Genomic DNA, 288358 nt, shown 5'->3' on the forward strand with positions numbered 1-288358 from the left:
CACGTGATCTATGGATAACAGCGAGGATCTGCTTTCACACGTCCTGTTCTTTTTGCCTCTGTTTTTATTTTTTAACTTTTGAAATTGAAAATGAGAATTGCCTTTGGGACTTTGCTTTCCCAGAGGCAGCGACCTTAGAGGGGGAAACAAACAACAAAACCTTGTCCTTTAGAAATGAAACCCAATCAAGTGTTGAATCCTGGGTCAGCCACTGACTGGAATTTGATTTTTGGGGCCTCAGTTTTATTGGGGAATGTACGTAACTCTCCTGATTGTTGCAGATGAAATAAGTATGTATTTAAAGTTCTAGCCTGTGAAGGAGGTACATTAATAGTAGGCTTAATCATGTTTAAATTGAAAATAAATTTATTTCCATGAAAATAATGGTCTTTGAATGTCCTTGTGTGCAACATAAATACACCATAAAAAGTCACCTTGGGGCATGAAATCCCTTCCTAACTCCAGCTTTTTATTTTCTTATTTCTCTTCATTCTTTTTTTAAGAAAGTGAGTTTGGACAACTGCTGCCAGACTCTAACAGGTTTGGCCCTGTGAGATACGTAGGAAGCAAAGACAATGGGAAGCATTGTTTACCAGGGAGGAATTCATAGAGTGCAGCAGGTGGGCTCCCAGGGATGACCTTTCCCATTTCAGCCAATATCTTGATAGGAACGGCCTTATCTTGCTACACCAAAATCCTGAGTCAGATAAGGGGAGAGATTTAGGATCTGGTAGTAATGAGGAAACAAAAAGCCAGCTGGATCCTATTGCATTTCATATACTATTCTTTCCTTGAAACATAAAAGAAAATTTTTAGTTAAGAAAATCATAGTAAAAGAAAAAACGTGAAGATACAATATATGATGAATTCTATTTCTGTATATAATAAAATAAACAAAACTTATTAAATTAATATACATAATTCACATAGATTTTTGTTAAGCTTTGTGACTTTTAATCTTGAGAAGATTCCATTTTGAGTTTTTAAAATAATGCATTTGGGAACCTCTAAGCCAAGTTCCAGTAAGAAAAAATAATTTATTTCAATCTATCCACAAACTTCTCACTAAGATGCAAAACTTCCCTAGGGAAAAAATCTTTTATAAAGCTATTTCACATTTAATCCTTTCACCACTTATCATCTACTCTTTATTTTGCATATCTCTTTGCAATTTATGCTTATATTTTTGCTAGCTCTTCTGTAAAGATAAGAACTGGTAAGATAATAAGCCTGCCTTATTTTATATATAAAATATGTGCTCTATTTTGCTTAAGATAACAAAGTAAGATATGGTAAGATACAATTCAAGCAGAACTGTAAATGTAGTATGATTCTAAAATAGTTAGAAAGCTTCAAAACAGTTTGTGGTTCAATTTGATGACCTTGTCAATTTTATCCTCAACATTTAGTAACTCTGATTTTGACTCCATGAAAAAGAGATCTGAGATATAAAATTGAAACTCTTATGGTTATCTACTTTCTGAGTACTCTCCTCTTTCCCATTCAATTTAGTGCATATGTTTTAAACATTTTCTATTTGCAAAAAAAATTTAAAAAAAAACCGTGGTGAAGGTATAATGAAAAGAAATGCAATTAACATCCCTATTATTTATGATCTAATAATAGAAATCAAAGAAAATTAATTATATAGGTTGATAAGTCAAATGATAGGAAATGTTCAGGATGCTATGAGATCACAGAGGAAGGGCATATAAATCTGGACTTTTAAAGTATGGGAGGGTCCAGGAGGGAATAAGATAGTAACTAGAAGAAAAATAATATTTGTCAGATGATTGAACTTGTGAGAAAACTCAGAAATAGAGGTCACAGGGTATTTATAAAGATTGGAACATTAATTCATCAGTGAGCTTGAGTCTGAACCATTGTGAGAGGCAGGAGTAGGATCTGAGACCCGCTGGGAAGAGAGAAGGTGAAGGAACTTATTCAAATGTCCATTTTAAAGAAATCACTCTAGTTGCAGATTGGGTAATAGATTGGAAAGGGAGGAAGGAGATCAATTAGGAGTCTGTCACAATTCTCCAGACTGAAGATGATAGAACCTAGATCACTTACACTCAAAGGGGGTCCCCAGACCAGCAGCCTCTGCATCCCCTAGGAGCTTGCTAGAAAGGAATACTCAGGTCTCCAACCCTACTTGACCTTTGATCACAATCTGTTTTTTTTTTTTTTTTTGTACCAGGGATTGAAACAGGGGTGCTTAACCACTGAGCCACATCCCCAATCCTTTTTTGTATTTCGTTTAGAGATAAGGTCTTGCTGAGTTAGTTGCTAAGGGCCTTACTAAGTTTTTCTTTTTTAATATCTTTATTTTTATTTATTTATTTTTATGTAGTGCTGAGGATCAAACCCAGTGCTTCACACTTGCAAGGCAAGTGCTCTACTACTGAGTTACAAACCCAGTCCCCTTGCTAAATTTTGAGTCTGGTCTTGAACTTGCTATCCTCCTGCCTTAGCCTCCCAAGCTGCAGAGATTACAAGTGTGCACCACTGTACCCAGCCAGAATCTGCATTTTAAAAAAATTATTATTTTTTAGTTATAGGTGGATACAATACCTTTATTTTATTTATTTCTATATGGTGCTGAGAATTGAACCCAGTGCTCCACACATGCTAGTTAAGCACTCTACCACTGAGCCCCAGCTCCAACCCTGAGAATCTGCATTTTTAATATGAACACAGATCAGGATAAAGCCATGGTCATATCTGAGAGACAAAGTATAGAGAAATAAGACATGGGCTGGGGATGTGGCTCAAGCGGTAGCATGCGTGCAGTCCGGGTTCGATCCCCAGCACCACATACAAACAAAGATATTGTGTCAGCCGGAAACTAAAAAATAAATATTAAAATTCTCTCTCTCTCTCTCTCTCTCTCTCTCTCTCTCTCTCTCTCTCTCTCTCCCCTCACTCTCTCTTAAAAAAAAACAAACAAAACATGTTTAATCTTAGGGTATAGGCAGGGGGAGAGAAGAAGGTTTAAATTCTAAATGCAACACTGAAACTAATTTGAATCATCTACATTATTTCCTCATCTCTAACTTCCTATTGATTTTTTAAAAACTTTTGTTGCTGGTGTTCATCAAGTAACTATGTCATCTAAGTTCCAGAAAGGATTCTTCTTAAATGCTGAAGCTCACTGTGTCAAGGTATTATCCTCTAATCCTCTCTTTTGTGGCCCAGAAACTTGATTTATATCAATGTGTTTGATTTGGGGATACTGCTCTGTGATCAATATACACACACAAGTATATAAACTGGTATTAATGTCAATTAAGAATTAACAGTGAGAACAGTAAACATTCTCCTTAGCCTGAAAACAACGTTGGAAGCTAGAATCAATCTCAGCGTTTATTAGATGAACATGAAAGAAAAGCAAGGCCAATTATTTGAGTGGTTCTGATATTCGAAGGTAAAAAATAAGAGAATCCTTCTCACTGGATCCTTCCCACTCCTCACCTTTGTTAAAGAAAAAAATATTTTGACATTTGTAAACATGGAATCCAGACTTTATGCAGGGCTATTGTAATAGGTGTTAAGGCTAGGGCCACAGGTAAGAGCTCAAAAACAGTCAGGAATTTCCAACCAATGGGCAGAATGAGAGGATCAGAGATGCAAAATTAATTAGTTGAGGCAACTACATAACTACATAACATAACATCAATATATTACTTTGCCACATAGGTTTTCCAGCCTTTAGTGTATTCTATAAATAGCCCAGTGAGAATATACCTACTCTTGGGAACATGATTTGGAAACAGTTGTCCTAGAGTTGTCATTAAGAACTAACTCAGATTAAATACATGAAAGTTCTTCAAATACTATGTTTTGAAATGGCACAAAACTTATTTACTGAACCTATTGTTTTACAAATGTATTTGAGATTTTGTTTTTGGATGGTGTGGAAAGAAAGTGGGTAAATATATGTACCCCCGCCCCTGCAAGTATACTCAGTGAGGAGAGATGAATCAGGGTGGGATGGCTTTATCCTTTTGACTTCCCATTACCAACTCCAATGGCTTGTTTCTGCTGTCTCTAACTCTGAGTGAGACTGAGATGGAGGAGAGTTTGGAATGTTTAGTAGAGCAGCTAGAGGAGAGCTCCAGGCTTTTCTGTCTTCAGTGTTCCCATTTCTAGTTCTTGAGACTCAGGATTTCACCATGCCCTGGGTCATTGGCCTGGGTGAGGAAGGAGGGAGTAGAACTTGGAAAGGCTTACTTCCCTCTGGCAGGCAGAGCCAGGGTCCTTATAACTCTGAGAAATCTTCCCATAATTATGCATGTTTATTGCAGCACACCTATCATTTGGAACCCCCAAGATAAAGCAGAAGAACCCTTCATTTCACCCACAGGGACAGCAAATGATTAAGACCAGGGGCCAGGTCTCAGGAGGGTCAGCTAAAAGTTTCAGGTACCATTCCCTTTTTGCTCTGGCCCCTCCATCTGAACCTAGAAAGAAGTAGGAAGAGGTGGAGAAGCAGCCTGGGAAGCAAGTGGTCAACAGGGAGAGGACAGAAGCAGGAATGCCATATGTGGGGTGAGGGGCTTTAGGGTGCAAAGCTTAGTCTCTCAAACACTTGAGGCCAAGCTTGACCTTCAAACCTTTAGGCTGTGACCAGTGAGAGATTAAAACCAATGGTTTTGAGCTGGGGAGGTTGAGAGGAGGGGATAGAAGAACAAAGCAGCCTACAGTACATCCTTACCCCAGTACCCAACCGGCATGAGCTCATGTAATATATGGCACAGGGAAGGCCCTAGACAAGGAGTCAGAGAACTAGGATCTAGGCCTGGCTCCACACACTGTTCCCTGGTACAAAGCCCTCTTCCACTTTGTTCTTCAGTTTATTCACTTATTTTTATATTTTTAAAAATATTTATTTTTTAGTTGTATTTGTATATAATACCTTAATTTTTATTTATTTTTATGTGGTGCTGAGGATCGAACCCAGGGTCTGGCATCTGCTAGGCGTGCGCTCTACCGCTGAGCTACAACCCCAGCCCCAGTTTATTCATTTATGCAGAAAAGAGACTGGACTGGAAAATCCACAATACTTCCTGCTTGCCCATTTGAGATGCTATCCTGATGCTCACTTGAACCTCTGGGGAAGAAGAGGCAATCTCTTGGGGTCTCTGGAAAACATTACTGGAATTTTAAAACATTAAACCAAACAGAAAGAACAACAAAAAAAAGCTTCTTGGGAAGAAGTGTTCCAGTGCCCTGGCTTCCCACTCTGATAGTCTGATATTCAGATCTAAGGACTGAAGTTACCCCAGAACAGGTATCTGTTGTGGATTGGGTGGGAAAACTCCCAGGGAAATACCCAGGAATGCTTTGCAGTGTTTGCAGTAGGGAAGTTATAGTGCACAGTACAAACGAGTGATTGCCATGCACAAGACTCTCTGGTGGGAGTTTTTGGTAAGGAGGGAGGTCCTGCACATGAAGGACAGGGAGTATGCAGGAACTGTACATTCTCCTCACTGTTGCTGTGAGCCTAAAACTGCTTTAAAAGTAAATTTTACTGATTAAAAAAAAAAGAGCAATCATGCATTTTTCTAAAGTCTTTTACCTCCTACTTTCACAAATTGTATCCCAAGAAAGGTCCTTGTTTTGTAAATATGTGAAGAATTGAATCTTGCCATGTTTGGGGAAAGACAAACTCTAGCTTTTCAAAGAGGATTTCCTCTACCATCTTCTCTGAAAACCTTAATGTTTCTGTCATAGAACTTGAAATGAACATGACTCTAGGTCAAATTGATATAATCATAGGTCAGAAGAAAATTAAGAAAAATCTTGAAATCAAGAAGTTGAATAATTTGGGCTGGGGATGTGACTCAAGCATTCTCACCTGGCATGCGTGCGGCCTGGGTTCGATCCTCAGCACCACATACAGACAAAGATGTTGTGTCCGCCAAGAACTAAAAAATAAATATTAAAATTTTCTCTCTTTTAAAAAAAAAGAAGTTGAATAATTAAAAAAAAAAATTCTGAAGTGTTTTATCCAGAAAATCCTCTTGGTTAATAGATCTTTTCTTAGAATAGAGAATGTAGGATTAGGAAATCTAGAGTACCTCATCCTTGGTGAGCAGAAGTTCCATCGGAAGCCATGTCGTCTATTTCTACCTTCCCTCTCCTTGTCCCCCTTTTTTCTTACCACTCTGTTTTTCTATCTTCTCAAACTTAACCAATAAAATCTTTAACGCTACAGTTTGACAGACTGTGTTAAAATATGAAATAAATAGTTAATCTTCCACCCTGTTTCTACCTGTCCCTCTTTGCAGTTCTAAAGGATCTTCCATCCTTATTTTATGAACCATGTTACAAAGCTTTTCCCATTTTTTGGGGGGAGGGTACCAGGAATTGAACCAAAGGGCACTTAACCATTGAATCACATCTCCAGCCCCTTTTTATTTTTTATTTTGAGGCAGGGTCTCACTATGTTGCTTAGGGCCTTGCTAAATTGCTGAGGCTGGCTTCAAACCTGTGATCCTCCTGCCTCAGCCCCCTGAGCTGCTAGGATCTCAGGCATGTGCTAGCTACCATGCCTGGAAGCTTTTTCATTTTTATATTCCATAAATCTCTTTGAAATGTTAATGAAACACATCTTAATAGAGATTTACTTTTTAAGAAGAGCTATTGAACAGAAGCAGCATTAATCTAGTCTTATTTCCTAAGCCAAGGTTTTCTGTTCCACTTGATTGTGAACCCAGTTTGCATTTGTTCCTCAGTCTTTCTGTGAGGTGGGACACACTTCACTCTCCTCCCAACTAACAATGGGACTTGGAATTATTTACCATTCATCAGATTTGGGTCCTGATGACTCATCCCATCTCTATACCCACAATCTGAAGTCTCCTTTTCCCTCAGTTACTAACTATATCTGGGATTCAGAGAGCAACTTTAGGATGTCTGAAATCACCAAACCCTCCCTGGAGGCCAAGCTGATCCTGATTTTCATTGGAAAAGTAAGTCCAGTTGATTTCTAATTAGAGACACAACAGAGCACCATTAAAATAACAAAGCACATTATAAAATGTCACAATGTTGAAAATTGTTGAGACCAGGCTAAAGGTCAAGATGAGGCCTTAGGAATAGGATGGGAATCTCCAGAGACAAATAAACAAAACCACCTACTTTGGAAACAGAGTCTACTCACTCATAGAGTATGGTATGTTTCCTGCTATGCTTTAAATGTCAATGCTGAAAGAATAAAAGTACAAGAGTGGAAATGATAGGTTGTGGAACTGAAATTTTGTTGGGATCTCAAGTACTCTTACACAGTGTATTAGGCTGCTTCTGCTAGTGGACAAGATTGATGAGATCATCTTAGAACAGCCTTTTCCTTTCTACCTGCCCGCCTCTTATGACCTTAAGCTTATTTTCCCCTTTGTTCTTTTGTATGTATTATCACAGAGATTTCATAATCCTCTTAATCCACTCCACAGAAAATTTGCTCTAGAAATTTACTATGTGATGTATGATCAAAATACATTATATAGAAGGAAGCTAGAGGCTGGGATTGTGGCTCCGAGGGAGAGCGCTCACCTCCCATGTGTGAGGCACTGGGTTCAATCCTCAGCCCCATATAAAAATAGAAAAAGATAGAAAAAAGCTATTGGATTTCTTTCTGCAAAGATGGAGTAGACATTTTTTTTTCTTTTCTTTCCACTAGGTACACTTAAAAAATTCAGAACATTAGAGTGTTGTATAACAAACATAAGAAGACTTTGGAAGGAAAAGAGAGAGCAGACTGCGTAGAGATATTTGGGACCTGAGGAATGACACAGTAGTGACTTCCCTGGGTTTTCTTCTTGCTTCACATATCACAGAAGTGGAGCTGAAAAAGACTGTAACCAGCAAACACCAATGGGTTCAACCAAACAAGAGCAAAACCAAATAACAAGAAAGAACAAAAGCTTATTCTCTCTAGTCAAAGGCCAGAAAAGGGTCAGCAGAGCAAAGCAAAAAGCTTTTAACTAGTAACTAGTCTAATCCATCCAAGGACCAGAGGCAAAGCTGTGGCCCTGCTCTCATTCATATCATCAAAGAACCCTGCCTAGAGAAAGAGAGCTAAAACAGAAGGATTAAATAAAATCCGGAGTCTCATAGCATAATAGAAAAATGTCCAGGTTTCAGTCAGTCATACCAAGAACCCGAAAACCTGAAACTGAGTAAAAAAAAAAAAAGTCACACAAAGATTATAAGTCAGCCATGATCAAAATACTTCAAGGAACAGATATGAAAACACTTGAAACAACAGTAGCAACAAAATAGAAAGCCTTAGCAATAAAATAAAGCGCATAAAGAAGAATCAATTAGAATTTTTAGAACTAAAAACTGCTATAACAGAAATTAAAAACTCAGTGGATAAGCTGAACAGCAGAATGTGAGGGAATAAGGAAAGAACTGTGAACTGGAATAGAACAATGGAAATTGCCTTATCTGAAAAACAGAGAGAAAAAATAAGCAAATATACAAAACTGAACAAAGATCATTAGCACAGCTTCCGGGACCTGTGGGACTATTACAAAAGGTCTGAAACTAGTGCCTTGGGAGTGCTAGGAGAGGAAAGAAAGATCATGGCTGAAAGGATCCTTGAAGGAATACTGTCTGGAGCTCCCAAATTTAGTAAGAGACAAAAACAACCAAACCAAACCAAACCACAACAGAAAAACACTACAGTTTGAAATGATGAACAAACCCCAGGCAGGATAAACCCGAAGAAATACATGGCAAGAACATTATAATAAAACCTCTTAAAACTGAAGGAAAAAAAAAAAAAAACCCTGAAAAGCAATCAGAGAAAGGCAACACCTGAATACAGGGAGAAAATGATTAAAATGTCGCCAGATTTCTCACCAGAAATCATGGAAGCAAAAGGAAGTTCCAAGAGTGGTACCTCAAGAAAAGTCAACCTGGAATCCTATACCCAGAGAAAATGCCTTTCAAGAATGAGAGACAACACATTCTTAGAAGAAAGAAAGAGGGATTTTTCTCTAGCAGATTTGTGTAAAAGAAGAGCTAAAGATATTCTCTAATCAGAAAGGAAACAACAACAAAAAAAGAAACTTTGTAATATTAGGAAGGAAAAAAGAATAAAGTATCCGAAATTATGGGCAAATAAAATAAACTTCCCTTCTTATTTGGGATGTTTTAAATTATGCTTTGGGGCTGGGGTTGTAGCTCAGTGGTAGAGCACTCGCCTTGAATGTGTGTGAGACCCTGGGTTCAATCCTCAGCGCCACATAAAAATAACTAAATAAAATACAGATATTGTGTCCATGTAAAACTTAAAAAATATTTTTTAAAAATAAATTATGTTTAATGATTGAAGCAAAAATTATAATACTGTATAATGTGGTTAAAATGTTTGTAGAACTAATGTATAAGAAAATTCTATTGTTAATGGGATAACTAAAGGCTAGTAAGATTTCTATACTTTAATTGAAAGAAAAAATAATGGAAGCAATAAACTATAATTAAGATCTCTATGTCCAATTAGGCAGAGGGACATGAAGGGAGGGGAAGGGATATGGGGGTAGGAAGGACAGTAGAATGAATCAGACATTATTACCCTATGTACATATATGCTTAGGTATAAACTATCAAAACATGTCCATGGCTTTATGTGACCGGTGTGATTCTACAACATGCACAGTCAGAAGAATGAGAAGTTATATACCATTTACTTATGATGTATCAAAATGCATTCTACTGTCATGTATAAGTAATTAGAACAAATAAAAAAGATCTATATGTCCATATCTATCTCTTCATTACATACCTACCTAAAGGATCTAATAAAAAAGGCTTGTAGCTGGACGTGATGGTGCACACCTATAATATCAGCTACTTGGGAGGCTAGGACAGAGGATCACAAATTCAAAGCCAGCCTGGGAAACTTAGCAAGACCTTGTCTCAAAGTATGAAGTTAAAAGGAATGGGAATGTAACTCAGTGACAGAGGGTCCTTGGGTTCAATCCCCAGTGTCACAAAACAAACAAAATTTTAAAAAATGTAAAACACTATATAAAGAGATATTCAAAAACACTTAGATGAAAGCAAATAGAACTCTAAAATATGTTCAAGAAATGCATAGAAAGTCAAGAAAAAGAAAACAAAACTATGCAAACCGGAGAAAACAGAAAAACCATAATGGCAGACTTAAATGTATTTCACAAGCTCAGCTTGTTCTGTCAATAAGAAAATTCCTTCAAATATAAAAATTGAGGCAGGTTGAAAGTAAAAGAATGTAAAAAATATACCATGCAAATACCAAAGAGTAATGGGAGTGGCTATATTGTCTGATAAAATGACTTCAAGGCAAAAAAGATTATCAGACAGAGAAGGACATGATAAAGAAATCAGGCCAATCCATCAGAAAGACATAGCAGTCCTAAATGTATAAATACCAACAACAGAGTTATAAAATTTATGAGAAAAAAACTGATAGGAAAAGTAGAAAATACATAATTATGATTAGAGACTTATGTCTCATTAATTGATGGAACATTTAAGCAGGAAATCAGAAATTACACATAACTCAACAAGACCATGTAGACAGCACTTCACCCTAAAAAAGCAGAATATACATTCTTTTCGATCATCTGTAGTACATATACTATATGCCAGGCCATAAAATAAACTTAAACCAACTTAAAATTATTGAATTCATACAGTATGTTCTTTTATTAGAGTGGAATCCGACTAGACATTAATAACAAAAAACTTCAAGGATTTAGGAAAAGAAGAGCAACCTAAAACTTGGTATGATTGTTTGGCACTATATACTAGTGGTAAACATGTAGATATCAAAAGCAAAAGTACCATATCAGTTAAAATCACTCAGAAATAAAATGCTTAGGTATAAAGCTATCAAAACATGTCCAGGGCTTAAATGCTTATAACTAGAACTCTGTAGATAGAAACCAAAGAAGATCTAAATAACTGTTGAGTTATACTTTATCGAGAAATCTCAACCTGGTAAAGGTGTCAAGTATTTTGAAACTGATATATAAGTTTAAAGCAATTCCTATAAAAATCTCAACAATATTTTTATAAATATAGATAGGATTATCTAAAAATTTACATAGAAAGCAAAGGAGCTAGAATAGTTAACACACTTTTTTTTAAAAAAAGTTGAATTAAGCGGGGAAAATAGTTTTTTCTCACATCAAGACTTAATGAACAGTTATAGTCATCAAGATTGGCACTAGAGGAGAAACAGGTACATAGACCAATGGGACATAACATAAAATCTAGAAATACACGTATACTAATACACCAAGTTACTGTTAAAAAAAAAAAGCAAAAGCATTTCAACAAAGGAAAGATAGACTTTTTGGCAAATGATGCTGAAGCAGCTGGGCATCCACCGTCAGAGAAAGAAGTGGGACAAGGAGAAGAAGAAGACAAAAAAGAGAAGAACCCATGTTTCATTAAAAAAATGGTTCAAGTATATTATGGTGTTAAATGTAAAATTTCAATTTATGGAATTTCAGGACCAAAAAGAGCAAACTTCAGAATGTGGGGCTGGGTAGAAAGTTCCTAGTTTGTGGATCTCAAAAAGCACAATACAAAGAGGTCACATTGGTAAATTAGAGTAACTCTATGTAAAAACCTTTTACTCTGCCAAGAATCCTGCTAAGAGGATGAAAAGATGTTATAGAAAGGAAAAATATTTGTGAACACATATCTGACAAAGGACTAGTTTCTAGAATGTATAAATAAATTTTTTTATTCAACAGTTAAAAGACAGTCATATTACAGAATAGGCAAAACCCCAAGAAGTAGTTATACAGAAGATGCTATATGGATAATAAATAAGCACATGAGATGTTCAGCTCCATTAACCATTAAGGAAATTCAAGTTAAAACAATAAAGAGTTAGCAGCCCTAGTTATCACAACAGCTAAAATAAAAATGGCAACAACACCAAATACTGGTAAAGACATGGAGAAACTGGATCACTTATACAATGCTGGTGGGATGATATGATGTGTAGCCAATCTGGAAAAGAGTTTGGTGATTTATTGAAATACCAGACTTTCAACTACTACATAAACTACATAATAGCAATGACATTCATGGGTAATTACTCTGGAAACAGGAATACTTATGTTCATATAAAAAAAAAGTACACAAATGTTTATATCAGCTTTATTCACAATGACCAAAATCTAGAAACAACTCAGATGTCTTTTTATGAGTGAATGGTTAAACAAAGGGAGCACTATATCCCTATCATGAGATACTCTTCAGCAAAAAATAAAAAATTTTTAAAAAGGCACAAACTGCTTATATACACAACATTTTGAATGAAAATCCAGTTTCATTTAAGATTACCCCGAGTGAAAAAAGCCAATGCTGAAAGGCAATGCCTGTATGATTCCATTTCTATGACACTCTCAGAAGGATACAATTATAGAAACAGAGAACACATTAGTGTTGCCAAGAGTTAAGGAGAGGAGTTGTAGTAGTAAGACGTGAGTGAGGCTATAAAAGAGCAATAAAAGGGATCCTCATGATCATGTAGATTCTTTATATCTTGTCGGTTTTAATGTCCATAACCTGGTTGTGATTTTGCTGCATAGTTTTGATGATGGTACCTGTGGGGGAATTTAGGCCAACAGTACACCAGCTCACTACCCATTATTTCAATGTATGTGAATCCAAAATGATCTTAAATTAAAAAAGTTAAAAAAAAAAAGCTGCTGAGAATATATACTGCACTGGAAGGACCATAGCAAAGCAAGGCTCTAATGGAAGACCTTGTAACTTCCTTCCGTATTAATCTGCAGATGCTAAATTAGCCTGGGCTTTTGCCCTTTGATTTGGGTTTGGCTTGATTTAAACTTGACTTGATTTGTGAGTTTTTCCGCTCAGGTATGGACAACTCTCTTCTCTCTTCTCATTTTTCTCTCTCTTCTCATTTTTCATTCTACTATCTAGGGCAATTTTATGCATATTCACTGAAGGAGTTAGATGAAGATATTCTTATTCAACTTCCATTCAGTAGTTACCAAGTCTATTTATCCACAAAACCCTGAGACTAAAACAAAACAAACTTTCCTACTGAAAGCAAAAGGTATTATTTTTATATAGATAAAATATGTCATATATATCTTTTATTAAGTTTATAAATAAACTCATCATACAGTTTGATTGTATGGGAAACATAAACCTGCCAGGCATGGTGGCTATAATCCCAGTGTCTCAGGAGGCTGAGGCAGGAGGATTGCTAGTTCAAAGCCAGCCTCAGCAACTTAGCGAGGCCGGCAGCAACTTAGTGAGACCCTATTTCAAAATAAAAAAGGCTGAGGTTGAGGCTCAGTAGATCAGCATCCCTGGGTTCAATCCCTGGTACCACTCCAGAACAAAAAACAAACAAACAAACAAACCAAAAAACCCCATGAGTAGCCTATCCTAAAATATCACCAGAAAAAAAAATGCAGACTCAATTAGGTGTCAGAAATAACAAAAGTAAAACAACAAGGCAACCTAATTTAAAAATATTTTTTGCAAAAAATCAAGGATTTATATTTTGCAAAGAACACAATGGACAAAAGGTTTAGATAGATGAAAGATTAGGAAAAGATATTTATAACTACTAAATATACAAAGGACAAATATTGGGAATATGTGCATATCCACAAATCCCCCCAATACAGAAAATTTTGCAAAAAAAAAAGTGGGCAAAGGATATTACAATCAATCCCAGAACCCCAAATGTCTAGCAAGCATATAAAGAGCTGTCCAAACTTGTAGTAATCAGATAAATGTGAACAAAATGCAATGAAATACCAGCTTCTATCCATGAGAATGGTCAAAATAGAAAGACATACTAAATTGAGCGGGGTTTTGGGGTAACAGGAACTCTCCTGCTCTGCTGGAGGGAATGTAGACTTGTACAGTCATCCTGGATGATGATCTGGCTATCCTTAATCAAACTAGGTAGATATATCGCTATGACCTTGCCATGACTTTAATGGGACACACACAAGAGGTGGAGATATTGGGATATCTGTCATTTACAAAGAGCACAAGAAATGTAAAGGTACATTTTGAGGCAGTATATATTGTTAGAAGCAATGAACTTGTATGTATAACAGCACAGATAGACCTTACCAACACGGTCTAGAGTAAAAAAAAAAGTAAGACCCTGAATGAATCCTGTGTAGGTAAATTTACATTAAGTGTTAAATTATACACTCAAACATCAATGATTTTTTTTCCAAGCTGCACGATGCATAAAAATTCAAGAAAACTTATGAATCACATTATAGCTGTTGCCTATAATGGGAAAGGGAACAGGGATGATACATAAATAGTGTGTTAATAATGTAAATAAATAATAGAAGACTTTAAATGGATTCTTGATGATATTATGACATGAAATTGATATGGTTAGCTCAGCCCTGGTGCCTAAGGTAGTTAAAAGAAGAAGCTATAAAGTCAGGGAAGGCTGGTTATATGGAATTGAAAGCCAAACAGACTTAATGTAAAAATCAACTAAGAGGTTTTGGTAAATTTGGAAAGATACACAAAGCATGAACAGCTGAGTACCTTCTATTTCTTTGGGGAAAAAGCCTCCACTGTGTGGGACGGCTTAGGTTCAGGGCTCCTAGAATTGGAAGGGCAAATTTTCCCCTCTGTAGTTTAACGGGTAGGCACAACTGGGTCCCATATTTCCAATGAGTTATTAGTGGCTTCCATTCTTTATTACTCAATTGCTTACCACTGGATGAATAAAGAAGGTGCTGTGTATTGGGAGTAATTCTTGGTATGCAGCTTCCATAGTCTTGCTGATAACTTAAACTGTGTTGTTATTATAATTTGGCAACTAGTTTCCCTACTGTCTTACCCATCTGGATCAAGTACAGCCTGGACTTGAACAAAATCAGCCTACTGAGGTGAGGAGTGAATGTCTTGTTCTGGCTGCCAGAGAGGAGTGAAGAAGTTGGAGCTTCTTATCAGAGCCTGTTGACTAGGGTTTGTGTGTAAAATTACGTTTACAGATCAAACTTGCTTATCAGGCTTTTGCTGGATGCTTTTAATTATTACTATGTAACCAGGGTGTGGGATACTAGAAAAATGAAAAGGGGGTTGTGGGCAGGCTGGGAACACAGGCAGCAAAAGAGATAGCAAGGGAACCAAATAACATTTAAGAAACTTAATAATCATAGAAGTACCTCCTACAATGCAATGGCTGATGTCCCTAACCTCAGGACAAAGGTAATTTTTTATTCAATATATTTTGCTCATTAAGGGAGAAAATATCAAGTACATTTTCAATACAGTATCACTTTAAAAAAACATTTGAAATGGTTAACTTCAGCTTTTTGAGAAATGAGTAATGTACAACACCTTATTACCTAGTCTTATTAATAAATGAAGTATGGCTTGGTATTACTATTTTAAAATAATTATGCTTATATAAAGTCTACTTTTATGTTCATTTAAAAATGTACACCTTATCCTTCTCTGTGGTTATCTAGGTAATAAAGCCATTATTATAGATTCTTTACACTTTCAAGATCTTTTCTAAAACCAGTTAAATGTGTTTTAAACAAGGAAGTGTCTTCAATTGAATAATTATATTGAATGCTCCCTTGCTTTATAGAATGCTGTGAATTTGCATTATGTGTGTTTTATTTTAAGCAATTGTAGACTTTGATCAGAAGAAACATAGTTAAATATTAATCTGTAATAAATTTATATTACATATATATGTTGCAGAATTTCTTTCCAGTCTCAGAATAATAATAATACCTTTTAACTTTTAATTTCTTCAATTCTAGTTGGAGGAAAACCTTGGCTTGCATTAATGTTTCTGATATCATTAAAAGCACATATCTTTCAGTGTGTTAGAAACACAAACCTGATCTCTGCAAATGTCATAATCACTCATGCTGACTCAGAAGAAATCAATATGAATATGAGTAGACATCATTATAGTACAGAGTAGAAATCTGCTGGGAATTATTTACCTATCCCATAAACTCCAGAAATAGAACATAAAATTTTAAAAAAAATATTATTATTTTTGCTTAAAATGCAATATGTGATTACTGTGAAACAATGAGACAGTTCAGAAGTAAAGAACAGAGTCTTGTTTAATTGACTTTCTTTCACTCTACGCAGATAATGTTTGTTACATTTCATGTGAACTCCCCCAGAGCTTCCAAAACTGAGCTTTAATTTTTGTTACAGGAACACTACTAGTTGAATATAATTATTACATAACCATGACTATCTTGCCCATCACATAGATACAATTTTTAAATGCTGGTAAAATTTGGTTTAATGTATATAAAGTTATAATAAGGACTTTGAGGAATCATTTTGTTAGGACTCACTGCATAGTCCATTCTTTGGCACAAGAAAAGCTGGTTAGGCCTGTTTTTCTTGGTTCCTACAATCTCCCTGACTCAGTCCAGTTTTACCCAAAATGTTTACATACTCACTTGCTTCTGGACTTTCTGTATATATTTTACTTTTAATAAATCTAGGACAAAATTAATTTTCTACCTTTTTTTCTTTGTAGGAAAAACGTCAGCTTGTACTGGAATGTAGTTTAAACTTTTATGAAAACAATAGCTGCCTCTGACCAATCAAGAAATACCTTTTGGATGGTTATGATGAGGTCTTTGGATCTTCAATAGATACAAAAACTGAAAAACTTGTCATTTCATGATTTTAATTACTGTAACCCACTCTTGGCTTACCAGTAGGGTTGAATAAGTAGAAGAGTAATTAAATAAGTGGATAAAAGTACTTATTAAGCAAATGGATAAACAAATGGCTCTAATAAGAATGTTGCAAAATTTTCTTATCAATAACAAAAAACACAAATTAACTCACTCATTTGTTGCTTAGTTGTTGTTGTTGTTATTATTTTGTGTGTGTTTGGGTGGGTACTGGGGATTGAACCCAGTGATGCTTAACCACTGAGCCACATCCCAGCCCTTTTGAATATCTTATTTAGAGACAGGGTCTCACTGAGTTGTTTAGGGTCTGGCTAAGTTGCTGAGGTTGGCTTTGAATTTAAGATCCTCCTACCTCAGCCTCCTGAGCCTCTGGGATTACCACTGTACTCGGCTTTGTACTTTCAATCCTCTAATCATCTGTTCATTCATCCATCTATTCATCCATTCATCTTTCTACCCACCTATCTCTTCAAAAAGTACTTTTTTGAATACCCTTTCTTGGTATGGCCCTATGGAGGATATTAAACAAACAAACAAACATAGAAAAAACATCAGTGACATTACCAAGAAGCTAAACATGCATGCATTAGAATTACAATGAAAAATTGCAATGAAAATTACAGACACAGATGACTAAGCTTCATAACAATGCCAATAAGTCAGAGGATGGTGGGAGGAATATTTGAACTACACTGTGATCCCTCAGATTCAGCTTCAAACTTCTCAGAAAGTCCATAATTCAGTTTCATTATTTTTATCAGTGCTCAGTAATGTGCATTACTCTTAAAACTATCAAATGCATCTGTGATGCTGATTTTTAGATCTTTCTGCAATGCTTTAAAAATTTTATCTTCTTTGCCTTAAAAATCATTATTATTTTTCTTTTTCCCCATATTTTTATTGATGCATTATAATTGTACATAATGATGTAACTCATTGGTACACATTCATACATGTACACAATATAACAATATAATTTGGCCAAGGTCATTTCCCTAAATCTGCCTGAAAAATTATAAATTTGTAGAAATTTCAAACAGAAATGAATAAAGCAGTAAGAGCCTTGAAATAGGACAGGTAATGGAAGAATGAGAGTCAAGGATATCTGTAATAAAAATCAATTTTGATAGAGGCCAAGTGTACTTCTAGGGCTGGGGCTTCAGCTCTGTAGCTTTCTAACTTTTGAGGTAGGACCAGTGTCACTACCATGCTGTGTCTTGGGGTGGTCTTCCAGGTATTTCCCATGCAGGATGCTGTCCTTTCTACTGTGTTGAGCCCCAGGACTGATGGATGCAGCACTGAGTAGGTCTTGGAGCTTTCCAATCTCACCTTCCTCATCTGCATGTGTGCATGAAACCACTTTGCACGTTGCAAGGATTAGGCATCCAGTCCAACAGTAAGGAGTTTGATAAGTGGTCACTATTATGATTGCTTACCATCAGGCAGTTCTAGTTTGAACTTCAGGGCCTCTCTGACAGCAACCTAGATTCTCAGAGATGAGCACAGCAGGTCCAATAGTAGCTCCTGGTGACAAATCATCATATGCTTGGAAAGCCTATATTGCATTCCAATGCAACAGCAGCAGGAAGTTATCTGAATTCTGTCACAAGGTGAGCAACCATCCCTAAAAGAAACATCAAAGACAGAGTTCTTAGAAGCAATGTGCATATCAGATGAGTGCTCCTATTGCTTATCCTATTAAATAGGAAATCATAGGAGCTATTGAAAAGCTCTAAGTGGGAATTGACTGGTCTCCTGAGGAAGAGAAAGTAATTGTCAAATAATTATGGCAGATCACTTTACACCTGTCAGGCAATAGTATTTAGAGAGTGTATTAGTCTATTTAATCCATAGTAATAGAGCAACTTTCTCACACCTAAGATATACATTTTGTGCCTCAAAGTTTCTCCGCAATCCTAGAGGGCACTCATGAATATTAGAAACAAAAAACGTCTCAGTTCAATCCAATTAGAATTATTCAGCACTGTTGAGAGAAATGTAGAAGCAGGCATTTTGAATACTAAAATGAAAGTTCATAGAACAGGGTAAAGAATTTAAACAAGTGCAACTTTATTTTCTCCTCTTTTAGATTTTTACTGCCTACATGTTTGAATTTCAGCAATGCTATGATAAATGCCTAGTCAACATGGGCAAATGAAACACAAGCAACTAAGATTAAGTCTGAAGATTACTAGAAGAAAACAGATCACAGTATAAAGAGTCCTTAAAGATCAGATTGCTTTTTAATTCATGACATTGTGATCTGACATTACAAAGGAAGAAAATGTGAATATATGCCAGTAGGCTTATAGTCAGTCTGTGTTGGTTTTTCTTTTGCTAATTATCTTTACTCAGCCTTTGAGTCTATAGTGCCTCATTATTAACAAAAGGTGAAAGTTGGTCTGGTGCACAAGCCAGAAACCTTAACAGAAGCTATTTCTTAAAGGATTCAATGTTGTTTTTCAGTTGTGAAAAGGGACAAATACATATATAAAATAAAAATTAGTCTTGCAAATGCTGATATCTGTTAAGAATGTTGTAGAAACAGGTCCAGCATTCAACGAGTGATTGAACTAGGATATTTTTTAGTTTAAGAACTCTAACATACTCATGTATTGAGACAGGGAGTAAAGCATACTGAAGTAATTTACTCGTAAAAATCAAGTATTGAAGCTAGTGAATGGTTAACTTAAAAACAAAGACTCAAGATTATCCTTATAATGTCCCTGATACTCACCTGAATTTCAATATCCTTTCTTAAATAAAAGGCAAGAGGTGAAGTTACAGTACACGAAATGGCAAACACATGTGTAATACCAGAAAAGGCAACCTGTGTTTTTGTGGATATTTTTTTTTTTGGTGGAAATAAGGCTGAAAATATTAAATTTTGTGATTTCGAAGGCTTCTAGAATTCTATAATTCTGTCAAAGGCAATGGAAAAAAAAAGACCATCTTTGAAAGGTCTGAATCGATAGCCATTTAACTCTTTGGTCCATTTTATACTTCTTGTGTTGAGCATGTGGTTTGGAGATATCAATAGAGAGTTCTGTGTGTCTGTTTACCATCATTGATGTTTACCAACCATTGATCTTGCAAATAGTTGATTGGCTTTATCTGTTTTCCCATAAAATCACACACAGTTCAAACAAAAGGTGGGATTTATTAATTTTGCACTTCCTTTAATTCTATTTGGGTTTGTGGTATGTTGCACTGCCACCCTGTGGATATGAGGTCTTTTAGCTTTTATCTAGCCCTATCTTTTTTCCCCTTGGAACATTTTTTTTTAAATCAGTGCCTTATAATTGTACATAATATTGGGATACATAATGCCATATTTGTACATACCCATAAGCTATCAATCACATTCCCCAATACTTCTTCTTTCCCTTCCCTTTTCCCTCTCCTGATCCATTTGCTCTACTCTACTGATCTCCCTATTATTATTATTATTACATTATAATCATATATAAAAATGGGATTCACTGTGATGTAATCATACGTGCACACAGCATAATTTGTTGGATTCCATTTCCTAGTATTTATTTCCCTATGCCCTCTCCTCTCTGATCCTCCTCCCCTCCTCCCCTTTGTTTACTCATTTTATTTCACAACTAGTACCCTGCCTAAAAAGTATGCAAGACAAATAGCTTTAGCTATTATAACTTCAAAATGAGTACATGTGAAAATTCTAGGTATCGTTCATTATGTAAGAATTAAAAGAAGAGTTGTTTTCTCTTAAATGAAAGTGTATCACATGACAGTTACTACATAAGGCAGTTTCTTTAAATAGAACTTCATCAGAGAACACAAAACTCATCCCAAGAAGTGGATTTTCTAGAATTACCTTCTGAATTCAGTCCCAGTTCAAGATGACTAACTGTCTTTTTTTTTTGCCTGGGACCAAAAGTGTTCCTAGGACTCAGGATTTGCACAGAGATTTTATCATTATTTGTTTCTAGTAATTTGTGACAGACTTATGGGAGATCACAGGAATTTTTTTTAGGCTAAAAGGAGAATCTGATGAATCATAAATGGATGTATTGTTATTGGCAACACTATGTATTATAGCCCCCAAAGTAGAATCAACCCAATTATTTCCCAACTGTTGTGTAGATAAATAAATATGGCATATTCATACAGTAGAATATTATTAAGCAACAAATTAGAATGAAGTTCAGTCATGTACAACCATATTGATAAACCTTGACAACGTTATGCTACAAGAAAAAAAACAGACACAAAAGACCACGTGTTATATGATTTATTGATTTGAAATGTCTAGAATAAGTAAATCCATAGAGACAAACAGTAGGTTAATGGTTGCCAGTTTCTGGAACGAGGGGAATGTGGAGTGACCTTTAATGGATAGGGGTTTCTTTTCAGGTCATGAGAATATTCTGGAATTAGGTAGTGGTGTTGGTTGTACAATTCTGTAAATATACTAAAATCCACTGAATATCGCACTTTAAATAGGTGAATTGTGTGTGTGAATTATATCTTAATAAAGGTATTTAAAAATAATATGTAACAACAAATCTTATCATCATTTACAATTATAATGTACCAATAAAAAATGTGGAAAGGAGAAAATGAGCAGATCCTTGATGTTATGCTCTCACTGTAGCAGAGAAGATGATGAGTAGGAAGGTAATATATGAAAAGCTAATTTACATGTCAAAGTTTCTATGATTAACTCCTTTCAGTTCTACAAACTATAGAATCAATTAACTTGGAAATGGTTCAAGAGTGTAAGGAAGCCATCCATTTAGGGTGCAACCTTAACTTGTATAGAAATCTAGATTTAATGTCAGATGCATCTGGGTTTTGACTCCTGGCTCCATCACATAATTGCTAAAGCCTCAGTTTCCTCATCTGTAAAATGATTTTGATAGTAGTGTTCACTGATTTGAATTGCAAGAAGAAAGGAGGGGTCTTGCAGAATTTCATGGCTGTTTGTCATTCATATCCTGCTTTTCTTTTATTATTGGGGTTGTTTTGTCTCGTTGCCAGGCACTGACCAAGGGCTGACTCTGGGTGAAGGAGGAAAGGCTTCTCTGCTCAGGCCCTGCTTCAACTTTGTCCTTTGGAAGGTGGCTCTGGTCTGGCTATGCTGAAAGCTTCTCAGAGCTGCCACCAGAGGAGTCCTGTGGGGTTATAAATGCCTGGGGGAGTTTGGGCATTTCTGGAGAGAAGTTCCTGGGTGAGATGACCAGGTGCAATCCTTACTGGCAGATTGCACCTGGAAGAGCTTTCTGCCTCAGGATCTCTGAGGGTGGGGCTTTATTGCCCAAACCTCAGGCAATTCTCCAGGTAGACAGTAGATAGGGCGAGATGTTCTCAAGAATCTTCTTCCCTAAGGACCCAATTTTTTCTTGTTACATCTTTTATTCTCCCTTCATCTTTGTTTTCTTCTTACCAGTCAATTTTATTTTATTTTATCCTATATTTTCAATGCAGTTTTTTTTTTTTTTAGTGTTACTTTTAGTACAAAGCATGGGCATTTAGCAAAGGTTTTTACAGATTTCTTGACAAACTGTTTTGGTTGCCTTCTCATTCCTGGTTTTCTTTATATCACCAAATCACCTTTTTAACTTTCCTTGGGCTTTATGAGCCAGGAAACCAGCTCCTCTAAGGCACTGATTATGTGGCCGTGCCTGATGAATGCTGGCTTGTGGTGAGTAAATCATTTGATTTATAACAATGACATTTGAGATATGGAACAGAATTCCATGTACTGTTTGTCACGTCCCCTACCACTGTCTTTTACCATTTACCTAAATATTCCCTTCATTCAAAATCTCTGAGGTGGGGAATCTGCAAAAATACAACTGAATGTCTCAAAAATGCCTTAGCATGGTCTCAACTCAGATACCTGACTCTGCATCACCATACATCACCACACATTTTGTATGCTGCGCTTGAACCAGAGGAGTCCTATGGGGTTATAAATGCTAGGGGAGTTTGGGCATTTCTGGAGAGGAGTTCTTGGGTGAAATGACCAGAAAGTTTTACATGCTGATGGGGAATGGTGGGGATGGCAGTGCAAAATCTAGATATGGTCCTGATTCCCCCCTCCACAGGTCAGAAGGAAATCATGCAGAACCCACCTGCAAGGGGATCAGAGAACTCAAGGGATGAGTGAGCTTATTCTTACAGAAGAAAGAAGAAAATTCAGCAGAATAGAAATTGACCTAAGATCAAAGCAGCCCAGGAAACCTGCTGAACTTGTATTTCCAATAGAACCTGTTGGGAAAATTTGCTATTGTATTTAACTGAAAAATCTCCTCAAAAACAAATTACTATTGTATTTGACTTTAAAAAAAATCTCTCTGAAACCCAATAAAATAAGAAAATTAGTAGAACACAAGGAAATTCTTTTAATTGTAGTTGACAATAGTAGCTGATCTCCTCTCTTACACACAGTCTAAAACTACAGGGAATGACTTTTAAAATTTAATAAGTATTTATTGAATACATATTAGAATGATTCATGAAATTGACTATTTTTAGGTTAAGATATTTGAATGTCGTACGGTTGCACATTTTGGCCAAAGTAGTCGAAGGAGTAAGCAGTGAAACCTCCCATATTCTCAGGAAATTGGCAGACTATTGTGAAATACACCTTTAAACAGATAATTAAAGAGAGAGCAATCTGTAAATAATCGTAAGGGTGCCAGATATAAGTAAAAGAAACATAGGAGGAGCCATGGGACCATATATTGAAGAAGCCAGGCCTAGTCTTGAGGGTCAGAGAGGGGGCCCCTGGAGAAGGTGTGGGAGAGATAGGTAGAAGGAGCCATATGGAGAGAGAGAGGGTGGGGCCTTCTGGTGGTGGAGATTGATGGGAGCTGGCCTTTCTGAGAGGTCCTAGCTGGTTGGGGTAACACAGGAGGAGAGCAGAGGGGGAGAAGCTGAGCATGTAGCTGGAAAGGATTTTGTGAACTACATCAACTTTAAGGATTTCAGAGAGTTCTAAGGGAAATAGGAAGGCACCAAGTGTTTTAAGTTAGTGAGCAATTGGTGTATTGGAGAAAAAGATGAAAGTAGAGCTTCACTATGGAGAGGGGGTGGTGATAAAGATACCCCGGTTGTCTTGTAACTTGAAGACCAGCTATTAAGAAATGTTAGAGTCTATAAACAAGTCAAGATGGTGCTTGGCATTTTGAAGAGGGAGTGGTTTGTGAAGTAATGCCAGAGAGCCATTAAGTGTGGAGATTCCTTATTGGTTGACTGCTGTATCTAGTTTATGTTAATTAAGATAAGCTGTGTGGAATGTATATATACCCCTCCTGTCCTACAATAAACGGCTCCCACTCCTGCTGTATCAATGTACACAAGCTGCTCGTCACCCCCCGGTTATTTTGCTGCAGCCGGACATCGGCAAAGAAAGCCCCTCAAAAAAAATTGAGCACTGTTTTGTAGTAAATATTTCAGTGATAATTCAGGGCAAATATAAATGCAACTAAGAAAAGCATACCAATAACTAGGGTGGTTGCTTTGTGTCATAACCCACACTACATAATACTCCAACGTAAAGCCATTGTGGTGGTGGAGAGCGCAGGGAGGCTGAGTAAGACCGTTTAATATCTGGACAAATCTTACGAGTATATAAAGACACCGTGCTCCTGAGATTTAATTAGGTCCATCCTGCACGTGTTAGTGAAATACATAACCAGGAAAAAATATAGACTTTTTATTTTGATTTTTTGATATTGAAACATTTCCCATTTGATATCTATCTAGTCAACATTAGAAAATGTTTTTGGAGCACCTTTGGCCTGCAGGGTGCTGGGCTTCATCTGTTGTCATCAACATTTGATATTCTTGCTTTTGTTATAGTGTATCAAGTTAGATGTTTCTGACTAAGAATCAGAATAAGAAACTGAAAATGTCTTCAACCATACAAATATTATCTCACTTAAATATGGACGAAAGTAGATAGGCCTGATTTTATTTTTTAATTGATTTTTACATTAAAACATGCATGGAATAAAATGCTAAATTTGCATGAATTTTAAAGCCACATTGGAGACAAGAAGAAACTCAAAGCCCAAGTCCAGAGAGCATCAGCCCCACTTAACTCTTAATTCTCCCCTGCTGTCAGGGTTTTCACAGGGAGAAGACTTAGACACTTAGGGCCCAGTGATCCTGGGAACATAGTGGTCTTCAAGATTAGATCTCATGACTAAGGTCTAGTTTTTTTTCATACATGCTAAAGTGATTTAGTAGGATAAACTTTTCAGAATTCTAGAGATCAGGCAATAATAGTGTGATGATTTAAACTACATATCTGTTTGAGAAATATCTAGTGTGATATAAATATTTATTTAAGGAATGTTACTATTATAACTGATAATAATAGGCTTAAAATATTCCCATTACCTCCAAGAATTTGATTAAAATTCTAAAACTGAGATATGATTAGTCATAGCAGCAATTGTAGTACAATTTACTATGGTCCAGGGATTATTTCTCTCCTATATCTGATTATATGTTTGTTTGCTTGTTGGTTTGGGTGGGGAGGTATTTCTAAACTTTAAATTGATAAATATAAACAAAACACACTATTCCAGTGATCTATTCCAGACAAGAGAGATGAACGATGTGCTCAAGACCCACTTATAATATTACCTGGATTAAGGCAATTTAATGTTGGTGTTAAGGATAAAGTTACAGATTTTGGAATCCGTGTGTTTCAGCCCCATTTTCCTACCTTCTATCTGTATGAGTGAGAAACTTTAAAACCTCCTCAGCTTCAATTTTCTCTATTGCAAACTGAATCTGCTAACAATTATTTGAGTCTTAAGAGTAAAACATTTTCTAATAAATACCGCATAAACAGCGCTTGTTAATGTGAGGTAAGAGAATACACTGCAGGTCTGCTTCAAAACAGCTGTGAACTCTTGGCAGAGACCATCAGAATCATTCTTAGTTGAGTGTAAATTTCAAACAGGGGTTAAACTTTGATGTATTATATAAAAGTTAAAATAGCATATCTTCGAAAATTTTATTGCAGACTCTTTTCTCCATAATGACAATCTTTTAAAATAGGAACCCTGATAGATGCCCCAAAAGCAGTTTACTTCCTATTCACAAAGCAGGTAATGGGCATGTAAGCTCCTGTCCCTGGTGATAGGGTGGCTCTGTGCCCTGCACCACTGACTGTGCCTTCACCCACTAATGCTCTGTTGCCTGTGGTTGAACCAATCGGCTTCTCCAAGGACAGTCTTTGAAATGGCAAAGTCAATATTGCATTGTTCTATCCTAGAGGGTTTCACAATCATTTTGCATGGTGAAATTTTTTCAGACTAAAGGATACAATTGGAAACTTTGAAATATATGTTGCAATATTTGCAAATGCAGATATTTTCTAAACTTGAAGCCCTGGTGGCCTAGTTTTTTATCTTCTATGAGTTTAAACAGTACTTTCTATCATTATAACAACAATACAAACTTCTAAAATAAAAACACTTTGCTCTCATGCGGACCTTTACTTCCAAGTGGTGGAAGTGCTCTCAGTAAAGTTATGTAAGAGAGACTGAGAAATCTTTTTTTTTTTTTTTTTTTTACTAATTTTAATTTTTAAACTTGTTCCTTTTAGATGTACATGACAGTAGAGTATATTTTGATATATCATACATATGCAGAGTATAACATCTTAATTAGGATCGCATTCATGTGGATGTTTATGATGCGAAGTTCCACTGTGGTGTGTGTTCATGTATGAACATAGGAAAGTTATGTCAGATTCATTTCACTGTCATTCCCATTCCTCTCCCCGCTCCATTCCCTTTATTCTATCCTTTGTCTAACATAATGAACTTCTATTCTTCCCCTCTTCCCTTGTTGTGTGTTAGCATCCACATATCAGAGAGAACATTTGACCATTGATTTTTGGGATTGGATTTTTTCATTTAACATGATAATCGCCAGATTTATCCATTTACCAGCAAAAGTTATAAAGTCATTCTTTTTGGCTGAATAATATTCCATTGTATATATGTACCACATTTTCTTTATCCATTCATCTGTTGAAGGGCACCTAGGTAGGTTTCATAGCTATACTATTGTGAATTGAGCTGCTATAAGCATTGATGTGTCACTGTAGTATGCTGATTTTAAGTCTATTGGATATATACTGAGGAGTGGGATAACTGGTCACATGGTGGTTCTATTCCAAGTTTTCTAGGGAATATCCATACTGCTTTCCAGAATGGTTGTATCAACTTGCAGTCCTACAAGCAATGTATGAGTGAACATTTTTCCTCACAGCCTCACCAACATTTATTGTTACTTATATTCCTTTTTAAAAATATTTTTAGTTGCAGATGGACACAATACTTTTATTTTATTTATTTATACGTGTGTGGTGCTGAGGATTGAACCCAATGCCTCACACATGCTAAGCAAGAGCTCTACCACTGAGGTACAACTGAGCCCCTTGTTATTTGTATTCTTGATAATTGCCATTCTTACTGGAGTGGGATGGAATACCAGTGTATTTTTAATTTGCATTTCTGTAATTGCTAGAGATGTTGAACGTTTTTTCACATATTTATTGACCAATTGTATTTTTTCTTCTGTGGAGTGTCTGTTCAGTTCCTTTGCCCATTTATTGATTAGGTTAATTTTTTTGTATTAAGGTATTTTTTAAAAATTTAAATTTAAATATCCTGGAGATTAATGCTCTATCTGAGGTGCAGGTGGCAAAGATTCTTTCCCATTCTCTCTTCACGCTCTTGATTGTTTCCTTTGCTGTGTTTAGTTTGATACTGTCCCATTTACTGATTATTTATTTTACTTCTTGTGCTTTAGGAGTATTTATTTTACTTCCTGTGCTTTAAGAGTCTTATTGAGGAAGTCAGTTCATAAGCCAACGTGATGGAGTTGGTTCCATTGGTCTTCATGTCTGTTTTTGTGCTAATACCATGCTGTTTTTGTTACTATAGCTCTGTGGTATAATTTAAGTCTGGTATTGTGATGTCTCCTGATTTACTTTTCTTGTTAAGGATTGCATTGGCTACTGTAAGGTTTAGATATGGTGTCCCCAAAAGCTCATGTGTGAGACAATGCAAGAAGGTTCAGAGAAATGGTTAGGTTGTAAGAGTCTTTACCCAATTGGTGAATTAATCCTCTGAGTGGGATTAACTGAATGGTAATTGGAGTGGTAGAGTATGGCTGGAGGAGGTGGGAATTGGGGTATGGCTTTGTTGTATATATTTGTACCTGGCAAGTAGAGATCTCTCACTCTCTCTCTGCTTGCTGGTCATCATATAAGCTACTTCCCTATGCCATATTTTGCCACCATGTTGGTCAGCCTCACCTTGAGTCCTGAGGAATGGAGCCTGCTCTCTGTGGACTGAGAGCTCTAAATCATGAGCCCCCAAATAAACATTTCCTCCTTTACACTTGTTCTGGGCAGGTCCTTTTGTCACAGTGGTGAGAAGTCTGGCTAAAATAGCTAATCTGGGCCTCTTATGCCTCCAAATGTATTTCATGACTGCCTTTCCTATTTCTATGATGAACATCATTGAAATTTTTATGGGAATTGCACTGAATCTGTATAGTGCTTTTGGTAGTATGGCCACATTGACAATATTAATTCTGCTTATCCAAGAATATGGAAGATCTTTCCATCTTCTAAGATATTCAACTTCTTTCTTTAGTGTTCTGCAGTTTTCATTATAGAGATCTTTCACCTCTTTTGTTAGATTGATTCCCAGGTTTTTTTTCCTCTCTCTTTTTTTGAGGGTATCATGAATGGGATAGTTTCCCTAATTTCTCTTTGGCAGATTTATCATTGGTGTACAGGGATGAAATTTATTTATGAGTGTTAATCTTATATCCTGCTACTTTGCTGAATTCATTTATGAGTTCTGGAAGTTTGGAGTTTGGAGTTTTTTTGGGTATTCTAAATATAGGATTATGTCACTAGAAAGTAAGGATGTTTGAGCTCTCTTTTTCCTAATTATATCCCTTTAATTTCTTTTACCTAATGGCTTTGGCTAGAGTTTCAAGGACTATGTTGAATAGAAGTGGTAAAAGAGGTCATCCCTCTATTATTCCAGATTTTAAAGAGAATGATTTAAATTTTTCTCCATTTAGAATGATATTGGCCTTCAGTTTAGCTATATAGCTTTTATAATGTTGAGGTTTGTTCCTACCATCCCTAGTTTTTCTCATGTGTTGAACTTGATACTATATTTTGTAAAATGCTTTTTCTGCATCTATTGAGATAATCATGTGATTCATGTCTTTAAATATATTGATGTAGTGAATTATATTTATTGATTTTTCGTATGTTGAACAAACCTTGTATTACTAGGATGAAACCCACTTGATCATGGTGCACTATCTTTATAATATGTTTTTATGTTATTTGCCTGTATTTTATTAAGAACTTTTGCATTTATGTTCATTAGGGATATTTGTCTGAAGTTTTCTTTCCTTGAGTATTTTTGGTTTTGGTATCAGGGTGATACTAGAATAAGTTTGGAAGTGTTCCCTCCTTTTCTATTTCATGGAATAATTTGAGGTGTATTGGTGTTTATTCTTTGAAGGTGTGGTAGAACTTGGCTGAGAATCCATCTGGACCTGTGCTTTTCTTTCTTGGTAGGCTTTTGATGGCATCTTCAATTTCATTGCTTGAAACTGATCTGTTTAAATTTTTTATGTCCTCCTGTTTCAATTTGTGTAGGTCATGTGTCTCTAGAAATTTGTCAATGCCTTTGTGATTTTTTAATTTTATCAGAGTATAGATTTTTCAAAGTAGTTTCTGCTTATTTTCAGTATTTCAATAGTGTCTGTAGTAATATTTCCTTTTTCATTGTGAATTGTAGTAATTTGAGTTTTATTTCTTTTTCATTCTTAGATTGGCTCTTAGTTTTATTGATTTTATTTTATTATTTTCAAAAAAACAATTTTTTTCATTTAAAAAATTTTTTTTGTTTCAATTTCATTGATTTTTGGATCTGATTTTAATTATTATCTGTCTTCTACTTCTTTTAGTGTTGATGTCTTTTTCTTTTTCTAGGGCTTTGAGATATATTAATAGCTTATTTATTTGGTTACTTTCTATTCTTTTAAATAATGTGTTCAGTGTAATGAACTCTCCTCTTAGAACTGCCTTTGTAGTGTCCCAGATATTTTGATAAGGTGTGTCATGATTCTCATTTACCTCTAAATAATTTTGAATTACATTCCTGACTTCTGCTACTATCCATTAGTCATTCAATAGTGTATTATTTCATTTCCAGGTGTAATAGAGTAGCTTCTATTTTTTATTTTATCATTGATTTCTAATTTCATTCCATTATGATCTCATAGAATGCAAAGTATTATCTCTATTTTTTTTGTTGTTTCCAAGAGTAGCTTTGTGGCATAAGATATGGTCTGTTTTACAAAATGATTCATGTCCTGCTGAGAAATATATTTAGTCACTGATAGATGAAATATTCTATATATGTCTGTTAAGTCTAAATTATAAATTGTATTTCTTACAATTCTATAGCTTCTTTATTTCTATAGCTTATTTACTTAGTTTTTATTTGGAGGGATAAAAACTAAATAAATTTTAGTTATGATGAAAGAGGTGTTAAAGTCACCCAGTATTATTGTGTTGTGGTCTATTTGATTCTTGAAATTGAGAAGGGTTTGTTTGATGTACATTGATGCTCCATTGTTTGGGACATAAATATTTATGATTGTTATATCTTGTTGATTCCCTTAAGCAATATAAAATTACCTTCTTTGTCATCTTTTGATTAACATTGGCTTGAAGTCCACTTTATCTGTTATGAGGATAGAAACCCATGATTGTTTATGAGATTCATGAGAATGATGTTTTTTCCCATCCTGTTATAACCCTTCAGTCTGTTGATGTCTTTGTACATAAGATGAGTCCCTTGGAGACAGCACATTGTTTGGTCTTTTTTTTTAATCCAACCTGCCGGTCTATGTCTTTTGATTAATGAGTTTAGGCCATTTACATTCAATGTTCTTATTGAGAAATGATTTTTACTCCCTGTCATCTTGACTTATTTCTGGTTTTTAATTTGAATTAGTTTCTCCTTTGATGAGTCGTCTTCTAGTGTAGTTCCTCCCTTTTCTGGTTTTCCCTTTTATATTTCATTTGTTCTGTAGGAAATATTTTATTGACTATGTTTTGTAGAATAGGCTTTCTATTTGTGAATTCTTTTGACTTTTGTTTATCATGGAAGGTTTTTATTTCATTGTCAATTCTGAAGCTTAATGTTGCTGGGGATAGTATTCTTGACTGACATTCATTTTCTTTCAGAGCTTGGTATATATTATTCCAAGACCTCGTAGTTTTTAGGGTCTGGTTTGCAAAATCAGCTGAAATCAAGATTAATTTCCCTCTAAATGTTACTTCTTGTTTTGCACTGGCAGCCTTTAAAATCCTATCCTTATTTTGTATGTTAGGCATTTTCATAATAAGGTGACTTGGTGTGGGTTTGTTGTAATTTTGTATATTTGGGGTCCTCTAAGCCTTCTGAACTTGATTTTCCATTTCATTCTTAAGGTTTGGAAAATTTTCTGATATTATTTCAATGAAAAGGTTGTGCATTTGTTTAGTTTGTATGCCTGAGCCTTCATCTACTTCAATAAATCTTATATTTTGTCTTTTCATGCTATCTCATATTTCTTGAAAGTTCTGTTCATGGTCTCTTGACATCTTTTCTCCATGGTCAACTTCATATTCATGATTATATATTTTGTCTTCATTGCCTGAAACTCTGTCTTCTAAGTGTTCTAGTCTAATAGTGATGTTTTCCATTGACTTAAAATATATATATATATATATATATATATATATATATATATATATATATATATATATTTAGTTGCTGATAGACCTTTATTTTTATTTATTTATATGGGGTGCTGAGAATGGAACCCAGTGTCTCACACATGCCAGGCAAGTGTGCTACAGCCCCAGCCCCTCCATTGACTTTCAGTTTAGTTTATTGATTCCTTCATTTCAAGGATATTTGTTTGATTTTTTTTTTTTTAGAATCTCTCTTTACTGAAGTGATTTTTCATTTCCTGTATTTTCTCTCCAATTTCACTCCTTATGTCCACCTTTCCCTCACAGATCTGTTTAACTGTACATTCTGAACTCTTTTTCTGACATTTCTTCCACTGTAGTGGTGATGGATTCTGTTATTGAAGTTTGTTTTGTTTGGGTCTATTTTTTTCTCTTGCTTTTTCATGTTGTTTGTGGGTCTACCCATCTAACAGTATGGATCTGAGGTAGTAGAGTTTTTGCCCTATGGATGTAGAGTGTCCCTGAAGGTTTCCAATACCTCACAGCTGAGGGGGAGACAAATAATAACAACCAATGCAAACAATATACAACATTAAACCAAATGGTTTCTGCTATGATATCTATGATGTTAGTGGCCAATGGTCACAATACACAGAAATGAAGTGATCAGTTATTACCCATATTAAAAATGATACATTTGCAAAAGGGTTTACAATTTCAAATTATGAATAGGGAAAGAATAAAAGACGTGTATTTTATGATGATTTTGAGGGAGGAGGAAAGAAAATAGAAGTAAAAAAAATTAAAGGTAGAGTGAAAGACAGCATAATAGAGATTGGTTGTTAGCAGAAGAAAAGAGAGAAAGAGAATCAAGGGAAGTAGATAAGTGAGAGAAAAAAAAATACATAACATAAAAATTTTTAAAAAATTAAAATAAAGGGCTGGGGATGTGGCTCAAGCGGTAGTGCGCTTGCCTGGCATGCGTGCGGCCAGGGTTTGATCCTCAGCACCACATACAAAGATGTTGTGTCCGCCGAAAACTAAAAAATAAATATTAAAAATTCTCTTTCTCTCTTTTAAAAAAATTAAAAGTAAAGATATAAATAAAATAAAAGTAAAAGGATACAAAACAATACCAAAATACACTGATTTAACATTCTAGCCCTGAAATACTGAGCCATGAAAAAGAAGTGACTGCAACAAATGCTAGAAATGAGGAAAAAAAAAAGAGACAAATATGTATATGTATAAATGTCCATGAACCATCAGGTCATATTTGAACAGAAAAAGGGGGGGGTCTCCATGTAAAATTAAAGAATTGTTTCCACTGGAGTTCAAAAAATTCTTGGCCTCCATTCAGCAGTGTTAGGTGGGATGGGCTGGAATGTGAAGTGGCTCCACCCTCAGGGTGGGGTTGCTAGAGTGTGAGAGGAGATCCAGTAGGTGGAGTTCCTGGAGGCAGGGTTTAGGCCTAAGGCTCCAGGTTCTTTGTTGAATGGCAATTGGTCTGAAGATTTTAGTTCAGTACACCTCCAGGGCCCAGGAGTTGCTAGTCCATGCTGGGGTTCCACTCATATGGTGGAGGAGCCAATCAATCCTTAGTGCCCTCCATTACCCAGAGACCCTGTATTTCCTGGTTCTCAGGTTCAGTCTCCAAATTCAATCATTCCTGCCCTTTTAAATTCCTACTGGATGGGTCTCTCCCATCTAGTCCTGTGAGCCACCAAACTCAAGGGGGAACAGGGGCCTGAGTGAGTTTCCACAACTTGTGTAAATCCCTCTTCACATTTCTCCTGTTCACTTAGGTACTCTCTGTGTCTTGTAGTGAGGGTTTGCAAGGAATTGACTCCCCTAGTTGCAGGCCTCTGCACCATGGCTGCAAAATTACTCTTCCTCTGTCTTCTGTAGGTTACCATGAGATATGTAGCTTCTTTTCTGCACAAGGATATTGTGTAGCACGCCATTCAGGTTAATTCAGCAGTATCTTTGATCTTTGATCTCTTCATACCCAGACAAACCATAGGACCCTTAAAAATTCAGGTTCCTTTAATTCCCTTATCTCTCCACTCTGCTCATGGAGGGACTGCTTTGGTGGATGCCGGTGGCAGTGGCAATGGCGATGGGGATTTCTTCCTTATTTTATTGTATCCAATGTCCTAAGTCCCCAATCTGTTTGAATGTCTAGTATTAATTCCCAGTAAAGACACCCTCCCCCCTTTTTTTCACCCACCTTGCTGAGAAGCTATCTATCTACTTTCTTGGTTTTATGTCATGGAGAAGCCAGGAAAGTGACCTCCTCTATTCTGCCATCTTGAAACCCTATATATCAAGAAATCTTTTTATTAAATATAAATAACTAAAGAAAACACTGTTAAGTTTTTCTTTCTTTTAGCAATTAAAAGAGCAGGGCTGTGAGGGATTTATAGGAATAAATGCATTGAATCCTTAATGCCACATTCTACCTCCTCACAAAACTCTCCACATATTAAAGTTCTAGAACTTCACTTTGCACTCAAATTAGTTTTTAAGCAAAGAAATCTGAAAGATTCCTATTCTTTTCATTCCTAGATGAACTTTGATTTATACTTGGAAGGAAATTTTTTTTAGCCTGAAGTCTATTAAAAATTAATTGGTTTTGTGCTCAGACTAATTAGTCTTAAATAGTAAACGGGCATAAGGGATATAATTAGTAGGGTTTCCTTTTGTATGGTTTCATGCTGTCTGTAATAAGGTCAATGTTGAAGTTTCCTCCAGCTTAATAATGATAATGATGATTATGAATTTCTTAAAGTGCATGACTTAATTAAAAGATGAGTCCTAGGGTTTGCTTCTCATGGGTCAATTTCCCCCACCCTGACTGCTCCCATCTCTTATTGAGTTCCCTGCCTTTGCAAGTGCCATCATTGTTCTCTTTGTCTCCTTTGCTGATCAGGTAGTTTAGGAAGCTGCCCTCTATTTTCTGTCCATCTGGTTGTGCCTAGAATGAAGATTTGAAACAGTAGCAATTCTGGCCCAAGGAGTTGGGGTTGGGTGGGTGGGTCTGTAAGATGAAATGCTGTGTGCTGTGGTGGGATACTGTGGGATTCCCTGGCCTCAGTGCCTCAGATTGTTCTAACAGCGTTAGAAACAAAGACTGGGCATTCTTGAAGGAAAAGGATAGAAAAAAATCGGATTTTAGATTCTCATTTCTCTATTCTGGAGGCTAGAAGAGGTAACATCTCAGGAGCCTGCTTTTACTTTTAGAAAACTTTGATTTTTAGTCCTAAAGTAGTTTTTACTTCAGGGCTAACTTTAGGTAAAATGCTTAAGTGGTCATCCAATTTCTGGAAATATCTTCCATTAAGACACAATGTCATATATGACCAGTGAAACTCGATATCATGCACAACTGCAAAAATGGGATTCTAATTAGAATAAGTTATGCTCCATGTATGTATTATAACATGTTACAATACACTCTACTGTCATGTGCATCTAAAAAAACAAATTAAAAAAACAAAACACAATGTCTTTTAAACATTATTATTTTAGAAGTAAGTATACTTCTTAAAAGAGCAACCACATAAATACCAACCCTTTAGGACTTTAGGTTTCTGTAAAACCTCTAGACTTGGAAGTGTCATGGAAAAATGCCCTGAATGACAGCAACAACATGATGATAATAGTAACAAAAGTCCTTTAAGAATTCAGAAGTAAATATTTAGAAGAGAGAGAAAAAAACCTCCAAATTATATCTTGACGTCATTATTTTTATTCTCTTATTATAATAAGTAAAAGGCATTTGGTGATATATCCCCTTCCATTTTTAAATCACAGCAGAGTAATGCAAAGAATAAGAATATCAAGCACCCCACCTTTGCATTTCAACCACCAAGGTCCTAGCCTAAAATAAAAATTTAATTTGAGACTAATATAGCAGGAACAAATTGCAGAGCAGAAACTAAATTTAATTTCTGGTTTTCACTTCTGTTCCTCTTGGCTGGGACCTTTTGAGTTTCAAAAGTCAGTTATCTAATACTTCTGTCTTTTGCATTCTGTAGCATCATCCCTTTCCCAAGGCACGAGGATGAGATGCATTGGGTCAAAGGAACTTAACTGGGGACAGTGCTTCATAGATTGATGTTACAACATACTCCATCAGAGAAACAATGATAGCCCTGGTGATGCTCAGTGCATCTTGGCTAATTTCAAGGTTTCAGCTTATGTACTGTGATACACTCTGACCACACTTGCAGTAAAATTTGATGGCAGAAATATATGCTTGAGTAAGAATTTTCTTGCATGGCACATTCATAGGTCCTGAATGTTGACGTGAGCCTCCTCTAGCCTAATAGTAAAATGGTAGTGGATCCATGTTTGGGGCCCTTTTTGATGACTCTACAGTTTCACTTCCCTTGAATTATATGATGTCGAAAGAGCAACTGAGTTTGACTACACAGGTACTATATATTTTCAATAAATATAACTTCAGAACTGATAAATGTATCTGATGATATCAAATCATTTCCATTTGTAACTTAATGTGAAGATCATTCCAATGAAGAAGGATCAGAACAACATTTGAACAACTTCTGTCATAAATGCTACCTGAGTCAATCTATGAACCCAGGTCATTGTTTCAGAATGTGATCTCTTAATTACAGAGATTATCTTATGGGAAATTTGATTTATTGTAAGGGATTAAACAGCAGTTTCAGTCCTGTTTTGGGGATAAAATTTTATTGTTTGTAGCTAAGATTTTGTTCAAAGATACTTTGGAGGAATTTTCTTGACCTGAGCTTTTTGGGTATTTAGGGTATCCTATTTTAACATGAGATGAATTGGCAGGATTGTGAATTCTCTTTTTTTTTAAATGCTAGAATAGGCTGTTTTTAAAATTATTGTTTAAAAAATTTTTTTTTGAGTCTGTAATATGTGTTCAGAGTACAAAATTCAGACATTACAAATGGGTAGTCAGGAAGGAATTTTTTTTTCTTTCTCCCTTGAGAAGACAACTGTGGTTGCCTCTGACTATGACCCTCCCACCCATGTGGTTTACTATACAGGCAATCCTCATTTTGCTTGGTAGTGCAGGACCATAAAAATAACTATGTAATCTGAAAACGTGCAAAGTGATCTTAATAATGACTGGGAAAAATTACACTTGTTTCTTACCCTCCTGTTCTCATCCTGCAACTTAATCCAAAGAGATCTTCTTTTTTTATGCTTTTACAAATTGTCAAATTTCTTTCTAAGTTAAGATCAATATTAGATATTTTATCTTCTGTGTTTTCAGATATTCCGAAACATCTTCAAGAGATTTATTAATGTTTTTTTTTTTGCCAGCATGACTTCCTCTGGGATATATTTTTCATCACAATGTCTTTCTTCATTTATGTCTGTAATTTACCCTCACTTATTTCCTTCGGCTGCAGGTCTAAAGTCTTGAATGCAGCAATATCGTTATTTTTATGGTGCTATCATTTGTATCTTGAATTTTCCCCAAAGCCCATGGGTTCAAAGTTTGTTCTCCAGAGAAGTGCTGTAGGAGGTGGTGGAGTCTAAATGGTTGGGCCTAGTGGAAAGTCATTGGGAGGGTACCCTCAAGAGGAAAAGTGGGACTCCAGCCCCTTCCTCTTTTTCATTTACTCCTTGTCTATGAGGTGAGCAGCGTTGCTCCACCACATGCTCCTGCCATGATGTCTGCCACCCCACCAAGAGACTAAAAGCAGTGGTCCACTTGATCATGGACTGGAACCTCCAAGACTGTAGGCCAAAATAAACTTTCCTCTTCATTAGTTGATTATCTCAGGTATTTGTTATAATAACAGAAAGTTAACACACATGGTCAATGATTGCTAATTCTCTAATTTTGTTTACATTTGATTCAAATTCCATTTTTTCACTCTATTGTATTTAATCTTTTTTTTGGAAATTCATTTTTTTCAATTACCCATTTTTCAAAATTTCATTTTGCAAAATGTCATATGGATTTACCACTGAGGGGCAAAGAGACAACATGACTACATGCCTTGCTGCGTGTGCATAAAGGAAATATCAGGTGTGCAATGACCTTTCACTGATAGACGGATATAAGTAATTCTGCAGCTAATGTTCTTGAACACATTTCACCTCACACAAATGCAAATTTATGTGCTGGTTAAATCCCCAAAACCAGCACAAATGCAAACCAGCATAACTGCGAAATCTTGAAATTGGAAGGATATTTCTTTTTCCCATCTCACCAATAAAGTTAGAACAAAGAAATGAGATGAAAGAATGCATGTAAGTTTTCAGTGGATCATATTTGGTGCTCCATTTTGTCAATGAAGTAAAAGTTACAAATGTTGCTTGTGCTAAAAGGGCAATAGGCACTAATAATCCAACACAGTGGCACATGCCTATAATCCCAGTGGTTTAGGAGGTTGAGGCAAGAGGATTTCAAGTTCAAAGCCAGCCTCAGCAACTTAGTGAGGCCCTAAGCAACTTAGCAAGGCCTTATCTCAAAATAAAAAATGAATGCTGGGGATATAGTTCAGTGGTTAATGCCCCTGAGTTCAATCTCTTGTACCAAAACAAACAAACAAACAAAAAACACACCAAAAGAACATAGTGAAGAAGAAAATAAATTAAAAAAAATTTTTTTTAGTTGTTGATGGACATTTATTTTACTCATTTATTTATAAGTGGTGTTGAGAATCGAACCCAGTGTCTCACACATGCTAGGCAAGTGCTCTATCACTGAGCCACAAGCCCAACCCCAAGAAGATAAATTTTATTGGAATGATAAAATCTGTTATGCAAGATACATTTTCTCTGATTTAAAAGCGTATTTTGTAGAAAGATGGTCAGATTCCTCCAACCAAGATATTGAGTAGTAAGATGATCTCCTTATATTCCTGAAAATGCAAAAAATGAACAAAGAGTAGGTGAACAATAGAGAATTTTATCAAGAAAATAAGTTTTAGGGGGTCAGTTGGGGTTGGTTTCTATTTAGGTTTATGTTGTATACAATCTGTCAGCATTTAGTGAAGATGTTTGGCTCAAAAAAAACCTCATGCATGGGTTACAATGAGAACCTCATACCCCTAAAACAAGGTTAATTATATTTGCTAGAATTTATTTAATAAAACAAAGACATTTATTTGACACTTCAGATTATCATTAAAAAAGAACATTATCACAAAAATATCTGACCTTGAAGAATTCGCACTCCACAATCTAAAAAAATAGCCATCCAGGATCCTTTCTGCACCTTGTAGATTTCAAATTCTTTGTTTTAGAATTTGACTTAACTTTATCTTGATGCCAGGCTAACTGAAATTCTGCATATTACTTCCTCTTCAGGGCAGCTACACTTGTACATATCTGAGGTCTCTCTGGTGGCTGGTTTCTGTCTCAATAGGTCTGATAAGAGTGTTTTAGTTAATATGTAGTAAAGTTCTGCAAGTGTTCTAACAAACTTCCTTGTCTATAACTCACCCTCAGAGAATTCGTCTATTAATTTCAACTTTGTTTGCTCTTTAATTTTAAAACAAGTATTTGGTTTTGAAGTGTTCTGTTTTCCCTTTCTCTTGCAATACTTGGCTTAGATGCTTCTATTTTTAAAAAAATAATTATTAAAATAGTGTTACTGTTTGCTAAAGCTGAGGTGGCCAAAACCCAATTTCCTGCATAACTGAACCAACCTCAAAGAAGTAAAGTGGTAGATGATCCATGGGAACCTTCTACTTTCAGACTGTGCAAGTGTCACAAGCTTGCCAACACGCAATTTACGTTTTCTGCTTTGTTTACTTTCCATGAGAAGCGCTAAGGTCTAACCTTTTAGTTGGTGAGTGACTTTCTTTATGGGAGTAAAAGGAAGCTAAGTCATGAAATAGCTGCTATGTGATTGTTACAAGATATCTAGGATTCAAAGGTCTAAACTATAAGGTTGAAATATTATTTCAAAAAGGCAAAGATACTCGAACGTTGTAAAACAACAACAACAAAAAATCCACTAGCCACTCTTTCAATTGAAGTGATGAAGCCTAAAGAATTCATATAGCAAAATGGAGAAAATCAGAAGACCAGCCATCTAAAAATCCTCCACTGGTGAAGTGATGAAGAACATTCACTGGCTTATCCTGAAATTTGTCAATTTTGTGACTCTTGGCTGCATATGGATTTCTGTGGTGCAGTGTACAGTTTTAAACAGCTGCCTGAAGTCGTGTGTATCCAGCCTGGTAAGTTTCAACAATCACAGATTTGTCTTTACAGGGATGGGAATATGAATTCCACTTGTTACAATTGATAGAACAGTTTTCTTTTTATGAGAACTTTTATCATGAGAAGTGGTAACAAGGAAAGGTAGTTTTTTTTTTTCTTTTTCCCCCGCCCCTGAACTAAGTCAGGAGTATTCATGATTATAGAAGATAAGTCAGGTAATTTTGTTTCTTTGTCTTCTGGGGGGAATGGTAGTGTGGGGATTGGGAAAAGGAAGCTTAAGTAGATGCTTAATTTTGCACACTTTAAAAATATTTCACTTAATTGATCACAATATAATTCATATTTGTCTTAAATATGAAGGAGTTTGGCCACAGTGTAAATCTTCTAGTTCTGCAGTAACAGTAATATTTGTATCATGGGTGGATCACAGTACAGGGAGCCGGATGACAGAAGCAGATGCAGATGCCACGTAAAACACTTCATTTAAAAAAAATTATTTGTAAATTCTCTTATTTCTGGCTGTGCATAAGTAATTTTTAATTAATGAATTTTTTCATATGGAAATTTGTTTTCTTATTTCTTGTTTTTTACACCTTCTATACCTTCTGCATATGTTGTATCATATTTTTCACTTGCAATTTAGTTGTGCCTTAAACAATCATGGAATCATCTTTAAAAATCAAGTATTTGCTGGCTAAAGAAAAATGTACTTTCCTATCTAAAGACCAAGGAAATAATATGAGAGCTTACATATGACACATTGTCACATATTTAAAAATAATGAAGTACCAAATATGTTCATCACTATTATGCTAACATTAGAGATAGAATTCAGTGGCAGATTAAAAAATAAACTCTTGTTACACACTTTTAGTTTGATTTAAATTATAGTTTAAAATACTACTTAAGCTTACTATAGATAATAGCATTTTAAAAATAGATCCATGTTTTATAGAAATCTTTGCTGAAGATCTCATTGCCTTTAATGTTGAATATTGACTTCAGTTTTTTATAATTGTAATCCAAACTTAAAAATGGAAGCCTGGCTGGGCTGGGGATGTAGCTCAGTGATACAGCGTTTCACTAGCAGGTACAAGGTCCTAGCTTTGATCCTAGTACTGCAAAACAACAATAAACAACAACAAAAACAAAGAAAACAACAGAAGCATGGAACTATTAATTGTTTTATCTCTAAAATGATTTTCTGGTTATAATAAGATTATGTATATGTTGTAAAATATTTTTAAGGTAAAGAAATGGAGAAGGGGGAAGAACCATATAATCACACTACTATGAACCTCTAATTGTATTTTCTTTTAGTGTTTTCTCCCAAATATATCCTCAAATATATATTTACATACAATTCTACACCCGGTTGTGCACCAGGCCTTTTCATTTCACATTGTATTATGAGTTTCCCCCTAAACCCTGAGTATCACTCTAATCTGTTAATTTCCCTGCTATTGGATCGAATTGTGATTCTTCAGCACTGCGGGCTCCATGTTTGGTTTGGATTAGTTGTATTTATTCTTGTCTTTCTGTGTGGGCTGCTTGGGTCAGGTTTTGACTATGAGAGTGGACAGCTTGTTCCTTTATTGAGCTGCCTTCCGCTCCCCACCTACAGGAATGGCACAGCTGACGAGGTGGGGGACAGCAGGAGAGACACAGCCTGCCAATTTGACCAGAGACTGTGATAAGAATAATCTGATCAGGGCCGCCCACCCAGGACTTGGAGGGGTGAATGTGAGCATAGCCCTGGATCAGGGCAGAGGCTGTGTGGCTTATTATGTCCTGGGCCATCCTCTTAACATGGATGTTTGCTGTAAGATCATCCTTGATTTCACTGAGTGATTCTTGATATTGAAGCATTTTTTGATTGAATGAAGAAACAGTCTTGAACAAGAGGATGTTAGAATTGCTGGGCAAGGGGCTGGGGGTTGTGGCTCAGCAGTAGAACGCTCACCTAGCATAGGCCAGGCGCTAAATTCAATCCTCAGCACCACATAAAATGCACAAGTCTGAGTTCTGGTGCTCGACGATGGGTGTTCACATTATTTAAGGGATCTATACGTGTTAGTTGAGTATATTAACTGGCAAGTATGCTTGAATTCCATATGCCATCTGCAGCAGAATAAATAAGTAATGTTCTTCAGAAAACCAGTATGGGAGATTCTTGATAAAAAAGAAAATAATAAACAAAATTGATGGTCACATAATTTGAGGAAGTGCATTTTGTTCCACCCTTTTAGTAGAACTGTAGGGCACAGTATAAAGGATTTGTTTAATCACAATTTTCTAATCTTTGGCAATACAATCCTTTTTCTGAGTGATAAATCCCAGCAACTGAGGAACTAATGTTGAGAAGTGTTCAGTTGGAAGTATCAGTTCAATCCAATAAAATTTCCTGGGTATCTATGTGTAGTCAGCTCTGTGGTAAGCCCACTTGGGATTATAAAAAGATTGTGCAATTTCTGCCCTATTGGAAGTTACGGCATGTTAAGATATTAAGGCTTCCAACACTAGACAGCTAAAAGCTACTACAAATAGGTTATATTGTAGGTTTTAAAATATTGGAGGATGATGATAATAACTTTTTTTATTTTCTTCTAAAATTCCAAAGGAATCTTCCAAAATCAACTGAGAGATCATTAGGAACCATAGGACACAGAGAGTTGTCTGGTTTTAAAAAATCATGTACAAATATCATTATCTTTCTTGTACATCAAAATGTAAAATTAAAACAGTGTAATGGAACAAAACCACAATCCAAAACTTCTATCAAGCGTCCAGAAATTAGTACAGTTTATATTGATATAAAATAGACTGGATCATAAAATGGAATATATTCCAGAAATAAGTCCTTTTCTTATAAGGGAATGTGGAATATGATAAAGATGAGAATTCAAGCCAAGAAGGCACCATCTATTTTTAATAAAAAATAAATACCTACATTACTATCAGATTCAAATAAATTCTAGGAAGTAATTACGCAAAGGATGTGATTGAAATACACACAGACAAATAACAAATAAAAACCTCATTTGTCCCATTAAAATATTAGAAGAAAATAGGGCTGAATGTTTCTATAATTTTGGAATGGGAATGCTTTGAAAAGCCTGATTTAAAAAATCCAGTCTCCCTAAAAGATCAATAAAGTTGACTATTTAAATTCAAACTAATAGACAATAAACAGAATACAATACAAACAAAGGCAAAAAGTGAAAAAAAGAGCCTGACATGGTGGCATTTATCTGTAATCCCAGTGGCTCAGGAGGCTGAGTAAGGCAGAAGGATCACAAGTTCAAGGCCAGCCTCAGCAACTTAGCAAGGCCTAAGCAACTTAACAAGACCCTGTCTCAAAATAAAAAATAAAAAGGGCTGAGGATGTGGCTAAGTGGTTAAGTGTCCCTGGGTTCAATCGCTGGCACTGGTATTAAAAAAAAAAGGATGAAAAAATATATTACATAAATTATTACAAATACAGTTTATTTATTATTATTATACATAAAATTTTACCAATCTCAAAACACATAAACACTGTGTAAAATAAGTTCAGAACTTGAATAACTTCTTCAAAAAGGAAGAGGTATGGATAGTTAAAAATTGAGCGATAGATAATCAAACTTCTCAGAATTTCAATGTAAAAATGAATTTTTAATTCCTCTATCAGGTTGTCAAAGATAAAATCATTTACATTTGGCAAAGGTATGAGAAGGCTGGCATTTACATTTACTATTGGTTGGGATGTACATTGATAAATATCTAGAAAATAGTGGTATGGGTTAACTAATACAAAATCGAAAGGGAAAATACACCTTCAATCCTGTATCTCAAGAGATTTATCTAAGGGGATTATTGCATAACTAACCAAAGATATGTATGCAAAGGGCTCTTTATAGCAGGTTTGCACATAATATTAATAGCAGGATTCTAAGGCCTGCTCTGTACAATAATAATTAACACATTGTTTAATCAAATTTTCACAGAACCTTATGAATAATATATAATCCTATTCGTGTGTCAGATGAGAACACTCAGTTTAAAATTTCATATTGAGAGCAAGTATAATATGTGGGATGAAAATGCAGATCATTCTGCTCTGTTCTGTTTATTAGGGTAGGAATCAAAGAATGAGATTATTTTCAACTGAGGTGGGCAGAACAGAAATGCTTGTGCCAATAAGTGGATGTTAAGTTAAAAGGGTCTGAGATGTGGGCCTGAGTTTATTTCTTTGAGCCAGATAATTGGAGCCATTGGAACTAAGGTAAATTGCTGGGAGATCCTAAGGTCCAAAGAGAGAAATATGAATTTGGTGCTAGGAGGGCTTGTACATTCATGAGAAGCACAGGCTTTGAAGGCAATCTACCAGCCCTTTTCAAATCCTTACTCTGGCAGTTTACTAAACCCCTCTGTGCCACAGCTATAAAATGGGACTAATTCTAGCATCCACCTTATAGGGTTGTTGAGATGGCTGAGTAAGATTTAGTGTAAAACTCCTATAAGACTTTCTGGAACACTAGAATAATTCAATAAATGTTTGCTATGATGATTATGAGGAGAAGGATGGAAAATGAGTGGAAAATAGGGAAGATGTTGACAAAACATGTTCCTTTGAAAATTCGTACACCTGACTCATGAAGATACCTTTTCCAATACTGCCTGACAGGCACTCCATTCAGCCCATTAAATTTAATCTCCATAAGTACCAGAAAAACTCATTACTGTTACGATGTGACTTTATGTTCGCCAAGAAATATCTCTGTTGTTTTATTGTTTAAAACACAACTCAAAGACTACCCATCATCTACTTTTTTGCTTTCGTGAACTAATGTATATTTTGAAAGGGACTGGAAAAAAATTTAATTAGGAACTCATTGTCTTTCAATTGAGTTTATATAATTGAGATTGATTCATATAAAGGGGAATCAAAACTTTGTTTTGGACAAATTTGTGGAAGCAAGGTATTATTAAACACTTGGTTAAAAGATTAATCGTTTAGTCCTTTCTAAAAACAAAATTTTGTTATTATTTAGATTTTATGAAAATAAAAAAATATATAAGCAAACTTCTTCTTTTCCCCAAAATATAAGTGGTTAGGGAATAGAGTTTAGAGAAATCTTATTCACGTATCAAATGAGAGGGGAAAAAAGACAACCTTTATTTTTTCTGGTTTCTGTGTCTGATTACTTTTGAATTTAACCCACACAATGCTATGCCATGGAACAATGCTTCCAAGGGCTTTCTGGAGCATTATGAAGTGGGAGACCACCTGAATTCATGGATTTATTCCTTCCTCAGATATTTATTGACGATCTGTCGTCCCTCGTGCACTGTTCTTGGCATTGGGGATAAAGTGAGAGCAAAATGGATGGAAAGGAGGAGAGTATTCAGTGAATTTAGTGATGGAATGTCTTCTGTTGTTCCTTTGAACAACACAGGCTGTTCTGAGGCCTCATCAGATACTTAAGCCACCTCCAGAGCCTCCTTGGGATTTTCTGTCATCTCCTGTGACATATCTTGTTTGTAGTACTGGGTCAGCCAAGGACAGATGCCATGTACCTTGCTGGATTAATCACTTCTCCAATTCAGTGGTTCATATCATCAAAGCTTTAAGAGGAGGCTCTAATAGGTACCAACTAGAATTACTAGAAATATTTACTTAGGTTGCCTCTGTCTCTGATTCTAAGTGAATCAGTGGAGCGTATGATTGATTTTATGATTGAAAATTAGTCCATTTCCATGTGACGCTATTCAGGTATTATCTCATTATCATAGGCCGAGTACAGCCATCCTTTGCCAATTTTCTTTTTAATTTTTTAAAATTTTTTATTATTGGTTGTTCAAAACATTACAAAGCTCTTGACATATCATATTTCATACATTTGATTCAAGTGGGTTGTGAACTCTCAATTTTCCCCCATATATAGATTGCAGAATCACATCGGTTACACATCCACGTTTTTACATACTGCCATACTAGTGTCTGTTGTATTCTGCTGTCTTTCCTATCCTCTACTATTCCCCCTCCCCTCTACTCCCCTCCCATCTTCTCTCTCTACCCCATCTACTGTACTTCATTTCTCTCCCTTGTTTATTTTTCCACTTTCCCCTCACTTCCTCTTATATGTAATTTTGTATAACCATGAGGGTCTTCTTCCATTTCCATGCAATTTCCCTTCTCTCTCCCTTTCCCTCCCACCTCTGGTCCCTGTTTAATGTTAATCTTCTTCTCATGCTCTTCCTCCCTGCTTTGTTCTTTGTTGCTCTCCTTATATCAAAGATGACATTTGGCATTTGTTTTTTAGGGATTGGCTAGCTTCACTTAGCATAATCTGCTCTAGTGCCATCCATTTCCCTGCTTTGCCAATTTTCTATTGATGAAGGACTCCATTCAAATAGTGACCAGGAAAGGATGAGAAATTTGGAGACCCTCCCCTTTATTGCCTATTCCTTTTATTTTGTCCTATTGAAACTTCTCTTATTAAAAATTAAAAATTGTGAGAAATAAACATAACTTGTATGACATTATGAATTTGGGTTTTTTTGCTTTTTAATGAGTAATTGCAAAAAAGAAAAATCTGAGAATAATTCATCTGACTTGATTAAATGACTAACCCTCCGAATTACTTGAGTCTCTATGAGACTCTCTTCATCATCTTTCACCACTCCTTAGAGTCATACTCACTCCCACCCTGGTAGTTCCTGCAGAACACTTAGGCATTCTATCTATAAATTGTAGAAGCATTTTGTCTAGTTTCATGATGGATTTTACGACTTGGAAACATTTGGTTTCTCTACTTATAGTTAGAAAACAATGAGGAGGCAATACGATTCCAGGATGGTTTTTTTTTTTTTTTTTTAATAAAAAAAGGTGCAGTTAGTTATGCTGAGTCCAATTGATACTGGTATTTACCACCTCCTTCTCTATTTCAGGCAAGGCAGCTTGACATTGGCACACCATACAACCTGAGCGAACCGGTGAGTAACTGCTTCCCTTGTCAAGAGCTTCACCCTGTTTGTGTTAATATAACAGGAACAACAATCAGGTTTTGTGACAATAAGGATAATTACTAAATAAAATCTCATTTTTTTACCTGTCAGTTTTAGTCTGCTTTCTCACTACTGTGACTAAAAGGATCTGAGCAGCACAGTTATACAGGAGAAAAAGTTTATTTGAGGGCTTGGAAGGTCTTAGTCCATAGAAGGCTGCCTCCATTTCTTGGGGCTTAAAGTGAGGCTGAACATCATGGTAGGAGAGTGTGACAGAGGCAAGCAGCTCACATCAGAAAGAAGAGACTCTACTTGCCAGATACAAATATATACTCCAAAGCCACTCCCCAATTCCCACCTCCTCCAGCCACACCCTACTACTTCAGTTACCACTCAGTTAATACCTACCAGGGGATTAACTCACTGATTGGGTTAAGGCTCTCACAACCCAGTCATTTCTTCTTTGAACTTTCTTGCATTGTCTCACACGTGAGCTTTTGGAGGACACCTTGTATCCAAACCATTAACAATATCCCTGCTAAAAAGTGATCAATGGAAATAGTGAGGAGTCTGGATTATGGAGTATTTTTTAAAAAATGAAGTGTGTTAAGATGGAAAAAGCACTGGAGTAACCCAAAATTGTGATTTTTGATTCTGCGTAGCTGCATGGTTTTGGATAATTTGTTTACTATTTCTAAGACTTAGTTTTTCCATGTATTGTTTGTGAGGGTTGGGCTAGACAGTCTTCAATGTTTCTTCTAAAATTACATTTTATAGGAAAAGGGTGTATCGGGGGACAGGAATGTGGTGGAGGGAAACAGCTTACATCATGGTGATGAGAAAACAGAGAAAGACTCCACTCACCAGATACAAATGTATACCCCAAAGCCATGCCCCTTTCCCACCTCCTTCAGCCACACCCTAATACTTTAGTTACCACTCAGTTAATACCTACCAGGGGATTAACTCTCCGATTGTGTTAAGGTACTCACAACCCAATCATTTATCCTCTGAACCTTCTTGCACTGTCTCACACGTGAGCTTTTGGGGGACACCTCATCCAAACCATAACATAAACAAATGTTTAGTGATTCAAAGCACTGGTCTGAAGCAGGCACTGAGTTATGTAGCAGAGATTTACGGAATAAACAGTCTCTTTTTAAGAGGATTCTCAACCTTTTGAGACATATATAAAACCATGGCCAGACAGCATCTGAGAACCAAAATAGTGATGTACTGTATGGGTGTGAGTAGATGGGTGTTAAAGGATTACATACAAGGAAAAAGAAAAAAGAAAAAAGAAGAAGGCTCTGTAGTTCCCTGTAAGACCTTTAAACTGAAATTAGAAAGAGGAAGAGATTTTTATAAGATGAAGGAAAGGCATATCAGTTAAAGGGCTTTTTTTTTTTTTTTTCAAGGAACAAAAGTGCAAAACAGCCTAACTTGTTCAGAACAGTAAAAGTTTTTCAGTTTGTTTGAAAAATGCAATGTGTATGGAATGGGAGGGATGTGGAAGAGGAAAACTGGCAAGTTAGGTGAGGCCAGTCATGAAGGGTGCTGTATATTGTTCTTGGTAACTTGGCCTTAATCCAGAAAATAATGGAGAGACAGAATTCAAGGTAAGCAAAGGTTGTGACCAGATTTGGTTTTAAAAAGATCACTCTAAATAGGGAAACAAGTTCATGAGGCTGTTGGCAAGTGGTGAAGGGCAAAGCAGAAAATCAGGGCAGTGAGTGAGGAACTTGGATGGATTTCAATTAATGACTAGATGAGTCAGTAGGACTTGGTGATGGCTTGTCTATGAGGATGGGGGATAGTGCATGAGAGGAGAAGGAGCACTGATTCCTGGCTCAAACAACTCATTAAATTGGGGCCATGTTACAAGAGACACAGGAGAAAGAGAAGAGATGAGGGTGGAAAACAAGGAAGTTAATGTTTCATATGCTCATTTGAGGTGTTTGCAGGGACTCAAGTAGAAATGTCCAAAGAGCAAGTGGATATGTGGATCTGGAGTTAGAGAGGAGCAGTTATTAATTTGGGGGTTATCCACATGTGACTTGTGGAAGGAATGACCAATACAGTCACAGGCACAGAAAGAGCAAGTAAGAAGAATTGTACCAACTCAGCCCAATAGGAGGTCAGGGCAGCTGTGGGAGGATGTTTGCAGGGCAGCTGTGGAAGACAAGCCAGCAAGTAGGCAGCTGACTTTCCAAATGGTCTACCTACTAAGTTTTAGCATGTCACCTTTTGCTTGTGTCCCTAGTGTTGGGTTTCGCTTGTTAAGTGAGAATGGCCTGTGGACCCAGGATATACTTGATGCCATGCTTCCCTGGACTCCACCTGTTGCCAGTGGACAGTATGTTCTGGACAGTTGGGTGCTTCCTGGGTCAGGGCCTGGCCAGGGTTTAACTCCCCTCGGCAACCTGCTGCCCTACATGGGAACCACATCAAGCCCTAGTCTGTCTGTAGATATGACAGCTCTAATTAGAATCCAAAAGGTGCTGATCCTTTGGAGGCCTCAACCTCTTAGTAACTTTGTTTCCAAAACATGGGAGATACTTTTTGTTACTATGCATTTCCAGATGACAAGAAAAAGTCACATTTCTTCAGTCATTATCATCTGTTATTGTCTCTTGCAGTGCATCCAAGGATGTAATTTTTGGAACTCTGTAGAACAGGAAAACTGTGCTTTAAAGTGTGTAAGTATTAGCTATCTTTTAATTTTGATATTGATGTCTCCCTTTAGAGAAAAGTTGTCTAAGAGGATTCCCATTTGCATTCCCATTTCCAGCTAGTTTTCTTAACCCTAAAGAAAAAGCATGACAGCCTGAGTAATAAGTAGTAATGGGAAAAAAGCTGAGATCAGCATTATAAATGTATCATCCAAGGAAGGTTGATGCAAACCAGGGATGCCCAGTTGCTCCACTGTAAAGACATTTTAGTAGAATGTTAGGTATTTATTAAATTTTCTATCCCTGTGCTTCTCAAAGTTTAATGTTCAAGATTCCAGTATACTGGAATACTAAAAGGTATTTAGTATACAGTATACTAAAAGGTAGATTCTGATTCAGTAGATCGGGGTGGGGCCTGAGATTCTGCACTTGTAACAAGTTTCTAGGTGATGAGACACTAGTGATCCCCAAACCACATTTTGGATAGGAAGGCACTAGATCATGTTCAAAATTTCTTTGTAGAAAACATGGTAGCCTAGCAATCTAATCCAGAGGTAACAAACACTCCACTTCATTTAAGAAATTGATCTCAGAGACTTTATTTTTCATTTGACTTGGATTTGTCATTTAGTGTGTAACTTAATTAAGGCACTTAACCCCTTCATTCTTTATTTTTTCTCACAGGTAGATTAGGATAATAATACAATCTTTCTTCTAAGGATGGTTACTGACACATTATAAGTATTCTGATATCATGGATAGGAATTTTGTCATTTGTTTAGGTGTTCATGTCAGAGGTTAAATCAGTATGAATCATAATAATGTTGGGTAATACTAATTTTATATTAATGAGTAGATTATGGCAGCAAAGTTTAAATAAGGACACTAAACTCTTTATATATATATTTAGTGTGTCCTTGAAGACTTCTGTTACAGGAATTATTTTGCCCATCCCCATATTTGTAGCTGTGGGCCTCATATAGTGGAAGTGATTAAAAAGAGGAGCATTTGTCCTCTGGACTTGGTAACTGCCATACACTTCTCACAAATTGCAACTTATGTAATTATTTGTCTAGGTGTATGTTTAATATTTTTTATCCAGTATATAAGCTTGATCAGGGGAGGACAGTTTTCAGACTGTATTCTTTGAACTCACTACTACGAAGTAGCTGTTCCATCATCAATACTTGCCAAATGAATGAATGGGAAGTACCATTTGTTGCCAGGCAACAATTCAAAAAGCAGAGTTATTGATGAAGCAGTCAGTCTGAGTATAAGAACTTGCTGGCCTTTGCTATCCAGAGCTATGGGTGATGATTTTCATTTCAGTTTGTTCCCCTTAGACCTCTGTAGACACTAATTTGTTCACAGATTCTCTCTTAGTTGACTGAGATTTTCTTGCAGACATCATACTCTTCCATTTTTACTAATTATGCAAATAACATGATTTTTAGAGCCATGCATACAATGACCTGCCTGGACAGAAGGTCCAGCTCTGGGATCCTTTTTGGTTTTTGTTGGTTATTAATGGTGGGACAAGAAATTAATTTGGAAGAAATGTACAGCTAAGCATCATTAAAATTATTTACAACTTTAAGAATTTTAAGTACTTTTTCTTTCATTTGTTTTCTATGCAGAATGATACCTATGCCACCGTTTGTGAGGTGAGTTGACAATAACATATGAAAAAAGATGTCATCAAACCTCATGTTTTTATCTCCAGTCTTTAAACAGCTATTAATCTTATTGGAAGTGTTATTACTGTGGGTATAAAAATGAAGGTATAATTCTATTTTGGGGAACAAATATTTGTTGTGTTTTGTGTATACATGTACATATATAATACTGTATATATGTGTGAATATATATGTGTATATGTACATTCATATATATGAATATGTATATACACTATTCTATATATTCTATATGTATGCTATGTCAGAGTATATATATAAAATATATAGTACATATATATTATATATACCACAACAAACATTTGTTGTGTTTCATGTATGTACATAATATATGTACATAATATACATAAAACATAATATATATTACATTATATATTATAATATATAATATATTATGTACATAATATATGTACATAATATACATAAAACACACAAAATATATATATATATCAGTATCTGAAGGTGATTGAGGCGGTTCTGGGAAACTTTGTAGATTCCAAAATTCTTAGATGCGTAAGTCCAGATGGTATAGTATTTTCACATAACCAGTTTATATACAGTTTAAATCATCTTTAGATTACTTCCAATACCTAATACAATGTGAATGCTGTGTAAATAACTGTTACACTAGATTGCTTAGGGAATAAAGACAAGGAAAAATAGTTATACAAGTTTAGTCAGGATTAAGTTTTTAAGAAAAATATTTTGCAGATGTGGAACTTACCAATATAGAGTGCTAACTGTATATTATTGTACTGTGGTTTGAAAATGTATAATTCCTGGAGTCTGGGTAAAGGGCAAGGGTATTGGGACTGGCAGGGGAGGGGAGAATGGAAGGGCATGCCCAGAGGTATCTCTGCCAATGGTGTTTTCTTCCCCTAAACATAGGGTGTGCTACCATGAAATTCACCATATTAAAAGAGAACCTTGCAATTGCAGATTTATTATTTAACATAGTCCTTTGCCTACACTTTGAAACACAATTTTTCTCTCTGCTGTGATAATGAGTGACTTCACATTGGTTTGGGCTTCCATGCAGGTCTCTGTTGTCCTCTGGGCTCCTCTCTCCTGCACTTGATTTTCCCCTCTTCTAAGAGACCTTAGGATTTTGATCTCTTTCTACTGAGTCTTCTTCAGCTAAACTTATCTGCCCTGGATTCCATCACCTCAGAGTTAGGTTACTTGACAATAGGTGATAAGAAGTAGCAGTATTATTTCTCACTTCAAAACCTTGTTATGTTCTATTTAAATGTCCTGGTAAGCAGAGAAGAGGACCGTCATATCCGGCCTGGGGCGGGGGTAGAAATTATCATCTCTAGTAAAGCAGAAAATTCCCTTTGAACAGAGGACAAAACAAGAATAAGAAATATTTAATTGGAACATTTTCTCAAATTGTCCTTGAGAGTGGGTAGAGGTGGCAGCTGGTTAAGAAGAAATAAAATGGGTGGGGAATTTGCCCCATAAATAGACAATTAAAGATCTTTCCTGATTGAGTTTTTAAAAAGCAAGCTTCCTGAGGACCTTTTATGTGATTAAAGAAAAATCATTTGCAAAGAACAGTCCCTAAGGAGATTGTGCCGGGGTGAGGAAAACCAGGGAGAAAGAACATCTCTCAGGCAACAAAGCTGCCCAGGATTGTGTGGCCTGAGTTACCAGTTCCTCGTTAATCATTATACTGCTCAATTGTCTGTACTTACAGATAGTAATCTTTCTATTGGTTTTATGACTAATATAATCTGTTTATACTTTATATTTTACACTTAAAAATATTACAATTTAAATAAAGTAGGACTGAAGAGAAAAGCATACATGTAATACAGATAGATATATTTGAACTCAGTGTTTCATGCTTTGGACAATCATCCTCTTTCATCACTAATGTTTCCACCTAGGAAGCTTGAAATTTTTGCAATTCATGTTTCTTGGAGGAACATCCTTGAAGTAAAAGTTTAGGGAAATACAACTTGGAAAATGATAATGGCAAGTAAGATGGCTTGGCCCTGATAATCTGAAACACAGACTGGATTTTATCACAGCATCTCAGCCTTTGGGCTAAGGTCAAGAGTTGATTTTATTGTTTCTGAAAACTTTTTTATGATTCCTTATTGTCTTATTCTCTGTGCCAGCCAGTGGGCTTTTCCCTCTTCCTTTTCCACAGAAGTCACATTCCTGCCTCGAGGCTTTTGTCCTTACAATGCAGATCTCTGAAAGACCCACTCCTTCCCATGCTCAAGTCTTGGCTTGAAGGTCACTTCACAGTCCTTCCTGATCACCCTCATGGAAGAAGCCTCCTACCTGTCTAACCATGCCCCATATTTTGACTTGCTTTATTTTTCTTCATAGCATTTTTCATTTTCTTAACTTTAAAAAAAAAACTTGTCACTTTTTTTAAAAAATATGTCTTGGTTATTATCTGTCTTTTCCTGAGAATGTAAGTTCCACAAAGGCAGAGGGAACTTACCTATCTTGTGCACTGACATATTTTTAGGCCTAAAACAGAGCACATAAAAGATACTTCACTATTTATATATATATATTATATATATATATAATATATATTATATACACACACACATATATATATATATATGAATATTTATTTTTCTAATTTGTTATACATGATGGCAGAATGCAATTCATTTCATATTACACATGTAGAGCACAATTGTTCAAGTCATTGATTGTACACAAAGTATTTCCACATCATTTGTGTCTTCATACATGTACTTAGGGTAATGATGACTATCTAAAATTCCTCCATTCCTTCCATGCCCTGCCATCACCATTATGAGTCAACATCTTCTATCAAAGAAAACATTTGGCTTTTAGTTTTTTTGGGATTGGCTTGATTCACTTAGCATTATATTCTCCAGTTTCATCCATTTACCTGCAAATACCATGATTTTATTCTCTTTTAATGCTGAGTAATGTTCTATTGTGTATATATACCAAAATTTCCCTATCCATTCATCTACTGAAAGGCATCTAGATTGGCTCCATATTTTAGCTATTGTGAATAGTGCTGCTATAAACATTGCTATGACTGTGTCCCTGTAGTGTGCTGTTTTTAACTCCTTTGGATATGAACCGAGGAGTGGGATAGCTGGGTCAAATGGTGGTTCCATTCCAAGTTTTCCAAGGAATCTCCATACTGCTTTCCAGATTGCACCAATTTACAGTCCCACCAGCAATGTATGAGTCTGCCTTTTTCCCCACATCCTCACCAATACTTTTAGTTGTTTGTATTCTTAATAGCTGCCATTCTGACTGGAGTGAGATGAAATCTTAGAGTAGTTTTGATTTGCATTTCTCTAATTGCTAGAGATGTTGAACATTTTTTCATATGTTTGTTGATTGATTGTATATCATTTTCTGAGAAGTGTCTGTTCAGGTCCTTGGCCCATTTGTTGATTGGGTTATTTGTTTTTTTGGTGTTAAGGTTTTTGAGTGCTTTATATATCCTAGAGATTAGTGCTCTATCTGATGTGCTTGTGGTAAAGATTTGTTCCTATTATGTAGTCTATCTATTCACCTCACTGATTGTTTCTTTTGCTGAGAAGAAGCTTTTTAGTTTGAATCCACCCTATTTATTGATTCTTGGTTTTAATTCTCACACTATAAGAGTCTTATTAAGGAAGTTGGGGCCTAATCTGACATGATGGAGATTTGGGCCTACTTTTTCATTCCATTTGGTGCAATGTCTCTGATTTTATTCCTAGGTCCTTGATCCACTTTGAGTTGAGTTTTGTGCATGGTGAGAGATAGGAATGCTTTTTTCACCACTTCTATTTAACATAGTTCTTGAAACTCTAGGCAGAGCAATCAAACAGATGAAAAAAATTAAAGGTATATGGGTAGGAAAAGAAGAAATCAAATTATGAATTCAGCAAAGTAAATGAATGAATTCAGCAAAGTAGCTGGATGCAAAATCAACATCAATACTTAACTATTCTTAAAGGAATGAATGCTTTAGGAAACAATGCTACAATTCTTATGATGAGTTGGGGGTGTGTCTTCCTGTGTGACAGAAGTTAGAAAAGGTACCTGGCAGCCTGGGAAACCAAGGGTGGAGCAAAAGGGAAACCCAAATACTATGGAAAAAATGGAAGTGGGAATGGGAATTGAGACAGCAGACTGATGTGGCCCCAGGCAGAGTAAACAGTGGGAACGGCAGCTCACAAACCAGGAGTGTGCTGTATTAATGTTCTATCTGGGGGCTTACAGATCAGATGCTATAAATTGCTTAGATCCAATTCTCCAGATTTTCTCTAGACAACTTGAGCTTAAGAACACTGGATAGTCTCATTTGAAGTCTAATGCTGGATTGCCTCCATGAATTGAGAGGTGGGGGAAGGGAAGGCTAGTTGATAGCTTTGCCTCTTCTTGAGATAACATTTAAACTCTCAGATGGATGGAAAATTTACTATATGTTTCCCCTGTAAAAAATAGGGCCACCATTTTCCCTGATTGTCAGGATTAGCCATATTTCTAAATAATTTATATTTCAATTTCTCTCTTTTTTTCTTCCTTGGTTTTCTTTATTAGAAAAGAAAACCTCATGTTATGTAATACTTTTTGTTGTTGCTTGGTTTGTTTCTTTTCTGTAGTTAATGGATTGTTTTGAATGTGTTTTACTGAAATTTGCAAACAGCATGTGAAAGTACACTAAACTTTTAAGTTAAATTATCCTGAGCCCAAACCAAGGTATTTAAATTAATCCTTAACTAGGCAAACCTGGGCTTATCAGACTCCACTTCCTTTCAGTGCACAAATCAAACATTGAAAAGTTAGTATTTACAAGTTACAGCCCTTCTTTTCAGGGTAAATATTGTGTGCCACAGTTTCCACTATCAGCATGAGAAACAATAGCATGTTGTCCTAGGAATAATTATAAATTCAAGGCAAGCAGGAAGATTGATCATGATTGCATTGTGCTTTTATGATGTGTGCTCTTTCTCCAAGTTCTTTTTCTTTTTTCTGTAGTTAATGTTAATGCATCTGTTAAAAGTTGCAGATTTGGGTTCTTTCATCAGATCCATACTCTGTTTTTGATTAATGAGATAAGGTGTTAATCATCATTATGTAGTAGATCTTAAGATTTAACATTGGTATTAAGCTATCCATTAAAATCTTCAGCAATTGTAAAATTTTTATATAAATTTCAGTTTTTAATTTTTCCAAGGAGAACATGGACAACATGAGAAATAGGCAATCTATAAGCATCATTTTAGGCTAGAATTTTAGGTTTCTAGTTCATACAACTTTGACCACGGTGGCATACATATAATTGCATTGTCAGGCTAAGTGCTTTTTCAAACTGTAGGGTAGGATCCATTAGAGGGTCATAAAATCAATTCAGCAAATCAAGAGTCACATTAAACACTGAAACAGAATAAAATGGAATAGAATTGAATATATAAGAACACTTACAAGTATAGGGTTTCTTTGGGGGTTGATTTAAATGTTTTAAAATTATGTTGTGGTAGTGATTGCACAACTCTGTAAATAACACTAAAAGCCACTGAAACTATGCTCTTAATGGGTGAGTTTTATGGTATGTGAAATATCTCAATAAAACTGCTAAAATGGGGAAAGCAAGTTAGTTTTAAGAATCTTTTCAGTGTGTATATGTATCCTAGGTTGTTTTGTTAAATGATTTTTTAATTTTAATTTATTATTATTATTTTTACTGTGGAATATGTTCAAAAACAGTCTAAAAGGACTGATCTAATTTCACTAGCAAGAGGGAACTTTATTACAGTTGAAATAGTTGCTATAAAGATACACAGGTCTTCAGATTTTAAATTCGAAATTTATTAGCAAAACCAGCACAAAGGCTGTACTGAATTGTGTCCTACCTGTCTTCCATAGAGAGAGTTCTGTGAAGTCGGTTGCAGTAGTGCAGAAGGTGCATATGAAGAGGAAGTACTGGGTAAGAAAATGCACTTGACCATTATTTCGTATGTATACCAATTCGTGACTTGCTCTTATCAAAGTATAGTGAAAAGCTTCTTAAAATATCAAGACTTCTACATCTTAGTAGCATCAAAAATATATTTATAGAGAAAATTAAATTATTTCAAAAGTTGAGAACATTCTGAGACTTAGCAAGATTCTTCTTCCAGACATAGTGGGAAATGTGGCACATGACTTATGTTTAGGACCAGATTTTGCCCTCATGATCAGTATACATAGTCCCTTCTGTCTTAGTGAGGGAGCCATGTATATTCTGAGCAGATTTGATTTAGAAAATGCCATAGTTTTAGTATCTAAAAGTATAGGATTATTTATTTAATGTGCATTACATTATTCTGCTAACAGTTATTCAGTTGAGTACCCAATATGTGCATGGCTCCCCTAAAAGGCACTAGGAATTTGTGAAATGTATAGAAGCCATACTTCTCAGTGTTAGATTTTGAGTAAGTAGAAAATTTGGGTGTACATCATCTCTCTCTGCTTGATTTCAAAGTAGGCTGAGTGTTTGTGAGTGGCTTTGCCATAATGTGTTAAATCTCCATTGGTTTCTGAAGGGCCAATGCTTTGATAAGTCATAGCCTGGATGTTAGCAGTTATCTTTTGCAAAAGTCACTGGGGTCTCCTCCCACTGAGAGACAGTTCCCTCCATTGTGGGGGATGCTTGGCTCTTCCATATGTTGAAGCCCTTGTTTCACTGATTTCTTCCTTACATTTTGGCTGATGGAAATCAAAAGGATGTTGTCACCTTGATGTCCTCATTTAGTGTCCCACCAAACCAAACCAAACAAAAAACAAAAACAAAAACAAACAAAAAAAACACCCCACTTTAATGTTTCTGTGGAGAGACAGTGAATACATTAAAGTATGTTTTTCCTTCTGTGTTGTGAAAGTTAGCTGTAGGTCAAATTTATATTTTTGTGGTTTTAAAACTGTATGTTGAAATGCCCCGGGGCATCACAGGGGCCTCTGTGAGGAGCCTTAGGGTATATTCAGACACAAGGGAAATGTAAGGATGGTCTACATCTGTTTGGACACTGATGGATCTGTTGATTAGGGAAAGTTCATGACATAAACAACACATCACACTGAAGTCCTTTCTATGACGTTATCTCTTTGCAATGCTGGGGTTTTTGGTGATTTCTGGAGTAACAAGCAAGTACCACAGGAAACTCAACATGAAATAGGAAATAAGGATGGAGATACCTAATCAGATTATAAGACTTGAGAAGCTGTGTAGTGCCCAAGGGGCACATAGATGTATTATTATGAAGTAGTTTTTATTGAAGGATGAAATAAATATATGATTTTGTCCTTCAATATATGTATTATTTTTAAAGCATCTATTAAGCTGTTAGACATACACATTTATGGTTAATACTACTTAATAAATGGAACTATCAGGTAGTTATTTGATCCAAAGAGTCTAAAAAAATTACTGTGATGCTAAGAATTCCCGACATGAAAAAGCTGGAACCTTTGATTTACACCTTTTTCTTACGTTCAAAAATTATATTACCAATTTAATTATCTAATTCCATTAGAATACAAGTATAATCAATGCTTTATTTAATTTCTCATGAGCTGTTGATCAATTTCTATGCGTGACTAACAAAGGAAATGTACCAAATGTAAATAAAAGCATTTAAGATTATAGACTGTGTCTTTAGTTTGTTATGATGACCTAAGACTATGCATCTAAGACTCTGTTTGTCTCTAGCATATCACAATTTTAGATACTTTCTCATTTGGGGGAAAATAACTAACAATCCATCAAAATAGCAATAGCTATTTTTTATTAAGTATTTATGAGCCAGGTACTATTGCCATTAATTTATAAATACTAGCTCCTTTAGTCTTCAGATGAATAAATACTATAAATAACCTCATTTAACAGATGAGAAAATCGAAGAGTAATGTTTAAACACGTTCTTGGGGGCCTAAAGCTAGTGAGAGACATAGCAGGAATTACAACCCCGTTCTGACTGCAGTCATGCTTTTATGACTTCCACTTAATGAAAGTAGTGTGTAACAGCCCAGCTTTGCTTTTTCATTTGAATCACTCTTGTTTGGTATTTTAGAATAAACTTTCCTTCCCTCTGATTTTTCGTATGTATCACAAAACTTTGACACGTTAAGTCTCTATTTAGCTGTGAAATTAAATTATACTTACATAACTCTGGTTCCTCTACCCTGTTTGTGATTTCTGATGCTTCCCAGTTTTCCTTCTTTGTCTGCTGATAACCCCATTACTTAAATCCTCTTCAAGATATCTGTAGCACCTGCCAATCCTTGGTATTCAGTGTTTGACCATTACCAGCTTGGGGGTGAGGAGTGTGCTTTGCTTATACAGCTTTCATATCCCCCAAATGAACCACAAGTAGATGAAGCAGGAGAGAAGGGTTATGCTAGACCTTTTTGTGAACTGGCCCCTCAGATGAAAATGTCTTTAATTTTTTTTTGATTGGAGAGTATGGACTTTAATTAGTTTTATATCCATTACCTGTAAGGATAAGAATAATTTTTTCAAAGAAAGATTGTTAGTCTCTGGATTTGTATTTAAGAATTTTAAACTCCTTACCAAACCTACCAGGCTTTCTCAAACAAAGTAGTGATTTTTTTTTCTATAACAAAGTTGAAGTGGGAAATTCATCACAATTTTGGATAAATTAAAAAAAAAAAAAGTAAAGTAAAAGAATTTCATCCCCGGACTGGGTTTGTGGCCCAGTGGTAGAGCACTTGCCTGGCATGTGTGAGACCCTGGGTTCAATCCTCAGCACCACATATAAATAAATAAAGTAAAAAGTCCATTGGCAACTAAAAAAAATATGTGTGTGTGTGTGTATGTGTATATATATATTGCATCCCAGTGGTACATGCCATGCAGGAATCTAACCCCTGGTACACTGCCTGGCAAGTTGCATCCAATAAATATGTCCCACATATTGTAATTTGTCTAAATGTTTAGAAGTCATGAAATGTTTTATAATCCAAAACAGTGGGATGTAGAGTCCTTTTCCATAAATGCAGTAACTCTGTATACATAAAAATTTTGTTGACAAGGTGCATAGTAACAGCAAAATTATAGTATAAAATTTTAAAACTGCCTTGGGGTATATATTCTTGGCAACAGATGGTTCTGCTGTGCCATGACATGCTTTTGGTACCTCCCATTCTTGCTACTAAGAAAGTGGTAAAATAAGAGAAAACTGGACAGTCTCAGAACACTCCAAGTTGCCTTTTAAAAGAAGGGAAGACTGTCTTGAAAATGTGTACCACTTATTGTTCAGGTGAGTGATTGGAGCAGGAGAATGCTGATAACACTGGATTAAACGTTCCTATATTCTTCTGCTTTGATAGACAGGAATATATGGTGAGTGAAACTTTGTTTTCTCCCCAGAAAATACAGACCTTCCTACAGCACCCTTCGCTTCTTCCATTGGAAACCATAGTGTGACATTACGATGGAAATCTGCTAACATTTCTGGAGTAAAATACATCATTCAGTGGAAATACGAGCAACTTCCAGGAAGCTGGACCTACACTGAGGTATGCAAAACTGCCTTTGTATCTAAATAAAAACTCCCAAATTATTCAAGTGCCAACATATTACATCTAATTATAGTAGTTCCCCTTCCATCTGTAAATTTTATTTATGAAGTTTAAGTTATCTGCAGTCAATGATGTTCCAAAAATAATACATGAAAAATTCCAGAAATAAAGAATTGTTAAGTTTTAAATTGCACATCATTTTGAGTAGCATGATGAAATTTCATGGATTCCTGTTCTGTTCCCCTGGGAAGTAAGCCATCCCTTTGTTCAGCATATACCCATCTGTTATACCTTTAGTAGTAGCTACCTAGGTTACCAGGTGAACTCTCACAGTATTTATATTACAGTGTTTGTATATGGGGTTTGGTACTCTCTGAGGTTTCAGGTATATTCTGTGGTCTTGAAATGTAGTCTCCCCATGAATAAGGGGAGATTACATATAGGCGCTAATGCATTCTAGAAAAGATTTAAGCATAAGTGGTTGGAGTAGATGAGCTTCAACTTTGGCTACTCTGTAAACCCTTTATTTTATGAGGAATATATAATGTTGGCCACATATTAAATTCCTTCAGCCCAGAATCACATAAGCAATTATTTCATTGGTCATTATCAGACCATGCCTCCTAAATGACTATATCTAGGATCAGGGCAAGAGAAAGATTTTCACAGGCACTTGTTTCAATTTACAAATGCTGTCTATCATAACCATTCAAAACTGTCTTTTTTTTTATAAAAACATGGGAAAGTTCAGAAAAAAATAGTTCCACGACACCAAGTATAATAATACATAGATATTTATGTAAATTGTTGAAGAAAGTGCCAAATAATTGAATCTATATTCTCAGAAGAGAATTTCTGTGTGAATTTGCAGATTGGTTCTAAGTTCAGTTCTAAGCTCCAGCCCTCTGTTTTATCCCATCTGGCAGGATCTAGGTGCCCCAATATCCAAAAGACCATCTAACTTCTACAAATTAACCTGTTCTTTTGAGTCACATTGTATGGTGGTGATATAATAAATGCTGATTATTGATCTCTCATGGATCTAGGCTGTGTCCAAGCTCTCTTATGAGGTGGAGTCCCTGCATCCTTTCACTGAATATATTTTTCGAGTGGTTTGGATCTTCACAGCCCAGCTGCAGTTGTATTCTCCCCCAAGTCCCAGTTACAGGACACATCCTTATGGAGGTATGACATGCACACATTGTTTGTGAAATAAGGACATTATTCTGAAGCTTTGGTTTAGTTTGTTTTTATTTTGAGTAATAAAAGAAATCTATTCCTTTGTTCATTCTGTTCAACAATTGAGTTCCTATGTGCCAAGTAATGCTCAAAATGACTTTGCGATCAGAACAATGACCCCTGATCTGATAGGACTAACAGTTTGGTAGAAGAGCAATATTTTCTGTAATATACAATAAATAAGATGAAGATATTATAAAATAGCATGGTACTGTGTGCTATCATAAAATAAACATTTGACCAGAGTTTGTGCTTTAGAGGATTAGAAATGTGGGATTGGGAGAGGGGAGGCTGTTCCAGTATTAAATAAGGTGGTAAGAAGAAGGCTCATTGAGTTGGGGGTGGGAGGGTTAAATTGGAACAAAGGAGTCCAGGGAGTCAGTCAAGAAGACATGTTAGATACACAGCAATCCAGGCAGGAAATGGCCATACAGAGGCTTTAGGACAAGGGCATCCCTGGCTATTTCAAAGGACAGCCAAGCACCCAGCATGGCTGGATGAAAGTGAAGAAGGTGCAGGAATAACAGATAAGGTCACAGAGTTGGAGGGGTAGAATATCAGTCAGCTTCAGAGACCTTTGTAAAGACTGTGGAAGGAGATGGCTGTTGGTTTTTGAACAGAGGAGTGATATGATCTGAAGTGACCTCTCTTACATTTTGAAAGGCAGTATGGAGAATGGACAGCTGGGGTAGGTAGAAGCAGGCAGACCTGGTAGGTGGCTGTTACAGTGGCCCATGGGGTGTTAAGAAGTGTTTGGTTTTATATTCATGTCTTGAGATATTTTTTAGTCTTTCTGTTACTTAGGTTATAGTATTTTGGGGGGGCTATGTAGCAATTATATCTGTGCAAAGATTAAGCTCCTTGCTTGTTTTTTCCCCCCCTCAGAAGTTGGTCATTTGGGTACTATAATTCTAATGTCATCAGAGGAAGATCAGGTATTCTTTTCATTCATTCTACTCATTTTCTTCAAATACCTATTACATATCAGCTATTGTTCTAGGAACCAAAGAAGCTGAAGTCCAAATACTTGAAGGATTTACAATCCAGCTACTGGAGAAGGCAGAGAAGTAATCAAGCAAACGTATTTACTGACTTTGTGAGAGAATTCAATAAGTAGCATCCTTCTTCCTGATTTCTGAACTAATGAAAGATAATGCATATATGTCTGTGGGTGGGTGCAGGAATATCATCATTATTTCTGATAAAGTCTAAGTTGGATGATGTAGTTTAGCATAAAAAAAAGTGGGATGAATTGATAACAACCTGCTTAGACCCAGCTTAGACTTTAGAAGGGAAAGTTTGACTGTGCAAAGCTGACTAATTGCTGCCTCGTGTTGATTTTGTTAGACAGGAAAGGATAAAGAAACCAAACTATTTTTTCAAGATCTCTGAACTTGCTGGGTGTAGTGGTGCATGCCTGTAATCCCAGCAGCTCAGGAGGCTGACGCAGGAGGATCACAGGTTCAAAGCCAGCTTCAGCAAAAGTGAGGCACTAAGCAACTCAGTGAGACCCTGTCTCTAAATAAATACAAAATAGGGCTGGAGATGTGGCTCAGTGGTGGAGTGCCCCTGAGTTCAATCCCTGGTACCAAAAAGGAAAAAAAAAATCTCTGAATTATTACCTCTACCTGACAGAAAATTATGGTGCAATGGCTGTTACCAATGAGTAGGAACTCGTGTTTCTCTGTAAGGAGAACTAGTGTGGGTAAGAGACAGGAGTATTTACACAAGATTCAAATAGGTATGGCAGGAGGAATAAGGAAATATCTCAATAACCAATACAGTATAATTTTGCATAGGAATAAGGACTAAAAAGAAAAATAATATAGGATAAGTGATAAAGAATGTCTGAGGAGGAGACCTAGTTTGGATGAAAAGCTAGTCAGGGAAGGCCTCTCTGGGAATGACATTTATTCAGGGCTTTAAATAACAAGAGGCAAGAAGCTATGCAGATACCCAGGAACGAGTTTCCCAGGAAGAAGGAAGAGCAAGGACCAAGGAGCAGTGTTGGCAATGAGCTGAGTTTATTTGAGGAATGACTGACGAGGCTGGAAGGCAGTGGGTAAGATGGAGAGAAGGAGATGAGATACAGCAGGGTAGTCAGAGGCCTGGTCACATGGGGCCGCATAGTCTGTCATAAAGAATGTAGCTTTTATTCTAAGTGTGACAGCAAGTCTTTGGAGAGTGTTAAACTAGGGGATTAGGATTGATTCAAGTTTTAAAATTTTCATTCTGGCAGTTGCATGGAGACTGGTGGGTGGAGATAGGCCAAAGGGAAGGAGGGAACAGTCCAAGCAAATCATGATGGTGGCTCTGACTAGGGTGGTCATGATGGAGGTGGTGGAAAAATTTGCCATATATTTTGAAGATAGAGCTGATGGAGTTGAAGAATGGATTTGGCGAGGAGGATGGAGGATCAATCTCCATAACTTAGAGTTTTTCTGAACACCTGGGTGTTGCCATGTACTGATGAAACTTTGAAACTACTGATGAAGTTTTGAGATGTAACTTAATTCCCTGCTTCTCCCAGCAGGTGAGACTAGAGTTTCTCTCTTCTGCTCCAAGGTGGGGTCTGAGTAAGGTGCAGGCCTCTGCGGCTGAGAAGTGTTGCAGCTCTTAATGGTGGGCTATTCTCTCCAGGGTTGCAGCAGACCCCAGGAGCTCATCATCAAATCCTTCTTTCAGGGTTGTTGTGTTGTGAATTCCAAGAATGAAATCCGCAGACCAGGATGAGTTAGTGTAAGAGTAGGATTTGTTGAAGAATAGAAACAGGAAGAGAACTCAAGAGCAGTTTTTTCCCCCCTTGAGTGTGCTAGTCTAGGGGTTTATATAGCACTTGAGTCACTGCTATTGGTCTCAACTTAAGCTAATTCGGGTTTGGAAAATTATTAATGCTATGGGTCAATTCTTGAATCCCAACTTTCATTCAGGTCTGCCCCACTTCCATTTTTTACACTCAGGAAGGGGGAGGTTGAGGTCCTGATGATCTGTTTGCAGGCCCTGGCTATAGAGGTGCAAGGAGTGGGCTTCTCCAGGAGTGGTACCATGCCCAGGCCTAGTCACCGAAGGGTGACAAGTCAGTGTACCTTGGTTCCCAGTGCCTCAGGATCACCATACCTGCCTGGCAGGTTCCACATGAGCACAAGTGGTACTTGCTGCCTGTGTTCCAACCCACCAAGGTTGCCACTCTGCTGCTTCATGACTCTGGGGCTGCTTCCTCGCTTGGATCAGAAGGCCGGATACATGCTTAGCAGCCTGAGAGCCATGTGGCTTAGATGGAGGGAAGACTGGTGCAGGGGCAGCTTTTCTAGGGAAAATCAAATGCCTGTTTTGACCAAGTAAAATTTGAGACGCCTACCAGACATTCAAATGGAGGTGCCAAAGATGCAATTAAATGTATGAACTTGGAACTCAGGGGGTAGGTTAGAGATATCCAAAATACCAATGTATCCTTCATGCACATATAGATGTGATTTCAAACCATGGGCCTGGAGGTTATAGGCTAAGAATAAATATATGTTGAAAAGAGGAGAGGGCCAATTGTTAATCCTGGAGCATCCCAATATTTGGCAACAAAGTCAAGAAGAGGAAGACCAAAGCCAGTAAGGAGGAAGAAACTCTGGAGCTCATGGTCTCATAGCTAAGTGATGAAGTGTTTCAGAAATGAGGGTTATTAATGACACAGTTTCATTATCTCTGGAAAGTAACCAAACTTATCTTTTCTGCCTGATTACAGCTTCACTATTTTTCCCAACTTTGTTTAGAATATTGCTCTGTCAAAATGTAGTTTAACTAAACTGTTCTCTTTGGAGTGCTCCTATGTTCTTAAAGCAACACTAGTTCCTTTTTTTAAATTTCTTTTTTTAGTTGTACATAACACAATACCTTCATTTATTTATTTATGTGTTGCTGAGGGTGGAACCCAGTGCCTCACACATGCAAGGCAAGCACTCTACCGCTGAGCCACAACCCCAGCCCCAACTAGTTCTAAATAAATGCTGCTGTTGTCACATTTAAAATATATTTATGGGGTATTTATATGTGCATAGATCTTATTCTGTCTTTAATTAATCTTATTCTGATCTTATTCTGTAGCTTACTCTCTTACAGGGGAGATCAAGCACATGCTTAAATGACCCTGAAATAAAATAACTCTTAATAAAAATAATTTTAATCAGAAGCACTGACAAATTCCTGTAGAAGTTCAGAGGAGGGAGATATTTCTAGAACAAAATATCAAAGAAATTTTTCTGGAAGAGGTTTTCATTTGTTGATTTGAACATTAGGTGAGACCCAGCTGACTATATGAGTAGAGTTATAGAGATTGAATTCTAAGGCATTGGGGGGAAAAGTGAGTATTCCATCTGCTTGAACCATAGGATACAGGAAGAGAAACAGAATAACAGTGGGAAAGAGACCAAGTCCAGATTCCAAAAACATTGAATGGAAAGCTTTATTTAGAAAGCAGTTGGGGGTTATGGAAGGCTTTAAAGCAGAGGAGTAATTGCTTTATACGGTCTTTAAAAAAAGAATTTTGGCAACTACATAGAATGAATTGAGGGGATAAGGGGGATTGGAAAGTTAGACCAACTGGGAGGCTATTCTAATATTTTTAACATTTCATCAAAGACAAGTTTAAAGAAACAGAATGTATATGGGTGTATTTTTTTATTTCTTTTTTTGAAGATCTGACTTCTCTACCAGGGAAGGGATTTCAGCCTTGAAGCCCTGCAGTGAGCGACGCTAGGGCACACACTTAGGGAGACTTGTTTGATACATTAGAGTTAGCTGAGGCAGCTCAGGAAGACTTGTTTCAGGATGCATGGGCACCCTGCCTCTCAGTCCCAGAGATATGACTGTGTCCAGAGAGCCTCAAGTGGAGCTTGGTCTTGGATTTCAGCAGAGCTGGGCAGCTGATGAAATTGGTTGGGGCATCCCTGCCTTCCCTGATGAGAGCCCTGTTCTTGCTTATTAAGTCTCAGGGTTTGTGTGGCTGCTGTGCTGATTATTCTCTGACCATCTCTGCTTAGAACATTAGACATTGGTCTAGGGCCATGTTTGTAAAGTTCCAGATCAGAATGTAATACGTGGATTCTTCCCTGCTCCAAGCAATGCCTCATGTACTCCAACATTGCTGAAACATTTTCTAGAGTTGGAGAGTTACCATGGTTCAGGACTCATGGCTGGTCAAGCTAAAGAAATGAAGAAGACCAATTTCGCTTTCCATTTCTCGGCCTTTCTTTTGGAAACGATAACCCATGTTCCCTCCAAGTCTTCCACACCTGGTGTGGATCTTTTCCATGCAGAGCATCTCATGTTTAAGATTCTCCCTCACTTTTCTAGCCACATCAAAACTTAGAAACTTATCTGTTCTGAGTTCATTGTCTTCTAGTCCTTTTCTCTTACAGCTATGATTTTTAGATTGTGTTTGCCTTTAACTGGGGCATTTTAGGAGACAATTCCTTAACTAAGAGGATGGTGGTTAGACAAGGAATGCCACCCTTTTTGGGGGGATTTGTTGTGGAGGCATTTGAACTATTACACATCATGCCATGTTGGTGGCATTTAACTTGCCTGAAGTGGAGCAGATCATATCTGGGCATAATGACCCTAATGGGTTTCTTTTTGACAGTTTGATTCTAATTCAGTGGGAGATGATTCCTTCTTTCCTGTTCACAAATGTGAATGAATACATAGAGTCACAGAGTGTTATGAAGATATTTGTGAATGAATGTTTAATCATCTAATTCGTGCATTTATTCTTGGCAAGGGTGGGGGCACTGTGTGGCCAAGTCACCTGGTTTCTCAGGGATTTTGAGGGGATTAGGAAGGTATTGTCTGGATCACCAGAGCTGATGGCCACAAGAGTGAAGTAGACTGGTCCAATTCTGGCCTATCTGAATCCACATCTTCAGCTGAAACCAGTGTGACTACAGCAACAGGAGTGAAAGATCCCAGGACCTTTTTTTTTTTTTTTTTCAATTCATGTTAATCATTGACTCTAGTTTGTTCAGGTTCTCTTCTCCTTCTTAACTTGGTTCCATCCTGGATTCAATACCTTTAGGTCTCTAGAGAGTTTTGACAACCCTTTTGCTAGAATATTTATTCTATTTGTATACTTTAAAATTTAATTTTATGTCATACATTAGAAGTGAAGAAAATAACATTTGAAGGAGTCTTTTGGTAAACATTAATATTTAATTGGTGTGATTTAGTGATCCAGAGTTGCAGATCATGGTTTCTTACCATATTCTATCACATATTTTGAGTATTTGCCAAAATATTTTATTTCTGGCTGGGCCTTCTGGTGCATGCCTGTAATTCCAGTGACTCAGGAGGCTGAAGTGGGAGGATTGCAAGTTCAAGGCCAGCCGAGGTGATTCAGTGAGACACTATTTTAGAAGAAAGAGTAAAAAGGGCTTGTACCACATTGGTAGAGAGCTCCTGGGTTCTATCTTCAGTACCATAAAAAAATTCTGTTAACTTTTCAAAAACTGAGATTTTTTTTCCTGTACTATTTTAAGATCATAAATCCTGTACATTTCCATTTTTCATTATGTCATTATTTCTTCTAGTTCCTGAAACTGCTCCATTCATTAAGAATATTGAAAGTTCAAGTCCGGATACTGTGGAAGTCAGCTGGGTTCCACCCCAATTCCCAGGTGGACCTATTTTGGGTTATAACTTAAGGTTGATCAGCAAAAACCAAAAACTAGATTCAGGAACACAGAGAACCAGTTTCCAGTTTTACTCTACTTTACCAAATACCACCTACAGGTAAGACTTCAGTGGACTGATGCAAGGGAAAATGTAGGCAACATGGCTGCAAGCATAATTATTTTTTTAAAATAACTAACATAGTTTAAATATATTTTGAGAAGTGTCACTGACTCCATGCTGTTGGGTTCCAGTCTTGGAACTTCTATGCTTATACGATCACATAATCCTCAGCAAAAATATTTTCAAGTGCTTCTATTTTATTTAGAGGATCCATATAAGTTTAAGCTAATAAAAACATCATAAATACCACAAATGACATTTCTTCATTAGATCCAACATGAACAAAGTAAGGAGGAAAAATTCCGGTAATGTATTTTCATTTACCATTGGGGATTATTTTGTCATTGTTAGCTTCTGTGGTATTTACTAAGGGATCTTTAAATTAGAGGAGGAATGGGGGTTATGCAGATAGTAGAGTTCAGCTTTGACCTCAATGACCCTGAACTCTTCTGTGGGAAATGCAAACAAGGATGTGATTGATGGTCATTTTAGTGCTGAGCAGTGACACTAAGTAACTAGATATATGCATTGCCACACAGTCCTTTAAATAGAAATGTTATTGCTTCTTCTATTTTTATCTCATGTTCACACCATGCCATGTGAAACACATCTCTCCAAATTGTTTTTGGAATAGGTTTTCTATTGCAGCAGTAAATGAAGTTGGTGAAGGGCCAGAAGCAGAATCTAGTATTACCACATCATCCCTAGCAGGTATGGCCCAGGGTCGCACTTTTGTTACATAGAAGTGAAAGGTGACAAAGGTAGGTTCAGAATTCAGTGGTATTGAGTCATCTGGTAGACCTCAAGATGCCTCCTCTTCTGCCCAAATGTATGTCAATTTTGGGTACTTTAAACTTTTGATTTTAAGTGGTTAAGTACTTGACAAATAGAATTAAGTGGTTAAATTGGAAGTTTTCATGTTAGAAGTTAAGAACTTAAAAAACAGAATTTAAAATTTTAAGAATAAAAAAAAGTCTCAAATGCTTAGTTTCAATTGAAATCACAAGGATTGTGAGTTATTTTTATACACCTAAGGGATGCATATAGCCTTATTTCCTTACTCCCTACATTATGTGCTGTTATTGGAGTCCTATCAGACATCTTATTTCTGCAGTCTCCATAAGTTTTTAATTATATCTGGAGTTTGATAATTTATATTTTGCCATTTTGAATATTTAATCTACCAAATCATCTTTTCTATTGTTTTGCAGCAACAAAATAAAAGGATAGCTTTTTGGCTTTAATATTTTAACCATGGCCCTGAGTGGTTAAATTCTTACTGTATTATGCCTATATGAGCAAAATAATAAATGAAAATGCTTTCTAAGAAGCATTAGACATTTGGGGCCAGTATTAGTAAAAGGGTTTGGAACAACAGTCTAGGACTTATAATTCTAGGAGTCTGCTGTTTTCACCAGAACTCCATTTGTTGACTTGACTGCCCCTTACCCTCATCTGCACATGCCTATGCCAGAGGGTATTGAATGTCATCTATCACCAGCCTTTAGTTTTTTTTGGCTGTTCCTAGACTCTAGGAAAGGAGAGGTATTTTTGTTATGCAAGAAGCATGTCCAAAGGGCATGTTAAATATAGATCTGTGTTAAGGTTGTTATGTGATTATTGCAATACATCATTAATTGGCCTAAAAGTGTTCATCAGCCATGGACCCTGCGTTGGTCTCTCTTGCCTCAAAGGGAGGGATATTGAAGACAACATAGATACAACCAATGTCTGTCTGTGTGTGTGTGTGTGTGTGTGTGTGTGTGTGTGTGTGTTATGCACCAACCTGTTTTGGCTGTGAATGGACTACTTCTGCCAACCAATGCTCCTGTCTTGGGACAGTGAGTGGAGCTCCTGTTGGGGCAAGGATGTTGGGAATGGTAATACCTCATGTGATATAATTTTGGGGGTACTTCAGGACACACACACACAAGACCTGCTTGGCTGCCACAGTGCTTCTTACCTCTAACCATGGAATAATGTGGATTATACCATAAATGAAATGCCCCAGTGCCTTCAGAGAATATTTGGGCTCTTTTAAGCATGATTTCCCTTTGCTTTGAATGGTAGTGTTGATTTTATATATATATATATATATATATATATATATATATATATATATATATATATGTTAGTGTGCATTTATTTGGTCTGTTTACCTAAAAATTATATTGCTTTTCAGTTCAAGAAGAGGAACAGTGGCTCTTTTTATCCAGAAAAACTTCTCTAAGAAAGAGATCTTTAAAGCACTTAGTAGATGAAGCACATTGCCTTTGGTCAGATGCTATACACCATAATATTACAGGTCAGTATCAGAAAGAAATGTTTCCTTAAGGTGAAAAGAAATACTTGAAATTTCTAGAGGAAATGCTTCTAGAATGGAGGAATATTAAAAATGTATTTTTGGGTCTGGAGGAGCACTCAGTGATAGAACATGTGCTTAGCATGAAGGAGCCCGGGCGTCTTTCTCCAGTACCCAAACCCAAAACAACACCACAAACAAACATAATAAAAAACAAAATACAAAAAATAAAATAAAACAAAAAAAACCCATTTTTAATTTTTTTAGTATATACTCTTCTAAGTTCTTATAATCTATTCTATACACATAAGAATAATTTACAATAACATTTTCTTCTAAAATAGAATCTGATTACTTTATTAAACATTAAAGAAATAAATATCATGTAAACTCTTTTTTTTTTGTCCTGGTTGTTATGTAATAATGTGCATGTATTTGTGTGGCTCTTTTAGGAATATCAGTTAATGTCCACCAGCAAGTTGTTTATTTCTCTGAAGGAGCTCTCATTTGGGTGAAGGAAGCTGCCAACATGTCTGATGTGTCTGACCTGAGAATTTTTTTTAGAGGTTCAGGATTAATTTCTTCCATCTCTATAGACTGGCTCTACCAGAGAATATATTTCATCATGGATGGACTGGTAAGTCTCAGAATTTAAAGTGAATAACGTAGATATATACTGATACACATATCTTGGTATATTTAAAAGTAAACACAATTCCCTCATCCAATGCATACTCATTTGGTACTTACTTAGGACATTAAAGTAGCAATCAATCCTAAATCTGGTCTGCAAGAGTATCTAACCTTTACCTAGTACTAGTCATGCCATACTAATAGAACATTTTAATTTATGATTTTCCAGAGTTGTGAGTTAATACTAATGATAATTTATCCATGATAAGATAGTGGCAGTACTGGTAATTATCATTAGATAAAACTATCCATCAGGATCAAAGTCAGTTGGAGGCATTTTTAATTATATTATAACCCAGGGCAACTGTAGTAGGCCTCTGAAAATAAGTAGTACTAAAGCATTAGAGAAGATATAATCTTGATGTGCTTCAAGTTATATTTCTTTGGAAGGTACAGGCTTGTCACAACAAGCCAAGAATATCACTATGCCTGGAAGCACATAAGCTTGGATATGGTTTACACCTTAAAAATAGTTTGGTGTCTCACAAGCCTGGAAAATAGGTACTTGTATTTCACTGTTACCAATAGAATATGAACTCATTAGGATATAAGATATAGAACTGGATTTTAAGGGCTTCTTTTATTTTCTATGCTTGCACAATTCCAAGCATAGAACAGGGACTCAGAAAATACTTGTTGGCCAGATTGAGCACAGACAGACATTAATCCTACTGATATATTTTTGGTTCTATAGGTATGTGTCTGTGATTTAGAAAACTGCTCAAACTTTGAGGAAATTACTCCACCATCTATTATTGCACCTCAAAAAATTGTGGCTGACTCCTACAATGGGTAAGGTTTAGTCTTATAAATATGATTTTTTTTTATCCATTGGCAAAAATCTTCATGGATCTTACTTGGTAATGGAATACTGCTCTATGGCACTAGGTGAGCCAGTCTACACATCTTATTTTAGATAAGTTTGATTACATTTCCAGGTAAATTTTTCATTTATAGATCCAGGAGAACATTTCTTTCAAACTTTATTGACTCCTCTTCAAGTTCTGAAATATGGGTATATGTAAAGACCTTTGGTCTGGGGCTCAGAGTCCTGGGTTGTAATTCTTGATTTCTGTTTTAGTCAGTTTTTTTTTTTTCTGATGCTGTGACTAAAAGATCTGATCAGAACAATTTTAGAGGAGGAAAGTTTTATTTGGGGCCTCACAGTTTCAGAGGTCTCAATCCATAGACAGTAGGCTCCATTCCTTGGGGCTCAAGGTGAAGCTGAACATCATGGCTGAGAAGTGTAACAGAGGGAACCAGCTCACATGATGATCAGGAAGCAGAGAGGTCTTCACTTGGCAGTTACAGATACCCCCAAACCACACCCCAATTCCCACCTCTCCAGCCAATTACCACTCAGTTAATCCCTATTAGGGGATTAATTCACTGATCGGGTCAAGACTCTTATAACCCCATCCTCTAAACTTTCTTGCATTGTCTCACACGTGAGCTTTTGGGGAATATCTCACATCCAAACCATAACAATTTGTCTATGATGGGACTCAGTATCTCATTGTATTCACTGTGAATGTATTTTGTGAACTCCAAATGAACACAAGTGTGAAAAATGAAAACACAGATTGTTATTTTGGGGTTATTTTTTCTTAAGTATATCCAGATAACCAGATTAGTAACTAATAAGCCAGGTAAATGTGGATATGATTAAACATTATTTTTTTTCTGTGGGAATAAAATTGTTTTCATTTTGAATGAAAAAAAATATAGCCCATAACATATATTTTACACAAACTAAAATTTTTTGAAAAAGATTGTTTGGGCTGGGAATATAGCTCAGTTGGCAGAGTGCTTGCCTTGTATGCACAAGGCCCTGGGTTCAATCCCCAGCACCACAATAAAAAAAGGATTGATTATTATTGCTTTAACATCAAACTTTTCTATTCATATTCTCTTAAGATTTATTAAAGATTCATTTTTGATTTTAGGTTTGAATGAATCACTGAATTTTAAAGAGTATTTTAAAAAACACTGTGATATAGGGCAAGTTCTTTGAACTCTCTAGATCTTATTTTTCTCATTTGTAAAAGTTTAAAAACCTATGAAATCTAACATTGTTGGCAGTTACACAAAATGTTTCATTCTGAGGATAATGAACTTCACCAAGTCAATTCTTTTTTTTTTTTTTTCATTTTTTAATTTTTTTTTTATTGGTCGTTCATAACATTACATAGTTCTTAATACATCATATTACACGGTTGATTCACGTGGATTATGAACTCCCGCTTTTACCCCGTATACAAATTGCTGTATCACATCAGTTTCCCTTCCATTGATTGACATATTGCCTTTCTAGTGTCTGATGTATTCTGCTGTCTGTCCTATTCTCTACTATCCCCCCTCCCCTCCCCTCCCCTCCCCTCCCCTTTTCTCTCTCTACCTCTTCTACTGTAAATCATTTCTTCCATTTGTATTATCTTGTCTTGCCCCTCCTTTCCTCTTATATGACATTTTGTATAACCCTGAGGATCGCCTTCCATTTCCATGCAATTTCCCTTCTCACTCCCTTTCCCTCCCACCTCTCATCCCTATTTAATGTAAATCTTCTTCTCAAGCTCTTCGTCCCTGCCCTGTCCTTGTTTACTCCCCTTATATCAAAGGAGTCATTTGGTACTTGTTTTTTAAAGATTGACTAGCTTCACTTAGCATAATCTGCTCTAATGCCATCCATTTCCCTCCAAATTCTATGATTTTGTCATTTTTTAATGCAGAGTAATACTCCATAGTATATAAATGCCACATTTTTTTTATCCATTCATCTATTGAAGGGCATCTAGGCTGGTTCCACAGTCTTGCTATCGTGAATTGAGCTGCTATGAACATCGTGTAGCAGTGTCCCTGTAGCATGCTCTTGTTAGGGCTTTAGGGAATAGACCGAGAAGGGGAATAGCTGGGTCAAATGGTGGTTCCATTCCCAGCTTTCCAAGAAATCTCCATACTGCTTTCCAAATTGGCTGCACCAATTTGCAGTCCCACCAGCAATGAACAAGAGTGCCCTTTTCCCCACATCCTCTCCAGCACTTGTTGTTGTTTGACTTCATAATGGCTGCCAATCTTACTGGAGTGAGATGGTATCTTAGGGTGGTTTTGATTTGCATTTCTCTGACTGCTAGCGATGGTGAGCATTTTTTCATGTACTTATTGATTGATTGTATGTCCTCCTCTGAGAAATGTCTGTTCAGGTCCTTGGCCCATTTGTTGATTGGGTTATTTGTTATCTTATTGTCTATTTTTTTTGAGTTCTTTGTATACTCTGGATATTAGGGCTCTATCTGAAGTGTGAGGAGTAAAGATTTGTTCCCAGGATGTAGGCTCCCTGTTTACCTCTCTTATTGTTTCTTTTGCTGAGAAAAAACTTTTTAGTTTGAGTAAGTCCCATTTGTTGATTCTATTTGTTAACTCTTGCGCTATGGGTGTCCTATTGAGGAATTTGGAGCCGGATCCCACAGCGTGTAGGTCATAACCAACTTTTTCTTCTATCAGATGCCATGTCTCTGATTTAATATGAAGCTCCTTGATCCATTTTGAGTTAACTTTTGTGCACGGCGAGAGATAGGGATTCAGATTCATTTTGGTGCAAATGGATTTCCAGTTTTCCCAGCACCATTTGTTGAAGATGCTATCCTTCCTCCATTGCATGCTTTTAGCCCCTTTATCAAATATAAGATAGTTGTAGTTTTGTGGATTGGTTACTGTGTCCTGTATTCTGTACCATTGGTCCACCCGCCTGTTTTGGTACCAGTACCATGCTGTTTTTGTTACTATTGCTCTGTAGTATAGTTTGAAGTCTGGTATCGCTATACCACCTGATTCACACTTCCTGCTTAGTATTGTTTTTGCTATTCTGGGTCTTTTATTATTCCATATGAATTTCATGATTCTTTTATCTATTTCTACAAGATATGCCGTTGGGATTTTGATTGGCATTGCATTGAACTTATATAGGACTTTTGGTAATATCGCCATTTTGATGATGTTAGTTCTGCCTATCCATGAGCAGGGTATATTTTTCCATCTTCTAAGGTCTTCTTCTATGTCTTTCTTTAGGGTTCTGTAATTTTCATTGTATAAATCTTTCACCTCTTTTGTTAGGTTGATTCCCAAGTATTTTATTTTTGGGGGGGATATTGTGAATGGAGTAGTTGTCCTCATTTCCGTTTCAGAGGATTTGTCGCTGATATACAGGAATGCCTTTGATTTATGCGTGTTGATCTTATATCCTGCCACTTTGCTGAATTCATTTATTAGCTCTAATAGCTTCTTTGTGGACCCTTTTGGGTCTGCTAGGTATAGAATCATATCATCTGCAAATAGTGATAATTTAAGTTCTTCTTTTCCTATTTTTATGCCTTTAATTTCTTTCATCTGTCTAATTGCTCTGGCCAGTGTTTCGAGGACTATGTTGAACAGAAGTGGTGAGAGAGGGCATCCCTGTCTTGTACCAGATCTTAGAGGGAATGCCTTCAATTTTTCTCCATTCAGAATGATGCTGGCCTGTGGCTTATCATAGATTGCTTTTACAATGTTGAGGTATGATCCAGTTATCCCTAATTTTTCTAGAGTTTTGAACATAAAGGGATGCTGTACTTTGTCGAATGCTTTTTCTGCATCTATCGAGATGATCATATGGTTCTTATTTTTAAGTCTATTGATGTAGTGGATAACATTTATTGATTTCCGTATATTGAACCAACCTTGCATACCAGGGATGAATCCTACTTGATCATGGTGTATAATTTTTTTGATATGTATTTGAATCCGATTCGCCAGAATTTTATTGAGGATTTTTGCATCAAGGTTCATTAGAGATATTGGTCTGTAGTTTTCTTTCTTTGAAGTGTCTTTGTCTGGTTTCGGAATCAGGGTGATGTTGGCCTCGTAGAACGAATTTGGAAGTTCTCCCTCTTTTTCTATTTCCTGAAATAGCTTGAAAAGTATTGGTGTTAGTTCCTCTTTAAAGGTTTTGTAAAACTCTGCTGTATACCCATCCGGTCCTGGGCTTTTCTTAGTTGGTAGTCTTTTGATGGTTTCTTCTATTTCCTCTATTGTTATTGGTCTGTTTAGGTTGTCTATGTCCTCCTGACTCAATCTGGGCAGATCATAAGACTTAAGGAATTTATCTATGCCTTCACTATCTTCTATTTTATTGGAGTATAAGGATTCAAAATAATTTCTGATTATCATCTGTATTTCTGAAGTGTCTGTTGTGATATTGCCTTTTTCATCCCGTATGCTAGTAATTTGTGTTCTCTCTCTTCTTCTCTTCGTTAGCATGACTAAGGGTCTGTCAATTTTATTTATTTTTTCAAAAAACCAACTTTTAGTTTTGTCGATTTTTTCAATTGTTTCTTTTGTTTCAATTTCATTAATTTCAGCTCTGATTTTAATTATTTCTTGCCTTCTACTTCTTTTGCTGTTGTTTTGCTCTTCTTTTTCTAGGATTTTGAGATGAAGTATGAGATCATTTATTTGTTGGTTTTTTCTTTTTTTGAGGAATGAACTCCAAGCAATGAATTTTCCTCTTAGAACTGCTTTCAATGTGTCCCATAGATTCCGATATGTTGTGTCTGTGTTTTCATTTGACTCTAGGAATTTTTTAATTTCCTCCTTAATGTCTTCTAGAACCCATTGATCATTAAGCAACCTATTGTTCATTCTCCAGGTGATGCTTGATTTTTCCTTCCTTCTTTTATCATTGATTTTCAGTTTCATTCCATTATGATCAGATAAGATGCATGGTATTATCTCTACCCCTTTATATTGTCTAAGAGTTGCCCTGTGACATAATATATGGTCTATTTTTGAGAAGGTTCCATGTGCTGCTGAGAAAAAAGTGTAATTACTTGATGTTGGGTGGTATAGTCTATATATGTCAATTAAGTCTAGGTTATTAATTATGTTATTGAGTTCTATAGTTTCCTTATTTAACTTTTGTTTGGAAGATCTGTCCAGTGGTGAGAGAGGTGTATTAAAGTCTCCCATGATTATTGTATGGTGGTCTATTAGACTCTTGAACTTGAGAAGCGTTTGCTTGATGAACATAGCAGCACCGTTGTTTGGGGCATATATATTTATGATTGTTATGTCTTGTTGGTGTATGGTTCCCTTGAGCAGTATGAAGTGTCCTTCTTTATCCCTTTTGATTAACTTTGGCTTGAAATCTATTTTATTAGATATGAGTATGGACACTCCTGCTTGTTTCCGCGGTCCATATGAGTGGTATGATTTTTCCCACCCTTTCACCTTCAGTCTATGAATATCTTTTCCTATCAGATGTGTCTCCTGTAGGCAGCATATTGTTGGGTCTTGTTTTGTGATCCATTCTACTAGCCTGTGTCTCTTAATTGGTGAGTTTAAGCCATTAACATTTAAGGTTATTATTGAGATATGATTTGTTCTTCCAGCCATATTTGTTTATTGATGTTACTAAACCTGATTTGTTATCCTCTTTGACTACTTTCCCCCCTTTACTGTCCTACCTCCCATTGTTGGTTTTCAATGTTATTTTCCATTTCTTCTTCCTGTAATATTTTGCCAATGATTTTTTGAAGAGATGGTTTTCTAGCTGCGAATTCTTTTAACTTTTGTTTATCATGGAAGGTTTTAAATTCATCTTCTATCCTGAAGCTTAATTTCGCCGGATATACGATTCTTGGTTGGAACCCATTTTCTTTCAGTGTTTGAAATATGTTATTCCAGGATCTTCTAGCTTTCAGAGTCTGTGTTGAGAGATCAGCTGTTATCCTGATTGGTTTACCCCTAAATGTAATCTGCTTTCTTTCTCTTGCAGCTTTTAAAATTCTCTCCTTATTCTGTATGTTGGACATCTTCATTATAATGTGTCTAGGTGTGGATCTCTTATGATTTTGCACCATCGGCGTCTTGTAGGCTTCTAGGATTTGGGATTCTGTCACATTCTTCATGTCTGGGAAGTTTTCTTGTATTATTTCACTGAATAGATTGCTTAATCCTTTGGTTTGGAGCTCTGTGCCTTCCTGTATCCCAATGACTCTTAAGTTTGGTCTTTTGATATTATCCCATAGCTCTTGAATGTTCTGCTCATGGTTTCTTAGTAGACTTGCTGAGCTATCTATGTTCTTTTCAAGTTGAAATACTCTGTCTTCATTGTCTGATGTTCTATCTTCTAAGTGATCCACTCTGCTGGTAGTATTCTCAATTGAATTTTTAAGTTGGTTTATTGTTTCCTGCATTTCTAGTATTTCTATTTGTTTGTTTTTTATTACCTCTATCTCCCTGTGAAATTGATCTTTTACTTCCTGGATTTGTTTGTCAATGTGATCTTTCATTGTCTGATTTTGCTGTCTCATGTCTTCCTTGAGACTCCAGATCATCTGAAGCATATATATCCTGAACTCTTTATCTGATATTCCATCTGTTGCAGCTATTACCTCTTCTAAAGTTGAGTTGACCTGCATTGCTTGTGATCCTTTCTTTCCTTGTCTTTTCATACTGCACGCGCTTCTTTCTGCTTGGTGCAACTGTTGTGTTTTTGAAATTTACTAGCCTGAAATCACCTCTTCCGTAACTGAATGAGCTGTGATCAGTAGAACATGGGGATGATTACATCATCTCTTTGAAATGGCGGCTGCTGTCCTCCTCTGTGGTCCGACCAGTGTCTGGAACCAAACTGGACCGCTTCTCTCCTCTGTCTCAAAGCTGAAACTCAGCCCTAAGCGCTGCCAAAGTCCTAGCGCCAAACCGCTAGAGGCCGTTCACAGACTCAGGCCTGCGGGGCCCAGTCCAGCCGCCTCCGTGGCTGGCGGGATTGTGTCCCTGCTCCGCGTTGCTCCAGACCGGCTGGAGGGGGGTGGGGTGGTAGGAGTGTGGATCCTAACGCTGAACCACCAGAGGCAGTTCGCAGACTCAGCCCTGCAGGGCCCAGATCAGCCGCAGCCGTGACTGGCGGGATTGTGTCCCTGATCCGCGTTGCTTCGAACTGGCTGGAGGGGGGTGGGGTGGTAGGAGTGTGGATCCTAGCGCTGAACCGCCAGAGGCCGATCCCAGACTCAGCCCTGCAGGGCCCAGATCAGCCGCCGCCGTGACCGGCGGGATTGTGTCCCTGATCCGAGGTGCTCCGAACCGGCTGGAGGGGGGTGGGGTGGTAGGAGTGTGGATCCTAGCGCTGAACCACCTGAGGCCGATCCCAGACTCAGCCCTGCAGGGCCCAGATCAGCCGCCGCCGTGACCGGCGGGATTGTGTCCCTGATCCGAGGTGCTCCGAACCGGCTGGAGGGGGGTGGGGTGGTAGGAGTGTGGATCCTAGCGCTGAACCACCTGAGGCCGATCCCAGACTCAGCCCTGCAGGGCCCAGATCAGCCGCCGCCGTGACCGGCGGGATTGTGTCCCTGATCCGCGTTGCCGAGATTCAGTCGCCTGGGACAAACTGACCCCTCACACAGACTTACTAGTTATCGGCAGGTCTCCTTCCCGTGGAATATTGTTAGAAGATCTTCAGCAGGTCCCATGCAAGTGTATTAATGTGTCTCTCTGATCCTGTTACTGCGGAGGTATAGAAAATGCTGCTTGCTCGCCGGCCGCCATGTTGGATCCCCCCCCAAGTCAATTCTTAAATGCAATATATATTGGAAGCTCTTTTTTCCAATTAGGATAGAATTGATTTATGCTTAGATTTTGAAATGTGACTATAAATGATCATGATAGCTACAATTTATACAAATTTGTTTATACTTGTGTTTCTAAGTATATTACTTCCAATAATTCTGTTTATCCTTGTTCAACCCTATGAGGTAGGTACTTTTATGAAATAAAGGAAGTGAAGTACAAGTTGATTTAGTAATTGTCCAAGGTCACACAGCTATTTTGTGATGGAACCAATTTGGGGCCTTGTCTTCTCATCTCTTTATACCATATGAGAGAATTTCTGTAAAAATCAGCATGTAACTTTTAGCCATAATTTGTATTGAATCTTCTATAGGACACCTGATGTATGAAGCAGTTTTATCTCCTGGTATTAACAATATTTTTTTATGCTGTTATTTCTGTACCATTGAATTATTCCCTAGTTGAGTATGCACTTGTTATAAACCTTTGCCCATCTCCCCTCCCTGGTTCCCTTTGCCTCCTGCCTCTGCTTTTTCTCCTCCTACCTCTGTCCTATTTCTCCCACTCCCCAGCTCTTCCTTCCTTCTCTTTTCCTTCTGAAGTTGTGATCAGAGTTCAAGATCCACATTCTTTCCTGCTTCAATACAGGAATTGTTCATTTGGGGGGGGGGCAGGTATTCAGGGATTGAACTCAGGACACTCAACCACTGAGCCACATCCCCAGCCCTATTTTGTATTTTATTTATTCAGGGTTTCACTGAGTTGCTTAGTGTCTCACTGTTGCAGAGTCTGGCTTTGAATTTGTGATCCTCTAGCCTCAGCCTCCAGAGCCGCTAGGATTATAGGTGTGCACCACTGTTCCCAGTGGAATTGTTTTGTCTTTATTCCACAAATCTTTCCTCTTACCTACTCTAGAATTCCTCTAAATTTTTTTGGGGGGAAAATACCAGAAAGTTAAGAGCCATGCATTTGGCCTGCTATGAAGCTTCCCTTGAGAAAAAGAATGATCTCAAAAGGCAGTTTATATCTCAGGGTGTTACTCTATCATATCAATAAAGAATAGGAACAGGGGAATAAGAGCGAACTGAGCAATGACAAGGAAAATGGTCTTGACAGTTGTGATGGAGGTTGGAATGCTGCCAGTGCGCGGGGCTGTGATAAGAAGAATTTACCAAGCACAAGTGCACTTTCATTAGCCTCTGTCTTCATGGTCACAAATTCTAAATAAGTTATTTAGTGATTTTACGTTTTAGTGCCAATTTAGTGCCAATCAGTGATTTTACATTTTAGTTAAAATATTTGATGATCAGTGAAATATTTTGGTGGTGTGTTTTCTTTTTCATTATTGAAAGATAACCTGCCTGCTACCATGACGTTTGTCTCCAAATTGTGTGTTTTCTTTAAAGTTTTGCTTTCTTCCATTTATCATTTACAATGTATAAAAAATTAACTGATAATTACACTTAATTCACACAAAAATTTTGTGTATTTTGGAGGAAAATGTTTTATAGTAAATAACATATTTATCCATGTAATTTTTATATAACATGCTCTCCTTTGAAGGATCTTTTCTGTTCTTCAATTTCATGATACCTTAAAAAAACACTTATAATAATTTAAAAGATGAAGTATTACAAGTAATGCTGAAATTTTGCAAACTTAAATGAATAGAGCATATCTTTAGAAATGACCTTTACCCTTTTGTACCTCTGGGGCTCTGTACTTAGTGATTCCAGAGATGCATGATTCTGATTGTACAAAAGGTTAAAGCAATTAGCTGAGGAGGTTGCTTGTCACCTTGCACTGAATCACACCAGCCTCTTTGTTCCCATGTCAGGTATGTCTTTTATCTCCTGAGAGATGGCCTTTACAGAGTTGACCTCCCTGAGCCACCTGGCAGGGATGCTAAAGCTGTGCACATCGTGGCGAGTAGTACCTTGAAAGACTTTGCCGTCAAGCCACAGTCCAAGAGAATCATTTACTTCAATGACACTGCCCAAGTCTTCATGTCAACATTTCTGGATGGCTCGGCTTCCCATCTTGTCCTACCTCAGGTCCCCTTTGATGATGTGAAGAGCTTTGCTTGTGAAAACAATGACTTCCTTGTCACTGATGGCAAGGCCATTTTCCAACAGGACACACTCTCTTTTAATGAGTTCATTGTGGGATGTGACCTAAGTCATATAGAAGAATTTGGGTTTGGTAACTTGGTTATCTTTGGCTCTTCCGCGCAGCCGCACCCTCTACCAGGCCGTCCGCAGGAGATCTCTGTGTTATTTGGCTCTCACCAAGCCCTTGTTCAATGGAAGCCTCCTGCCCTCGCCATAGGAGCCAGTGAGTACACTGTCCACTGGGTGGCTACTGGCCTTATTGGAAGGAGAGGAGGCTTGAATTGCTTGGGATTCAATTTTGAGAGCCCACATATTGTTAGTCACTGCTACTTAGTTAAGAAAAGGTGATTGTACATTTGTTCTGCATTTATTACTTTTCCAATAGGATGATCTCTATAATTCCCAGGTGGATCCTAACAGAACAATTTGGCCATTTATTGACCATCTACTAGGAGCTAGACTCTGACGCCCTGGTCAGAGTGAATTTACTAGCCAAGAGGATAGAAGACTGAGGTTGAGATCTTGCAAAAATTTGAGCAAGTCTCTGAAACTCTTTGAACTTGTAGCATGTGGGTAAACAGGAAAGCTCTTGAGCTAGTCTGATTCAAATCCTGATCTTTCTAGCAGAATGACTCTGGGCAATTACTTAACCACTTTGTGACTTGGTTTCTATAACTAGAAAATGAGACTTTTAATGATATCTTTTAATGGGACTGCCAGACAGATTAAATTAAGAGACAGAAGGAGAACACTTAGAACTGTATCTAGCACAGAGTTCAGCAAACTTTTTACTAAAGGAAGAGCCAGATGGTAAGTAATTTGAGCTTTGTGGGTCAGGTGGTCTCTGTCACAGTTACTCAGCTATTCCTGTGATGTGAAAACAGTCATAGATATTATGTAAAGAAATAACTGAGGCTATGTTTTTGTACAATTTTATTTACAGAAATGGGTAATGGGTTTGATTTGACCTATGGGCTATATAGTTTGCCAACCCTGGTCCACTAAGCAGTAAAACTTAGCAAACATTGGCTATGTTTTTACTTTAAGACAAAGTTAATTATTACTGTGTGCTGCATATCTCCAAAATGGTTGAGAATCAATGAGTAATTTCCCCCCATATTGATTGAGATTCTTGGAGGTATTCTGCAAACATAGAAATTATATTGAAGACTCATCAGTAGACATTTTTATTAACAGCCTGATTACATCTGGTAGTGTTATAGAGAATGCTTCTGCAATCCTACGAGGCCAACAATATAGCTCTGACTGAAGGACAGTTTTACTGGTGGGAATGATGGCCCCGTCTGTAGAGCAAAGTGAGTGGCATGGAAGGAACGAGCACTGTCCCAGTCTTTTTGTCATATTGATGTTGATGGTTAGATGAGTAATGGGCATTACTGCCCAATTATTCCTCATTCGAGATGAAGCAGTTGAGGAACTTATTGACAATTCTTGGTTTGCCCTTATTTTGTCATCCTGGTCAATGACATTGTTGAACTCTTTTTATTAGGCCCTTCTGCATGGCAGAACTGGACGTATGAGGTGAAAGTATCATCACAAGACCTTCATGAGATCACTCACATTTTCTCAAACATAAGTGGGACCATGCTCAATGTGCCCAGGCTGCAGAGTGCTACAAAATACAAGGTTTTTGTGAGAGCAAGTTCTCCCAAGGGATCAGGCCCCTGGTCAGAACCCTCGGTGGGTACTACCCTGGTGCCAGGTGAGAGTCTGTTTTGGATACAGGAAGTGATTCTGACAAAAAGAGTCTTAGCCCAAGAGTCCTTTAAAATTTTGTGCCCCTAATATGTTGAAATAAATTAGAATGAAGATGTGTCAACTCTTGAGGATTCACACACACTCACATACATACCTGAGATCAGGAAAGAAAGCAAAACAGTGTGAAATTTGTGCTTCTAGCTTGCTGTTTTAAACTTTACAAGATATATTTGAGGAAACAGAATAATTTTCTTTTTTCATGAGTTTCCTCTTTCTCATAGCTTACTAAGCCATACCATTTCTGAACTCTGAAGGTCTTTAAGGGAGAAGTTTAGGGGATGTCAATTATGTCAAATTCTATCTTCTTAGCTGAAAGAAATGGAAGGCTAACTGTATCACTTTTATTGCTGTTGTTATCACAATTACTTCTGGGCACTTGGAATGGAACCATTTAGATATAGCCACAGACCAAAACTCTGCCATGACCATGTCACTATCATAGAGGCAACATTGCCACACAAATTTATTCACATTCAATTTCAAATCTTTATGTAAAAATCAGAAGGTATGTTTAATATGATAGATAAATAATTCTATAAAGAATATAGAATTACTGATGTTCCTCCAAAGTATTTTTTAAAATACTGATAATTCTTTTACTTTATAAAAGAAATATTATAAGACATTTACCTTAGAAAACATGGTTTCTGTGATATTTCTTTCTTTTCTTTTTATTTCATCAAATAGCTACTGAACCACCATTCATCATGGCTGTGAAAGAAGATAGGCTTTGGAGTAAACCTTTAAATAATTTTGGCCCAGGAGAGTTCTTATCCTCTGACATAGGAAATGTGTCAGGTAAATACCCTTGTTTATGTAGATGACAAGTTTATCCTCATATGGCTTCCTAAGGGATTCAATGAGTGAAAAGAATTGTGGTTTTGCTACTAGGTCAATAGTGAAAAGAAAAAAAAATATTGACGGGGTGATACTGCCAGGGATATTGTGTTCACAAAATGTGAGGTTATTTATTGATGTATAACCAGTTCAGGAAGTCTTTGATATATTGCTTTTGTATTTTAATCAATAAATGTCACCTCATATGAACAGCCTATTTCCACTCCGACAGCTATTCTTAAATTAATATGCTATGTGCTTCCTGTAGGACTGCAGCAAGGAACTGCTGGGTAGAGTTCTCAATAAGGTTTAAGAAAGAATCTGTGGACAAAGATGATTATTAAGTAAAGAATGGGGAGTTTTGACTAGGAGAAAAATAACTCATCATCCTAAGGTGATATAACATTTATTTTGCCTGAAGATGATGTCTTCTATAATTACCTAATTATTTTATCAAATGGCTTGGCTATTAAAAGCACAACAATGTTTCTTACTAACATGGGATCTGGATTTAGGAGGTAGAGTGGTGCTAATGGAAAGGATGATACTTTGGAGTTGGTTGGAATCTGGGCTTCCTTTCTTTTTAGCTGTGAGGATTCAGACAGAAGAGTTAATCTCGCCGTATCTCCTATTTGCCATCTTAAACATGGGAGTCATTCCTACTTCATAGCTTTGTTTTAGGACATGTAAAGTTCCTGGGACAATATATGGCATAAAGGGGATGCTCAATGAATATTAGCTCCTCTGCCCAGTTCTAGGGGTTGAGATTCTTAGTTTACATTATTGAAATATTCTTGACAGATCTCTGACATTCTAGTGCTTTAAAATTATACTGCAGTGTCTGTGTGATTTGTTGACTCACCTGATTTTTTTTTTTTTGGCATAGATGAGAAATAACTGCTAATGATTTTTTGTCTTTGTTTGGAGACATGGATTGGTATAACAACAGCCTCTACTACAGTGATGTGAAAGGTGATGTTTATGTGCGGCTGCTGAATGGGACGGTTATCTCTGAGAATTATCACATACCCAACATTGCAGGAGCAGGTGCTTTAGCTTTTGAGTGGCTGGGTCACTTTCTCTACTGGGCTGGAAAGACCTATGTGGTACGTTAAAACCTGGCATCCTGGGTGCTCTAATAAATGCCTACCCACTTTAGTGACTAGCATTTTTTTAAACTCTTTTTCCTTCTCAGGTACCACCTCTGCTACCATTTATGTGATATTTGTCTCTATACCTGCTCAATCTTAAAGTGCATTTATGTGCAAAGTGCATTCAGGCAAGCTGAAAGGAGTTGAGAGGGGTTATTCAGAGAATGCTTTCTAAAACAGTTTAGTTTAAAAATAATTTTGAAGAAAGTGGAAGAGTAGAGATAAGAACAGATATTGGTGTACTAGTTATATATTTTTATTAGTATCTTAAAATATATACAATAAAATGCTTACTTGAGGATCAGTATCTTGGCAGTAACATAGCAGACTCCAAAGACTGATTAAAGGAAACTAAGTGAAAAGACTATTCTTAAGTGTAGATGAGGATAGGTAAAGTGAATAAGGATTAGCAAATCATCCCCTGGGCTAATTGTGGGAAGATATAACCCCAGGTGTGAAGAAGGGGAAGAACTTGGAGAGGTCTATAGCTGTAGGAAAGTTGCTGACAAGAACTATGTCTTTAGACATAGAAAACCAGCCACTATCAAGCTGTGTAGTATGGCAAGGAGTGAGCTGGGGGCATTAGTGTCCAACTGTCTTTCCTCCTGCCTGCTGATCTGCTATTTCCATTGGCCAAACCTCACTAGAATCCAGAGAATAAGATATAGCAGATTACATAGTCCATTGATGTCAGCCCCTGGGGACACAGAGGAGGGTGGAGAGGTATGGAGAATAGACCTGCAGTAAAATGAAAACATTCAGCACATGTTTGCAGTTACTGCAGAAAAAGGATGATGCTCACTGAGGAGAACACTGGCCCGACAGATCAAAAATATGGGACTGAAATTGTTTTCTAATTATGAGGGTTCTTATTGTCCATTCATTAATTTGTTCAACAATCATTTATATATTACCATTGTGTTGATAGTCTTGGGAGTAGGCACAGTAGGAAATATAAATTCAATAGTAGAAATGTCCCTTCTCTTAAAAAAGAAAAACAGCTTGAAGAGCTACCATTCACTTACCATAAAATTCATCCTTTTATTGAGTAAAATTCAGGGGTTTTTACTATGTTTGGCATTGTGTGACCATTGCCACTTGTCCTAGCTCTTTTGAAGAGATGATATATTTAAAATAATAAAAGAAACATAAAAAGTGTGTATTTAGAAGGAAATTCACAGGTGCCAGACATAGGCAAGCTGGATAGAGTTGAGAGGGGTTATTCACAGAATGCTTTCCAAAACAATTGAGTTTAAAAATAGTTTTAAAGGAGTGGAAGAGAAGATATAAAAACTGTTTTCTAGTATTTGCTCTATATCTTTTGAAATGGCTTAACTCCAGGGAAGATGATTGCTCAACTTTGTTTAACTCAGTTTACTTGCAAGGAAAAAATATATATATGAAAAAAATTCTCATATACTTAAATGTGAAGATTACAGGAGAAAATTTCTTAAAGATAAAAGTAAATCTACAGTGCCTGTCATATAATAGTTACTCATGAATAGTAGTAATTAATATCAGGAAGAGAGGAGTAAGGAAAGAAGTCATTTATCAGGATGTACACATCTTTTTCAGGAATCCAATCAAATCTGTTCTTATACCTAAGTGTTTTGATTGGATGTGTAATTGGGAATACAGAATATTTTGATTCAAAATAAATTTATTTCCCTTCACTTTAGAGACATGAAAGGAAATAAAATCCATGAAGGCAGGATTTGTGTATGTTTTTTATTATGTTTCCAAAGCTTAACACATATCCCAGCATGCAGTGTTGATAAATATTTGTGGTTGAATAAATAAAGGGATGGATGAATGGGACAATTTGACAATGATTACAATAAGTTATTCAAAAATATTGAAGTCACTTAAAAATTATTAACTGACTATACCATTATGTTTTGTAGATACAAAGACAGTCAATGTTGACTGGTCACACAGACATTGTGACTCATGTGAAACTACTGGTGAATGACATGGTGGTGGATTCGGTTGGTGGCTATCTCTATTGGACCACGCTATACTCTGTTGAAAGCACCAGACTAAATGGGGAAAGTTCCCTTATATTACAGGCACAGCCTTGGTTTTCTGGGAAAAAGGTAACAGGTTAAAAATAAGATCTGATCATTTAATATTAATGGTAGTGTTCTATAGTTATAACACTGTTTCTGCTTATTGTGAGTAGCTGAGGTACAATCCTAAAGAAAATACTACTATAGTAAGATTTTGGTGTAAACAAAAATTTCATTGGTGTTATTTGATGTCACAATTGATTATGCAAATTCAAATATAGTATGGAGAGTTTTGTAGTGTTTTTTTTTTTATCTTGAATGGACCCATGTTCAATATCTTCTTAACTTTTTGGTGTTTTCATCATCTTAATGACTTTGAGTATTTTAGAGCTTCTTAGTGGTGATTAGGTGTTTTGTTGTTTTTAATCAGTTTTGAGTAGTAACAGTGTGACTTCAAGGCAAATTATTTGACTTCTCTATATATGTTTCTTAATGTGAAAAATGGAACTATTATTATTTTATCTCTTAGAATTATTTTAAAGATTAAATAAGATATTTCATGTGTTGTAGTGGGATAGTCTCAGGCACATAGTAAATGCCCAATGTGAAGCTCTTAATATTGTAATGCAACCTGAAAAATACACCAGATAAAGGAATGTTTCAAAAATAGATGTTACTTTTATATCCTAAACTTCTAGAAGTAAAACTTACTTTTTAAAAAATCTATTTTGCTAACCCCTAGGTATCTATTTAAATTTCTGAATCTCATTTTTTTTATCAAGAAAGTAGTATATGTCACTATAGAAAATTTGGAAATTACAAAAAAAATTAAGAACTAAAACATTTGTACCATTTTTATTTAATATGATCCCTTAAATTTTTCTTATTTTTGACTTTTTTGTAGAGACTTATAAGAAGATATATAAGATCATTAAAAATATACATATATATGAGCAGACTATTGAGTCAAATGATCCCCAATTCCATAGGATAGATAAGCTACAATTCCTAGAATATTTAAAGATATCTAATTTGTATATACAGATTATAGCCAGATATTTTAAAGAGACAGAAATGTATACACCATATCTGAAGATTGATCAATCTAGTTAACTAATTGAAAGGTCCCTTAATTCTATTTTTGAGACACTTGAGTCTGAATGCAAAAATACACACACACACACACACACACACACACACATATTCATGTTTTATCTAATTGCTAAGGAAAAGCACTTTTGTTTTTGCAAAATCCTATTTAGGATAATATTTTAAGAGTATCTTGTCTCCTCTCCCAGGTCCGGAGTGACCGTGGGGATATTTCCATAAATGAAATTAAATTTCTTAACATATTGGGAAAATGCATCTTTAAATTCCCACTCCAACCCCTTCCCTCTAGGCTGGTGCACATTGTGACTGCTTTATAAATCTGTGTTCTGCTTCTATGGTTTGATGTCTGACCATCTGCTCCATGAATGCTAGAGGATATTTTGAAGCAACACCTTTTGCACCCAGCAAAGCTTTCCATCTCTCTGCCCTTCCTTTGTGTCACTCAGATTTATCACTTGGACACAAGATACTTTCTTCCAGCAAATATAAGGAAATAGAGTCAGCCAATTATTAATAGAAAAACGATTATCTGTATGATGAAAAAGGAGAATGAAATAAGAGATTCATCTAAAGTGAAAAAGATACTTCTTACTACATCCGATGAGTTCAACTTTTAGTGTAGAATACATTTTACCATGGGGTTAAATTTCAGCATAAAGGTTTTAGTTTAGATCAAAGAGTTTGTTTTCAAGGTATGGATGTCACTAGACATAATGATGGCTACCAAAGATTTATGGAATACCTCTTACTCTGTTTAAATATGGGGCTGCTGATGGATACAGAGGAGTGGCAATGGCCCAACACCTGAATTTATTTATGGTTTGAATACTTTGCAAGTCCCTAACAAACGGACTTGTAGAACTTTTTTTTTTTTTTTTGAGATGGAGAGTTAATTTGTAATTTAGAAAACTCTGCATGTCATAAATAACTAAACAAGATTAGCTTGACTTCACTTTAACTGAGAAAAATAAATCCATAAATCACTTTTAGAACGAAGCAAGGACATGATTCAACTCCCTAAAGGCTGGTAACTGCCAGAATAGACTTTTACCTTTTGGGTAGGCTTAATTCATTTGAAGATAGAATGCTGTGATTTATATGACAACTGAAGGGTTGTTGCAGTCAAGTGCCTTATGACTTTCTTTGTAGCATGGTAACCTGACGAGAGTATTTTTAGTTATTGAATTCCTTATTGTATTTATTTTTCACTGATTCATTATTTTTGTTTAAAGGCTGTTGTTAACTTTCTAAAGATGCAGTCATCCATTTTAATTCCTTCTGCTACCTCTCAGTCTCTGGGTCTTTTATAGGGGCCTTCACTACCCTGAGGTCAGGCTCCTGGTAATCTCAGTTTATTTGAAAAATATCTGTGAAGCCAAAGAACAACAATAGCAATGGAAAAGGAGGCCATTTTGATAGTAACTTTTATTGTCTATACTCTATTTCACAGGGGAAGTAATCTTTCCTCTGGTCTCATCTAGGCAACTGACATAAAATTAAGATACGGATTACAACAAGAAGACTAGAGTAGTAAGAAGTGGTTTTCAGATGTCTTCTAGAAGTGGCACTTCACATGCACATGATCATCTAATTATAACATATAAACACCCTTAGTGTATTATTCTTGCCAAGTACATCAGGATGTTTTTGGTTGTAATTAATAGAAAAATACAATTTAAAATGGTTTAAACCTTTGGTTGTCACCCTTGGTTGCACATTGGAATTACCTGAGGAGTTTTAAAGCATAATGGAAACTGGATTTCATCCCCAGGAATCATAATTTAATAGGATGTAGCCTGAGAATAGGTTTTTAAAATATTCCACGGATGATTCTAATGTGCAGCACTGTTTGAGAACAGCTGGTTTAAGCAATAACAAAAGTCATTGCCTCATGTGGCTAAAAAGTCCAAAGTTATGGCTAGTTTTAGACAAGGCTTGATGCAGGATCAAAGTTTCAAATTCAGGAGGTCTGGAGCGTGGTTGAGAATTTGTTTTCTTACCAGTTTCCAGATGATATAACTACTGCTGGTCTGAGAATCATACTTTGATAACAACTGGAGCTTAAATATATAAAGGTGAATAACAGATACTTCCTGCTTCTTTGAGAATTTTAGAAAACCACCACTTACATTCAAATACAATAGCAAGAAGAATGATCATATAAATTTTATATTCAACAAAAGTGGAAATCATTGAATTTCTTACTACAAAGATGTTAAAGAGAAATCTAAAATTGAAGTGTGATCACAAAATTATACTTCAAATGTGTGTGGTTCAATTTCTTACTTTATTTTCTATGTAGGTAATTGCTCTAACTTTAGACCTCAGTGATGGGCTCCTCTATTGGTTGGTTCAGGACAATCAATGTATTCACCTGTACACGGCTATTCTTCGAGGACAAGGGTAAGAAGTGTCCCTCAAAGACAATAATTGAAAAGAAAATGATGACTGTGAGCCTTAGTGACAAACTATACTGCATGAGAATTCTTGCATTCATTTGACAAGTATTTACAAATTACCCACTGTGTTGCAGGCATCGTGTTTATGAGGAAATATAGGTTTATAAACGACTTTTTACCGTACGATATTGTAAGTGCTGGGATGGGTTATGAGACACTGAGGAGAATATGCATCAAGAGCCCAGGAAATGTATGAATGCATGTTCTGCTTATTAACAAAGAGGACTGCACATTATTCAGTACAGGCAGAAATCAGTACGATATTGAATACAAGTGGTGAAGGAAGACATCCTTTCTTGTTCCAGTTTTTAGAGGGAATGCTTTCAATTTTTCTCCATTTAAAATGATGTTAGCCTTAGATTTAGCAGAGATAGCTTTTACAATGTTGAGGTATGTTCCTATTATTTCTAGTTTTTTTAGTGTTTTGAGCATGAAGGGGTGCTGTATTTTGTTCAATGTTTTTTTTTTCTGCATCATTGAGATAATCATGCAATTCTTGTCTTTAAGTCTATTGATATGATGAATTATGTCTATTGATTTCCATATGTTGAACCAACCTTGCATCCTTGGGATAAACCCCACTTGATCATGATTCCCTATTTTTTAAGTATGTTTTTGTACGTGATTTGCCAGTAACTTATTAAGAATTTTTGCATCTGTGTTCCTTGGGGATATTGTTCTGAAATTGTCTTTCCTTGATTGTCTTTGGTTTTGTATTAGAATGATATGAACTTCATAGGATGCATTTGGAAGGGTTTCCTCTTTTCTATTTCATGGAATAATTTGAGGAGGATTGGTATTAGCTCATCTTTGAAGGTCTAGTAGAACTTGGCTGAGAATTCATTTGGTTCTGAGCTTTTCTTTCTTGGTAGGTTTTTTTTTTTTTTTTTTTAGTTGTGGGTGGACACAAAACCTTTATTTCACGTTTACATGGTGCTGAGGATCGAACCCAGTGCCTCATGCATGCTAGGCAAGTGCTCTACCTCTGAGCCACAACTCGAGCCTCTCTTGGTAGGTTTTTGATGGCATTTTCAATTTCATTGCTTGAAATTGATCTGTTTAAGTTTTCTATGTCTTCCTGTTTCAATTTGGATAGGTCGTATGTCTCTAGAAATTTATCGATGTCTTCAAGATTTTCTATTTTTTTAGAATATAAATTTTCAAAATAGTTTCTGATTATTGTCTGTATTTCTGTAGTGTCTGTTGTAATATTTCCTTTTTCATTGATAATTTTAGTAATTTAAGTTTTCTCTCTCTTTCTCTTCATTAGCTTGACTAAATATTTATCAATTTTGTTTATTTTTCGAAGAATCAAATTTTTTTGTCTGTTTTGTTGATTTTTTGGTTGGTTTCTTTCATTTCAGTTTTATTGATTTCAGCTCTGATTTTAATTATTTTCTGTCTTCTATTGCTTTAGGTATTGATGTGTTCTTTTTCTAGGGCTTTACAACATATTGTTAGGTTATTTATTTGTTGACTTTTTATTCTTTTAATAAATGAGCTCAATGCAATGAGCTTTCCTCTTAGCACTGCCTTCATAATGTCCCAGAGATTTTTATATGTTATATTGCTATTTTAATTTACCTCTCAGGATTTTTTTATTACATTCCTGATTTCTTCTGCTATCCATTGGTTATTCAATAGCTTATCATTTAGGCTCCAGGTATTAAGAGTAGCTTATATTTTTATTTCATTATTGATTTTTAGTTTCATTTCATTATGATCCAATAGAATGCAAGGTATCATCTCTGTTTTTTTTGTTGTTGTTGTTGCTAAGAGTTGCTTTGTAGCCTAAGATTTGGTCTATTTTAAAGAACTATCCAGGTGATGCTGAGAAGAAACTATATTCAGTCATTGATAGATGAAATATGCTATATATGTCTGTTAAGTCTAAATTATTAATTGTATATTTTTTTTTAGTTTCATACATTCTTTATTTAGTTTTTGTTTGGAGGATCTAACCAGTGGTGAGAAAGGTGTGTTAAAGTCACCCAGTATTATTGTGTTGTGGTCTATTTGATTCTTGAAATTGAGAATGGTTTGTTTGTTGTACATAGATGGTCCATTGTTTGGTGCATAAATATTTGTGACTGTCATAACTTGTTGAGGTATAATTCCCTTAAGCAGTATGAAATGTCCTCTTTTGTCCCTTCTAATTAACTTTGGCTTGAAGTTCACTTTATTTGATAATAATACAGAAACCCTTCGTTGTTTACAGGATTCATGAGAATGACATGTTTTTTTTTTCCATCTTTTTACCTTCAGTTTGTGGATGTCTTTGCCTATCAGGTGAGTCTCTTGTAGGAAGCATATTCTTGGATCTTGTTTTTTAATCCAATCCACCAGTCTGTGTCTTTCAATTGATGAGTTCAGGCCATTTACATTCAATGTTATTATTGAGATATGAATTTTATTCCCTGTCATTTTGATTTATTTCTAGTTTTTAATTTGAATTATTTTCTCCTTTGATTGACTTTTCTTCTAGTGTAGTTCCTCCTTTTGATGGTTTTCATTTTTATTTTTCATTTCTTCTTGAGTATGTTTTGTAGAGCAGGCTTTCTCATTGTGAATTCTTTCAACTTTCATTTTTTTTGTGTGGAAAGTTTTTATTTCATTGTCAATTCTGAAGCTTAATGTTGCTGGGTATAGTATTTGTGACTGGCAACCATTTTCTTTCAGAACTTGATATATATTAATCCAAGACTTTCTAGCTTTGAGTGTCTGGGCTGAGAAATCAGCTGAGATCCTGATTGATTTCCCTTTTGTTTGTCTCTGGAATCCTTTAAAATTCTATCCTTATTTTGTGTTTGTGGGCATTTTCATGATAGTGTGCCTTGGTGTGGGTCTGTTGTAATTTTGTACATTTGGTGTCCTGTAAGCCTCCTGTACCTGATTCCATTTTATTCTTCAGATTTGGGAAATTTTCTGATATTATTTCATTGAAAAGATTATGCATTTGTTTGGTTTGTATCTTTGAGGCTTCATCTACTCCAATAAATTTTATATTTAGTCTTTTCATGCTATCCAATATTTCTTAGAAGTTCTGTTTATGGTCTCTTAATATCTTTTATCCATGGTCAACTTTATTTTCAAGATTATATATTTTGTCTTCATTGCCTAAACTGTGTCTTCCAAGTGGTCTAGTCTGTTGGTGATATTTTCCTTGATTTTAAATTTGGTATATTAAGTCTTTCATTTAAAGGATTTCTGCCGCAGTCCGGCTGCAGCAAAATAACCGGGGGGTGACGAACAACTTGTGTACCTTGATACAGCAGGAGTGGGAGCCGTTTATTGTAGGACAGGAGGGGTATTTATACATTCCACACAGCTTATCTTAATTAACATAAACTAGATACAGCAGTCAACCAATAAGGAATCTCTACACTTAATGGCTCACTGGCGTTACTTCACAAACCACTCCCTCTGGCATTTTGCCAGGTGCCATCCTGACTTGTTTACAGACTCTAACAGATTTCAGCTTGATTTTTTTTTCAGAATCTCTATCTCTTTATTGAAGCGATGTTTCACTTTCTGTATTTTCTCTCTAATATCAATCCTTACATTGTCCTTTACCTCACAGATTATTTTAACTATGTACATTCTAAAATCCTTCTCTGACATTTTTTCCACTGTGATGGTGATGGATTCTGTTTTTGAAGTATCTTGTTTTGTTTGGGGCTATTTTTTTTCCTTGCTTTTTCATGTTGTTTTTGTGTCTATCCATCTAACCGTATGGAACTGATGCAGTAGAGTTTGGACTTATATTGTCCCTGAAGGTTTCCAGTACCTCACTGTTTAGGGGAAGACAAATAATAAGAATAACCAATGCAAACATTATATAGCATTAAACCAAATAGTTCCTGCTATGATATCTACAATGGTCACAATAAACAGAAATGGTATGATCAGTTATTGCCTATAGTAAAAACAATAAGTTTGCAAATTTATAATTTCAAGTGGTTGACTGGGAGATAACAGAAGTGATGATAACAGAAGTGATGATTATGAGAATAGAGAGGATAGAAGTAAAAAAATAAAGGAAGAGTGAAAGAGAACAATAGAGATTGTCTGTTAACAGAAGAAAAGTTAGAAAGAGATTAAATAAAAACAGATAAATGAGAGAAAAATATATGAAATAAAAATTTTAAAAATTAAAAATAAAATATACAAAAATACAAAACAAAACTGAAATATTCTAATCAAACTTCCTAGTCCTCAAAAACATGATCCATGAAAAATAACTGGTTTCAAAAATGCTAGAAATGAGAAAAGAAACAAAAAACAAATATAAATATGTATTGATGTCCATGAACCATTAAGGTCACAATGAAGCAGAGAAAAGAAAAATGAAGAAAAAAAAATCTCTTAAGCTAAAATGAAGAATAAATAAATAAATAAAAAGTTAAAGAATTGTTTCCATTGGAGTTCAAAATATTCTGTTTCCCTTCTCATCAGTTAAGTGGGGTTGCTGGAGTATGATGCTTGTTCCATCCTCAAGGTAGGGTTGCTAGTGTGAGAGAGGTAATGCTGTAAACAGAACTCTTGGAGGGGGGTTTAAGGCTTAGGTAGGCTCTAGGTTCTTGCTGGATGCCAATCAATGTGGAGATTTTTATATCAGTGCACCTCCAGGGCCCAGTATTTTCCAGTCTAGTACCTCCAGCCACAGCAGTGGCTATTAGTGCTGGAGATTTCTTCTTTATTTTATTATATCCAACCTTCTTAGTCATAAATCTGCTTTGACTTTCCAGTATGAAATTCCAGTAAAGTACCCCCCCTTTTTTTTATTCACCCACCTTGCTGAGAAGTTGTCTGTCTGCTTTCTTGGTTTCACACCATGGAGCATCCAGGAAAGGAACCTCATCTATTCCACTATCTTGAACCCTCCCCAGTTCAAAGTATTTTCTAATGTTCCTTTTTTTTTACTCATAGGTTTTAGAAAAAAAATGTATGTTGTTTAATTTTGGAGTATTTGTAATTTTAAGAATATTAATTATGTTAATTTTTATTTAACACCATTGTGGCCAAAAAACATGTTCTGTTTAATTTTAATCCTTTTACATTTTATTGAAGTATTTTATGTACTAGCATGTGATATATTATGCTGAATATTCTATGTGAACCAGAGAAGAATGTTTTCTTTGCTTTACTTTCTGCAGTGGTCTATAAATGTCAAGTAAGTGAAGTTCATTAATAGTGTCATTAAAATATTTTTATCTGTCTGTATTATCTATCACTGAGAAAGAGGTGTTAAAGTCTTGCACTGTGGTTCTAGATTTGCCTATGGTTTGCTTAGTTCATGTATCCAGGTGCTTTGTATTTAGTATGTATAGTATCAATTTTCTTTTTATTACTGTAAGCTAAACTTATTCATTTATGGAAATATTCTGCATCATAAAGACTACTTTGTCTGATATTAATATAGCCTGGTCAGCTTTCCTTAAAGACTATGTGATACATCTCTTTTCATTCCTTTACTTTTAATCTATTTGTGTCTTTAAATTTGAAGTGTATGAATTGTAAATAGCATATAGTGTTTTGCTTTTTATGCAGTGTTATAATTTCTGCCTTTTAATTGGGTGTTTGGTTCATTTACATTTAATATAATGATTAATATGTTTGGATTTAAGCCTACTGTGTTGAAGTTTGACTTTCATTTGTATCTTCTGCTCTTTGTTTCTTTGTTCCTATATTTCTGCTTCTTTTGTGGATATATAAATACTCTGAAACTGTCTCCTGTAGTGAAATTTTAATCATGTCTATATTTTCACATTGTGTTAGAATTAAAATGCACATTTTTAGCATTTTTACATTATGAATCTTCAACTTATTAAGTGAATATTCAAAAATTTTATTCATGAATAATTTGGAAACTTTATGACTATATATATTCAATTATTATCCTCCCACATTTTGTGTTTTTAGTATCATATATTTTAATCCTATGCATACTATAAAATACATATACTTTTGTTATTTTAGCTTAAACAGTCAAGTTTTTAACTTGACCTGAATAGCTACACATTTGGAATTAAAATATAACACATAAAACATTTAGAGGGAAAATTTAGGGATGATTTTTTTTTCATAGATAAAGATGCTGATGTCTAGGACATTCATATATTTGCCTGATGTCACATGGTTAATTAGAGGGATGCTCAGGAAGGGAGTAAAGATGATCAGCTGTTATCCATCACATCTGCACTTGTGAATTTTAATGGAGTTTCCCTTCAAATTGCTCTTCCCCCTCCTATGTACAACCATTCCCTTTAGTTTATAAAAGAATAAACCTATAAATAGTGTAACAACATTTCTGACTTAGAAGTTGAAAAGGGTGCACTTGTCATGAGAGTTCAGATATATTTAGCTATGTCAGGGCAGATTATACTGCTTCAGAGGAGCCTACATCTTTGCTATTCCCTCTGACTGAACTGTTCCCCCAGCCTAATTCCCCTAGTTAATTCATGTTTGGTCTGCATGACTTGGCTCAAACATTGTTTCCTAAAGGAGGCTTTCTCTGACTGTCCAGGCCCAGTTAGATCTCCTTGTTAAGGAACTCACTTTAATTTTTCTCTTACAATCCATTCAATGATGTAGTTATTTGAAAATTATTAGCCTATTCATCAGGGCTGAATATTCTATAAATGCAGCGATTGTATTTGTCTTATTTACCACTGTATTCCTAATGGCTAATATAGAACTAAATACACACAACATTTATTGAATGAACCAACTCTCAGTAGAACACTTGCCTCATACATCTTATGCTTTATGGAAGGCTTTATGGTGCAAATGCTATGTTGTGATTTTATTTTTAGCTAAGTTTTGATTCAAGTTAACTTGTTAAGGAATGAAGCGTTTGGGGTACTGACCTCCTGAAAGTAAGGTAATTGTGTTAAAGTTATGCAAAACTTTAGATATTAAGAATTTTTGGGGCTAACCCAGATATGTAGGAGAATTTCACATGAGGGAGGCGTCTTCACCTGGAAGTAAGGAACAATCCAAGTCAGTGAACTAAGGGATTTGGTCTTGTCCTGCAGGAAAATTCTCTATCCTAGGGACTGTTTTAACAATGCTGAAACATATAACAAAACCTGAGAGCCAGGCTGACTAAACACCTTCCCCCTGAAGGCTGCAGCAGCCCTGTGGGTGGTCCAGAAGCTTTCTCAGACCAAGTGCATACTGCTTGGTGAGTGTCCTTCCACCTGGAATTCGGTTTTGTATATCTCTTCTAGAAGGTCAACAAAATAAAATGTAAAATTGGACAAAGGGGTGCAAATCCAAAGCCTTCACACCTCTGTAGGATTGGAAAAATAGTGTCTTGCCAGAAAAAGGACCATAAGAATGATATTGTGAATATACATCTTCATCATAAGATTCACAGTTCCCAGCTATGATGTTCCAAGGTAATTTTGTTTTCTCAAGGATAAATTGTGAAATTCTCAAAAAAAATTAAAAAATTATTTTGATTTCAAACGCCATATTTTATAACTTTGTAGAGGAGAATGTCAACACTTTAAAATGATTTACACAATCATTTTTTAAAAATCAATTCACCACTCCCAAACACTGAGAATCTCTGAGATAGTTTACATGGAATACTAGGCAACAGGCATAAGTTTATAAACAACCATACAGATTTTTAAAGTAGAAGTCATTATTAACTTCTCTCTCATTGAGAAAAAAATCTACAAACAAGTCGAACAATAGTCTCTTTGAATTCTTTATTTGGAAAAGGAGTGTTTTGACTAAACCATAGAAGCCGATAACCATCACTGAAGAAACAGATATTTGTGAACAGGAAAAAATGTTCACAAAACAGAAGGATCACACCGGCTAATGACTGACAAGTAAATAAGATGACTAAGAGTAGGGGAGAGGTCTGAATCAATGAGCAGAAGCCATTCAATGGACAGTGCCTTCTGAATTGGTTTTCACTGTTCATCTTGTTGGGCATGTGTGTTCATGATGGGGTGGTGAGGGTCATAGAATTGTTTTAATCTGTCTTTTTATTTCTTGAGAAAGTCATGATAAAATGAGATCATTTTCTTCCATATATAGAATTTTTGGTATTATTATATCTACATTTTATACATGGTCAAATGAGAGTTTAAATTATTTGCCTGAAGTTGCATATCTAATAATTGGTTGAACTGGGGATTCCACACAGTTCTGTTTGGCTTTGAAGTATTGGCTACACTGCAAATTTGTTAATCCACAGTGGGACATGGTTATATTCAGGAATGGGTGTAATCATGAGGGCATGTAGGCTACTCCTGCTTGGTGTCATGTGAACCAGATTAGATATGAAGTGGTTTCTTGAGTGAAGCTGATGGATAGACAGGAAGAATGACCACACAGGGTCTTGGCAAAGTTTGTGACATGCAGAGCTATTCTGTGTCTGTATGGACTGGAGTTCCCATGGCTACCACAGTCAGGAACTGTTATTCTTGTCAATTCTGGATAAATTCCTGAAAATTCTTGGTCTTTGGTAATCTCCTTTTTTTTTTCTTTACAAATCTCTCAGACATAATAGGCTTTCCTTTGTTTTCTTTTAGGTAAAATTATAGCTGAAATCTAGCTTGTACTATCTATAGCACTGGTCTATTGCATTGTTCTTGTTTGGTCTCAAAATCCTCTGCCTCACATCTGTCAGTGCTTTTTGAGCCTTTTGTACAGATGGCAAGTTTATCCTTGATGCATTCGTTTTTACTGGTTCCACTTTTTTTTTTTTTAAATCCGTATTTTCTAGTCCTATCAGTACCTTGCCTCATGTCTTTCTTTTGTTAATGCAAATGTTGTAGGAGTACATGGAATAAACCAAAGATGTGATCTCTGTGATAATAAAGTTATGGGAATTCAAGTTGCACCTTTGATGTAGAGCATCACCAATATCACAAGCATTTGTCAAAAGCTGCAACTGTGTAAATGATCCTGCTAATGCAATATCACATTAACAAGAAAAAACCTAGAAAAATTGGCTTATGTGTGTTACTTTAAGAAAAATGCAAAAAATCTCTTTAATAGGGAAGTAAAAGCAATGCCAATTATTGTTGCAAACTATGTCCCCTGTATTTTCCTATACACATGTATTTATCACATATTTTCATGAGTACTTGCATGTACCAGCTCTTCCTCTACTGCAGATGCATGCACTAATTTGCATTCTTTCAGCAGGACTGAGGATGTCATCATCACAGAATTTGCCGCCTGGAGTACTTCTGAAATTTCCCAGAATGCACTCATGTACTATAGTGGTCGACTCTTCTGGATCAATGGCTTTAGGATTATCACAGCTCAGGAAATAGGTCAGAGAACTAGTGTGTCTGTTTCAGAGCCAGCTAAATTTAATCAGTTCACAATTATTCAGACATCTCTCAAGCCTCTGCCAGGTACTTTATTTTATTATTTCTGTGTACCCTTTATCCCCATACCTTCTGTTAAATGAACATTTAGGTTGGGAATTTCTCTTAAGAATTATGTTGTAAGAGGAGAAAGATATGAGTTAATTTCTGTTGGTTTATTTGTAGTCCGTTTAATTTGAACCCAAATTTTTCAGTCTGAAAAAGTCACAAAAAAGATAGTTTTCAGATTTATTAAAGAAAAAATTTTGTTTTAGTTCTAATGAATAGTAATTTCTATTGATTTTCCATGATTCTATATAGATTGATAATCTTAAATCCTTTCTCCCTTCCTTTCTTTCTCCATCCCAAAGGGAACTTTTCTTCTACCCCGAAGGTTATCCCAGATTCTGTTCAAGGGTCTTCATTTAGGATTGAAGGAAATGCTTCAAATTTTCAAATCTTATGGAAAGCACCGCCTCCTTTGGATTGGGGCATCGTCTTCTACAGTGTGGAATTCAGTGCTCATTCAAAGGTATGGTGTTGGTTCTAGTAAGTTCAATTTTCCAAAGAGTCTGTACCATCAGCATCAGCCCCTATGCAAACTGATATGTACTTTGTCAATTAAGCCCATTTCCTGTTGCTTCCTTATCATTTGGTTATTGGGGTTATTCCTGAGAGCACTGGTTTATAGCCATTCTCTGCTCACTTTGTGTTAACTGTTATGTTGGATACACTTTAATTGGAATATATAGTAAAATATAGGATTTACTAAAATGAACATTTCCAAAATTGCAAGTGTTGACTTCACATGTCAACTGAAGTTTTGAGATTTTAGTTAATTAGGAATGAAAAATTTTCTAATTTTTCCCCTGAAAAAATGTTTTTTTGTGTGTTTTATTTTAGTTCCTGGCTAGTGAACAACATCCTTTACCTGTATTTACTGTGGAAGGGCTGGAGCCCTATGCCTTATTTAATATTTCTGTCACTCCTTATACCTACTGGGGAAAGGGCCTCAAAACATCTCTATTACTTCGAGCACCTGAAACAGGTATAGGGGTAAAAATCTCTCTTTAAAAAAAAAAAGGCAGAATCTCAGTTCCCATTGTTTGGAATGGGTAGTTAATAATATTTTAAAATAACTTTCAGTTTTGTAGATATGTTTAGATTCACTACCCTTCCAATAAATATTTGGAGATTAGAGTAGCATTATTAAATAAATCTGCATAGTTTATTCCAGAAGAAGTAAATTTCAAAGATTTCTTAAAGATTGTTTCACTTTGTTGTAGTGATGCACAAGATGCAAAACCAACCACAAATTGTTTCAGCCAATTTCTGAAAATTTTCCTTAGGAAAATGAACATTTAAAAGCAGAGATAATTTCTTGGAAGGCAGGTGTTCATAAACATGGTAACTCAGAATGTTTTATGGGTGAATAACTTATGCCTAAATATTATGGTTTTTTTTGTCTTTTGCAAATGTATCCAAAAGAATACTAGCCATATCTTTGCATGTATATGCCACTTTAAAGTGTATAAATCACATTCATATGTATAATTCCTTTATTAAAAGTTTATTATATAACCATTATGTGTCAGAAAGATCATTTCATCTGATCCTCACACAGCTCTAAGGTGCATAGGACAGGTGTTATAGATTATTCTATAATCTATATGAAATGGAAGCCTAGTAATTGCCCATGGGAGGGGCTGGGACCTAATTCAGAATTTATATTCCAGTTTCAGCAAGTCTCCATTCAATCACTTTTGCAAATGTTGGCAAATAATAACTTCATATGAATTTAATTTACATATACTTCCTAACCTAGGACCTGGCAGGTGGCAAGAGCTCAATAAACATAGATATCCATTAACCATTGCATTTTTTTACTGTTACAATTCGTTCAACAATATTTATCCATGAGTCTCAGAACAGAAACATAGTGCACCTTGGACTTGTTCTTGTCTTGGAATATCAAATTTGGTGGCACTGTTCTGTGGAAATGAACTTCATTGCATCCATCAAGGGATCCCATAGGGGGACAGGCTCAGCATCTGCTGGATATTGGGGGCAATAAAAAAGAAGATAGGATTTGATTCTCACCTTCAGGATATTTACAGTGTAGCAATACATTATTCAAATTGACCAACGTTATTAAGGACTTACTTGTGCCAGTCCTACACCAGATTTGGTGTAGGAATAAGGAATAAGAAAAGATGCTTTCTCTGACAGAGCTCATAAGATGGTGTGGTGATAAACACATGCACTGCTAGCATAATAGCAATAGGACAGTGAAAACTGAGTAGAAATGTTGTAAGTGAGTAGACAACATTGTGAAACCTTCATGCATTTCAAGCTGCCTCAGATATTTTTAGAAGAGGTAGAAGGACATGGACTGATATGACCATGGAAGGTCTTTGGGTATCGGAAACTTCAGCTGGGTTCTGAGAGATGGAGAAAGAAGAGGCCCCCCATATGAGAAACACAGTATGGCTGGGGTTGATGGTGTTAGTGGTGAACATTAAGGAGCAATGCCATTGGAATTGGGGCAGATGTGGAAACTCGTGGAGGAGTCTTGAGAAAGAAGGGGATGTCTATGGTAGAAGGACTTAGAAATCAGGCAGAGGAATTTCTCTTGATTAAAGAACTAAGAGATTGAACTTCTTGGTTTGCTTCTAGCAACCAGGTCATATCCTTGGGATGTTATCAGCTTTCTCCAAAACTTTCTGCCTCCTGGGGAGTTTAGGGTGAGAGGATCCCTAATATACTGTATTTTATACCCTGAGCTGGCTGAAGCCTGTTTAAAGTTACTGTCTCCCTTTCTGATGACTGACTTTTCTACCTCCAGCTAAATTGCTCTATGAGGATGAGAGTGAGTGTTGTATTTTGTAAGGAGAACCAGTCATTTTCGATCTACACAGGGCACAGATGAGAAAAAATATGCTTAAGTGGTAGTAGGAGGAATTTAAGTTGGACACAGGAAGCCGTTCCTGTTAGTAAGACTTGCTGAAACATCAGGATATATATATTCCTGAAGAAATCTATAGAATTTTTTCTCCTGAAGATCTTTAAGAATGAGAGACATGTACCTCAACTACCTGAGAAGAGAAATACTTACTGCTAAGATATGCATACCCTGATTATGAGTGGTTAAAGCCTTGTATTCTTTTCTGCCCTATCTATGCCTCTGTTTTTCAGTTCCATCAGCACCAGAGAACCCCAGAATATTTATATTACCAAGTGGAAAACACCTCAATAAGAATGAAGTTGTGATAGAATTTAGGTGGAATAAACCTAAGCATGAAAATGGTGTGTTAACAAGATTTGAAATTTTTTATCATATATCCAACCAAAGTGACTTGAACAATACATTTAAACAATGGATTGCCGTCAATGTCATTCCTTCAGTGATGTCCTTTCGACTGGAGGGCATGAGTCCTGGGTACATTGTTGCTTTCCAGGTACTAAAATATGGGAGTCTTACCTAGTGCCACAGAGGGTTAATATATACAAATGTACCATTATAAATCATACAGATGTTAATATGCAGAGCATAAGTTGAGAATTCCTACTCTGTAATAACTTGAAATGCACTGTGATCAGAGGGGTCAAGTGGGCAGCAAAAATGCACAGGAAGGAGAAAACAGCTTGGGTAAAGAACATCTCAGCAACTTTCTGGCATTAAGGGTACTTTTCAGATTCAGAATAAAGCAATATTTGTCAATGGTACCATGATTGTATTCTTATATTCTTAATCTCATTTGATCTCATACTGTGAAGAAAAACCCCATGAGTATCAATTATCAAAGTTGCATGACTAGGAGGTGATATACCATAATTCAACTCATAGACTCCTTTATAACCATATCAAAACACCCCTGTGAACCATCTAGATGCCCTGACTTGGTAAATGCCAATAAAAATAAAAGCTGAGGTTCTGCATAGTTGGTATCTCACAGTTACCACTTGTCTATTGACAGAGCAGAAGAAGAACATCAGTTAAGAAAAAAAATCTATTGTCATTGCATTTTGATAATTTAAATATTTAATATGAAATAACTTTTCACTTACGATAGGAGTCTTGATGATTTTCATATCTTCATTAATTACTATACTTGTGACAATTATACATATTTAGAGTTAATTTCCATTTCTTTTTTGGAGAAATGATGTTTTCAAGATTTGAGTTTCCTATGGATTTTTTTCTTTTAATAAAATTCTAATTTAATAATTATTTTGATAATTAGGCTTACATATACTAATAAAAATATTAAAGATAATTAATATTATTTAATTTATTCTAGTTAAATAAATATTCTGGCTAAGTATATCTGTCTATATGTAGACAGTTTCAAATTTCAGTCACCATAAAACATGCAAAGTGATATGTATGCATGGATATGAATGAGTTTCATTTAACACTGTTCTGTGTAAAAAGTTAAGACTGCTATATACAAATGTACCATTATAAATCATACAAATGTTAATATGCAGAGCATAATAAAGTGTATTTAATGCTAGACATATAATAAAGGCAATTCAAAGTTCTGTGATTGAGATAGCACATATACAAGTTCTGAAAATGGTGATGATTTGTTACTCAATAAAAATTTGACTGTCAGGATGTGGAGTGAAACAACGGAAAGAAAATTATGCAAACTTTGGACGATTTGGTTGTTATGCCTCTTTTTACATTTTTCATTATTAGATGAATTACTTTAATTATAATCCAGGTCCAGTTTCTACTCCTAGTAGTTGTGAGGATCAAAAAAGATAATAGCTGGGCATGGTGGTGCATGCCTATTATCCCAGCAGCTGCGGAGGCTGAGGCAGGAGGATCACAAGTTCAAAGCCAGTATCAGCAACTTAGTGGGGCCCTAAGCAACTCAGTGAGACCCTGTCTCTAAATAAAAATATAAAAAAGGGGTGAGGATGTTGTCCTGGGTTCAATTCCTGGTATTCAATATCCCCCTCAAAAGAGATAATATATATGAAAATGGTTTGAAATGCATAATTATTTTTTAATATAAGTTTAATTGTTTTCTTTTATAAGTGTCCTTTTAAAAATATAGTAAATTTAGTTATGTGATACTTTTAGCTATTGAATTTAAGATAAGTAGAAATTTATCATAATTTGTATAGTTTTATTTCTGTTGTGTTCTATGTAACCTAATCTTGGAATTAGCTGAGATCTCTTAGTTATTTTATAAAGTCCAAATGACAAGAAAAGATTGTACATATTCAAGGTGTATAATGTGATGATTTGATATGTGTCTATGTTGTGTAATGACGATCAGAATCATATTGATCTACACTTCCATCACCACTCATGCTGTACATTAAATTTGCAGATGTTTTCAGAAATTAGTTTTTCTTTTTCTTTCTTTGCAATAGAAATTATGCTATTTTTTGAACTTTTCTATACCCCCAAACAAAACAAGACAAAAAACTAAGAAATAAAAAACCCAGCAACGTAAGTATGGGACAATATATTTCTTTATTGCCATATACTTAGGCTTAAGCAGCTATTTGAAATTATTGATATCGTGTATCAGGAGTGAAAATAAGACATTCAATAATTTGTCAGTCTCAGAAGTTATTTATTCCCACAGACAACACTATTGAATGTATCCATTTGTTTCCTTTTCTTTCCTTTAGGTTCGAGTTTTCACATCTAAAGGACCTGGACCATTTTCTGACATAGTAAAGTCTTATACATCAGGTATTTGTTATCTAAATCTGTGTAACAATTTAAAGCACCCTTACCCCATGGATGTCTTTAGAGATATGAACAGCAACTCTGAAGTTGAGGTGAAATAAAATAATCAATTTTCTCATCACCAAAATATCTTTGAAGAATCTAGAGTTAGAAGGCTTAAAAGTTTTCGTTGAAACTATTAGATGAACCCAAAAGAGGCCAGTGGATTTAAAAATTACTGGCTCAAGAGACTTTGCTGATCTGATTTTCTCATACATGATATCTATTTGGTTTTCATTTTCAGAAATCAACCCATTTCCATACCTCATAACTCTTCTTGGCAACAAGCTAGTGCTTTTAGATATGGATCAAAATCAAGTTGTGTGGACATTTTCAGCAGAAGGAAACATCAGTGCCGTAGGCTACACAGCCGATAACGAGATGGGTTATTATGTTCAAGGAGACTCACTCTTCCTCCTGAATTTGCAGAATCGTTCCAGCTCTGAAGTACATTGCTCTGTAATTCTTTTGAAATGAAGGAAGTGGACTATTTACATATCATATTACCTTATAATTAAAATAAATGGCCAATGGTTGAGCTACTAGGATTAGAGTGACTGAAAAGGACAGATACTGTATAATTATTTAGCTACAAAGACTATAGATTTGGGCAAATGTCATTCAGGATTAATTTTTGGTTACTGTGTTTAAGGTGTTATGTTAGAATCTGAGGATAGAGAAGTGTATTAGCTTTCCGAAACGGGAACGAATACTTGAGATAATCAACTGATAAAGTCAAAAGACCTATTTTGGCTCACGTTTTGGATATTTCAGTCCATGGTCATTTGCCCTCTCCACAACATTCCCCTCCAAACCCCTGCTTTTGGACCTGTGGTGAGGCAGCACATCATGTTGGAGTGTATGTGGTAGATCAAAGTCAGCTCACCTCCTGGCCAAAAGAAATAATGAGGAAGAGACTAGGGTCCCACAATCCCTTTTGAGAGCATGCTCTCCCAGTGACCTAAAGAACTGCTACTAGTCCCCCTTTCTTTCATAAAGATTCCATTAGTTCCCAATGGCACTGTGAATTGGGACCAAGTCTTTAATGCATGGGTTTTTGGGTGACATTCCAGATCCAAACTATAGGGAGGGATTAAAAAAATTACAGGCTTTGCTCCTAACAAAACTGGTCTAGTATTAGTCTGACATCAGGAAGCCATTGCTACATAGTAATTAAGAGGGCAAGTTTTGGGATCTGATTAGCCAGAATTTATTTCTGGCTCCATTCTGTGACTAACAACAAGTTATTTAACTTCTGTGATTAAATAGTGCTTCATCATAGGGTTCCCATGAAGATTAAATGAGAGAATCTATTAAAACACAGCACAATGCCTGGAATGTGGTAGGCATTCTCTAAATAATTAGCTAATATAGAAATCAGACTAGTGTAACTGGTAGGTTGTGATCAGAATATACAAGAATCACAGAAATGAGCGTCAATCCAGGCTGAGGTGGTGGTGGTGGTGGTGTGGGTAGAATGGAAAAACATGTTGGGCACAAGGAAGATGAGCCAAGGGAAGGTAGAGAAAAGCAGAGAGAGAAGCAAGTGCCAAGGCATTCCAAGGAGCATGCCCAGAAGCTACAAATAGAAGGAACATGCAGGTAGGGGATGACAGTGGAGGGAAAGTAAACAGGCGGCAAAGCTGGAGAGGTAGGCAGGAGCCCAAGCATTATGAACCCCCTTTACCATGCTAAAGAGTCTGGTATCAAGCTGGCAGCCAGCAAGAAGCCATCAAAGAAATTTCATGGGTCATAAACTTGGTCAAGTTATATTTTAGAAAGACCTCTTTGTCAGCAGTGTATGTCATGACTTGGAGAGGTAAAACTGAGACAATTAGGAAGGAATCTCAGAAATCCAGGCAGGAAAAGTTGGGCTTGAGTTAGCCAGGCAGTGAATTGAGAAAGGTGGAGACACATTGGGAGATATTTTAAGTAAGATTAGTTCACTGTGTATAGATTTGTGAGGGGAAAAAAAAAGTGAAGGGGAACCACGTTTGTCCTATTTGGTTCCTCGGGTGAATATTGGAAATCCATAAATATATAAAGGGTAAGAGAAAAGGAGATTTTGGGGTATGGCAATAAATTCTGTTTTATGGGGTCATCCATGTAGAGCTGTTCAGTAGGTAGTTTGATATTTGAATTGGTAAGGGATTTTGGCTGAAAATGTGAATTTTTAGCATTGGTCTGTGGATAGTAGTTGAAGTTAAGATAGTTGAAATTACCTACGAAAAATACACAATATAAGAGGATGGCTCATGTTACAATGCTACACAATCCAGAATTATTGAGGCTTTGGATGACAAAGGAGAAGTGCAGTAAATAAGTGATATGGATAATTACAGAAAAGTCTTCACATTAAAAAAATTAACAATATCTTTTTGGCTGTGTTCTTTACCTAACTTTAAGCTTTTCCGAGATGCACTGGTTTCTGATATCACAGTTATCACAATTGACTGGATTTCAAGACATCTCTACTTTGTGAAAGAATCACAAGATGGAATCCAAATATTTGACGTGGATCTTGAACACAAGGTGAAGTATCCCAGGGAGCTGAAGATTTGCAAAAGGAATTCAACAATAATTTCTTTTTCTGTATCTCCTCTTTTAAGGTATGTTATCCTATCTTTTTCTGTTGTGATGAAACCAATGTCAACATATTTAATGTAATGTTTTTTGGCTTAATATTAGAAAACGAGATGTTTAGCATTTTTGGTTCCCTATATTAACTTAGAGTCCCTAATTTTGCATATGAGCTCATAACCACAAATATGTAATTTTAATCCATACAGAAAATTTGACTAACCTAAAATTAGGCTAATTACCAGGAGGAAACCAATAGTAGAGTTTTGTACTAATGGATCTAATAATATCATAAGTTGGTAAGGACAAAAAGAGGACTGAGACAGTGATAGATGATAAGGAACAGGTGTACAACAGGTGTTGCATAGTGAAAGCTACCCTGGGCTCAGCCATCTTGGCTTAATTAATGTCTTCATCAAATGAATTTTAAGGTCTCTACTCAGCAACTGAATAGCAATTTATCAGGCTGGAAAGACATATTTTTATTTGTTCCCTAATAAGTTTAAGCTATTCTGAAACCAGATTGTTCACCAGGATACTGGTGTTAAGAATAGGAACAAATGAAGAAAATAATGGAGATGGGTATAATGAAAAATTAGAAAATTTACAGCCATTAATGATATGTAAGTCACTCAGACTATAAGTATCTAAGTTAATTATGCACCAAGGCTTTAGTTGTAAATACACTAGTTGAAAAATCATTGGAAAATGGTATGAGTTGGACTTCTTGTGTCTTCCCCAGCTCATAACATTATTAGACTCTTGGACATGCTCTCTCCTAAGGCTGCATTTGTCCTCCAATTATACAAATGGTTGATCTTCATTAGAATCTACTATTTGAAATGATATACTTTGCTTATTAAGTTGGAGGGACTTTTTTTTCCCTTCTGTAGTCGCTTGTATTGGACAGAAGTTTCCGATTTGGGCTCTCAGATGTTCTACTACAGTATTATCAATCACACCTTGCACCGCATTCTGCAACCTGCAGCCACAAACAAACAAAATGGAAGAAGTCAATGTTCCTGTAATGTGACTGAATTTGAGTTAAGTGGAGTGATGACTATTGATACCTCTGAACTAGAGAAGCCACGAATATACTTTGCTAAAGGGCAAGAGATCTGGGCCATGGATCTGGAAGGATGTCAGTGTTGGAGAATTGTCATGGTGCCTGCCATGCTTGGTAATATGCTGACGTGTGCACATAGAGCTTCACCAGTAGCAGCAACTCCTCCTGTCCCATTAAGAAGGGCTTGAATTCCACATATACTTAAAGGAATATGCTTATGATATTTGCTCTGGATTATGCCAACTGTTGTAGAATTCAAATCAAGTTGTATACAGGCAAATTGTATGTAGGCGTTCACATAATTTTCTAAATCAGTGTTTTAAAAAGATCTGTAATTAACAATAGACTTAAAATTTAACAAACTTAACTATATATTCTAAGCATGCTACTAAATGCATGCCCCATTTAATCTTCTAATTCTTAGGTGAGGTAGGAACTGGTATCTTCATTTTACAGATGAGAAAACTTAGGCTGAGAAAGGAAGTTTCAGGGTCACAGTTAATAGAGAAGTCAAAACAGGGCCAACTACAACAGTGATGGTCTTACCAGCACCCTATTCTATTTCCTCTTTGATTCCACTTTCAGTATGAGTCTGTCAATATGTGGCATCTATCTGTTGAAATTCAGACTTACAGAGGAAATGTTTGAAAGTCTAAAATGATTTGGGAAGTCTCCTAATTAGGAGTAACTCCATCAGAAAAAAATAGACTCTAGCCCATATGCTGTTAACAGTCTTCTCTTCATTGTCCAATATAGAAATATTGGACAATGAAGAGATATATAAAATCACAGGTGACATGTGATGATTTAAATTTAAATGAATTAAAATTTAAGAAACTAACTATTTACTCCCTTAGTTCTACTACCCACATTTCAAGTGCTTCAAAAGCCAGAAATGGTTAGTGGCCACTCTACTGGACAATGTGGGCATAATACCTTTCCATTGTCACCGAAAAGTTCTCTCGGGTAATGCTGGAATATAAAGTTAAGTTTTGACATTAAAAACGTGTGTGTGTGGTGGGGGTTGTTATTGTACATTTGGTTTTATAGACATGTCTCCCGGAGTCTTTTAGAAACAATTCTATATACTCTCGGTAGGATTAAAAGTAGAGATGATGTTTTGAATTTCTCCTCTTGTCTCTGCTTTTTGTGACAGACTCTTTCTTTGATCAAAGGAGTTACACTACTTTGAGCACTTTTTTTCCCACACCTCTACCTTGACCTTACATGTCCGTAGTTTAGCAAGTCCACCTTTAGCAAAAATCCTACCAAATTAGTTTAGAGAAAACCCTACTCTTGATATCTGATCAAGTTCTTCATCCCTACTCTTGATATATAGGCCCTGGCTGATCTTTAGCAAGAATCCTGTTAGGCTAGTGTATCAAGAATCTTCTTACCCTTGATGTCTCCTCAGTAATTTTCCACCCACTAACTCCCTCGTTCTAGTTGGCTATAAATCCCTACCTATCTTTGTTGTATTGCAACATCTGTCTTCTCTATTACAATATTGTGCTAGTCTTAAAAATGTGTGTCTTATTTTAATAAGTGTCAGAAAAATCTTTTCTCTAAAATCAGATACACGAGGATTATCCAGTGAGCCCTTATCATATAGATAAAGAAGAGTCTTTCATAAATTCATGATTAGAATCCATAATCTTAAAATTAGAAAATTAGATGCCTTTAGAGATTATTTAGCTGTCATGTTGAAAGAAAGCCCCTCCATTTCTTCACTGATTTTAATCTATAAATTTATAAAAAATAAATTAGTCACTTTTTACTTGATTGCCATTTAACTATGTAGAGATGGTGTCATAGTCCATTCTAAACATTTTCTTTAGAAGAAAAATGTATGTATCTATAACTACTCTTCAGTGACGTAGCTTCTAGGATTTTCTTTGCCTTAGTTATCTTCCTGTTGTTTAACTCCAGTTAATTAAATGTCACCCCCATAATAATATGTTGTCCTTTTAACATGTCCCGATCAGTGCAGGGGGACTCTGACTACCTAGGTCTTCTTACTGAAGATAAAAGTAGCATCAAATCTTTGAGTTTTCTACTGTTTAAAAAACTGATAGTTTTTTTTTCCACATAAACTGTTAGTAAACCAGGTCTCTTTTATTTGTTAATTTATAGGGTTTATTTTAAACTTGAATTTAGGATTTTATGTTTGTTTCTACTACATTTCAATTCATTTCCTGATGCTGTTGTGATACTTTAGAATTTCAAGGTAGTAACTGAACCTACTGGTGACAGTGATAATTGTGTATTATCTGCAAATATCTTTAATATGTTTATCATGCATTCATTCCAAACTATGGATAAAAACATTGAATAAAGCACTGAGCCTTGGGCCTATTACTGTTACAGATTGCTATTGTTCGACTTGGAGTAGCATAAATGGTTTTAAATCCTGGCTCTGATCTTAATTAACTATGGCCCTGAGTATATTATTTAAGTCCTACAAATCTCAGTATACATTTTCACAAAATGAAGCTGATAATAATAGCATTTACCTTATTTATTGACTTTATGTGGAGCTAAAATGAGAGAATACGTCATTTAGCCAAGTAGTATAAAAGTATTTTTTTTAATATTGAGAAATAGAAAGACTCAAAACTTAGCACTTAACAGGAAAAGTTTAGAGTAGAAAACTAAAGATGTATGATTTGTTCTTTATGTTTTTATTCAGCAGAAAAGACACTGGCTAGCCTAACTGTGGGTGGGGAATTTATATATTGGATCATCACAACAAAAGAAAACACCCAGATTTATCAAGCAAAGAAAAGAACTGGGGCCATCCTCTCCCAGGTGGAGGCCCAAAGGAGTAAATGTATCTTGGCTTACAGTTCAGTTATGCAGCCTTTTCCAGGTAAGAAAGTCACAATCAGCTTGTCTCCTCCTCTAGCGCTGTCCTTCTGGTCACTTTGTTATGCTGTCAACTGTGTTCCAAGCCTATCAGTCTTTAGGTTTGCCCTGGTCACAAATTACCTCTGTGTGTTTGCACAGCTTGGGTTGCAGAGTCAACTTTAGATGTGGGAAACCTGTGACTTGAATTGTCTCTGTTTTTTTCTCTTTTCAGTCACAAAATTTCTCTTATTTCTGTCTTTTTTCTACTTTACTGATATTTTCAGCTTCCCAGTGGTGTGTAAAAGCATTTCATAGAGTCCCAGTTATTTTTCAAGGTAAAGTGCTATATTTGTTGTAGTATGATGTAGTATGCATTATATATTGAAGTGTTATGTGCTAATATGTTGGGGTACTATATAGTGCCATTTAATATGTGTAAATTGGTGTTGCCATTTTTACTTAAGTTCCTCTCTCTCTCTCTTTCTCTCTTTCTCCTCCCTTTTTTCTTTCTCTCCTTTTCTATTCTGCTAGGAATTAAATCCAGGGCCTCATGCATGCTAGGCAAGTGCTCTACCATTGAGCTGTAACCCCAACTTTTTATCTTTTTTTTTTAAGTTGTCACTGATGAAATTTTTAGTGTGTTCCTCTAGTCCTACTTTTCCCATGACCTCTTTGAATTTATGGAATTATTTATAGGAATGTATGTATCATATTAAAGCAGAACTGAATATTTTCTACTGGGAGTAAAAGTAAACTTTAAAAAAGCTGAAAACCAACAAACAGAAACAAAAACTGCATTGCATCATCTCCGGTGACTTTCAAATCTTAAGCAATTTGAGTTTTTTTTATCAAATTCTTCTCGCCATTAAGGTTCAGGTGTCTTTCTCAATTAAGCATTAATCTCTCTTAGAGAGTAACAAAAATGAATGAAATAACCTTCCTGTGCTTAAATATATTGTTTTAAAATATGTAAGTTGAAAAAATGTAAGAATTAATAAATAGGCTTACTTCATATTTTGGTGAAATAATTCACTTTTTACTATAAGAATACTAAGAGATTTAAAATGTTTATGGGACTTATGGTTTCTGACCCAGCATTTTAGAAGCTTGAAAGGTACCATTCTTCCCTAATAGTGAGTAAAAAGACTCCCACCGTAGAAGTCCATTGATCTGGTCTGTCTGAATAAAACTCCAATCAATAGTACTTCCTATTCCATTCTACCTTATACTGGTGAAAAGGGAAGCTGAAAGCCATTTCAACCAGTTTCAGTAAGTAAAAAGCAAATGGAAGACTCAACTCTTTTTAGATTTATAAGAAAAATGAGGTCTCAGCCCCTCAAACTGGAAAGAAAGATGGTAAAAGTAGAGAATTGCAATTTACTGGAGGAAAAAATCCAAAAGCAAAAAACCTTGTGGGAACTAGTGCCAAGGGTAAGGAATTCTGAACTAGAACTGATGAATTGCTAGATATTTCATGGATTGCTCTGAGAGTTAAAAACTCCAGGGGCATTTAGTTGGGGGAGCTCCCACACTTATTCTGAGTTTTCTCTCTAGGAACTTGACCTGGTTCTCACAGTGAAGATCTTAGCACATCTCCTTGTGTTGCCAGCAGGGGGAAGGGAAAAGGAATTGTTTCAAAATACACTAGAGCATTCTATTCTTCTTAACAAGCTTGGCTCTTAAGAGGAACTATTTAGCCACAGTCTAACATTCTGGGTTTTTATCAGAATATAATTTACCTTGGAAAATGGAAGTACTCAATTCAGCCCACTCTAGCCATGCAATTTCGTTTAAGAGTATGGACTAAGAAGAACTCGTATAGCCCACAGTCCAGAGGCACCAAATCAAAGTCTGAAACCTAATCTAGGACATTGAAAAGCCATCTCTACTCCCTCAAAAATCACATTACTAAAAGTCTACTTATAGCAATTTATTTTACACAGTACATCAAGTCTTACTATCAAGAAAAAAAATTAAAAGGCATAAAATACAGATTGAAGATACAGTGAGAGTCAGAATGAAACTCAGATGGCAGGGATGTTGGAGTTATCAGACTGTGAATTTAAAAAGCTATAATTAAAATGCTAATAGTTTTAATGAACAAAATAGTCAGTTACAAGAGCAGATGGTCATTGTAAACAAAAAGATGGAAATTCTAAGAAAAAAAAAAAGAAATGCCAGAGATAAAAATAAAAATACTGTTAACAGAAGTGAAGAATGTCTTTGAAGGACTTATTAATTGACTGGACAGGGTGCTGAGGAAAGCAACTCTGAGTTTGAAGAGCTCTCAATAGAAACCCTCAAAACAGAGCCGTTCAAGAGGGCAGATTAGAGGAAGACTGCATTTCCAGTTGCTCTGTGGTTTGGAATTCAAGCAGTGGGGATATTGTTTCTCATCAAGGTGGGTGAAAGAGGGAATTCACTGAAATTCAATATCAGACAGATTTAGAGACTCACAAATTCAGATGCATTACATGAAGAACAAGAAAGCGTACATCAGAGACAAACCAACTGAGGCAGCAGAGGCAATGCTGGTTCACCACAGAGGGGAGGAGCCATATAAACAGAGAGAAACACAATAGACAAACCTATTGTAAAAAAAAAAAAAAAAAGTAGATCAGAAAATCAGCCTGCACTTAGCTGATCCAGAGGCCGCATGGTTAAGTGTTGGTGAAGTTCTCTGTGTTTCTTAACTGGAAAGTGGAGAGCTGAGGCAGGAGCATCTTGAGGAGGCCACACTGCAGCTTGCCGCTGCAGAAACCTGGGAGATCCTAGCAAATCTACTGTCCTGAGAAGCTCCTGTGATGGGGCCTAGGGTCTGCCTAGCAGAACATGATTAAAACAGGGACAGAGATTGTACTTGGGGTGTGGGTGGGAATTCAAGGCAGAAAAACAGAGGGGAGTACAACCTGCTTTTCCTCCAGTCTGGTGGCTGTTATGACCAGCTGAAGAGGATCTAGAAACGGAACAAGCCAGTGTGAATACACTCCTGGTGTAAGCCTGAGAAAGTTGTATTCTTGGGCAGCAGGGTGTGTAAGACCTGTGGAGAGTTGTCTCCCCTGCCCAGTGAGTAGAATTCTTGGAGGTTCCTGAGATCCAGACTCTGAGCAGAGATCTTCATCTCCTTTTCCTTAGGGGTGTGTTGATCTAATCTCTCCAGAACAGCTATCACTCAATAAAGTCCCTAAAGCCTGAGTTGAGGTAAGCCTCAGCCACCAGAATTCCCATCTTAGAACTCCCCAGCAATCCCACCCGGGGAGTCCATTGATCTGGTCTGTCTTGACAAAACTCCAAGCAATAGTACTTCCCATTCCATTCTTACCCTGGTGAGAAGGGGAAGCTGAAAGCTATTTCAACCAATTTCAGTTTTTAGGCTCCAACACAAAGAGAGGAAGAAATCAACATTCTCTAGCCCTTGTGCTTCCCCTTCCTTAGTGCATAATCCAAGAAGAAATGGAAAGAAGGACAATTGGGTACAAGCAGCGACCATCCATCCTTGTTAACACCTCAATGAAGACATTTCTTTCATTTTTCTTTAAGAATATTTTTCTTTTCTTTTTCCTACTGTTGCTCGTGTGTGTGTGTGTGTTGCTGTGCTACTTGGTTTGTAGATATATATACCTATATGTATTTTTAAATTTTTTCCTCATTTTTAGCATTTTTTAAATGTTATTTTTCCTTGACTTTTGAGGATTATGGCTTTTTGTTTTCTTATTTTTGTTTTGCTTTGTTTTTGTTTGCCTCTCTTTCTCTCTGTTCTTCTCTTGCTGACAGTAAAATTCTCTTATTTTTGCTTCCTCTTTCTTTTTACTTTGTTCTAGTTTTCCTCTTTCTTCTAATTTATGTCCACCACTTGCTACATCTCTTCTGTATTCTCTCAGTTTACATTTGAACATTCTAAACTTTCTTTTACCTTCCCATAACATTTTCTTTTCTTTTAATGAACAGTATTTTTACCTTTTAGAATTATTTGATTTATATAACTCCTGTCCCCACCATTCATGTGGATGCATTTATTAGTACTATGCATCACATAGTTGACACTTGTTGTTTACTTTAAGGCCAGATTATTTCATAGCTATTTATTATTTTTGCTATTGGCAATTGCTGACCTTACCATTTCTGTTTTTGTGGTAATTAATGTTATAGATGTAGGCACAGGACATTTGGTTGTTGCTATTGTTTGTTTTCCCCTGTATCTTGAAGTTCTGGGAATCTACAGAGACACTACAAGTTCACAGAGTAGAGACTCTACTGCTGAAATAAACTCAGTCAAGTGACAATGCACCTTACCCCACACACAAATTAACCACACTCAGACTTCACTGATAGTTTAATACAAAGAATAAACAAGACAAAAAACCCAGACTAACAATCAGGCCCCAAGTAGGTTCTACTTGTGGCCATTCAATCCTATAGCAAAAACAGAATTAACTAAAAGATCTGGATGACACATGCATGAGGGGTTTTAATCTAGATAATTTTAGAATACTTTTGCAAAAGAAGATTATGTCCTAAAAAAGCATACACACAAGAGTGAAAGAGAACGCCATCTCAACAGATACCTAAAACCCAATAAAGGAATACAAGAAAGATGAAAAAACAAGATAGCATGACACCTCCCAAAAGTTCATAATTCACCAACAATTGACTCCAAAGATATTGAAGTGGATAAAATATCAGATAATTAATTCAGATGAATTATTATAAAAATGATCAGTGATGTCCAAGAACACACAGAGAACAACTGAATGAATTAAGGAGTCAGTTCAGGATTTAAAAGATAAATTCAATAAGGAGATATAGATATTTAAAAAGAACCAAACAGAGACTTTGGAGATAAAAGGAATAATAAATCAAATTAAGTGTTCAGTTGAAAGTCTCTCTAGTAGACTAGACCATGCTGAAGACACAAGTTCTTGGAGCAGGTCTTGAACATTCAGGCAGTACTAAAGAAAAGAAAATAATTGAAGAGTGTTGTGAGATGCAGGCTAAGGCAGAGATAATCTCTTCAGGGAAATAATAAAATTTCTAAACCTTGGTAATGAAGTGGACATATAGATACAGATGCATTTAGAACTCCAAATAGACAAAATAAAATAAAAAAAAACACTCCATGACACATTATAACTAAAATGCCTCACAAACAGACAAGGATAGAATTTTTAAAAGCCTCAAGAGAAAAATGTCAGTTCACTTTTAGAAACAAGACAATCAAAATCACTTTTGATTTCTCAGCACAAACTCTAAAATCTAGTAGGATAGGAATAATGTGTTCCAAGCCCCCAAAGAACTCAACATTGTTATAACCATCAAAGCTATCCTTCAAAATCAAAGATGGAATAAAAATCTTCCAAGATAAACAGAAACTAAAAGAATGCATGACTCCTAACCAGCACTACAGAAAATAACATAAATACTTCGCACAGAAGGAAAAAACAACAAACAACCAAACCCAGAACTCACAAATCAACATATCTCATTTGAAGAGTAACTAGGAAAATGAAAAATAGGACCAATTTAAACATTAGAAATAAATAAAAATTGCAGAAATTAATACATATTTCTCTATAAAAACCTTGAATGTAAATGCTTTTACCTCTCTAATTAAAAGACAGGATGGCAGAATGGATTTTAAAAAAGAAGATCTTACCATATGTTGTTTGCAACACTAAGAGAGCCACAGGCTGAAAATGAAAAGATGGAAATTAACATATCATGTGAATAGAGTCCCAAAACAAGCAGGAACAGTTACTCACATATCTAGCAACACATACTTCAAGCCAAAATTAATTAGAAGAGAAAAAAAGAAGGTCACTTTATACTGGTGGAGAGAACAATCTAGTAAAAAGATATAAAGATAGTAAATATTTATGCCCCACACTTTGGTACGCCTGATTATACAAAACACACACTATTTTTATTAAAGACTCAAATAGACCCCGGAAAAATAGTATGGGTAATGTTAGCACACTTCTCTCATGAATAGATAGGTCTTTCAGACGTAAACTCAGTAAAGACTCTTCAGGTCTAAATATATATATATAATAAATCAATTTGGCTTAATAGACATTTATAGAACATTTCATCCCCAAACAGCCAAATACACATTCTTTTCAGCTACTCGTGGAAACTTCTCCAAAACAGACCATATTTTAGGCCACAAAGCAACTCTTAACAAACAAAAAAATTGATATTATACCCTGTGTCTTATCTGATCATAATGGAATAAAAATAGAAATCAACACACACACACACACACACACACACACACACGCACAAAGTACAGAAACTGTATAAACACATGGATATTTACCAATGCATTTTTGAATAATGAATGATGAATAGGTCAGTTTCCTAAGAAAACATAACAATCCTTAATGTATATATGTCAAAAATCCATGTGACAAAAACTGATAGAATCACAAAGGAAGATAGATAACCTAATATTAAAGTTGCAGACATCAATCTTTATCTATTAGAAATGAATGGATCCAGGAAGAAAATCAGCAAGTATAGATTTAAATATAGCAACACCATCAATTAATTGGATATAATGGACATTTATTGACTACATTCAACAGCAGCAGAATATACATTCTTCTCAAACTCACATTCAATATTCATCAAGATCAAACACACTCTCGGGTATAAAACATACTTTTGACAAATTTAAAAGAACAGAAATCACACAATATCTATTCTCACACTATAAGGGAATTAAGCTAGAAATCAATAACAGAGTGATGGTTGGAGATTAAAAAATGCATTTCTAAATAATGTACAAGCCAAAGAAGAACTCTCAAGGGAAATGCTGAAATGTTTTCAACTAAATGAAAATAAAAACACAACCTACACAAAATTTGTGAGAATCAGGAAAAAGCTGTGCTTAGTGGAAAATTTGTAGGATCAAATGTCTATTTTAGAGAAGAAAAGAGATTTGGAAAAACAATAGCTTTCCAACTTAAGAAACTAGGAAGAGAAAATTTAATCCAAAATAAGTAGGAGAAAACAAAATAAAAAGAACTAGAGCAGAAAACAAGAAATAAATACAAGAAATCCATTAAATCAAAAGTCAATTTTTCAGGAAAATAAAGTGATTGATAAACCTCTAACCAGGCTAATAAAAAGAGAGGGCCCAAATTACTAATATCAGAAATAAATGAGGGAGGGAACATTATTATAGATCCTTTTAATGCTAAAAGGATAACTAAGGATTATTATGCAGGACTATGCCCACAAGTTTAATAACCGAGATGAAATGGACCAATTCCTTTAAAGACACAATCTGCCGAAACACACAGGAAGAAACAGACAATTTGAATAGGATTATATCTCTTAAAGAGGCTGAATCAATAATAACTGAAAACAGAAGCACCAGACCCAGTTAGTTTCAATAGTGAATTCTACCAAACATTTAAGAAAGAAGTTAAAAAAATAAAATAAAATACAAAAATAAAAGAAAAAGAAGTTATACCATTCCCCACTATTTATTTCAAAAGATAGAAATGGAGAATTCTTTCATGTATATTATAGAATGAGTTTATTATATGAAGTCAGCATTATCCTCACAGTAAAACCAGACAAAAGAAAACTTCAGATAAATCTCTCTCTTGAATATTAATGGAAAATCCTCAACAAAGTGTTAGAAAATTAACTCTAATGATATATAAAACAATCATATGACACAAATAGGATTTATCCCATTTATTCAAATCTGATATTTGAAAATCATTTAATGCAATCTACCACATCAACAGGCTTAAGAAGAAAAATCACACAATCATATTAATAATTGCAGAAAAAGCCTTTTGTAAAAATCCAACACTAATTCATGATTAAAAACTCTTAGTAAGCCTAGAATAAAGAGGGAAATTTCTTTCTTTATTTGAGGAAGAGTATCTATCTATCTATCTATCTACAAAAACTTGCAACTAACATTATACTTAATGTAGGAAACTAGAAGCTTTTTGAATAAGATCTGGAACAAGACAATGATGTCCCCTCTTGCTCCTTCTTTTCAACCCAGCATGCAATAAAACAAGAAAACAAAATAAAAACTAAACTGATTAGAGAGGAAAAGATAATTCTGACAAGATCACCTATGCAGAAAATCTGAAAGATTTGGTTAAAAAAAAGTTTCAAGAATTAGTATGTGATTTTATGAAGTTTGCAGGACATTAGATGAAAATACAAGTTTTGTTTTCCTCTTCAGCAAACAAGTGAAATTTGAAATTAAAAGCATTACTATTTACATTAACATACCCCAAAATGAAATACTTGGGTACAAATATAACAAAATATATATAAGAGATACATGAAGAAAACTATTAAACTTTGATAAAAGTAATCAAAAGAGGATTAAAGAAATGTTAGAGATATTCTTTGTTCATGTCCTGCAAGACTCAATGTTGTCAAGATGACACATCTTCCAATTTGGTCCATAGATTCAATGCAATCCCATTAAAATTCCATCCATTTATTTTGTGGATAGATAAAGCTTATTTGGTATGGTAAAAGACCTGGACTAGCAACAATAATGAAGGGGAAGAACATAGTTGAAAGACTGACACTACTCAACTTCAAGTCTTTCTATAAAGCTAAAGTAATCAAGGCACTGTGGTATTGGTGCAAGAATAGGCAAATAAATCAGGAACAGAGAACCCAGATAATAGACACACATAAATATGATCAAGTGATTTTTGACAAGAGGCAAAAGCAATGCAGTAGAGAACTGATGGTCTTTTAAACAAACTGCTAGAACAACTGGATTTCCACAAGCAAAAAGATGACTGTGGACATAAACTTTATACCCTTCATGAAAATTAACTCAGAATAGATCACAGACCTTAAGGTAAAATATTTAGAGCTAAAAAGAAATGAGCTATGAAGTTATGAAAAGACATGAAGAAAAGCTATATACATAGAAATGAAAGAAGTCAATCTGGAAAGCTACATAGTGTATGATTACAACTGTATGACATTCTGGAAAAGTAAAAACTATAGCAACAGTAATAACATCAGTGCTGGCTAGGGATGAGGGAGGAAGAGATAGACAGTACAGAGGATTTTTAGGACAATAAAACTACTATCTACCCATGGTATCTCTAATGGGGGAGGCTGTGCATGTGTGGGGACATATACTGGGAAATCTTTGTACTTTCCTTGCAATCATACAGTGAATCTAAAACTGCACTCAATAATAAAGTCTCTTTTAAAAAGTACACGTGATATCTGTTTGAAGTTGAATAACATGTGCCACACACACACACACACACACACACACACACACACACCTACACTTAAACAGTCTTAAATGTAACATGAGTTTTTATTACTAGGACTCATTAAAATAAGATTAATATAATGATGTATTATTTTCTTTGAAAAAAAAAAAAGCATCAACTTTGTTTTGCTACTTTCCTGGTACATAATTAAGGGTACTTTATCTCCATCTGCTGGAAATTTTAAGCAATTACCAGTTCCTTTGCTCCTTTTGAGCTTGAGGCATTTCATATCTTCAAAATGTGTGGGAATAAAAAAGCAGAAGAGCAGTTGCGGTGGTGCATGCCTGTAATCCCAGGGTCTCAGTAGACTGAGACAGGAGGATTTGAGTTCAAAGCCAGCCTCAGCTATGGTGTGGTGCTTAGCAACTCAGTGAGACCCTGTCTCTAAATAAAATACAAAATAGGGCTGGGGATGTGGTTCAGTGGTTGAGTGCCCCTGAATTCAATCCCTGTTACAAAGAAAATGAACAGGAATTACTTGTTTTCTGGTCCTGAATGACATTTACAATACTTCAGTATGAACCACCATGTTTTAAAACAATTTTTTTTTCTGTATATGGCTTTTTGTTTTATTTGGAGTTATATTGATTTTTTTTATTGTTGGTTGTTCAAAACATTACATAGTTCTTAATATATCATATTTCACAGTTTGATTCATGTGGGTTATGAACTCCCATTTTTACCCCGTATACAGATTGCTGTATCACATCAGTTACACTTCCATTGATTTACATATTGCCTTTCTAGTGTCTGATGTAGTCTGCTGTCTATCCTATTCTCTACTATCCCCCCTCCCCTTCCCTCCCCTCCCCTCCCCTCCCCTCCCCTCTTCTCTCTCTACCCCCTCTACTGTAAATCATTTCTTCCACTTGTATTATTCTTCTCTTACCCCTCATTTCCTCTTATATGTAATTTTGTATAACCCTGAGGATCACCTTCCATTTCCATGCAATTTCCCTTCTCTTTCCCTTTCCCTCTCACCTCTCATCCCTGTTTAATGTTAATCTTCTTCTCAAGCTCTTCATCCCTACCCTGTCCTTAGTTACTCCCCTTATATCAAAGAAGTCATTTGGCATTTGTTTTTTAAGGATTGGCTAGCTTCACTTAGCATAATCTGCTCTAATGCCATCCATTTCCCTCCAAATTCTATGATTTTGTCATTTTTTAATGCAGAGTAATACTCCATTGTGTATAAATGCCACATTTTTTTATCCATTCATCTATTGAAGGGCATCTAGGTTGGTTCCACAATCTTGCTATCGTGAATTGTGCTGCTATGAACATCGATGTAGCAGTGTCCCTGTAGCATGCTCTTTTTAGGTCTTTTGGGAATAGACCGAGAAGGGGAATAGCTGGGTCAAATGGTGGTTCCATTCCCAGCTTTCCAAGAATTCTCCATACTGCCTTCCAAATTGGCTGCACCAATTTGCAGTCCCACCAACAATGAACAAGTGTACCCTTTTCCCCACATCCTCTCCAGCACTTGTTGTTGTTTGACTTCATAATGGCTGCCAATCTTACTGGAGTGAGATGGTATCTTAGGGTGGTTTTGATTTGCATTTCTCTGACTGCTAGCGATGGTGAGCATTTTTTCATGTACTTATTGATTGATTGTATGTCCTCCTCTGAGAAATGTCTGTTCAGGTCCTTGGCCCATTTGTTGATTGGGTTATTTGTTATCTTATTGTCTATTTTTTTTGAGTTCTTTGTATACTCTGGATATTAGGGCTCTATCTGAAGTGTGAGGAGTAAAGATTTGTTCCCAGGATGTAGGCTCCCTGTTTACCTCTCTTATTGTTTCTTTTGCTGAGAAAAAACTTTTTAGTTTGAGTAAGTCCCATTTGTTGATTCTAGTTGTTAACTCTTGCGCTATGGGTGTCCTATTGAGGAATTTGGAGCCCGACCCCACAGCATGTAGATCATAGCCAACTTTTTCTTCTATCAGATGCCGTGTCTCTGATTTAATATCAAGCTCCTTGATCCATTTTGAGTTAACTTTTGTGCATGGCGAGAGAAAGGGATTCAGTTTCATTTTGATGCAAATGGATTTCCAGTTTTCCCAGCACCATTTGTTGAAGATGCTATCTTTCCTCCATTGCATGCTTTTAGCCCCTTTATCAAATATAAGATAGTTGTAGTTTTGTGGATTGGTTACTGTGTCCTCTATTCTGTACCATTGGTCCACCCGCCTGTTTTGGTACCAGTACCATGCTGTTTTTGTTACTATTGCTCTGTAGTATAGTTTGAAGTCTGGTATCGCTATACTGCCTGATTCACACTTCCTGCTTAGCATTGTTTTTGCTATTCTGGGTCTTTTATTTTTCCATATGAATTTCATGATTAAAACAAAAATTTTTAAATGACAAAAATAGCCATCACCTTTGAAACATTATTACTCTGGTGGCTAACATGAGTATCCCATTCCCCATTTAGACCAGAAATCAGCACAAATTAATAAATACTATTGTATAAATATTAATTGAATTGGATAATGGATCATTTTGTAACTTTTATAAAGTTATCTTTCTTTGAATCCCCATGCCTTCCAATTGTTCTCAAAGTTAAGTTCACAGATTTCTTACATATTCCCTATTCCTGGAAATTTTTGAGATCGTTTTAACTTTACACACTCTTTTCTGCATTTTGGGAGTTGTATTTGAAATCCTCAGATCAGGCTAGCATTAGTTCCTCTGGTTTTTAATAGCTTATAATGAAGGTAATAATAACTACCATTTATTAAAAATCCTCACAATGTTTAGTGATAAAGCAATATATAAGTATCTATGGAATAGATAATTACCCATTTACAGAATAGCTAGAGTATCCTTCCCAAGGTCAAAAAGTTAGGAAGTGAAGGAGCAGGCTTGATCAAGTCATTGGCACTTAAACACTCCCCTCATCCCCCTCATTTTCTTGTTGAATGTAAAGGATGCATTTTATATTTTGATAACACAGATTATAGGTATTGGCAGCATTTATTAAGTACCTAAAATATGCCAAGCACCCAAAGATAAATTACATACAATTTTAGTCCAAGAAACATCACATTCTAGTGGTCAAGAAATAAAACACCAAAAGGAAAAGCAAAACAAACTAAATGTGGTTAGTTCTATGGTGGAAGAATATAAGGGGTGTGGTGGGAACAGAAGAGAGAGACTCTCAACTGAATGAGGGTACAGACAGGGCTTCCTAGGAGAGATGATGTAGGAACTGAGCCCAAAGTAAGGGTTCCTAGGTGGGGAAGTTCCTTCCAAACTGAGGAGACAGCCAATGTGGAAGGGCTCTCTGGGTGGAAGTTCAGCACTGATCCATACTATTTATAATGTGATTGGGTTGAAGAATGACTTTGCATAATCAGATATAGGGTAGGACAGAGGTCAGGAGCCAGATTGCAAAGTGCCATGGATCATTAGTCAAACAGTTAGCTAACTCTTTATATAAAATCTTATTTGGAGTTATTTGCATTTGTGTTGTCTTTGATCACACTGTATTTTTAGGTGGCATTTTATGTCTTAATCAAAATTTACATATTAATAAAAGTGGCTGGATTAGAAGCTGCATTCAGCTGCAAGTTATAAAAACATGATTTTTTTTTTTTTTTTTTTTTGGTGGTGCTGGGGATTGAACCCAGGGCTTTGTGCATGTGAGGCAAGCACTCTACCAACTGAATTATATCCCCAGCTGGAAACACGATATTTTTAGGCTTCTACTGAGTTTGTAATGGAGTTGTGCCACTGCACTGGTCAAGAGCATATCATTCCCATTCCCACTGTAGTCTCCATGAATGGTTCTTCCCAGAGTTATGCAGGGTATAGCTTGTTCGGTTGTATGTGGTGTTCAGGCAGCAATGCTATCAAGCACCTGAACTTCTGTCTTTCCACAGATTTCTTTAGCATGACTTTTAGTCAGTTTTTACAAAATAGCTGTTGCTCCTCTAGGTATCATATCTGCATCCCGGACAGGGAGAAGGTGAAGGGCAGGGGCATGTAACAGCATGCTTACTCTTTATTGTGACGGAGATAACTGCTGCTCTGGATGACCCATAGAGCAGACACCCATCTTCCATCTGAAGGATTAGAGTGTGCCAGGGCTTGCCCAGGCTGCTACTGAGATTCAGAAACTGAGTTTTCCCTCTGGGCATGCCACCTTAAACAACTTTATATGAGTGAGTTTCAAGAAAAGGAGGATGATATTGGGTAGAATCTAGCAGTGTCTGCCATACACAGTATTGAGATGGAGCTTTTTTTATTTCTTCAAAGAGAACATTATTTCCAAAGCACTTTCATGCTTATCCTTCCTAACAAAAATAATGTATATTCTACAAATTTCTTTCTAACCTTTGATATTACCCTTCATGCTAAATAAGTCTGCTGTTTCTCTTCTACATATATTTCATCTTTGTTTTCTTTTTATTTTAGATAAAGCATTTCTGTCTATAGCTTCAGATATTTCAGGACCAACTATACTTAATGCCACTAACACCAGTCTCACAATCAGATTACCTCCAGCCAAGACAAATCTTACTTGGTATGGCATCACCAGTCCTACACCGACATACCTGGTTTACTATACAGAAGTTAATGGCAGGAAAAAGAGCTCTGACCTGGTGTATAAAATACTGGTAAGATTAGAGCTAGTGGTTTTGGGCTTTGTATAAGATGCCTTTTTAAAATTTAAAACTATTAGCTATAGTGAAGCATTTCTCATATACAACTTCTTACAGTCGATGATTCATCAAAACAATGTATTGTCTGGGAATAAGTTAGGTTACTTGGAAGTGTGTTAATTCTGGCCAGCTGATGGATTTTCATAGTAATAGTTTCCTGAGTGTCCTGAAAAATGGGGTTTGCTCCTTCCCTGATTATTCACCCCTAGAGAGTGACAGAGACTTGATTTTGTGGTTTACACAGCAGATTGAAGATTGAGGAGTAACAAATGAATTGGACAGAAAGAATATTGCCATATATGCTTCTTTTCCATAGCATTTATCTAATATAAACTTGTACTTAATATTTATGTCTATATATCCTACATATTGTGAAATGCAGTGATCTGAGGAGTTATGTCTGTTTTTAAATTACCATTGTATCCTTTTAGCAGTTGCATAAGAGTTGGCACTGTTCAGACATTTGGTAAATATTTCTTGAATGAATGAATTGATAGGCAATATTTATTCCATCATTGGCATTAGTGTTTCAATAGTTCTAGTGATGACATTATACATACCCAATATGTGTAATTGCTTTGTGCTTGGCTTGATTTAACCAGTTCGAGAGGTCAAAGTAATCCTAATCCTCTTCTATTGGACATTCAAAACTGTCTGCTCGGCCATTCATACACGATTCTTTGTTACTTTTATTGTTTTGTTCTAATCATTTTTTAAAAAAACATTTCTAAAGTTGTTTCAGAAAGAGATTGAATCATTTGGCTGATCAAAATTGGGCTTTGAACAGATTTCCTTTATTAGAGTTAGTCTTATTGTCTTCACTTTGACTAAGATGGGTTCTCAATCTTGGCTTTACCTCACACAATTCTATCAGGATATCTGTGGGTGAAACACAGATATAGTATTTTCTTAAAATTTCTTAGATGATTCCAAAGCACAATCAAAATTGAGAATCATTAAGGGATGTCTTTTTACCCTCTTAAAATTTATTTTTAAGAATGATTAGATGATACAGTTTTATATTTTACTATATTCACTTGTATTCCTCCTGTGAATTTCTAATGTCATACTTATGAAATAGTTTCCTATGTGAAATGAGTTGTTTCACAAAATGACAATCACTTGGTATTTATTTGTGGAGATATTAACTCAAGTCTTTGTAGATTGGGATGTGGCATTATGAACAATCCAGAATTTAAAATAAATCAGCCTTTTTATCTTTGTGTAAATAATTTCTGCTTGTTTATATAAAATATAAGAATCAGATATTGATTTCTGAATTAATTTCAGGAGTCTCAGGAGAGTATAGCTGTTATTGAAAATTTACAGCCATTTTCAACATATACAATACATACAGCTGTAAGGAATTATTATTTGGATCCTTTGGAACATTTACCTCTGGGGAAAAAAATTTCAGGAAAAACTAAAAGTGGAGGTGAGTGTGGGTTTCTATAGGTGAGTTGTGAACTTGTGTGGGTTTCTAGAGCGAAATTTTATAATGTATATGTTTATGTTTTTCTTGAACTAAATGCCAACCAATAATTATTATGTGAGCCTTTTTAAGTTTAATAAGGAAAATGAATTTGTAGAAAATGTTTTGATAACTTGGCCCTTATTTTAACCACAGAAGAAGATGATAACCCATCAAAATGGAAATCAGTCAGGAGGTGAAACATCAAAATCAATAGTGCTCCACAAAGAAACTCATTCTTTGGTCTCACCACACAGTGTCGCTCTCTTTCCATGTACTCATAGCTCTCTGTACACATGAGACAGGAAAACCAAGACTTCTTTTCAATGTGTATTGCACTGAGCCCACTGAGATTTAAAATCACGTAACATCTCTACCTGAAAGACAAAAAGTCTATAATCCAAAAACGTGTTCTAAGAGGTGATGATCATTTTTTTTTCAGATACTCTGATGATTTTCACACAAAAGTCATTCAAATTGGGTAATTCATGAAGGGTCCTATCCTTGAGCTGGAGTCAGGTAAAGTTGTAGTCATTTGGAGAAAGAGGCAAGAGGCTTAGGCAGCCTGCTAACTTACCATTGTGTAATAGACTGACTTTCCTTCTGGACACTGTTAGTTAGTCATTCTGCTCCCGTGACAGGATCCTCAACCAAGACTTCCTCTCTTCTTTGCACCTTTCCATGCTGTTGCAACATCCCTTATTCTTCATTGCTATTTATTTCAGTGCCAGAGGCAGTTTGGCTCATTAACACAACCGTGCTGTCAGACACCAGCCTCCTTGTATCTTGGAGAGAATCTCACAAGCCAAATGGACCTGAAGAGTCAGTCCGCTATCAACTGGAAATCTCAAATCTGGCCCTAATTCCTAAGACTCCTCTAAGACAAAGTGAATATCCAAATGCCAGGCTTGCTCTCCTTGTCACTACACTGTCTGGTGGACAACAATATGTGTTAAAGGTACAGAGTGTATGGGGCACTTTTTATTGCCATTTTACAGCACAAAATTTTGAAAAGCAGCTGTTTTTCTTTTCTTTTCTTTTTAATAAAGGTTCTGGCCTGCCATTCCAAGGAAATGTGGTGTGCTGAAAGTCATTCTGTCACTGTCAAAATGTTCCACACACCAGAGAAACCTTATGCCTTGGTCCCAGAAAACACCAGTTTGCAGTTAGATTGGAAGGCTCCACCTGATGTTAGCCTCATTAGATTTTGGTTTGAACTCCAGAAGGTAGACTTTTAATTTAAATTTTTATGTAAATCTCATAACAATACACTAAGAATAGATGATTGCATTTTTATAATTTCTACTTGTTATTTTCACTATCCTATATTTATGTGTCTGTTTGCATAAATACAGGACTATGTATGTGTGCAAATTTGTAAAGATTGGTTGAGAATATTTGTTAAGTAGGACCTTGAAAGAAGATTAGCCCCAGCAGCTTGGGAGGCTAAGGCAGGAGGATCGCAAGTTCAAAGCCTCAGCAACTTACTGAGTCCCTAAGCAATTTAGTGAGACCCTGTCTCAAAGTAAAAGGTAAAAATAAAAAAGACACTGCCTCAAAATTTTAAAAAGCCCAGTTGTTAAGTGTCCCTCAATTCAAACCTTGGTATAAAACAAAGCAAAACAAACAAATCCCCCAAACCATAACACATAGTCATGGCTTATTTCTTTAAATATTATTTCTTCACAATTTTATGAAATAGAATAAATTATAAGGATTTTTCATGTGTTCAGAGGATTTTCCTGTACAAATTAATAGCATATTTGATAATATTCATTCGTTCAGGTCTGGCATTTAAAGCATACTAATTTCTGATAGAAAGAGTTCCTAGGAAAGTAATTTATTCTTAAAAAGTTCGATTCAAAAGGTATATATTACAGTTTAGTAATTTCATAATGTTTTTTCTTAGTTTTGATGTTATCAGAATGGTTATCTGTTTTAACAACTTGGTGGTTTCTTTAGAAATAAAAGAAAGGAAAAAACAAAACCCCAAAACTTGTTTAGAAATGTCCTTTAAACCATTGGAGGGCTTTGTCACACAGGGGAGAAGTAAAATATAAAGCCAGTTTATTCCAAACTAGTTTGATGTTGGCTCATAAACTTTAAATGGTTCTTTATACAAACTCTTCATGCTTTAACCAATATAAAAATGCCTGTTGAATTTTAAAGCATCAACTAATCTGATTGATTTATTTCTAAGGAAGGTTCACATTGATATTTATAGTGATATACTAAGAATTGATTATTCAATTTTTTAAATTGTTACTTTTCTTTTTCACTATAATATGTTTATATATACATATATATCTATATATGCATGCATATTTGTAAAGATTGGTTAAGAATATTTTGTTCAATTGTAACTTAAAAGCAAATCAATATAGTCATTGCCTCACTAGTTCTTTAAAAACAAGTTGTTACCCAGGATCTTTTTAAAATTTACTATATAAAATATTTCTATGATTTTGTACTTTTAAGATAAAACTATGAAAATATAGAACAATACTGAACCTTAAGTTGATAAAACCAAAGGCCATAGTTTAATAGGATTTTTTCCCGTTTGAACATGTTTCCATTGAACATGTTGGCCTTGAAATGTAGTAAGGTTGGAGAAATTGTAGGACCACCCTTTTTTTTCTTTTTGGACATCTCTTTAAGTAGCTTAATGCAGTTGAGTCTAAAGTCAAGGGACGGGATGTAAAGTTCATTTTCTAGTTTAAACAAATTAAATCTAAAAGGACTTTGGAAATAACGATGCTCTAGCTTCTCATTTTACTGATAAGAACATGGAGACCCAGACGCATGCTATGCTAAGGCAGATATTACTAACCAGATATAGGAGTGTCTCAGAGCTAACTCATCCCTACAGCAGTCCTGTTTGGGTAATGTCCTTGGAGAGAACTATTAATCATTAAATCACCCATCCCATTCAAATCTGGGAAAAAGAACAGCAGACAAGGACCTCTTGGGTCCAGTCCTCATGACTTTCAGGCAATGATTTTTTTTAAAAAAATTAAATTGGTACATTATAATTACATATAATAGTGAGATTCATTATGTCATATTCATATGTACACATAATTTGCTCAATCTCTTTCCCCAGTATATTCCCTTTCCCTCTCTACCTCTCCCTGATCTACTTGCTCTAGTCTACTGACCTCCCTTTTATTGTTATTATTATTATTATCTTAATTAGTGCATTATGATTATCTATATATGTGGAACTCATCATGGCAATCTATACATGGACATAACCTAATTTGGTAGATTTTGCTTTCCAGTCCTTCCCATGTCCTCCTCTCCTCCCTTCTGCTTGATTTTCTTCCTCAATATTATTGGTTTTCCTTCCATTTTCATGAGATCCTCCCCTCCATTTTTTAAAAATATTTTTTTCTCTGTCTCTAACTTTTGCATTGGAAAGAAATATTTCAATTTTTTTTAAACATCAGAAATTTATTAGTTGCTCAAAACATTACACTGATCTTGACATATCATATATCATATATTTGTTTCAAATGGGGTATTTCAAATTTTTAATTTACGAGTTAGCCTTATTTTACTTAACATGATGTTTTCCAGTTCCATCCATTTACTAGCAAATGACAATTTCCTTCTTTCTTATAGCTGAGTAAAACTCCTTTGTGTATATATATCACATTTTATTTATCCATTTGTCTGTTTACAGCCACCTAGACTGGTTTCATAACTTGGGGATTATGAATTGTGCTGCTATAAACATTGGTGTGCACATCTTACTATAGTATGCTGATTTTAGTTCTTTTGGATAAATACCAATGAATGGGATAGTTGGGTCATATGGTAGTTCCATTTCTCCTCTTTTGAGAAATCGCCATACCACTTTCCAAAGTGGTTGTACAGTTTAAAGTCCTACAATGTATAAGTTTACCTTTTTGCCCCTGTTCTTTTTTTTGCAGGGGGGGGGTGAGTATTGGGGATTGAACTCAGGGGCACTTGGCCATGTTTTTGCCCATGTTCTTGACACCAACTATTGTTTTTTGTTTTCTTGATGGTTGCCATTCTAATTGGGAGAAAAATCTCAATGTTGTTTTGATTCACATTTCTCTGATCACCAAGAATATTGAACATTTTTTCATATATTTGTTGATCATTTGTATTTTTTTGAGAAATGTCTGCTTAGTTCATCTGCCCATTTTTTTGATTGGGTTTTTTTTGTATTAAGTTTTTATAGTTCTTTATATACTCTGGATATTAATCTCCTGTCAGAAGAGTAGCTGGCAAAGATTTTCTCCTAATTCTGTAGGTTAAATTGTATTCTTTGCTGTGTAGAAGCTTTTTAAGTTGAAGCCATTCCACTTATTGATTCTTGGTTTTATTTCCCCATAAAATACCAGTGAAATTCTTCACAGAACTAGAAAAAAAGTCATTAAGTTCATATGGAAGAATAAAAGATTCAGAATAGACAAGACAATACTGAGAAATAATAGTGGTATTGGTGACATCATATAATACTTGATCTCAAATTATACAACAGAGCTACCATAACAATAACAGCATTGTATTGGCATGGAAACAGGCAGGAAGACCAGTAGAATGGAAGACACATAGACTAGTCTACATAGATACAGTCATCTGATCCTTGACAAAGTTGTCAGAAACATGTTGGAGAAAATGTAGCTTTTTAAACAAATATTATAGTATTTTAAACAAATACTATAAAACAAATATAAAAATATATTTATTCTTTATTTTTTAATTTTTATATTTATAAAAAGAAAAAGTATTCAAACAAATTCTATAGTGTTGGGAAAACTGGATATTCATATGTACAAAAAATTAATCTAGATTCCTGTTTCTTACCTTGCACAAAACTCAAAGTACATTAAAGAACTAGAACCCTAAAACTGCTAGAAGAAAACAAAGGGTCAAAGCTCCAATATATTGTTGAGGGTACTGACTTTCTTAAAAAGACTCCTAAAGCTCAAGAAATAAAACCAAGAATCAAGAAATGCTTTTCTTTTTATATTTTCTATTTTCACACTTTCTCAACAGATTTCTTGTAGACCATTTAGAAAATCATGAAGTTGAAAATGCAGGATACTGTCACTTTTACATGTATGACCATCTCTAGTGAAGCATGAATGGATGAGTACAGTGGTTCTGAGAGGGCTGATGAGTGACCTCTAGTCAGAAAGCTCTTGTCTTTTTTGAGCAACTTGAACCTTCCTCATAATGACAGGACAGCTAGGAATGATTTCAGAATTCTGAAACTCTGAGGGGTGAGTGGTGAGAGAGATGGATGTCTTCATAATTAATAAGTTTGCTTTACAAAAGAAAGAGGAAAAACATGATAAACTTTGTCTTTGTCTTTTCTGTCACAATTTGTTGTCTGAAAATGGAGCAATTTAGAACACAAGGTTAAGTTTCTATCTAGATTTTGAATTACATAGATTTTAATTTTTAAAAAATCCAATAACAATATAAGAAAAAAATCACAAGTGTGCCAAAGAGGAAAGGATGTCTTCAATTTAAGATTACGAAGGAACTAGTCCTTTTAATTTGATAATTTTTTTTCATAGAAATCCATTAAAAATGTTTTTCTCATCAGTACAGACAAATGTCTATGAGAATCAAAAAAATTCTGAAGTGCCAGTCTATGAGATATTATATCCTACAACCTCCCAAACACTGCCCAAATAACTTGAAAATCTCTTTGGGGTAGCTTTCATTCTTGCACTTGTTGGTTTCTTGACAAGTGGAAGGTTCTGACTCCCTTGTGACTTTCTGGGAGAGTCGACAGCACTTAGCCCATAGCATTTAGTGCTGTAGGGATGCCAACACACTGCCATTTTCCAGAAAATGCCCTCAAGCAATCACCTCCCGTATGTTGCAGGAGTTCTGAGAATTTCTGGATGGTGTGTAATGTTGGATCATCTAGTGTAGTTATTTCTACACCAGATCATTAAGGAGGCAAGGCCAAAATACTCTAATATTTTTTAGCTAGGAATTTCTCTCTTAATCTCTCTTTTTCTTACATGTATGCACACACATACATACACATTCAGTTCGGAGTAAATGTTGCATATTCAGAGCATCTATTTCATTAGGCATTCATACATTTATGAATTTAATGCAGGCAATGTCCCTAACATCAGCATTTCTCAATTTGCATTCTGTTTCCTTTCCCCCCATTTCTTTGTAACATGATGGTCTACTTCCCAAGGTGCAATAGAGAATGTTCCTATTTAATTGAAAACTAATGTGAAATGTGCATCTGATGAAATGATTTGACCTTCTGAGTACTAAATGAAAAAGGAGATGCAAAGTAAAGTTTATTTATGGAAACTGACCTTCTTAGGAAACTCTACTAGGAAAAATACACCAAGAACCCTTGACAATATGCCACATCCTTGGCCTCCTATTTGTACAACTGAAATAAATCACCCATTTTCAAATAATGACTTTAAGAATCCAAATACACGGCTTTAAAAAAAATATCATAGAGAAATAAGTTTCAGATAGCTTTAATTAGAGAACCAGTATCTAAAGCAGTATTAAAGCAACATTTCCTATATTTAACTTTTAACCTTGCTACTTAGTAGCTGCCTGATGGTGGGAAAAACTTTCCTTTTTGTAAAGATTTACCCTTCCTATGTATAAATATAAAGGATGCTGGTCACATGTTTGAAGAGGGTGGTAGGAGGGAAAACCCTAAATGTTTTAATTTGTTAATCACTATGGACTTCTTCAAAGAATTGAAATAAGTGGAATTTATTATTTTGAAATGAACTAATCCCTAGAATTGAAGTTATCTTTGTTCTTTCATTGCTCCTCAGCTGTGATTTTGTATTCTCAGCCATCTGATTTAATTTAGGTGTCCACTTTTAGGGATAATGGAAAAATCTCAGCCCAGAATGTTCCCCATGATATATATACTTAAGTTTACATGTCTCACCGTGGCTTTATCTAAGAATTGTCATTCAGGTCATTTAGAGCTTGTCATGAGAAAAAAAATGGCTATAGGTGGTAAGAATAATGTTTGGAATCAAACATTCATAAAGAAGCTATGGTTCTTTAGTAGAAAGTAAACTTTGAGTTCTAATCACTTGCCACAGGACTATACATTTCTATGTTTAAGAAGATTTTCTTAAAGAAACAAAAATGTTAGTTGAGACTTCTTTTTCTAGTGGAGATACAATGAGTTTTACCATGTCGAAGCTTCATGCAGCAAAGGTCCTGCTTATGTCTGTAACATCACAGATCTGCAACCTCATACTTCCTATGATGTCCGAGTAGTGGTGGTTTATATGACAGGAGAAAACAGCACCTCACTTCCAGAGAACTTCAAGACAAAAGGTGAGTATTAACTGACTTGGCACTCAGAAAGTCTACAAGTAGCTGGGAATGGTGGTGCACACCGGTAATCTGGATTGCAAGTTCAAACCCAGCCTCAGCAACTTAGTGAGGCCATAAGCAACTCAGTGAGACCCTGTTTCTAATAAAAATATTAAGAAGGGCTGGGGATGTGGCTCAGTGATTTAGCGACCCTAGGTTCAATCCCTGGTACAAAAAAAAAAAAAAAGCCTACAAGTTCTCAAATCTTTTTCATTTCTTATTCACCAATCTTAGAGGTTGAAATCTTTGCTTTACAAAGAGTATATTACTATTGCTAGAACCTAAGTGAAGAAATTGGAAAGTCAGGAGTCTTTAAAGGCAGTAACAAGATAACACTGCCCTGGTCTTGTAAGATCCTGAGTAGAGCACAATTATTTCTCCTTATAGCATTCTGATTTCCTGTCCAACTATGATATCTTTCAGGGAGAACTAAATCAAGAAAAAATGTAACTAAGTGTTCAACAAATACTTATTAAACAAATTCTATATTCCAGATGCTAAAGAAATGGAAAAAATCTAAAGTCTATTAAACTAATTAGTATTTAAAAAGATATACCATAAATCCCAATCAATCACTATGAGAGTAGAGGGAAAATGCTCCAAAACTTATGATTTTTTTTTAAAGTTTGCATTTATCACTTATTTTGTGTCCAGCTAGGTTACACTGTTAATATTACAACTAATACATATAATCCATCACTAATAAAACTTCTGATACTCATTTAAAAAAATCTACTTATATCAGAAAACTTCTGAATATTTCCTAAATGTATTTATTTTTCCTCAGAATATTTTATAGAAAGATATCAATGCAGACTAGTTTATTCTTCTAACATATTAATCAGCATGTTCTTTTTTCCCTGAAGCTGGAGTCCCAAGTAAACCAGGCGTTCCCAAATTATTAGAGGGAAGTAAAGATTCAATACAGTGGGAAAAAGCTGAAGATAATGGAAGTAGACTTATGTACTATATCCTTGAGATCAGGTATGTCTGTTTGCAAAAGTGCTTTATAAACTACAAAGAGCTAAGCAGTTAACTATTAGGTTACCAAAAGTAATAATATTTATGAAATTATATTTACATACAAACACAAAATATCTTCAGTTTAAGGACCTTGGATTCGTTGTTATGTTGTTTGCTCAATTCCTAGAGGTCACCCATAGTATTCTAATTATAAGGCCTATCATATCATTCTCAGAAATCTAAAACTTCTCAATAATCCTTAGAGAAATTATTCAATCATAGGCTCAAGCAACTGATATTTACTTAATGTCTATTCTGCTTAAGAAACTAAGCTGATGTTTGATGTTAAATGATGGTAGGTATATAAATTCTTGATAATTTGTTTTGGCAAGATAGAACACTCTCTAATGAGAACTGTTCATGAGCTAGGTATTTTTCAGAATGTAAAATTAGAGGAGGGGCTGAAATGGTCTGAGGCCTATAATCACCCAGGCTTCTTATTCATTGTGAAAATGACAGTTTATAGTGTGTTCCCAGGGACTGAAAATGTGCTGTCCATGAAAACCAGCAGCTGATGTGCACATGAAACCTCAGACCTAGCCAGTACCAGGAGCTCAGCGAATCATAACTGGCTCAGCAGGACGAATTTCATGCCAACTTGAAGGGAGAATTCCAAATTCCAAAGACACTCCCCTCACGGGACTATGAAACCATCTTTTAAGAAGCTCCAAGGACGAAAGTCACTTCCATAATTATAGTTCTGGTGACTCAAGCTTAGATCTATTTTTGCATCATCTTGCTCTGGCATTCCCATAACTTCAAAAAGTTTTCCTGCTTATGTTAGAGAATTTACTTGGCCATATCTCTAGTTGAAACCTCTGTGAAAGTTCTGTTACTATTTTCCATGCACAGTGAAATACATTCTGACCTGCAGAATTATCACAATGGCCTGTATGTTTATCAACCAGTCCACACTATGGTTCCTGATGGGATTTCTTTCCTATGGTCCCCTCAGCAACACCTTTAGTGCATGATTTCATCTGAATAGTTTGTATGCTCCTTGTCCCAGCTTTCCATTATGAATACATGGACTCCAGGATGAATTGTAACTTCAGTATCTTTAAGTTAGTTTTTCAGTCAGGACACCCTAGTTAGACCGTGTGCTTGCTGATGGTATAGTGGTTGTGCAAAGTGTATAAACTTGGGAGCTGAACAGGCTTTTAGTTTCCTAGGACTACCAGGACTATCATAACAAAATAACACCAACTAATTGGCTTAACATAACCAAAAATGTACTGTTATGATTCTGGAGTATGGAAGTCTGGAATCTAGACATCAGAAGGAACATGCTCCCTTTGAAGGCTCTAAGAAAAACTCCTCCTTTGCCTCCTAGCTTCTTGTAGTTGGCAGAAATCCTTGGTGTTACTTGGTTTGTAGATGTATCACTCCATTCTCTGACTCCTTCATTACAGGATGTTGTGTGTGTATATGTGTGTATGTGTGTATGTGTGTCTGTATCCAAATTTTCCTCTTCTAATAAGGGCACCAGTCATTGAATAAGGACTTGGCCTCATTCAGTATGATCTCATCTTGACTTAATTATATCTGTTAAAACCTTTTTTCCCCCAAACAACATCAAATTCACAGGCTATGGATGAACATGGATTGGGGGGGGGAAACATTATTCAATCCAGTACATAGGCAATGTTTAAATCCTTGCTCATTTTCTGTTTTAGAACTTTGTTTTTGCCACTTATTAAATTTCTAAGGACTTGTTTCTTTGGGATCAAAGTTGTTTAAAGAATAAATTTGCCAGTGCTTAACAAGAGACTTCACTAAGTGTATAAAAGCACTTTGTCATAATACTTTACTCAGGAAGGTCCTGAGGATACCCTGCTCCTGTAAACAGATGTGACCAACTTCACTTCCCTGATGCTCTTGATGTTTTTGTCCATTCCTTGCCCTGTCTGAGGCTCAGCCCTCCATATCCTGTTGTTCTTTCAGAACCGCTCAATTATCAGACGCAGAAATAGCTTCTACTACATACCCCTAAGATCAAGCGGCTTAGTATCACATCCTAAAACTGTTAGGATCTGAAATTTTCTTCATTGTCAGAGAAGATGTAAGATCTTGAGCTTGCCTTCCGTCGATTTCATTTAAAGTCATTCTAGTTTCATCTTTTGAACTTAGAACTTGTGCTCTTTTTCTGTTTCAATGTGGATTGGCTTTGAGGTAGAGTGTAGACTAATAGAAAAGGAAGCAAGAACCCTTGGAATCTCAGATATAACAACTTTGGTGACTGAAATATCGCACCTTCCTTATCAATTTATAGTGTGTATTTTATCCAGATATGGCATAAGTGATTTTCCCAATATCATAAGAAACTAAAAATTAAGAATAATTGAAACTTTACTGTTAAAATTATGAAATAATTGTTGTATATGTTTAAATGCTGAAGAAATTTTACACATTTTAAACAGCAAGAAAAGATTTGCCATCTTTCTCTTGTCTACTGATTATTCAAAACTTTTTGGATGGGCTGAGTTGCTTGGCTCCTCTATGAGTAGGGTGACTTTGTAAACCATGCTGAGTTCTACGGCCATACCATGTGGGAGAAATGAGATCCAGGGTAAAGTGTACAATGAAACTCTCTGGAGTTCTGCATTAAAATGATATCTAAGTAACCAGAAATAACACATATATTGTCATGTTTATATTCTGTGTTTACTATTTTAGTGTTTCTTTTGCAGGGAGAACACTTCAAATGATTCAAAAAACCAGAATTTAAGGTGGAAGACGGCGTTTAATGGATCCTGCAGTAGCCTTTGCACATGGAAGTCCAAAAACCTGAAAGGAACTTTTCAATTTAGAGTAGTAGCTGCAAATAGTCTTGGATTTGGTGAATACAGTGGAATCAGTGAGAATATTATACTAGTTGGAGGTATGTCACCATATTTGCCTACACACTAGCTTACTACGTAAAAGTTCAGTGATAAAGATATGTGCATCCTTAACTTTAGTACCAGATATGGTGATTGCATAACTTATGCACTTATTGTTGAACTATTCAATTCATCTGATGTGGTCTTCCTATATAAAACATCATTATCACTATGTCATTTTATCTTCAATAATAACCAAATACTCCTTAATGACTACCACACGAACTCCTGGGTAGGCTTCCAAGGCATCCACAATGTGGTCTTTAACTACTCAGTCTTTTATCCTGTTCCTGGCACTCCCATCTTACATGCAATAATCCTAGAACCACTTTTTTGGGGGTTTCTTTTCTAATACTTACCTCTTGTACTGTGTGCCTTATTTTAGTTTCCAATACTTTAACTTTCTAATCACTTTGGCTGGAAGTCTCAGTAGCATATTTAATTTTTTCCTCTGTGCAGTCACCAGGTTCTGTTGATTTTACCATGTTGATTTCTCTCTGCTGAGTTTGTATTTTCCAATTTTCATGTTGGGTTTCCTGATTTAAGGTATTCTTTCTAGCTTGGCTTTTGGCTTAAACATGCTGCTGACAGTACTCTAGCTGAAGCACAGTCTAGCTCACTTAACCCTCTTAAATGTACCAAAATGGTTTTTTATTTGCTGCCACTACAAACTTCTATGTGGCATATTAAGTCTTCCATGACTTATCTTCCAATTGTAGTTAATTTTTCCCATTATTTAATCCTGTGCTGTAGTTGTACTAGACTAATTAGAAAATCTTATGTCACTAGGTCTTTGGCCTTGTGTCTTCTTTATCCTAGAAGGTGGGACGCCACCCTCCTACCATGTACTGGAATTGCTTTTCTTTAATTTTCTGCCAATTGAAATTCTCTTCATCCTTGAAAACCTGACTTAAAAGAATCCATCATGATGTGTGACTGACACTCCTTAGGCAAAATCAATGATTTCCTTTTGTGCACACCTTTCATATAAAACTTTATCCTTATTTGTATTATGGTTAGTTATCTATATAAGATCTTAGCAAACATTTCCTGAAAAGAACCAAATATAGCAAATATTTTTGACCTTGCAAACTATATTTGCTTTCTATAGCATACCTTTTTAAAAATAATACTTTAAAATTATAAAAACCATTCTTAACTCATGGGAAAAACAAAATAAGGCTGTGGCCAGATTTGTCCCACAGACTGTTGTGTGCCAAACTCTGGTTTACATGTCATCTCTTCTATGCAACTGAAAATCCCTAAGAGAAGACACCATGTTTTCACGTTTGCTCTCCTCAGCTTAATATCCATGAAATTAGATGTACATGAATAAAAAAATAATAATCCCAACTATATAATATATAAAGACTGAGACTTCTTTGTCTCGAATTCATTAAAAAGATCATACGTGTTTCTTTTGTCACCTTAAAATAGCAAGTTGGGTGAGTGTATTCCAGTTGGGTGTTGGGACTTTTATTTTGATTTTCCATGGAGTGTATACTGTCACCATAGATGATTTCAAACTACCAACTGGCTTACAAAAATCAAGTAGAAACTACCTCTGGCTAATCACTCTGTAGGTAGTTGGGTCAGATTGGGACAATTTGTTTTATTCTGTGAATTAATTTATTTTTCTCATTTATTTCATTAGATGGTTTTTGGATACCAGAAGCAAGTTTTGTACTTATCACTGTGGTTGGAGTATTTCTGGTTGTTACAATCCCATTGACATTTGGTAAGTGTCAGAGATTTTAAAACTAGGTAACAAACTATTGTTTGTTTGATTTTGTACTGATTGATTTATCTTGCAATTTATCTAACCTCCTCATGAGACATTACCTGATTAAATATATTCATATAATTCAATGTTATCCTTGGCCATCCTTTTATAATGAATAATTTCTGTGAATTTTTTTAATCAAGGGATGTATTAGTAAGTTTTCTGTTACTCTAGAGATTTATTTCAGCTCACAGTTTTGGAGGTTTCAGTCCATTAATGACTGGCCCTGTTTCTTTGGGTGTGTGGCACACATCATGGCAATACATGACCAAGCAAGGCCCTTACCTCATGGCTAGGAATTAATGAGGGGAAGAGGAAGGTGATGTGGTCCATTTTACCCTTAAAGAGAATGCCCTCAGTGATCTGATGACCTCTCATTAGGCCCCACCTCTTAATGTTTCCACCACATCCTGAAAGTGTCCAGGTGGGGACTAAGTATTGAACACGTGAACTTTCAGGGACATTCCAGGTCCAAATCATAGCAAGGGTAACTATTTTATGAAAAATATATCTGGGTATACACTTCATGGTGTACTTTAGATAAAACTATTTTCAAGTATTTGCTTCTGATTGGCTATAACAAGTGTTTTGTGGCTTTCATATTGAAATAAATAAATGAAAAATAACCCTGGGTACAAAAAGAGTGTAGGATTAGTTGGGAGGCCAGTGACAATTTTTGGTCAGGATAGTTTTGGTCTCCAGGCAGACAGCCTGGTTTGGAATGAGCAGGGCCTCTTTCTCAGGAGATCCATTTCTGGCTTGTAGGATCCATGCTCACTTACAGATGTCTGACTGGCTTATTTCAAAACCCTGCTTAATTGTAAATGACTAGGAAAGCAGAAGAAGTAGTGTAGGTAGATAGTGAGTTAGCTACTTCCCATTATTCATTTTAAGTGGATGTGCTAGTCTTAAAATACCCCACCCTCTTTTAAGATTTAGTTCAGTGATGAGATAATAGAGTAGCAACCCCAACACAGACAGTCAGATATAGGGCCCTTAGGGTGATCCTAGTGATCATATGTTCTGATTTTTCCTGTTGTTTCATTGTAAGTATCAATAGCACTCTCTTTCAGTTCTCAAAATGTCTTGTTGGTTTGGGTTCTAACATATATGGTCCCATTCTCTGTTGCTGACAAGCTGGAACATTGTGAGGAAAGCATAATGCCAGAAAAGGAACTCAAGCACATAGTCAGGAACCTGTAGCTTATTTTGTTATAAATAAGAGAAAATTGAAGGGAAAGTTAGAAGCATAAAGCCGATTCTCTGATGATGAAGAAAGCCAATGTTTCGTTCAGTGTTCTAAATCTCTATTCTTTCTCTAAACTGATTGGGAGTCACAAGGTATCAGAGAGCACTTTGAACTTGAATCGAGATTTCATTTCAAAGATTCCACTCAGACAATATGAGAAACTCCTTCAGCAAAGTGGGAAAGCTAAAAATTTCAGCTGACACTGCTAGGATTTTAACCTGTGGTTCCAGGGAGTCTAAGTATTGCACAGCTGATGTTTGTGCCACTAAGCCGGCCCCTCCACAGTTACACATATGACTGCAGTATATTTGGCAGTTGGCATATAGGCTTGACTGCTTGTCTGCTTTCGTGCTAGAAAGGATATTACATGAAGAACCCTTCATCTGACCTTTGTTTGCCTGCTTGTACATCACCATTGTTTAAACCCATGACTCTAGTGGATGAACATGAGATAATTTCAGACAACCTATTGTGTGCTTTCAAGAAATTCTATGGATCTCTGACTTTCTCAGGACTTAAAGGTCTTTATTCTGCTTGGAACTCATGGTTTTTTGAATGTAGCTAAGCTAATCCAGTTTTTGCTTTCATTAGCAGTGCATGTGGTTTTGCTAGTAGTGTGTGTGAGTGCATGAGAAAAGGCTGAGTTATTAAAATGGTGAGAAGTAGCAATTCTTTTAAAATTTGTATTGTGCTGAGGGTTCTCATTGGTCATACTTATAAACTTGAAAGAATGGTTTAAAAATAAGCATTGACAGCCTTTGAGTTGGTGAGTGGTTTTATCTAATGTGCAACATTAGCCTTATGCTTGAGCATAGAAAGGAAATAAAAAGCTGTAAAAATACAATTACTGACCTTAGAACTTGCCCTTTAATGAGGGTGATAAAACATACAAGTATGAAAAGAGCACTACCTGTGTTAAATAACATGAAATGTACAAGACAGTGACACAATTGGTCTTTGAAATTCAGAGATGAGAGAGCCATAGAGTTTGCAGAGGTCTCAGATGATGTCACCAAAAATGTAGGGTTTACCCTGGGTCTTTAAAAATACAGAAAGCGCATGAAAAACATCTCAAGGTTGAAAAACTGCGGTAGCAAAGGTACTTGCAACTTTTCCCTTTATAGGGCCTCCAGAGGAATTTCATGTGAATAAAACTCTAACCCTCTTGGATATAGAAACTACTATGAAATGAAGTCCACATTTTAACTATCATCTCCTAAAGCATCTTTGCAGTTTTCAACTTCTGAGTCAAAATTACACTGTAGATTGGAGATCTACAATTGCATTTTAATCTTTGAAAAATAAACTTTATATTATATCTGCTTATGCTATAAAAAGACAATATAAATTACTCATGATTCCAAAATGAAAGGGAAAACCTGCTAATGGTTGGTGGCTTTTATTCCAGTTATTTTTCCATATATTTGAATATTCACATATAAACAACAATAGATTTAATAATTTTGCATTCTGTCATTATATTGAAAGCATTTTTTAGTGTGCCATTCTATTGAAAGCATTCCCTCAGGTCTACTAAATGGAATATGTCTGGAGTCAGAAATGAATGCTTCACTAATAGTTATTATGCAAGTATATTTTGATTTATTTTGGGTCATTTTGAGAAATAAATTCCAATATTAAGATGCTTCAATTTATTTATAATAATATGTTAAGCTTTACTCTGAGAAGTGAAATAAAAGTGATGTATATAACTTGTATATTTTTAGGACATTTTATCTGGATTTAATACTGCGGGCACATTTTTTAATCAAGTTCTATTATTTTGTGGATTGTGCTCTTATACACAAGGATTTAAAGTGTATTAGCATGTCCTGAAGGAAAAAGGAAGCAATATTTTATTTTTTAAATTCTTTTCTTTTTTGCTTTAAAGTGTGGCACAGAAAGTTCAAGAATCCAAAAACTTCCAAGGAAGGCCTGACAGTTCTCCTAAACGAAGACAAGGAGTTGGCAGAGCTGCGAGGCCTGGCAGCTGGGGTGGGACTGGCTAACGCCTGCTATGCAATACAGTACGTAGCCTGGGCATTCTTTATGGAGCTCCAATGCAAAGAGTGGGTGACAATATGCCCCTTATTCTGGCATAATTATTGATAACTTTCTCTTCCAGTCTCTGATGTGACCAGAGATAATTGACAAATTATGTGGTTATCCTATAAAATAAATACAGAAAAGTCCATTGCTTTTCAGTGTTTTATCATGTAGTTAAAAATTAAATGAAAGAAGAAAATACCACATTGAAGAGAGTAGATGGTAACGTGGTTGGTTCCATTGGAGATAGAATTTGAGATGAAAGGAAATTCCCAGCATCTCATATTAAGCCAATTTTAGCCCATTTCAGAAGTGGCATGGTGATTGCCTCAAAATCTCTGTAAAACAGATGAGTTTTGATCTTCTTTTGTTATTATAATTGAGAAAAATACTTAAGTGTTTCTTTGCATGTTTCTTTGTATTATAGTGTATACTAAAAGGAATGGTACTGGTATGTTCTTAGGTCTTGCTCCTAGAAATTTATAATTCATGACATAAAAACAAAGGGTTTAAAGTAGATACAGAGGTAACCAGATATTTGGAACTGACTTTTCTTTGACAAAATACTCAGCATATCTGATATTCAAGATTTTCTATTAAATCCCAAAGTTACCAGGGATTGAATACAAGGGAGCTTAACCACTGAACCACATATCAACTGTTTTTTGTATTTTGTTTAGAGACAGGATCTCACTGAGTTGCTTAGGGTCTCACTAAGATGTTGAGGCTGGCTTTGAACTCAAAATCCTCCTGCCTTAGCCTCCCAAACCACTGGAATTACAGGCGTGTGCCAATTGCACCCTGCAAACCCAAAGCTTTAATCTAGAGACTCCATCTCATGATAGTCCAAGTGAGGAGACTGGCTTTCTAAATTAACCTGTTAGATGGTGATGGGGTTTATTTTTTTTTTGATCATAGTAAATTCCATTTTACAAAACATATCAGGTATATGAAACTGTTGAAATGAAAACTCATAGACTCAGATGCATCTATTGCTAATTTCTAATCATTTTTTTCACACAAATTAGCAACCTGAAGAAGTTCATAGCCGCTAACTTTGATAAAACTAGTTTTAAAAAAAAATCTCAAAGCAACACATACACATGCATGTTTCTGTTGAAGTGAAGATGCCTGGAAGCAAAGCTACTTGCTCTCTGTAAAAGGTGGTGGAATAGAGAAGTATTAATAGGAGCACAGAATTTCATACACTATATATCACATGGAACCGACAATGCTGCCATGCCCTGAGATTGTTCTTTCTCTCTCAAACACAAACTTTAAGCTGTATGTATTTTGTGAGAATAAACATTGCTGTTATTTTACAGTACTCTTCCGACCCAAGAGGAGATTGAAAATCTTCCTGCTTTCCCTCGGGAGAAACTGACCCTGCGCCTCTTGTTGGGAAGTGGAGCCTTTGGAGAAGTGTATGAAGGGACAGCTGTAGACATCTTAGGAGATGGAAGTGGAGAAATCAAAGTGGCAGTGAAGGTAACGTGGATCTCTGGACTTCTTGACTAGTTAGGTCACCATATTTATATGGGTTGGCATGGATATGACTTTAATAAAAGTTGAATCCTTTTATCTAAAAAGAGGACCAAGAGTAGGGTGAATGTAGTTAGCAATAGTGTACATGTATCTCTCAAAATAGAAGAGAGGATTTTTTAATGTACTCACTAATAAATGATGAAAGTCTTTGGTTTGATCATTAACCAATGTATACATAAATCAAAACATCACATTGTACATCTCAATATGTACAAGTATGTCAATTAAAAATAAAAATAACTTAAAAATTGACTGATAGAATGTAGAAGCCTATCCATAGCTACAGAAGTCACTATCCTCCCATCCCTCCCAATTCCCAGATAGATTGTATAATCAACAGAAAATCTCTAGGGTTTACATGACCTCTAAGGTTGTTAGCTGAGACCTGGTGAACAGTTTTTTTTTTTTCCCATCAATCATTCTAAATGAAAACTGGAATTACAAAATACATTCTCAAAGAATCAGAGCAGGGTCAACAAGTGTTTTCTCAAATAAACAGGTAGTAAATATTTAGGCTTGCGGGCCACACAGTCTCCGTCTCAACTCTTCAACTCTGCTATTGCAGCTCAAAAGCAGCCACAGTGTATATGTTCTATTTAGTGTGGCTATGTTCCAGTAAAACTTTATTTATGAACATTGAAATTTGTATTATGTGATTGTTTGTCATGGTATGCTTGATGCATTTTTAAGGAAGCACTGGGTACACTCTCGTATTTTTGTAAAACTTTCTTTTGGTAGAGGGATAATGAAACTGTTAATGCAATTGTGCACCATCATGATCACAGCTTATTAGGAATTTATTGCTTTGAGGGTAACATGTACAACCAGAAACATGGCAAAATTCTCTCCACTTCTAAATAATATGCTTTAAAAATACTTTAACTTAACCAAGTCTCAATTGGTTTAAACAAATGTTTATTGTTCTCACATAATGAGATGACTGCTGGTTTTGGTGTAGTCCTATGTCCTATAAGAGCCAGTATCTCTGAAAAGAACCTGGCATCACATCTTCATTCAGTCCAGGGAAAAGGGAGTAAAATGGTGCTAGATATATATGTTCAGGAATGCAAATGTTTTCCATAAGCCTCTCTCCTGCTCAGCAATTTTTTCTTGGGTCCAGAACTAAACTAAAACTTATTTACAAGGAAGGCTAGAGAATTTCAGAACAGATTTTCATGAGTAACTTACATCAACTACCTAAGACTTGGCACCTTGTCCCTAAAAAATAAATTTGGGTATTGTTAGCAAAGAAATCAGGGAAATACATATTGAGTAGAAAATTTTGAAAAGTAAGATATTGACCTGTTAAATGCTAAAATTGGTCTCTTTTTAAAATTCCCATCCTTTGGAGAAAAGTTTTATAAATATTACTAGATCTTTCATCTAGCGTGTTTTCTTATATTAGCAATAAGAGGAGGTTTACAGGTCACACTCACATGCTGCATCTGTGGTCTATTTACAGCTTTCAGGGTGAAGACTGAAAAACAAAACCCTCTCCACTAACCCTCTGAGCTCACAGGATGGCTGCTATACTGATTACTGACTTGTTTTTCTGTTGCACAGACCTTGAAGAAGGGCTCCACAGACCAGGAGAAAATTGAATTCCTGAAGGAAGCACATCTGATGAGGTATCAGGGTAGCTCCAAAATAATTTTCTCTTATTGATGTGAGTAGGAAGCTTTTGTCTCTGTGCATTGGACTTTTAACATGCAAAATGACTGGATATAACAAATTTTGCTCAAAGCAAACATGACTGAAAAGTTTGAGAGGAAATATGTCTGTACTAATAAATATTCTATGGAGGCCAGTCAGCTGAGCCAGGGTACAGGCAAAAGGTTCTCCTTTCTTTTATCTTTGATAAGAGAGATACTTTGCAAGTGAATTCTGAAGCTGTTCAACTTTAAACACATCTGTGTTCTAAAATATGTGATAATGGGTGAAGTAAACCTGGTAAGGGAGCGTTCTCTTAAGCATTATTTGATATCCCTGTCTAGTAAACCTGTCTGAAAAGTTTCAATCAGTTTATGGCCATGATATATACTCAAGGACATCATTTAAAATGTTTTATACATAATAGTGGAGTTCATTTCATTGTGACATATTCATGTTTGTACATAACATAATTCCCTCCTTGCCTCTGCTTTACTAGTTTCCCTTCTACTTATATATAGACAATGTATAAATAATACATACCTTAATTATTATATTATAGTTATATATAAATGTTAGATATGTTGTGATTTATTCATACATGCATATAGCATAATTTATTTTCATTTCTGTTCCTTCTCATTCCCCGCCTTATCCTCAATCCCCTAACGCTGTTCTACTGATCTCACTTCTGTTTTATCAAGAACATCTTAAAATGAAGACTCAAGGAAGCAGTTCAGGGAATCCTTGACTGTGAGTCCCAGATGGTAGGCTGGGCTTATGTTGATGTCTTAAGAAACCAGTAGAGCAGCCAAAACCTGTAGACTTGAGTTGTTTCTCTAAAAGGGAAAGAATATATTTCACATTTGTGATGACCAGAAACATCACCAAAGATTCCAAACAGCTTTTGAAGAAGGCTATTAGTCAAATTGCTTTCTTTTCTATAACAAATGGGGTTGTGGTTCAGTGGTGGAGCATTTGCCTAGCATGTGTGAGGCACTAGGTTCAATTCTCAGCACTGCCTATGAATAAATGAATAAAATAAAGGTCCATCAACAACTAAAAACAATATTTAAAAAGAAATATTTTAAAATTTTTAATATAAATGCTATTTCTTCTAAAATCCACCCTATTCTATCCACATACATTGGCCACTAGGGGTTGCCACGTTACCTCCATAAGGCACATACACAGACCAGTAGTTGGAAAAGGAAGCTTGCACCTATTAAAGACAGTAAGTCAGGGATTCTGAAGGAAACTATGGATAAAGAATTTGTCTATTTCATAAGGAGTCTCAGCTAGGTCTCCTGTTGCTGTCATGTCCTTAGTCTTTGTCTTTCCACCTTTTAGCAAGTTTAATCATCCCAACATTCTGAAGCAGCTTGGAGTTTGTCTGCTGAATGAACCCCAGTACATTATCCTGGAACTGATGGAAGGAGGTGACCTTTTAACCTATTTGCGTAAAGCCCGGATGACAACGGTAGGCAGAAGGGTACACACCATTGATTTCCTTGTGCCAATGCCTATAGCTTCCCATTAATTTTTATTTCAACAGGTTGTAGTTTTGGCTGGAGGTAGAACCTTACAAGATTTCCATGATAACCTTTAGCATTAGATTGGGACAACTTGAGCCTTTGTTTAGTATTTAATGGGAAAATAAGTCCCTCATGGTCAGAATTGTGTTTTTTTTTTTTTTCTGGAATATAGAGATTGTGTGCAGTTGGAATGGCCCATCTCTTTACCTTATCTATATGCCTGTCTGTCCCATATTACATTTCCAGTCCCGAAGTCTTTATTAAATTCTAAACCCTTAGGTCAGATCTATTGACTTAGATCTACCTAGGTTGACAGATCAATTTGGATTTTATTAGGCATCTTGAACTTGCTTTGGCCAATACAAACCTCTTGATTTCTATTCCTCTCCTGCCCCATCCATCCAGTTCCTTGCCTTCTTTCCCCCTACATCCACGCTCTCAACTCCTGTCAGCTCTACAGTTCTGCCTCGGATCTGTCTTCTCTTTTTCAGTGTGGACTCTAGAGATACTGTGGATTAGTGGACAGAGTCAGGAGGTGATCACCTGTGGGAATCTACTTTATGTTTCAGTTGAGAAAACATGTGAGACAAGATATTAGAGTTTAAATCTGTAGATTTAAAACATTTGGATATTTTCCTATCAAATATATTATATTATATGACTAAAAAATTAAAATGTATGATAGGAGCCCTGTACTGCCTGACTTTCCCACCTCCCAGGCCTGCACGTATCTTCTGGTGTTTTAATTCCACATCCTTGAAGACTCTGCTTACACTGACGCACATTGATCCTGGGAAAAAATCTATCCACGAAAGATGAAACTTTAACTTATACTTCCTCCTATATCTGCCCAACCCTACCAGCATTAGACACAGAAAAACTTTGCTTTTCCCATCCTCCAACTATTGTCACATTTTCCAAATACATCAGTATTCCATCTTTGCATTATTGTAGACTTTAACTATTATATGCAACTCAGTTACTCAAATGCCGGGATTTTGATTCCATCCCTCCCACCCCATCCCTGCTTGGGTTATTTTATTAAATGCCTCTTATTTATTTTTTTTTTCCTTTGCTTTGCTTGCTATTAGTTAAGCTCGCTGCTAGGATTACATCACTTTTCTCAGTATGGCTAGTCCATCAGGTGATCCAGCTGTTCAGTTTTTCCTTGGGTCCCTCCTTCCTGAGGCCATATAGGTGCTTGTCCTTCAATCTGGCTGCACATCGGCTATCCCAGAGATTTCCTTCAGATGTATTCTGGTCATGGATCTCAATTCTTTTTATGCTAGACCTTTTACCCTCTATCTCATGACTTCTTTGTTCTTGTTTTAGGAAAGAGCAAGAATGAGGAAGCGTGCATGTGAGGCAAAATTTTGGGTTTTTGTCCCCCCTTTTTTTGAGAAAATATCGTCGTTTATTCTTCCCTCACACTTGATTGATAATTTGGTTAGATTCTATGTTGAAAAATCCTCTTATTCCCAAATAAAAACCATATTTGTTTTCTAGCTTCTACAGCTGCCACTAGGAAATCTTATGCTGTTCTGATTCCTGATTCCTGGTGATCTGCTTTTTGCCCCTCTTTTTGGAAAATTTTAGTGAAATTTTGTGTGTGGTATACTCTTTTCTGGACAATGACTGAAAAATCAATCCCTTCCTTTTTTAATATTATTTTTTTGATAATAAATACAGTTCTTAGTTCCTTCTATTTCCTAGTTACAGAAATCTTCTTAGTTGGACAGGGGGCTACTTTGTTTCAAATTCTCTTACTTTTGGCTATTTTCTGTTATTTTCTATCTCTCATTCTTTTTCTCTCCATTCTGATAGATTTCCTAGACTTTATCCCTTAAAATTTTTATAGAATAAAGTTTCTGTTATCATATTTCAACTTTTCACAAACTTGTTCTTATACTTTGCATTTTAAAATAAGATTCTATTTTTTTCTCATAGATTCCAAATTTTGTCTTATATTTCTTGGGATACTAATCCTTTTTTAAAAAGTTAATTTGCTTCCAATTCTTGATTTCATTTTTTCTCTTTGTTTTGAAATCTGTTTTCGATGTGAGAAGGTTTTCTCAAAATGTTTGTTGATTTCTTTTTCCTGGTGCTGGGGATCAAACTCAGGTTTTTGCATATAGAGGCAGGAGCTCTACTACGGAGCCACACCTCCAATTCTTGTTTGGTGAATCTTGGCTGGTCTTTATATTTAATATGAGGCCCAAGAAGCTGACTGGGACCTGTGTGTGTAAAGAAGTTTCCTTCTGGTTGTTGAGCAGGCCCCTGCTGCTCCCATCTGAATCTCTTCCCTAGTGTATGTTGGTTTCAACAGAAAGGGATTTGCTGGTCTTTTCTCCCTGGGCAATAAAACCCTGATGTTTTAGCTCAGGGAGTCAAAAGGGGATTGGAGGTCTCAAAGCTCAGTGAGGACTCTCACTTAATTTCATTCTTCATTGTCAGCCAGTGCTTTAATATGGATATTATTATTATTATTATTTAACTTAGAGCTATTCTGATTTAGATTTTTATTTTCTTCTTCTTCTTTTTCTGCAAAGATGCCTGCCATGCTAGGGTATCTGGGATCTAGTTAACCCTGAAATAACTAAACATTCACCTTGCTTTCTGTCCTGACCCTTATCCCTGCATTCAGAAATACCTGCCACCTCCATTCTGGAGCTTTTATGGGGTTGTATCATGAAAAAAAAGTCAATTGTGTATTCTCCTAGAAGTCAGCTGTCCCCAATCTTGGCTCCCTTATGTAATCATTCCTCCATCTGCTTTCCCTCTTCCAAAATGTTTTATCTGTTATATCTATTCACCTGACCTATTTGTCCTTGTGAGTTTCCAAAATACACGCCCCCCCATCATCATTTTAGTAAGTGTTAGGGAGAAAGTAGAACTAAAGTTGCACACATTCAAAGAATGTTTATTTGTATGTTTTACTTTGGTGGCATGGGGGGGAGAGAATGAAGATGGACCAAAAGAATATAGATCTATTTTTTAAAAATATTACCTATTGACCCAAGATCCCAATGGTTATAATGGCTGGTTTTCAACTATATTCCAAATCTTTTGCTGCTTTTCTCACGGGTTGACCTGTGGGCTGACCAGGAAGTTTCCAGGGCTTCATCTCACTCACTGCCACCAGAGAGGACAGGATGCTGTTAGGTTCTGTGTGCCCATGAGGGAATACCCAGACATGATGTCCCCCCTCAGGGTGATGCATTCTAGACTAGCCACCTTTACACAGGGATGCTCAGAAACACATTCTAGAAGAACCGGCACAAGTTACCTCCTTGTCCTGCTTCCACACTGGTTAATAAGGATTGACTGCAACTAGGTCTAGAAACTTCGATTTGGGGAACTCAGTTTCTTCATCCATAAACTGAAATATTGAATCAAAAGCTTTCTAAGGTTCTTTTTGGCTTTGATGTTCTAGGATTGGATTAAGATAAAAAAAAAGAAAAACTACCAAAATAATACAAATATACAGTAATAAATGTGTGTTGTCTTCAAGAGCCATTTCATTTGTTCAATGTCTGTTGGTATTTATTGTATGACAGTGAAAGATGTGGTTCTTTGTCTCAAGGAACTTGCCACTTGGTAGGGATGGCTGTCATAGGTCACATATTACCCTCAAGTAGACCCATTAAGAAGGACCCATTAAAGTGGGGTGGAGAATATATTGCTGAAGAGGAAAGAGAGGTGATTCCTAACTAAGAAAAGCAAGGAAGGTGTCATGGTGGAGGTCATGTGTTTGGGACACAGCTAAGGTAGGAGATATAAATGGTCACATTATATCTTCTCCTGAGTGATTAAGGCTTTGAATAGGGATGGGACCTGGTGAAGGTTTAATATATCTGAAGGGTTTAGCAAGACACAGCAGGCAGGAGATGCGGGCAGCATCTAAAGTGCAGGGGGCCCAGCATAGAATGATGAGGTGTCCCCATCAGGGATAAGAGGAGGTGATAATAGCCATGGATCCAAGCAGGCAGGCAGGCAGCATTATGGAAATCTCGTCCGCAGTACAAGGAACAGGGCAGTATCATTAGACTGAAGTTCAGGAGCAGGATTCTAAATCAAGAGAAAGTCTTCATGATTAGAGTAGATTTTACCAAGATCAAACAGAGTTCCATTCACACACAGGAACCAGTCAAGCAGTCAGGATGCTCAGGAGACGACTAAATTTAGGCCACGAGATAGTCATCTAGTGGACCTGAGCAAGGTTGGAGGCGGGATGATTCTTGGTGTAAGGTCAGACCCTAGCTAATCCGCCCTAGGTGTAGTTGTGTGGGGCTATGGCAACACTAAATCCCAGAATAATAGGATTATCACTAGTTTCAGGGCAAGATTTGAGATTGTTAGAGAAGGCTCAGAGAGCAGCGCTTAAAAGCACCTCTGCATGAGGAATTGAGGGATTTGGAGGTTGGGAGTCATTTGAGATGCTCATTAAAGGATGTTGATGGAAATCAAGAACAAGGAGATCATCCCAAGGGGGAAAAATATCATAGGAGAAAAAAAAGAAGAGAGGAGGTTGAGAAATGCAGAGAAATTATAAGCAACAACATGTATCCCAGAACGACTGAAGCAAAAGATGGTGAGAGGAAGTAAAATGAACATATAGAGAGGCTGGTGAAGTCTGGGACTGCCACAGGCAGGGAGTGGGGTGGGAGGTACTCAGGAATTTATAATGGATTTTACAGGAAGTGGCACAACAAGGTGATATAATGGAAGTATAAGAAGCTGAAGAGGTGGGAAGTTTTTCAATGCATCAGATTAGGGATGAAAAAAAGCCCAAACCAGGTAATTGCAGGAAAATGGAAAGGCACAGACAATGTATGATCATGTCCTTCAGGAAGGAACTTTGATTTTTTTTCCATATGCTGTGAATAAAAATTTTCACTGACTTTTTTCACCTGGAAATCATTGCAACCAGTACTGGCTCCAGTTTATATTTGTGCTGGCTTCCTCCTCCTCCTCCTCCTCCTCCTCCTCCTCCTCCTCCTCCTCCTCCTCCTCTCTCCTCTCTCCTCTCCTTCTCCTTCTCCTTCTCCTTCTTCTTCTTCCAAGAGTATTACTAACAATTTTATGAGACTCATATGAGGAACTAGTTCATAGTCTTAATTGATATGTTAGAGTGCCAGGGCCAATAATTAAAACAAGTAGAATTGGTCAAATATTATTACTACTCATGAGAGCAGCTACTGTTTATCAAGTACCTGCTGTGTCCCAACAATATTACAGATTTTATTTTTATTTTTTTAAGGTCAGAATTACTATGCCCATTTTACATATGAGAAAGTTACTTGGTTAATTAAGCAATTTAAGCAAGTTCACACAACTAGTTAATAACAGAATTGGTTTTCAAATGTTGGTCTGTCTGATCTTATAGTGTGAGATCTTTCCAATAAAGATCCCATATCAGCTCTCCTTATTATAAATATAGTCTTTCATTTGTGTATGTTTCAATAGAAAGCATATAAAACATTTTTCTCTTATTTGAATTGTTGTAAACATAACTAGAAATTCCTTCAGAACATCATATACAAATGTGTATGTGAATGTATATGTATGTGTCCAAATAGTCACACTTATATGTGTATATTTTGTGCAAATTGGGAAAGTACTAATAATTTTTCCTTAATTTCTCACAGCTTCATGGTCCTTTACTCAACTTGGTTGACCTGGTAGATGTGTGTGTAGATATTTCAAAAGGCTGTGTCTACTTGGAGCAGATGCACTTCATTCACAGGTATAGACTCTATTAAAGAGGAATATATTGTTTAAAGGGTTATTATGAACCCTTTAAACAATATTACCATACAACTACAGGTACCATATTACCTGTAGTTTGGACACATCACACAAAGTACTTAACACATTTTCATTCCTTCAAAACAGCAATATTTCTGTAAGAAGTCTCTCTTCTATTCTACCTACAAGTGTTACTCATCTGTTTTCCAGAACTTTATTATTAAATATAATTTCTCTCATAGGGATCTGGCAGCTCGGAATTGCCTTGTGTCTGTGAAAGACTATACCAGTCCTTCGCGGATAGTAAAGATTGGGGACTTTGGACTTGCAAGGGACATCTATAAAAATGATTATTATAGAAAGAGAGGGGAAGGCCTGCTCCCAGTTCGGTGGATGGCTCCAGAAAGTTTAATGGATGGAATCTTCACTACTCAGTCTGATGTATGGTGAGCCTAATGGGACACAGAGAAACACAGGCAGAAACATCAAACATCAAACATCAGAGTCAGAAAGGATCTTTAAAGAACATCTAATCCCATTTTTCTTTTAAATGTGAAAAAAACAGAAGACCAGAGAGGTTAAGCGATTTTCTTCAAGCTAATGTGAAAGCTGGTTGTCAAGATGCAACTATTCCTGGGTCTCTGCCACTTACATTCCTCTCCCAATCAGTTTTGATCCTTTATTTTACAATTGTATATTAAAGACAGAGATTTACTTCAAGTGTTTTATTACTTTCCACAGGCATTTAAATATATGACAAATACAAATTGGTGCTTATGAATTAATACCCAAATATGTGCCCAAAAGTCTGCTATTTTGAGTTTCTTGGTGATTGATTCACAGGTAGACTTTAAATCATAGATGGCAAAAAGATTAGGATATTGGGGAGGTTTGGACATATTTTTATTATTTGAATAAGATTCCTCATTTTTGCTACTTGACTTCCAACTTTTGATTAGAGTTGCTTAAATGTAAAGATTTGTCCAGTGACTGTTAAGTTGAGCTGGCCCTAGGCAAAATTGTGGTTGAGATAAAATGGATTCTTTCTATGTTTACCAGTATTCTATCCCCCTCAAATGTGAGAAATAGTGAAGTGCTGTCTTGTTTACCCACATGAGTGTCCACATACTGATTATCTAAAGCCATGTGCAGTGGAATCCATAATAAAGTTTTAGCTGGGGGAGGAACAGTGTGCAAGCATGTATGCACACACACACATCTGTGTGTGCATGTGTACATGCATGCATGAGTGTGCATGTGCATCTGTGTGCGTTTGTCTCTGTGTGTGCATGTGCCCCCACTAAGTTTTCCTATTGCTTTTGAAGTATTGTTCCATATGTGGTGTACTGTGCTACATTTTCTTAAGTTCTAACTTATTTCAAGTCTCCTATTTGCCTGTTATGAGGCCAATAATGTCAACCACAAAAGTAGGCCCCATAGTCACAGGAAAAATTTATGTTGAAGAAGCTATTGTAAACCCGATATCTCTAATAAGTACAATTAAAGCCAACCCTTTATATCTTTAGGTCTTTTGGAATTCTGATTTGGGAGATTTTAACTCTTGGTCACCAGCCTTATCCAGCTCATTCCAACCTTGATGTTTTAAACTATGTGCAAACAGGAGGGAGACTGGAACCACCAAGAAATTGTCCTGATGATCTGTAAGTTAATTATATTAACACAAGCATCCCCCAAACAAAAATGTGTATTATCTTAGGCCTCATTGATATGGCATTTTAAAATAAAAACTGGAATTTATATATTTGTGTATGTCACATAATCTGTGGATTGATTGTGACACTTAATTTACTAAACACATTATAGTTTCTTCTTATTTATATATGCATGTGACAGCTCACTCAGAAACAAACATTTGGACAGTAGAGTTTATTTATACTCCTGTCAAGTTAATTCTAACAAATAGACATAGCTTTGTGTGTATGAATAAGTATGTTTGTCTGTGTGTACATGAATTTGTTAATTTTATTTTGGGAGATGTGATTTGGATAATATCTTAATTAAAAGGCCCTATTTAATAAGAATATACTGTTTCAAAGTCATATTGCCTTTGTTAATCTAACTGATAATTTTCCATGGGAAATAGTATTACTAAAAATTATACATATTGTGATCTGTTTATGAACTTAACACAAAATGACTAAATATTAGTGACTCTATCAAATTGATCCTCACCACTATAGAATTCTAAGAGTGATTCCCAGAAGAGAGAGTAATTTTTGTCTCAATCTGAGTGAAAACAAATTGCTAGGTTATTATGCTTGGGTACTCATTTGCCTCCTGTGAAGAACCTCAGAAGAAATATCAAGTCTTGACACTTTACCTAAGAGGTTCTGAAAGAACAAATGACCAAATGTCTCAATTATATACACAATACCAAGCCGAGGATTGTGTGGAGTACAAATGTCTTTATACTAGCACCACAGCTCTTCTGCATCTTGGAATGTATTTTGAATGAAAAGGCACACACGGTGCAGTTGGGTGACCAGCCAGCATGTAATAAAGTGCTAAACTGTGTGGTACAGACAAGTGCAAAAGGAATTAGCAGTATGCGGATGCACACCATGGTTGTACTGCCTTGACTATGCAGTGTTATTTAGAGGATTATTCAGCCCTGAGCCAACAGATGATTAAGAGCTGGGCACCTTGATTGGTGTTCTACTGGTGAATGTTTCTGCAATACTACTCATTTCTAATTTAGCTTTTACAACTTCTGGAATATTTTTAAAGAGATGAGATATGTACACACTTGATCAGATTTGGTAACGGTGCCTTAAAAAAAGTTATTCATGAGCCTTTGGGGGAGAGATGGGGAAAATCTGCAAATTAGAGATAAGAAATCATTCAAAAATTTAAAAAATTTCACCTATGGCTTAAGGAAAAAACCGCAGCATACCTGAATATGAAATGAAGTTTAAGTAACCATTAGTCTATTTTACATTCTAACACTTCTCTCAAGCACTGAGAAATGTCCCCCAAAAATTTCAATTGCAGAGTTTTCCTTATGCTCTTAAATTTTTATTGGTATGTCCCCCTGAGGAGCGGGTAATGTGCCTCTTCATAATTATACAATATTTTTGTACAGGCACGTTAGTAATAGATACTGAATTATAAATTTTGACTGATTTATTTAATTATTTTGTTTGGGGAGAATGGAGATGAATAACAAATTGCTGATTTGCACTGCAGAAAAGTATAGGTCTGATGAATTTTGTTCCATCCAAAGGTATGCACAAATGCAACTAGAAGGAGGAGGAAGAAGAAGTGCTACAAAAATGCTAGGAAAGTATTCCTGATAAGAGTGGGAAAAGATAATATTCTATCTGGTGTTCTCTTGAATAATTCATTGGTTGAATACATTATTATCCTAATTTTTATGAAAATCCAGTTTCCTTGAAACCTAGATTTTTCACTAGGGGGTGTTAAAGTTCATTTCTACATTATTAATTAAAAAAAAAAAGGGAGCAATGCTCCCGTGCTGCATGACTTTGCAGAGCTCCAGGAAGGGTTAAGATCCACTGCCAACCTGCAAAACAAGCTGTGCTAGGAAATGGAGCTCTTGGTGATGCCATTCAATCTGGTCAAGGCCTTAAGTTGTCATGATAAAGATTAACTACTCTCTTTAGAGTACAGAGGGAACTGATTTTTATTTGAAGCAGTCCTCTGAGATCACAGGCCCAGCTTAGAGGTTGAAAGTCTGCACTGAGCCACGCTGCACCTTCTTCTATTCACTGCTTAAATTCTCAGCACCTGGATGCACTCTGGGTCAGGTGAGCCCATAGATGGCTATGCTGTTTTAGCTATTAGTGGAATGCAGGATTCAGAGCATTCCTGCCCCTCTCTCCATAGGCTCAGATGTGTGGAGGGGGGAAAGCCCAGCTATCAGTCTTCTCTTCAGCTTTAGTTTGCACAACAACTACACCAGTCTGAGAAGAAACAGGATCAAAGGGCAGTCTACCTCAAGTAAGAGCTCTTGGGGGTTCTATGACAGATGTGTCACAGCAGCAGGAGTCTCACCCTCTTCTTTTCATTCCTGAAAAAATATGTACAACTGTATCTTGGGTCTCTCCAAGACTGAGTATAATGAATAAGGGATTTTTGAAATCTGTATTTTATGAGCTTTGTTTAAATACCTGCCCCCTTAACACTAAAAGATGCTATGAAGTTTTCCTTTGTTCAACGTCAATGGCTTCATGAATTCTAGGACTCTAATAAGCATAGAGATTAATATTGAACACAGCTAATTAGTCCCATCCTATTTTAAAAAATAAAAATCAAGGCAAAGAGGAACAAAGAGTTCATACAGTGAGTAGAGGAATTTGAAGCTGGATACTTAGACAAACAAGATACTTCAAGCATAAATGCATATTTTTGTAGAATAGTGCAGCCAAATCATGTAAATTTTAATGAACTTGAAGGACCAGCAAGTTTATTTAGACTATTATCTGAGTAATATCTTTTATTATTTATAACTGTAATTAGTGCAGTGTATAAAGCATGGTACTGAACAATGACAGGTGCACTTTTCTGAGGGACAATCCCCCTATGCCACAGCTATAGAAACTGTAAGTTTACTGAAAAAGGCAAGAAATTCTGTTCTTGGTATTTTGAAATTCTTAAAAGTCTCTCTATTTTATTCCATTGCCAGTTTATTGCTATTTGAAAGCACAGGTTGTATTCTTGACTTTTAGATGATTTATATTTAATATAGCTCCTCTTTTCTTATTCTTCATTTGTCCCTGGATGGTGGAACTGAAAAGTTTTATATACTAACAGAGCATGTGTTTTGCCATCAAGAAGTTATTTTTAAAAAGGTGTAAAATTTAAAAAAAAGTAATGATTGGATTCAATGTAAATTAAAACCTCCAAAGATGAAAAACAGTAGGAATAACTGCTTAAATGGATTACTAGATGAAACAAAAGGCAGAACTTTTCAAGGGTACAGTGAATGTATAGATGTGAAGTAGGTGACTAAGTGTCAGCCATGAGGATGACTTCTTTGTCTTCACCCTCCTCCTCCCCTTCCTGGCTTCCTTCTCCCTTCCTTCCCTCCTTCCTCCCTCCCTCCCTCCCTCCCTTCCTTCCTTCCTTTCTTCCTTCCTTCCTTCCTTCCTCATGGTCTACTGAACATATGGAAACTTTTGTGGAATGAAGCAGGTTACAAATAAGTACTATAAGTAAAGCCTTCATCACTTAAATATGTCAAGTCTTGAGAGATTTTATCTGTACCTTGGTGATATCTTTGAAACGTAATCACATTTATTCTCAGATATGCTTCTGGTGGATAATTACAATGCTTTTCTTCCTCCTCATAAATCTCAACACAACACTGAGATTAGTCATCAACCTTCTTCTTTTAACTGTTTAAGTTCCATGATTTGATATTAGTTTTTATATCTTACGTCAAAATCTGATAATCCTCCATTGTGATCTGTGTATCATCCTTATTTCTAAGTGGCAAGGGTTACAAAGAAAAATGCAACTTATTAGGATGTGTTTCAGTTATTTTTCAGCTATGACTCTAATTTTGTAAAAATGGAGCCAAGTTTTGTATTCTTCTGATCAGATTATAAATTATGTGTGATACATATGAAAAGTCATCAGATCAATATACAAAACAAACCAACAAAAAACCCCCCAAAACCCAAAACCCAATGTTTATATTTCCCTATCATACCCTGATATGCTAACTCTGACCTGAGATGCTTATCAAGAAGTGAAGTAAGTGGAAGTGGAGTTCATATGCCACATTATAGGAGATTGAAGATTATAATCCTAAAATAGATACTAGTTATTTTAGACTCAATACCTATGATGATTTCTGGGTCATTGTCACCTGGTGATTGAGTATAATCTTGTTTTAGTTCCATTAATTACTTTATATCAAACCATCACTCTCTTTCTTCTAGCCTTCCTTAATAGCTTCCAATTGGTCCCTCTACAACCCACTGTCTCTCTGTCAGCTAGAGAAATCCTTGGAAAATATAAAAAGCATGCCTTCTTTAAGACCTTCAACAGCTTCTCATTGTAGTGACATAAAATCCAGTTCCTTGCCTGGTCTGGGAGACCTGCATGATCTCACCTTTCTCTTCTGATATCATCTCATTCTCTCCCCTCAATGAGTGTACTTCAGTAGCACTGGCTTTCTTTCAGGTTCTGATTGTGCCAAGCTCTTTCCAAATTTAGGACTTTACACATGCTTTTCCCTCTTCTAGTGTGCTTCCCTATCCACACCCTATTCCCATGACTAGCATCTTATTTTCCTACAAAGTTCTTGGGCTTAAATGGCATATCTTTAGAGAGACCTTCTGTGAGCAACTTACCCAAAATGCTCCATCTCTATTAGAACTCATGTTTATTTTCTTAAGTGCTTTTTAAAAGAAGTTAACATAATTTGAACAATTTATTTTTCTTCCAGTATGGAAGAACTAATATTTCTTGTCTCTGCCCCAGTCTGCTTCCTAGCTCCAGAAAAATAAAAAAAAAAAAAATAGAGCAGGTATTTGACAATTTTTGTAAATTTAGTAGACTTGAAAACCAAGTTTTGGAGGAGAGAATTATTTAAAATCCTGTAGTTCTTTGTTAGTGTATTAAGTACCAGGTGTGAATGAAAACTGTATATAAGAACAGTCTAATAAAAAAGAGAAATCAATAGAAACCTCACTACTTACAAGCTCTGCGGAAATGTAGAAAGAAGACAACTTCATAGATAGCCTTGGGAGGGTGAAGGTATTGGGTAAATAGGTTCTCAGTCCTCTTCAGGCTTCAGACAAATCAGGTGAGCAACCCCAAAGGCATAGAGCAACTGCCCACTGTTTTCTAGTTTGGAAGGAGCATAAGAGGTCACTGAGTAGGGGACCCCCTACTTTTTCAGGGGGAGACCTACCATTATTAAGAAGGTAGAATGTTATGTCCAGATGGAAACAGTCTAACTTGCACTTCTAAATTTTCTTTTCCCCCTATGTCCTGTTAAGATTTTGTTGACAGAGATTCTTCCACCTATTTATTTGGATTAATAACTATTAAGATAATGTCAGTTTTTTTTTAAAGAAAGGTGTTATCTATTAAAGATAGTATTGCAAGCGACTCATAAATATGAATCCAAAGTTTTTGTTTGTTCGCTTAAATAAGTTATGAAAACCTGGAAATAACTCAAAGTTTTTCACTTCTAAAATGATCTTACCTGGGTTACCAATAATGATATCCAATCATCATTTATTTTTCTGTATTTATCCACATATTCAGGTGGAATTTAATGACCCAATGCTGGGCTCAAGAACCCGAGGAAAGGCCTACTTTCCAGAAAATTCAAGACCAGCTTCAGTTATTCAGAAATTTTTCCTTAAGTAGTATTTCTCAGTGCAGAGATGAGGCAAACTCCAGCGGAGTCCTAAATGAAGGCTTTGAAGGTAAGTTTGATTTTTCAAGTATTTTCTAGTTTTTTTCCCCAATGAGAACTGATCAAGATTAAATAGAATGTACAAAGAAGAAATTTTAGGGTAGGTAAGAAATAATATACTGTCACCATGGTCATCACAATTAAGTGATAATGATGAAATAATTTTCCTCCTTGAAAATTATTTTGTTTTGTAGACTAATTTTTTTTAAATAGTGCTATGGTCCCTGGATTTATATTGTAAGATAATTTTAGGGAAAGAATTAACATGCTAGGCTATGCTTTCATGAGATCTGTTCACCTCCTCCTCCCTGCCTTAGACTAGTTTGGACCTCAAGTGCAGAGTTGGGTTAATTATAGTCTCTCCATTTATGGCACATTATTATCACTGGCCTATGTGGGGCTTCTCTCTTATTTTGTTTATTTGTTCAGTCCCTTTGTCCCCATATTCCTCTCCTGTTCTATTTCCTTCCCTTCCCCAGCCAGGCAACCATTCTAATTACTTTAATGAATATCTTTTTATTTGTATGTTTTCCTGCAAAATGTGTATTGTTTGGTATGTGTGCCTGTGAGGGACTAAGAAAGATGGCGGGCCTGTAGAGAGAAGGCAGAAAGGGAAGAGGAAAGCCACAGGGGAGCATTGTCATGGAAACCCAAAGGAGAAGGGCTCTTGAAGAAAGATTAAACAAATGCTGCACAGACAGTCAGCTTTCCAGAAGGATGTATGGATTTTTACAGTTGACTTATATTTCATTTTAAAACTCAACTCTTTGGTCATGGAATCCTTTCCTTCCAGTATGTAAACCACATTTTATAAAAATCACAGAGACCGCCGCAATGGGCCTGAGGGTTTATCTGTATCTTAGACTCTATCAGAAATTTCCATAGACTCTTGGAGGTCTGGGGTGAAATCTTTTTACCATGCTCTATCCCTTAGTTGATCTATGAAGCTGAGAAAGGTAACAAATGATTTACTGAAGATACAGAACAAAATCTGTTTTGTGAAAGTATTTTAATTGCAATCTTAGTTAATTTTATTTTAGCACTTTTTATGCTCCATTCACTATGCTATGTAGATTCACTTCTTAAATACTCCAATAGCTGTATGAAGTGTTATAATCAGTCTTACAGATGGTGAAAATGAGGTTTAGCAACTTTCCCATAATTACACTGCTGAGATGGGGCCAGAGTTTGGTTCCATTTTTGCGTCTTTGATCTCAGCCATCACATATAGCTGTGGCTGTGGTAAGGAAATTGCCCACATATTCCCCTATGAGGTTATCAATAGTGCGCTGCACAGTGAGATGTAATAAAATGACTTCTTACTCCAGGGCCTGTTGGAAGAGATACACCATTTTGTCCTGGTCATACCAAGTTTATTTAGGTGCCCATCTGTTGGCAGTAAGAATTAAAATTCTAGGGCTGGGGTTGTGGCTCAGTGGTAGAGCTCCTGCCTGACATGTGTGAGGCACTGGGTTCTATCCTCAGCACCACATAAAAATAAATTAATTAAGTAAATAAAGGTATTGTGTCCATCTACAACTAAAACATTAAAAAAGAATTAAAATTCTAAATGTTATTCATGAAAGTACAGAAGCTGACATAAATATTCAGAATAATGATATAGGAAGAGTTTAACAGGGAATATAATTCAGCTATGATAACTTAAGAAAGAAACAAGCAGTTCTGGGCCATGAGGGAAGTGTAAATTTAGTAAAATAGCAACAATCATAATGTTATTTGCAATGAATGTAAATCCTGAAAACCAATAAAGAAAAGAGGTATGAAAAATACTAAAAATTTGATAATTGAGAGCATGATGGAACTCGGAAAGACAAAGACAATGAAAGAGTTTGCAATCTTTTAAGGATAGGAATAGTGGAACAGTTCCTGCAAGGTGAATCTAAGCTTAATTGCTTTTTTAAAAAATAAGAATATGTTAGTAACGCTGCTTTATTGACAGTTGAGTATATTTAACAAAGCAATAAGGTGTCTGTTTTTATTGTTATTGTGGAAATATGTAAGAAGATAAGAAAGCCATTGGAAGGTTTTTTTTGTTTTGTTTTGTTTTGTTTTAATAAAACACCCTAGGATTACAGGAAGCCATGCCTATCCTATGGTCCTACTGACCTAATGGGGTAGAGAGGGGATAGAGAGAGAAGATTAGTAACATATCTGGGCATCTAGTAAAAATATCCCAGTGACTTCATCCAAACATTTGTGTAAACATCACCTCATCAGTCCCAGAGAGTTCCACAGGAAACAAATCTAAATGCTCCTCTGCTGTTCTAAACATAGCCAGTCAGCCGGCATATGTCTCGTCTGTAAATACCCTGTCTTACTCGGAAGGCTTTATTTTAATATTTCCCTCTTAAAGAGGTTACTGAGCACACGTTGTATTTTTCAGGGTATCTGCCTTTAGGTCTGACCTGTGGGCTATTAAATAATTTCTAGGTAAAAATAAACAAAACAATCTGCTCCCATTACCACTGTCTCTCAGAAGCTTTTTATGCAACAAGAAGATGTATTAATTGCTGAAAGCTTGCCAGGGTCAAGTTACTAAATATTGCTCTAAGTGCTAGGAACCAATGAAGTAGTTAGCTAATGTTTTTTTTTTCTCTGACATGGCAGCAAAATTTGCCAAAAAAAAAATATTTATCTCATATAAAACATTATTTCTCAAAACCTCAACAAGCAAAAAAAAAAATTAAAATCATATTTTGGTACAAGTTTTCCAATGTAATATTTAACGGTTTAAAGGTATGACATTGATGTAGCTGGTGGGAAGACCTATATTATAGATGTAAGTATTTGTTGAAATTCTAAACTTTCCTTTAGCCTAATTTCTTTAAGCCCTTTAAAAAAAAATCCTAGTTTTCCTAATCATGGGTCATGGAACTACTCAAATATCTTATTTATTCCTAACATTTTAAAATATTTTCTATTGCTACCAGCACACCTAGCAAGTTATTCTTGCGAGTTTCTCAATGACTACTAGTACATGTTGGAAATAATCATAACAGCTGGGTCCTTCCACAGGTTTCCAGCATGGATTGGCATCTGATGAAATTTTTCTATGGGGGAGATATTTTACAACACTGTCCGACTTCTTATGAGGTTTGAAATGATTTTTCAGATGATTCATGTGATCCATGATGATTTTGAACAAAATGAGATGATGCCCAAGGGCCCCATTTGTAGCTTGGCCATCTTGTTCTTCAGCAATAGGGGGGATTTACAAAATAAATATACACCTCATGATATAGAGTGGGGATATAATTTGTATCCTCTTATAATACAATCAGTTTTGTAGTTTAGGTGTGGAACACGATAAATAGGTAGGTCCATTAAATTCCCTAAACAGGTACAATACCCCTTAATCCTTTGAAATCATTTTATTTTTTCTCCTATATCAACTTAAGTTCATTCCAAATAACCCAAACCTGGGTGCACATGGGGGCTATGTGCACAAGGTAAGCAGGCCAGCAGGCCTCACCCAATCAGGGCACACGTTGGAATGCCCTTCCTGCTCGAAGGGTGATGAGGAGAAAGGGAAGGGCTGTCATCTGTCTACTGAAACGTTTCTGATTTTTAAAATGATACTTTAAGAAAAGACAGCAATGCTTCTGATTATAAATTTCTCATCCAGGTAGGAATACCCAGAGAGTGGAAAGCACTGTATAAACAAACAAGCAAGCAAGCAAACAAACAAACAAACAAAAAAAAAAAAACAAACAGTTCTCAGAGTTAATGTTTCTATATTGATGTTTATATTGCATAAGTATCATTTTGATTCCTTATAATTTTGTGATATGTCTCAGAATCTCTGTAGTTAGGTTTCTATGGGACCTCTTATTTCCTTATGTGAGGAGGCCACCTTTAACCCATTTTGTCCCATAGTCTCATTTGGGGCATGCCTACGAAAACGTAAATTGGCAATAAGTATACTACTGTGGTAATTCTGAGACAATAATTGAGTATTTATTATGTTCACAGAATTGAAGATTTATGACATAAGTAGACAAAAGCAAAGTAATATGAACATAATTGTGAAGAAGGCCAGTCACCCTCTCGCTGCCCGTTTTCCTGCTGGCAGCCACTCCTCCTCGCCCTTGGGTGTCCAGTCTTTGTGCTTCCCAAGGACTTCTACAGGGCACACTGCCCACATGGCTCCTTCTCACACAGCATGGCAACTCTACCCACCCTGCTGGGAGGACACAGACTCATTCCAGCAGAGTGAACTTTGGCAAATTATTTAACTCCTCTATGCCTCATTTTCCTCATCTGTTCATTGGGGTCAATTCTAAAACCTAATTAATAGGAGAACAATTAGTTGAGCATACATATATAGTTAGAATAGAGTCTGGCATGTAGTAAGTGCTCTAAAAGAGCTCACAGAATCAGTAGTAATCCTAACAGTTACTAATGTTTCATGTCATTGACCTTCTCCCTCGACCCTGTGATCAAAATTTGCTAGGTTTATATATGTTCCCTTTTAGGGTCATAAGCATGCCAGTTTTACAGGCCAATTAGCATTAATAGTTTCATAGGATATTTAGCCCAGGGGGATGACTGAGGAGGACCAGCCACATTAGCTGCCTGGCTGTTCTTCAATCCATACCAGCCTGTTCCTGCCTTTGGACCCTTGTTCTTGCCTTTCTCTCTCCTTGGATGATCCTTTAAGATAGGCAAATGGTGAATTCCCGTACTTAATTTGTGTCTCGGCTAGAATTTCACTTCATGAAAGAGCATTTTGCTGATGCCCCATCTCAAATAGCAGCCTCTTTCCACCACCATAATTCTCTTGCCCCCTACTCTGCCAAATTGTCCTCCATCATGCTTCTCGACACCTGACACAGAATCAGCTGTCTGGCAGTTCATTGTCTGCCTCTCCCCATTAAAATGTAAACTCCGAAGTATCATCAGTACCTAGAATATAGCCTGACCTGTATAGGCATTCAGTGCACATTATCTTAAGAAGTAATTAAATTGCTAAATCTAAAGGAATAAAGCTTTTAAGGTAGTTTTTTGGCTGCTATGGCAGGATGGAAGATAAGTATTTTAGACAAAGAGCTATCTGGGAGCCACCTAATTTCTGGCACAAAGACCATGACCTGTTCCATTTGTTAAGGCGGAGTTAATTGCCTCTGCACCCTCACTGTATTTACTATAGACTCTTATTTAAGTGCTCATCACCTTCTGTAGTAATATAGCTGCTTCCTTACTAGGACTGGTGCAACCTCAAGGGCCAGGAGAATGTCTTGTTTATGCTTGTCTTCCCAGCACTTAATGGTCCTCATCAATGTTTGCTAAACAGATCTATAAAGTTGGTGTTGTCGTAATTCTCATACAACCTGTGTATTATTACAAATAAAGGAAATTGAGTAGGTGCTAGAATAACGTTCTTGCTTCTTCACAGGTGAAGATGGCAATATAATTAGTTTGAATTCAGATGACGTTATGCCAGTTGCTTTAATGGAAACCAAGAACCAAGAAGGGTTAAACTATATGGTCCTTGCCACAGAAAGCAGTCAAGGTGCAGAAAATTCAGAGGGTCCTCTCTGCCCCAAGGAATCTGAATCTTGTAGTCTGAGGAAAGAAGAGAAGGAACCACATGCAGACAAAGATTTCTGCCAAGAAAAACAAGTGGCTTACTGCCCTCCTGGCAAGCTCGAAGGCCTGAACTATGCCTGTCTCGCTCACAGTGGATATGGAGATGGGTCTGATTAATTGTGCTGCCTGGGAAATCAGAGTTGAGAGAAACACACCCACTGAGTGCTTACAGAAAGAAAAGAATGGTAGATGTGGTGGTGGGCTGACTCTAATTTAATACTGAAAGTTCCTTAGTTCTAGTCTGGGTTCTGAGAGCCTTTTGGTTTCATTTGCTGCAATCCCCATACCAACAGCCTAATTCCTAATCCATAATTCCTTCAGTGGAATTATGGGGTGAATAACCACGTGTGTGGAAAGCCCAGGAAGAGACATTAAGTCTGGAAACAAAACACTGCTGTCCTCTCCCATGCAGTCCTTGAAGATATTACCTACCCTTCAGCCTGGGCTGCAATTAAAAAATTTTGAGACAGAAATAGGTCAGTTCAGGGACCTGAAGGAAGAAGCACACTGTGGGGCCCACTCAGTTACAGATGGTCTCAAAGAGAACTGAGGAAATGATTATTGATGTCTACACATACAGGAGGAGCCAGCACCGATGATACAAGAATCATTTGGAAAGCTATCACTCCAATAAACTATCTTTAATCATGACTATAAAATTTTTGTGTTTTTGTATTTTGGAAGCTTAAAAGAGTAGCTTCAGACATACTGAAAACAGGACCATGAAGATCTTTGAGTCTTAAAGTTGAGCATTCTGCAATCTCTGGATTGCATACAAATTGTCCTGTGACTAGTGTGCTATTATGAAAATTAACTAATATAAAGATTGTTTGGGGGGCTGGGAGTATGGCTCAGTAGTAGAGAACTTGCCTAGCATGTGTAGTTCTGGGTTTCATCCCCAGCACTACAAAAACCCAAAACAAGTCAGAACAAAAATATAACAATAACAAAAGAAAAAGACTGTTTTTATTTGCTATGTCTATTTTTATGCATAAATTCCTTAAGGTTGTGTCTAGTATCATCCTTGAAATTAAGAAATGTGATTATATAATGTTAATTCAAACTACATGATTTTTAACAATGGTATAAAATAATAAATTCTTATATGAGAACTATTTTAAAAATTCTTCAGAGAAATATTCTTCCTTAAAACTGATAATTTTTTTTTTGGAATTACCTGTTTAAATCTCAAAATCCCAATTGCATGAACAATATCACTAACTATTTTCTGTGTTATTCAGTGACTGTATACGGGATGTATACAGTAAAAACGTTCTGATTATGACATTTGCTAAAAACTACTATAGAAGAGGACCATGTGTCTGCTTTCACCTTGGATAATTAATCTTTTAATTTGCCTGCCACCTGAGAACATGAAGAGATGGCTGGCTGAATGTGAGCACAGGGAAGTGAATTCAGAATTCTAGGAGAACAACCTCTAAGTTAAGGTCCAGGATTTACTGTTACTTGCAACATCTGATACTCCTCTGATAATGGCAGGGTGTTTTCTTTCAGCTCTGGGGATCCTCTGATGGGCATCTGTGATTCTTTGGGCTAGCCTAGGAAATGAAGTCCCTTCTTTCATCAAGGAATTGCTTCACCTTTACTGTTCTGGTGGGAGCTGTGTTCTATTTGCTCTTGTGGCACCTCTTTCAGGAAGAAGGCAGGCATGTGCACTGGCCCTTATGCCCAGATCCCACCACTCAGGCTTCTCATTGAGAGTTAAGCCTGTAAAGAAACAAGAACCAGAACAAGTATTCCCAGCAATGGTAGCAAGTGCAGTTGGTCTGACTCCTGGCACAGAGGTGGCAGTGCTGTGGGAGGTGGCCTCCAGTGTCCATGGCCAGCAGAGTCAGCAGAGTGACTCTACTCTGGCAGCTTGTAGCCAGGCTGGACTGGACTCATTCTGCTGTCTACTCTTTGCCATTGCTCCTTGCTCCATTGCCTTTAAGCCTGGTTCTGAAGCCTGCCCAAGACTCAGCAAGTTACCCCATGTTTACCCCTTATTTAAGTGCATCTCACCTTCTATAGATAGAGATTATATTCTAGTATGCTGTTTAGGGGAGTAGACTTTACAACAAACAAATATCCTCATGAGCAAACTCAGCATTCAGTAGTGTTGTGGAGTTCTAGACGTTTAAAGTTTCAGTCAAGGGAGATCTGTTGAAAAACCTGGGATCCCGAAAAACAGAATGGGGGTATGTGGGTGGATGTCTGCATTCAACAGGTTTTTGTTGCTGTGACCAAAATACCCTAACAGAGCAACTTAGAGGAGGCAAATTTCATTTGGGATCATGGTTTCAGAAGTCTCAGTCCAGGTTCTGCTGACTCCATTGTTCTGGGTCCAAGATGAGGCAGAACATTGTGGTGGGAGGGTGTGATGAAGGAAAGCTGCTCTGCTCATGGTGGCCAGGAAGCAGAAAGAGTAGAGAAAGAGCTGTAGGTAAGATGAACCCTTCCAGGGTATGCCTACAGAGATTCACTTCCTCCTGCCATTTCTTCCTTTCCTATAGTTTCCATCCAATTAGTCTATTCAAACTAAGATGGACCAATAATCATGGCTCTTATAATCTGATCATTTCACTTTGGATATTCCTGCATTAACATAGGAACTTTGGGAGAATACCTAATATCCAAACTGTAACAATGTTCCAAGAATTTTGACTCAGTAGACCCTTCTGATCCCTCAGAGCATGTACAATAAGAGCTAGCACTTTGTAGAGGAAGTAACCAGAGAGGCCTTTTCTGAAACAGAAAACATACGTTGCACCCCTCTCCCCTCCTGACTGCCAAGTCAATAACTAGAATCAAATTCCAGCATATCTTAAGGATTTTCTGAGTCTGATAAAGAAGGAAAGAGTTAATATCCCAAAGTAGCTCCATGCATTAGATAAAATGCACTGGCAGAAGCAATTGAAATTACATTCTGAAGGTGCCTGAACTATGAGATGAGAAGGTAAGGTTAAATAAGCAAGAATTCATTCAACTGAGTGAGACTTTTCTGGAATGTGAGATTTAACCTACGTGGAAAAGACCCATGGAGTCGAAGTAAATTTGTGGCTAGAGTGGCCTTGGATGTCTGGTGACAATGAACGTTCATTCCATTCCCCCCTAAGAAGTTATAGGAAGGAATAAAATGGTTGAGGAAGTGGGAATGCTGATATGGGCATGTTATGTGAAGCCAGAAGACCCCCTCCCCTATTCACCAAAGTCATAAGGACTATGTTGATGCCAGGGCATCTCTAAGCATCACTAAGAAGTTAGCAATGGTTACTTGCCATAGCTAGTCCCAGAGCTGGGCTTATAAACACTCATGGGCATGATGAAAGATTGAAATAATGAAGACAAGATAGCTTCAGTTGACCACCAGAAGCCAGGGGACCTCCTATACACGATAATGGGAGGCATCCAAAAGCACTTGTCCATAAAGAGTTGTGAAGATGGTTAATGAATCCCTTTGTTCCTAGGGAAGAATAAATGGGAAGCCAGTCTTGAGCATCCATGGTTAGTAGAAGGCTATTAGAGTTCTCTAGAGAAACAGAACCAAAACTTGGGTGGATAGATAGATAGATAGGTAGCTATATTAGATAGATGATAGAAGATATGAAATTCTTTAGGGGAACTGGCTCCCCAAATTATGTATTATGTGAAGACCCATGTGCAAGCTGAAGAACTAAGGAAACTGGTAGCCTGGTTCAGTTCAAGTCCCAAATCCTCAGACCCAGAAGAGCCAATGATGTAACTAATTCCAAGGCCAAAAGCTTAGGAAATTGGTGAGGTGAGGATAGGGGGTTTGTGTTATAAGACCCAGAATCTAAAGACTAGATAGATAGATAGATAGATAGATAGATAGACAAGAGAGAGAGAGAGAGAGAGAGAGAGAGAGAGAGAGAGAGAGAGAGCGCGCGCGCGCAGGAACTCTCCTACCTTTCTTCTTTCTTTTTGTTCTATCTGAGCTCTTAGTTGACTAGATTATGGCTACCACACTGAGTGAGGGCAGATCTTCCTTACTCTGTCCACTAATTCAAAGACAAATCTCTTTCAGAAACACCCTTGCAGACATACCCAATAATGCTTTACCATCTGGTTTCTCTTGAGTCAAGTTGCCACCTAAAATTAGCCATCCAAAGGAAAAAATGGAGGGGCAGGGGGCTCACATACTCATTCAAAGAAAAATCATGATCCTTATTCAATTCCTAGATTTGAGCTTGTTTTCAGAGCAGCAACCCATTTACTATAGAACAGGTTCTAGGTTGAAGGACATTGTAATGCCATTGCAGGTGTACTGTAATGAGGATTCCGAGACACTTCAGACTGTTGGATACAGGATCTGAGCGGACACTGGGAGTTAGAGACCTATAGTATCATCATCACCCCTCTCTCAGAGGGGCTTGTGGGGCTAAAGTCTAACTTACAATGCATCCACTGGGTCCACAGCCCCACCCAGTGGTCATTTCTCTGCTCCTTAAATGTATAATTGGGATCTCCATACTTTTATGGTTGCAGTAGCCCTCTCACCAGGTTCTTGGCCTGTGGGTAAGGTCAAAAGATACCACAGTGGAAGGTCAAGTGAAGCTCTGAAACCGCCTCTCTCCTTTCCCTACCTCAGCCCAAATAATAAAGAAAAATCAACATCAAGTTCCTGAAGAAACTAGAAGAATGCTGGAGAATGACTGAAAAGTGACAAGTTAAACCAAATATTAGCCCCAACGACAGTGCATATTCTAGGTCAGTCTAGAATATGTATGTTGCTAGAACGTCTCAGTGTCTTCTTAAAGGATCCACACTATTGATGAAACAAATTCTACTGAGAAAAGAATTTCAGGTTTTGCTACAGGGACCCAAATGGCCAAGACAAATGTGTAAATAGAAACCAAATTAGAGTGGAAACAAGAGAAAATAAAAATGTACTTGAAAAGAGCTAGGTGATGACTCATTTAGGGTGTTTTGCCATTTGAAGAGAATAAGGGGCTGGGAGGTACCTTCGTGTAGAGCGCTTGCCTAGCATTCACAGGTTCCATCCCCAGCACTGAAAAAAGGATGTATGTGGGTGAGAGGGAACAAGGATGTGAGGTCCAAGGAGGATTTTTTTGGCCTTGTTTTTGCTGTTTTATTCTCAAATATTACAGTCTCTTTTCTCTTAATGGGAATGATCCAATGGGGAGGAAAAAACAATAATGCAAAAAGAAGAAAAGGTAACTGTTGAAGTGATGTCCTTGAGCAGAACACAGAGATTGACACTCAGGATACAAGCATGGGAAAAGGATATTTGACACTAATTGGCTCCTACTAAATGCGACAGAATCTCTCTCTACTCATTTTAATACTAGGATTTTCTTTATTGAGCAGGCTTCCAGAAGACTTTCTTTTTTTAACTTGTACTTTAAACCTTAGATCAACACATATTTTTAAATTTATTTGTATATAACTGAATAAAATATTTTAATGCACTAGTTTGTGTTTTCACAGTAATTGGTGGTACCTGCTCATGGTGGCTAACACTAAGTGCGGGATAAAAAAAATCTTATGTCAATGAGTGAAGAAAAAAACTTTAGGACTACTGCAGCCTGTGAAGTCCTGAATTACAGAGGTTGGTTTTATACAAGTGTCAAGCAGCATTAGGTATAGGTGCTGAGAGTTCTCATACAGGTGAGATCATTTACTGTGATCTGGTATAGAGACAAAGCTTTAGAGAAGTGGCAGAACTTGAGCTAGACCTGGTAATATCTAGATAGTGTAACATTGGGCGAGATCTTATCTGATGGTAAGTTTATATCCTCTTGAAAACTGAGAAGACAGCTCTTACTTCTTTTAGAGCATTGATACAGACATAAAGGAGAAGAAAGGCCAAGAAGCAGATCATGCAAACCATTTTCTTTATAAGAAAAGCATTTTCTTTTTCTTATAAGAAGAATAAAGGGTGTGAACTGAGTTCAAGTTAGAAATCTCTCTGATGAATGAGGTGACACAAATTAAATATGCACCCCAAAATAACACGAAAAATGTATTCAGAGCTTTTTGACCTGAAAAACCATACACTGTTAAACTGTATAGCTTTTTAAATAGTCAATGTCTTGCGTTTGCTGCTGTCCTGCAACACAGGATGATTCAGCTATACCAACTGGTTAATGTAGGTGCAGATGGTGGCTGTGGAGTGTTGTTTATTTTTCTTTTTTACTTTCCATACATTTTTGTATCTCTGTGTGGGTGGGTGGGTGGGGGGAGATGGCAGTATCCCATAAGGAATTTTTAAAAATTTCAGTCCCATTCACAATATCACCATTCTTTAAACATCAAATGACTAAACTTCTCAAGTTTTCATGCAAAATCTTGATGTCCACCATTACCATTTTTGTTTATTAACTAAATAATTTGGAATGGGTAACTACAAGATCATGAATAATTTTCTACCTAATTCCAATTGAATGCAAATTCATAGTTGTTTTCCCTCAGGGTTTGGACTTAATTCCCTAGATCCTTTTCTTACTCCTTTAAAAAAGTGTGAGTGAAGAATTTTTTTTTAAAGGAAGCTTTTGAACAAGGAAGATCAAACATCTTAACCTCTGTTCTCTGTGTTTCTTACCAAAATCAGTCTGTCAACACCCTTCTGTCAGTTTCTGATAGTAGAGAAGAAACTCCCTGAGGTAAAGAATGAAATTTCACACGCCATAAAGCAAGGTGGAACAATTGTGATAATATAGCACTTTTAGCAGTGCTTCCAGAGATATCAAGAAATTCCATAAAACAGCAGGTACAAACGTGAAAAAAAATGTCATAAAATGCTATGGAAAAAATATCCAGTTGCTTTCTGGAATAGATGACACATTGAGCAAAATGTACTAGAAGAAGAAAAAGGAAACAGGATTATACATAGTAAAAGTAAACAGCAATAACAACAACAAAACATAAACATTGGTTTGTTTTTTTTCATCTTATTTATAAACACTACCCTTATTGGCTGATAATACATTTGCAAAAAATGAGGGCAAGGCTGTTGTTTGAGAATTAGCAATAAAAGAAAGGAGTCTGTGACATTCTCACCAATGATCAAATCATAATTGTTGTTTCTATCAAATGGTGTTGAGAATTTAAAAAGCCTTAAATTTTTTTCTCTCCTTAGTGAAAATAAATTTTGTTTAAAGTATTCTAAAGAAGCTTCCAAATTATAAGGTAAATAGTATACTTGCCTAAATGTAAATACAAGCAGAGATTGAAGTATGAATTTCAAAAAATTAATGGGGGCAAATTTTTCTGAACAGTAACTGCATCAGTAAAGTGGTACAAATTGTGATTGGAAATCAAAATTTTTAAGTTCTTTTGTTTTCCAAAGTTTAGTTTACCTTTAATGTAAATTTCTTTCATGTAATGATAATTGATTAACTTGTGCGGTTTTTTTTTTATAGGAAATGAAAATGATGATGAGAGGAAGGATAGTTTGAGCTTTCCACTTAGACATTTTGAAACGTTGGGATTTAAGTAGAACTGGAGCTTACTAAGAGATTTTAAGGACAAAACAAAGGAATGGGAAACATGCAGCTTCTGTTTATCTAGTGCAACAATTGAATTCCAGTAAAGCAGAGGAAATTTGGATATCTTAGTTAGAAGAGATTAGCTTTTCAAGAGTAGATTGAAAAACTCAGAGAAATACTGTCATTGAGAAATACTATCATTTGAGACCTGACACTCCATTGTAGAAAAACTTTTCTCTTTTTGAGTTAACTTGTTTCTTTTTAAAGTAAAAGATTCCAGATGAAGGGTAACATGTTTTAATGAAAGTCATAATTATTCTAGTAAATTCAATATATATTTCTCCAAAGGCTAAACATTAAACTTTCAGCAAAATATTTTATTCTTTTTCCTGCAAGAAGGTTTGTCTCTCTCTTAAAGTCAACTTGGATTAGCACAATCACCTCTGCTGTCAGTGCCACTCAGCCTGGACGCAAGTTTGGAGGTCATGGCTGGAAACAACTGGGAGTTGTTCTAGGAGGCTGCCTTGCCTTTTTAGGTTATGAGGGTCTCTCTGTGTTTAGGATAACATGATTGACAACTCCACTCTAGCTCCAATTAGCACCCTATAATTTATTAGCTTCTGCTTTCAGATTATGCGTTAACTTCACAAATATTTCAACCACGGAAACAGAAGCTATCGAGTGTCTCTTTCCTGATCCAGCCCTCTGGGGCTGGAGTGAAATACAAGGAAAGAGCGGTACAGTTGGTCTGTCAAGTGAGAATAATCATTTGTGTCTGTGCCTGTCTGAGGGCATGATGTCTCTAATTTCTCTTTAGCCTTGCATGTATATGTGTGTGTGTGTGTGTGTGTGTGTGTGTGTGTGTGTGAGAGAGAGAGAGAGAGAGAGAGAGAGAGAGAGAGAGAGAGAGAGAGATTGATTTGGGATAAACAGAATTTATTTTGCAGATGCTGTTTTTGTATTATTACATTCACATTTATTTATGGATAATCAGGAAGAGTTCAGAAAATATGAAACTTGCTTAACTCTGTTGCTTGTGTAAATGTCATGCCTTCAGTTACCTACAAATGGCAAGTGTAATAATGGCACTGTTCTTAGGATATTTATTTCTTTTCTCCAGATTTTAGGAGTATATAATAAATTCTAAAACTCTAATAAGGAAAAATGGAATACAGGGAAAAGTCCTTAACAAACACAATCACAATATAAGTTATTTGCATGCAAATTGTCAATAAAGCAGTTTTATAAAGAAGTCTTGTTTTTCAATTTATTTTTAAACACTTTCAAATATCTTCCTATTTCTCTCCTGTGCTTTGACATCATTATATGAATTACATTAAAATACAACTTATGGAAGTGGCATTGATATGCAAAGAAGTTTACCTAAGTTATATATTTTTTTAATCTCCAATTCACTAAGCACTTAAAAAAGTGTTTCTTTTGTTTTCTTGGATAGCACACATATGGGTGCTTGTGTAGAAATGCAAGCTTTGTGATTCTAATCAAGGAAGTTAAAGTTACCTTAAGACTTGATTCACCAGATGCAAGAGGGCACAGAAAATACAGTACTAACTCAAAACAAGTGGGCAGAGCAGCTTTCAGTTAGTCTGAATCCCAACACCATCACTTCTACTCTGCCTCCTACCTAGGCCCCAATCAATCTTTTTATTTTTTTTATTTTTTTATTTTTTTTTATTGGTTGTTCAAAACCTTACAAAGCTCTTGACATATCATATTTCAAACATTAGTTTCAAGTGAGTTATGAACTCCCATTTTTACCCCAAATACAGATTGCAGAATCACATCGGTTACACATTCACATTTTTACATAATGCCATACTAGTAACTGTTGTATTCTGCTACCTTTCCTGTCCTCTATTATCCCCCTCCCCCCCATCTTCTCTTTCTATCCCATCTACTGTAATTCATTTCTCTCCTTGTTTTTTCTTCCAATTCCCCTCACAACCTCTTTTATGTAGTTTTTTATAACAATGAGGGTCTCTTTCCATTTCCATGCAATTCCCCTTTTCTCTCTCTTTCCCTCCCATCTCGTGCCTCTGTTTAATGTCAATCTTTTCTTCCTGCTCTTCCTCCCTGCTCTATTCTTAGTTGCTCTCATTATATCAAAGAAGACATTTGGTATTTGTTTTTTAGGGATTGGCTAGCTTCACTAAGCATAATCTGCTCTAGCCTACATCATGGGAACAAATTTTTACTCCTCACACTTCAGATAGAGCCTTAATATCCAGAGTTTACAAAGAACCCAATCAATCTTAAGGCAGTGCTAGAATTTGCCACGCATTGAAATAGAACTTCAAAGGGGAAATGAGACGGGGATAGCAAGTCCTTTTCAACTAAAGGAATAGAACAGATAGAATTCCCTGTAGCTGGCTGATGAGTTCTCAGCCAGAGGGCAATGGGCAAGAGGATTACTTCGTGGTGGAGAGACGTCTCTCCCCTTTTCATCACCTCTTCCTTGGCTTAGGCCAAGTGCAAAAGGAAAGCTGTGGGTGAGGCATACACCAGGGCCAAGTAATATGATTACAGGAATCTAATCTTTTTCTCAGACCCTCAACATCATGCTTTTCTAATGTCATACCTCATTTCCTCAAATGTCCTTTATTCAGCTACTAGAATCTTTAAATCTTCATGGTTTCACTAATATTAGCAAAGCAGGTATGGGAGTTCATAATTTGTATGATTTGGTGGGTGGGCCTAGAGCATATCAGCTAGGATCACTGATCCCAAAGTTGTCTTCAATGTTTTTATTACACAGAACCAAATCTTAGATCTAGATCATCTTGCATTTCTACTTTAGGAAGGATAAAACAGCAAAATGCTGCACTTCAAGGGTCATCCCTGCCAAATCTCTGGAGCCTGGGCTGGCTCAGCAGTCTGAACGGTGTGTTCAAGGCTACCCCAAAGGCCAGTTCCAGTGAATGAGTCTCCTCACCTGCAATCTGATATTCAGGTCAGATGCAGCTTAGGAGAAGTTTCGGTAATCAGAACCTTGTGGCTGGGAAAATGCTCCCTGAGGATTGTGACTACAGACCTTGTGAATGCTAACACTGGTGGAAGCAGGTAAAGAGCCTCTTCCAGTGGGGAATACTAGGAAGAGATGCCTAGCAGAGTACACTGCTATGCTTTCTTCTTCTATGACATTTATTAGTAGGTTCTGAAAATCACACGGGGACTTAATCCATCTTATTTATGCCTTAATATGCCAGTGATCCATGCCAATGGAACATGGATTAAAAAAAATCCACAGAGAAGTCCAAAGTTAATTTTAGTAATTGCTTCAATGTCCAAATCTCAGGATAAATCTTACAGGGCTTGGTTAGGTTGGGTGTGAAGAACTTCAGAGCAGTGTAGGCTGTTAAATACTGAAATGAATTAATAAAAGAAGCAGTAATAATTCCCTCCTGGAGAAGAATAGAGAACTGCATCCGACTGACTGGTCTAATGGTAATGCCATCTTATGAAGGATTTTGAACAATGTCCAGTAATAGCTCCTTTGAGACCTGGGATCTTGTGAATGCCAGTATTTTCTTCCCTGCCTCTTTCCCCTTTCTTTATACATCTGTCGTGGAGAAGAAAAAAAGTTAAAACTTGAACAGCAAAGTGAGAAATTATGACCGGACAATTACATTGCAGGGGTAAAATGGAAGTGTCTGCACTTGGAGTCTGGGTTTGTATATTGGTTTTGCCACTTACAAGCTTTATGACTGGGTAAATTATTCTTCCTCTGAGTGCCTCAGTTTTCTCATAGTAAGGAGATCATAATAATAAATGGCACATAAAAATGTGAGGATTAAATCTATTCATAAAGTCTTTAGATCACTGCCTGGCCCATGATAAATAATTAACATTAGTTATTATTATTATCAGATCTGGAGAGCTTAATCATATAGGACCTTTCATCTGAGCAAAACCAACAATATTCTTTTAATGATCATATTTACTTCACAGGTTCCCCAAAAATAAAAAAAGAAGATGGGTAACTCTGCCAAATTCATGCTTTGAGTAAGTTCCTTTAACTGCTTCCAACTCTTTGAGATTATGATCCAAGATAAATGATATTTGCCTCTCACATTACAATGAAGGTCAAGATTTGGACTAACATTTTTATGCTTCAACAATGTAAAAGGACAATTATGGTATAACATAATATATCTCTCCTGGGCACTTTACTTGTTATTTTTATTAATTTATGGTGTGGTACTGAGGATTGAACCCAGGGGTACTCTACTACTGAGCTATATCCCCAGTCCTTTTTTATTTTTTACTTTAAGATGGGATCTCACTAAATTGCCCAGGCTGGCCTTGAACTTGCCATCCTCCCACTTTAGCTTCCCAAGTAGTTGGGTTTACAGGTGTGCACCACCATGCCTGGCTTCTCCTGGGCCCTTTAGTAAAAGAACACAAATAACTTTAGCATCAATAGGGGGGAAAAGACATGAATCTATCTATCTATCTATCTATCTGTCTGTCTGTCTGTCTTTTCCCCTAGCAAGAGCTTTGGTCACTTAGCTTACTTTGTTAAAATATAAAATAACCAATATTTGAAAAACACTTTCAACTGATGACACTGTCATAGAGGCTAGAATTTACACAGTAACAGCAATTCCCTTCTGGAAAATAAAATATCTATATCTGACTGAATGGTCTACTTATAGTGCTCTGTGTACAGCCTCCGCGTCTAACTTCCTGAATACTTACAGAATAAGTCCTGTGCTTCCACAGACCATGATTTCCTCACCTGTAAAACAGAGGTGGGAAAGATACCTAACTGCCAATTTCTAGATTTGCTGTCAAGTGGAAAGGGATTAACAGATTTCAGAATATAGCAAACACTTACAAAAATGTGGTGTGTGTGTGTGTGTGTGTGTGTGTGTGTGTATTGCTCATGATATTGCTGACACTAGATTATACTACTGTAAATTATTTTATTCTAAAGAAAAACTAAGACATTTATTTTTATGAAACAAGACAGTGAATTTGTAGTAAATAGACATCTTTAATGTTTGTTTCTTCTTCCTTATCTCCTTCACCTTTGCCCACACACAGACCCTTTCCCCTGTTCCAATACAAAAGTGACCACTCACAACCTTGGAGACTGAGAAAAATATTCGAGATGTTGTTTACTCCATAGATTTTTTTTTTTCCCCTAGTGGTGGGTGATTTCTTGTTCCTTTCCATGGAGACAGTTGGAATCTTTTATTGCATCTTTCATCTGGAGGATAAAGGGAGGGACAGGATTTGTGGGAGAGAAGGCAGAGCAGGGTTCTTCTTTCATTGTAAAATGTTCCTTGTAAAAAAGATGATATATATACATATATATATAATATATCCAGTGCAATTGCAATTGTTCTGCCAAACACTGGGAAGTGCCACCTTGGTCGATGTATTTCTGGAGTTTTAAACAGTTGTCCTACAACAGCTGCATTTCAGTAAGACTTGGGCAGGTGGCTCCAGATCAGCCACTTGCCATTCACATTCAGACTGAGGCTTCCATGTTCACAGTCCAAAGGAAAAAGTGTCTTTCTGTCTGGAGTGGGTGTTGTGGGAAGGAGATGGGCAGGAAAGAAGCTGGAGGCTGAGCCTTGAAGAAGGAAGAATTGGCTTCTTTTTACTTCTCTACCACAGTCTTTGTTGCAGATGTAAATGACATTTTTAAACCTGAGGATGTTGACATCAGTAGTGTATTGATCACACTGCCTAATGAAATAATTCACAACAGCATGAAAAATATTTTTCCCATTCCATGAAAGCTTATGGTGTCATATCACCTGACTAAACAATCTCACCACAGATATTTCCAGTGATTTGGCCAAAATCATTGAAAATAATTCAGAGTCTCTGGAACTGCTCTTTTGGAAGAGATTAACTTTAGATGAGATTTCTGTAAATGTGCCTTTTAATTTTCTCAATACATGGAGAAGTTTGAAGTCTCTGCCTTCCCCCCGTGTCCTCATCCACGAAGTGAGAGGCACAGATGCTGAGCCTCCATGGCTGGTCAGAAAGGAAAGGGAGGGGAAACCCTGGGTCAGCAGATCAGCTCAGAAGGGATGCACCACAGAGGGAATAACGAGGAGCTGCAAACCAAGATCAGAAGCTGTTACAAACCCACTCCATTTCAGCTCTGAGTCACCAATTGCACTATGCAGAGACCTACAGGGAAGAAGTTGGGCTCTAAAACCAGTACAGATCCTTGCTTTTGTCCTGAGGCTGTAAACCTGAAAACAGAGAAGATAAAAAGAGAAGGTGGGGAAGAGAGAGGGAGGAAAAGAAAGAAGGAAGGTGGGAATGGGCGGGGGAGGAAAGGAAAAGGAGGGAGAGAGAGAAAGAAAGGAAAAACAAAAAGAGAGGGAGAGAGAAGGAAGGGGAAGGGAAGGCACAAGATATTTAAGGAAAGAGAAAAACAAAACACCACTGTTTTATTGTGAAAGTCACAGACTTAATCTAAAGGGGGAAAGGGTGAATGGTGAATGAAAGTAAAATCAAAGCAAACAGAAAAGTAAATCTTCACCTGAGTGGACAAGACTACAAGCTAGCTGTTTCACTTTTAATATAACATTTTTTTTTCATTTGTTCTAAAAATAAAAGAAAGCAAAAAAAAAAATCCTCATTTATACCTTTCAAATTAAGTCAGAGATTTAGCATCTCAGCATTATCGTTAAAATCACAGTCTGTAAGATTTACATTTTAAGATTCCTATTTAATTTGGCAATTAAGCTGATCTAAGAATCACATGACTGTCACTAGGAGAGCCCCAAGCAAGTCATACAGTATTTTAAACTACACTCTCAGCAGGTACTCTAGATCAGCGCTGTCCAATAGGAATACAGTGGGAGCCACAGGCATAATCCTAAATTTTCTAGCAGCCACATTTTTTAAAAAAAGTAAAAAAGAAACAAGTAGGAATTTTAATAGTATGTTTTATTTAACCCAATATATTTAATATACAACGTTTTGAACATATTTGAACATGCAAAATCAATATAAAAATATTAACGAGGTGAATTTTACATTCTTATTTAGCACAATGTTTTTGAAACCCCAGTGTGTATTATGTACTGACTGCACATCTTAATTTGCCCCAGTTACACATACTAAGTGCTCAGTAGTCACATTGTGGCTAGTGGCTACAATTCTGAACAGCGCAGAGCTAGAACCTTTCCACCAGATTTTATTTAAAAAGAAAAGAGGGGAGGGAGTCTTCTGTAATATTTTATAGCCCGGTTAGGGCAGGATCCTATTTTCTAACCCCGCCCACATCGATGGCACAGGGTTCTGTATCAGCCCAAACACAATCCATGCAGATTCTGACCACAGAGTCCCGGAGTCTCCCAAGACTAAAGGGGTCTAAGGCTTAGCCCAGGGTCGGGTACAGCGCTGGAGGGGCCCCGGAGAGGCTACACTCCCTCCTCCGCTTACCTGAGTCCACGCTGAGGCCCAGGCCCTGGGTCACGTCCCCCGCGGGGCTCACGAAGGGCCCCCCGGGCGCGGTCCACGCGCCTCCGGCTGGCTCGCCCTTTGCGGAGAGCTCGCAAGGTGGGCTGCCGGGTGCGGGTGCCCGAGCTGGTGCAAGACGGGCCGGGCGCCCAGAGGAGGCGGGCATCAGCAAAGGACCATAGCGAGGGTCGAAGTGCGGTGCATAGACTTCATGCACAGCGGTGGGTCGCGGGTAGGCAGCGGCCTGGGCGCCAAGGGCGCCGCCCAGCGCGTACGGGTGGTGGGCATGTGCGTGGTGCGGGTGCGCGTGGTGCCATGCCTCGGCTGCGCCCTGGTGCAGGTGGCTGTGCAGCGCCGCGGGAGAGTAGGGGTCTGCGGTGGCGAAGGGCAGCTCAGAGTGAGCCGCGGCCAGAGGACTGCCCAGAGGTGCGGGTACTGGTGCCTGGTACGCGCTGTTCCAGAAGGAGGCGGGAAAGCTGCGCTGGTTCATCGGGAAGGAGCTGTCTGCTGGCGGGGGAGGCGGAAAGGAGGAAACACAGGACCTGGTCACTGCCGCTCTACAGGAACGCTGACCCACACTGCCTTTTGAACTGAACAGCCCGGCTCGTTAAGGGCGGGAAAGCTGCAGCTGGGTGTGTGTGAGAGGCGGACCGGTAACATCTGTCTCCGAGCTGCACCTTTACCAGGACGCAGCCGGAAAAAAGGAGGTCCCGGCACACAGAAATCACCACAGCTGCTGGATTCCTCCGATTTTGCAGAAGCCTTAATGCAGAAACCGGACAGTGGAAGAGAGGAAGAATGGAGAGGTCCCTTCTGCCTGCAGTTTTGGGGAACAGGAAGCTTTACCCCACTTCCCGGCCCGAGCTGCCTGGGCAGCCTCAGGGCAGACGCGACTTTCCTTTCTCTGTCCTCAGGCTCTCCTCAAGCTAAGACCCGTCCTCCAGTTGGCCGCCTAGCGATCTCACTACCTCCTCTCGCCTTTCAGTCTTCCTTATTCCAGAAATTGTGCCCCTCCAAGGTCTCTGATAGACTCGCAGTTCATCAACATATTTCGAAGTCTTGCTATTATTAGTTTTCTTTTTAGAAACCTTATTTCAAATATTTTTTTCACCAAGAACTCAAGCAAAAGGGTAAAATAGATATATTAAAGGAGCTGTTGTATTATTTGCAAAGAGGGACATTAAGGGACAGGTTTTAAAATCCTAAATCTCAATAAACAAATTGTCTGCATCAAAATAAGGACGTCAGGAATAATAGTAATAGTCATTTTATCTGTTAATCCCTAATGCATGGTAGCATTTTAAGGGAACAGAGATTAAATTAATTTTTTTTTTTGCTTTTAGTAGGAAAGGAAAGACATACATTTAATTCAAAGCCCCATCCTCTGGGGGAAGCCATCTGTACTAAATACAAGAGAATTTCAAATTATTTGGAATGTATGCTAAATGGCAAACAGTCTTCCCCTTAAAATATTCAGGTAATTGGAGAATAATAATAATAATAATAATAATAATAATAATAATGTCCTGTATTTAAACTATTTTGGGGGGGTCTTGTCTAAGGACAAGATTTATGCAAACTGCTAGACTCTTAGGGAAAAAAACGGTGGGTGGGTGGGGAAAGGGAGCATCCTCATCTCCTCCAAAATGACAATTATTTTTAAACAATAAAGTCCTCATTTCTCAACTTGGTACACATCAAAAACTAAGCTCAGTGAGCAAGTTTATTAAATGTTTTCTACCTTTGTCTTATTGTGAATAAAGGGAAGCTGAGATTTCAGAATAGAAGAGAGATTTGGTTGACTTAAGTAATCATTGTCTCAGATTAAAGTGGTGCTTCATGGGGAGGGAAGAAAAATCTTTAAGAGGAGATGTGTTGGGAAAACCACTACATTTGCTATTGAAAAGACATTTTCTGCTTCAAGATTTCCTAAGTAATGGAAACATGGCAAAAGGCATAGGTTGGTTTTAGGGCATGTTCTCCAACAGACGTTGCTTGCAGAAGGAGTCCAGGACTTCTGGGCAAATTTTTGTTTTTTTGAAAAAAAAATTGAAATTGGAAAAATGCCCATTAAGTTGTTGGTAAAGTTCCTGTGCCACTGAGTTTGGGAGGGTGTTGGAAACCTCAAATTTACATACATTCTAATGTTCCAGTCTTAAAGCCTTCTCTGATGATGGTTAGGATGGCAAGTGTTATTCTAATTTTAGAGACTATTAAATAGTGACCTCAAAGAGGTTAAGAGACTTGCCCAAGGTCATAATGCTAGGAAGTGGTAGAGCCAACACATGAATCCAGACCTTTGAATTCCAAGGCTTGTGTTTATTTCCAGGTCATTGCTCTGCTCTGCCTCTTTAAGAAGAAATATTATACCCAAGCCCTTTCTCCCCATCATTGTTCTTACTACTCTCCTCAAATGCCCTCTTTGCCACTTCTTTGACATCTAGTGTTCTTTCAGCTGCAAATCTTGGGCCCCTGTAGGTGAACCTCAAGTTGAGAGAGCCTTCCATCTATTCTTCCCAGTAGGACCCCCAAACTCACCTCTCCAGGGACCAGAGCTCCTTGGTGCTTTGCTGCTGGTACAGCTCGGGGAGTAGCTGCTAGGCTGGCTCAGGGCCCTACTGAAATGTTCATCCACCACGGAGCTGATGTCCCCCTGGAAATAGGTGAAGAGGACGCAGCGGGAGTTGATGTACTCTGCCTCTGGTGGGCGCTCTTTCTCTGGGCTGCCTTCCTCCTCTTTTATGCTGGCTGGGGTTTGGCTAGAAAATGAGGAGCTGCCACTGCCACTGCTGCTGGGGCTGGCGTTGCACTCTTGGGCTTCCTGCATTTTGGAGTAATAGGCTAGCTTCTGGGGAGAGAGAGAGAGAGAGAGAGAGAGAGAGAGAGAGAGAGAGAGAGAGAGAGAATATGAATATGAATGAATGTCAGTTTCAAAACAGATGGTAAATTGGGTTCAGACTGAATTCCCTCATCCAAATCCCTAAGGTATCCATGGGAAAAGTGGCATCTGTGTGTGTGTGTGTTTGCCTTGTGCCCTTCACATAAAACCTGCAATAGGACAAGGTCAGCAGGACTTGCAACCTGCACCCTAGCAAGGGTGGGCTTCTTTAGAGGAAGGCTGTCATCCTTGGTACCTCTGCCTCCTTGAGTTACTACTGGGTTGCAAGGAAATCTCTAATATGTGAGGATGATAGTTCCAGAAAGTGCTCAAAAAGTCAGGTTATGAGCCGAGTTTGACCTCAGAGCCCCAAACACACATTTTAAAAATCAGCCTCCAAGGATAAAGAGTACTTAAATCCAGGTAGGGCCTGACTGTTGCCTGCTTGAGAATCCAAAATAGAAGCACAAGATACAAATTAAAATTAAACATCCTCATACTTTTTAATTTTTTTTTTTTGGAAAAAAAGAACCCAAAATACAAAATACACTACCCACAACCGGGAATGTGAAAGAAGAACTGCCACAGGAAGTGAGAAAGAGTTTAAGTTAGTAACAAATGGGGTAAATGTGAGATGAAATTGTGATTGGGGAAATATATGGATCATTTTAATAAATGCAATTTGATATGTGTTTAGTTACCCATAAATTATCAATTTAAAAGTCTGTTTCCATTTTTAAACAGATCTTTTAAGTGAAGAAAAAGCAGTGCTCTATGAATATTTCCACCCTTCGTATCTCATGAAAAGGAGCAAGAATAAGAAGGTTAACATCGTGATTGTGAGGTTGGGTAAATCATGAGGTCTGACAGTGAGTTTATAAAACCAAGTGCAGCTGCTGAGAACATTTTCTTAGAAATGAGCAATGGCCTGAATATAGTGTTAAAGCATTCTGCAGGCAGAGATGGCCTTGGGGCTCCGGTGTTAAGCCACAGAAAAATGAACAGAGATCTTAGTGCAATACATTGGTTCAGGGTCCAGGAGGAGAAAGGGCCAGACAGAAAACCAACCTGCCTCTCTCCACCTTACAATAATTCTGTCCTGAGAAGGAGTGCATCTCAGAGGTTGAAGCAAAAAACAAATTTCAGTTATTTAGCAATGTTGCCACTTCCTAAAGGCCATTTTTCCACCTGGCTTTCAGTGACGTTTGGAGGATTCCTAAAGTTAGCATTGCAACTACAAACTCCAGATTGGAAATTTTAAAGAGGGAAGGATGCGGGAAGAAAACTAGGAGCAAAACCTACCCAATTTATCATTCATTAGTTCATTTCAAAGTAGACATTCTGAACTCAAAACTGATGAAAACGGTGACTGGATCATTATAGTGTATTTCCCGAAGTGGAAGCCCAGGAACACATTTTCCAACCTGGTCTGGGCCCCAGGTGTGTGCTTTTGTTCTTTTCTCACAGTATCCTAGGTTTCTGCTAGATCAGCTGAGGAGATGAAGGAATCATTGACTAGATACAGCCCAAGGAAAAGAAAAATTGGTGGAATTAAATGAAACTTGAAGAGTTTGCAGGACCGTTAAGTGGTCTTTTAAGTGAGTTTGTTGAAGCCTAGACTGCCTGATTCAGCTACCCAGACTTAAGAAATGGGAAGTATTATCTATGAAGCTCGATCAGTCAAGCGCACCCTAATGATACTCTCTAGAACCTAGCAAAGCAAAGATTAGGAAACCAACGCCTTCTTTGCGGTTCTGGAATTAATTGGCCCAATTTCCTGAGAATTAAACTGGAAGAAATTATTCCTGAGATAAGTAAGCTTACATAGAAAACAATGCAAGGGGCCTTTGCATCTCAGACCTAAAGACAGAGACTGGCCTTTGCTTTTGATTTTGTTGCCATTCTCACCTTCAGGACCAAAGTTTGGTGTTCCCCACTTAAGCTCTGCCAGAAGCCCCCCGCACTGCACTAGGAGTCCTAAGTCTGACAGACTAAGAAAATCTAGCCCGGGATTCTCCTCATTATTCACAGGAAGACTCGGGTGCACATAAGCAAGGCTTAGCTGTCTTCCCAAGAGAGCGAAAGGGCGAGCTAAAGGGGTTAGCTAAGTGAACAGCCAACTGGGTGGCAGCGCGGGCAATCCCTACATCCCGGCGGCGCCAGGGGCTAGCCTGAAACCCTGGACACCCGGAACACTTCGGACCTTAGGGAACCAGCGGTATTCGGAAGATCGGAGGAGGGGAGTCATCAATTTTCCAAGTTTGAGTCCAGACCCTAAGGAGAAACGTACCTGGTGATAGGGGGTGTAGGCGGCTGCGAAGTAAGGCTGCGGAGGACCATAGACTTGGTACATAACATCCAGACAGCTCATGGCTCCCCGCCGCGGAGACGGTTAAATGATTTTTCATTAACTCTGGTTCGGCGGAGCTCAGGGATGCTGCATGGGCGGCGCTTGGGCCTGAGCTCCGGAGTCATCGGCGGCGGAGCGAGGGCCGGCTCGCTCAGCGACTCGGGATCCAGCTGGCTCGCTCCCCTCCCACTCCTGCAATTTTAGCCGGGGCTGCGCTCCCGGACAGAGCGCCTGGGCTCCCGCTAGTGGGCATTTAAACCCCATGTCCCCGCGGACGTGCTGACGCCACACCCCGGTCTCAGAGGGGGAGGGATGGTGGGGGGCGGGGACCTGGGGCCCAATGGATAACAAGGGCCATCAGCCTAAGGGGCCACCGGCGTGTTTCTCAGAACTCCTTGCGGCAAGCGTGAGGCCAAGGGTGCCAGAGACTGTGAGATCCCGAACTTGGGGCCAGAAGCTTTGCACCGCTAGCAGGGCTTTCCTAGCCTAAAAGGAGTTGGGTGGGTGGGGGAAGGGGAGGAAAGGAGTGGGGTGAGAGGGAGACAGGGACTACCGGAGAGAGAAAGAAAGAGAAAGAATATGAATTGCGCTCCTACAGAGAAAGAGTAATTGAGACTCTTACATTCAAAGAGAACGAAAGTCCGGGAAAATTCTGGTGGGAGAGGCTGATCCTCACATTGGAGGACTGAGTGTGTGGGTGGGGGAGTGGCAAGGTGCCGCAGATTCTCTGCTCTAGGCTCCGGGTGATGTGTGTTTCCCTGGAATTCCTAGGGGATCTGGGTCTTCGCAAACGGAATATTGAACAAGTCCAGGGACTCCTCCCGGACACAGAGGAGTTCCCACTTCGGGGAAGTGGTAGTGGCTGACTCCAGTTACCGCTTCATCTGCTCCACCTCCTTTGCGCCTCCTCCAACCCGCTCCTCCGAACTCCCCAGTTGCACTTTCTAGGGTTGGTCCCTCTGTCCCTCTAAAGTTGAATCCCCCACTTTCCCTTTGATGCCCATCACCCTAACCCGCTAGTTCTGCATAGATCACGCATGATCTCTGGCTGCACCTGGTTCGAGAAGCTTTCGAGGAGTCTCTTAGGGGGCCTTATTCAGCCTCCGAACACCTGGCTTTGCAGGCGGTGACCTCCTCAACCCTCGTCTTTTAACATCTACATAATTTTTTTTTGGATCATGAACCCGTTGAATTTAAGGGGTATCCTAGAAACTGCAGACAGTCCAGAAAGGACTTCTGCTGCTTCTTCGACTGGTAATGACAAAAGCTGCGATGCTGTTTCATTTTAGAGAGGTGAAAGTCTGCACTACCAATTGTTAAGCCTTCCCGGGCGGTTGTGTCTTTGGCCAGAGAACTCAGCAGACTCGGACCTCCTACCTGCAAATATCTCCACCTCCCCAACTATCCTCTTTGCAGCCCCCTGGGGAAGAGAATGTAAAAGTGGAATTTCTGTCTGAAGAGTTTAGGAATGAATTGAGACTTGGCTGTTTCCGTGGTAAGGTGGCAGGGGGAAAAAGGTTACTGGAATGTGGCAAGCCAGATTTAGGGAGTGGCACAGAGTTGGGAATATTGAGAGCCCAACCCCAATAAAGAAGCAGTAAGGATAGACCAAAGCCAACCGTATTATTTACTCCTCTGTCTAAATTCAACAAAAAGTCTCCTAGATTCTCAGCTGTAAACAAGCAAACAAATACATTCTTGAAGAAACTTGTGTTTAAAAAGTGAATATTTTATTTCCATTTTTTAAAATCAAATCACTTTATTGCGTGGCTTGGAGGAAAGGACTGAAAAAGCTCTGAGGAAGACAAAGAGATCTGACGTCCTCAGCAGAGTCTTGGGGTCGCTGAAAGTAGAAACTGAAAATTTTAAGTTAAATCTTTCCAGATTGAATTTTTGGTTTGCCTTATTTATAAGTGAACAATGACTCCTTGTCTATAACTGGTTTCATAGATGTGAGCGTCCTGAGAGATTGGAGTTTAATTAACTACAATATAATTTATTTTTAATGAAAATTAAAACTTGAAGACAATGCCCTAGTGCAGTTTTACCCAAACCTCTTTTTAGTTGCAGGGCTGACCGGTGGTTGAGCTTCCCCACCCCTACGGTTTCGGTCAGTCTAGGTGTGCAGGTGGCACAGAACTTCCCTTCCACCCCAACCCTTCACGCCAGTGCCTGGAGAAGCAAAACCATCTATCTGTGTCAAAAGCTAACCATTGACAGAAGGGCCACTGTACACCCCTCTGGATGAGAGAGGTAGAGAGTGCGGGCTCCACACAGCTTTGCACTCTTGCTGCCCAGGCAGGGACCGCTCTGTCCAGTCCTGGCCCTGGTTTGGCCTCGGGTTGGGTGCCTTAAGATGGATCTAAGGACACCTCAGAAGCCCAGGTGCCATGCAGTCACTGAGCCCACTAGCAACGACCAGTCTGGGAGACTCCCGCGAGTGTCGCACTGCGTTCGCTCAGTTCGGGCGGTCCATCCTTAAACAATTGCGAAGCGCGCTCTTTTCCGCTCTGCCTGGCCTCACCAGCGTGGACCGCGGACGCAACGTTGTGCTGGAAAAGTGGAGTGAGAAGCAAGAGACCGCACATCTTAGCAATTGCTTGGAAACTGCCCCTGTCTACATTAACCTTCCCTGTATGGCTCATCATTATTCCCCCCTCTCTGCCCCTTTGTCCATCCAGTCAAAGAAAACCACCACAACCTCTTAGATTTCTTCAAAGCCCTGTTAAACATTAATTATTTTCGAAAAGAGAGATTGAGCAAATTTTGTACGAAGAAAATGAAGAGAATGTGATTCTGTTTGCCCAAGCCTCCTTTCTGTTCACATTTCCCAATCTCTTATTTGCAACTGTTTTTCAACATCTAGTTGATGTTATGATGTCATTCGAGTTGAAAGGGACACAGGGAATTGGGTCAGTGTGTGTGAATTTAGGCAGGAAATATTCCTTACCCCCAAATCCAAAGTGAAGGAAGAATAAACATCTCGGAGTTTTAAAAACAGGTCCCAAAGACTGGAGCACATTCATTCTTTTTTCCCTATATGCAAAGCTGTCATTTACATGAGGGTTGTATTTCCCAACCTAAGAGCTCCTCATGTTTCTATGATGACACAGAAAGGTAACAACTAAATTTAAACACATTCCCAGGCATTCAACCACCAAGTCTACACCGTCCAAGAAATCATATTTTGATTCAGAACCTAAGATTACAAGCGGAACATTGAGAAAAATTCTCTCTTCCCTCAATCTCTTCACTGCCTCTCTTCATTTCCATAAAAAGCCTGCCAAACAGTTAAAATGTCCCAGGATTTGGGTCCTAGGAACAAATGGATCAACACGGGAAGAGAAAGAAACTATTACCAATTGCATCAAATGGCCTTTTAATCTTCCTAATTGGGTAGAGGGAGCATTAAACTTATTTTAGAAACAAACTCCACTCTAAGATTCATGACAATTTGTTGAATTGTCAGGAGGGAGTCACATGAAAATAAAATTAATTCCACTACTCTAGCTGTAGTCTGCAATTTTAGCAATATCTAAAATTGTGAAAATCAATGACCTTTATTAAAGTTAAGAAATAAAATTAAATTAATCTTGAGTGAATATATGTTTGAAGGTAGCATTATATATAGCCTTGTTTCCTCTTCAGAAAGATTTGCTTCTTGTTTTTTGTAAATTAGCTGATTTCTTTACCTCTGAATTTTTTCTGTTACCTGTGTCATCATATTCTGAAAACTGCAAAGGGAGGACACATGAATAGAATTAATTTGGAGGACTGACTTCCAGCCAGCCCAGGCCCTCAATTGTCCATGGTTTATTTGGATCATGAAAGTTGGCATTTTGTGCTGCCTTATTCTGCCAACCAAAGGGGATGAACACAATGGTAATCTCATAGATTTTCCTCCCTAAACCCATCCTTGCCTGTTTAACTGAGGAGAAATGTGTTTGGATTTAGGAGAGCAGCTGAAAAGATTTTTGTGGATTCAAGCTGTTAATAATATTAGTTGAAAACATTTGTGCAAAAGCTAGTGTTTTCAGGCATGGTATGTTATGTAGGAATAGTACTCTTGGCAATGGAGAATCTGAATAGGGGTTTTATTTTAAAGAAAAGAGTGGGGGTGGGGAGAAACCCATGTACTCTCTGTAACCTCATTAAACAGTTTAGTTAAAAAAAAAAAAGGAAAAAGAGGGTTTGGTTGTTTTCATACAAAATTATCATCCAAGGTTAGTTCAAATGAATAGGTGAGACTACTTTATAATTTATTGACATTTGATTATTATTAAAAAAGTTAAATTTTGCCTTCTCCACAATTTTAACAATTTTTATGTTATATGCAAGTCAACTTAAGCTTTGGTAAGACAGTCACAACTTTCTGAATTGATTTTTCTTCTGAATTCATGTCGATGTCAAAGCCCATTTCTAAGACTGAGAAAAATGCTATATTTATCTTTCAGAAATGAGTCATTTTAAGTGAGTTTCTAGGGATTAGTTTATGCAAAGATGATTACACAAATTTAACTCCTATAACTCAAAACTTTAAAAATGATAGCTTACAAATAACATAAGGGGCAATTGAAATAGATATGTATCAAACATTTTGTCTTTTTTAAAAAAGGAAAAATTAGAAAGAAATTTACAATCTATAAAACTTAAGTCAGAGAGCATGTGCAAGTATTTATTAATAGGAGATTCTTCATATCTGTTATGCATTGAAAAGTCACTCTAATTGCTTTTAATTTCTGACCCTATTACATTTTTTTTTCTTTAAAGACACATGGTCTGGAAATAGCCAAGAAAATAACACATCTGTGAAACTCCTTTTATAAAATACAGGAATATAGAGCAATTTGTAGATTCAGAAGGTGGAAGCAGACTGAAGGATTTAAACTGTTGACTTAGATATTTGACAGTATTGGTGTTGATCCAGTCCCAAACTTCTGTTTATAAACTTCATTTCAGCAGAATGCTAAAGGGATTAAAAGGAGACCACAGCAATAACAGACAGAAGGTGAAGATATCCCTCTGAGTGTGATGACCTGTCACATGCTTCAAGAGGTCTTGAAACAGCTTCTTAGAAACTCTGGTAGGAAGCTTCTCTTGGCATGCATGAAAGAATTTTTAGCACCTACTGCTACACTGGCATTGTCTGTCTTTAATTCCTTTGGTTATTGTGACTGATTTTTAAATAAATGTTATGATGATATAAATAAATTAAGTTTAGTGATGCCTTCAATATGTCATGTAGTATGAGGTTTTGATGCATCAGTACACTTAACCTATTAGACAGCAAAGCAGACTATATTTTTAATTTTTGTTCCTGACCTCATTCTATAAATACGATACATCATATTTTAAGGTAAAAGTCCAGTTGTTGACTAAAAAATTCAAACCTCACCAGTTGTTATTATTCTTTCATCTTTCTTTATTAGAGGCACGAATTGGTCAATTTTTAACTCAATTCAATCCATGACATTTTCTGAAATTTTAATAAAATTGGAATGTAAACATTTAAAAGCAATATATCATTTTATATGCTTCCTGCGGAGTATTGCCAAGTGAATCAAAATGAAAATTTGGCAGATGTTCTGATAATTTGGAATGAAAACAAGATAACCATGACCACATTAAAAAAAAAATCAAAGTGAAAAATACAGTTTGCAAAGTAGGTTTTCACAAAAGAAAACTTTTTTTCTTATTAGCAAACTAATGATTATTCTTCTAAGCATAGCTAATTATTTCTCTGAACATATATGCTCAGAATGAGGCCATGACCTTAGTAATGTCTTTTGGTATTTGTGAATATTTTAAGATAGTGATTATGAAATGCTTCAAAATGACCACATATTTTTACCCCCCTTAGCTTTCTTTTTCCCTGTTCATAACCAGTAGCAAATAGATTTGAAGCTCTAACCTGCATCAACCCCTGTATATAGCTTTCCTTCTGGGGGAGTGGCTATTGCAAGGCAGTGCCCTTTATTATGTTTGGTAAAACAGGCTTTCAATAATGTTATTTAATAACTCCAGTACTTAATAACTATGGATAGAAAAATAGGCTATCTCTGAGCATTTTAAATGAAGCACTAAAAAGATGGAAAGATTGAAGAGATGTGAGTCAGTAAGATAGGAGAAATAAGTTCAATAGATTGTACATCATGGTGGCTATAATTAATAATAAGCTGGATACTTGAAAATTGCCAATAGAATAGATTTAAGTGTTCTTAGCACACACACAAACAAAAGTCACAATTAGGTGAGCAATACGTATGTTAAATAGCTGGGTTTAGCCATCCCACTGTGTGTGTGTGTGTGTGTGTGTGTGTGTTTGTATACATATATACATGTTGTATATATAAATGTATGAAATTTTATTAGTAAATTAAAAACAATAAAATGAAGACTAAATTGAAACAACCAAACTAACAAGTTAAAGAGAAATAAGGATCTTTTAACCTGAGCCACAAACCTGAAAGCTATGGAGAGTTACCTCAGCAGAAAGAAAATCCCAATAGGAGGTGACAAAAAGAAGACATGTCAAAGCACATGTTGTCAACTAGTTATGTAGGCAAGTAGCTGGACAACTGGAGAGAACCTCCAGGATGTGAAAGGGGAGGGTGAGGGGGGGGAGTGCCTGCTGCTGATTGCCACCTTTCAAACACACCAAGCAGCAGAGCTGATCCCTGGGTGCCCATCACTCTAAAGGTCACATATTTTGGGAACTCAGCCCATTGGTCTCATTTCATGGGACATTGCCTTGCCTTCTCTGGGAAAGCAAGACAGTTTCAATCTGATGAAATGATCTTAGCTACTTTCTCAAAGATGGAGGAGGCTGGGAGTAACATGGGAAGACTGATGGACTAGAGACCAAGACACAAGGCTCTGAGTCATGGTGTGAAATGGGGTCACCCTCTCAGCTTTCAGTTTATTCATCTGTTCAATGAAGAAACAGGACTAGATTATCTCTCAAGACATTTATGGCATCAGTCTCTGAAACTGGAACAAATTCACACTTGATTTGAAAGCAGTGTGTAATGTTTATAAACATTTTTAATATGAGTATAGGTACTTCCACTGTAAGATCCTTCTTGAAGAACAGCATGTTACAAACTTTACTTAAAAAGCAATAATTCTGGGTTTCAAATTCTCCAGGGTGAGGTGTGGCTGTGAAAGCTGGAGATCTTTTAGAATTCCAAGGAAATGTAATTGCCTGTCTTAAGACTTTGTCTTCCAATCATCTGGTGAGTGAAGTTTCGGTCTCTGGTACCCAGTATTGGAAGCAGAATTACCCATTATATTTGTTTTCTGTAGGCCTAAATTAACATGAGTGACTCATATCTAGTGTCTGCTCCTTGAGAAATAAAAGTCCAACCTTTCTGAAATCTTGTTAGCCTGGGAACAGAAGTTTCTCAATCTTTTATTTGGAAAATCTGAAACTTCCAAATGAGAACTTTTCATTTTTTTATCACATGATATAATTACTGCATATTTTGATGTGCAATGATATATAGCTTAGTTAATAGAGATAATGCATTTACTGGAATTGTTAATTAAAATACCCTATTTGGGAATCAAGTGCCCTTAAATTCACCTGCTCAGAGTAGCTGAGTATTTGGATGAAGCTTCTGCTGAAAGAAAATGAGCAAAAATACACACTACCTTAGAGTTCTCAGTTAGAAATGTTGTTACTTTGTTTATCCTAAAATATATTTGAAGTCCCAGGGCTGGGAACATAGCTCAGTTGGCAGAGTGCTTGCCTCACATGTGCAAGGCCCTGGGTTCAATCTCCATCACCACAAAAAGAAAAAAAGAATTTTTTTTAATCAATTAAAAAATAAAAAAAAGAAAGAAATCCTTTCCTGTGGAGCTGAGAGGAGTTTACTAATAGACTTGCTCTTCTGCTTTGAAACTATAAAAGTCATAAATGAAATATAGAAAAGGAGAACTAATAAACATGACTGGATCCCAAAATAAGATAAACTTTCCAAGAAAAGAAAAGAAATTAAAAAGAACTTAAAGCAGTGATCAGAGCTGGTGCCCTGGGTTTGCTGGGCTCTGTCTGGCCTGAAAGTTGCCAATCAGACTCTTGGCTCCTGCTGGGTAACTGGGCCAACTGAGGTTGGCTTCACTTCCTAAAACCAAGGCTTGTTCTGGGCCTCTCATGCCCACAAAGGAGGTTGAAAAGATGTTGTTGACATGTTGCTGTGGCTATATGTTTATTAAAGTTCTTGCCCTGGCTAGGCAACAGGAAAAAAAGCATAGCCTCATGACCAAGAACTGTGCCACATGGCTCTCTGACAATGCGCCTGGACTTGGATTGTCCCTGCTGTCAAAGTGGGGCAGGAGCTCTGAGCCACACACATAAGATTAGGTTGTGGGATAAGATATGTGCATGTGGTGGTGGGAGGGGCAGGTGGAGGCAAGTGGAAAAGTAATAGGGAGGGTGAGGGAGGAAATATTTATAGACTTAAATACATTACTGTTTAGTTAGAACTCATGTGAGGTAAGTCTACCTCCCTTTTTCTTTGGGGACATTAAAACAATTTTTTATTAAGGTATAATTTACATACAAAAAAGTTTGCTTTTGCAGTGTATAGTTATTAGCTTTGACAAATGCATGCAGGATTATATTCCCATCACAATCAAGATATAAAACAGTTTTATCTATTCAAATTTCTTTGTAGTCACCTCTTGCCCCCCTCATTCCCAATTTTCCCTTGTAGTTTTGCATTTTTCAGAATGCCTTATAAATGGAATTATACAGTATGCAGATTTTCTTGATGTAGTTTCCTTCATTTAGCAAAATAAGCACTTGAGTGAGATTCATCCAAGCTGTGTGAATTAATAGTTTGTTCTTTTTTACTGCTAAGTTGTAGTTCATTGTATCAATGTACCATAATTTACTTACTATTTACCTGTTGAAGAGCAGTTGGGAGGTTTCCAGGTTTTGTATTTTCCATTTTTATTTTATATAAAATAAAGAAGTAAGCCACAGTAGATCATGAGTAAAATTACTGCACATGCTATTTCCCAGCCACAGTCTCCTTAGGTCCAAATGGGAGCTGCCTTCAGATATGGTGCTAAGCCTTTCTCCTTGTACTTTCCTTTGGTTTGCCCATTAAGTTCTAGAATTGCTGGGTTATATTGCACTTGAAAATGCCTTTTCAAACCTTTCCACACATTTTCAATATCAGTAATCCTCCTTTTATGGAAGCATGTCTTTATCTCAGAAATCAGGTTGAAATAATATATTCCACAGTGTGGATATTTGATCAGTTTCTGTGCTTCCCATTTACAAGAGAGGGGACCATGTCTCCTGTGCTTGCTGCAATAACCCTGAGATCTGGCACAATACAGAACCCACACTAGCTCCCAATACATATCTGTGGATTATATCAAATCCTTATACTATAACTCTATGCAGATGACTTCCCTTAGTGCATTTCTGAACCAATATTTCTTCAACATCTCAAGGTTATTTATTTATTTACTTTTCTTCTAACTGCCTATCTCTGTATATTTTTCTGAAGAAATACCTATCATCCCTCTATGACTAATTAATAGTTCCTCTCATCTTATTATTACCTTTCCATCCACTCTAATTTCTTTGGTATCTTGACATACTCTCTTTTCTCTCTGTTCCTCCAATTACTGCTTGCCTTCATTCTAGAAACACTTGATGTCCCACAATCTAGAAGTCATCAGTTCATATTACTGCCCTCCCTCCCATCTCAAATAGCAAGGCATGGTTGAAGTTTAAAAGAACCTGGGCATGTTGGTGGGAGGCACAGGAGACACAGGAGGAACAGTCAATGAAGTGATCTGAGAGGCAGCATGTGGAGGATAAAGGGGAGATGAAGACCTGGAGAGACAGACTGGCTGTGCAATCCATCAGCTTCAAACAGCTCCGAAGAAAGAAAAATCTGAGACCTCAGCCTCATGTCATTCTCTTATGTAAAACCACGTTCGTTTTGAACATTTGTGGAGGCCAAGATGAGAGGGTAAATGGAAACCCACACCAGTTAAAAAAAATCGAGATAACAAACTGATACCTAGAATAGGTTCTATCTTCCTATTTTGAAAATAAATTTTTAAACAACAAATAAAAAATGCATGTGAAGCTGTATTTATGTGATAGAATAAAGAAATGAATTTAATTATTATTGAAGATGTTTTAGGGATTTTGTTGATGAGCTGGTAATGTGTGAATGAGTAACAATATAGTAAAATATGATAAAACATGTATTTTTCTTGCCTGTATTTCAGCAAAATTCCTAGTTATATTTTATGAAGGTTTCTGCAAATGTTTTCTACTAACAATAATGTCAACTAAATATCTGTCCTTGAATCATTGTAGTTCTTTGATAATTTTTATTAATTTCAGTTTAGAGAAACTTTGGTCTGCCAAGGCAATAGGAAGGTTCTTAAAGGGATAATTAGATTTGGAAAGAACCATGAATTCTATGAATCATATTTATACATTGTTATTGGTTAGCATATTGAGAAATTACTATTATTACAGAAAATATTACCAAGTCTTTTAATTTCACTATATAACTTGCTAGCACTTTTATTCACCATCTTTAAAAGCAGTATCTAGCTGAGTGCGGTGGTGCACACCTATAATCCCAGCAGCTCAGGAGGTTGAGACAGGAAGATGTCGATTTCAAAGCCATCCTCAGCAACTTAGCATGGCCCTAAGTAGTTCATTGAGACATTGTCTCTAAATAAAATACCAAAAAAAAGGTTGGAGATATGTTTCAGTGATTAAGGCCCCTGGGTTCAATCCCAGTACCAAAAAAAAAAAAAAAAAAAAAAAAAGCAATATCTAGATTGTATACAGTATTTAAATTCTTTTTATCATAAAATTTTAATTTAAATATAATCTAAAAAAATTTAAAAAAGCACTATATTTGATCTACTATAGCCAGAAAATAATATAAGTGAATTGTTTCAGAATTTTTTTGTATTTGAATCCTCAACTTTATAGTCACATGAACCTCTCCTATATTTTATTTTTCTTATACTCTATTGGATGTTATTGTTGTAGCATAGTTTGTATTTCTTAATTTAAAATTGTTTTTAAATTTTAAAAATGTAAATATTTTAAAAGGCAAAACTACTGAAGTTATATCTTTTGGCAAGTTTGCTAGTATTACTCATAGTAAGCAACAACTCTAATAAACGTGGCTAGCAGAAGTTCAAAATTAATTTTATTTCCTGCCAATGCCTATGAATCACTCTTTGAGGATCTTCTGTGGTTTGGCTAATCTCCTCATGCATCTCATATCTCGACTAAATTAAATTTAATTGCTTTAACAACTTTAGTCAGAATTCCTGTCATGAATTTTTAGAGTTGCTTTAAAGTCATCTTTGATATGTTTCATCAAGATGATTAGCAGATCCAGAAAATGTTTTATGTAATTGTTAAATGGTTCTCCCAAGTCATTATGACCTGCAAAGCTGAGGCCATGTCTCCTAGTAACAAATTCAAAGTATGCATTGTACTTGGCAGAAAGAATACTTTCAGATTTTCAACTAAAATTCGGCTCATATACCTTTTTCTTTGCCATCAACATTAATGTCATTATCTTAGAAGACTTTTTAAACTAATATATAGAATTGAAAGCTGTCTTTTAAGTCTTCACGTAAGTAACAACCAATAAAATACCAATCATGATATTCTTGGTTTCTTCTCCAGTAGTTTAACAATACATGAAATCAATGCCAATTTTCCCACAGGGCTTTTGTCCCTGGCACAATATAATTGAGCTATGTAAACTTGCTTTTTCTAATCATAGCTAAGGTAATTTTATTTTATTTTTGATTTTATGGCAGGTTTTAATATTGTATACTCATAGTTTTCACTATAGAAAAAAGTCAAAGCATAAAACGATGAAAATGAGAGATATACACACATAATATGGTCTTTACAAATACAAGAAAATGTTCATAGTAACTTCCTATGAGGACTAAGAATGAAGATCAGCCTTTGATTTTTTTATCCTAAGCACATACAAATTTTTCACTAAAAATCATGCTTTTGGGCTGGGGTCATGGCTCAGAGGTAGAGAGCTTGCCTAGCATGTGTGAGGCACTGGGTTCGATTCTCAGTACCACATATAAATAAATAAAATAAAGGTCTATCAACAACTAAAAAAATATAAAAAAATCATGCTTTTAAGTAAAGAAAACTGTAATAGAGGAAGCAGCTATTTTTTAGTGATCAAATCTTACTTCCTGCATTTACTTTTTGTTTTTTGAATGGGATAAGTGTCATAAATATTTCTTTTTTCAGTTGACTTTTTATAGATGCATTATAGTTATACATAACAGTGGGAGTCATGCTATATTTGTACAGGAATTATTTTGATTAATTTCATTCCCCAGTAACTTTCCTTTCTCTCCCTGCTTTCCTTTATTACTCATTAAACAAGTAATCTTACTTTGAATTTGTTACACTAGACAGTAATCGTTTACTTCATTAATTTCATTTTTCATCTGTCTTAAATATTCAGGTATTCTAGCATTGCATGTTAAAATCTTTTATATTAAATCCAGACCTCTTCCATTGTTTTCTGTGTATACTATATGAATAGTTCTTACATCTGTCTAAATAATGTTCACATAATATTATTCTATTAATAACATTACACCAATATTCCATACTGCCATTTAATTCCTTTGTCAACACCATTGCTTAGATATTCATTGATATGGTTGCTTTATCAGTTCTAGAAATTGCATGTATGCTGTTTAGTGAGTGCAGGTGATATCTTGTGTTCTTTCAATGAAGAACCTAAGTGTTTCCAGTCAAAAATAGCTTCAGTGAAGAAAGCTGATCTTGAAGGCTGATGTGAGACACAAAACAGCAATAGCGAGATACCTTGAACTTTGTTATTCCCCTGCATGGAATGTTCCTATTCTCCTCCTCATCACAACTTATTTCCTCACTTGGTTCAAACCTCTGTCCAAATGGTTCCTCACAACAGCTGTTAATGAAGCTCTATCAAACAGAATCCTTTCCCTGTCATTTTCTATTCCCTTATTCGCCTTTCTTTTTCCATACAGCATACATGACTCCTTGTTCACTGTGTGTCTCCCCCACTAGAACGTATGCCCCAGGAGGACAGAGACCCTGCCTGTTTTGCTCACCATTATATCTCTAGTATCTAGAACAGGTACTGGCCTCTAATAGGTTCTAAATATTTATAGAGGGAATGTACTTTCTATTCCAAACCTTTTTTTTTGGCTTATTAATAAATTTCTTTGCTCCAATCTAAAGGTCTTGTATTACTTGTTATTTTCTTAAATACTCTACAGCAGTGATTTGACATCATCTGACCACCAGAATCAACATCATTTATTGGGAATGTAAATTCTTGGGCTTCATCCTAGATCTGTAGAATCATAAGGTGGGCCCAGTAATCCATTCTCACAAACCCTTTAGGTGATTCTGAGGCATGATACATTTTGAGAACCATTGTCTAAGTACTATAGGAGTTGGTATTGTGAATTGCATTCTTAATTTTGTAGTCTCAATGTGACTTGTATTTAATATACATTGAATGTTAGAATTCTCTTTCACTCTTTTTTTGGATAATATTGATCAGACAGTACACTAGAACTCTCCCTTAGGCTATTCAAAAATCAAACATGGGCCTGAGGATGTAGCTCAGAGGTAGAGTTAACATACATAGGTCCCTAGGTTTGATCCCCAGAAATCAACACAACCATACATAAAAAACAAACCACAAACAATAAACAAACACCATGATGACAATATTTGATTATACTTAAAAGAGTAAATTAGAATAATAATCTCCTATTTGCTCCTTTTTTTGAATTTTCACACATATGTATTATTTTTATTAAAAATAAATTGCAAAAAAGCAAGACATATACATTAAAGGGCAAAATCACATAAAAAGCAAAAGCATCACAGAGATAGTTGTAATACTATCCTGAAATAGTTCTATTTGTTCCTTTAAAAGAAAATAAATAATGCAATTGTTTCAATTCTTTTTTTTTCAGTATATTTTGTTGCCATAGTAAATGACTACCAATTTCAAGGCTATGATTCTATATTTATTCTTGTTTTTTTTTTCCTTACTCTTTCCTCTTTTTTTTTATTTTAGTTTCTGAAACTTGAGAAGAAAATGGATTTGAGGTTGGGAGAAAAGTCTGTTTTGGGATCACGTTATGGAAAGAGCCAAAGTTCACTGTTAATCTGGTAGACAGAATAATTAGCACTTAGTGAAAATTCCTTTGTTATACATCCTTCATGGTCTCAGATCTCTGATCTTTCTGACCCTTATCTGAAAAAGATAAAAAATTGCTATTATTCCTTCTTAACTGGTGTGATTTGTGGGTTATTTTTGTGGTTTGTCACATATTCTAGGGTTTGTTTGCTATAGGTACTCTGAAGGCCTGTAAAAGTTTGTCCAAGTTTCATGTCTAATCCAAATCTCTTAATTGGTGTGGAAAGTCAAAAGACCAAAAAGACTGTATTCAAAATAATGAGATACTGGTTGGCCATGCTGTTTTACTATATTTAATTTAAGCTAAAAATGGAGTGCTTTTTTCCTTACATTTTTTGAAGGGGCAGTAAAAAACTTTCAGAATCATAAATTCCATTTTTTCCTAAAAAGAGAAAAATGATATTCATAAAGATGACTGTTGCTTGACTTGTTTACAGACCTTAATAGATGACTCCTGAGGAAGGAAAACTAAAAACATGACATTTATTGGAAGTTTTCAATAATTTGTGCATACTCTGCCATATCTAAAGATTTTTTTTCCTGTATGAATTCTACTCTTAAATGTTAATAGTTGTTTTCTATGGACTAGTAAAATGGAGTTATGTTATTTTTTAAAACTCTCTTTCTTACACACAAGCACAAATTCTATTTTGCTTATCTTCTCAACATCAATCAACTGACTTGCTTGTCTCCTTTCAGTTCTAAAGGATTTGAGATCTCAAATGAGAGGGGATGTTCTTCACAAAGGGACTGAGATTACTCAGAGACTTCAGGTCTTTGATGTGCTAAGTAGGAAGATTACAATTTTTTAGACACAAATATACACACTGATGCATGAATTTGACTTCCTTCATGGAAGTGATACATGACAAAACCATCCCCAAACTTCCCAGGCTTCACTTTGTCCTTCCTTCTGGATCACAGCTGACTGGATTAGTTGAATGTGGACAGGGCTGATGTAATGTGAGCCATGGGTATGGAAAGAGTCCTGGACTTGGAAACATAACATCTGGGGTCAAGTCCCACCTTGGCCTGTTTGCTCTGCTACCTGGGACTGATCATAGCTCTTTTGACTTTCCACATGTTCATCACAAAAATCAGAAAGACAGCATGTTATTCTTATTTCCCAGTGTTTCAGATGAAGTTGTGTTATGTGGAAAACATTTGAAAATGCAATGCATGGTTCATAAGATTTTACTAGTATTATTTTCACTTAAAAACCATAAGAGTTTTGAGAGACATGAAAAGAGAGGTGAGGGGCAACTCTAAAAGTTACCAATATAGCCTGAACACAGAGAATTGGGGTAATGTTGAGAGTGGTTGAAGAAGCACTGAATAATTGCTTATCTGATCATATCTCACTTTGTCTAAATGACCTTTACTGGCTCTTCCCTCAGCATCCTAAATTAATTTCAAGATAATGAGGAAACTTTGAATGTGTTCCTGGACTGCCAGGAAGTAATAGGGTATCCCTATTACTCTCGCAAAGACCATGTTGTGCAAGGCTGTTGAAACCTTGAACTCCCCTAGAGAAGGAATGAGGAAAGTGGCTGCACATTGAAAAATGCAAGGCATCTGGAAAGAGTGCCCAGAGGATGTAATGTGCCTCGGTGACCAACTGGCTGACTGTATCCTGTTCTCTCATTCTTTTATTCCCCCCAGACATCCTTGGTTTCTTTTCCAGCCCTGAGTAGTAATGGCTTCTTCATCTGGCACAGCCACTAAAGAGAGAGAGAGCTTGAGGGCCTTCCCAGGCCACATTGGTCATGGCCTGTTTCTATTGGCCAGAAGAGATGATAGACGAGCAGCAGATGCTGCTGTCAGCCCAGCTCCATTGCTCTGTCTCCAGAGATTATTGGTACTCATTAGAGGACAGTCAGCTGCTCACTAGAGAAGCTCCAGAATCAATATGGGTTCTATATCCAGGAATATTAGAGCTCTCAGAAGATAATAGCTACTCAGTTCTGTAGAACTGTAGTATCCACAATGTTATTACCTCAAAACTTGAGGTTAAGTATGCTCCCCAAAGACTGCACTCTCAGAAAGGTAGTTTGTCAAGTTCTCTGATCTTCTCACTCCAGAATCTCTGAACGAGTCTACTACCAACCAGTGGGATGGTAGCTTCTACATATTCACTTTCTTCTTACTACTTGCACTCCATTTCACATATTTAATGAATGCAGTAATCCTAAGGCATGCCTTGGATGTACCAGTTTGTGCAACACCAGTTGTAGTGTTTTCTTGGCTCCAGGATGCCTGGGGAAACCCTTTCCATTCTGCCTTTTTCTAGCCTTCACAAGAGTTTTATTCAGGAATCAAGGCAGGCCTACTAATCACTGATTTGTGCACACATTTATAATATCCCTGCAGTTCTAAGATTAAGTTTGAACTCTAGACATAGTTGGGTGTAGATGGGAACTGGGATGGCCTGTTCTTGTATGAATGAGACACTGCTAGATTCAGTTCATGGTAAGTGCACAAGATGCCAGCACTGGATGTGGGCTCTACTGAACAGCTGAGTGGTGTCTAATGCATTGCAGTCAAAGATCTTTTTAAGCTGAAGGTGGAGCCTGGGACTCACGGAGGGTGGCAGCTGCTGCCATCCATCATTCTTTCCTTGGCCAATGAGAAGAGTGCAGGACCTGTCCGTGGGTAGCATAGGCTAACTGCTGACTGAAAAGTGAGGAAATTGTTACTGAGGCTTGCCAGAGAAAGCCCTGCAACCAGAGGGAGTTGACCTGCAGAAAGCTAGAGATATGGTTAATAAAACATCTTGTTCCTTAGAGCAAGATATTTGGGCAGTCACCAAAGTGCTGCTCAATTTATGCAAGAGCAATAAATCAAAACTGAATTATTGGGAGGAAGAGAAAGTGCTCCAATAAAAAATCTTTGCCCCATCTTCTGGCCATGATTCAGATTTCAGGGTGGGATTCATTAGATTGAAGGAAAGGTCAGGCCTTCGGGAGAAAGACACAGCAAATGGTTTCTCAGTCTTTCCTCAAAGGGACCCATGGTCATTTACTCATGTATCTCTATACTAAAAAAATAGACGTGTATATTTTGGACATAGATTCCAAGGTGACATTGACACTAAAGGCCTAGAAGTACCATCATGGATCCCCTATTAGAGTAGAGTTCAAATAATGATCACAGTTTTATGATATAGAATTGGGGTGCATATACAATTGTGAAATTTCTTCTTGACCTTGGAGTGAAGACACCATCATAGAAAAACAGGCTAAGTAGAAACTTCTGGATTAGATGGAAATTAAAAACAAGCTTGGATCCAAGAGTAACATCAGAGATTGTTGCCTCTTAAAAGGTCAAGGAGTGGTGGTACCCATTATATCCTCATTAATTTATCAGCCTCGTTTCTACAAAGATCAGGAAGATTATGAAAGATAACAGTCAATTACCTAAAATTTCACTAGTTAGTGGGGCCCTGATTGCAGCAGCACTTTCAACTGTGATGCCTTTGGTAAATCAGATAATCATTCTCAGGAACATGGAATGTGGTCATTGATTTGGTGAATGTGAACTTTTTCATCCCTAGGATAAAAAAGGACAACAGTATGAATTTATGGTCTAGCTCCATAGACTGTATCAAGTAACTCTCTATTCTCTGTTGTAACCCTTGACCATCTACAAATTTCTCAGAACATCATACTGGTTCACAGCATTAGTGATATCTGGTTAATTTAGGCCCTGTGATCTATCATTGGCAATATACTGACAGCTTTAGCAAGAAACTTCTACCTCAGAGAGTGGGTGGCAATAAACACCATGAAGGCTTAGGGGTATACCATATTATTGAATAATTTAGGAGTCTAGAGTCTAGGGCATGCTGGGAATCCCTTCCAAGGTAAGGGATTATTGCATTTTATTTCTCTCACCTTTAAAAAGGAAGGACAATGTCTTGAATTTCTTTTAGGATCTCAAGATGGCAATAATGCTCCAAATCACATATTGGTAACACAAAATGTTGTCCAATTTGAATGGGGCCTAGAGAAGAAAAGCATTTTCAGCAGGTCCAGACAATAGTGCAGGAAGTTCTGCTTCTTGGGACGTATGATTTGGCAGACCCTATATCATTAGATGCATATGTAGTAAGAAAAGATGCAAGTATGGTTTGAATGTGTCCTCCAAATTTCTTAGGTTGGAATCTTAATCCCTGGTGCAGCAGCGTTGGCAGGTGGAGCCTAGTGGGAGGTGTTTAGGTCATAATAGCTCTGATTGCATGAATGGATCGATGCTGCTCTAAAAATGTCTTGTGGATGTGGGTTCTCCTTCTTTTCTCTTCTTTGCCCTGGGGGGCACAGAATGTTCCTCCGTTCTGGAGGATGTAGCATTCAAGGTGCCATCTTGGAAGCAGAAAAACCTTAATTTGTTGGCATCTTGATCTTGCATTTCCCAGCTGACAAACTGAGAGAATAAATACTAATTGTTTCTGGATTACCTAGCTTATTCTGTTATAAAGAAGCAAAATGGATCAAGCCACACATCATGTGCAATTTATGGCAAACCTCAATAGGAGAATCACAACCCAAACCCAGAGCATTCTGAACTAAGACCATGCCATCTACAGTGGAGAATCATACATCTTTTGAAAATAACTTCTGATGTGCTGCTAAGGCCTGATAAAGAGAAGAACTTGACCATGGAATATTAAATGTCTATGTGGGATTTGGTGCTTATGCTCACTGTTGGGAGTTGGGGAAGTGGGTGAGTGTTTCACAGGTAGAGAATGCTATATTAGTACAATACTCACTGATAGCAATGAAGATGGTAGACTATCAAAGTAATAGATGGTGGTGGAATTATACCTTACCCAGGAGGAAATTAAGAAAGAGCCAGAGAAGCCAATTGACCTCGAGAAGATGTTTCTGCTGCAGCAGCAGCAGCAGCAGCAGCAGGTATTTACCATCAATAAGAACTGCTACCACCAAATGGATGAGTTCTCCCATGGAAACATACCCACCAGAGAGCTGCAGATTTACCCTTGGATGAATGCCACTTGAGAAAATTGGTTTAGTAAAAGAAGTTTCCCCAAAGCTAGAAGAAAGAGAACACACTTCAATTTTTTAATAGTTTTCATGGATCTTAAAAGACTTGGCTATGAAATTAGCAGTGCCATGTCTGACAGAAAGGGTACTGATGATTCCATGACATTGCGGTCACAGAAATTCCAAACAGGCGAATATTTGCACGTAGTGATTACCCCTTCAAATCGGGCACCATCTCCTTCTGGGTGTACGAGATTCTATTAAGTTCTATTTGCTATATCTCAAATTTATTTTTTAGCCAGTTATGTAAAATAGATTTACATACTCTTTTTCCTATCCTGATCTTTGCCATTAAGCTTTTAAATTCGAAACAAATTGTAATGCATCTATTTAGAAGTTAGATATGGATGTACTATGGGTATAAATAGTAATAGAAAGTCTGCATCCAGGAAAGTGCTGTTAGCATTCTCTGTAAAACTTTACTGTTAAATATGCATACAGTTAGCCTGAGTGTGAAAGTCAATGGAGGCAATAGAACAAGGTTTCATTTGATGTGATGAAGGGTATTTTAAGGCCCTAAGTTGCAGAACAAGAAAACCATGTGAGTGTATGAAATTTAGCCTAAGTCTGTGATATAGACTGGAGCATGCAGCTAGAAAAAAGGCCTGTGAGGTTGAGGCAGCAGAGGCTTTTGGAATGGCATGAGCTGAGCTATTGGCCAGCCTCTGTCTGGGCACAAGCACATAGGTCAGGGAAGAAACCAATGCCATGGTAAGGGATTGTTTTTGAACCCCTTTCCACTGGAAGAAACAGAAGTTCATCTTGTTTATAATCACCTCATATTTTGTATGTGAGTTTGATTTTCCTGCCCACAGGATCTCAGTGAATACTACCCTTTATGATCCCTCATAATATCTAAGTGGCCCCAGAGACTCATTCTTCAACAGAAGAGGGACAGTAAATAGGGAAGCACTGGACCTATCATGTATCACACCAGAAGTTGCTAGCTTAGAGAGAATACCTTGTGAGGACCTGCATCATTTCCAAGAACTAGGTATGTATCTCAATAGTTGGGTATTTTATGGCGCTTCGTCTCCAGTAAGTAGAATATATGGATGATGAAAATAAGAGTGAGTTTTCTTAGCATGAGTCCTAGGGACCCAGTTGTGGAGTTTGTTTCCTGTCCCCACAATTCTGAACTCAGTGGGTTTAAGGGTCCTATTCCCAGAGGAGTTATCTTAATCTGATTATGTAGCTGTGACCAAAATAACATGGTAATTTATTAAGAAGAGTAATTTATTTTCCATAGTTCTGGAGTCTAGAAAGCCAACATCAAGGCACTGGCAAGTTGTTGTCTGGGGAGGATCCCGTCTCTGCTTACCAGATGGCACCTTGACCCGTGGGTTTTCCAGAGGCGGGGAATGCTGTGTTCTCACGTGACCAGACAAAAAAGGATGAACACCATCTGCTAAGTCCTTTTGTAATGGCAGGAAAATTTCTGTTGTTTAAGCTACCTACTCTGTGATGTTTCATTATGGTAGCCTTAGTAGACAAATATAATTATTGTGTATGTTACAAAGTACATTCTCTTCTTGTAAAAGTGAATTAACTTTTTTTTTTTTTTTTAAGAGAGAGGGAGGGAGGGAGGGAGAGAGAGAGAATTTTAATATTTATTCTTTAGTTTTCAGCGGACACAACATCTTTGTTCGTATGTGGTGCTGAGGATTGAACCCGGGCCGCAGGCATGCCAGGCGAGCGTGCTACCACTTGAGCCACATCCCCAGCCCATAAAAGTGAATTAACTTTTAAGAAAACAAATGTAGGTGTGAGATAAGAAGTGTTTTTGTCTCAAAATTAAGTTAAACACTTTAAAAATGCTTTATTAAATTATGTCATTTGCAAGAAAATGGATGGAACTAGAGACCATTATGTTAAGTGAAGTAAGTCAAACTTAGAAGGTCAAAAGTCATATGTGATCTCTCATATGCAGAAGATAAAGGGGGAAAAGGCAAAGTAAAGTGAAGGTGAAGCCCAAGAAAATCTAAGGGACAAGTAAGGATAATCAAAGGGATAAGTAGAAGAAAGGGACCAAGGGATAGGATGTGCGAATGGAACTGAAAAATGCTGGGGTGTGATATTGGTCAAATTATATTGTTATATCTTGTGCATGTATAATAAATACGTAACGACAAGTACCATCAATATGTACAACTATAGTGCACCAAAAAAAAAATGTGGAAAAAAACAAAAATGCTTTGTTAAAGCCAAGTCATTACAAGTTTTGGTTAGGTTTGGGAAGGCAGTATTAAAAGATGGGAAGAAAACAAAAAACAATACAGAACAAATTTCCACATAGTTTGTGAACTTTGTAAGTGGCTTTAACGCCTCATTCCACTTTATAGACACAAAGACTGGAAATCATAGACTAGGCCTCCTAATTGTGGTTGATGCATAATAGGTCACATGGTATTTAAGTTGGTAGCTTTGTCTCTAATATAAGGAATGACCTCAGTCACACATCAATGGCCTGTATGTCTCATCTATGATAATTCTCTGTGCTAACTGGCTTTTCCAATTAACTGACCAATTACTGGTCCAAGAGCTTCTACTCTATGGAAAGTTATAATGGTAATTATCAAAATAACAATAACTATCTTCTCCAGGAGGTCAGACTGGGGAGCAGGAGGCAGAAAATGTGGAATTTGTTTTATATTTAATATGACTGTGCAATATAGACGTTTTTGGTTGTATATGCAAGAATTATATTTATAACAAACACACGAATTAATAAGTAAAATCTCCATAGCTCCTTATTTCATGTGATTCCATGTTTAATAAGTGCAGTGCGTGTTGGAGATTAGGCTCTAGAGTCAGGCTGCTTGCATTTGAATCCTGACTTTACCATTTTCTTATAATGTGAGCTTGAACAGTTTATATAACTTCTCTTTGCCAACCATTGTCTGCAAAAATGGAAATAACAATAGAACAAACCTGATAGCCTGGTGAAAATTAAATGAGATACTGTTGGAATAAAGTTTTTTATCTTGGGGTTAGGCACATAATAAGAAACTGGTATATCTTAGCTGTTATTATTTTAGGAAATTTAACAAAAGTTCCTAGGTAAATTTATACAAGTTGCTTATTAAAGTATAATTTTGATAATAAAATCCCGAGACAGGCTGGGGATGTGGCTCAAGCGGTAGCACGCTTGCCTGGCATGTGTGAGGCCCAGGTTCGATCCTCAGCACCACATACCAACAAAGATGTTGTGTCCGCCGAGAACTAGAAAATAAATATTAAAAATTCTCTCTCTCTCTCTCTCTCTCTCTCTCTCTCTCTCTCTCTCTTTAAAAAAAATAAAATAAAATCCCGAGACAACTTGAATGTCTAGAAATAGAGAAATGTTTAAATAAATTGTTGTATTTATAAGATGGCATGTCAGTCAGCTGTTAAAAAACCTTTCTTCTTAGGAATATTCATTCACATGAGAAAATTCTGATTGTATAATCTTAAGTGAAAAAGATATACAATGATTTATCTATACCTATATCTATTTCTATATTTATATCCTCAGTTATAAATCTCTATATATTCACATACGTATGTCTACATATATAACCCCAATTATATATAGCTATTATATGTAATTTAAAATATACTTAGTTATGTATAATTATTGGAAATACATAGATATAAAAAATCCAAACTTTATAAAAGAAAAAAATCTAGTTATATGTAAAAGAATAAAAGGAAATTACCAAAATGTTAATGTTGGTTGAGGTTATAGATAATTTTTACTGTCCTTTTCCATGGGCTTTTTCCTCAGTGAAATTAGGGCTTGTTTGAAGAAAATAGCCCTAAAATGGAACCTTATCCACTGCAGCCATGGTCACATCTCAAGCCCTGCTGGAGTCCTGCTGCTGCCCACTGTATCTGAGTAACTGGAGGAAACATCTGAGAGATGAAGGGAGTCGGGGGGAGCAGGGGAGGATCAAGGTAGGGATGATGACTGATGCTCTTCAGGGTAGCAATACATCAGCAGGAATAATTACAACACAAGGAGATGTGGAATCCAATATGCAAGAATACTATCTCTGCAGAGAATTTATAGGGTTTGGTGAGAAATAAGGAGTGGGAGGAGGTGAATAGAAAGCATGCACCTAGATGCATGGTTTAGGGGATCAGATATATCCCACAATCTCTAGTGTTCCTTTCAAAAAATCAACTAGGTATCCTTTGCCTCTGCTTCATCCTTCAGATTCTTCTGTGTGGCCCAACTCTCTTTCCCTTACAGGACACACACACATCTTTCAATACTGCCTGCCTCGTCCAGCCCACGCTTGCCAGCCCTCCTTTAATCCCTGCCTTCCAGCACCCTGCACACTCAGCGCTCCACACATTCCATGGGGTCAGTACCCAGCTTCCAGGGCTCTTTCATCATTGGAAGACCAGACCGTTGTTGCTAAGCAGAGTATACAGGGCACAACTGTGGCCAACTGTCTAACCCAAGCTCATTCACGGTATTTCTCAGTTTGCATGGATTATGAGTGGGGGAAGCAATGATTTTTTTCCAGCTCACTACAGAAGCTGATGTGTCTGGATGACCTCTTATGAAAATGATAGTTATGTTTTATGACCTTAATTTTATACAAATCTCAGGAAGCAAACATTTATCGAGCTTATTATTTACAGAAGAATGATTAACTCTGCAGGATAGGAGGAAGTGACAAGGGCATAGATAGCACTGAACTTGTTTAGTGCACATGTTTGGATTGGGACAGGTTTTTCCTTATGTGCCAGTTTTTGTTCTACTAAATCAAGTGACCTGATGTAAAATCTGATTTTGATACGTGGAAGTCACTTGAAATCAAATAGAAGAAAAATTAAATCTGGCTTCACTTTATAAGTGCTGTGATATGTGGTCAATTGCTTTGTTTCTCTGAGTTTCAATGTCTCCATTTGTAAAATGGAAGTAATGGCAGTTATTGTGACTATAAATGAGAATATGTTTGTGAAAGGGCTTCTCCGTGTGTACTACAAGATAAATGTGAGTGCCTCTGCCACCAATAAGTTTCTATTACATGACATGAATGTATAGTAGAACTTCTTTTTAATCTTGAAAAATGACTAATTGTTCAGTATTCATTTCTTAAAAAAGAATATCACAAGGATCAGTACAATGAGAATGGAACTTTCTATTCTAAATTAATTTCTGACATTCTTAAACTGATAGTAACTGAATGTCATTGAGTATGAAAAGCTAGCCCAAGACATCATTAAATGATTCAATAGATCGTTTTCTAAGTTTTTACGTGTATGACCAAATACAATATATTCCAACAGAATCAATTTCCAAGGCCATAATGGTTAAATGAATAGGAAAGATCAGTTTTAAAATACCAAGTGTGATGTCTTTGTCATAATAGACATTCAATACATTTTTGTTGAATTATGAATGCACAGTGATTTACAGAAGGAAGGCTGGGACTCCGTTTCCCTGTGTGCAGCCCAGGGATGTTCATGGTGGAAGGATTCTCAACTTCTCTGTGGCAGGTAACAGAAGAGCCTTTAGAAATCTTTCTCCTGTGGCTGATGGGCTGTTGACATTTATTGGATGCTGCCTGGGTGCTAATCACCTCACTCATTTACATCCTTATCTTTCATTTCTCTCAACTATGCCTCCCCATGGGCTATTCCTGAACTGAATGAGGGCGATATCTCCACAGCTTAGGAAACACACATACTTTCCAAGGACTTTTAGGCAAATTTACAACACTGAAGTTGAGAGAGGAAGGGTAGACAGTGTAGCTTGGGGTAAAATAATGAAAAACTAAACCAAATCAAATCAGCTTGAACACTGTGAGATTGAGACCTTGACTGGGGTGATAGGAAAAGAGTATTTACAGAATACCAACCATTCACATAGGATTTAAAAAGAGTTTATGGCAGTGGTATCTCCCCTTTTAGAATGTGGGTGCCTTTATCTTAGTCTTTTTTCATTTTCATTGAGGTATAATTGACAAAAACTGTGTGTGTGCGTGTGTGCGTGTGTATGTGTGTGTGTGTATTTTTCTTTTAAATCTTTTTTCCCACATTTTAGTTGGTCCATTATTTTTGTACATGCTAGTGGGATTTGTTGTTACATATTTGTACATGCACACAATACATAATATAGCAATATCTTTGGGCCAGTATCACTCTCTAGAACTTTCCCCCTCCCTCTCTGCCTTCCACATCTTCATCTCTTTCCTCTACTGATCTCCCTTTGATTTTCATGAGATCCTCCTCCATCTTGCTTTTCCTTTTCTTCTCTAGGTTCCATGTGAGAGAAAACATTGACCCATAACTTTCTGCGTTTGACTTATTTCGCTTAACACTATGGTCTCTAGTTCCATCCATTTTCCTGCAAATGCTATAATTTCATTTTTCTTTCTGGCTGAATAAAACTCCAATGTGTATATATACAAAAGTTTCTTTATTCATTCATCTGTTGATGGACACCTGGACTGATTTCATAGTTTGGCTAGTGTGAATTGTGCTGCTATAAACATGCTATGTATTTATCACTATAGTATGATGACTTTAATTCTTCAGGATAAATATCAAGGAGTAGTATAGCTGGGTTATATTGTGGTTCTGTGCCTTTTGAGGAAACTCCACACTGATTTTCATAGTGGTTGTGCTAATTAAAATCCCACCAACTGTGTAAAAGTGTTCCTTTTTGTCCACATCCTTCCCAGCATTTATTACTGTTTCTATTCTTAATGACTGTCATTATGACTGGCATGAGATGAGATCTCACTGTAGCTAAAACTGTATATATTTAAGGAGTACCACTTGACAAGATCACCAAAATCAAGTTAATTAACATATTCACCACCCCACAGAGGTACCATTTTCTCTGTCTTGGTGTGTGGTGAGAACACTTAAGGGTCCACCTTCTTAGCATATTTGCAGTATTCAATATAGTCTTGTTAATACTGTCACCATGCTGTACATTAATTAGATCCCTGAACTTGTTCATCTTATAAATACAAACAAAATAAATATAGATAAGCCTGAAAACTTTGGAGGGTGTAGGATAGAAAGGAGAACATGCTGCACAAATTTGACACTACTTTTTCACCCTAAAGCTTTTCACAGATCTGTCACCACATTCTGAGGTGTCCTCCTTGAGCTGAGAAGTGGCATGCAGTGGGTGAGCTCAGGGCTTTCGGCTGGCTCTGGTCTACCTACTGTGTGACCCTGGGTAACCAGATTCCAAGGCTTGCAGCTGCCTCCGTTGCAACATGAGGAGACCGTCCCCCTAGAGATTTGGGGATTAGAAACAAGGTTTTTAAAGTTCCCACCATACAGTTGTACACAACATACTGTGGTATTTCTTGAATTTACTATTTCCCCTAAGTCCAGTCCTTTAAAATCACTTTTTTAGTCTATTGGCTTGTATCTGTGCTAGTCATTCTATCTGATTAATAGACACCAGAGTGAATTTTCTATAAAACAAAATTAGTATCCTATCTCCACTTCAAAATATTTTCTATGTTAAGAATATCATGAACTCTTTCTTAAGACATTCAAAGAACTTTAAAATCTGTCCTTAGACTGACTACATTAAAGACTCCTTCCTACCTGGCATTCCCCATTCCCAAATCTAACTTGATGTAGAAGCAGCTTGCACAGTAAGTTATTACAAAGTAAAAATGTATACATGGATGCTGCATTAAATTAGATGCAGGAATTATTAAAATTCTTTAGAGTCTGGAATTTCTGGCTTTGAAAACTGTTGCAATATTGCAAAGTAAATATCCACAGAACCACTGCTCTGAGGGATCCCTATGTTTGGTTTAATGCTCTGCTATGGATTTCTTGAAATTCTTTTTTTTTTTCCTTCTTGAAGTTCTCAATGACTTCATCTTTGGACTTGTTTTTATAAACAATGTCACAGGAAATAATTGAGTATGGCATGAGTGGTGGAGGCACTCAAGGCAGCAAACTATACATGTGTGATCTCAGATCTATGGCAATGAACACCTGGGTTGGTGGCCTGGTCTCCTGGCACACATGTCTGGGACCTTCTGGGAGCTGTGGGAGCAATGGGATGACTAAGGCTGGAACCCAGACCCAGATTGGCAGTGGCAATTGTAGTGATACAAACAGAACAGCAGCACTGACCGTAGTGACCACAGCCTTGGGAGGAGAAGAGCTTTTCATGAGGTTACTGCTGAGGACTGTGGTAGAAAGTGGGTTTACTGACCAATCCTTAGAGCCAATTCTTGTGCATCTGAACAAATATGAACTCTCAAGCTTGAGTGCAGGGTCAGGAAGTATGGAGATCAGGCATTAGACATTCCCAGTAAATTATTCCAAAGAGAAAATGTACACATGGATATCAAATTTCAGGAAATTATTAGAATTCTTTGAAAACTTTTGAATTTCTATTTTTGAAAACCACTGCAATATTGCAAAGTAAATATGTACAATTTAGAAATAAAATTAAATTTAAAAATCATCACATTTGACAGAATAGGATGCCATTTTCATCTGAAACTGTGCATGAACCATAAATTAGGAAGACAATTTTAAAAGTAATTTTTCCACAGAGATGGAATCCACAAACAGATACTCTGAATCATATACAAAGCATTAAGCTGATTTCAGTTTCTTGTAAACCTCTGTGAGTTTTAAAAAATGTCCGAAGAAACATAAAAGTGTCATTGTATAAATTTATAATTAAAATTAAAATCAGATTTGTGTGAAATTGATTTGTATGAAAGATCAAGTCTTTAAAAAGTTATTCTGCAAGAATCATCAGCTCTAGATGTACTAAAATTTGTTGTTCAATAATTTATCACAAACGTATCCCAATCTTGTATGACCTGCAAAATACTGTTAATAATTCCTGTATCAGGTTTGCATCATAGGAAAGATCATTCTGAGAATTTAAAATTATCAAAAATTATTTGTTATTTTGCATTTGCCACGAGCAGTTGATGTTGTTTTTAATTATGTTGTTGGAAAATGAAGTCCCTAAATTTGTCATTTTTTTTACCTGATAAACTAATTTATTAAAAAGTTGGAGAGGGAGGGGGCATGTACTGGGGAATGATATTGACCAAATTATGTTGTTTTTTTATATGCAGGTACATATATGTAACAATAAATCCCACCAATATATACAGCTATAATGCACCAATAAAAATGAGGAAAAAAAGAAAAGCCAGAAAAATTACATAATCAATGAAGAATCATATTAACAAAATAAATTTTATGTATTACATAAAATCATGCCACCAAAAATGTATTTTTTGCAAGTTACCAGTTTATGTTGTTTGTCATACACCACTATTACTCCATTTATTGTTTTTAAAAAGAAAAAAAAACTTATAGATAAGTTCCTTTAACTGAAGTTTCCTCCTACTCTTTGAAGTATGGGCCCTACATTTTAATTTTGTACATGGTCCTATAAATTTCACAGCTGCCCTATCCAGCTCCTCCGCCATCTCTCATCTCTTCTACATAGGCATAAGATACACACTTCTTTCTTCCATTTCAACATTCCTTTACTTACATTGTATCTTCTGCTTAGAATGCCCTTTCTTGGCTCCTCACCTATAAGAATCTTATCCACCCTTTCATACTCAACTTCACCCATAAAAATACTAGGACATCCTTATAGCACTTAGCCCACACATTCATCATGGTTCATTTTGTGCTATCATTAACTACTTGTATGTCTCTCTTTTTTGCCAGAATCTGATCTCATTGAGCATAAGGACCTCTAATTTTTTTTCTCCCCTGGGGGGATATTCTTTTTTTAAAAAAATTTATTTATTTATTCTAATTTGTTATATATGACAGCAGAATGCATTTCAATTCATGCTACATATATAGGGCACAATTTTTCATGTCTTTGGTTGTACACAAAGGACTTTGCTTCTTTAACAGCTGCCATTCCTCAATACCTAAGACCACAATTTCCATATTTTATGGAAGTTTCATGAATGTATATTGAGAATAAATGCAAAGTATTGAGAAAATCAGTTAACAAAATTAATACTGAGGAAATGTGTTTACTTTGGCTAAGGCATCAATCAGTGTGTCTTTGTTAGTCTGGTTGACTCTGCAAGTGTTCCTGACCTCTTATTGCTTTAATTCTGGAGAATGACACAGAATCGAAGACCAGAGGGAAAGTAGAAGTAAGCCTGATGGAATGGAACAGGGGAGAAAAGCACAGTATCACAAGCAGGAGGGATGCCAAGATCGAAGGCCCAGAAGCAAGAGGGAACATAGTGACTGAAGGGGCTTTCCTCATTCAGGTGCTTTGTTGTTCAAAGAGGAGAAGGAATGTGGAATTTGCTGCTCTTTCCTCCCAGGGCCATCAAATAAGCTTTTAGGGTCCATCTCTACATCAATAAGAATGTCGTAAAATATTTCAGTCAAATACTTAACACAATGCTTAGAACTTTACTAAAGTTTACATTATTTGATAAGTCCTTGGTTTGACATTATTGGTCCACTGAATCAATTAGTCTGTACAGCCAATGTTCTTTTTGGGTATATCGTGGATGAGCATGAGTTAGGTCCAGATTCAGAGACTGCATCCCTACCCTTGTTGTCTAGGTCATAGCAGGAAACTGATAGGAAGGAAAGATCATGCCAAACCCATTTCTACCACCACTGAGGTCTTAAGATCAAAGCCTTTTACATACAAAGAGGAACTCAGGTCTGGTTGTCTACATCTGGAGTGAAGATCATTATCCCCTGGGTGAAACAGAATTAACATTTTCTGAGAGTTCCCTTGGGATAAAATATTTTATTAGAATTCAGAACTTTAATAACATCTTAAAATATTAAACCAATCTTATGATACATGTTGATTCTTTGATTTGAGCAACCCTAGGTAACAAATATCTAAGAATTTTACCCTGTTTGAGGTTGCAGGCCCATTCTGTCTTTTCTGATCTTTGAAGCGGTTTCATTCTTATATGTTTCTTTCTTAAGTTTCCTGAGGAGTCAGTTACAGAGAACAAACAAATTTGTAAATATGCTATTTTTATTTTGTCTCTATAGACTCTTTACATATAGAAAGTGTAGATGAGATAGGATATGAAGATCTCATAAAATTGAGGAGACATGAACATATAGCAAAATTTAGATTTCTACAAAATACCCGATGTGTTTATAAGCTGACAGATAATTTTCTCAGCAAATATACTTCTATTACTAATTATAACCAGGAGAAGAAGAGACAATAGTGAGTGGGATACACACACACACACACACACACACACACCTTCTTGAATGGGAAGGTGAGGAAAGAATGGAAGAAGAATAAGGAATTCATTTCTACAGTTAAAAAAAAAGAAGTACCGTGTATTATATGCTAAGTACATCAAAGAACTTTAAAGATGTATCCTATGAAATTTTAGAAGTTATTAATGAAATAGTATAGCAAGATGAACACATTAAAATATTTTTTGAACCATTCCAGACATCATGGTCCAAGTTGGCATGTCAAGTCTCGTAGGTCATGCACTGCACTTTTAACTGTAGCTCAGATTGCTGGGAGACACATCCTCCTTGTTAGTTTCAGGTGACAGCTCACTGTACAGAAGAGATCCACTTCTAGAGAAAGAGAGAAGAAGGAGAGGAAGATTTAGCACTGCATTTTCGCAGGACAAGAAATTCCACCCTAGCTCCAATGTGTGTTGGCCTGTGGCCTGGGATCTTGTTAAACACATGACCGTCACTCTCCTACCTATTTCTGGCCTGGATTTGGAGCTTGGTGGTTAAGCAAACCCCAGTTGGAGCTAAAATTAGGCAGTCAAATTATGACAAGACGTATTTGTCTTCAACAAAGAAGAAGAGTCTATTTAAGAGAGAGTGGATCTATCCACAAGTCAATGTAAGGCACATGTATCTTCATATGTACCTTAGCAAACTGTTTCTATTATGCGGAAACTGGATTAAAATAGACCAACTAACTAGACTGCACTCTGCCTTCTAGACACCTGGTATTGCCATATCAGAAATTCAAATTTTGCTGTGAATGGCCATGTATAGATGTAGGAAAGTATAAGGAGTAGAAGCAATTTAACAAACTTTTGATATGGACTATGAAAAGTAGAGCAAACAGATAAAACCATATCTTTTAGGGGAATTCAATTTTACATTGTAAAGATGTTAACGTTTGGATATTTTGTTTATCAAAGAGGGAATGAGTTTGATGTGGGAGAGTCAAGACACACCCTTTATTTGACAAACATCTCATAATAGAGGACTGTCATCAAAACTACAGCAGAACAGAAATGATTTCTTACGTTGTGTAATATACCTTTAAAAATACTTTTATGTGTAATTTTTCAAGCATCTTACTAACTCTCTGGCACCTCACAATGGGCACAGTATTACAGGGGAATCAGAAATCAAATTCTTCTCTCCCATTAAGGAGTATAGGAAGAGGCAATTAATAAATGGCAAAAATTAAAGAACAACAAAAAATTCAACTATAGTTTGAAATAATTGCACAAGAGATATTTGGCCTTCTGTAGAGCAATTTAGAAGAAAGTTATAGCTTCCAATTTCAGTGATTATGGAAGAGAGTTCCCCAAGTGTGGAGAGGGAGATTGATGCACAGTGATGTAAAGAAAACAAGGAGTCCAAAAGTTTAAGAGGTCTGAAGGAGATGGAGGTTTTTTTTTATGGAAACTTATATAGGAAAGTAGTTGTAGTCACATAGAACATGTCTATGGCAGGTATATAGCTGTTTCCTTGAGAAATGAAGCTGTTCCAAGTCTAGAAAAAGTCTGAAGACACAGAGCTCATCAGTACCCATGCAGGGACTCAAGCCTGGGCAACTAGACTCTGGTGTTCACTCTTTTCATTACCTAATATTTAAAAACAGGACCAAAGCACAAACTAAAACAAAAGCAACCAAATAATGATTTCCCTCTCCTTCAAATATAATCACTTCAAATAAAGAAACCCCACTGTCTCGTAATGATAGTTGATTTCTTCCCACTCAGCCAATGCTGGGACCCTCCCCTTCTCTCCTGATAACTCCAGACCTCAGGCACTAGGTTCTAGCACTAGCACTAGGTTTCAGAATGGGCACCTTCCATAGGTGCCAACATTTCTGTTCCACTGGATTTTTTGGCTGGAGATACTTTCTGTCTGCAAGAATTATTTCAATACTTGAGTATTTAGAGGATTTAATTCATGCTTGGTAGTGAGCACCAAGGACAGAAGACATTTAAATATGGTGGGCTTACAACATCAGGTTTCAAAATTTTGGTGTTTCTATTTACATACATGAGGAAATGTCAGGCAGGAAATTGAACAAGGTTTTCCTGAGCATCTCTCATTATTCAACATTTCATAGTTTGATTATGTATCTATACTGAAGAAAAAGATGTTTATTTTATTCAATGGCTTTGCTAAGGTTGCAATGACCTTGCTGTTGAAAATGACCTGGACATTTCTATCCTGACTTTTTATTTCATCTTTCAGCAGTGCTCAACTGATGACAAGCCTTGCTTTTTGAAATGTTCTCTTCCATTGGCTGCTATATCCTCCTACTTTGACTCCTTTCTCTTCGTTTCTATGAGGTCAGGGACCATGTCATCTTGAACACTGTGGCATATCAGTGCTAAGCACAATTCCCACAATTCTCACAATGAATGAACATTTGTTCTACTAACTCCAAGTGAAACTCATCTAGTTATGCTGTCAAAAAATTATTTTTTATGAGCTTTGAGAGAAACTTGTAATGGCATATGTGTTATTTTAAGCAAATCTAATAAAACCATTCAAGTAACGTCAAATTCTCTCTGCTGATCTTGCACATTTGCTGTCACAGTATCAACACTCATTCAGACTATGAATGAGCACCTGTGTACACTAAGCTTTATTCTAGATATTGGGGATACAGAAGTAGAACTGGAAGACTCTTCAGGTAGGTTTTATCTCTGATTTCATGGGATTTCCATGGGGCAAGAGCAAGGCCCCTTCTCAAAGAAGTAGCTACTATTTTTTTAAATCTCCATATCATAGATGAAGAAACAAGATTTAGAAAACATTAAGTAGTTTGTTCAATATCATGTATTTATCAAATGTCAAAGCCAGGCATTGACTGGAGAGCCTTTCATTTCACCACCAGCTGTGCTGCCACCATTAGTGTTTGGCATCTTCTATGCCCTTGGGACCAGGGCCCTTGGATGACCTTGGCTCTCTATGCCACTGAGGTGTATTGTGCCCCCAAATTGCCTCTCACTCCCTACAACATCCTCCTCTGACCTCAGAGTTTCCATTCCTTTACTGTGTTGGTTCTCAACTAGGAATTTTAGAGAAAAACGAATCTGATTAATTGAATTCTTACAAAGTAGTGACAGTTGTTGCCTTGGAAAGGTATTTTTATTTTTTTAAAAAAGAAATCTTATTTAGGATGCATTCAGCATTTCAGAGTTTTCCTGAAGTGTTTTTGATATTTATAGTCATTTAAACATTTTTATAATTCAGGAAACTGATGCTCAAAGAAGCTCGTGTTAGTAATCCACAGAAACTTATTGGCAGAATGAAAAGCAAATCGTCCCAGTGTTCAGGAGTGGATTTCAGGAGTTTGGTGTGCTCTATGTTTTTGGACCACAATCCTACTGGGTTCAATTCCCTTTTACCATAGATTGCCTTCCCCTCCCTCAGGCCCATTTCTTCACTAGCTGCACATTTTCTCCATTGACTGTTTCTGCTGCCATGGAAAGCTCTCCTACCCCCCATATCCACCATCTTTGTTATCCTTTTAAAACTAGGGGTTTTTTTTCAAGACCTTGCTCAAGCCCCGGAAGGGCTCTTCCAACCACTGTTGATAAACTAGAGTCCATCAGACGGGTCAGTGCCCTTGACAAACAGATCAGTAAATTATTCTGAATATCACTTCCAATTATTTTTGCTATCTCTTCCCCATCCTCCTCTTTTATTACACTCTTCACTTTGACTTCATACCATACTGACCAACACCTGGTTACATGGAATGAAGTTTTTTTCATGCATCATTGATTTCAGTTTTGGTATGCATTTACTTTATTAAATACTATTGAGAACACCAAAGAACTTTTATTTACCTATTTATTTTATTATTATTATTATTTAATATATTTATTTTTTTTCATTTATTTTTATGTGGTGCTGAGGATCGAACCCAGGGCTTTGCATGTGCTAGGTGAATGCTTTACTTCTGAGCCACAACCCCAGCCCCAAGAATTTTTATTTGTGTTGTTATATCTATTGATATTTATCATACTACACATAAATATTGAAAAAGTTGGAATATTCACTTACTATTTTCTTAAAAATAATAAATCCCTTATATGCTGACATAAATCATGTACTTTTGTCAAATATAACTTGATTTTCCAGATGGAAATTATTTCAGTGAGAAGAATGGCATTGCTTTACATTTTTCTAACTCTCTTTAAAATTTGGTTTAACAAAGGACAGTAAGATCATTATACCTGTTTCTGTATTTAATCTATGCCACTATCACATGTCATTACTTCCTAGAAAGCTCCACTGTTCAATCATATTAGAGTAAGAATGAAAAGGACAATTATCTTAGTAAAATTAAGAAAATAGTTTTTACTTCACAGAGTTCCCTGAAGTGGTTTCAGAGAACCCTAGGATTCCCAGAAGCACATTTTGAGAACCTTGTTCATATTATACTCTTCTTACTTCTCCCCTAGTACTGGGCTCCAGATAAATGTTCAATTTAAACTTATTTACTCATAGAAATTGAAATGGTTAATTCTTCTGCTTGTGATTTTGTTTCGTTATTCTTGTACATAAAAACATACAGAAACCCATCAATTTCCATCCACTTCAGAAGTACAGTGGTTTACTCTGTGAAGCAGTTAATGTGTGTGTGCCTGTTTGTGTGTGTGTGTTGCGGGGGGGCAGGGATGAGAAGAATACTTACATTACACTGTGCCATGGCAGGAGAAAGCTAGGGTTGCAGAGCCTAAGAGAATGCAGAGGAGGATGGATTTGGGGCAGTGTTTGCTGGATTAATATAAAATATGTTCAGTCAATATGATACTAAGGCTCAGGATCATGGACTAAGTTGATAAGATCTTATGAGTCATGACTTACTTGCAAGGTAGAGTTATTTTCCCTTCAATCACTTTTAAATCTCAAGTTGATTTGCTATTAGGGTACCTTCATATTTTGTATGGCTGGATGTAGTGTCTAAAAAGACAGGATATCAGGTAACAGGTATTCCTGAACTCCCTTACAAATGGCTTTTGCAGAAGGACTATGAATCGGATCATTTGGTGAGAGAATCCTGTTATGATTATGTAATTCCAGGTTTCAGTGGGAAAGCTCTTCCCTCTAGGAAGTCCTTCAATATGGACTTCTAACAAGCCAGATGAGAGGCTTGCTAACCGGATATGTGGATTTGGAGAGGTTCTCTAAATTCCTATAAATAGGAATGAAAAGCTCTGTAGTATTTTATGGAGTATGTGACAACTTTAAGTCATGGATTTGTGTTAGTTACACCATTTGTAGGGAAGGCATGCAAATGTAAAGACCCTTCTTAGCATTTCAAAAAGTTTGTGAAAGTGCCAACTGACTTCCCAAAGCTCCAGGACTGTTAATTTAGAAAAACATAAGAAAAGTCTATACAGGAAAACTGAGGCTCCAGCAATGTTTGCATGAAATCTATGGTCAGTCCTTGTTCAGAGTCAAAGGAGTGACTATAACTCATTGGCTAAAAATCAGACTTAAGCAATGGGAAGGGAGGAGTGTCAAACACTGATGGAACTCCTAAGGATTTATGTGTCAAAGAATTTTCCTGGTAAGGAGGCATGTTTAGCCTTTTATAAAGGAACTAGAAAGCAGGTGAGTTTCTCTTCTGAGTCATAGCCTTGTGTTGCTCAATTTGGGCATGACCTTGCCACTTGAGAAGGTGAACCACTCGGCCTCTTTTCTGAAGTCAGCTGTTAACACTAGAGGTGTCCTGACAAAGGGGAAATGAGATTAAAGCTGGCTAAGAAGATGGAGAAAGAATAAAAAGGTTTTGTGAACATCTTGCAACTTTGTTTATGTCGTCTTTTCTTGGTTGGGAAGCTCAACTGGAAAAAAGGATAATTTAATTCACACCAAAACCCTTGAAAAATACAAAATTTATGAATCACTCAATCATGCTAGTGTACATTTTGCTATATTGACCCTTGTACACCTTACTCTATTAACCTAATTGTGTGTTGGTATTAGCTGGATAGACCCTAAGGATTTTAAGTATCTTCAGCTGATTTTTTTTCCAGCAGACTTTCTTAAAGGATTTAAGTTCAATATTCCATGAAAATATTTTCTTCATATTGTACAAAAATAGAAATTTCACTATTCTTTAAAGAAGCCAAAGGGAAGACCTCATTCTGGTTCGAGATGTCTCAAGGAATTTCTGAAATGTGTTCTATGAGTCATTAACCAATTGGAACAAATAGAAAATATGTGTAGAAAATGAAACAACCCTCCCCCAAATCAAACAATGAAGGACAGCTGCTGACAGGGAGCTCGGATTAACAAAGGAGCAAGTGTATGAAATGCAGTGGTATTTGCCCAGACCCTGAGTTTCTCTTCAGTTTTTCGGGCTGGCGGTGGTGACAGAGCCATCTGTCTTATCATTTTGCCCTCTGTAGTTAGCCATCAATTTTCCACAAGGGCTCTCCGTGACAGCTCCCTCACACTGACCGTACTTGGACACCGGGTGTACAACACGCTTTCAAAGAGTAGCTTCCAGGATTCAAGGCTTACGACACGGAGTCTATGGAGAAAGAGAGGGAGAGAGGTTTCTAGAGAAGCCAAAGGGAGAAGAACAACAGAAAGACACTGAGTTGCTTGGGGAAAGTGCTATTTTTACTTGTGTCACATTTTGCCTTGAAATCTTACCCTGTATGGCTGTAATTCTTGATCCAAATAGTAAACAATAGAACAGTTGTCCGAGTAAATAGAGAGGAGATGTTAACAGCTTATTCCTGAAAGCCAAAGAAAGAACAAAAGCATAAATTGTCCCAAATCTTAGTTGAGATGATTTTTTTTACTCACTGCCCAGTGGGTCTTCTCTTTCTTTCTCCTCTGCAGCTGTTCTACCCCCACTAGAAATAATATGCATAAAAAGAGTATTCTACAAATATGCCTCAAAAATTGTCATGCTGTTTTCCTCCTGTGTGCACGGATAGTAACCAGGGCTCAGGCTTGACTTTTAGAGCTCTAGGTTTCATGAGGTAAAATTTCAAGGATACACTTAAATATAATCTCCTCGAAATCTTCTTCTGATAAAAGAGCATGAGGTCATTGTGAATATTCCTGGAAAACCAACGTTCCGTTTTAGGGCATATTCAATAGTCTGCTGGACATGGTTTTGGGTTTTTCTGGAATGTTATCATTTCCAGACTGCTTGTATCAAGTGAGCTACTTTTCTGTCAAAGAAAATTCTTTTTTTTTTTTTTGTAGAAAATGTAGAAACGTGGCTAAGGAATTGTATTTTTCCTTATGTGTGCTGTAGAAGGTAAAACTTTGTATATCTAACATCATTTGCAAATGTCTTCTTATGTCTCACATGAGAAATTAGGCCAAATAATAATCTGGGGAAGGAATTTATTAGTCAACATTCTTGATTCTAGCTTAAAGAAAAGGTAGTTTCGGACAACATTTTAGTATAAGTCAACTTCAGAGGTCATAGAAGAGAAAATGGATAGATGTATGAATATTAGAAAGTCATATAAACAAAAGGCAGATAAGAAGAAAATACAACACAATAAAAATGAAAAAGAATTACCAGATCAGAAGAAAATAGTAGAATTGGCATATATATATGGTCAGACAAGTCACAAAAGAATACTAAAAGTCAAAGATGTATATGAAAACATATTTAACCTTAAATTAGAGAAATTCCAATAAAAGGACAAATTTTTCATGTTGTTTGGCAGGTATTAAATATATATCCATTATTGCAGAGGGTCTGGAAAAACAACAAAATTGTGTTATAAGGACCTTCTCTGAACTAAATGTACAAAAACACACCAATGTACAAGAAAATGTTTAAGATAATTAGAGAAATTGTAAATATGGACTGCATATTAGATGGGATTAGGAGATTTTTAATTTTGTTAGATGTATAGGTTGTGGGGATGAGAAGATACTTTCATATCAGAGTTGCCAAATAAAGTGGTTAAAGATGGAAATGGTAGATGATCTAGAATTTCCTTTAAAATGTTCCTGAATAAAAACATGTGATAGATGAAACAAGATTGATAAAATGGTGATAATAGTTGAAAATGGATAACGAGGGTATGTAAGTTTATATCTTATTCTTTCTACATTTGGAATAAATGGTAATCTTTTCTCTAGCAATTTAAAAAATATTTTTAGATGTTGATGGACATTTATTTTATTCATTTACTTATGCACAGTATGGAGAGTCAAACCCAGTGCCTCACACCTGCTAGGCAAGTGTTCTACTACTGAGCACAACTCCAGCAATTTTTTAAAAGTGCATTTGATTGAGTTCTTGGATGGCGGGGGAGTGGGGAGGGGAGAAGAACAAAAAGAAAAAAACCCAGGGAAAATCTATACCTATCTACCTGTTATCTATATCCTATCTATCATCTATCTAGCTATCATATCATATTCTATCATTTATCTTTCTCTTCTTCCTTCTTCCTCTTCTTCATCTAATAACTCTGTAATTATATAAAAAACCATAATGTTAGCTATTACCTCTATATAGTGTAGAAGGATAAGGGAAGGTAAACCACTTACTTTATTTTATCTCTTTACCATATTTCTGGCCTTTGATTTCCCCTCTCTCCCCCCTCCCTCTTTCTCTCCTTTTTCTAATCGGTACCCCTTTCCTACCTCTTTTCTCTCTTTCTCTCTTCCCCTTTCTCTGTTGAGTTAGTAATTTTCTCTACTTCATTCTCTTTTTAGTTCTTTAGATCTTATTAGTTCTGACTTTATATTTTATTTTTGTTCTTCTTGTTCTAGCCCCTAATATTTTGGCATACATTTAGAAATTTATATCTCACATTAATTCATTTCCATATATTCTTTATAAGCAAGGAAATTGTATAATGCATCTCCATTCCTGTCTTACATTTTGCAGTCTTCTAGAATTTTAAAAATGTATCCTAATAATTTTATTAAACATTGTTCATTAACCATTAGTTAGACTCACATGATTGATTTGTATCTTTGCTCACTGCATTTTGTTTTTAAAACCACATCATTCTCTATTTTCCCCCAGGAAAAGTTTTTCTGATATAATGAATTCTTTAATTCTTACATCTGGAATGATTTTTGCCCTTGGTACTTAATTCTACTTTTGCTGGGTATAGGATTATAGGTTAAATAACAGTTTTCCCCTCAGGTCTTCAAAATATCATTCTATTGTCTTCTAGCATATATTGTAACTCTTTAAAAGTTTCATACAAATTGGAAAACTTTTTCTTTTTAAATAACATTTTCCCTTTTTCTGGAACCTGTATAATATTGTCTTTATATATTTTCTTTATAAATTTTCTCTTTAAATATCTCTTGATATTTTGAAATTTAACAATGATGTGCCCAGGTATAAATTATTTTATTCATTATGACTGGCATTGATGGAGCCATTCAAATTGCAGACGTATGCTTTTCTACAGGTTTGAAGTTTTCTTTGATTAAAATCTATATTTTCTCTTTTTCTTTGTGAAATGCTTGTCAACATATGTACAGGTAATGAAACTTCTGAATGTATCTTTAAAGGTTTTTTTTTCTTTTCATTTTACATCTCTTTGTCTTTTTCACAATATTCTGGGGTAATTACTTTGTTTGATGGACCAGCTTGCTGATTTGCTTTTCATTTTTAGTTACTCTGCAGTCAACTCACATGCTGAATTGTTCTTTCTTCTTGAGCTGAGACATTTATCTTCTCTGTCCATCTTCTTGAGCTCCCTTGGACAGTGGATCTCCTAGTTCTTGGGTTTTCAAACTCTGAATTACACTTCCAACTTTCTTGGTTCTACACCTGAGTTGTAGACAACAATCAGATTTTAAATTTCCAAGCTTTCTAGTAATTTCTTTTACAAGGATGCCTTATTCTTTTTAAAAATAATTTTATTGTTGTTGTTTATTTTTTTGTGTGTAGTTATGGGGATTGAACCCAGGGCTTCACGCATGCTAGGCAAGAGTTTTACCACTGGGTTATCTCCCCAGCCCAAGGATGCCTTATTCTTTAAGAGTACTCTGAGAATGTCAATTCCACTTATTTTAAATTACTTTTATTCTGTTTTATTTAAAACCTACTACAATACCTTTCCCCTTGATCATTAGTCCTTTCTGTTTTCTTCAGAAACTTGTTTTTTCTTGTTGTGTGCTCAACTTTGTATTTGAAAAAGTCTTATTCATGAATAAATTCTTATTTAGGGAGTCTAGTTCTATGCAAAGAAAGAGACTTATGGGTACAATTAGATGTTGTTCTAGGAGTACATGTAGTCCTTAAGTGAGGAATTTTCTCATTTTAACTATTAGTTAGAGCTTACCATACTTGTCTGGGCTAAGTTTACAAACTTACCCTTTTTAAAAAAAATTTGTTCTTTGTAGTTATACATGACAGTAGACTGTATTTTGGCAAATTATACATACATAGAATATAACTTATTCTATTTATGATCCCACACTTTTGTGGTTGTACATGATACAGATTTACCGGGGTGGTATGTTCAAATACAAGGCTAGGAAAGTTATGTCCAGTTAATTCTACTGTCTTTCCTATTCCCTCCCCCTCCCATCCCTTTATCTAATCCAATGGATTTCTATTATTCCCCTCCCCAACCTCTCTTGATTTGAGTTAACATCCACAAATCAGAGAGAACATTCAGACTTTTTGGGAATAGATTTAACTTACTTTGATATTTCCCAGTTTTATCCATTTACTGACAAGTACCATTATTTCATTCTTCTTTATGGCTGAGTAATATTGCATTGTGTATTCTTTATCCATTCATCTATGGAAGGACAGCTAGGTTGACAAACTTACTCTTATTTGAAATTTCAAAGATGAACCTTTAATACTTTATAGATCATTATAAGAAGGTTAATTTTATGTGTCAACTTGACTGAGCTATGGAATCCCCAGATAGCTGATAAAGTATTTCTGGGCATGTCTCAGAAATAAGAGTGGTTTTAGAAGAGTTTAGCATTTAAATCAGTAGACTGAGTGAAGAAGATCCACACTTACCAGTGTAGGTGAGTATCATCCAGTCTATCAAGAGCCCAAAAGGTGAGGTGGAGAAAGGGTGAATTCTGTCTTTCTCTTCTTGAGCTGGAACATTTATCATTTTCTGCCCTTGGACAGTGAAGCTTCTGGTTCTTGGACTTTCAAACTCTGACTGTACTATACCACCAGCTTTCCTGATTTTATAGTATACAGAAGGAAGGTCATGGGACTTCTGAGCCTCTGTAATCACTTGTGCCAATTCCTATAATATATCTTTTCATATAATTATATGTATTCCATGGGTTGTATTCCTCCGGAGAACCTTGATTAATACAATTTCTTTGTATCAAAGCCAAAATATTTTGAAGAATGCAATATAAATGTTTTACTGAAATAACTGATTCCTCACTGCCTGAATCTGAGCAACCTGCCTTTGATTGATACAACCCAAAGGGTTAGAGTGGGATTATGTCCCAGAGGCTGTTGTGACAACTTAGAATGCTCATCATCTAACAAAATTTTTAGAGGAATAGATACGTGAAAATAAGAAAATATACTATAATTTATGAGAGATACAAGAAAATGTCTTATATTTGAAGAGAGAATATTTTCATATACCAGAAAATAGTAAGGTAGGTTTGTAAATGAGAGTCAACCTACCATACTCTTAAAACAAACACTTCTTTGAAAGATGAAATTACTTTTTCCCCCCTGTACTGGGGCACTATACCACTGAGCTACATTCCCAGTCCATTTTCTTATTTTCTATTTTATTTTGGGACAGAGTCTTGCTAAGTTGCTGAGGCTGGCCTTGAACTTGAGATCCTCCTGCCTCAGCCCCCTGAATAGCTGAGATGACAGGCAGGCACCACCAGGTCCAGCCACTCAGTTCTTAATAGAAAGACTCTCAGAGAGTATTCTAAAACATGATTGTAGAAGGAAGCAGATGGGACTATGACAGGTGCATTTTTTTTCCCCACACAGAGTGAGCAGCAGATGTGTAATCATTTCTATGTAATTGATGTGATAGCAATTTTGCATAGAAACAGACACGAATATAAACTTCAAACATTGTAAACACAGGTTTTTTTCTTTAATCTGAAGAAGATCTGAAATACATCACTATTGTTTATTTAGCTGATAGCTACTGGGGTAGAGATGATCATAATCATTTACTAACTAGGAGATTTGAGGCTGAGACTAAAATAGTTCTTTGCCAAAACATACACAATGGATTAGAAAAGTCTCATAGATGACTTGGATTTTACATAAATGGTTTCCATTATTCTCTGCACTTGATTGATTCATCCTTTTATTCATCTAACTACCATACCTTCGACTGAGCCCCTGAATTGAAAGTTTTACTTTAGCATATCTTGATATGAGGTGTAAAAGTACTTTCACAGAACTTTCCTTGAAAGTATAATGTTAAATTAAATAGTTAAACAAACTTTTAACTGTAGGACTTTTCAGACACTTTACCATTTAATATGCTGTATAATTTATTCAGCATACTATTCACTTACACATAGTATGAGAAGTTTGAAAAATTCAACATACTATTCACACTGTAATATTAATAATGTGTGAATAGTATGATGAATTTTTCAAATTTATTTTAACATGAAATTTTTTTTCTTTCCCAAGGAACATCTTGTGCATAAATACTCTGTGGAACATAGGCATCACTGGTTTGCTTGAGAATTATTTTCTTCTTTTCTATCTTGTGCAATGCGCTTTACTTTTTTATTGTTGGTAACTTCAGTAATAAAATGGAAGAAATTAAGACATGCTCTCCTCTATCAAATAAACCTGATACTGGTGCATGGAAATTCCATAGAGATGGTTGTGAAGATAATGATGTATCTCTAATTACCAAAAAAACTTGTCTTTTTCTTTGGTGGCCACACGGGGGAGCTAAAAAGAGACAAAGGTTTCAGTTTCTTTAATGACACATTTGATCAACATGATCATCATGGGATCATATTTATTTTTAAATAAAGGCATAAATAGTTGATAAAATCATTGTGTTTTAAAAACCATGAACCTAAACACAAAGTCTAGGGTAGTTTTTACCTCTGACTGAGGAAACCGAAGAGTCAATTTATTTTATTGGTGCATATTAATTATATGAAATAATGGGTTTCATTGTGTCATATTCATGCATATATTAAAACATAATTTGATCAATTTTACTTTACATGAGTAATTTCATGGCAGTTTTTATGTTTTTAAAGTTCATTTCAAAAAGTCTGGTACTGATATTAGTTAATGGAGATGAAAGCCACCAAAGAACATTACATTGCTGCAAAACTCAGGTTTTTTTTTTTTTTTTTTTTTGGTGTGTGTGTGTGTTTTGTGTCTTACCAGTGTACAGAGGTTAAGGAGGTATAAACTTTCAGAAGAAAGTCTTTTGTACATTTAACTGAGAATGCTTAGAATTTGTGTTTCAACCTGATGGGGGAATCAGTTAATATTTTTAAATATTTTATTATGTAACATTTTATGTATGTTAATGAATGTAATGTATCTGTACAAAACCAGGCACAGTTATGAAATAATGTTAAAATTTTAATCCCTAGTACAGGCACTACAACATTCCCAGTACTCCCTGAGGTAGAAGTGTGCCTTTTCTAATTTCCTTCTCCCAGACAGAAAAGCAACACGGTATTTTTTTCCCCCTCATATGTGGAAACTAAAGGGAAAAAACAAGAAAATAAAAAAGGAAGACATGGAAGTAGAAGGAAGAGAGGAGGGAGTATATCAGCTGGAGGAGGAGGGGAGTGGAGAGAAATTTGGGAGTAACATTATCAAATTATGTTTTAATGTATGCATGAATATGCCACAGTGAAACCCATCATTTCATATAATTAATATGCTCCAATAAAATAAATTGACTCTTTTCTGTCTCCTCCTTCAACCAGAGGTAAAAACTACCCTAGACTTTGTGTTTAGGTTCAGGGTTTTTAAAACATAATAGTTTTATCAACTAAATATGCCTTTATTTAAAAATACTTTAAAATGTCTTATTGTTTTTGAGTTTTATGATTTTTTTTCCTTTTTCTTTTTTCAATACTGTGATTGAACGCAGGGACCCCTTACTACTGAGCTACTCCCCAGCCTTTAAAGTTGTTGTTGTTTTTTTTTTTTTTTTAATTTTGAGACAGGTTCTCACTAACTTGCTGAGGGTTTTACTTGCTGAGGCTGGCCTTGAACTTTCAATCCTGTTGCCTCAGCCTCCCCAGTCGCTGAGATCAAAGCATACCACATGGTTTTCAGTTAGTCTTTTGAGTTCTTTTTACTCATAACCTGTTTCTGAAATTAAGCCAAATTGTATGTGAAGCCATAGTTCATTTTCACTGCTGTGTAACATTCCAATTTTTTGTCTGTGTCACAAATTGTTCATCTATTCTTTTATGTATACTTGGATTTTCCTTTTGTCCTTACAAATACAAGGTCATACAAGGTCTTAGAGGCAAATTCAAAAGGAGTTTCTCTAAGTGTTAATCCCTTGGAATAGGGAGGATGCATGTGCTTGTATTAAAAAAAAAAATCCCAGTGTTATTTCAAACTTCGTACCATGAGTGAATAAGAATTTGTGGTTTTTTATGGCCTTGCCAACACTTGATTTTTTTTTCACATTTTTAGTTTTTACCAATTGAATGGGTTAAAAAATCTTATAACATTGAAGCTGTTTTCATTTTTAAAATTTCTATTGAAAATATTCTGTGTGTTTATCAGCCATTTATTAAATCCCTGTTATGACCTTTGCCCATATTTTCTTTTTGAAGTAGTTGTATTCATTTGAAATTTTAGAAGCATGTTTTATATTTTATTTATAAATATTTGGTTGGTCATATATATGTCCTACCTTCTTACCCTTTTCAGGGTGTATTTTGATACAAGGATCTTAATTTTAATTTTTGAATTTATCACTTTTTTCTTAATAAGCTTTGAGCTTTTTGTACTCTGTTTTTGAAAAACCATTCTCTACCTGGATATCATAAAGTTGTTCTCCAAAATTTTCTTCTAAATGTGTAGGAATTTTCTCTCTCACACTTTTTACTTTAAGAAAATCTGGAATTGTTTTTTTTGTGTAGAAAATGAGGCAGTTTGATATATTTTAAAATATCCTTTATCAATTATCACATTAGCATTTGAATAGCTTACCCTTATTTGTTATGTTACCAGCTCTTGTTAATAAACTCTCCTTGATTTTTATAATTTGCAAGTTGTCTTATTTTGTTAGTCTATTATGATATTTCTGTTGTTCTTTTCCAATAATAATACTTTTTCATTTTTCTTATCTCCATGTACTTCACATAGTACCTCTGGTACTAAAATGAACATAAACAATATCAGTAGGTTTCTTTTCACATTCTTTTCTTAAACATAATATTACCAATATTTAATCATCACGATTGGATTTTTAAAGGTTAATCTTTTGACAGATTGAATTATTTCCATCCTCTTCAAGTTTGGTTAAAAATTTTATCAAGAACAGAGGCTGAATTTTATAAAGTCCATTTTCTGCTTCTATTGAGATGATCATAGATATTATTCTCATTTATTTAGTTAACATGGTAAATTATACCAATAGAGTCACTACATTTGACTTAATAATATTCTAAATATTTTATTCTGGATTAAATTTTTATTGATGCCTATTAATTATACAGAATAGTGGGATTCTCTGTGACACATTCTGTACATACAGAAAAACATAATTTGATCAATTTCACCCCCCAGTATTGCTCCCATTCCCTTTTCCTCCCTCTCCTGATCCCTTTCTTCTAGTATATAATTTAAAGTATTCAACAGTTTTTTGGCTTAGAATTGCTTTGGCTATTCTGAATCTTTTACTCTTCCAAATGAATTTTAAGACTTTTTTTTATAGCTTTGTGAAGAATATCATTAATATTTTGATGAGGATTGCATTATATTGCTTTTGGTACTATAACCATTTTCTCAATATTAATTCAGCATATCCATGAACATAAAAGTATTTCTATCTTCTAGTGTCTTCTTCAAATCCTTTCTTTAGTATTATTTAGTTTTCTTTGTAAAGGTCTTTCATTTCCTTCATTGGATTTACTCCTAAATTTTTTTTAGTCTATTTGCAAATGGGATTATTTTCCTAATTTTGTCTCAGCAGATTCGTTATTGGAGTATAGGGAAACTATTGATTTTTATATGTTGATTTTGTAAACTGCTACTTTGTTGAATTTGTTTATTAGTCTAGCCATCTTCTAGTGGAGTTTTTTTTTTTTTGATCTTCTACATATAGGATCATGTCATCTGCAAACTGATGATCCAACTTATTCCTTTTCTATTTTTGTTTCTTTTTTCCTTCTCTTTCCTAATTGTTCTGACTAGAATTTCTAGTACTATATTGAATAGGAGAAGTGAGAGTAGACATCTTTATCTTGTTCCAGATTTTAAAAGAAATGTTTTCACTTTTTCCCCATTCATTACGATATTACCTTTGGGTTTGTCATATATAACCTTTGTGATGTTAAGGTAAAATACTTGAATTCCTAGTTTCTTCAGTGTTTTTGTCATGAATGGGTGTTGAATCTTATTGAAGGTTTTCTCTACATCTATTGAGATGATGTGATTTTTTTTCCTTAATTCTATTTAGTGATGAACTACATTTATTGATTTGCATATGTTAAGCCATCCTTGCATTCCTGGCATAAAACCAACTTGGCCATGATGTACAATCTTGTTAATATATTGTTGAATATAATTTCCTGATATTTTATTAAGGATTTTTGCATCTATGTTCATCAGGGATATTGGTCTGTAGTTTTCTTTTTTTGATGTGTTCTTATCTGATTTTGATATGAGGTTGATACTGGTTTCATAGAGTAAATTTAGAAGTGTTCCATCCCTTTTTATTTCATGGAATAATTTGAGAAATATTGGCTTTAATTCTTTTTTAAAGATCTGGTAGAATTCAGTTGAGAATCCATCTAGTCCTGAGCTTTTCTTTTTTTTGGAATGCTTTTATCTCAGTGCTATTATTGTTCTGTTTAGGTTTTCTATGTCCTCTTGACACAATTTTGACAAGTCATATGTGTCTAGAAATGTGTCTCTTTCCTTTAGGCTTCTCAATGTATTGGAGTATAAATTTTCAAAATAGTTCCTAGTGATCCTCTAGATGTCGGTGAGGACTATAATGATATATTCTTTTTCATGTCTCTTTTCAATAATTTTTGTCTTCTCTCTTTTTCTTTTGGTTATTTTGTCTAAGAGTTTATCCATCTTGATTATCTTTTGAAAGAACTATTTTATCCATCTTATGTATTATTTTTTCTTCATTTAGTTGACTTAGGCTCTGATCTTAATTATTTCCTTCCCTTAACTGATTCTAGAAGTTACTTATTCTTGTTTTTCAAGGGTCTTGATATGAAGCATTTGGTTGTTAACTTTTTTCTTTTTTCTTTTTTCTTACATATAGCTATAAACTTTCCTCTGAGAATTTTCTTCAGAGTGTCCCAGAGGTTCTGGTGTGTTGCATCATTATTATCAGAGATTCTCAGAATTTTAAAATTTCTTTTCTGATTTCTTCTACCACCCATTAATTATTCAAAAGTGTATTCTTCAGTCTCCATGTTTTTAATTGAATCTCTATATTTTTTAGGTGTTGATTTATAATTTCATTCCACTATAATCAGATACTATAAGAAATTATGTACTTGTTTTGCATTTGCTAAGAGTTGTTTCTTGGTCTAAAATATGATCTATTTTGGAGAAGGTACTATGAGCAACAAAGAAAAAAGTGAACTTGACTATTGTTGGATGAAATATTCTGTTGATGTCTGTTGAGTTCATTTGATTTACAGTAATTTGGGGGTCTGAAGAATCTTCACTGAGCTTAGTTTTGGAAGACCTATCTATTGATGAGAGAGGTGTGTTGAAATCACCCAGTATTATGATACTGGGATCTGTCTGAGTCTTTAAGTCAAGTAGTGTCTGTTTTCTGTAATTAGGAGCACCAATGTTTGGGGCATAGATATTTGCTATCTTAATAGCTTCTTTAATTATTCCCTTTGTCAGTATAAAGTGCTTTCTTTGTCTCTTCTGATTAATTTTGTTTTGAATTCTGCTTTTCAGAAATGAGAGTTGCTATTCCTTCTGTTTTTGGGCTTCCTTTACATGGTATATCAATTTCCATTCTTTCTCCTTGCCTGAAGGTGAGTCTCTTGCAAACACTGAGTGGGGTCTTACTCTTTAATACATTCTGCCAGCCTATTTTAAAAAATATTTTTTATTTGTAGATGGACCCCAAACCTTTATTTCTTTATCTTTTTATGGTCCTGAGGATTGAACCCAGTATCTCACCCATGCTAGGCTAGTGCTCTACCACTGAGCCACAACCCCGGCCCCCCCAGCCTATGTTTTTCAATTGAAGAGTTGAGACCATTTACATTCAGTGCTACTATAAAGAGATAGTTATTAATTCCTGCCATTTTGATTTATTAATTATGTTTAATTTGATCCTGTTTCTCATTTGCTTAGCTACTCTTCAAATGAGAGTTGTTCTTTTGTTATTTCTGAGGTCTGTTTTTAATTTCTTCCATGTGAAGTATTTCTTAAATATTTAATGTAGTACTGGCTTAGTAGTCATTGATTCTTTTAATTTCTGCTTATCATGGGAGGTTTTATTTCTTGTTTGATTCTGAAGTATAACTTTGCTGGGTTTAGCAATTTTGTTTTGACGTTTTTTTTGCTAGATTTTAGAGGTTTTTTTTTTTTGAGAAATCAGAAACAATAATTAACTTATATCTAAATGTGACCTGATGTTTTTCTCTTGACGTTTTAAAAATTCTATCCTTATTCTGATTGTTAGGTGTTTTCATTATAATGTGTCATGGGGAAGTTCACTTTTGATCTTGTTAACTGAAGTTTTGAATGCCTCCTGTAACTGGATGTGCATTTAATTTTCAAGGTTTGCAAATTTTACTGTCATTATTTTCCTCATGAGGTTATCTATGCCAGTAGCCTGGATATCACAACTCTCTTGGCTTCCAGTGATTCTTACATTTGGTTTCTTAATGTTGTTCCAGAGTTCTTGTACATTCTGATTGAGGACATTTATTTTCTTTTCTTTAATACTATCTGTATGTTCAAGGTCAGCCACTTTGCCTTCCATTTCTGAGATTCTGTCTTCAGCATGGTCTACACTATTGGAGAGACTCTGAACATTTTATTTGATTTATTGGATCTTTCGTTTCAAATATTTTTGTTTGGTTCTTTTGAAATTTCTCTATCTCCTTATTGAATTTGCCATTCATATTCTGAACTGACTTCCTTAACTCATTCCGTTGTTTTTCTGTGTTCTTTTGAAATTCATGAATCTTTTTATATTCATTCTTTTGAATTCTTGATCTAGTAGTATTTCCTCCTGTTCAATATCTTATCAGTTACTGGTGAATTATGAGTTTTAAGAGGTGTAATATTACCTTATTCTTTCATTTTTCTTGTATTCCTGTGTTGAGTTTTGTGCATCTACTGTGATGGATTTCTCACAGATGGTGGGGCTGCTGCAGAGTCCTAAGTAAGAAGTTCTGGTGACTAAAGCTTCTAATTTGGTTGAATTTTTAAAAATATAATTTTATTTGAAAAGCTACATATGTATCTCAATATGTTTAATAAAATATAAACACTTATGTTAACTATAGTGGGGGAAAGAACACGATTCTTCTATATAACTTCAGATAATTTGCATTTTATAAAATACACTATTAATGCAAATATTGATTTTTAATTTTCTCATGGTATATTAATAGATTTGTAGAGTCTTTTTTATTTTTTATTTTTATTTGTTCTAATTTGTTATGTATGACAGCACAATGCATTACAATTCATATTACACAAATAGAGTACAAATTTTCATATCTCTGGTTATACACAAAGTAGAGTTATACCATTTGTATTTTCATACATGTACTTAGGGTAATGATGTCCATCTCATTCACCATCTCTTTTACACCCCTTTCCCCCTCCCTCCCCTTTACTCTACCTAGAGTTCATCTAATCTTCTCATGCTCCCCCTCCCAACCCCACTATGAATCGCCCTCCTTATATCAGAGAAAACATTCAGCATTCGGTTTTGGGGGATTGGCTAACTTCACTTAGCATTATATTCTCCAACTCCATCCATTTACCTGCAAATGCCATGATTTTATTCTCTTTCATTGCTGAATAATATTCCATTGTGTGTGTGTGTGTGTGTGTGTGTGTATATATATATATATATATCACATTTTTTTTATCCATTCATCTACTGAAGGGCATGTAGGTTAGTTTCACAGTTTAGCTATTATGAATTGTGCTGCAATAAACATTGATATGGCTGTGTCCCTGTAGTATGCTGTTTTAAAGTCCTTTGGGTATACACCAAGGAGTGGGATAGCTGGGTCAAAAGGCAGTTTCATTCCAAGTATTCCAAGGAATCTCCATACTGCTTTCCATATTGGCTGCACCATTTTGCAGTCCCACCAGCAATGTATAAGTGTGCCTTTTCCCCCACATACTTGCCAACACTTAGCATTGTCTGTATTCTTAATAGCTGCCATTCTGACTAGAATGCGATGAAATCTTAGAGTAATTTTGATTTGTATTTCTCTAATAGCTAGAGATATTGAACATTTTTTCATATATTTGTTGATTGATTGTATATCCTCTTCTGAGAAGTGTCTGTTAACTTCCTTGACCCATTTATTGATTGGGTTACTTGTTTTTTTGGTGTTTAGATTTTTAAGTTCTTTTTATACCCTAGAGATTAGTGCTCTATCTGATGTGCATGTGGTAAAAATTTGCTTCTAAAATATAGGCTATCTATTCACCTCACTGATAGTTTCTTTTGCTGAGAAGCTTTTTAGTTGGAATCCATCCCATTTATTGATTCTTAATTTTAATTTAGATTTGTAGAGTCTTAAATTCATTATTACTTTTTCTTTTTTATATTAAAAAGTTTGTTTGATTTTCTTTTTCAAAGACCAAACTGATGGGAGAAGAAACAATACATTTACATATTCCCTAAAAAGGAAAATCCTGTGGGACTGATATTGCACATTTATTAGGGAGCAGAAGCATGTAGAAGAAGTGAAGCTCAGTACTACTTTATTTGATAATGAAATGTTTGCTGAATGATGAATGGGCTTATTCAATCAATCCAACAAATACTTTCAGAGCCATTCCTACATAGCAATAGATAATATCTGAGATACTGGGGTCATAGCAGTAGATAAAAACAGACAAATATCCCAGTTCTTAAGGCACTTGTATGCTATTGAGTGAATTTGGTTGATGAATGAATGAGCCAATACTACAACATTCTTTTGTGGTTGTGTCACAAATTCTTGCGGTCTTAAGTTATTTGAATGAAATATTTGAAATTTTTAATTCACCATATGCTTTGTGTGTTTGACTGCTTTTTTTTTTTTTGGCCACTTTTTGGAATAATTCTATCCTAGAAATCCCCATGTGTCTGCATGGCAACAACCAGCAGCTTATTACATCCATACACTGGGGGCACAGGGAACATGTTTCTGGGATGAGTGAATAGTGAATGATTTTTCACTTCTGTCAGAGAGATCAAATTAACAGCGGAGCTGCTAATCTGCCTATTTGCAAAAATAGACAGAAATGTGCACAAATATAAACATAAAAGGGGACTCCCATAATTTGCATAGCTCTCATGATCATCTATCAGTCACACTAAATGCCTGTAAGCTGTGAGGATGGACGTGAATGTGCTGCAGGCTGGGGAATTGCTATTTTATCTTCCTATGAGATACTTTATTATCACCATTAATTGATTAAACATTTTCAACACTCCCTTAGTAAACTAGTCAGGTCATCTATTTCTACCTTGGGCTTCTGTTTATGGCTGGAGTGTGCCAAGCATCCAGACTAAATGAAAATATACCCTCCAGGAACCATGCACGGCATCTCTCATAACAAGCTGCAGCACCTCTCTGAAGCACGGCTGCTATGCCGCGGGGAATCCCGAGAATCTTTCTTAACTCACTGTTCCTGGGAGCCTCTAGCTGGAATGGAAAGTGAGTGGTGGGAGAGGAATCTTGTGTGTGGATGATTGTCATACTTGCTGCTATGGTTTTGATGGAAAAGGAGTGGTGGTTCAAGGAACAGATTGGGTATCCCTGGAACAGGGGAGATTTGTGGGAGCAATCTTGGCAGTGTGACTTCCAGACAGCTCTCTAAGATTTCCCGTCTTGAGCTTCCCAAATTCTGTGGATCAGAGGAGGGTACTAGTACCCCAGCAGTATTGGCCTTACCCTTATGACATTCTCTACCAGTTCTAAATAAGACAAAGGATTCCTGATTATTTCTCCATTTCAAAGACAGCTCCAGAGCCTGAGAAGGACAGTATTGGGGGTGGGGGGGGAAGAGTTTTGCTAAATGGAAAGTGTTGAGATGATTCAAAGGGCTGGTGCTGACAGAGCAGGGGTGGCTTGACCTTCTGTGGGAGCCATATCGGCAGCCTCCTCCTGGTTGTTATTTTGGGTGCTGGAAAGCTTGCCTGCCCAGAAATATCCATCCCTGCCATCTTGCCAGGTTGTGTAATTCCCACCACCAGAGCTATCCTCTCGTGAAAGCATTGTGTCTCTAGGAGGTCCAGGTTATAGTTCAGACACCGTCCTTAATGTCACACATTTAACCCATAATTATCCATTAGTCTGCAGCTTGGCAGCAGAGAATAGCTGCCAGCTGTTGGTAACCCAACACGGCTTTGCTAAGAGAAGCTTTTTGACAGCCTCTTCACATAAGTGGGGGAAATGGGTGCCGCAAAGCTCCGGATCAGGAGTGTTGGGGTTTCCATAATGGAGGCAACTGCTAGAGTGAAGGGATCCCTTCTCCCTCCTCTTAGGGCAAGGTTTGACTAGACTTTGGATTCTAAGAGGAATGTGGAAATGCAAATAGAATCAAAGACATGCAACTAAGTTCAGGGGTGAAGGATCCAATGTGAAATTAGGGGATACCTGGGTTACAACCTTAACCGCACCCACCTTTAAGAGAAGACGTCACCTGTCTACCCAGTTTGATTTGAGATCTGCTCTAAATATCCTGTCACAGGTTAATAAAGGTGCTGGAGGTTCTCACTGTAACTACTCCTACGAATAGGAAGCATCTGTTAAAAAGGAAAATTGTTGGAAGGAATAACCAGGCATTTATTTTTTGAATTAGCGAGTCTCAAATGATAGTCTGAGGGAAAGCGTGGAAGCCTGGTATGCTGCAGCTGTGAGTGAGAAAAACATTCTTCACACAATGCTGGAACTACTACTGGTACCCAACACCCTGTCCTAGGGGGTGAGCCAACTTCCTACTAAGTGTGGTTAGAGGGTCACATGTTCTCTTTACAAAGCTAAATTCTTAGGATAGTATTCATGGTTGCTTTTCTCTTCTTCCAGCTTGGCTTCTCTTCTTTCTTGCTCTTAGTTGCTCTCTGCATTCCCTGTAGGGTGTGGAAGGCAGACTCAAAAGTGCCCCTCGGCTTCCCTCCCTTTTCACTGGTGACTCACTGCATGACCCAGAGCCTGGCTGGACACACAGGTGCAGAAAGCTGTCCCTTCCTCAGAATATACTTCTATGAAATGGCCATATCCCTGTGCCCTCATGGGAAAGCCCTTCTGACAGTACGGTGATTTAAAAGCAGCATCTCAGAAGTAGTTCTGTTGGTGGACCTGTCCAAAAGGGAACAACCGTGGGTCACCTACAGAGAGAAGGTAGAAAGCAGGTTTGCCCAGTGAGTAAACAGAGACCTGCAAAAAAAAAAAAAAAAAAAAAAAAAGAAAGAACGAAAGAAAAAAAAAAGAAACAGGAGAATGGAGATTCTGAGATCAAGGAATATCAGAAAGTGCAATGAGAGAGCAAGTAGAATGAGATGTGAAAAGAAGTCAGAGACTTCAGTTAGTAGCTATGCTACCTTGAAAAAGTTCCTTAATGTCTGTCTTTGAGTCTTAATTTTATTTTTATAAATGACAGGAGTCAATGACAGTATCTGCTTCACGAGGCATAACAAAAAAATAAATATTTTATAAAAAATGATTGGCACTGTGATTTCTGGTTCACAGTAGGTGCTCAAACATATCAGTTATCGTGTAGTTACTGGAAACATCTTTAGTATAGTGGTGGATTGAGTATGAACTGGAAATTAGGAAGGAAACTGGTTGGTAGAGGAGATAGAACTATGGGATTAATTTACATTTAAATGAGGTTGAGGTAAGAATTTTTTAGGATGAAGGAAACTTGAGTATGAGTGTATGTTTGAAGAAAATAGACAACAGAATAATGAGACACATGATATTCAAACAAATGCGGGAATAATCAGGTGGTTGAAGGACATAATGGTTGTGAGCTTAACAGCAAGAATCACTTTCAAAAAGGAGCCAGAATACCTCTTGTTTTCAAAGAAAGAAAGCGTACTATATAAGGATGGGTAAATAGTGAATGAGTTTGATATGGTGGAAACAGAGGACATAGCAGAGAGAGAGAAACAGAGGGAGAAAGAGAAGTTAGTTTTATGGAGTAGTTGTTTCATGTGATTGTGGAGTCTGACAAGTCCAAAATCTTCGGAAGACTCAGACAACGGTTGATGTTGTGGCTGAATCTGAAGGCAGTCTTCTGGTAGAATTTCTGGTGGATGGAGGTCAGTCTCATTGTATTGAGGTCTTCAACTGATTGGACAAGGCCCAACCACATTACTGAGGGTGATCTGTTTTACTTAAAGTCTAAAGGTTTGAAGGTTCATCTCAATTAAAAAATAACATCACAGAAACATCACAGGAATAATGTTTGAATAAATATCTAGGAAACTTGGCCCATCAAGTTGACATAAAATTAACTAACACACCTGATAATTCCTCTTTCTAGACCTTTATCATGGGCTTTTTGTGTCAAAAAAGAAATAAGACTTTCCAGTGTGGGGAATGGCTATTCTTTCTGCCATATCAATTTAAATTTTTCTATTTCCCTTAACCCTTTATCATCTGACTCTTGCCCCTTCCCTGTGGTCCAAATCCAGCTCTTTAGCTTTTTATTTATTTATAAAAACACTGGGCCTCACTGTCTTCATAGTTCTGCCTCTGTGAATTCTTATCAGGCTGATTGAGAAAATGACCCCTGGCACCAGGCCCTGCACAGTATGGCTAGCAATATGAAGTGTGTTGGTCTCCACTGTTCTGGACCTGGGCTTATGAAAGACTGGGCTTGGAGGTGAAAAGCTTTTTATCTTGTTATCAGTCCATTGAGTCATTTACTCCCTGCCTGAAGCTGTAAATGTGACAGTGTTACTAACAGCTTGAGCCAACTTTGATTTATTGGTGAAATTAAATTCTATACTTCCACAATGATGTCAGTACTTCCTGGGTCTTAAAACAAAACAAAACAAAACACAACGAAGCAGAGCAGCAACTGCAAGCTTAACCTGTTAATCCATAAGTTGTCCAGGGCCAGTTGCTCTCTAGATGTCATGAGACCAGTGCCCATTCCTCTTTGGTGAACATAAAAAAGAACCTTCTTCTTAAATTCCCAGTGCAGTCCAGACATTAAAATAAAATTCTAAATACTCTCTCAAAACACTTTAGGGAATTCTTGCAGTTTGTATTTCTGAGTGTCTGTTAATGACAGGATTGTGACTAAAGCCAGTGACAGAATGTTATAGAATGCAACAAGATTTTTAACTAAGAATATAAATGCTTGAGGCCCACTTAATCATTATTGCTATTAAACTGGCAAATTCGATTGATCTGCTGAGTAAGATGAAGATGACAGTCTGTTAGCAAGATAAGGATCAATAAAGTACGTTAGCATTTCTTTACTCTGTAAAATAATTTCTGTGGTTCTCAGACTGAGGAGAGCGTGCCTTCTTGTCTACTTTAGGAAAGGCCAGCTGTGAAAAAGCCATTATGCAGTTAAATAAAATGAAATTCATATAATCCCAACATCCATCGAAAAAACACTGAAATGGGCCTGGGGGAGGGACTTGTGTAGTTGATTTTAGCCAAGGACACAATGACCCCGCCTGTAAGTGGAACTAATGAGGAAACAGGACTGTGAAATCTGAGCTCCGGGACTCTGCAGAAAACTTACGTTTCTACTCATAAAATAAAATGGGACTTATAACAAGTAAACCTTCATATAAATCTACTATTTTTTTCTGTACATGTGGAATGTGACTCTGATAGTCAGCATTTTGGTTTTTTATTTTGATTGAAATTGAACAGCTTGTTTAGATCAAGGGCCTATTGGAAGTTCTAGGAGACTGAGATAAATTGACTAACTTAGTATAGCAACACCGTTAAAGAAATATAATCTTAATATGAAAGACTTTTGCATAAAGCTTCTGGTGGTAATTTGGAAAAAGACTTTTGATGGGTACTAGGCATATGGATAAAAAATTCCATTTAGTTCTGTATGTGTGTGACTTTACTTCTGATCAAGCAGCCAAAGAACAACCAAGGGGGTCCTTGATTACTTAGAGACAGTTTCTGGACACAGGAAGATGTTTCGTCCATCAGTGGTTGAATAGGATGTTGTCATGCATCTCAATCATTTCAAACATATTCTTAAAATCCCAGGAAACTATAATTATTACAGGGTGATTTAAATAAAAAAGTTCTATGAGAAAAAGAACACTTATTTTTAAGAAATCTGATGAAAATATAGTAAATACCAGAGTGGAAAAAAATGAGGTAGAAGTTGAATCCAGAATAAATGGAACAAACTATTGAATAGGATTCTGCCTTTCATTTGAGAAAATCTATGTTCTGTCTGGATGGTCTGACCCAGATTTCTTCATTGTCTTCTTTTTTTTAAAGAGAGAGAGAGAGAGAGAGAGAGAGAGAGAGAGAGAGAGAGAGAGAGAGAATTTTTTAATATTTATTTCTTAGTTTTCGGCAGATACAACATCTTTGTTTGTATGTGGTGCTGAGGATCCAACCCGGGCTGCATGCATGCCAGGCGAGTGTGCTACCACTTGAGCCACATCCCCCACCCCATTTTTAAAAAATATTTATTTCTTAGTTGTAGTTGGACACAATACCTTTATTTTATTTATTTATTGTTATGTGGTGCTGGGGATCGAACCCAGGGCCTTGCACATGCTAGGTGAGTGCTCTACCCCTGAGCCACAACCCCAGCCCCTTCCTCATTGCCTTATAATCATTGTTTCATGACAAAGGCAATTAAAAAATTTGTTCCTGGTATATATATGATTGTACCTGGAAAGAAAGCCATTTCAAAAATTGAAATGGATAGACTTTGTTTACACTATTTTTTGCTTCATTTTTTAGAAGTTTTAGCATGAGATAGAATTGAACCAGAATTTAAAACTGTAAGTTTAATATTTCACAAGAGCAATAAGGAGAATATAGCTCATAAAACAAAACCCAGGACAGTGGAGGCACACAACATACATTGTTCTCTATCACAGAGCATGGTTTGTATTGTACAGAGAAGCATGTGTGTAATCTGCAAATACTACATGTAGAATTTTTTCAAATGACATCTGATAAGCTACTTCAACTCTTGTAATTAAAAGAGTGTGGGATAAGTTTTTCTTTATTTGAATTAGAAAAGCAAAAGCTTTTTTGAAAATTCCCTGTAGAATTCAGGTTTGTGTCACATGGCCACCGCTCCTTGGCTGTATGATAGATGAGGCCAGTGAGTGTTCCATAGGACAAATGGCCCCACAGGAGAATCAGGGCTGTGTTAACAAAAAGGAAGGCAGGAAGCATAGGGGAGTGTGGCCCACATTATTCATAATGACAGAGCAGTTGCTGGCCAATCTGGAAAACCTTTATTGTAAAAGTGAGTCTGTCTACTCGTGCTCTCTTGCTCTTCTGTCTTCCACTTTGGGATGAATGAAACAAAAGCCCTCCCAGGTTGTGGATTCCTCAAAGGTGGACTTCCCAACCTCCAGAATCATAAGAAATAAATCTGTTCTTTATAAATACTGGATCTCAGGTATTCTGTTATAGCAGCACAAAATGTACTAAACTTGCACCAAGAAGTGAGGCTGGTGCTATAACACCTAAATATGGAAGTAACTTTGGAGCTGGGTAATGAGTAAAGGTTGAAAGACTCTAGAGGAGTAAGCTAGGGGGAAAAAAAAACTAGAAAATAATCTAGAGGAGCAGGCTGCAGAAAACCTAGAAAAGAATCTAAAGGAGTGAGCTAGAAAAAAAAAGCCTAGATTTCTGTGAATGGAATATTAAAGGTAAATCTAGTGAGGGCTCCGAATTATTTCTTAAACTGAGGTATCATTTGAGGCATACAACTTAAAGTGAACTTTTAAAGTGTACAATTAAGTGAATTTTCAGGGACACACCTTTGAGACCATCAACACAATCAAGATGAAGGACATTTCCATCACCTCCAAAAGGTCTCTCATACATTTTTGCAGTCTCTCTCTTCTCTTAGTCACCAGCCTAAGACTCTATTAATATGTGTTAGTTGTAATTTTTGTTTTGGAAAAAAATGCATATCAGAAGTACTTATTTTTTGGGTTCAGTTTTTTTCCAGTTAGCAAAACTCAACATTTATCAATTACATCAATAGTTCTTTATTATTGCTAGGTAGTAATTCCCTTGTGTGGCTATACTGCATACTTTTATTCATTCATTTGTTGATGGACATTTTTTCCTCCCAGTGTAATGGATTGAATCATGCCCTCCCACAACAAATATGTCCAAATTCTAACCCCCAGTACCTGACCTTATTTGTAAATAGAGTTTTGCAAATATAATCCATTAACATGAGGTCATACTGGATCAGGGTGGGCTCTATCCAGTCATTGGTGTCCTGATAAGAAGACTGACAGAGACATACAAAAAGGTCACCTGATGATGGAGGTATAGATTGGAGCAATGCCACTCCAAACCGAGGAGTGCTAAAAATTGTACAGAAACCACCAGAAACTAGGACAGAGGCACAGAATAGATTCTCCCCTAGACATAAGTTTTTGTGAGGGAACCAAACTGCAAACACTTATGTTTCAGATTTCCAAAGCCTCCTGAACCCTAAGAGAAAAGTATTTTTGTTGTTCTAAGCCCTCCAGTTGGTATAAATTTGTTTCGGTATCTTTAGAATACATACTAAGTCTTGGGCAATTTGAATATAGCTGCTCTAAATGTTCACATAACATGTTTATGTGAATATATGTTATCATTGCTTATGAATAAATATCTAGAAGTGGTGTAGATGGGACAAATGTTTAACTTTTCAAGAAACTGAAAAAAGGATTCCAAGAGTGGTTGTTCCATTATACAGTTCCCCCAACAGGCTATGACAGTTCTAATTTTCCCATCTCATTGCTGAAATGTAGTATTGTCAATATTTTTAATTTTATCCATTCTAATATGTATCTAGTGGTATCCCTTTGTGTATTTTGTAACTTACATTTGTGTGATTTGTATTTCCCTAGTGCCTATTAGTCTTTTACATATATTTTTTCTCAGTACAAATTTTATGCGAGTTTTATCTTATTATTTTATGTGAAAACCCTTTGTTATTATACAAAGGAATACAAATGCATTCTTTTCATTTTATTGCTTGGTTTTTAATTTTTTATTTGTGTCTTTTTTGAAGAGAGCCTTACATTCTGATGAAATACAACTCATCAATTTTTCTTTTGTATATTATATTTTTGTGGCTTTTATAAAAAAAATTAAAGTGCACTTATGCCCCCAATGGCTGAAATTTGCTTCACTTTTTTTTTAAAACCTGTGTCCCATAAACCTACTTCCATGTATTGGCATGCACAATAAGTGTTCATTTTAATGTTGTAACTCATTGTAATATTTCAAAGATATTTCAAGCCAATTAAAGATCTAGATTTAAACTAAATCCAATAACTCAATTAAAGTGACAATTAAGATTACTAAGATCCCATAGGCTTTGCATCCTCCTGCTGGTGGGCACTTAAAATTCTGGTGTTCATTTACCCACCCGCATCTGTCCACTGCTGGTCTGTGTTAGTATTGCATCTCTTCTTTGCTCTAAGGGAGAGGTGAAGACAAGGATAAGGAATGTGGGTCAGGAGTGATGATGAATAGCCAAGGACTTTTTTATTCCTACACCACAACACTGGAGGGAGGCAGGTGCAATTTTAATGTAACTTTGTCTGCCGTGGTCAGCACAAAGCACTTTCCATTTAAATAGTCTTCTTTTGGCTATAAGAGATGCTATTTTAGGTGATAAGGAAAGCATTATTTAAAAATTCTTCTATATGATGGTGTGAAGGGTGGAGGTATGATTTAATTCCAAATCATGGGAGAGGAGAAAATATAGTGCTGAAGCCTAGGCATGTTTCCTACATTGAATGTCCATTTGACTCAGATTGATGTATAGTTAGATTTAAAGCGTATTAATTCTTTAATATGGTTACCCTACAGAAATGGTAAAAATCTAAAGTAACCATAAAGCTTAATTAAGGAATATGACATAACTATCTGTATTCATAATGTTTAAGTTTATATCACAAGCAAAGCATTCACTGATTGTCTTACAATTTTCAGCCCTTTCTACAATTGTGCAGCCCTTTCTTTCTCCTTTTCAAATTCCCTGGCCCTCCTTGAAGCTGGGCTAAAGGACTAAGTGACAAAATTGGGAAGAGGTGTTAAAAAGTTTACATTTTGTGGACATAAAAGAACAGCAAATGTGGCGGAGCTGGGAGTTAGGGAAATTGCTGCCTTGTGGAATTCCAGAAGGATTTAGTCAATTTGATTTTGTGTTTGACTCCCAGTAATGGGAGACATTCCAAGTTCACTGCTTTTTGTGGATCAAATGTATTGTTTTTTGGCCACCCAGCTGGGTGGCTGAAATTTGGTCAGAATGAGAAATTGTCTCCCAAAGAGTTTTGAGTGCCTGGAGAAGAGAAGAATGCTCCCACTGGAGTTTGTACTATAGAGACGTTGTGGAGAAATGTTAGAGGAGAGTAGAGACACTGCTCCATGCTCTGGGGAAGAATGTCATGCTTCCAGGAAAAGGATGCCTTATGTGACTTGGCGTTGAGAAGTTTCTGAGCAACTGAAATGGGAATCAAATTGGGAAAAAGGAAGCATCTTGTGCCTCAGCAGCACCATACCTCAGAGTCTTGAAATGCAACTGCAACAACCAAGAGAACACTTGTAGATAATTGATTGCTGGTCTTCTGTGGTACCCATGCTCTTCTCCAATTCCTATTCTTCCTTTCAACATATATTCCCTGAGAATATACTTCATGAGTGTTGCAGGCATCAGGGTGCAGCAATAAATCACACACATTATTTTCCCTTAAGGAGCTCACATTCTAGGTGGCAAAGACAGGCCCATGAACAGTCTTGGTCAAACAGTGATAAATATTATGAAGGAAAAAAATTGTAGGGCTAAAGGGGTAGAAAGGAAGTTTTGGGGGGATACCTTTTGCTATGCAACAACTTTTCCACCATTAAATTTACATAGCCTCCCCCACAAAGTAAGTGGGACAGGTATGATCCTCCTGGTTTTATTGCCTGGAATTCTGAGGATCTAAGTGATGGCATCTCCAAAGGCCTATATGCAGCGATCTTATTGGGTGGTGGTATAACTTTTAGGAGTGGGGCTTTGTGGAAGAAAGTTAGGCCACTGGAGATATGTCCTTGAAGGGAATGTTGGGACCCCAACCCACCTCCCTCTTTGCTTCCAGAATACCATAAGGTGCGAACTGTATTCCTTTGCCAAGTGCTCCTACCACCATGATATGCTGTGCTGCCCCAGGTCCAAAGCAATTTGTGTTGAGTGACCACAGGCTGAAATCTCTGAACCTGTAAGGCAAAATAAGCTATTACTTCTTTAAACATGATTTTCTTAGTTTTTTTTTTTTTTACCATGATATTCTGAAAAAGCTAACATACCTACTTTTTGAAAACTTTTACTATTATGGCATGATTCTGAGCACTGTTTTTAAAAATTCAAAGACTTGATTCAGAATTTTACTTGTAAATATCTTCTTGCTTATTATGAATTTATTATATTATTTGCTAATATTCCAAGCTGAAAAATGTAATTAAAGTAAAGTCTACTATAAAAATAGTGGTTATGAATATACATTTCACATGGTAGTCCTAATGTTTATGGACTAGATTATTTATGGAATAGTTTCTTGGAAAGTCTGATTAACTTAAAGTATTTTTCTCTTTTCTTTTTTTATTATTTTTGGTATGAGATTTCTGTGTATGATTTGTTCTAAGCTGTAAGTCCATATTGTGAGGGTTATTCTTCAAACCACAAATCTACCTAGAGATTGTGCTACCCTGCAAGTGAATGCATGAGTGAGATTCTCTGCAGGGGCCTGCCACAATCTCTTGTCCCATTTCACATGTAACCCTCTGCCCTACAGACCACACTAAAGTGGCAGCATCAGTGTTTATAGTAATATTTGTGAACTTTAATTTATTTATCATTTATGAATTAAAATAAATAGAAATACAAGTGTTGATATTTTGTCTCTGCACTCAAAGCCCCCTGCATGCACCTCATCTCCTTTGGTGACTGCTGGATTTGAGCAATGACTGTGGAGTTTGATGGGCTTTTTAACTTCTCCAGGTCCTGGTGCATTTGTCCTGTGATTCTGAGCACATTTCTTAATATTTTGGAGGGGGGGGGATCCCAGAGATCATCAATACACAGAGTTAAGACACATTATTCTTCTGAATTTCACTCTTTAAAAGGCCCGTGTTGCTTGTATTTGCAAAGGCTACAGAGGTAGAAAAGATGTCTTCAAAAGAGAGTTGCTGCATCTCTTAGCTTCTCTCCAATAAATACCTAGAAGAGCATGATTATCCCTCCTTCCATCTATTCCTTTCTCTCTGTAACAAACAAGGACTACATTTTTATGACTCTTGCCACCTTCAAGATTGTATTCATTTTGTTGTCAAACTTTTTTTTGGAAGCCTTCTAGATAAATGCATTCTATTCAGTGTGTCTGTCTATCTGTCTACCATTTATCACCTCTTTTGTATGCGTGTGTGTATGTGTGTGTGTGTGTGTGTGTGTGTGTGTGTGTGTGTATGCATTGTGATGGAGGCTACTAGATCAATTTGAACATTATAAATATAAATTACTAATGAAAATATTGCTTTATGTAGCACTTGGAATGTAGAATTAGAAAGAAATAAAAGAAATTCGATGGGATTATTTATACAGAACTTGCAGTGGGGGAATAAAAAGCAAGTGGAATGATTTCATTTTTTCTCAGAAGGAAAAGCAATGGTTTCCTGATACTTCCTACTCACTTTTTATAACTTTGTTATTTGCTGTGCTTGCATGCTTGAGGGTAGTTGCTCTCAACCTTTAGCTGCATCAGAATATTTGGATGTGAAAACACGGATAGCTGTATCCCATCCTCAGAGTTCCCAACATAGCAGATCTGGGTGGATCCTGAGATTTTGTATTCCTAAACGAGTTCCAAAGTGATGCTGATGCTACTAGTTCACCTTAAGAAACTTGAGAACCATAACTTGAAGGTAAAGGCTAATAGGAAATGGATGAATAGGTTTCAAAGCCTTTAGGTTGGAAGCCAGAATTTATTTTAGCTGATGGGTAAGGAGTCACCTTGCTTTTCTGGATGAGGACTGCCTATGCCAAATATTGCCACCACTGGCAGGCTCTTTCAGATGCTTAACATGATTTTGAGAGAAGTGTCACCATCAAATTTCCCTTTGAGAGACTGACAGACATATCACATCCATAAACCTGAGGCAATTATTTAGAGGGTCTCTTTTATTCCCTGTTTCGAAGTTGCAGAGTAGTTCATGCTGAATTGTCATATTGTTCTTAGTTTATATCTGATATATGTTTCATGCTTTTTAAATTGATTTTAAAAATTGTACTTCTTGTTAGGAGAATGAGCTTTATGTTTGATTGTTAGAAACCATTATTGTAATAATAGCCCATAGTACCTAGAACCTTTATTACTTAATTCTTCTAATCACTTGATTTTATCATTATGCTGATAGTTTTAACACTAAAAGGTCCCATTTACTTACACTGAGGATACAAATTGTAAATCTGTAAGGTGAAGACATATGACAAGTAACGTCAGCATCAATAAAAAAGTTATATGATGTTGATAATATTTTTTAAATGCCACATCTAATACTTGGGCTCACTTAGTACTAGAGTCAGCCTTAGTTATTCTAACTTTGCCAATTAAATGACCTGCCATGCAGAAGATACTGCCTCTCAAATGTCACCTAAAGTCGACTTGCTGAAAATGAGCCACTAGCAATTAGAACTCAACCTTGAAAACCAAGTTCTTTTTTTTTCTAACCAATGTTATTATTATGGAAGACCGTGTGGGGTGCTATAATCTCTGCTGTAAATATTCTGTCAGTTACAATGAGAGGTGCCACTCTGGCCATGAAATCCTTCAAATTGCTTGCAGCTGTTCCTCCTGTTCTCACCTTGCATTACAAAATGGCCACTGAGAACAAAAGGCTAACTGTGTTCATGTCCTGGAAGGGTTAAGTGCTGATGTTTTGACATCTGCTGGAATCTTATCATACTAGATTTTATTACTGCTCCAAAGTTTGTACCTCTCCTGGTATGCACACACTTTGCCATGTATCTTTCAGTGTTCCCTGACTATGACAGGAGTCTCTGCATTGTAATTTGGCATGTGGTTGGTTTAGGTCAGTAGAATGAGGTAAAAGTGAGAGTGTAACAATTCTAAGCCTAGGCTTCAACAGCCCTTTTTGTGTTTCTGCCTGTCGTCTTGGACCTCTCATCACCATGTGAAGGACATATTTGGATTTAGCCTGCTTGTCTCAGAAAGAAACCAAGGGATACATGGACTATAGCATTCCTTCTACATTGTACAGTCCAAATGCAGCTCAAAGAAGAACACTTATTTAATCCTCAGATGGACAAGCAAGCCAAGCCCGGATCAGCTGATTCCAAGCTGACTCTTAGATGTAGGGGTAAGCATAGCTGCAAGCAACAGAGATACCAGCTAAGCCATGCCTAGATCAGTCAATCTCTGGCCAATCCATGGATCCACAATCTATAATAATAATTAGTGTTTTAAGTCATTGAGTTTTGAGGTGATTTGTTATACAGCTGTAGTTAATGAATACACTATTGATGCCAGAAAGATCACTGGAATGTGACAAAAAAGAAAATAAAAACTGATTGTGTGGACAATTAAAAGCACCATGTGCCAAATTTCTACATAAAAGATATTTCAGTAGTTAAAAAATGGATTTTCAAGAAAGAAAGAAAAGGAAAATATTTAGAGAAGCCACATTCAAATATGTGAGAATGTACTGAAGGTTATACATATCACTGGAGCAAATATATACAGAACAAAGGCTAATGACTAAACTGTTAGAGAGAAAAAGTACTCTAGGAACTGGAAACCATAAATGTTAAAAATTTTACGTTTTTTGCAATATACCTTTAAATAGTAGCTCAGTTATTAACCCAATGTTTTCAAATTTCTAGACATTAAATGGTCATAAAATGATTATGATTGAAGACATTTTCCTCAAATAAAAAAAATTAATCTTAAATTCTTGACATTTAAGCCAAATTGAATGGGACTCTGGTAAAAGATGTTTATATAAATAAATCCTTGGAAATTCTTGAGTTCCTTTTTTAATGTGGACAATGATAAAAAAACAAACGAATGGCATCAATATAACAAAAAATGTAGCTTTTTATGTGGTTCCTTCTTAATTTGTAGTGTACTTTTTTCTTTCTTTCTTTCCTTTTTTTTTTTTTTGTGCTGAGGGTCAAATCCAGGGATGTTTAATCACTGAGCCATACCCCCAACCCTTTTTAAAAAATATTTTATTTAGAGACAAGGTCTCACTGAGTTGCTAAGTGCCCCCACTAAATTGCTGAGGCTGGCTTTGAACTTGTGATCCTCCTGCCTCAGCCTCCTGAGCTGCTAGGATGACAGGCATGTGCCACCATACCCGGCTGTAGTACTTTAACATATATTATTCACAACAATATTTTTGAGGGAATTGCTATCCTTATTTTACAAATAAAATATCTAAAATCACAGAATTTAAGTGATTTGGATCTAATTCTATAATTCTAGTTTGAATTATAGAAATTCAAATTGAAGTATCACCATTTTGATAAAATGAGAGCATTTTATAAAGCCCCCAAATAACATACATTAGAAATGGTTAGGACTTTTAGGAAAATCCTTAGTATTATTGTTCTGAGAAGCTAAGAATTTATTATATATGTAGAGTGCTATCGTGCGTAAATTTTGAACATTTAAATCTGTATTGTTTGGTTTTGGTACTTAGTCACATGTTGCATTTTAAATGTATGTCATGTATGTTTCTTATCTGCCTGTTTGATTATCCCACTGTCATATTCCCCAACTGCCTTGCATGGAACCAGACAGGAAATGGATGATAAAGATCCTCTTTTAGGAATGTTAATTTTCTTTTTTTTTTCCTTAGGAGGAGTATTTTATAGGCTATCTGGGCCATAAGAGGTAGGAAATAAGTATTTGTTAAATGACTATACCTAGCTATGGTAAGGGCATTTTGCTGCTGGTAATAAATCAATTCATATGATTAAAAAATAGAGTGCTATTATATTAGGTGTCTCACATATCATCTTTGTCTTTTCTTACAACAATATAATATAGTAGTAAGCTTGCATTTTCCTACATCCAGATATTTCTCTGTCTTCATCTCTGTAACAGTGAGGAATATAATGAACTGCAAAAGTCACTTTTTAGTGAGTTCATTTATTACTAAGCCTGCAGCTGACATTGCAGCTGCATGATAGAGATTTTAGTTTTGAATCTAAGTTTGTGATTGTTTCCACCATCTTCTACTTTTCAAGTCCCAGAGCTTAAATTTCTTCATATCTGTTCACAAACATGCATTCTGATGAAACTCAGAATTTTCTAAAATACTTGTTTGCCCATCATTCTTCAGAGATTTTCCAATAGCTGAGTGTTTTGGACAAACCTCTGCTCCTTCCCTCTAACTTAGCATCTCACCCTTCCCGATTTAGCCCAGTGTCTGGGATGGTGTGGATGTGTAAAAGAAGATGGCAACACTTGAAGAATCTAACATCAGATGACTTCACCAAGAAACCAAATTGGGTGTACACAGTTGCTGACCTAGACTTGGATGTGAAATATTTAATGATGTGCAGTTATTTCAGTGACCTCCTCCTTGAGTTTCCTTGGTCTATCCACCAAAGTACCTCTTGTGATGTCACAAAAGGGTCAATCAAGAAGTGACTGGGACCTCTGTGACTGGTAACCCAAGCTAGTGTATGAGTAATAATTGGATTCTTGCAAAAAAGGAAAAATGAGAGCTCAGGGATCCTTGATTTCAACCAAGATTTTCAACTCAACTTGTTAAAAAAAAGCTAGCTAAATAGAACTAAGTTTGATCCCAAACCACTAAATACAAATTAGCATGAGAATGAAGTGTCCATATTTTTATTCTTGCGTTGCACTCACCCAGCAAATTATTAATAATACTTTCCCGAAGGTGTCCTGGCCAGGTGTAGCCCTTTTGTCTACAATCCGTTTCCCTCTTGATGTCATGCTGCCTCCTCTTTGGCATTTTACTAGATCTTGTGGGGCTATGCCAAGGGCACCAGACAGCTTTTCTGTCAGGAGTTTTTCCAGGCTAACAGCCAAAAAAGTGGCTTGGAGTTGTCCAGAACCTCCTTAACTGTTCTTTTCAGCTCTGATCACTTATGATAGAAGCAGGAGGGTCCAGGACACAATGGCTTATGTCATTGGGTAGTTTGCCTACTGTTTATTAATAGATAACATATATAGAAATCTATAGGAAGATTGTGGGCTGTCAATACCAGCGTGCAAATTGTAAAAATAATGAGAATAATGGTAATGAGAAATATTTGCTAAGCTGATCTGTCCTTGTCACAAAAAGGAAAAAATCCTGTAGATGTGCCAGTGTGAAAGCTCCAATGGCAACCAGTAATCAGCCTGCTATTTGAGTCTCTAGGATCATTGTGGTTTTCCCATGGTGTGAAGTAGGCCTGACTTGCATTGTAACACAGATATCACACTGGAACTCTCAGACCCACAACAGAAAGCTGAGCTGCCTATCAGTAAGCAATATTTTTTTAAATCTTGGAGCCTTTTGATTATGATGTCATCTGGTTCCTTAGCTCAGGTTGCATCCTAGCTGATATTCTTTCCATCCAGAGCAGCAGTGTGGCCTTTTGGAGAGGCCTTGAGACTTTCACTCTATTTTATACTTACAAATAGACTTCTTCTCAATCTAAACCAATTTAAGATTAGATAACCCTTTATTAGCCTAAAATATTACCATAAATTGGAACATAAAATAAGTTCTGATGAGACTAAACCAAGTTTACACAATTTTGCGGGGGGGGGGAGGGCAGTGCTAGGGATTGAACCCAGGGCTTTGTGAATTTGCAAAGCATCAGCTCTACCACTGAGCTACCCCTCATCACTAATACAAATATTAAGAGATTCACATATTGACTTGATTCCATTTAAAAATATTAGCTGGATAAGTGATTTTTATTTTCAATTATTTTCATTTAACTCTTGAACTAATTTCTTATGGTTTCCATTTTATATCATTTCTTTTAGGGAGACTGGGAGCTCATGATCTATTGTATCCTGTGGGATTATTTGGTTTAAACTGACTTGTTTTGTTTATTCATAGGGTATCTGAAATTGGTAGTTTAGATGGCAAAGCATTGTTCCAAAATCTATAAGTAGCCTCAGAATTAATACCAGACCTCATTTTTTCCATAAGTTACTTGCATTCTGTTACGTTTAACTGGGTAGAGACAGAGTGCCTTCAGCAAGATGAGCCATTGCTTTATTTTTAAAGCTCGCTTATGTCAACGCTTTCTATCCATGACTAGGTTAGCCACCATTATTCAGGGGTGAGATCAGAGTCCTTTTCTTTCCTAGAGCTGCTTGCCATTTTCTCAACACCTGCCTTGCAAGTGACAGCTCTGTGGGTGTCCTCATAAATTACAAATCATGTGCCTTCGTCCTGATGCCTTGGGACAGGCACAAAGTTAGAAACTGTCCTGTAACTTTAGAACTGTAGCTGCAGGATGGGACAGCTGAGTAGAGAACAGAGATGCGCATCAGCAGGGGTCCTGTTAAGACTCTATCAGGCTGCTTGCCTGATGCTGGTGGACAATTTGTACCACTGGAAACTGAGTCGATGTTGTAAAATGGAAAGCAATAAGCAGCCTGCAGGAGGAATGGACAGATGCTTCTAAAAATGGGAGGATTTTTTTTCCCTTTTAAGGCAATCTCCAGGACTGTGATCATGTATGTTTTAGTCAGCATTTTTTCACTTCTGTGACCAAAATACTTCACAAGAACAATTTTAGAGGAGGAAAAGTTTACCTGGGGGCTCACAGTTTCAGAGGTCTCAGTCTGTGACAGCTGGCTCCATTGCTTGGAGCTCAAGGTGAGACTGAATATCTGGGCAGAAGAAAGTGAGAGAGGAAAGTGGCTCAAGACATCACATGGGGAAGCTGAGAGACTCTACCTACCAGATACAAAATATATACCTCAAAGTCACACCCCCAATGACCCACCTCCTTCAACCACACCCGACCTGCCTTCAGTTACCACTCATGTAATCCCTATCAGGGGATTAATTCACTGATGGGTTAAGGCTCTCATGTTCCAATCATTTCACCTCTAAGCCTTCTTGAATTGTATCAAGCATGAGTTTTGGAGGGACGTCTCATGTATAACAATAACAATCTGGTAACACTAAGCTCCCATACAGCATCTTCAATTTGCTTAAAAGCTTTTATTGACTTTGTTACTAACAATGACTTGCTGATATCTGAATGGAAAAGGATTTTAATTCTGTTTTTTTCTAAAAAAGATTTTTCTTTTTAAGGATTTTATAATCAAGTTTGAAATAAACATAGGAACAACCAATGTAAATGTATAAAATGAGTAGCTTTCTTTCATATCAACTGCACAAGATAGATAGTGTGATATCTTTTTATGATATCCTAATAAGTATACATGGTATATTAGTTAGCTATGGCTGTGTAACAAATCATCCCCTTAGAAGTAAAGACTGTTATGGTTTTGTAGGAGGTATCCTCCAACACTCTTGTATTAATGCAGAAATATTGAGAGGTAAAATGATTAGATGATGAGAGCTGTTACTGAATCAGTCCATTCTACTATGGACTGACAAAGATGTAACTGTTGGTAGGTGGAGTATGGCTGGAAGAGGTGGTTCACTGAGGACAAGCCCTGGGTGTGTTTTTTTCTGTGCCTTCTTCTATAATCCACTCGCTTTCTGAGTAAGTTTCAACTCCTGGGCCCTTTCCCCAATGGTGTGCTACCTCATCTCGGGTCCAGAGCAATGAAATTGTTCATCTATGGACTAAGACCTCCAACACTGTGAGCCCCCAAATAAGTTTTCCCTCCTCTAAGTTGTTCTTCTCAAGTATTTTGGTCACAGTGACACAAAAGCTGACTAAAACAGTGACTTAAGGCAACCATTTATTATTACTCACAAGCGTCCAGTCCTGATGAGCAGTTCTGCTAGTCTGAATTCACCTGGGAGTCTATGGTCCAGTAGAGCTCTTGCCTAGCATGGGTGAGGCCCTGTGTTTGACCTCCAACACTGTGAAAACAAAAACAAACCAACAAATGAGTCTGTAGTCAGCCCTAGGTCCACTAGCCAGAATCTAGGCTGCATTCTTTCACTATTTGGGACTTCAACTGGATAAGTGGGCAGCCCAGGCTCTGTTCCGTATATCATCTTCTAGCAAGCCATCTTACATATGCGGCCATGGTGGAAGCACAGGAAATGAGGCAAATTAGAAGTGTACAAAAGTTCTTTAAAGTCTCTGCTTATGTCAGGGTTACTACTGTATCATTGGCTGATGCAAAGCATATGGCAAATTCCAGAGGAGAACATCAATGAATGTGGACGTGAAAAATTGAGTCATACATACAATGAATTTTCCACAAATGGCAAGAAGTATAAGTTTTCCGTCTGCAAATTTGTCATTCAAAATGTTTCTAAGGCTAATTTTGGGGTGAAAACAATACCAATCATCTAATATAAATAATAAGGGGAAATACTTTGCTCTTCATAAACACTGATATATTTTTTAAAAAGTTTACTTTTAGGTAGACTGGGATATTTGGCAGCAGTGTGAAAGACCTCTTCCTATTCCCTCTACTTCTCAAAACCTGTTAGATGCTATTCTCCTACTGAGAATAAGTTTATTTGAATATTAGACTAAGACACAAAGGTCATGACTTTGAAATTCCTTGGATGTGTTACAACAGCATATCCTGATAGTTCTGGTTTTAAATAAGAAAAAAATTATAAAGAGGATTAGGAGCCCCTGTTTTCTCTCCTGTACCTAAAATATGTGTTTTTCAGGGGTCAAGGTTGTAGTTGACCTGTACTGATATTTAATAGCATATTTATAGGATAAATTAGGTGCTTCACTAATGCTACACAGAGCAAGAAAAAACTAATCAAGTTTCCTGACATATGGGTTTTACCAGGTGTCTAGTTTGGTAATGATGATCCAAGATTTTCTCTTTTGCCTCCTGCTGGAGTGGAACTAAGACTCAGGGCCACCCAGGCAGGCAGGCATTATGTTCTGATTTAAATGCAAACTTCATTTTCTCCAAAACAGCAAAATCACTCATGGCCTTGAGGAGGTACACCTACCCTGTTCTCCTAGCATAATAGAGGCATTCTAAAAATATATAGTGATGTCTTCCTTTTTTTCTTCCTTCTGTACTTCCTCCTTTCTTCCTGTATACCAGCCCTCAGGGCCACACTCTGCTCTCCTCAGGGCCACACTCTGTCCTAGGAACCTGAAAGCTAGATCACAGATTAGTGTTCTCAATGTGTAAGCAACAACAACCAGACTCACCTGGGAACTTGCTATAAATGCAAATGAGAAGACTCCTGCTTTGTACCCACTGAGTCTGAAATTTTGGGGGTAGCATCCTGTGATGTGCTTTAACAAACCCTGACGGTGAGTCGAATGCATGTTAACTCTGAGAACCACTCAATGGAGCTCCTGTAGCTGTGTTAGCCCATATAGTACACTATTAGACACACATGACTATTAAACTTAATTTTTTGTGGTCCTGGGATTGAACCCAGGGTCTTTCATACGCTAAGAAAGTGCTCTGCCACTGAACTATATATCTCCAGTCCTCTTAAAACAATTATTTTGAGGTGGTCTTACTAAGTTGCCTATGTTGGCCTTGAACTTAAATTTAAACAACTTAAAATCCAGTGTTTTAACCACACTACCTTTATTTCAAGTTCTCACTAACTTCATGAGGCTGGCCATTGCTGCATGGGGTGGCATAAACATGGAGAACTTCATATTTGTCATATTGAGACAGGAAGCCTTGACAAGTGAATCTGGGCAAATAACTTCTAGAATGTTCTGATTGAATCTCTGCTGTTTGCCTCTCACTCGCCAGTTTATACTCAGATGATGCTTTACCATGAAATGTTCTCAATATCCTCACAGAAGAGAATAAACCCCCAGAGAAATTTGAGTATTGCCATGATGGTGTTGAAGTCGTTGATCTGGAATAAGTCCTGACTTCAGAGAGATCCCAGGTTGAACATCAGAACATTCTGCAATTCATTTTTGTTGGTCTTAGGCTAATCAGGTCTTACAATGCTTTTTTTTTTTTTTAAATACTTTTAATGAAAAAAAGTGAAGCACTAAGCAACTCAGTGAGACCCTGTCTTTAAATAAGATACACAATGTAGCTCAGTGGTTGAGTGCCCCTGAGTTAAACCCCTAGTTAAAAAAAAAAGCCTAAAATTAAATACAAACTGAGGAAAATAAGGGTCAGGGCATCACTGGTAATATATAGAACTGGTCTTTATCAACGAACATGCTCTGCCCCTAGAGTTGTGGACCTGAACAATATGTGCCTATCAGAATTGTACATCGGTAAGGATTAACTAGAACACCAACTATAGTCAAAGGGAGAAAACAATCCAAAAAATATAGAGTTATTAAAGAATTTTTCCTAGATAGAAGACTTAAGAGTCTAGCCTTTGATTACCCAGCTTGGGGAAAACAGTCTCTCTAGTGTAATTTCTTCTAAAATTCAGGTCTGATCATATCACCTAACCCAGTCAAACAATTTAACAACATCCTGACTGAGTATAGCTTCATACTCTTTTCTCTCCTAATCTAATTCACCATCTATTTCTGCTCCTTCTGATGAATCATACCCATAACCACATGGCCTGGTCATTTCTTTCCAAACCTTCTTGTCCCGTATTTTGTATTGTGCCTACTATCTGGAATACTTATTTCCAATTTTCTCTCAAAACTTTCATCCTCCAGTGCCTGTATCAGATTGTTCAGGAAGCCTCTCATTTTACTATGCAAAATTGATCCTACTTATTTCTGGGCTCCAATATTCATTTGAGTATATGCCTTTTAGCATTTATATTCTTTTGCAATTGTGCATATACTGGTCCTCACTATTTGTGAGCTTGTTAAGGGACAGGTCACTTTAGTCATACTTAGTACCTACTTTAGGTCTTGGAACATAACAGGAACACATTAATATTTGAAAAGATGATAATTAAATTATCAATCCCCAAATACATTCAACATTAAGTGTATTTATATGTATACATAAATACACATAATATATATATATATATATATATATATATATATTAACATTGTTTGTAATACTTTAAAATATTTTATTGGGAAATGATGTTTCATGCTTTTAGGTGAAATATTATGAAAATAAATATTATGCCTAATTTTCTTTGTGTACCAGTTGCAAAGTATCTTGTATAATATGGATGCTTGTATCAGTTAACTATTGTTTCATAGCAAAACACTCCTGAATTTAGTGGTTTATAATCTCAAATTCAGAAAAGTGAATCCTATATTCAGTATAATAATATCTACCATATAGAGTCTCTGTGAGAACAATGTGAAATAAATAATGTAATGGATAGTCCTTGCACAAAGTCATTTTCAACGTTCATTTGTTTCTGTTTTCTACCCTTCTCTTGTCTTTAGACTTCAGTGATATCACCTTAGTTTTCCACTATCTAACCATTTTGTATGTGGCTACTGAGAAATATTTCAGTGGCAGAACAGATGTATTTCAGAGATGAATCAATGGAAACAGAGAAGCAGTGTCACCTTGAAATGTCTTAAGAAAATTGGCATATTGTGTCACATCAGTGAAAAGTACAATTTGTCGTTATTACATATTGCAGTCTTTGCCAGGAGTTGTGGGCACAATCTGGTCTCACGTGCTTTGTTTTTTGTGAAGACGTTGCTTGGTAACTTTTGTGAAGGGAAAATTGACAAGAAAGCAATCTGAGGCATTTCTAACTCAGGTCAGTGCCATTATATGTTTGGTATGAAATTGAGAATTTCTACTCAAGGTCAATGGGCTCAACATTTTTTCTTAGTTTCCACTTTTTTTTTCCTGTAACCTACAATTTAAACTTGAAACTTTACCCACTGATTGAGTTTAAATCATCCTAAGTTTAGTTTGGGCATCTTACTGTTATTTAGTTTCTTGAAATTATTTGACACATAATAGATGCTCAAAATGTGTGAATATTGATTGCTCATAGTCTAAAATCTATTACAGAAAGTCTAATTAATGAAAGATCTCATCTGAAAGTCAAAAGTATTATGGTGTTTTATTTATGAAAGGATATTAGTCATCCATTTATTGAGTACTTTTTAAGTGTCAATTACTATGCTGGGCATTGGGTGTACTAAAGTACAAGAAAAGTCTCACTCAGTGAAGAGTATTGAGGTGATGAACCAGAAAACCCTAACTCTTGTTAGGTTGAGTCCTAGAAAATCTCAGGTGTCATTATTGCTTAATGTCCTCTCTTTATGTATTCAATCTCCACCACAGGCCTGGAGTCAGCTAACAATTATTTTTCAATGGGAGAATGATTAGTTGAATGATTAGGAGAATGATTATCAAAAGGATGTGTGGCTTTATTTCATAATCCTAATTACTATTATTATCTATGGACTGGCCAAGCTTACGTTTCATTGCTATTCTTATGTTTTGTGTTGTAAGAGTTAAGACCTAACAAAGATAGAATATAGGACTCCCTTGACTTTTGTTTTGGAATGTCAAGTACTTGGATGAACCACCGCACCATGATGACACAAAATGAGACAGGCAATTTTTCAAACGGTAAACTAAGGTTGGGAGAATGTGAAAATGGAAAAACTGTACATTTCTACTATTGCAACCATGTGATACCTTGCTGACTCAATCATTTTGTGATATTTGTAATGCTTAGCATATTCTTCCCTCTGTCAACATTACAGACACAAAAAAATCTACTCACCCTTTCAGAGTTTCTCAAATTTTCCTTTCTAACCCTATATGTTTTCTAAAATAAAATAAGGAAGGAGTCAATCCTACTATCTAATGGGACTCTCCAGTCAACTAAGCTCCTAGAGAGCACAGATTGCATCTCTCGTGTCTTTGTACTTCCCACAATGGGGAGGCACAGTTCCCACCAAGCTCTCCCATCCACTCTCAAAGGCCCCCAGTCTTGGTTTCTAGGACTCAACTCAATGAGAAGATGACAACCTAGATGACAGAATCCAAGAAAATCTGCCCAGTGTATGAGCATAAGTTTTCTACCTTTCCTTCAAAAATTTCTTTCCTATTTCCACAATCATTTATGCTTTTTAGTGGATTTGTAGATATTTGTAGTCTTGTTCACCTCTTCTAACTAAATTTTAGTCTCATTAAATTCACACACAAATTTGAAATGTTTAAGAGTCAATGTAAGGTGTAAATCAGAAACCAACAAAGGAGGATAACATTCTGGTGTCTTAGGCAAGTTCCTGTAAAAGCAAATCCTGAGGCAGAGAAGTAAATGGAAACAGCTTAGTTCAAGGGATGCCAGTTGAGGAGCGGCAAAGAGAGATAGGGCAGGGAAAGAAGACTATAGACAGTATATTACGGAACAGTGACTGGGTAACTAGGACTTAATCTTCCTAGGTATTTTGGAAATTAGGTTGAACTTCCTTCAGAGTTATTCCTCCTTCAAAGGAAGAAAGTTGAGGGATTTATTCTTCAGTTCTTATTAGTCATTGGTTAAGGGTTGCTACTGAAGGTACCAACTCTGGTAATGGTTGTTAGAAAGTACACAGACATCAAGTTGCAGTATAATATTGTTAATCTATACTTGAACCGTAAACAATGGGCACCTGCTAGATGTCCTAGTAATGAAGAAGCTATCCATGCACTTAAGATAAATGAGATACTTTGGGACTATTTTTATAGTTTGTGCATACTTTAATTTGGAGAGAATAAACACATTCTATTCCCGGAGGATTACAGGTTACCAAACATTTTCATATTGGATGAAGTTTGTGAGCATTTGTGCACATAGATGCGTAATATGCATGTATATACATGTATATTTGTGTATCATGTATATATACATGTGAATTTGTATGTGTCTTCAAGATTAAAGATGAACTTTCAGTGCATAAAAGGAAATTTTAAGAAGAATCAAAGAAGTTAAGGTAATTTTGGTGGATTTTTTTCCCCTTGAAAATCCAATAAAGTTAGCAAAATTTCCTTTATCTCACTAATGCCCAGTATCTTTCAGACTAACCTCAGGCAATTATTGAAAATGTAGACAACTTTGTTTTAGCTCAGCTGTTCCATTACCTGTAAGGATTAGCACTCTAACAAATGTATTTTGCTTGCAAAAATACTTCTTAAAGGGTCTTGAAAAAGCATGGCTTTTGATGCCAAAAACATACATTAGAGAAAAGATAACCTCTTCAACAAACGGTGCTGGGAACACTGGAAATCCATATGCAACAAAATGAAATTAAACCTCTATCTCTCACCATGCACAAAACTCAACTCAAAGTGGATCAAGAGCTACGAATTAAACCAGAGACCCAGCATCTAACAGAAGAAAAAGTAAACCCAAATCTCCATGATATTGGATTAGGCCCCTACTTCCTTAATAAGACTCCTATAGCACAAGAATTAAAATCAAGAATTAATAAATGGGATGGATTCAAACTAAAAAGCTTCTTCTCAGCAAAAGAAATAATCAGTGAGGTGAATAGAGAGCCTACAGCTTGGGAGCAAGTTTTTACCACTTGCACATAAGATGGAACACTAATCTCTAAGGTATAAAAAGAACTCAAAAAAACTAAACACCAAAATAATCAAATAATTCAGTCAATAAATGTGCCAAGGAACTGACAGACACTTCGCAGAAGGTGATATACAACCAATCAACAAATATATGAAAAAATGTTCAATATCTCTAGCAATTAGAGAAATGCAAATCAAAACTACTCTAAGATTTCATCTCACTCCAGTCAGAATGGCAGCTATTAAGAATACAAACAACAATAAGTGTTGGCAAGGATGTGGGGGGAAAGGTACACTCATACATTGCTTGTGGGACAGCAAAATGGTGCAGCCAATATGGAAAGCAGTATGGAGAGTCCTTGGAAAACTTGGAATGAAACCACCTTTTGACTCAGCTATCCCACTCCTCGATCTATACCCAAAGGACTTTAAAACAGCATACTACAGGGACACAGCCTCATCAATGTTTACAGCAGCACAATTCACAATAGCTAAACTGTGGGACCAAACTACATGCCCTTCAGTAGACAAATGGATAAAGAAAATGTGGTATATATACACAATGAAATATTATTGAGCATTAACATAGAATAAAATCATGGTATTTGCAGGTAAATGGATGAAGTTGGAGAATATAATGCTAAGTGAAGTTAACCAATCCCCAAAAACCAAATGCTAAATGTTTTCTCTGATATAAGGAGGTTGATTCATAGTGGGGTTGGGAGGGGGAGCATGGGGAGGTTAGATGAATTCTAGATAGGGTAAAGGGGAAGGAGGGGAAGGGAGGGGGAAGGATGGGAAGGGAGGGGGAAGGAGGGGAAGGGAGGGGGAAAGGAATGTACAAGAAATGGTGGAATGAGATGGACATCATTATCCTAAGTACATGTATGAAAATACAAATGGTATAATTCTACTTTGTGTACAACCAGAGATATGAAAAATTGTGCTCTATATGTGTAATATGGATTGTAATGCATTCTGCTATCCTATATAATAAATTAGAATAAAATTTTTTAAAAAATATAGCCTTTAAGATATTTATTATTTTAATTATATGTTTAAATATTTTAAATGGATTTACTATGTCATGGTTTGAAAGCCTCAACACTTGCAAACAAAACTGTTAGAATCACATTTTTTTTGATAACACTGTCACAATTTTATTTTCATCAAGATGCATACAAATTGCAAAACATTTAGAAGTTATGTTCTTAGGGATAGAAGTGTTTTTAGGGTTTTTTTGTTGTTGTAATTTCATGTTCTTTTACAATAAGGTAGAGAATTCCTCTATAAAATAAAACCCCTCTCCTGCCAGAGTAGGAAAAGATATTTGGATATTTGATTGTTTGGATAGGCAAGGGACAGGACTAAGTAAAATGCTAACTATTTAACAAAATCCTGCAGTTTTCAACTCATTGTGGCACATTCCACTGTTTCTAAGGCTCCAATTCCCGTACCTTTGCTAGGGCTATATTCCGTCTGCATTTCACTCTCAGCCCATCAGTTGTTCTCTACTGCGCTGAGGCAATGGCCTCTTGTGTGCCCAATTCCTCCTCTTCCAAACGGTGTTTCCATCTTTTAACTATTCATATTTGTGAGTTAGTTTCTTAAACCTTTTGTTTTATTATTGTAGTGGAGTTTGAGAGCGGACACACACACACACACACACACACACACACACGTATTGCCTTGGTCAGGGACTCTTCCAATGGTCCCAAGTTTATGATAGAGACAGGGACTTCTTTCATCTCCACGATCCACTGAACACAAATACTGGGATGATTATGATTTAAAGTAGCTTTCATTTTTCCCTCTCATTCTCAAAAAATTGAATACCATATTTGAATTGCTGGCCTTCTGCCTGATTTTTTTTTATTTTTTAGTTGTTGATTCTATTCATTTATTTATATGCATCCAGTGCCTCACACATATGAGGCAAGCACCCTACCACTAAGCCACAACCCAGCTCCTTTCTGCCTGATTTTTAACTATCTCTGTATGTTTTCTATACAAATACAGATCCATCTTGGGGCTATTTTTTCTATATGGCTCAGGGCTAAGTGGTCTCCTACTTTCTCACTAGGTAGAAGAGACAACATGGTGAGTTTACTAAAATTTAAAGAAAAAAAATGTTTCTCTTTTCACTGTGCTTGAAATATTGGCAAATAATAAACTATGGTTTAAGCTACAATTAGATAGGGTCAGGGACAATTAGGGAGGGACACCCTTCTCACATAAGGGACACCCATTTCTCCTCCAATTTTCAGCACTGTACGTTGCATAGGAAAGATCAGTCTGTAAAAATAAAAAAAAGTATCTAATTTCTGGAAGAAAGAGCTATTTCTGGTACATTTCATGTCACAGTAAGATATAGGAATAGGAGTGCAATGAAAAATTCACCCAGAAAAAAAGCAGAGGCCTTGAGCCAGCATGCACATCCTTTCATTGAGCCAGCTGCTCAGGAAACATCAGCTTGAGATATGTCCAAATACATCAATTTGGTCTCGAATTCTGAGCTTAAATTCACCAAGCATTATTGAATGTCACTGAAGTTCCCAGAGACTAAAGAGGCACCAACCTCTGTGTCGTCTATAAGCCTTCCTGTAAGGAAACCATTATTCTCTATTCAATTAACTGCTAAGGAGACAGAAAACTATGTGCCCAGGAGAGAAAACCTTCCTTTGTGGGCTAATCAAAATCCAATGGCTTCTGAAAAGGGCTTGAAAAAATCATTAATTAGGAAGGATGCCTAAATTTGGCATTCAAGAAAATGGTGTACAAGTCTGACAATAAAGACACAAAGAATGAAGTCTACAGACCATAAGGCTGCCCAGACTATTCCTGACTTACCCGGCAAGACTTCTGAGTTCCATCTGGATCTCTAATTATTGGTTAACTGTAGATCTGATGGTGGATTTCTGAGAATCTATTTATAAATTTATTTCTCTCATGTGTTTTTCATTCCCTCCAAAGAACAATGCACCAAATCAGAAATGGGAAATAGATGTACAGTTAATGTATTAAGCTGTTAGAAGTAAAAAATCTGGAAAGAGAGAAGAAGCATGAGATGCATGCTCTCTCAACAACCATTTGGAAATGACCTTTGACCTTCACCCTGGGCAATGGAAGATGATCAATTTATCATCTAAATAAAAGGAGGACATCATGTCCTTGAAATACCCCTTTCTGTTTCCAAAAAAACTCGCCAAGTAAAGGGAATAATGAAAGCGGATCTGAGCTCTGGCATCCAGATGCATATTATCATGAAGGACACTGTCTTTCTCTCAGTTATGCTGGGAATTAGGAAAAGCGTTATCTGTAAAAAGCTACTTTCTTGCACATACATCAGGACAGCTGCTTCTTGGGAATGCTGATCAAACAAAGAGAAAAGCAAGCCAATGCTGATCATGTCACTGCTTCTGTAACCTAACACCTGAAACCCCTCTCCCTATGATAACTGGGCTGGATCAGAGCATTAGAGAGGGAAATGATCATGCAGATGGCTACCTTGGACAAGGTGTGGAGAGGGATAAGAGGGACTACTTTTTGGTGAGGTAGGTACCAGAGGCACTTTGTGCAGGAGAGGTACACTTCTCCATCTTGTCACCACTGGACTCTCTGGTGAAGCACCTATGCAGCCTGTTTCCTCTGGCCCTCCCCAGGAAGCATTTCTCAGTTAACCTTATATTTCATATCCCATCTCTAGATGTCTTCCTTAGGTTTTGGCAACCTCTCCCACTGCTTTAGTACAACTGGGCAGTAGACAATATAATCCTCAATGTCATTTGCACAAATGATCAAAATGTTACTGATGTCTTATGTCAAAAATCATTCTGGCTAACCACAGATGTGGAAAGGTGGAAAGGAATGTGAGTGTTGAATGTGAAGAGTGTGATAGGATCAAATTGTTCTGAATGCTTAAGAAGCTTCTCTTGGATTCTTTGTTTTGCCCGTGTTTACAAAGTAGCTGGGAGGAGCAAAGTGTTCATCTAATCTATAAAGTGATGGGGTTCAGTAAAGTTTAATTATAATTTTGTTTTTTCATGCATGTTTTAAATTTCATAGACTATTTCCTGAACACAAGAGACTGTTCAACTACCCTACTTGACAAATGTTATGGTTTAGATATGAGTGGTCCTCTAAAAGCTCATTTGTGCTGAGCACACGCTTATATTCCCAGCCACTGGGGAGGCTGAGATAGGAGAATCTCAAATCCAAAGCCAGTCTCAGCAATGGTGAGGGGTTAAGCAACTCAGTGAGATACTGTCTCTAAATAAAACACAAAATAGGGCTGGGGATGTGGGTCAGTGGTTGAGTGCTCCTGAGTTCAATCCTCAGTACCCCACAAAAATAAAAACAAAAATAAAAAGCTCATATGTGAGACAATGCAAGGAAGCATAGAGGTGAAATGATTGAGTTTTATTCTAAGAATCTTATCTTAATCAGTGCATTAATCCACCAACAGGGATTAACTGGGTGGTAACTGTAGGCAGATGAGGTGTGACTGGAGGAGGTGAGTCATTAGGGGCATGATTTGGGGGTTTATGTTTTCTCTGTAGCAAAGGGGACTGTCTCTGTTTGCTGATTGTCATGTCCTGAGCTGCTTTCCTCTATCGCACTGTTCTGCCATGGTGTTTTGCCTTACCTTGAGCCTAAAGCAATGAAGTTGGTCATCTATGGAAAGAGACCTCTGAAAACAGGAGCTCCAAAGAAACTTTTCCTTCTCTAAACTTGTTCTTGTCAGATCTTCTGGTCATAGAAGTGAAAAGCTGAGTTAGACAACATATGAAATAAAGAATTAGGTGGAACTTCTTATATTATTACAACTAAGTGTCAGTTACAAAGAAAAATAGTGGATTTAATGATAGCTATTTTTGATCATTTAAAAATGTTAATTTGTATGTTTTATTGGGAGTTCACATTGTGAAGTTATTAGAAAGACTTCAGGTGAATAAAACTTCACTGCTTTTAAATATATATATATATATATATATATATATATATATATATATATACCTTTATTTTATTCATTTATTTATATGCTGTGTCTCACATATGCTAGGTAAGTGCTCTAACACTGGGCCACAACTCCAGCCCAAAACTTGACTGCCTTAATAAATAAACCAACACTATCTTAGTAGTATAAGTTGATAGTTTCTTTACTTTTCATGTGAAAATTTAGGGAGGGTAATCAATATTGGTGGATCTTTCTGCTCTATATGGTTCTTCAGGGATCAAGTTTCTCCTCATTTTATTTTCCTGTCATCCTTTATAGTATCATTTGTGGGTCACAACGAAGTTACCTTTACTTCAGTTGGCAGTTGCATGCAGCTGGCAAAAGGAGGGCTTCCAGTTTTCCCAAGAAGCCAGGTTTAAGCATCATCCTACTTCCACTTTTGGCAAGACATTAGTCCCATAGCCAAGGTTGCCTGCAGAGGAGACTGGGAAACCGTGGCTTAGAACACTGTCAAAACCTTGTTCTGTTAAGGGCTAGAGAATAAATATTTTACCCTTTGGGCACTAGACTCAATGCTCATTGTAAAGCGAAAGCAGTCACAGACAATAGTAAAAAACAATGAACACAGATGTTTTAATAAACTTTATTTACAAAATACACAGTCAGCCTGCCAACCTCTGACCTAGACTGTCTCATGCACAACTCCAAGCCTATTAGGATGGAAGAAGGTGAGAGAGACCTGTTTGAAGCTGGTGGCCTCTGCTGCTACAGCAACAGATACTTAAAACCGTCTTCATTCATCTTAGGTAAGTAAAAGTTTTTTTTTTTTTCATTTCTATATAAGGAGCCATGCCAGGTTAATATTTGATTTGTGAGTCACCTTTTAGACTAGTTAGAAAAAGGAGTAGGGGAAAAAAGCAGTCATGCTATTTAACAAGGCACAAAACCTTCACTTTCTGTTTCTTTAAACTAAACTGAGTTTGGAAATTGGAGAATAATTTTATTGTCATGGGTTCTCTAGGTTTTCTTATGGTAAAAAGTAACTTATGGGGCTGGGATTGTGGCTCAGCAGTAGAGTGCTCGCCTAGCATGGGCAAGACCCCAGTTTGATCCTCAGCAACACATAAAAATAAAGGCATTCTGTTGTGTCCATCTACATCTAAAAAAATATTTAAAAAATTAACTTATATTTTTGGTTTAATTTTAATATTTTTGTCTTGTTTATTAAAAATTATAAAAACTTTTATTAGGTTTTTAATAAAAATTGTAATATTACCTGTAGTGGATCAATCTAAAGTCTATAATGTTTCTTAGTCTCCCAAAATAGGTATTTTACATATCAAAAGTGGTAGTGATAGGTTGGCCACAAAATCTGATGCCCTTCCATCCAGTAGTGAGATGTACCTTCCCTCCCCAGCTTAATAACTAAATACACCAGAAGCAGTGCTTCCAGTGTTTCCAGGACCAGACCTTAAGAAATCAGTGGCTTCCATTTCTTGCCTTGTGGTACATGCTCTCTGGAATTGCTAATTCACTGTGTAAGGAGTTTGACAACACTGAGCACAACCATGTGCAGGAGGCTAGTGTAGCTGCTTCAGTTGACAATCCCAGCTGAACCCAGCTTTCCAGGATCCCTGACACAGATCTCCACACTTCAGGTCAGCCAATCAGACAGCTGAATGCTACCCAGTGACTGCAGTCAAAGCCACATGGAGCAGAAAAATAGGCTAGCTAAACCCTACTCAAATTCCTGACCCACAAAAATTATGAGATATAATAAAATGGTTGTTGTTTTACACTGCTGAGTTTTAGAGTAATTTATTATGCAGCAATAGATATGCAGAAAAGAAAAATAAAAGGAAAGATAATCTCCCTTTAATTGTTAAACCTTTGATGCTAACATTAGGTTTTATTAATAATTTTTAAATCACACTACTATGATTCTTGAAATGTGCTTTCATGGTGACAATGTGACCTAAAATATTCCATAAAGAAAGAAAACTGCTTCCCTGGGGATAAAAATGCTTTTGAATAATTTTTTTAAATGTAACATTCAATAGAAGATAGAAGATTCCTAGATGAAGATTTATATAGCTCAAAATGAAAATCTACTAAGAGACTAGAATATTGTAGTGACAAGAGAAAAAAAAATGTAAGGTGTTTGCAAGGTGGTGGTGGTGGTGGTGGAGAGTTTTGTGAAAGGTCCAAGAGCTTTGTAGGCACACAGACCCAAGGTCACAATCCATCCAGTGGTTGGGTGACCCAGGGCAAGTTACTTATCCTCCCTGAGCTTGGGTTTCCTGAGCTATAAAATGGGGATAAAACTGCCTTCCTCATAGGGTTACTGTGGGGATTAAGAGAGATAATGTATACAAAGCACTCAGCAAAACACCTGCCATAGGGTAAGGTGCTTAATGAATAGCTGTTTCCTTCTCTTTTTCAGCAAGAAAGTTAAAAAAAAAAAAGGAGGAAATGCTGGCAATTTGGCAATTTGTATACAAAGGGTAGCTCTGCACAGAAAAACTTGTCAGTACATTATGAAAAGCTCCAATTTCTTGATGTATGACTATCCTGAATATGGGCAAATAAAAGAGGAAAGAAGAGTTTGAGAGGCAAATTTATTTTGGTTTATGTGGCAGGATTTTGAGAAGGGAAAAACAAATCTTCATTTTATTCTGGAGAAAGCTATGTTTTTCCAAATTTATATAACTTGTGTCTTCAATTCTAGCAAAGATGATATCAAATGTTAGCTTAGATTTGACAAAGTGGCAGAACAGTAATATGTAATGAAATCATGGAGTACTGGCTGCCCAGCAATAGTTTCTATAAAATACTCACAATTAAAAAATGGGTTTTTCAATACTCATGTATATTGTCAGCCAGATTGTTGAAAATTATTCTTGTCTATGTGGTTACTTCATTATTTAAAAATTCTATTATATGTAACGATAACTTGGAATTATGGCCATGAAAAGTCAACTTTAAACCTTGCTTTTACAGTTTTACTTAGAGCAATAACAAAGCAGAAGAAGAATATGAGATGCTTTTGTTTAATCATTTCTCAGCAGTTAAGTTTAAACCAATAGTTAGCTCTTCCATTTTCCTGGGAAATTATGATTTAATTAAACTTACTTATTTTCAGGAAATACAATTCATTATGTTAATATACTTTTAAATATATATTTTAAAAATATTTCTTTTTAAATATGTATCTTATTTCTCATTTGTTTTCATCTTGCTCCAAAAAGAAGAAAAAGGATACATAAAATAGAAGATTACAGAAAATTAAGATTAATGTGAATAAAAAAGAGCAAACAAGTATAGGAACATAAAATGAAGCCAGAATAGCCACCATCACAAAAAGCATGGTCTTTCCCCAGTATCACCAGGGATTGGCTCCAGGACCCCTGTGATGCCCAAATCCACAGATGTTCCAGTTCTTTCTATAAAATGGCACAGAATTTTCATATCACTTTTGCATATCTTCCTGTTCAATTTAAACCACCTATAGATTCTTTATAATATCCAAAGCAATGGAATGCTATGTAAATAGTTGTTTATAGAATAATGACAGAAAAAAGTGTCCATGTTTAGCACATCCAATCTCTGGCTGGTCAAAACTGCTCATGTGGAACCCATGGATATGGAAAGCTGACTATATACAAGAATTTGTGTACTTGCCACTATTGACACAATATTGATGTTATGAGCTATCAATAAGAAAATTTAAGTCAGTGTCCAGGTATTTAGGGGAAGCCCAATTATTGCTAATACTAAAACCAAGAAGAAATTTCTTCCTATGGTCCTCACAAGGGGGAGAGCATATAGTGTGTTCTTGTTTAATAATATCAGTACATGAAAATGATTTCATAAATTCTGAAAAAAATCACAGTCATATTTTCTGTTCTGGTTTGGGGGCTAGAAAATATCAGCAATTTATATGCAATCAGATTGGTTTCTCCAGACCCCACAAAACCAGCCAGCCTGAGACAGAAAGGATAGCTCAGCTGGCTGGGTCAAAGGCTAACAACCAACCAACTCATTACCACTATTATCATGCTCCTATCACAGGGAAAATCAGTGGGTTTACTTCTGCTCTTCCACATATATTTCTTGGATCTTCATCAAGTCTTTTACCTAAGAGAATTACCTTTATGCAAGTTTATTTTTAATTCCTCACTTATGTGCAGTTTTCTCTGACCCATCCACCTTTTCTGCCCCTTCCTGGTAAATCCATCTACCTGTTTGTTCCCAATGTTCCTGCAGTAGTTTGCCCCTAGAGCCAGTACAGCATGGACAGTATTTCAAAGTTGTGTAGCATATCTCTATTTCCCTTCAAATACATGATTGCTTATTTTCTGAAGGCAGGAACTGTTTCTTTTTTTTTTTTTCATTTCTTATTCCATGTTCTTTTTCCAACACAAAACACTGTCAAGATTCTAGAACATTACCTAACCCATAGTAGACATGTATTCTATTCCTTTTCTGGGTTGTTCTTGTTGTGCAGTTCAGCTTGATCAAATGCATCAATAGAAGTATTGAAATGAGAAAAGCACAGAGGAGTGACTAAGTCTGCACACTGTGATCCTGGGGAGAGTCCCATTCCCTGGATATTGGAGAATTTTATTTAAAACTCTACTGTGGCTTATGTTTGCAAGGTAGTGTGAATAAATCTCTGCTTTTTTATAAAAAGAAGCTACATGGCTATTTATTCTATGTCCTCCTCCCAAATCTGGTTGATTTCAGTGAGCATGACAGACTTTTTACTTTCAGCTTTTTTTTTTTAACTTTATGACTTGGTTAACACACTGAGCAAAGCCATTAATAAAAATCAAAAGCCCGTGGAAGCTTTGCTAATCTACTCCCCTCTTAACTGGCAGGTGTATGGAGGCTGCTTATGTGCAAGCAAAGCTTCAGACACAGCGGATGTTTCCTTTCAATGCAGGGAATATGTTGGGCTTTAGTCTTGTCTGTTGAAAGGAGATGAAAAGAAGCCTAAAAACACTTATGGAAAGGGAACAGACTGACAGAATAGCTGAGAAGTCACAAAAGGAAGATGTCAGTGAGGAGCACCCCTGACTATTTGCAAAGCAGTTTCTAAGCAACTTTTAATGGAAGGTCAGACATAAGCAAGATAAAGGGAGGAAGAAACAACATTATTTCACACAATAAAGTGACTGTGAATGCTGCCAGTTAAAGGGAAAAATAGACTGGTCAGTCTCGGCACTTACTGATGTGTGTGTGCTTTTTCTCTCTGTGTGAATACAAATGAAAATCTTTCATAAAAGAGCCTATCAAATTTGAGCAAGTGTAATAATCCTGACAATGTGAATAATTATGATTAAATATAATATGATTAAAAAGGCTTTCTGTAAGACACAGCAGGATTTGCCACTAAGTTTCAATGCCTATATCTCCCACCATTCTAATCCATAGGTATTTCATTAATTTTTATTGCATAAATGTCATATGTGTTCCTTTTCTGGTTTGGACACTATGCTAGAACCATAGAGAGGAAAGAGTCCCAGGGTCTGGATCCCAGACATTCAGACACCAGCCCAGCTCAGCATTTGTGATTACAGGAGTGTGAGAAGCACCACAGGGTGCTTCTTTTTAAATCACACTACTCTGGCAAGACCAGAACAAATCTAGAATTGGTTTTCTCAGCACTTTTTTGTTTTCTTCATTAGACAATTTTGGAATTTTTTTTTATGTCACTGAAGCAATATAAAATTGCTTTTCTACTTTGGATAGGGCATAGGGGAGAGGGTAAGGGAGGGTACAAGGAAAGATGGTGGAATGAGAAGGACATCATTACCCTAGGTACATGTATGAAGACATGAATGGTGTTCCTCTACTTTGTGTACAACCAGATAAATGAACAATTGTGTTCCATTGTGTACTATGAATTGAGAAGCATTCTGCTGTCATGTATAACAAATCAGAATAAATAAATAAATAAATAAATAAATAAATAAATAAATCACAGCAGAAAATTGCCTTTCTCTTCAATTTGTCTATGCAGAAGAGAGTGTTATATGGGTGCTCATGAATTCTTCATCAGTGAAATTTGCATAAAGTCATTAAAGATGTCCGAACTGCCAAACTTAATGGCTTTTCTTTTCATCTATTTGATGTGGACTCTTAGTTATCTGACACAGTTCACCATTACCTTGAGGCACCCTCCTTTTGGTTGCAATGGTGCTAGATTTTCTAAGTTCTGCTCAGACCTCTCACCAGCTGTGAATCAGTCACAAACACAAGTTTCTGTTTCCCATTCAAGTCACTTCCTTTCCTTCTCTTCCCTTTTATAGTCCTTTTCTAGTAACTTAATGTTTTCTCAAGCTTTGAACCTTAATGCTTATATCTCTCAGAACTTTAGTTCTTTCTTCCCATATAGGGTTTAGACCCATATCTATAGATGTCCAGGATAGTTAAACATTGATATTTCATCATCACTTACAATCTTTTATAATCACTTATAAAGCTTTTCTGAAGCAGCAGCAGCCCAAGACAATAAATAATCCTCCAAAAGATGCATAATCTTCCCCTATTTTGAGAAACCTATTGTACACACAGGAGAAAGGGCTGGGTGGGACTGGACACTGCCCTTATTGAGGCACATAAAGGTAGGTAGTGCAGAAAGATCAAAAGAGAGTATATGGATTGTGTTTTCTCAAACTATACCCTTGGGAGTAGTGAGGAGTATGGCTCAGTGTCATTCTTCACTTTCACTGTAACAATTGACAATGCAGAGAATAAAGAGATGGGACTTTGGTGACTTTGTGTTCCTAAGCAGGAAGCTGAAGTGTATGCAGACATGAGTAATATTTCCATTTCTTCTTGGAGGCATAACTTTAGTAAATTCTTAGATTTATTCTAGAAAAGATCTGAGAATGAAAAAGAAAGGATTTGTTTTTGGTTTATTCCAGAAAGATGATTTCCTAGGGAGGAATTAAATGCATTCCATAAAGATCATGGAAAATTTATCTGACTATTCAAAGTGAGAAAATAAATATTTGAGGTTTTAGAGGGAAAATATTCATATAGAGTCATGTACTATATAGGATAATATGTGTGGGAAAGAAAGATAAATAATAATGTATAGTATTGCTCTGGACAAAATGGAAAGGATAGCCATCATAATCATGTCACTAACTGTATTTTAATTCATGGAATATAAATGCAAAGTAAACTTTAAATTCATTAGAAAAGGGCTTTCCAAGGTGATGAATGAATGAAAGAATAAAAAATTAATATTACTATTAAAGATTTTGTAAACTTTTCTATGAGGAACTCCATAAATCCTAATGAATGTGAGGTCCTTTGACATAATCAAGCAATAATTTGTTCTTTTCATGGGAAGAAAGTTCTTCCAAGGAACCCCTCCTTAAAGGATAAGCTCAATACTGCATCAAAGGAAAAAAGAACATGCCATATTTGTAAGATTTTGTGATAAAAACTGCTGTCTGTTTCAAAATAATGCTGGTTTATTATTCATGCATTATGACAGAATAGAAAAGACTTTTTCTATGTCTTAATACTAAGTTAGGCTGGTATCTAGAGCTCATAATGTTGCCCTGAAGGGGCAGTGACACAAGGAATTAGACTACCTCTCTCCTTTGGGTATATTACCAGGTGTTCCTTAGAGAGCTTGGCTGGGAGTTGCAGAGATTTCCTTTGGGTTTTTCAATTATTACAAGAGCCATGGAAGTTGGGAGGCCTGGAACTGGCTAGAAAATGTAAGAATTCCACCATAAACTGAGAACTCAAAGTTATAACAAAAAAAAGTTTGAATTTTGATTACTATTTTATTTTATGGGAAATAAACTGATTATCAAATCTTTTTGCTTGCTTCTCCCTTTCAATGTCCTGAAATTTCCATTTCATTGCAATGAGCAATTAAAGTAAGCCCTAGCCCAATTCTAAACTTCAAGGTAGTCTTTGAGAAAGAGTATATCACCAATATGTGATGAAGCAGGAATTAGCTTCTTGAAAGGTGTTTCAGAATTCTTAAATTTGAGAAATATAATATGGAGCTTTGTTTTGGGGGTAATAGTTTCTAGAGAAAGAATAACAATAAAAACCACGACAAGCAGGTGAGTTGACAGAGTACCCTTGATCAACTGTCATCAAAATGTAGTATCCAGACCAGCAATATCTGCACACCCTGGGAACAGGTTAGAAGTGAAAATTCTATCCCACCCAAGATCTACTGAGTCAGAAATGTCGGTTTGTATGTATATGTGTATGTGTGAGCAATCTGTTTTAACTAGTCCTCCACATAATTTTTATGACCACTAAAGTTTAAGAAACATTATCCTACATGTAGTCTAAATACCCAAAAGTACAGAGTTTATTAGGCAAATTGTTGGATGTTAATGCAATGGCTATCATGTTACTGAAAATGGCAATTTGAAGATGAATTAATATAAAATTTAAAAAGAAACTCAGATTTATCTATAAATTATGAGATAATTAAAATTATGTTTAGCAGAAAAATTGGAATGTCAAAGTTATGAAATTGATTATTTAGAGTATTATCTTAGATGTATCTACATGTGGTTATGTTGTATTGCCATTGTTTAGTAGACTTGCCTTTTATTATTGTTAAGGTAATATGTATTGAAAAAGAAAAAAATATGTCTACCACTAGAAATAACATTTACTTTAAAAATGTACAATCAATAACATAATTATTTGTTAAAATGAATATTAATTTAACAGATGAGCAATATTTTATCAAAATGAAAAGGCCAGTTGCTTCTGGGGCATCTCTTTTATTCTGAAGTAAAAAATATACAGCTTGAGAGAAGCAGAGACTCCTTGCCAATCATCTGCTTTTTTTTTTTTTTTTTACACTGTTCCTAAAACACTTCACACTCCTTAAGTTGAAGACCACCTATCTTTAGGGTGCCACAACTGAACATTCCTATTAAAATACTGTATGACATTCAGAGCTCGGAATCCCCACCCCACCCCCTGCCCCCACTTTTTTTTTCTAACCTCTGACTTGCTAAAGAGGAAAAATCCATATATTCTAATTTCATGGAAATAAATGCTAAAACAGAAATGAATATCTAATATTTTACTCCTTATAATCTATAGATGTGAATGGCATAAGATTTAAAAGTTTACAATGCCTGAGAATTGGGTAATCTGAAAGTTTTACTTAAATAAGGGCCTTTTATCTCAAAATCATCATTTAGAATCTAAATATGGACAAAGACAAAATGCTATAAACTCCTGACCCCTAAGATTTGTTCCAGTTCTAAATGCTTGGTAATTCTATGAGTCTACTGTTATTTCATGGTTAGTCATATTATGCAGCTTTAATGTACTTTTTGGAAATACATATATACTGCACAGGAAGATGTTACAATAGTTCAAGAGAGTGAGGCTATATTCTACTTAGAGGGGAGGTGACAAGTCTAAGTAAGTAAAACTTGTTTTGTTGTTGAAAGAAATGCTAATTTGTCCACATAGGTCACTTAGATCCCCATGGAAGAATATTCAAAGAAATAAACATTCATAATCAAAAATAGATGAAAATGTCTTCCCTTTTAAAATGTACCTCATCAGATTCAAATTGATTAATATTAGTGAATCGTAGAATGAGGCACACCAGCTTTCTTCTAATCTAGTGGTTTTAGGGGAATGTACCGGGAGTACTTAAGACAATCCATTGAGAAGGTGAAAGAATTTATTAGGCTTAACACTTTACCTAATAAATAAGAAAAAAAGGGCATTACAAATATTTAACATAGAAGATGACACATACACTCTTCCACAGTCCATATATTAAGTATAAAAGTTATCCTAAATTATACTAAGTTCCATCAATGGAAGGGTTGACCATAGAAATTATTTTTTTAATACTTTAAGAATTTTTTTATTCCTTTGTTTGTTCTCTTAACAAATTTTCATTGAGTTCCAGCTATTTGACACTATAAGGATTACTATGTATGTTATTTCCACTTAGAGAACTGGGGCCATGTTTTATCTACCAGGAACCGGAAACAGTAAATTTTTAATATATGCCTTCTAAAGAAAAATATGATCTAACAATGGTGTTTAGTGACATAGAAATTCTTTTGTTAAATTATTCACTTGAAGATTATTTTGTTTTAGTCCAGTTAAGTGGATTTAGGAGCCATAGTATTGAGTTGTCACTAAATAAAATGGACCAATACTTAAAAAGATCACTGGCCCCTAATTTTAAAAAGTGATACCACTAATGCAAGTGCAAGGGAAAAGTGGCAGAGCTGACACCTCTACTCAGCTCTGAAAAGTTCTAACAATCACAAGCACCTGCACTTCCAATGAATTACACTGAGCACAAAAAAGACCTGTGAGTAGTTGTGTCACCAAGTATTAAAACTAGATTTTTCAAAAGCAGTGAAACATGATTAATCTGATTGTACTGAACAAAAGTTTTCTTAGAAAAACCACTAAAGTAATTTAAAATATTATATATTTCATTTTTAGTTCACTTTTTAAAGCCATTTTTTTGAGATATAATTTGTATTGTGTAAAATTAACTTCATTAAACAGTATGGTGAATTTCTTCAGGCAGTAACTATCTTATGTTGCAGAATATTTCCATCAGCTCCAAAAGTTGACTCATGCCTTTTGTGTTTACTGTTTCCACATTCTAGGTGTCTGAAAACATCTGATTTTTTAATATAAATGGAATTGTACTAAGTGGCTTTGGGGGGCTTCTTTCATTTAGAATTTAATACTTAAAGGTTTTTTTATATGTTTAGGTAATTATAGATTCACATGGGAATATCAGAATGAGAGAGATGTATGTCCAGTTTTCTCCAACATAATGTCTTTGGAAACTATTTTACATTTTTATAACCAGGAAACTGACACTGAAGTATCCAAATACAGAATACTTTCATCACCTTTGGATTCCTCCTGTTGCTTTTTTATAGCCATACTCATTTCTTTCAAGTCTTCAACCCCTCAATAATCTGTTCTCCATTTCTATAATACCTTCTTTGCAATATGTACCCCTTGGAGATTGTCTTTTTTCGCCTTGCATAATTCTCTGGAGATTTATCCACACCCTTGTATGTTTTAATATTTCATTTTTTTCTATTATATTCCATAGTATATGTGCACAACAATTAGTTTAGCCATTCCCCCATTGAAAGACAGCAAGATTGTTTCCAATTTTGAGCTAGTATGAATTAATCTTCTATAAACATCTGTATACAGGTTTTTCTGTAGTCATAAGTCTGCATTTGCTTGGGATAAATGCAGGAGAATGCATTTATTGATCAGATAGTGTTTTATTTTAAGAAATTGTCAAACTGTTTATTGGAGTGGCTTTATGTACCATTTCACATTTCTAACAACAATGTATGAGTGATGAATTTTTTTTGCATTATTACCAGTGTTTTTTCATTATTTTTATTTTAGTCATGTTATTAAATGTACAGTGATACCACATTTTTTTTTTTTGAGTAAAAGGAAAAAGAAGTTTTATTGCTTTGCCAGCAAAGGAGAAACACAGGCGACTCCTGTCCCAGTGGCTGTGATTCTGCCCATCAGCAGGAACAAGGGGCTTTTAAAGAGGTTATTCAAAGGCTACATTGTATGTGTTCTCTGTTGGAGTTGGAGTTCACTTGTTAGTTTGGGAGACAGTCATTTCTGAGATCTTCTTATACCACCCCCCAAGTCTGGATTACTTCGTTCCTATGGTGGGTGTATACTCAAGGACAGATAAAATGGAGAAGAAAGGTAATCCTTTTTCCCCTGAGATTAGGGAGGGGAAGGATTAGGGAGAGAGGAAGACAAAGAAACATGTCCATTTAAAAAATAAGTTGCAGTGGCAGAGCAGCATCAAGGGCTATATTCAAAACCTAAAGCAGACCACTGTTACATTTCCCCTTTGATAATTTCTACATTCTATATCTATGGAAAAATGCACGATGACATCTCGAAACTGCTCCCTGCTGTAAAAGAGCAAAGTTGGAGGAAGTAACCCGAAGTTCTTTTTCTCTGTCAGGTGGGGCATGGACGTTAAGGGTATTCAGCATCAGAGCAGTCCAGAGGTCCACAATGGCAGATGGCAGGTGACTGAACAAGGTATATATAAGGCAGAGATTCTGCTAAGACAACAATAAACAAGACAGCAAAGCATTACTTTGTAAACAGCACATAAGCAATTAGTATTTCAGCCAGCCTTTGAAAACCATGAAGACAGTAATTCATAATCATATCAGTGAAAAACAGATCAATTTTATCCCAGTAGGAGGTTAGGAAGATTTGTAGGTCCATGAGATCAGGCTCAGATTAATTCAGGATAAACTTGCGACTGTATTAGACACTCCCACACAAAAATCTTTCCTTTATAGCACCCAGTTTTACTTATTTTTGGTAGGGCTGACAGAAGTCTACATCTTAAGTTATATTAAAAAAACATTTTTTTTTCTTTTAAATGTCCATGTAGGATGATGCTACTGTCCTGCAAGGTGTTTAAGATCACTGTTGGGGACAAGTGCAAAGCCTCTGACTCCTTTAGCTTTCCTCTACCAGTGGTGCCATCTTCCAGGATTCATTCAGGTTTTAATTTGTCCCTCCTTAATGATTAATAATGTTGAACATTTTTTTTCATGTGCTTAATTATCTTCTGAATATCCTCTTTCATGAACTATCTCTTCATGCCTTTTGTCTATATGCTAATTACAGTGTTTTTAAAACACTGATAAATTTTACATTATATTCTAGTTCATCCTTGTCATATACATGTTTTGCAAATATTTTCTTCCACTATGCAAATAACTTGTATTTTCATCCTATTAACATGGTTCTTCATAGAGCAAAAAGTTTTATTTTTAATGAAGTCCAATTTATCAGTTTTTCCTTTTGTGGATCATGCTTTTGGTGTCAAATCTAGGAACATCTTACTTAATCCTACATCCTGAATGTTTTCTCCTAATTTTTCTAAAAGTTTTGTAATTTTACATTTCATTTTTAAATCCATGATCCATTTAAAATCACTTTTTGTGAAAGGAGTGAGAGAGACAAGTCAAGGCTAATTTTTGCTCATGATGTAAAAAGCTTCAGCACCATTTGTTGAGAATTCTCTTTCCTCTGTTGAATTTTTTTTTTTTTTTTTTTTTTTTTTTTAGTTTTGTCATAAAGTAGTTGTACTTTTTTGGATCTATTTCTAGACTCTCTGTTCTGTTGATTGATTTATCTGTCTTGCCATTAGTTTCACATTGTTTTGATTATTGTTTATGAAGACTTGAAATGAATAATTTTCTATAAACATTTGTATACAGGACTTTCTGTAAACATGGGTCTACATTTCCCTGGGACAAATGTCGAAGATTGAAAAGTAATTTAGTAAGCTAGTAAGCTCATACAGTAATCCCAAACTAAAAATATAGAGGGACTGATTTCTCCCTCTTTATTCTTCTATTTCAAAATTGTTTTAGCCATTTTAATTTATTTGCCTTTTTATATTAACTTCAGAATAATCTTGTCTTTAGCTGCACACACAAAAATTTTTCCTGGGATTTTGATAGGAATTGCACTGAGTATTCTTTGTTGAGTCTTCCAATCCATGAACATACTATGTCTGTCTATTTATTTAGATCTTTGATTTCTTTTATCAGCACTGTATAGTTTTCAACACATAAATCTTGTATATGTTTTGTTAGATTTATACCTAAATATCTCATTTTTGAGTGATTGCAATTAGTATTGCATTTTTAATTTCACTCTCTCCATGTTCTCTGCTAATATACAGAAATAATTTTGTATGCTAATCTTGTGAACTTACAGAACTTATTAGTTCAAGGAGGTTTTGTCTTTTATATCTTCTCTTTTTCTCACCTTATAACACTGGCTAGAATTTTCTGCTCTATGTTTAATTGGAGTGATAAAAGAGGACCTCTTTGACTTTTCCCCAGTATTAGTAGGCAAGCATAATCCTTTCAGCAGTAAGGGTAATATTAGCTTCAGGGTTTTTAAAAAAATACATTTTTCTATATCTTTTTTGGTAAAATATTTTTATCAAGCTGAGAAAAAGTCTCTCTAATTCTATTTTCTCAGAGTGTTTTTAAAATCATACATGGGTGTTGAATTTTCTCAAATGATTTTTTTCCCGTACAAATTAATACAATAAAAAATAAATTAATACAATCATGTGATTTTTAATAAGCTTTTTAGTATAGTGGGTTATGTTGATTGATTTTTAAATATTTAAGCAGTTTTGCACTCTTGGAATAAATTTCATTTTCTCATGCTGTATAATTTAAAATCCTATTTGTTGTTGTTTTTAAAGGTATTTTTGCTTCTCCATTTATAAGATGTGAAGCAGTTTTCTCTTTTTGAAACTCTTTGATTTTGAGGTTAGGGTGATGCTATCTTTGTCAACTAAATTGGGAAGTATTCCATCCTCTTCTACTTCTACTGGAAACATTCTCCAGATTTGGCATTAAATTAATTCTTATTTATTGTTTGGTAGACTTCTTCAGTGAAACTCTCTGGGTCTAGAGATTCCTTTTCAGGGAAGTTTTTAAGTTATGACTTCATATTCATCATTTTTCCATTAATAGATTTTGAGCTATTGCCTTATTGGACAGTGGTGGAACATTTAGAAATTGAAGTCTCACGAGAGTCCTTCAGTCCTTGGGTCACTGGGTACATACTCTCAAGGGGGATGTGGGACTCCAGTCCCTTACTTTTCTCTCTGGCTAACAGTGTAAGTGGTTTTGATCTGTTCGCACTCCTGTCACGACGTGTTTCCTTGAAACAGGCCCAAAGTGGTGGGGCTAACTGGTCATGGAGTGGAACCTACAAAACTTTCAGCCAAAATAAATCTTTTCCCTTTATAATTAATTATTTCAGGTTTTTAGTTACAATAACAGAAAGCTAATGTACATTGATTTACTTTCCTTTTGATGTCTCCATTATGACCAGAGAACACACTCTGAATGGTTACAATTTTTAAAAAATTTATCAAGTTTTTTTTTTTTTTTAATAACTGAGGATGTTGTCTAACCTGGTCCACATTTGACAGGGACTTGAAATGAGTATTCCGCTGTTTTGGAGTGGTGCGCTCTCTAAATATCTATTAGATTATGGATTGATCCAGTGTTAACATTTTTTTTAAATTTCAGTCCTTGAAAAATAATGCCACTTCCTCTGGCTTTCAAAATTTCTTATGAAAAAATTGCTGTTATTTGAACTATTTAGAGGCAAAGTGTTTTTCTATTACTAATTTAAAGATTCTAAAAAGTTTTGTTTACTTTTCAGGTGTTTAATCGTATTATTCCTTGATATGTATTTCTTTGCAATTTCCTGTTTGGGATTATATCAAGTTTTTGAATCTATAGGTTTGACTCTTAAAAATTTTGAAAGTGTTTAGCCATACTTCTTCAAGTAAATTTTTTAGCTCCACCCCTTTCTCCTCTTTTATAACTCTGATAGCTTAAATGTTAGATTGTTTGCCATAGTCAGCACCTTGTAGGGCATTAGGAAATCTATACCCTGGAGAGAGTAGAAGTCTAGACTCATTACTCAGCCTTTTCCTTTCTTTTCTTTTCAGCCTCATTGCTAACATGGGTGGAGAGAGAACCAATAGATTTTTTGGTTTGTTTCTAGGTTTTTGTTTTTCCCCTGTGGTGCTTTTCTGGAGTAGAAATTTTATGGTCTAAAATTTTATGTCTTCCTAAGCTTTTCCTTTCCTGGTCCTTTGGTTAAAGAGAGCAGGTTTTAGTTAATGCAAAATTCTTTTAACAGTCATCCTTGTTGTCTTATCTATCGGTAGGCTTGAACCTTTAGATTGCTGGATAGAATTCACTGTATAGAGGTATTACAATTTATTTATTCATTCAGTAGTTGATAATCATTGGTTTGTTTTTAGGTAATCATAAATAAAACTGTTGTAATCAGTCACATATAGTTATATGTGTGGAAATTATGTTTCAACTTCTCTGGAATAATACCTAGGGGTGAAATTTGTGAGTTGTATAATCAGGGTATATTTAAATTCTTAAGAATCTACCAAACTGTTCTCTGAAGCAGTACATTCTAACAGCAATTTATGTGCATTCTAGTTGTTCTGCAATAGCATCTGGTATTATTTCATCAGCATTTGGTATTATCAGTCTTTCTAATTTTAACCATTTTGATAGATGTGTGTGATATTCTAATTGTGTTTTAATTGAATTTTCCTAATAAACAATGATGTTGAACCTTTTCCCATATAATTATATATCATCTATATCTCTTCTTTAATTAATTATTTTTTTTTGCTCATTTTCAAAATTCTATTATATATCTTGTCATTTTGTTTTGAAATTTCTTTATGCATTCTAAATGTAAACTCTTTATCTGAAACACATTTTGCAAAATACTTTATCTCATTATGTTATTTTCTAATTTTCTATTTGTATAAATATGAATAGCATAGAAAGTTCCTCTTTCCTTTTTATCCATACCCCAACCCATTCTTCTGTTCTTTTTTATTCTTCTGGTAGCTACAATTGACACCAAATAGACTTTCCCATGCCTACTACTCTGGACTTTTTATTTCCCTTTATGGTGGGTAGATTAGGTGCCCCCCAAAGTAATGAGAGTGTGTATGTAGGTTGGGGTAGTATTGGTATTATTATATACAATTAACTATTTCAAACAAAATATAAATACTTTTAAATATTTTAGTCATTAATTATTAAACTATTCTAGACCTCTAAAGGCAGAGAAATGGTATGATTAGAAGACTGGTGAGCTCCATCTATGTCTTTATTCCCAAATTAAATTTCTTCTTTTTGATGAGAACTGACACTCCTCCTCTTATCTCAGTAAGTAATACCATCATGGAACAGTCATAACAGTCAAAAACTTGGGAATTAACCTAGACATTCCTTTTCTCACAAAAAATTAGTCATTTATACCTGCCAATCATGCCTTCTAAATATTTCTATGTTGTTTCTCTCCTCTCTAGCTTTCTACCGCTATCATACTAAAGGTCTCCTTTATCTATTTCCTCATTAAGTGATTCTCAAGT

At 36.3% G+C, this 288358-nt stretch overlaps 2 protein-coding genes across 9 annotated transcripts; one reads left to right on the top strand and one right to left on the bottom strand.

Annotated features, from left to right (window-relative positions):
* Positions 1-39590: 39590 nt before the first annotated feature.
* Ros1 (ROS proto-oncogene 1, receptor tyrosine kinase) lies at positions 39591-169174 on the top strand. Of its 3 annotated transcripts, none has more exons than XM_077801670.1 (44): positions 39591-39713; positions 46630-46674; positions 49326-49385; positions 50996-51022; positions 56924-56984; positions 60426-60574; positions 61624-61762; positions 68392-68593; positions 69231-69307; positions 70779-70901; positions 71351-71535; positions 72286-72383; positions 82030-82526; positions 83814-84026; positions 84770-84880; positions 85847-86025; positions 87975-88166; positions 91492-91592; positions 100820-101037; positions 101361-101521; positions 101893-102037; positions 104185-104447; positions 106645-106708; positions 106989-107191; positions 109151-109353; positions 110218-110504; positions 113080-113259; positions 126943-127145; positions 128481-128625; positions 129387-129619; positions 129711-129887; positions 135828-135996; positions 136902-137019; positions 139749-139939; positions 141595-141678; positions 144864-144999; positions 146344-146506; positions 148127-148191; positions 149564-149693; positions 155397-155494; positions 155739-155942; positions 157023-157157; positions 162760-162923; positions 168330-169174. In XM_077801670.1, the coding sequence occupies exons 1-44, from the start codon at positions 39591-39593 to the stop codon at positions 168638-168640; spliced, it is 7032 nt and encodes a 2343-aa protein (XP_077657796.1). In that variant the 3' UTR covers positions 168641-169174. The 3 variants fall into 3 exon arrangements, with proteins under 3 accessions (XP_077657796.1, XP_026249871.2, XP_026249870.2); XM_026394086.2 differs by having other exon boundaries at positions 100823-101037; positions 113083-113259; XM_026394085.2 differs by lacking the exon at positions 50996-51022 and having other exon boundaries at positions 82030-82527; positions 83773-84026; positions 100823-101037.
* Positions 169175-180989: 11815 nt separating this feature from the next.
* On the bottom strand, positions 180990-188906 carry Vgll2 (vestigial like family member 2). Of its 6 annotated transcripts, none has more exons than XM_026394080.2 (4): positions 188616-188906; positions 185986-186295; positions 183430-183951; positions 180990-182087 (listed from the first exon to the last, which is right to left on the bottom strand). In XM_026394080.2, exons 1-4 carry the CDS (start codon positions 188694-188696, stop codon positions 182047-182049), a joined length of 954 nt encoding a protein of 317 aa, XP_026249865.1. In that variant the 5' UTR covers positions 188697-188906; the 3' UTR covers positions 180990-182046. The 6 variants fall into 6 exon arrangements, with proteins under 6 accessions (XP_026249865.1, XP_026249864.1, XP_026249863.1 ...); XM_026394079.2 differs by having other exon boundaries at positions 183430-183954; XM_026394078.2 differs by lacking the exon at positions 180990-182087 and adding an exon at positions 182103-182228 and having other exon boundaries at positions 183430-183954.
* Positions 188907-288358: the final 99452 nt, after the last annotated feature.

Source organism: Urocitellus parryii, chromosome 8 (assembly GCF_045843805.1).
Source record: "Urocitellus parryii isolate mUroPar1 chromosome 8, mUroPar1.hap1, whole genome shotgun sequence".
In the NCBI taxonomy this organism is placed as follows: domain Eukaryota; kingdom Metazoa; phylum Chordata; class Mammalia; order Rodentia; family Sciuridae; genus Urocitellus; species Urocitellus parryii.

What these genes read in the sequence shown, in the direction of transcription:
- Ros1 (XM_026394085.2), top strand. Translation starts at nt 39,591, where the DNA reads ATGAAGAACATTCACTGGCTTATCCTGAAATTTGTCAATTTTGTGACT. An exon ending in GGGTACTACCCTGGTGCCAG is followed by an intron (nt 84,027 to 84,769) that starts GTGAGAGTCTGT and finishes TTCATCAAATAG; the next exon opens with CTACTGAACCACCATTCATC. An exon ending in CATGGTGCCTGCCATGCTTG is followed by an intron (nt 110,505 to 113,079) that starts GTAATATGCTGA and finishes GTTTTTATTCAG; the next exon opens with CAGAAAAGACACTGGCTAGC.
- Vgll2 (XM_026394075.1), bottom strand. Translation starts at nt 188,696, where the DNA reads ATGAGCTGTCTGGATGTTATGTACCAAGTCTATGGTCCTCCGCAGCCT. An exon ending in CCTACACCCCCTATCACCAG is followed by an intron (nt 186,296 to 188,615) that starts GTACGTTTCTCC and finishes CTCTCTCCCCAG; the next exon opens with AAGCTAGCCTATTACTCCAA. An exon ending in GAGCTCTGGTCCCTGGAGAG is followed by an intron (nt 183,955 to 185,985) that starts GTGAGTTTGGGG and finishes CTCCCCCGCCAG; the next exon opens with CAGACAGCTCCTTCCCGATG.